This window comes from Eretmochelys imbricata, chromosome 11 (genome assembly GCF_965152235.1).
Source record: "Eretmochelys imbricata isolate rEreImb1 chromosome 11, rEreImb1.hap1, whole genome shotgun sequence".
Lineage (NCBI taxonomy): Eukaryota > Metazoa > Chordata > Testudines > Cheloniidae > Eretmochelys > Eretmochelys imbricata.
Window position 1 is genome coordinate 70,576,515 of NC_135582.1, and position 272,276 is coordinate 70,848,790.

Genomic DNA, 272,276 nt, shown 5'->3' on the forward strand with positions numbered 1-272,276 from the left:
TGTTATGTGAAGGGGTAAATAACACTTTCTCATTCATATCTCCACACCACTCATGATTTTATAGATCTCTATCACATTCCCCTTAGTTGTCTCTTTTCTAAGCTTAACAGTCCCAGTCTTTTCAATCTCTCCTTATATGGAAGTTGTTCCATACCTGGTAATCATTTTTGTTTCCTTTCTCTACCATTTTTCCGTTTGTAATATAACTTTTTTTGAGATGGCATGACCACAACTGCACACAATATTTAAGGTGTGAGCCTACCATGGCTTTATATACTGGCATTATGATATTTTCTTATTAACTATCCCTTTCCTCATCATTCCTAACATCCAGTTAGCATTTTTGACTGCCACTGTACATTGAGCAGACGTTTTCAGAGAACTAGCCACAATGACTCCAAGATCTTTCTTGAATGGTAACAGCTAATTTAGACCCCATCATTTTGTAGATTTAGTTGGGATTATGTTTTCCAATGTGTATTACTTTGAATTTATCAACATTAAATTTAATCTGCCATTTTGTTGCCCAGTCACCCACATTTGTAGAGTCATCCGCTAACTCTTCACAGTCTGCTTTGTACTTAACTATCATGATTAGTTTTGTATCATCTGCAAACTTTGTCACATCACTGTTTAACCTTTCAGTTATTCCAGATCATTTATGAATATGTTGAACAGCACTGGTCTCAGGACGGATTCCTGGGAGACCCTGCTATTTGCCCCTCTCCATTGTGAAAACTGACCATTTATTCTTACCCTTTGTTTCCTGTCTTTTAACCAGCTACTAAACCATGAGAGGACCTTCTCTCTGATTCTATGACAGCTTACTTTGCTTAAGAGCCTTTAGTGTGGCAACTTGTGAAAGGCTTTCTGAAAGACCAAATACACATTATGCACTGGATCATCCTTGCCCACGTGTTTGTTGACCCCCCCAAAGAATTCTAATGGATTGGTGAGGCATGATTTCCATTTACACAAGCCTCAAGGGGGTTTCACCCCACCTTCCTTGGTGGCTGGTCAGGGAACCCAGGCCCTTCCTCTACTCTGGGGTTCAAGCCCAGAGGCCCTGTATCTGGCAATCAAGGTCTACTCCCTCACATTTCTCCCTGCCTCCCTGGACACCTTCCTACCTTTTCTCTCCCCCAAAAAGTGACTACAGACTCTCTCCCTGCAGCACCCTTTCTGCTTCAAATTCCATGGCTTTATAATCACCACCCAGTCCCTCCCCAGCTAGGCTACATTATCAATTAGGCTGGGCTTTCTCTGTCACACGGGGCAGCCAAGTATGTTAATTGGCCTCTGAGGCCCACATTAACCCCTTCAAAGCCTGTGTGGGGATACACACGCCATCACAGGTTGCTATGGCAAGGAGAAGGATGGGTATGTAACCTACGGGAGATGGGGTTGTGTCTCTTACCTGTACAACACACCAGGATGCACACAAGGACTAAAAAGAGATCATGAAACACCCACCTTCCTTTATGTCAGCAAATGGGCTCCACCTTGTCCTGCTAGGAAATAGCTTCTCCCACCGGGCTCTGTAAACAAGTAGAAGAGTTCAGCTTCCAGGGCTGCCAATCCAGCACTTCTCAACAGCACTAACTTCACTTGGGAGGAAAAAAATAAAAATGAATGTAATTGTTTTCAAAGCGCAATATTACTAATGAATATCAAACAGGAGAGGTTCAACCAAGGGGCTCTATTTCCGTCTTGTAGGAGCCAAATCATTTTCCACCACTAGAAGGTACTAAAATAAAAGACCAGAATCCTGATCTCAGCTACACCAGAGGCATCTTTGTGTGTGTGTGTGGGGGGGGGCACTGATCTGTGTTTAGTTTTCAGGGATAATCTTTAAAAATGGAAATCTGCAGTAATTCCAGACAAGTCAGTGAAGTTACAATTGTGACAGTCAGAATCAGGCCCATTTAAGATACTTGCTTAAAAGTTAAAGCCAGATACTTGAACTTTGGATACTGTTAGAAAGGAGACAGCAGCATTTTAAGGATTGGAAGGAAAGGTTAGATTTACAGAGTTGCAGGATGCATTTAAGAAGGCTCTTCTGAAATAAATTCATCACTGATTAGGTATCCAAAAGGAAACCACAAACCAGTTTAATAACACCTATTCTGGTGAGTCAAGCAAACATATTTGTAAAAGCTAGCTACAAATAGCTCTGGAAATGCTGCCTCATTTTGCAGAGAATTTTACAGGCAAGAATCAGTCTCTAAAGATCTAGCAGGTTTTTGCTTGGCTGGCTAACAAAATAACCTTACATAGTTAAATGCAAACTACAGTCCTAATCCTGGAAAACTCCCTGGCCCAAAGAGTAGAACTGCCCAGGAATTTTCCAGCAAAACATTTCTTCAGCAGAAAATGTTGTTTCTGAAACATCAGAAAATGTTGAATCTGCTGAAATGTTTTTATTTTGCTTCAAGAAAATCACAGTCTGCCCTCTGGCTGAGCTGCCATAGTGCATTATAGGCAATGTAGTGCAGCTGGGGGGCCTACCTGTTTGAGGAGAATGGTGGCAGTAGCAGGGCCTCCCTACCCATATGCAAAGTACACAGCTCCATAGGGCACAATGAAATTTGGGGCACCAGATTTCCTGGTGCCCTTCACAGCTGCGTGCTGCTCCAGCCTCTGTCCCGCCTCTTCCCACCCCTGCTTCGTCCCCACTCCACCCCTTCCCCAAAGCCTCCACCCTGCCTCTTCCTGCCTCTGCTCCACCCCAGCCTCACCTCCACTCCACCCCTTCCCCAAAGCTTCTGCCCTGCTCATAGACTCATAGACTTTAAGGTCAGAAGGGACCACTATGATCATCTAGTCTGACCTCCTGCAAAATGCAGGCCACAGAATCTCACCCACTCACTCCTGCAATAAACCTCTCATCTATGTCTGAGCTATTGAAGTCCTCAAATCACGGTTTAAAGACTTCAAGGTGCAGAGAATCCTCCAGCAAGTGACCTATGCCCCATGCTGCAGAGGAAGGCGAAAACCCCCAGGGCCTCTTCCACTCTGCCCTGGAGGAAAATTCCTTCCCGACCCCAAATATGGTGATCAGCTGAACCCTGAGCATGTGGGCAAGATTCACCAGCCAGAAACCCAGGAAAGAATTCTCTGTAGTAACTCAGATCTCATCCCATCTAACATCCCATCACAGGCCATTGGGCCTATTTACCATGAAAAGTTAAAGATCAATTAATTGCCAAAATCATGTTATCCCATCATACCATCTCCTCCATAAACTTATCAAGCTTAATCTTGAAGCCAGATAGGTCTTTTGCCTCCACAGCTTCCCTTGGAAGCTTTAACCAATTTAACCAATTGCCTCCCCTTTAACCAATTCCTTATCCACCTTTCAATTTTCATATTGATCCCCATCTTTTCCAATTTAACTAATAATTCCCCATGTGGCACTGTATCAAACGCCTTACTGAAATCTAGGTAAATTAGATCCACTGCGTTTCCTTTGTCTAAAAAATCTGTTACTTTCTCGAAGGAGATCAGGTTGGTTTGGCACGATCTACCTTTTGCAAAACCGCGTTGTATTTTGTCCCATTTACCATTGACCTCAATGTCCTTAACTACTTTCTCCTTCAAAATTTTTTCCAAGACCTTGCATCCTACAGATGTCAAACTAAGAGGCCTGTAGTTTCCCAGATCGCTTTTTTTCCCTTTCTGCAAAATAGGAACTATGTTAGCAACTCTGCAGTCATACGGTACAACCCCTGAGTTTACAGAGTCATTAAAAATTCTTGCTAATGGGCTTGTAATTTCATGTGCCAGTTCCTTTAATATTCTTAGATGAAGATTATCTGGGCACCCTGATTTAGTCCCATTAAGCTGTTCGAGTTTTGCTTGTACCTCGGATATGGTAATATCTATCTCCATATCCTCATTCCCATTTGTCATGCTACCATTATCCCTAAGATCCTGATTAGCCTCATTAAAGACTGAGGCCAAAGTATTTGTTTAGATATTGGGCCATGCCTAGATTATCCTTAACCTCCACTCCATCCTCTGCCCCGCCCTGCCTCTTCCCGCCCCTGCTCTGTCCCAGCCCTGCCCCCATTCCACCCCTTCCCCAAAGCCTCCACCCTGCTCTGTCCCAGCCCTGCCCCCACTCCCCTGAGGACTGCAGCAGGGCCGGGCCTGCACTTACCGGCGGCAGGAAATGCAGTGACCCGGCCCCAGCTGCATCACCGGTGAGTGCTGGGAAGTGGTTCCCCCCTGCCCCCCAAGCCAGCCCCCCCCACAGCGGCCTGAGGCCCCACACACACCCCCTCCATGGGGAGGCTGCATAGGGCCCCAGAATAGCTAGGGACAGCCCTGGGCAGTAGGCACCAGAACTACAATTCCCACAAGGCACGGCAGTAGCTCAGGTAGATGCCAAACTGACTTGAAATGAAATATTTCAAAATTTCCAAATTGAAATTTTGCAGAAGTTGGAGCTCAGTGGGCTCTAAGCACATGCTTCAAGTAAATCAAGACATTCACTTTGAAAAGCAGATCAAACAAACTGGAACAGAACATTCTTAGTGGTGGTACATGGCTATGGAATTCCTTGCCACAAAAGATCAGCCCAAGCCTGAGAGAGTTCAGGTCATGGCATGAAACACACTCCTTCAACTGATACCCAGTGATCTGGATTGCTTGGTAAACTGGGCTCAAGCAGTCAATATGAATTTTAATACAGTCTACTGTAAAGTCATACATCTAGGAACAAAGGATGTAGGCCATATTTACAGGATGGGGGACTCTACCCTGGGAAGCTGTGACTCTGGGAAGGACTTGTGGGTTATGGAGGATAATCAGCTGAACATGAGCTTCCAGTGCAACATTGTGGTCAAAAGGGCTAATGAGATACTGGGATGCATAAACCTGGGAATATTGAATAGGAAGGTAGAAAGGCTGTATTATCTTTACATTTGGCACTGATGTGACCACTACTGGAGTATTGTGTCCTATTCTGGTGTCCACAGTTCAAGAACGATATTGATAAACTGGAGAAGGTTCAGCATTAAAGGATTGGAAAACATGCCTTATAGTGACTGAGCTCCTTGAGTCTATCTGTTTAGCTTAACAAAGAGAAGGTTAAGGGATGACTTGATCACAGGCTGTAAGTAACTGCATGGGGAACAGAAATATGATAACAGAGGGCTCTTCAATCTAGCATACAAAGTTATAACAACTTCCAACGTCTGGAAGCTGAAGCAAGACAAACACACACTAAGCATAAGGAGCATACTTTTAGCAGTGAAGGTAATTAACCATTGGAACAATTTACCACAGTTTGTGGTGGATCTCCATCACAGCCAATTTTTAAATCAGGACAGCAGGTTTTTCTAAAAGATCTGCTCTCATTCAAACGGGAAATGAATTCAGGGAATTTCTCTGGCCTGTGTTATTCAGGATGTCAGGCTAGAGGCTTACAGGAGAGGATTTTGGGTTTTTGCTTTGTTTTTGGCTTTATAATCTCTGAATAAAGCCATAAGAACATAAGAATTGCTCTACTGGGTCAGACCAAAGGTCCATCTCACCCAGTATCCTGTCTTCCGACAGTGGACAGTGCCAGGTGCCCCAAAGGGAATGTACAGAACACTTAATCATCAAGTGATCCATCCCCTATCGCTCATTCCCAGCTTCTGGCAAACAGAGGCTAGGGACATCATTCCTGCTCACCCTGGCTAATAGCCATTGATGGATCTATCCTCCATGAATTTATCTAGTTCTTCTTTGAACCCTGTTATGGTCTTGGCCTTCACAACATCCTCTGGCAAGGAGTTCCACAGGTTGACTGTGTGTTGTGTGAAGAAATACTTTCTTTTATTTGTTTTAAACCTGCTGCGTATTAATTTCATTTGGTGACCCCTAGTTCTTGCATTCTGAGAAGTAGTAAACAACACTTCCTTATCTTTCTCTGCATCAGTCATGATTTTATAGACCTCAATCATAACTTCCCTTACCCATCTCTTTTCCAAGCTGAAAAGTCCCAGTCTTATTTATCTCTCCTCATACGGAAGCCATTCCATACCCCTAATCATTTTTGTTGCCCTTTTCTGAACCTTTTCCAGTTCCAATTTATCTTTTTTGAGATGGGGCAACCACATCTGCACACAGTATTCAAGGTGTGGGCGTACCATGGATTTATATAGAGGCAACAAGATATTTTCTGTCCTATTATCTATCCCTTTCTTAATGATTCCCAGCATTCTGTTCGCTTTTTTGACTGTGACTGCACCTTGAGTGGATGTTTTCAGAGAACTATCCACAATGACTCCAAGATCGCTTTCTTGAGTGGTAACAGCTAATTTAGACCCCATCTTTTTATATGTATAGTTATATGTATAGTTGGGATAGTGGGCATCACAACATGGGGAATAGATGGCCAGCCCTCTGTGGAGAAAGAGGTGGTTAGGGACTATTTAGAAAAACTGGACGTGCACAAGTCCATGGGGCCAGATGAGTTGCATCCGAGAGTGCTAAAGGAACTGGCGGCTGTGATTGCAGAGCCATTGGCCATTATCTGTGAAAACTCGTGGCGAACGGGGGAAGTCCCGGATGACTGGAAAAAGGCTAATGTAGTGCCAATCTTTAAAAAAGGGAAGAAGGAGGATCCTGGGAACTACAGGCCAGTCAGCCTCACTTCAGTCCCCGGAAAAATCATGGAGCACGTCCTCAAAAAATCAATCCTGAAGCACTTACATGAGAGGAAAGTGATCAGGAACAGTCAGCATGGATTCACCAAGGGAAGGTCATGCCTGACTAATCTAATCGCCTTCTATGATGAGATTACTGGTTCTGTGGATGAAGGGAAAGCAGTGGATGTATTGTATCTTGACTTTAGCAAAGCTTTTGACACGGTCTCCCACAGTATTCTTGTCAGCAAGTTAAGGAAGTATGGGCTGGATGAATGCACCATAAGGTGGGTAGAAAGTTGGCTAGATTGTCGGGCTCAACGGGTAGTGATCAAAGGCTCCATGTCTAGTTGGCAGCCGGTGTCAAGTGGAGTGCCCCAGGGGTCGGTCCTGGGGCCGGTTTTGTTCAATATCTTCATAAATGATCTGGAGGATGGTGTGGATTGCACTCTCAGCAAATTTGCGGATGATACTAAACTGGGAGGAGTGGTAGATACGGTGGAGGGCAGGGTTAGGATACAGAGGGACCTAGACAAATTAGAGGATTGGGCCAAAAGAAATCTGATGAGGTTCAATAAGGATAAGTGCAGGGTCCTGCACTTAGGACGGAAGAACCCAATGCACAGCTACAGACTAGGGACCGAATGGCTAGGCAGCAGTTCTGCGGAAAAGGACCTAGGGGTGACAGTGGATGAGAAGCTGGATATGAGCCAGTAGTGTGCCCTTGTTGCCAAGAAGGCCAATGGCATTTGGGGATGTATAAGTAGGGGCATAGCGAGCAGATCAAGGGACGTGATCATCCCCCTCTATTCGACATTGGTGAGGCCTCATCTGGAGTACTGTGTCCAGTTTTGGGCCCCACACTACAAGAAGGATGTGGATAAATTGGAGAGAGTCCAGCGAAGGGCAACAAAAATGATTAGGGGTCTGGAACACATGAGTTATGAGGAGAGGCTGAGGGAACTGGGATTGTTTAGTCTGCAGAAAAGAAGAATGAGGGGGGATTTGATAGCTGCTTTCAACTACCTGAGAGGTAGTTCCAGAGAGGATGGTTCTAGACTATTCTCAGTGGTGGAAGAGGACAGGACAAGGAGTAATGGTCTCAAGTTGCAGTGGGGGAGGTTCAGGTTGGATATTAGGAAAAACTTTTTCACTAGGAGGGTGGTGAAACACTGGAATGCGTTGCCTAGGGAGGTGGTGGAATCTCCTTCCTTAGACGTTTTTAAGGTCAGGCTTGACAAAGCCCTGGCTGGGATGATTTAATTGGGTATGGGTCCTGCTTTTGAGCAGGGGGTTGGACTAGATGACCTCCTGAGGTCCCTTCCAACCCTGATATTCTATGATTCTATGATTCTATGATTATATTTTCCAATGTGCATTACTTTGCATTTACCAACATTAAATTTCATCTGCCATTTTGTTGCCCAGTCACCCAGTTTTGAGAGATCTTTTTGTAGCTCTTCGCAGTCTGCCTAGGTCTTAACTATCTTTAGTAATTTTGTATCATCTGCAAATTTTGCCACCTCATTGTTTACCCCTTTTTCCAGATCGTTTGTGAATATGTTGAATAGGACTGGGCTCAGTACAGACCCCATCCCTAACACACAGTGTCACTCCTCTGCCCAGGTGGAATGAAGAGAAAAACACACACTTTTTGTGTTCCCTTGTTTAGTTACCACAGGGATAGATGCTATATAAAAACAACCCTACTTAGAAGAAGGTTGGCACGAGCATCTAATTCTCTCTCAAGTTCAGTGCAGCTCTCAAGAAAGCTCCAGACTCCAGAGCCATCAGTGTAGAGCCCCTGTACCTCCATACTGGTTACAAGTCTACTCCCTCCCACAGCTACATTGCACCTGCAAAGCCATAATCCCTGGATACCCCCACCAGCTCTCCGAACTCTCCATCTGGGGTGTGGTTTCCTGCTTCAGCAAGAGAACCAAGCTGGCCCAGCATAGCATGAATATACTTGGGTATGCCCTGTGGGACTGAAGGGTGGCAATGATGTTGCAGAGAGTGGCTGGCTCATCTCATGGTCCTGTCCCCTCATGCCTTGGCTGATATGGTTCTTGCTCCAAATGCAATGCATGGCTGGTATCTTCTTCCCATGGTTCTGCCTGGATCCAATGCTCTTTGCTCATAGAAGCAGAGGGGGAACTGAGTTCTCTGGCCAAATGCTCAAGCAGAATTTTTCTGAGTAGGCTAGAAAGCCCTAAATATATGGGTGTATCACATTAAAATGCTGACATCAATTGTAGTGGTGTAACTGGTATGCCCCCACAGATAGTTCCCAAAACCATCTGGGGTTATTTATTAATTTCTACATACAATCAAGGGACATCAAAGCAGCGGGCATTAGCAGTGGTATATACAAAAAGGCCGACTGTCACTTATGCTGTTTATCCTACACCACCGTTGCTCCCCATTTGGATCCTTTATCAAACAATTAAGGGCCAGATGGATGAGTTCAAGGTCACAAGTCAAATCCAAGTGGACTGAAAGAGATCCATTGAGTAGTTAAGTGACCACTGAAGAGGCCTGCCTGCTCCTCAACTATTATTGCTCTTGTTAAACAAACATGGGAAATGCTTTTTTTTCATGAGTTTTTTTATATTTTCTAGGGAGGCATCTTTTTTATTCTTCAAGGTGTGTGAACAAAACTATTTGCTGGCACTGATCTCTGTTTGGTTTACAGTGACAGTCTTCCACAGACAAGAACTAGCCATGGTTGGATAAGCATCTGGAGCCAATGACCAGTCAGTTTCATTACAACTTGTTATACCAGTAAAGCCCATGCTGAGATGTAAAAAACTAAACCAGAGGGAATTTAGGGCAGTAAAAGGGACAAGACTCGTAATTGTTATTGAAAGTGTGAGCCGTTGTGTTTACACAGAGTCGAGGTAACACTTACTGTGTTTATGCTGTATCTTGAAAATCAGCTAAACTATTGATAATACATTTTGATTTACTGCAAGTTCAGGACAGGTCAATGTGCCATGAACAATTCCTACATAAAGAAGATTAATGTTCCCCTGTGGCTGGTATTTATTTTATGCCATGAGCAATCTAACCTCTGCCAGTTCTGCATGAGCTAATATAAGCAGACTGTGGTATGCTGATATCTCAACCCCTCAAGATCTGTTTTGTCAAAAGACCGCCATGCCATGCATTGCTCCAAAAAAACTGTTGGCATTAAGCATGTGCATCTGAAAGCAGAATTAACTAGAAACCCCAATATCAAGTAAGAGAAACACACCACTTCGGTGTGTTTACTTACTGTGCAGCAATTCCGGAGCCTTCTCATTCAGGAAAAAAGTGTGCTTCTATGGATGTTTGTATGAAATCAGCATAGATTATTCCATCATTTCAACTAGGGAATGCAGCCAGATGAAGAAGTTACAAGGACTTTACAGCCCACCCTGGTTCAAACTGTATAATAGGGATCTTGAACAGAACCGGAAAGGAAGAGTAGAGTCTTACAAGAACAGATCTGAAAATGAAACAGTGCGGTACAGGCCAACTTCCCTTAGCATCCCAGTCATCAATAATGTATGGAGTCTTTACACAGGAAGAGTGACCTTCACGAAGCTTGCATAGTAGAGTCACATAAGGTAGCATTTCTTTAAAATAATTTTCACATAACTGGTAAATTAGTCCGGGCACACGGTTGGTACATGCTGGAGAGCTCAGCAAGGCATTCTAAGAGAGGAAATGGCACCAAGAAGCAGGAAAACACTTAGCGTGAACTGAATGCTGATGATAGATTCCACCTTGACAGCTCTGGAGAATGAAATCATCTATTTAGTCATAGAACTGGTACCGTATGGGCAGAACTGGTATGAGCTTCCCACACTCACAAATGTGCTTCAGCCATGTTGTGGAAGGGAGTAGCTATGGGGACACAAAGCCAATGCAGTTGCCATGTACATTTGGTCCTTGACTTCCTTGTTGAGCCTGCCTGAAAAATGTATTAGTCAGGGTAATCATTTTTGTGGTGTGTAAACCTGTTCACTAGGACCTGAATGGAGACCACTAGCTCATGTCAAACATGCCACCAAATGGTTGTTAGTAAGTAGTGAATGTAACATTGTTGGGAGTCACACCGAGTGACACAAAGTCTGTTTATCTGAATGCATAGGAGTTAGATCTTGGCAAAATGCTTATTGCCAATCATAAGGCAAATCTTTTTAGATGACACTGAGCCTATCACCTCAGTGAAGTATGGTCTCCTGGCTGACCCTATTCTGTCCTGGTCTTTCTTTTTCTCTTAGAACCATCCTTCTGTGTAACAGCTGCCCATGGGTTATAAGCAGGCAACTAAACACCACATTTACATGGTCGTGGGCCAAAACATTATAACTACTTTGAGCCATTAGCTACCTTTCTGAGTAAGGAAAAGAGGAGTTAACCACTAATGTACCCACAGGGGGCAGGCGTTTGTACTTGGCCAGTCATGAGAATCCAAGATAAAAGGAAACGCTAACCTTGTGGCGGGGTCCTTTCCACAATGCCATCTCTTTTCTTCCTAAAGGAGCTGTGTTGTCATTGGCTTCTCTGCCCATACCTGTGCAGCCTCCTCTTCATTGGAGGGGATGGAGACACACAGAGGATACTAATCTGTCTCAGGAACATTATCTCCCACATGGCTATCTGCTTGGCTAGCCATTGGGTCACAAGGGGATCTTACCACACAGCATCAGAGCCACAGCTCCACAGAGTGGGGATGGAGAGCCCACTACTATCCCATGCAGCAAAATCATTGCCCCTCACTCCATCTTCACCTGTGTTAACGCCACATTGCCGGAATAGGTGGCCAGGATTTTCAGCCTCATCACTGCTAGCCTGTTCTACACTTTCCTGCAGGAGTATCATATAAGCTGTGCGGGTGTTGATGACATCTTTAGGGACCTGCACACCTGGACATTTACAAATGTTTTATTGCACTGTTAAAACATGAGAAGTAGTAAATTATGAGCTGTCCTAAGTGATGGCGCATTCCCACGATGCACTTAAGGTATTTACGAGAATAATTTACGATTGTATTAACAAATCCCTTGTACCTTTAAAGAATTACTACCTCTGCAGAGAAATAAAAGCAAATGTAAATCAATGCAAGAGAGCTGGTTCAGAGTTGCTGGCACTCTGGGTTTATGAGTGGGTTACGATCTTCAGTTAAATCTGTGGGGTGCACACCTATCAACTTGAATGCATTCTTCAGTTCTGCTGGCTTTATGTTGACATATCAAATACAGAAAATAGCCTACAAAGGGATAGAGAGAGATGTACACATAAACCAGAGCCTTAGAACTTGTACATGTTCCCACACACACTCCTCAACTGCTATGGAAGGAAGAGGAAGCTCTGAAAATATACCCTTCCAACTTCTGATGACAGTGAGTCCTTGGCAGCAGACAAAGTACTTATCCCATGTCATCCTTTCAAAGCTAAATGTTTCTGAAGTGGAACTCAATACTTACCACACTTACAGTCCAGCCAGGGGACTTACAGCATTATTGTCACTAAATAAGTGAAGAATGTAGGGACATGTTAGCAGGCACAGGTGTTATGTCCATCCTTTATATGGGGGAAGATGTATAGATAGGAAACATGGTGATAGGTTCATTCCTAACCACAAGAAGATAAAGAAGGGGGCTGAAGGGAACTGGTAATGCAATACTGAGCTTTCTACCTGTAGGTCAACAGTTCAAACCTGGCCCCCATCAGAGAGGCCAAGAATGCTCATGGAGACTGAATTATGGTCCCCCCAATGTAGCAATGGGGCAGATCGGTAGAGCAGTTTAGAGAGCTATCCCTCCGATGGATTTCTGTGCATAAACAGTTGGCATCAGTTACATGTCTGGTCAGTCCAATACCTTTTGCAAGCCCGAAACTCACTTTACAAATATAGTCGTTAAGAAATGTACCTTGTAGTGATGGTGTTTAAAAACAAAGCCAAGTAAGTGACAGTGAAGCTACTAGAGAAAGGTACTCCTAAGTAAACTATTTTAATACTGATTAATCTGCACTGGTCAGGGATGCAAAGCCATTCAGAACTTTAACTACACATGGCAACATTCCTCCACTATTAATGACCTTTGGAAACAAGTCTCTCTTTATTGCTCTATGATGATTCTAGGCAAGACAATACAGTGATCTACTGAGCTGCACCACTGGGTAAGGGAGACTGGATGACCTGGACCTGTTTCAAGTTCTTTTTTTCTTGCAGCCTATATTACTATCCCAGGAGACCTGTCAATAGGCACATCTCTCAAAAATGGCAGGCATAATTTTCCATGAAAACGTAGTCTGCTTCAGCAAGGATATCTAAGCTTTTGTCTTCACTGAGAAATGGTGTGGTTTTACATTGAGACAGCTAACTCAAGATAGCTATTTCAGTGTGAAACCCTAGTGAGAACAAGGCAATATAGTTTTGGGGGGTTGTTTTGGGGTAATTTTTTTAACCTCAGTGACACTAGTCAAGGTGAACCCTGGTGGGTGATATGGGAATTAACCTTGATGTAGCTAGTCAAGAACTACCTGTGCCTTGTCTCCCTTAGAATTTTACAGCAAATCAGCTCTCTCACGTTAATGATTCAATGTAAAAAAACACCTCCTTTCACAGTGAAGATGAAGCCAATATCACTCAGCTATAGTGCTGCCATTTATAATCAACACCGAGAAATGTAACAGCCTTCTCAAACCCAGGACACTAACTCTGTACAGTTCCCTCCCTGCTGCATTGAAACATTTTATATATATAAAACAATCTTTGTTTTCACTAGAAGGCATCACTGTGATCATGCAGTCTGATTTTCTATATAAGGGCTTGTGTACACTTATATCGACGTGCGGCGATCAACCCATCAATGGTTGATGTAGTGGATCTAGTGAAGACCCGCTAAACCAACCGCAGATCGCTTTGCCATTGACTTCTGTACTCCACCAGAATGAGAAGAGTAAGGGGAGTCGATAGGAGAGCATCTCCTGTCAACGTAGCGTAGTGTGGGCCCCATAGTAAGTAGATCTAAGGTACGTCAACTTGAGTTACACTACTAACGTAACTCAAATTGCATAGCTTAGATCGATTTACCCCTGGTAGTGTAGACAAGGCCTAACACAGTCCATAGGACTTCCCTGAATTAATTCCTGAATGGAACTAGAGCTTTCTATGGTACCTGGAACAGTGAAAGAGATTTTTTAAATGTTAACTGCAAACTATCGGTAGCTCTTATGCTCTTCTGGTATTTAAGGTACAGTTTGTAACTGCTGATCTCACACAATGTGGGCAAAATGGATCAGGATAATAGTTGTATGAAATGTATGTTTTTCCTGAGTTCACTTAGACCAGCTGTGTAAGCAACTGGAGGTGGAGAAGGAACGTCAGTGAAGCACAACTCTGCAGCATGTGGGCTGGATGTCAGCTTGAGAAGTGAGGTGGGATGCCAGAAGAATGCATTTTAATAAGTCTGTGGATGCTTCTCTTTTTCCATGCTGATTCAATTTCTGAACGCTGTGACCCAGGTGGTACCCAGCTGAACTCCTCAGAACTCGCTCTGGCAGACCCAAAGAGGCAGTCATAAAAAGAAAGAGGTGTGCTCCACCGGGGCAGCCACTCTACACAGACATAAGTTAGTGCCCTGGCGAGGTCTGCTGTCTGAATCCAGCTGCTTTCATTTAATGGTCGGTGTCTCTTCCTTAGCTAGCATTTAAATCACAGCAATGTTAAATTAGCGGAAAGAGATGGCAGATCACACTGCAGCAAATGAAAACACTTACCCCCATCTTCTCCCACAAGGCCTGAGGCTTGCCACATTGCCAAAGCAGTGCAATGGGACTTCACGGTCTTGTACAGTTTGGTGTATAGATCTAATCAGCGACCGGAAAGGAAACATTTCATATTTTAGTCTAGGGGGAAATTGTGATGAGCTAGTGTTGGCTTTGGGGGGAAGGGGTATTACATTTCTCTGCGTGGTTTATAAATGGTAGTCATGTAGACAAGTGAGTAGATTCCTTGTTCGTAGATTTGAAGATGTCTCTCTCCCCTTGGACCCCCTCCACTGGCTCCCCATCCTTGTTAACCTACTGGAATGAAACCCTGGCATCTTTCAACTCAGTGGCAAAAATCCCAGAGATTTCAACAGGGTGGGATTTCACCCATATTCACCTCCCTCAAGGCTCTGTATAAATCTGTTCTCCTCTCTACTTCTCTCTCTTTGTTAAGTTTTGCATTGCCTCCATCCCATGCACTCCGCCACTACCCCCTATTGCCTGCATGTTCAAGACAAAGGCAAACAAGTGCAGCCACTTATACGTGATTGGATGTCCCTGAGCTCATCCATAAGCCTCCTACCTTCTCCACTAAATATTTTTTAAAAATCCACTTCTTCTCTGCTGCTTGTAAGTTACTCCTGTTGATTTGTCTGGAAAATCCCTTTTGTTAGTTCCCTGACAACTATCCACGTGTCTAGGCTGTTCAGAGGAAGGACCATTGCTTCTTGTATGCCCAGAAAGTGGCTTACACATTATGGGTGCTACCACAAACAAATAAATAAATAAATAATAATAATTAATAATCAGATGGGAGAGCTGCATAGGTTTTATTTCTTTTTGTGGTAACTCTTTCTATTATTTTATTGTTGCAGCATATAATTTATATGTCACACAGTGAAAAATGCAGTGGTGGAATAAATGAACAGGTACATGACGTGCAAATATAAAGCCTTAATAAATCACTTTGCTGTTGGAGAGAAATATTGCATCTGACCTGCAAGCCTTCTGCATGTGGAACTCCCACTTAAACCACGTGGTTCCAGTTCATTTTATGAGATCAACTGCAGTTGCTAACACAGGGTCCAAACCCAGTGGTGCTGAGCACCCTCAACTCCCATTGAAGACAACAGGAGTAAAGGGCAATCAGTTTCTTCTAGAATAGAGGCCTAAGGGATCACACATGAACTTCTCCCCTTGTTAGGTGAGGAGTCCAGGGGCTAATTCCTCACGTCATTTTTACACCAGTGCAAACCAGTTGACTTCAGTGGAGTGACTCCTGATTTACACTGGTGTAAATGAAAAGAATCAGATTCCATCATTGAATTCACAGATCCACTGAAGCACTTAGAGGAGAGGAAAGTGATCAGGAACAGTCAGCATGGATTCACCAAGGGCAAGTCATGCCTGACTAATCTAATTGCCTTCTATGACGAGATAACTGGCTCCGTGGATGAGGGGAAAGCAGTGGACGTGTTGTTCCTTGACTTTAGCAAAGCTTTTGACACAGTCTCCCACAGTATTCTTGCCAGCAAGTTAAAGAAGTACGGGCTGGATGAATGGACTATAAGGTGGGTAGAAAGTTGGCTAGATTGTTGGGCTCAAAGGGTAGTGATCAATGGTTCCATGTAGTGGGGGCAAAAGATCTATCTTGCTTTAAGATTAAACTCGATAAGTTTATGGAGGAGATGGTATGATGGGATAACATGGTTTTGGTAATTAAATATTCATGGTAAATAGGCCCAATGGCCTGTGATGGGTTTTAGATGGGGTAAGATCCAAGTTACCTGGGAAAGAATTTTCTGTAGTATCTGGCTGATGAATCTTGCCCATATGCTCAGGGTTTAGCTGATCGCCAAATTTGGGGTCGGGAAGGAATTTTCCTCCAGGGCAGATTGGAAGAGGCCCTGGAGGTTTTTCGCCTTCCTCTGTAGCATGGGGCACGGGTCACTTGCTGGAGGATTCTCTGCTCCTTGAGGTCTTTAAACTACAATTTGAGGACTTCAATAGCACAGATATAGGTGTGAGGTTTTTTTTGTAGGAGTGGTGGGTGAAATTCTGTGGCCTGCGTTGTGCAGGAGGTCAGACTAGATGATCATAATGGTCCCTTCTGACCTAAATATCTATGAATCTATGTCTAGTTGGCAGCCAGTATCAAGTGGAGTGCCCCAAGGGTCAGTCCTCGGGCCGGTTTTGTTCAATATCTTCATAAATGATCTGGAGGATGGTGTGGATTGCACCCTCAGAAAGTTTGCAGATGACACTGAACTGGGAGGAGAGGTAGATTCGTTGGAGGGTAGGGATAGGATACAGAGGGCCCTAGACAAATTAGAGGATTGGGCCAAAAGAAATCTGATGAGGTTCAACAAGGACAAGTGCAGAGTCCTGCACTTAGGACGGAAAAATCCCATGCACTGCTACAGACTAGGGACCGAATGGCTCGGCAGCAGTTCTGCAGAAAAGGACCTAGGGGTTACAGTGGACAAGAAGCTGGATATGAGTCAACAGTGTGCCGTTGTTGCCAAGAAGGCCAATGGCATTTTGGGATGTATATGTAGGGGCATTGCCAGCAGATCGAGGGACATGATCGTTCCCCTCTATCTGACATTGGTGAGGCCTCATCTGGAGTACTGTGTCCAGTTTTGGGCCCCACACTACAAGAAGGATGTGGAAAAATTGGAAAACATCCAGCGGAGGGCATCAAAAATGATTAGGGGACTGGAACATATGACTTATGAGGAGAGGCTGAGGGAACTGGGATTGTTTAGTCTGAGGAAGAGAAGAATGAGGGGGGATTTGATAGCTGCTTTCAACTACCTGAAAGGGGGTTCCAAAGAGGATGGATCTAGACCGTTCTCAGTGGTAGCAGATGACAAAACGAGGAGTAATGGTCTCAAGTTGCAGTGGGGGAGGTTTAGGTTGGATATTAGGAAAAACTTTTTCACTAGGAGGGTGGTGACACACTGGAATGCATTACCTAGGGAGGTGGTAGAATCTCCTTCCTTAGAAGTTTTTAAGGTCAGGCTTGACAAAGCCCTGGCTGGGATGATTTAGTCAGGGATTGGCCCTGCTTTGAGCAGGGGGTTGGACTAGATGACCTCCTGAGGTCCCTTCCAACCCTGATATTCTATGATTCTATGATTCTCTATCCACACAGGTGCACAGCACAACTAAGCAACATACTGGAACTGCACTATGCGAGCCAGTACTACGCTGGATCCAATGGGAGTTTTGCCTGAATAAGGATTGCTGGATTTGGTTTGGACATTCATCTAAAAAGCATCAACATTTACTCAGACTCAAATTGTTTCTAGTAGAGGACAAAGTTCAAAAGTTTAAAGATTGATCCTATATTCCTTTTTCAGGAAAACTACCACTGAAGTCAAGGGGAATGGGAATTGTGCCGGAGTAAGGACTGCAAGTCTAAACCCCTTGTTAGGTGAGGAGTCCAGGGGCTAATTCCTCATATCATTTTTACACCAGTGCAAACCAGTTGACTTCAGTGGAGTCACTCCTGATTTACACTGGTGTAAATGAAAAGAATCAGATTCCATCATTGAATTCACAGATCCACTGAAACCAATGGCAAAATTCCCACTGACTTCAGTGAGGCCAGGATTTCACTTCAGATGTTTTATCCAAAGCTTAGCTGAAATATCCAAACATCTTCACTTGGCAAAACTTGCCTGAAAATTTTCCAGTAGGTTTTCTTAAAACATTTCTGGTTCTTTTGTCTCTGGGTATCCCAGAAATACCATGGAAAATGCCTCTTCTGGGACTTCAGTGTTTCCACTTCTGGGTCTAGTGGGAAGCAAAAAGTGCAAAGAGAGATTTTTTTTTTCAAGTTAACAACTTCTATAAACTGCCAAGCAAGTTTGGTTTTACTTGGGGGCAAAGGTGTTGGTTGGTGGACGGTTGGAGAATGCTTATCCCAGCCTGTATAAAATCCTGTCTCTAGAGACCTCATTGCCTGCTCTTTACTAGTTTTAGTTATATAGTCATTTTAGATTCATTTTTTCCAATATTTCAAATTTTGATCGACAAATTTTCAAGTTTAGAAATTGTTTGGCCAGCTCCAGTCTCTACCATTTTGGTGTCATTCTAGAGTAGGAATAACCAGAATACAAGAAGGAAAATGAGAAACTAGTTCATGTATGAAGCTGTTTTGTCTAGCAACTGTTAGAGAAAGACTTAAATCAACTGTCTTCATGGATTTTATTACATAGATTCATTGGATGCAATAAATTACATGGTGCACAGAAGATACGTTAATGGATTTATTTGGCTTTTATGCCCATCACTTGTGCAAGGTTTTTGCCTGGCAGAGGAGAGAGGGGAGGAAAGGTTGGGGTTTACTTTGCTTGGAGAGAAGATGTATCCTTTTATACTGGGCCAGATTCTCAGACGGATTGGTTCCTTATTCCTTGAGTAGTTCAGTGACAAACAGGATTATGTAGGGAAGTAAGGGATTACTCAAGTAGCCCAAATGTGATTAAAAAGTGTAGATTTGGGATTTGTTTTTTAATTTACTGCATGTGCCTTGAGTTTTGCTAATAGGGAACATATAATAAATCCATGGCCTGTGAGATACAGGATGTCAGCTTACATACTTAATGGTGCCTTCTGGCCTTAAGCATCTATGAAATTAAAATAAAAAGCTGATTCTTCAGGCCACTTTGATAAAATGCAGTCACCTTTGATCAAAAGGTCATTAAGGGATTTTGCACTCAATGAAGTCAATGACAAAACTCCCAATTGACTTTAATAGTGCAGGATCAGCTGCTAAATCCTAAAATAATCTCAAAATTCTACTGGCACTTGCTGCCAGTATGGCTAGTGAAAAAAATTCAAAGTTCACATGTCTGATGAAATTTCTGATTGAAATTTTGAACACTGATGGACAAAAAAAGTCAAAATTTTCCTAATCCCCCCCCCCTTTTTTTTTCTACCAGCGCTGATCAACATCAATTAGGGATGCAACTAGAGCTAAAAGACTGGGAAAGAATGTTACTAAATGCCCATAAAAATCTACTTACAGGAAAAGAATGGGACAGTATTAAATTTGCTCCATCAAATCTTCCATTTTCCCCTTTTCTACAGGATGTTCTATTCCCCACTGCTTGACAAGTGCTGGAGAATAGGACAGGCAGATGTTCACACCTGGTGAGGAGGGAGAGTATTTTGAGGTTTTTGGAAGGAGGTGGTCTCAGTTATTTGCAGGTGAAGGGGATCAGACTAGATTTCATTGATTTCACCAGGTCCATATTCACCCAATGATCAATAGAATCGTAGAATATCAGAGTTGGAAGGGACCTCAGGAGGTCATCTAGTCCAACCCCCTGCTCAAAGCAGGACCAATCCCCCAATTTTTGCCCCAGATCCCTAAATGGCCCCCTCAAGGATTGAACTGACAACCCTGGGTTTAGCAGGCCAATGCTCAAACCACTGAGCTATTTCCTGCCCCCGCCCCCCAAAAAAAGAGATAGACTTTTAAGATCTTGGGGAATAGTTCATTGCCCAACCAGGGACTTGAACCCTGGACCCTCAGATTAAAAGTCTGATGCTCTACCCACTGAGCTAGCCAGGCTCACTACCTGCTGATTTAGCCAGGCTCATGAGAGGTCTTGTACATCTTGTATACCATGCTGCAAGACGTACAACTGTGTTGTATTGGAAATTGACTCTAGCACTGGAGTATCGATTACATCAACTAATAAGAATCGCAGAGCTAGAAACTGTAGTGCTGGAAGCTGCTAATATTCCTGGACAACGGGAAGACTGTGGTATCCACCAGATCCCAGTGTGGGCTTCATTCTGCAAGGTGCTGAGCACTCTGGCCCTGATCCAGCAAAGCTCATAAACAAGTGCTTAGCTTTAAGCCCCGGCCTAGTCCCATTAAAGTCAAACATGGGTTTAAATGCTTTGCTGGCTCAGGGCCAGCATATGGCTGGATCAAGCTCTCAGTGACTATTCGTCCCTAAAAAAATTGAAACTGAAGAAGAACATACAAAAATGTATAACTGAACTGACTGAAGATAATACTCAGGACTCCAGAAAAATGTCTTGGTAATAGTTTATTGAGATGTAAGTGATATGTGTACCTCCCCCCCCACGCATCCCCAGCACTGCTCAAGAAAGAAAGAAAGAAAGAAAGAAAGAAAGAAAGAAAGAAAGAAAGAAAGAAAGAAAGAAAGAAAGAAAGAAAGAAAATTCTAGCATTGGTTACATCAGCTGATAATAAGTGCAAGGCTAGAACTGCACTGCGGAGACTGCTAATATTTGTGGAAAATGTGAAGATTGTGATCTCCATCAGATCCAAATCTGGGCTTGAACCAAACCCCTGCAAATGAGAGTCAGTGCTGCACCTCTGCCCAAGCACGCACCTCCTGCTCCTAGTCCCACTCCTGGAACATCTCCTATATCAGGGCTTTTAAGGGGTCCTCAGAAGGCAGCCCAATGGCTGTTTCCACACTGCCTGACCCTGGTGAATCCTCCCCTGGCCAGATTCAAAGCTTTTAGGACCCCTTTACACCACCCTGGCCCTTTGAAGTGGCATAAAGGGCCAGTGGGAGTGATGTTTTCACTGCTGAATCTCACACTCTTGAACTTTGTAGGTCTCAAAGCTGGATTTGGATCCTAATTTTATGGCCTAGGCCCATAGCTACTTTTTTAAAAACTGCACACAAGAATTAAGTGTTGAAAAAGAGATTTGGAAGCACAAAACCACGTTTCTGCCATTGATGGAGATTTGCTTCATTTTAACTTTAACATATGACTTTTTTGAAGTAGCCAAAGGCATCAGGAATATAAATTAATGAGAAGGACATGGGAATGTTTAAAGCAAAACAAATAATTAAGAGCTGTGTCTCTTAGTTTTATAAGTCTAATAAATGACATGCCTCTCTTAATTTTAATACATGAAAAGGCACCAGATTGCAAAAACTGCTCCCATGTTATTCATAACTTCCTTCAGATACATTAATGTTATGCAGTACTCAGTCTTCATGAAGCATTGAAGCAAGATGGGTCACTGAAATCCCGTTATCCATGTGAATGCCAGATTTAAATGTACTGTTGACATGCTAATGGCCTCCTTCAGAAAGCAGGGTTTGTTCAGTATCCTAATAAGTAGTTCCAAGGTTTGCCAGATTGGTTTTGCAATGAAGTCCTCTTTAGTGTATCATGGACAGTTAACGTATTCTACCAATCTTCCCACATTGAGGGCTTATCTCTACGACGTAGTTGCACATAGTAGTTTAATCTGGTTTAAAAAGTGATTTAGTTAAACTGGTAAAGTAAACCCCTGTGTGGACACTCAGATATTGATTTAAAATTGGTTATTTCCTTGACTGCAGACTCGATCATGGGCTATAAGTACCTACATAAGGAAGAGATGTCTGATAGAACATGGCTCTTTAATCTAGCAGATAAAAGCATAACAAGATCCGGTTGCTGAAAGCTAAAGCTACACAAATTCAGACAAGAAATAAGGTGCACATTTTTAGCAGTGAGGGTAATTAACCATTGGAACAATTTACCTAGAGATGAGTTGGATTCTCCATCATATGAATCCTTTAAATTGAGGCTGGCTGTCTTTCAAAAAGACACGCTTTGTTTTGTCTGTGACCTGAGTTATGCAGGAGGTCGGACTAACTGATCAGAATGGTGCCTTCTGGCATTAACATCTATGAATCAATGAATATTTGGTACAACTTATGCCCATAAATTTTACCAGCACAAGCTAAACTGCTATAAGCCAGGCTTAAAGTGATTTAAGAGCATCCAAACACAGTTGCACTAGTTTAACAAAACCAGTATAAAAATCAGAACTTTAATTAAGCCACTGCACTGCCATGTAGACCAGGCCTCAGAGTGATCAAATAGCAGAGAGTGTCTTGGCCCAGATCCTCAGCTGATGTAAACTGGTGTAACAACATTGAAGTCAAAAGAGCTACACCAGTTTAGAACAGCTGAGGCTCTGGCCCTATATTATGGCTGCTTTCAACTGAGGTGGTTTTAACCTGATCTGAAAAAATGCTTGTCTTGTACACGTCACACCTGGGCTGTAAATAAGCCGAATACTTTAAGCATAGTTAAGGTATGAGACCGTCTCTAAAGAAGTCATTCTAACTTAAGATGGCTATCTTATATATAAGATTAAGGTTAAGGAGACCTGGTTAGCACCATCAAGTTCTGAAATATTGAAGATAAGAATCTGAGGAGAGCACTGTCAGTGAGTAGCTGCCAAAGATCTGATACTTACACAAAGGTTTGGTGCCAAGACAGAATGCAGCAAGGAATGGGGATTCATGTTTCTTAAATATACATAGTAACAAATCCAACATGGGATCATTATGAACCTAACTGGCTTTCAGAAACGATCCACTGAAAATTAATTGCATCCATTTCAAATAATTTTAGCCTACTACTAATTTTAGAACCTACTACAACAGAAGGTGTTCTCATCACTCTGAATGAGGAGAATGCTGCCACATCTACTGGCCCGTTCGCTGACATGGCTTAGTGCAGGCCTTATGTCACTACCTTTTCATTTGCTCCTTTCCTTGCTGAAAATTGATCGTTTCCTTGCCAGAATTTAGTGATCCAATTTGTGAAAAATCAATCTTGGTCAGATTTCACTCAGCTAAATTCCAGTTGCACCCTATGAAGCTTTCTCATACCAACTAGGCACATTAGGTATGCTTGAGTTAGGAAGGAAATGAACACTTCCTATAACAAGAGAAGGGGCCAGAGGGAACGGAGATTCATGATTCCAGTCAACAGCCAGCCACAGCTGGTTACAAATATAAGGTAATTTGAACAGACGCAGGTCCAGTGCTTGGTGTTTTGTTTAACTGGAAGTAGGATCTCTATATGTAAGGATATCTTGTATGTCCTGATTCTTCAAACACTTCAGCATGCGAGTAACTTTATGCATGTAAGTATTCTCACTGACCTCACATATATAAAGTCATTCATGTGCATAAGTGTTTGCAAACTGAAGTTCTAGTTGGTGTCAGTCAGTTATGTTAGTACCCCTTAGAAAGATGATGAGCTTTGATAGTAAAAGGTTCCACAAACTTTCTATTAACCCCTGAGTGCCAAGTCCCTCTCAACGGGAGCTGAACTGGGCCTTGTATCACGAGAAGTCCAAGAATGATAGTGACCCTGGTAATAGTAACATATGTATGATCAGAACAGACCTTCATGACAAAATCTGTCCAATATAGGATTGTTCATGCCAGTTTTGGAGGTGTATTCTTAGGATAAATTGAAGAAGTCAGGCCAGAAAATGGGTGAGTTAGTCCTGGTGTAAACTGGTGAAATTTCAATACAGGTTGCACTGATCTACCTCATGGTTGAATTTGGTACAGTGTCTCTCTCCCCACTTCAAACAGTGTGATATTTGGGTTTCTCATTTAAGATTTTAATACAATGTAACACATTACAGCTGGTCAGAAAATGGTAAATATTGTCACAGAGATTTCAAAATCAAATTTTTTAAAAATTGATTTTTGTTTTAATTTTTCATGGGCATTTTCTTTTCTTTTTTTCAGTAAAAAGAGCTGAAAACTGTTAGGTTTAATTCCTCATAAAAAAGGAAAACATTCTGAAACTCAGATTCTTGTGGAAATGTTTTTTCCTAAACCAAGACTGTTTTTCATTGCCTGCACGAATACAAATAAATAATAATAATAATAATAATGAGTGCTGTACTATTATGTGGGACAGTTTTACCAGTCTCATAAAAACAGCAGCAAATGAGAAAAGAAGTCATTTTTATTTTCTCTTCAAAAATGGCCTCTTGCCCTTTTACCCAATGGTCTCAGAGTGCTCTCCAAAGGTGAATGGAATGCTGATATGCCCGTTTTACAGCTTGGTAAACTGAGCCACTGAGCAGTTCATCCAACTTGCCCTGGCAGGGCAGGGATCCCAGGCATAACCCATGTTTCTGTGCGTTACTGTATCTCAAATTAACCTAGCCAGCGGAAATTATGGCTCATTGACATGGAAGCTTTTTGGGACAGAGAGTATCATTTACTATATGTATGTAGAGCATCTAGCTGCATGGGTGGTACTGCAGTATTTAATAGTCATCATGATCATTTAATTCTTTTTTGATTATTATTTTTATTATTATTATTTAATTTTGTAATTAATACTCTTATTAACAATTTGTCACTACAATACATGCAGCAACAACCACCTGGATAGTGCACTTGTGTGCAGTTACCATAGAATACACTGAACTACGTGACTGAAACACAGAGACCAGTAAAAAAGGGATCTTGAACAGCAGCAGCGCAGCTTCACGCATGGCAATGGCTAATCCAGTACCCGAAAGCCAATCTCCCTGGTTCTGCTGAAGTACAAATATGAACAGGTCATTAAGCAACAAGTGAAGGAATTTCTCCAGTGCAATGGCGCTTGGGCAGAAGAGGGCTCTTTGAAGCTAAGGAAATTTCTATAAATTTGTGCCGAGTTCTTAACATTTATCTTAGGATTTGTTTTTCAGGCCTGATCCTGCTACTCTTCTGACCCCACTGACATATTTTGCCTTATTGTGCCAAGTACCTTTCATAAAAACTGTATCCCAAATTATTCCACAGAGCTAAATTATTATATCCAACCACAAGAAAAAATGACATTCAACTAGCATTAAAGGTCTGACTTAAATCCACAAGAGTCAGGAAATTCAGAATTAAGGTTGAAACTCCATCCTAATTCAACGTATTGGATCAAAGTCAAATCTGGTATGAGCCCATTGTAAACAGCAGCTTGTTCCAGGGATCAATTTGACATTTATGGCTAGGTATTGCAGTCCATATTGCATGTAAGATCACCCGTTGTTTGAACCCTGCAACAATTAACCTCACTAAAGTGGAGTAGAGAATAGGGTTTCAAACTTAACTTGAAATTTCCTGGCTTGGTGGGCTTTCGTGAGACCTTTAGTATTTCTTTAATGTAGTTTTTTGAGGTTTAATTGCCTACTTTTTTCTAATAACCACCTCTTTAAAAAAAATTAAAAATGAAAAGAAAAAGAATTCCATGGGCTTTCAACGAAATCTAGGCCTACTTCCACCCCACTGTACTCACCTATTATACTTCCAGAATGAGGAGAATCGGACCAATGGACGGTGTATGTACTTTGGTTTATTTGCCTTGGCCTCTCTTTGGAACAGAGAAAAGACCTCAGACTGAAAAACAATAGTATTGAAAGTTTTAGAGGAATAAAATAGAGAAAATAACACAGTTTCTGAGTCCAGTGAGGGAGGCACGGTTTGCAGTTTTCTGGAGGCAACTCTGTGATAGTATAATTACATCTTTCATGCTACAGAAAGACAACTCTTTACTGCAGAAGGTTACAGTGAGCAGCTGAAGAGTACAGATTTGGGCTCTGAACTGCTTGCTGATTTGAAAAGCCCAAATCCTGAAGTGGTTTAAACAGGTGCTATTAGGACAAAGTACTGAAGCTTTTCTGCTACTCCAAAGAGCAAAGCAGTAGGTCCCTGCACCTCCATGTGGAATCTGGATGTGAGTTGCAAGAGAGTAATCCACAGGAGAATTTGATGAAAATGTGGAGGTGTCGCTCACAAATATTGGGAATGCAGACATGAGATGGGGGATGGAGCAAATCCGCATGGCCCCAGATCAGGACAGGGCTGGAGCTCCAGTCCCAAGCTCCATTGCACTGGCAGTTTCACATAAGCACAGCCCTTTTACCTTGGCTCTGCTTGCTTTTTCAGACTTGGGCCTGGTACTTCCATCCCATCTGCTACACATCAATAGCAATAAAACATGGCTCCCCCTCTGCTGAGCAGACTGGTGTGACCACAGCACATTCTCTTGTGCAGAGCAATAGTGTTGTGTCTGCATGAGCTGAAAGCAGCCAGACTATAACTTAAACAAATCAGAGCTAATCGGCCTTATTATAAGTGTAATAGAATCTGCAGAACTGAGCCAGCTATGAAACTGTACAAATGGATATTTGGCAATGGGGAGGGAGGGCTGCTGCTTCAGAAGAGTTGCTTTTCTAGATGAATTCCAGCCTGTAGAAAACATTACAATGTTATCATGGATCAGCGTTTATACAGATTATTTTCCTTCTTCCACAGGCTTGTCTGTATGTCATCATTGCCCACATTTTACCTCTGGAAGAAAATTAGATAAAACACAAAAAGTCAGATAGGGGCCTCCACTCTGCTCTAGGCTGCGCTGGAAGTGCAAAGCAGCCACAAAGCTGCCTTAGCTGGCTACCCAAGAACTCCCCACCAGGGTCATAGCCTCCCGAGGAAAACGTGGGCACGGTGGCCTCAAGCCAGTCTTGGAGGGTCAAATCCAGAAGGTGGTGATGTCTATGGCCAGCCAAGGTTCCACTTTGTATATTAGCACATCTCTCCTGCTTAGAGAGCAGATTCTTATTTTTTTACAGAGGAAGGTGAGAGGCCGTGGTGACCATTGCCAGAGCTTTGTAACACAATGCATGGTGAGACGGCAGTTCAGAGATGCATGGGTGGCAGTAAAAGCCTAATAACAATCAAGCTGCTGCTTCGGTCCCTGCTCTGGCCACTGGGGAGCGCATGCATCTTCAGCTTTGAGCAACTGCTGTTTCTCTGCAGCAGCCTTCTTCAGTGTGCTTTGGGTGGGAGAATTGGTGGCAGCTGTGTGCAGTCAATGGAAACCTCATCCAGTCTGGAGAGGAACTCTGTTTCTAACCTTCCAAGACTGATCAGAAGAGGCAGACGGCCATTAGCCTGGGGCTGAGTGGGCACAGATATGTATGTTCTTATCCTAGCTTGATGTGGCTATTGAGAAGCTTTTTGTTAGGCACCAAATATAAGATCAGTCAGTTTCAGGTCATGTTTCATTCTCTCAAAGGAAACTGTATATTCTATGCTCTGTTCCTGATGTATAGCTAGGCATACATTCCAAACTGGGGGGAGCGGGGGAGAGGTTGAGGAGCCTCTGATGTTAGTGGTGAAGGTAAGCCTCAAAGAGAAAGCCACTTGCCACCTTTTCACAGTAAGAGAGGATGATGCAGTGGCCTGCCTACGCTGTATGACTCACCTTCCCGTTGCATACATGCTTGAAAAGGAGTTCAGGGAACAGCATCTGGAGGATGCGTGTTGGGTTAGTTAGTAAACATATGGACACTGAATTTCCTGAAACACATCTCTACTGTATCATAACCGTCTGTTAGTCACTGCAGCTGCTGAAGCCTCCATCTCTTCTCAAGTGACCATGCCACTGCCTGAAATTTAACATATACTAAATTAGCAGCCAATGTGTCAGCAATGCCAAGCAGTTCATAAAAGATGGGGTGTGTGGGAGCGGCACACCTCGCACATAACTACCCAACTTAGCAGAAGATTGGCTCTTCTCGGGCCTTGCTTAGTTTATCACCACTGGGAGGCTAAAAGGCCACTTCCTGCTACAGAATGATACAAAACCTGTGGAGGGGCCCATGGTCCCTCTCTGCCAGGAAGTGCAGTGCCCCACCAGATCTGGCTGTGACATATGATGGGGACATGACACTTCCACAGATTAATCATTTTAATGAGCTGGAAGAGACCATCTGTCCATTAATATGTAATTTGGTAGTTAGAATTTCAATTCCTTTTTGCACAGGAGCTCAGAAGAAGAGGCCAACACCACACTAAACAAACATGTCCCTTTAAAAAGGCCTCCAAACCAAGTTCCTAGCTTCCTTAATGTTCTAGGAGGCTTTCCCCTTTTCCCTTAGGCATAAGGCTGAGGGGAGAAAATGCTTAACCCAGTTTATAAGGCCCTTCCTACTTCAGAGCAACTAAACTTAGTCAGAAGACAAAGTCTATAGGGCCTAGGTCAGGTTACTGGCCTGGAGCCTGCAACCTGTAGCAACCAGCTTAGCTCCTAGCCTCTTAAACATCCCAACATTCATTATACAGCCTGCCCCAGTGTAAGGCAGGACTCCTTGATTATACCCAGGCTTTTGTGAACTGGAAACTGTCCCTTAAAGTGGTAGTAGACCCTGCCACACACAGGAAGAGATCTCTACCTCTCAGTGCAGCCTAGCCTCTGCAATTGCTTTCCCCCTAATGGAGAGGGTTGCCAACCTTCCAGGATTGTCTTGGAGTTCCCAGGAATTAAAGATTAATCTTTAATTAAAGATTATGTCATGTGATGAAACCTCCAGGAATATGTCCAACCAAAACTGGCAACCCTACTACCGGAATTAGTCTGAGAGTAGTCCCAAAGAAAGAAACGCTAGACTCTCAGATGCAATGGAGAGAATAGTTCACAGGCTGAGTGTGATGAATGAGTAGTCTAGACATCCTTTACACATACATTTTAAAGTAATGCATAGAAGGTTCTTTGCACAAATTCCATTAAACAGAATTTCTCTGAGCACCATCTGTGCAGCACATTGAAAATTCACCCCATAGTGCCCAGGCTTCTACAGATAATGTGTGCATAGCAGAGAAAAAAGAATATAAAATAATACTGCAGACAGACAGACAGAAGGAAAGACAGACAGAAAGAGGTATCAGGAAATGCTTCTTCCTATGCAACCTGTAGCATCTGCCTTGTAGGGCCTGATTCTCATACAATGAGCTGTAGAGAAGCTTTAAATTACATTTCTGCCCATTTTAAGGCTCCATTACACTTCCAGAGTAATGTAAAGGGGCCATCATGTAAATAAGAATCAGGCCTGTGACATATTTATTTTTTTAAGGACAAAACCACTGGACACAATGGGACTGATTCTCAAAGTGACAAATCAGGCCCAACATTCCTATGAGAGTAGAATACAAATCCTTTACAAATGAACACCTCTACCCCATGACTTCCATCAGCTCTCCAATATCCCCATCCCTCACTGCTTCCAAATTTCTCCCTCTTTGTCTGCAGGTGCTCCTCAATAGCCTCCTCCAAACAGCTACTACATCAATTACACTCAATTAATTGATTTACATATCCCCAAGGCCCCATCATTAGTGCAATGCAGCCAAGCACGTTAACATTTAATAATATCATTCAACAACTATTTGTAACATTCCACACGGACAGATCTAAAAGTATAGACAAGAGCTCATGAAGGGCTGGGGAGAGGGGGAGATGCTAAACAAAAAGAATCCATTTAGAATATAATTAGGACTGTAGAAGCGAGACAGAAAAGACTAGGTCATATGTCTCCCCTCTTGCCAATACAGGATCGTTCTGCACAGTCTACTCTTAATTCCTCAGCAACATGTAACTAAATTAAGTGATTTTTTTCTTGCAATAAATAGTCGAGAAGCTACAATGAATAAATATGCAGCTGTCAGGACCAGGGCATGAGTGGCCTGGTCTAGGGGATAGCATGGGGGGTGAGCTGATGGTCCAGTGTTCAGCAACCAATTACCAGGAACCAGGCTGCACTGGAATGCCAGGAGATCAGAATCAAGAGACAAACCAGAGGGCAGGAACCAGGGTGCAATTACCAAGAGCCAGCCCAAGTCAGGATACTACCAGGTCAAGATCAGAAGGCAGGACCACGTAAATTCCAGACCAGCTGTCCATGGCAGGGTGAAGCCCAGTTGTACAGACAACATTCTGTTTCCTGCTGTGGCTTAAATAGGGGCTGCAGTCCAGTCAGGGGCCTTGGAGCTCTCCCAATCAGAAGATAGGGGCAGGGCTTGTGCCTGAGCTGGGCTTCATGGACTCCAGTCCCAGCTGCTTCCTGTGAGCTGCTGGGTGAAGGATTGGAGTGTGATGATTTGCAGGACCTCCATGTACCCATTTTCAAGATCTGTGGGGCCTGGCAGCAGCAGAGAGAAAGGAGAAGAGAAATAATGTGAAATCAGTTTGGCCCCGATTCAGGAAAGCACTTCAGCATGTGCTCAAGTCCCATGCTTTCCTGAATCAAAACCGTAATAAAGAAAATGTTACTAGCACAGTTAAGATTGCATTCCTCTCCCCAACCACCCAACAAAGTGTCTAAAGCAATGTCTAAACTACAGAGTTCATACTGGCGTAGCCCCCTAGTGTAAAAGGAGCTTTTCTGCCAGTGTAGGAACACCACCTCCCCAAACGACATTACCTAAGCAGACAGAAGCACTCAACACTGGGAGTTTTGTCCGCACACTAATGGGTATGTTGTTTTCACTCCCCTGATCACCATAGCTACACACGTGTAAGTTTTAAGTGTAGACCAGGCCTTGATAAATATTACAGTGAGACAGGTGTGAATTTAATTATGTGCAATTAAATTGTGGCACCCTCACACACGCAGGTGAGCACTTACTCATGTGAGTAGCCCCACTGAAGTCACGTGAGTCAGTGCTTACCAGTGGAATTGGGGGGTTTACATTCTGGCCCACAATGAGCATTGTGTAGAGCTGGTGACACTTTTCCCACTTAAAAAAGTTCATGAAAAAGGAGAGCCGAAAGTCTGAAACATGACCATGAAAAGACAAGGGGTGGAGAGTTCGGGGATTGATTAAATATTTGTTATTCACCCTCCCATTTTTCAACCAACTAGAAAGCTACTCAACTCTTTTTACTTTTTGAATTGAACAAAAAATTTGAACAAAAAAGTAGGCAGTGGGATGGGAAGATTGTGGAAAAAGTGAGCTTTTTTTAATTCCTGTTTTCCAGTCACCTTTAGAAATATAAACTCCAGCTTTTGGGGCCATAGTCAGCACTCTTCTCACTCACTGCCAGATCTAGATATGCATCCTACTTATTTCTAAGCTCTCAGGGCAGGGACTGTCTTTTTGCTTTGGATTTGTACAGCACCTGGCACAGTGATTGGTCTTCGCAGGCACTACCTCAGTACAAATACTAAACAATAATTGAGGTGAATGGCAAGCCTGCCATGGTCTTCAAAGGCCTTTGGATAAGGAACCCACTGCAGTAGGAATTGCAAGGCTGGGTAAGGAGTGAAAATGGAGTGCTGAATGGAGCCTTTAGGCCACACAGTTATAATGCTATTTAAGCTCCTTATTCAAGTCCCTGTACAGTCCTAAACTGAAGGCTGAAAAGGGGAGAACAGCACATAATCAGCTCATTTTAAACAACTGAATGTTAAATAAATCCCAGCTCTAATTATTCTAGTGAAGGTGCCAGGAGACTATACATCTAGAAGACCCAAATAAGCATTCCAAAAAACACTGGTGCAGCATCGGGCTGTCTCTGTACAGCTCCATGGAAGTCCCTCAGCAACACTCTACTATTTCCCCTGAAAGTATGTGGCCAATCCCCAGACAGCAGCTTGCATAGAAGCAGGTGTGAGAGGTCTCCCTCTTAGCACTGTTGTATATTAAATAAATTACTCCCCCTGTACTACCCTAGCTCCGGGATGAGTCATGCCTAACCAAGAACCATGCTCCAAATGTTTTCACTGCAGTCCCAGGCCTATTTCTGAATGATTTGTATAGAAAAATGAATCCTCCATTGTTATAAAGGGACCTGTTCTCAGTTCCTCTCTTCGCAGCTTCATGAAAGACAGGAATCCATTGCAGTGGCATCACCCTTTTTGGGGAAAGGTTAATTACTTGCAAAATTTGGCACTGAAAAATGAGGATGTTTTGAGGTTAATAAATACCAAAACGTTTTTTTTTAAAATAGCCCTTTTTTTTTTGTTGGTTCCTTTCCATATTGAACTCTCAGAATTAGATTTGTGGATTTTCTTTTTGCCATGTTGACAGACACACGAAGAGCCGTGCTTTAATTGAAAACAGCCCGTTGTTCACAAGACAAGTATTTCAGCGAGGCAGTAACATCTTAAAATGCTACAATCAGAAAAGTATGATATCCAAATTAATCTCTCTTCTAATTCATAACCCAAAACAGCTACTCTGTTCTATTTTATTTTGAAATGCTGCGAACCACTCAGTGTATGAACACCGATAACAGTACCAGACCTGAAGAAGACCTCTGCGTAGCTCGCAAGTTTGTCTCTTTCACCAACAGAAGTTGGTCCAATAAAAGATGTTACCTCACCCAGCTTGTCTCTCTAATTACCAGTACATACATTTTATTGTATGCATTGTACTGTATCGCAGAAAGGCAAGGGTGTCTCTGTATAGTTTCAGAGTAGCAGCCGTGTTAGTCTGTATTCGCAAAAAGAAAAGGAGTACTTGTGGCACCTTAGACACTAACCAATTTATTTGAGCATAAGCTGTATAGTTTAGGTTGTATAGTTTAGGTTGCAGCCAGTTTCCACTGAGATAAATTTTCAAAAGGGTGCAGTATCAGATTTCTATGCACCTGGGACCAGATTTTCAAAAGATCTCAAATCTTATTTAGACCCCTGGTCAGATTTTGAAACGAGCTTAGCATCCAGACTCTCTCACTGTGACACCTATGTCTAGATTTTTAAAGAACTCAGCATACTATATAGAATATCACTTTAAATAGTTTTTGAGCCCTCTAGTGGCACTTACTGTATTCCAGTTTTTTAGAAGCCACCAGAAACAACCAGAGCATATGTATTGTTACACTGGAATAAAAAACTTGTGGCACCAAGTCTCAGAGCCCAGGTGAACTGACTTGGACACGCAGGGCTCGGGCTGTGGGGCTAAAAATTGCAGCAATTCAGGGTTCATCTGGAGCCTGAGCTCTGAGACCTTCCATCCTCGCAGAGTTGCAGAGCCCGGGTTTTAGCCCAAACCCGAATGTCATTGTAAATTTTACCCTGCAGCCTGAGCCCTGCAAGCCCGATTCAACCTCCATGGGCCAGCAGAGTCCATGCCGAATAATCGCAGTTAACTCACGCGATTAACTCAAAAAAATTAATAGTAATTTAAAAAATTAATTGTGATTAATCACACTATTAAACAATAGAATACCAATTGAAATTTATTAAATATTTTTGGAGGTTTTCTACATTTTCAAATATATTGATTTCAATTACAACATAGAATACGAAGTGTACAGTGCTCACTTTATATTATTTTTATTACAAATATTTGCACTGTAAAATGATAAACAAAAGAAATAATATTTTTCAATTCACCTCATACAAGTACTGTAGTGCAATCTCTTGATCATGAAAGTGCAACTTCTAATGCAGTTTTTTTGTTACATAACTGGACTCAAAAACAAACCAATGTAAAACTTTAGCGCTTACAAGTCCACTCAGTCCTATTTCTTGTTCAGCCAATCGCTAAGAGAAACAAGTTTGTTTACATTTACAGGAGATAATGCTGCCCACTTCTTAATTACAATGTCGCTTGAAAGTGAGAACAGGCATTTGCATGGCACTGTTGTAGCTGGTGTTGCAACATATTTACATGCCAGATGTGCTAAAGATTCATATGCCTCTTCATGCTTTGGCCATTGTTCCAGAGGACATGTTTCCACGCTGATAACACTCGTTTTAAAAAAATGGGTTAATTAAATTTGTGACTGAACTCCTTGGGAGGAGAATTGTATGTCTCCTGCTCTGTTTTACCTACATTCTGCCATATATTTCATGTTATAGCAGTATCTGATGGTGACCCAGCACATGTTGTGCATTTTAAGAACACTTTCACTGCAAATTTGACAAAATGCAAAGAAGGTACCAATGTGGATTTCTAAAGATAGCTACAGCATGCAACCCAAGATTTAAGAATCTGAAGTGCCTTCCAAAATCTGAGAGGGACGAGGTGTGGCGCATGCTTTCAGAAGTCTTAAAAGAGCAACACTCTGATGCAAAAATTACAGAACCCAAACCACCAAAAAAGAAAATCAACCTTCTGCTGGTGGCACCTGACTCAGATGATGAAAATGAACATGCGTCGGTCTGCACTGCTTTAGATTGTTATCAAGCAGAACCTGTCATCATTATGGATGCCTGTCCTCTGGAACGGTGATTGAAGCATGAAGGGACATATGAATCTTTAGCGCATCTGGCATGTAAATATCTTGCGACACCAGCTACAACATTGCCATGCAAACGTCTGTTTCACTTTCAGGTGACATTGTAAACAAGAAGCGAGCAGCATTATCTTCTGCAAATGTAAACAAACTTGTTTGCCTCAGCAATTAGCTGAACAAGAAGTAGGACTGATTGGACTTGTAGGTTTTATAGTTTTACATTGTTTTATTTTTGAATGCAGGGGGTTTTTTGTACATAATTCTACATTTGTAAGTTCAACTTTCATTATAAATAGATTGCACTACAGTACTTGTATTAGCTAAATTGAAAAAATACGATTTCTTTTGTTTTTTACAGTGCAAATATTTATAACAAAAAATAAATATAAAGTGAGCACTGTACACTTTGTATTCTGTGTTCTAATTGAAATCAATATATTTGAAAATGTAGAAAGCATCCAAAAATATTTAAAACGTATTCTATTATTGTTTAACAGGATGATTAATCACGATTAATTTTTTTAATCACTTGACAGCCCTAGTTTTTTATTGCAGTGTAGATGTATCCTGTATGTTTCTGTGTAATCAGTAAAATACTATTACATGGGACCTAACTGTGCCCTTATAGTTTCTTCACATTATTTTTGTTATGTACAGAACAAAAGATATACCATGCAGCATGCTGGCTTTTTTGAAAAGCTAGCATCCTCTGCTTTTGCTCTCTTTCGCTGATAGAGCCAAAAATGGAATAAACACTTTAAGGCCAGAACAATTTCAGCCCAATAATACATTTTAAGGCCAGTGCTTTTTCAGTCTCCAGGTGAGTGCAGCAAAATACTGATTTTCACATACTTTAAAAAAAGAAGGCATGTAATGTCGTTCCCTCATTTGATGTATTCAGACTCAGAATCCTCCCTGGGCAAATCACATTACAGTTATGCAAAAAGGGTTCAGATTGCCCTAACTGTCCATAAATCAAGTGAAATAGGTTCAGATCCTCAGCTGATGTAAACTGGCATAGCTCTGCTGACTTCAGTGGAGCTGTGCAGCACACATATCCTCCCAGTTTGTCTGGAGAGATAGCACAGTGTCATGGAGTCCTTCCAATTGTGCCTGGCTCCCCTGTACAAGAGCACAAGGGAGAGAGGCTGCTTAGACCCTTTCCTCACTTAGGCCTCATCTGTATTGCAGAAGCACAGGTGCAAACTCCAAGTGTAGACAAGGAAAGCTGTGATTTACACGGGTTGAACTACCTCCTGCACAAGAAATCACAGCAACTCCCATGTGCATATCTGGGGTTTGCACTGCGACAGTTATACTAGTTATTCACTGCCAATTGCTGAATACCAAGAATAGACAAAACCTTATATTCTTGCACACAAGGTGGACCATAATTAAATGGGGATGGTCAATTTCATTTTCTATTTTTAGTCATTTTCAGTGTTTATTTTTGGCTATTTTAATTTCTTATAGCTAATAAAAAAAATCAGTTTGTATTTGAACTATAATTGCATACATTTAAGCAGAAATTTGCTTAATTAGCAGTGTGCTAAATAAAGACTATTTTTAAAACTTTTCATTTCTTGTTTGCCTGCTGATTTCCCTGTATTTAACCACACAGAAAATTAGGTGTGCCTAGCAGAGAGCAGGAACAGGAAGTAAAACAGGTTGTAATTTATAGTAAGCCACTTGAACAAGGCTTCAGTTCTGCTAAGAATCCCTTGAAAGGAAACTTGCCTTTTTCTGGTGTTTATTTTTTTTAAAAACAATTCTTGAAATACAACAGTGCAATTTCAATGGGACTTTAACATGCATTTATTTGTTTTCCTGGAAAATAGAAAATTTCTGGAATCAGGGCCTGGATGTACAGTATAAAGGGCAATGCTGATGATTCCTCAAGATCATATCAGATTCTCTGTGAAAATACTCAGCCACTTAAACCACCTCTGAGAAATAATCTATAGTTTTAAGGAACAAACAGACAGCGTACAGCCAGAGCACTCACCCGGTGATCCATGTAGAAAACAGTATAAATTGCACCTGGCTAAAAAGATCTGAAGAGGGCATTTGCTTCCTGTCTGAGACAAATATCTCAGACCTAGTGTAATTACCATGAAAGGTCATCAGGGACATCTAACGAGGCATGACAAATTAATGCACCAACCATTTCATGTGGTTAGCTTTCCTTAGAAGATTTCTTGGTAAATATCATAGCAAAGCACTGACATTTTCCCATAAAAGAGGATATGGGCAAAGGACATTTTTCTTGAACTACATGTAATAAGGAAAATTAAGGATGATATTCTGTCCACTTTCTCTGTCTTGTTTGTAAATGAGGCCAGGGAAAGAAAATTTAAAGAAACTGCAAGAAACTAAAAAAATATAAGCAGGTCTAAGACTTCCCTCTGACAATGTAAGACAATAGTTTTAGAGGAGTCTAAAGGTATCAGGGTCCCCATATCTAAGGATACCAGACAGCAAGTGTAAAAAATCAGGACAGGAGGTGGGGAGTAATAGGCACCTATATAAGACAAAGCCCCAATTATCAGGACTGTCCCTATAAAATTGGAACATCTGATCACCCTACCCAAACCCAATGGGACTTAGGGGCTTAACTCCCTGAGACTCAATTGAAAATTCTAGCTGTAATTTTATTTTAATTTTCATTTTAATTGTGTAAATATTTGTTTGTCACATGATCACATCATCTGGTACCTATCTGCCCCCTCCATGCATAGATCAAGATTCTGCCACTGACAAATGCCTACAAACATCTGAAGGGTACAAACACCAATGAGGAAAAGGGACTGTTCAAAGCAACCCAAGGGGGTATATCTAGAAGGAATGGGATGACTGGGAGTAAACTAAAATTTAAGCTTAACAGCCAATGCTCAGTGAAGTCAATGGGAGCCTTTCCCTCACCTTCAGTGAGCTGTGGTTGAGCCTCAATAGCAGGGGAAATGGCTAGAGATTTGGGGTCAGGAAGGTAGCTCCTGCACAGATGAGCGACCCCGTGCATTCCTTCAGATCCTACTACCAGCTTTGCACACAAGGTTCTACTGCCAGGCGGCCTTCTGCATCAGCTGTGCACGGGGCAGGATGTAACCCTCCTTGCGTGGAGATCTAAGTCTCCACCTCACCACAAATGTAGAGCAAAGTGATTATTTCAGGATTTCATTGATTACAACCCCAGGCTTCACTTCCAAAGAAGAAAACCTTTGAAGTGACCCTGGTATGGAATCACAGCCACCATCTGACTTCCTCGTCTTTTGGCAAGAGGTGTAGGCTTCCTAGTGTGCCCATCTCCTTCCAGCCAGAGACATGGGTGGGTGGTGGAGCGGTGTGCATTAGAGTGAAGGAGCTTGTTCCTGGAAGCAGTCCCAGATTGGGAAAAGTTTATGTGTCTCCTGCTCTCAGTGGAGCTGTGGAAAGGGTCCCCTATCACAGGACTCTCACTGCCCTGTTCTACTATTTCACCTCTCTCTTACCACCCTGGGTTTTGGTCCTCAAATGCCAGTCAGTGGGGGGACTGAAGCACTGTTATAAATAGTCCTCCAAAAATAAACTGCCTCTTTACAAAGTCACATGGATTCCTCTCCTGTTATTATCCATCAGATCCCATAGCCCAGTTCCCACCTTCCACCAGACTTGAATGCAGGAGCTGTGTGAACTAAGGCCTGGTTTGCACACACAGTTATCCTGGTTTAACGAACAGTAGTGATTTTATATCAATTTAGTTAAACTGGTGTAACTTTGTGGGTGGGCGGTGATCAGTTTAAACCTGATTTAATATCTGTTTAACATGCCTCAGTAAATTTATAGGCACAAGTTATACCCATGTAACCAGTTTGAAGCTAAAATAAGAGAGTCTGCACATAAAAAAAAGCACTGGCTTAGCTGAACCAATTTAAATTAAACCAGTGCAACATCTGTGTGTGGACAAACCCGAAGAAACACAATCCTAAAATGAACTTTAACAATCAACATATACTGACAGTATCACTGATTTTATTCTTAATGTCCTAAATAAACACAAATGTGTGATTAAGATGTATAACTACCCTATAAAAATCCCACATCACAATGGAAATTTGACTGGTGTCCTTGATGTAACTTTCACCTCCTTGAAGGAGGCTCCTTCCCACAACACTTATGTGCCATTGAGCTGTCATGGTATCCCAGAGGTGAATTGATTTTTATGGCATGCTATGTATAGTATGCATAGGTGCTGGAATTAGGGGGTCAACCTGTGAACTCTGCCAGAGGATGTTGTGAAGGCCAACAGGGTTAAAAAAGGAACTAGATAAGTTCATGGAGGATAGGTCCATCAATGGCTATTAGCCAGGATGGGTAGGGATGGTGTCCCTAGCCTCTGTTTGCCAGAAGCTGGGAATGGGCAACAGGGGATCGATCACTTGACAATTACCTGTGCTGTTCATTCCCTCTGAAGCATCTGGCACTAGCCACTGTCGGAAGACAGGACACAGGGCTAGATGGACCTTTGGTCTAACCCAGTATGGCCATTCTTACGTTCTTAGGGGTGTTGCCACATCCCCTGGCTTGAAGTGGATTCCATTATATTCAGGGCTTACAGTTTAGTTCAATGGCTCTCAGCACCCCTATTATAAAAACTGATCCATCACCTCTGAGAGTATGTAGTTTTCAAAGTGGTTTGGGATGTATCAGTACAAAACCACCTATATACATGTAGATTATTGCTGCTATTTATTTCATGATATTGCAAAATAGATCTATAAAGGATATGATGGAAGTTCCATCGCTTGAGTCTTTGAGAATTAGTCTGGACTAAGTAAACTATAAGGAACAATCCTGTACTGGGAAGGGGATGGACAAGATGAATAAATACAAAGCCACGAACATCCCTGGTGCAGTTGTAATGAAGTGAAATATTTGCCCTTGTTTACTCTCGTTTACACCAGTGGGGGTTGCAAGGGTGTCACTAGAGGGGAGAGTGTTGTAAATTGTGTCCATACTCATTTATCACACCATTTGGCAATGCAATTTTCCATTTTGTCTCAGCAGTAGGTCCAGTTCTGGAAAAAAAATGCAACTGGTGGCTTCATTCATAAAGTTGGCTTAAGCCTAGCATAGCAAATATAGCTATTGCTTTTATTTCTCACAGGTCACCACCTTGAAGCCTGAAAGTATTGTTTGTATAACGATTGTGAGAACAAGGGAAGAAAAATAAGAGGTTTCCCTTCCCCTCCCAGCACCCTAAATCAAATATAAATAAAATTGGGCGGATGTTAGATTCTCAGGAGGTTTATCAAATTATCCGTGATAGGTCAGTGTACATAGCAGGTTTCTGAGTCTGAATTTTATCAATGGCTTATGGAAATCAGGTCCACTTTAAAGGATAGCAGGTGTTAAAACAATGAACAGCAGCCTCCTTTGCATCTGTGCTACAAAAGCTGTCTCCGTGTTTACAAGAAACAGAATAATCAAAAAACATCCTGCCACTGGCACATAGAAACTGCAGTTCCTTGTTATTATTCTTTTTTTTCTCACACTGGACAGTTTTATTTATAGAACACACAGTTGAAGCAGGAGGAAGAAAGAAATTCATTCTCACTTCCACGTGGAAGTGACACACATGCAACGTAAAGAGGGGCACTTCATCGTGTGGTTAGTTTGTATTGTTCTTCCAACTCTAATTAAGTTGTTAACCCTTTCACTTGTTATTTTAAATGTTTAACAAGTCAGGCACAGGGTTTTTTTCATCACCACCATACAAATGAATCTCACTGCCTGTAACTCAGATTAGAATACTCTCAACAAGACAAAGAAGGAGTTGCTGCATCTAACATTGCTTGCACCTAGAAACCTCTGGTTTGGGCAATCTATTAATATATTGATAGATAAGCACAACAAAGACACACCATTCAAGTTTCAGTATCACTGAGGCAGTAGCTCATAATAATTCAGTGCTTTTAAATGAATTATTCTGTGATGCAATGACCTGGTTGATTTTCTACCTTTTTGGCATATCTTATTCTGTTGTAATAGCTTCAAGAAAATATTTATCACTGCAGAGTTTAAAAATGACTATTTTGAAATAACATGTTCTAGTTTAAGATGCACCCGAAATTGGAACTGTGGATCCATCCTTCCTCTGGTCCCAAACAAAGCTTTGGGAAAGCTCTGAATGCTCCCCCATTCCTGATCCAGATTTCTTTACTCAGGCCCATTTCTGATTCTAATAATAAATGGGGGGGGAAGCGTATTGCCAAGTCCCCAGCAATAGTTGATATTCATTTTTGATGCACCGTTCATACGACAGTCAACTCTTAGCTTCACTAAAATCCCCAATAGTAATAATTAGAGGTGATTGAAAAAAACAGTAAAAATGTTTTACGTAATTTTTTTCTTTAAAAAAAAAAAACATGAGAATTTTTCAAATTGTCTATGAAACATCTGAAGGTTTCTAATTTTTCTATGAAAAAATGAACCTCCCTCCCAAAATGTGAAACCAAAAACCAAACTGAAAATGTTTTTGTTTGTTTTGGGGTTTGGGTGTTCCCAACCCACATCTCCTGTTTTTCCCTTTTGGCCACTAAAAAAAAGGTGGAGAGGAGTAAAAGAAATAGAATGGAGAAAAAACAAAAATGGAAACAGTGAAAACAGAATACCAAAGAATCAAATAATGCTTGCTCTAGTGTCTTTCACATGAGGCCCTCAGAGCCCTTTACAAACATTTGTTAAAGGCTAGATTCTGCCACTTTTCCTTACCTTGAATAATTGCTTACTCTGTGGATTATCCCGTTGAAATCCATGGGACTATTCATGGAATAAGGTACTATTGAGGCCTGGTTTACAATACAACATTTTGTGGGCATTGTTAGGCCAGCTAGGAATTTGAAAAAAAAAATCACTCCTCCTAGCTGACACAGGTATGTGGCAAAACCTCCAGTGTAGACACAACTATGCCAACAGAGGAGTGCTTCTGTAGTGGCTATGTCTACTCTAGGAGTGCTTTACCAGTATAGGAATACCAGCTTTCTGGTAAGTACTCCTTTTCTTTCAGCTTTCTGTAATGGCAAAGTGCTCCTAGTGTGAATTCAGATACACTGGCAAAGATGCACTTTGCACCAGTTTATAGTACAACCACCCCACACAAAAGAAGCAAGCAATACCAGTAAAAGCACAGCGGTGTCAGTCAGGGATCACCCTTCTTCATACCCCTGACACACAGAGCTATGCCAGCTGTAGTCTGTAGTGTAGATATAGTCTAATGGTATGTCAACACTGCAATCACAGAGTGTGATCGCAGCTTGGGTAGACATACCTGAACTAGCTGTAATCTAGCTCGCTTGGGGACATACTAGGGAGTGACATACTGTAAGTGACAAATCTGGTTCTAAATCCCATAATTTAGGTTGGGAAGAGCCATTGTACAAATGGATAAACTATGGCACACAATGGTGGTGATTCTCTCAAGAGCACACAGTGAGAGCCAGATTCAGCAAGGTGCTGTGCACACTCACATTTCATTCGCTTCACTGGTCACTGAAGGCTATGGCATAATCAATGAGTGATATCTTTCCCTTCCTTCCAGCTCCTTTACACCAGGTAAAAGAACCAGAATGGCATAAAGGGGCCCTAAAAGTCCACACCCAGCTGGGGACGGATTCCTCTGCTGCAAGTACTGCAGTGATAGGTGTAAGGATGCCCTCTGAGGACACCCTTTGAAGTCCCAGACCAGACAGCAGAGCTGGGGTGGAAGGGACATGTTGGGGTGGGACCACAGCAGACATCACTACTGAAATTCTCAGCAGCACTGCTGTTAGACAGCTCCCCTTCTCCCCCTGCCAAGACTATTAATTATGCCAAGAGCCTCTCTTGGAATAGCGCAATGGTAGGTGTATGGAAAGAGGGCTTAAAACTGTTCTAGGATTGGTCTACACTACAAACTTATGTCGGTATAACTACATTGCTCACGGGGTGGAAAATCCACATGCCTGAGTGACACAGTAATACCAACCTAACCCCCCGTGTAGACAGTCCTATGTCGATGGGAGGGCTTCTCCTGTTGACACAGCTACTGCCTCTCAGGGAGGTGGAGTACTTATACCAATGGGAGAAGCTCTCCTGGCAGTGCAGCATCTTCACTAAGCCATGCAGCTGCGCCATGGCAGAGATATAAGTGTAGACAAGCCCTAGGGCAGGTCTACACTTAATAAGCTGCAGCTGCATCACTGTAGCACTTCAGTGAAGACAGGACAGCTTCTCTCATTGGCACAGTTAGTTCATTTCCTCGAGAGGCGGTAGTAATGTTGATGGGAGAAGCCTGTCTACACCGGGGGTTAGATCGGTACAACTGCGGCGCTCGGGGGGGGGGCATTTTTCACAATCCGAGTGACATAGTTATGCCAATGTACGTTTATATTGTAGACTGGCCCTACACTCCTTCCCACTGGGCTATGAGTTCTGAGGTGAACCTTTAAGAGGTGCAGCACAGAATCTCACCCAGTGTCAGCAGTCAGAAAGAAAGCCTCCACATTGTTTCAGAACCCCCCAGTTCTACCCATTAGGCAGCACTGTCTCCCAGTAATTGTCACTGTAGTCAAATAATAATAAGTAAAACATTAATTCTTGCTGAATCTAGTTACACTACAGTTCATTCAGTTATACAGTATCTAAAGCATTACAATTTATCCTGTGAGGGCTTACCCTAAAACAAGCTGGACTCTCCCTGCACCAAACACTGAGGATGGCATATCTGTCTCCAAAGTTCCCAGCAGCCTAGTAAACACTATGGATTTTTCACAGCCCTCTTCATCCCATTCATGATGCTTCTCAACTTCCCCATGGTGAAGCATTCATGCTGAGTACAATGGGAGGTGCACCCACATGTCTGAGGATAGAATTAGGGTATTTGTGTCCAAAGCCGCTCAGGGCATTTGAACAGCTCCAAAGAATGGCAAAATATGCTGTCCACAGAGCTCCCAAATCTGGATCTCACCTAAGACAGCTCACAGCATGCTCCCTTCAAACTAGCAAAATCTACTTCCTATTGGCAGCAATGCTTTTGTAAGGCTGTTTCTGAAATATATATACTGTGAAATATATTGGACCAGCGCAAGTGGAGAGAATGGAGTTGCACTAGGCAGAATGTTAGCTCATTGAATCTTGTTTTAATGAACTTTCACAAATCCCAACCCAATGTAAATAACTTTCCTTCCTACAGCTGCTCGCAAAAGAGAGTCATTGTCCTTTCTCACCTGCTTTCTCCACCTTTAACCACTCCTAGCCCCACCAAAAAGTGGGAGTGATATTTGCAAACATGATTCCAGAAAATAATCAATGTGAGTGAGTAACTCAAAGAGAGCAGGACTTCAAAACAATTATTACAAGGAGCAAGACTGCAAGAGATGTTGAAATTTCAAATTATATTTTAGCTGATAATAAATTAAACTATAAATATTTAGGGAGCTGAAATGGTGTTCTGGCTCTATCACTTACCAGAAGAGCGCTCTGGGACTTCTTTCTTTAGGACTGAAGCACTGTCCATATGCACACGGCTCTCTTTTCTTTTCTCACTGTTTATGGTACCTGCAAGATCTGATATCATTCTAGCTCAAGAAATGTAATGTGAAAATTTACTTTATTGGAAATTTACGTCATTTGTTATCAAAAAGCGTGCAAAATAGACTCAAAAACACTTGCTAGGATTGTGGTTCTGGGTCAGATTTTGCCACATTTACTCAAGTTGAGTAGTACTTCACTCCATGAGGAGTTCCACTGAAATTAACACGGTTACTTGAGGAGTAAGGTAATACTCAAATAAGAGTCAGAGTGGCAGAATCTGGCCCTCTGTATTCATAATTAGCATGAACACTAAAAAGAAAAGGATAAAATACTGCTGTCTGGTGACTCTATTTAGAGCAAAGAGATGGATATAGTTTCTATTCATATTAAAAGGATAGAAACATGACAGATTCTGAAAGCGCTATTTCATGGATTGTATGAAATAAATCTTTTGCACTGCTCATATTGAGCTAACGCAATTTAGTTTCTAATTTTCTGATATTTCTTTTCCACTATAATATAAAAGCGACCTTTATCCTCCGAATTGATTAATCCCTGACACTATACTTGTGTTGATTTATTATGAATATGCTGGATCAAGCCAAATGTTAAAACCAAACAGTTTTCTAAAACCTCTGCTAACAAATTACTTGGATAATAGCCAGAAGCCTGGAATCAATGCCTAGTTCTATGTCTTTCTCACCAAAAACATCTGGTATATGTTAATTACAATCTGTATTGACTGTAAGATTTAGGTCCTAGATGTTTAAATAAATGAATGCTGATAAGCAATAGTCAATACAGAATAAAAATCAATAGATGTTTCACTACCAGCTGTTCCTAATGACAGGGAACAGAGAGTATATATACTATGAACTACCTCTTTTAGAGGCTTTAATTTTATTGAGCAAATTATTTCATAAGCCATCATTTGGGGGTTTCATTTTTAACAAAAAAGTAGTAGAGTGTGGCATGGTATTTAATATCTGGCTGAGATTTAAAACTCACACTCCTTATGAAGTATGACATTTTATACTTGAAACCACAGGAACGGTTTCCTACATTTAAGTGCAGAGGAAAATTCTTCAAATTAAATTTGAACTTTATACCTTTTAACTCTCATCCAATCCTCCTCCTCCATGTACTGTGCCTGGGTCTGATGAACATGCTGGTACTGTATCAAAGTCAAATAGACCTGGCTCCTGTCAAATCCCATTCACTTAGCCTTGAACTAAGCGTCAATCCTACTGTAGATCACGGTAGTTCATGTTAGCCAGCAGCCACTCCCTCGCATGGACAACTAGCCTGAGGACTACATAAACTGATCACTACAGCTTATTTTGCAGCACCATTGCATCTGGATTCAGGGGAACAGGCACACTAGTGCCTGAACTCAAATCCAGCTGACACTGCTTAGACTCTAGTCCTCCAGTGAACACCTGCCCTGAACGCATCCACTGACCTCAGGAGGGACCTGCATAAGTGCTGGGGGGGGATCTGTCTGCATGGCGCTTATTGCAAGATGGAGGCCATAGGGACAAACTGCACTGCTGGAGGTGCTGTCATTCTAACGGGCTGTTCCATGGAAGTCCCTCTGTTGAATGCCCAGAATGAGGAATAAGCATCCTTGGCACTTTCTGGAGAGTCTAGGGAATAACCCTTGTGTTCTCCACAACCCACTCTCCTGTCCAGTGCTGTTCTTTACAGTGCTGAGTGCAACGTGGCTGTTCTGTTTGGCCACTATACAAGGGCCTGATTCTGCCACCTTTGCTCATATTGCCTAGTAATTTACTGCATGAGTTGGCCTGTTGATTTCAGTGGGGATACCTGCATGAGTAAGGGTAAAGAATCAGGCCCTAAATCATTACTTTGGGCTAGATTCTGACTTGGACTGGGCCTAAGCTAGGGGAAAAAGACACTTCTTCACCTCCCTAAATAGGCTGCCCGATCTTAGGTCCAGGCACACAAGGGTAAGGCTACTTACTTCCCTTGGTTGAGGTAAGGCAGTACTAATTTTCCCAGATAGGGAACCAAGGCACAGAGACTCAGGCCCAGATCCTTACAGGTACTTTGGTGTTGCTCTGCTCAGCAACAGTCCTAAGTCCTAGGCGGCCTGCTGCCCAGGGGAATTTTCAGCCCCAAGCTAGGCACCCAAGCTCCCATACAATGAAGTGAGAGTTTGATGCCTAAGGAAAGAATTTTCAGAAGCCAGCCAGCTGACCTGGTGCACTTGGCTGAGAGGCCAGGGACAGGTGCCTCCCTCTGCTCAAGATCTTTATCTATGAATTCTCTCCTGGAGTGCGGCACCTAAGCCAGGTCAGCCACTTAGGTAACCCATGCTCTAGCAGCAAGCCCTCTCTCCCTGTCTCCTGCTCACATTCAGTACCTCTTCCATGCTCGCCCTACATGTCCCTGTGCCCCAGCTGCCTTTTGTCTGGGTGCGCTGCTGCCCCTCCAGTGCAGTGGCTGGCAGGTATCAGGTGTTAGGCATGTTCTGGGCATGCCTACAGGATCAAACTGCCCTCGTGAGATAGGTGATCCTCTGCCTAGTTTGAGAATCTCAGTTTGGGGTCACTTGAGCTTAGGCCCCGAGCAGCTCATTAGCAGTGGTGTGGCATCAGTACTTAGGTGGCTTTGCAAATACCAATGGCTGTAAACCTAGGCACCTGTGGGATTTAGGTGCCTACATACACCACTAAGGCAGCATTTTCAATGCCCCTGCTTAGCTGCCTTCAAGGATCTGGGCCAAATGTTATGCCAAAGATCTCATAGGAGGTCTGTGGCAGAGCAAGAAATTGAACCCCCCAGGTCTCATAAGTGCCAGACTAACATCCTAACTGCTAGACTAGTCTTCCTTGCTAGGGGTTGGTGCCAGAGGGGAGAAAAAGGTCTCAGAGGCACAATGCCTTCTGGGGCTCCTGCTGGGGTGGTACAATTTACAAATTACTCCTTGCTCAGGACTGGGCCTAAAGGCACAATCCAGCCCTTCATAAAATGCTTTGAAATCTGAGCTGCAATTGCATACTTATTTCTGTAATATTCCATGCTTTACCTTCAGCCCCTCCAAACCCTACCCTACCCTACCCGGCCCCCCACTCCACCCCACAGCTCCCCTTTTAGGACAGCTGTTTGCCAGAAGTTTGACTTTGGAGGAACAAGAGCCTCCATTTTCGTAATCGATCTCCTTGTAAGATCACCAGTAACCTATTAAACTTGCAACAAAGACCAATGTGAACATGGTGGCAAGTAGTTTCCTAGCCAGCCGAATTTTTAAACTTCTTTTTACAAGAAGCTAACAGGTGACAGACACTCATAAGTAATATGTTCTAAAAACTACCCTTGCATTTAAGTCTTGTACATTAAATAGACTATTTTCTTTTGTAATACAGAATGGTGAGAAGGAGGAGGAGGTCACTGCAGGAGCTGTGCAAAAGATATGATTTTTGTTTTGAAGAACTTATTACAATTATTAGTGTATTTGTACTGTGGTAATATGTAGCACTTCCAGGTCCCCTTATGCTAGACTTTACATACATGGGCCCTGATCCTGAAGAGACTTACACACATGCTTAATTTTGCACATTATGAGTAGCCTGACTTCAAATAAAGTTAAGCATGCGCACAAGTCTTTGCAGGAACAAGACCACAGAATACAAGTTATCCCCTCCACCAAAGAGCTTACAATCTAAATAGACATAACCAACAACGGGCAGGGGAAAGGGAATAGAACATACAAGCAGAGTGAACAGTGTGATGATTTGCAGGGGTCGTGTGAGTTCCATGAGTTTTTTTTTAGTTTGGTTGAGGGATTGGGGTTCTTTTTGAGAATAATTTTGGAGTATGTTTTGTTTGTATTAAATGTATTTCAGAGACATAGTGGGTGAGAGGATGGAGATCAGGCCGGATGAGAAGGAAAGAATGAGGAGAGAAAGATGGAGTGTGACACGGAGGGAAATTGGATTGAGCCTGAAGTGAAGAGACTGTGAAGGAAGGGGCAGAAGGGAGCTGGAGCCATCAGCCAATCAGCAGTGGAAAAAGAACATTGAGAGTAAAAACTGTAGAGAGCAGTTTGATGAGATCATCAATGTCCAGAATGATACATAACAATCTGCGCGGTTCCACTTCTCTTTCAAACCTTGCTTTATTCCCTAATTTTCAGAGTGAAAACATGTAGAAACCCAACTTCCCTGGTTTTAGTCCAATAGCCATCTTTGCTGGGAAAATGGGCCATTTGTCACTCAAACACTTGCCTGTTTGTGTTTATAACCAGACTCATTTTCATGGGAAAAATCAGATTTTCTTTTCAAAGTGTAACACTGAAGCACGATTTTCCACTCAAATGATTCCATTTTCAGTTTCACATCAAAACATAAAAGAAAAACAAACTCTTAGCTCTGACAGGTACTTCCTATGTGACCTTGGGTAAGTCACTTAATTTCTTTTGGTATGTCTACACTGCAGCTGGGAGCAAGCTTCCCAGACCAGGTAGACAGACCTGTTTCACTCTAACATATTAACAACAGCATTGTGGACATTGCTGTACTGACAGAGGCTTGGGTAAGCCACCCAGGTTGAAGCCCACCCCACCCCTGGGTCTGAGCTCAGGTGGCAAGACTGAGCTGCCACCAGTGCTATAAAGTCCACACTGCGATTTTTAGTGCACTAATGCAAGTCTGTTTACCCAGGCTGGGAGGCTGGCTCCCAAATGCAGTGTAGTCAGACATACCTCTTGTGCCTCGGTTTCATATCTGTAAAATGGGACTAAAAATACTTCCCTTCTCCTGCCCTTTGTCCTATCTATTTAGGAGGTAAACTGCGTAAAGTAAGGGCTGCCTCCTGAATATGTACAGCCCCTAGTACAATGAGACCCATACCTCTGCAGGGGCTTCTAGGCACAAACGTAATACAAATCATTAATAAGGGACCATAGAGCTCAATCACCTACTAAGACTTTTTCCCTTCCTTCTCCATCTTAAACATGTCTGCCATTCATTGGGTGGGATTGCAAGAGTTGTGCATGTCCCTGGAAGGAAAATTTTCTGAATAATGAAACTTATACAGACCGCACGTGAAACACGGCCTTTTTCAATCCATCTTGTATCTAGTGATCTGGTCACCTCTCTTTTAAGGACTCACACTTTCTAGCCTCTCACATGCACGCTTGAGTCATTTAGCTATCAGTATTTTAAATAACATTTTCCTTAAGACTCTTAGGGTTTAGAAAGAAAAATACTAAGGTAGGATTTTAGAAGGATTTTGAGCTTTATATACATTTTAGTTGCTCATTAAACAAGCGTCATTCCTTTTCTCTTGGATGTTTGGGATCTGGGAAGAGGGATGGTAGATGGTAGATGTTCTGTGCCCTACGAAAAAAATGTATATCGCTTAGGAATTAAGGCCAAATCAGCACTTAAACCCACATGTTTTTATGGAAGATGTAGAACTGCTCTGAAATTATGCAAAAAGAGACAGCTGTCAAAAAGGCTACATTAATGGACAGAAAATATACTGCAAGAATTCTAACAGTAATCCACTACTAGGGATCTGAAGAATGACTAGGGGCGAAGAAGACTATGAACTAGATTTGGTCTGAAGTTGGATGCTGCTTTTGAGACTCTCTTTACTGTAGAAGGATGAGGATGAGTCTGAGAACATCTGAGGGTCTGATCCAGCTTCTGATGCACTGTTTCAACAGAGCTGCTCTGGAATTAACTGGTGTAATTACAAGCCTTATCTGGCAATAAGATGTAAATAACCTCCAACCCCAACTGTTCAAAATCATTAGTCAAGCTCCCCAAAATCACAAGATTGACACTGGAATCATCTGATTTGGAAAAATAATAAATTTGGGTGGGTGCCCAAACCTTCTACTTGTCCTTTCATTCTTTTTTTCTACTTTTTTAAGAGAGGTCTGGAAATCTATTTTTTCCAGAATGATGTGTTCTAACCCTGCCTTAGTATTGGAAACAATGTTTCAGTGCTTTTAATGTACTTTCCCTTTCTGCATCACTACCATGTCCTTAATTGCTGACTGAGATGCTTAAAAAATGAAGCCAAAATGAGTGAGTCTCAGTATAAATGATGGAGACTTGACAGGTAGGTATAGCATTTTTTGAATTAAAGGAAGGAAAATGTCTCAAAACTCTTACCAGACTTCCTAGCCACTCTGAAATGAATCCTTTATGAGTATACTTAAGTAGGAATGATACTGGAAAAAATATATGAAAACGCCTTTTGTTTTACATTGAAAAAAAGTTTCTATTTTCTGTGTAAGAAGTGAACAGAAAACCACCAAAGACATTAGTCTTGATATTTGTACTGGCACTGATGCAGAAAAAATTGGACACAAACAGAATAGCTTCCTTGAAATAACCTTTCTTCCCTGGACTGCTATAGTTTAGAAATTGCGCTAATCCCAGGGTTTTCGAAAGTTGCTCTGCCCAGTATATGTACATGTGCACATACCGTACACACCTACCAGCCATGTCACACACATATGCTCCCCCAATACACACAGAACGCCCACAGGGCATCTCATTCCCCCCACCCCTCCACACACACACTTCTTACAGAAACTCCCCCCAACACTCACTCACTCCTCACACATAGCTCCCACGTCTCACACACAAACACCCCCACGCCTTTCCTTTCTCACACACCCCACTTTGCTCGCGCTTGCTCTCACACACACATACATTTCACTGGCCATGACCGCACTCCCTTCCCTTCTATGCCTCATCCCCATCTCTCTCCACACACATCCCCACACATGCACCCCCAGCTGCCAGCCCCAGCGGCAGAGCTCCAGGCTAGCCAAAGAGTACGGTGCAAAGACCACCTGAGTGTATATGAACTGCATCCCAGCAGCCTCCTTCTCCCCCCGTGCCATGCACACACCACCACCCCCTTCCCCCACCATGGAGTGGAGGCTGGTATTGTTCAAGGGAAAAGAAAGAGCAGCCACATACCTGGCCTGAGAGGCACCAAGACAGGGCCCTGAAGCCTCCAGCTCTGCCAGCCCTAGCAGACACATGAGTCTGCAGAAGGGTTGCCAACCATCCCATATTACGGGGGACGTGTCTTTTTTAAATAGGAAATTGCCTGTCCCATGCTAAATCAGTACAGGACACCTTTTATCCTGTATTTCAACATATTAGAACTATGATCATTATACAAAGCCAGTTTCATTATTACCTCACCTTCCGATGATCTAAAGTTTGTAAAATTAGACAATGTCGTAATGCAGAATCGGTCCCACGACTTACTGAACCAATGGAATTGTAGCGCAGAGGTTCCCAAACTATGGGGCAAGCACAATAAGGTTATCGGGGGGCATGAAACGCTGGAGTCAGGAGGGGACTCTATCCAGCAGAGGAAGCGGACAGGACTCTATGCGGGTGGTCTCGGCTGCCAGGACCAGCTCCCTGCCCACCTCGCTCCCCCACTGCTGCAGCAGCCACCAGCCAGCAGTTATGCTCCTCTGCTGGGGATGTTGGCAGAGACTCTGCGAGCAGGGAGGCTACACCCCGGGAGTACTCACCCCACTGCCAGACAGAGCCCCTTCCGGACCCTGGCCCTTCAGCACAGCTCCAGGGCACACAGCCCCGGCCACTTGTCCGGCCAGACACAGCCTGTGAGGCACTCAAGGGCTGGAGTCAGCAGGGGGCCCTGTCCAGCAGGGGGTCAGTACTCACCAGTGTATCTTTCCACTCCCCCCCAACCCGGGACCTTCAGTGCTGCCCTGTTTACTTCCAGACTTGGGTGCTGACAGCTAAGACTGCCCGACTGCTTCAGGGAGGGGAAGGTTTCCTCAACTGCAGCATGGTTAGCACCCACCACGCCCCGTGGTACTGGGCACCCCACCCCTGGTCTCCATGGGCCCAGGGTACTCTGCCCCCGGAAAGTCCCGCATTTTCAAAATACAATGTTGGCAACCCTAGTCTGCACAGGGTGACCAGATAGCAAGTGTAAACAATCGGGACGGGGGGTGGGGGCTAATAGTTGCCTGTATAAGAAAAAGCCCCCAAAACTAGGACTGTCCCTATAAAATGAGGACATCTGGTCACCCTAAGTCTGCAGCACAAGGGCAAACGCAGGCATAGGCGGCAGCCGCAGGCCCATTGGCTTCCATAGCAACGACGTGGGGGGGGGGGGCGCGCGGGGAGGCTTGGCATCCAGTTGCTAAGGGAAGGAGAGGAGGCTGACAACCACTGTAACTAGGTGTTCTGGGCACAACAAGCAGCCTCCAGCAGGCCTGGGCCAAGCCAGTCTGACCTGCAAGGAGTGAAACAAAAGCCACCGTGCTGGTGTGATGATAGGCTTCAGCAGCAGCCTCAGACTGGCCCCATAGTGCAGGGTCAGACTGCCCCAAGTAGGGGCCCAAAATCATGGGGCTTTGGGGCCTCCCGAGTGGCTTCTGATCAGAGCCACCAGAGAGAGGTTGTGGCACCAGCTTTTCTATTGTTTATTAAGGGGCAGGCAACCCCTTCCACTCCCACTCACCCTTCTCCGGCAATAAACACAGCCGCGGTATTTTGGATGGGAAAGCAGTGAGGTGAAGACAAGAGGAAAAGCCGAAAGCATGTCGCACATGTAAGTAAACATCTCACCTGGTGGTTTGGGGAGCTTTCAAGGAATGGTTTGTTTGAAAGGCAGGTTTGGAAAGAACCAGGCTCATAAAGTTTAGTGCTGTGGAAAACCCTGGATGGGGTGGGGTGGGGAGGGAGTGTCTGTGTGTAAATTCACTGAGTGGAAAAAACCTGGATGTACTGTTTGTGTGTGTTTGTGTGAATTAACCCATTTGAAAAACCTGGATGTAGTGTGTGTGTGTGTGTGTGTGTGTAAATTAACCCAGTTGCAGAGAGAGAGAGTGTGTATGAATAAATTAACCCAGTTCCATTTCTTGCTGTGCAAGGACCCAGGAAGATGTTTCCATCCTTGCTCTATGGTTACTTCGCAGTATTGCCAGTACCAGGAGCTAAAGGGGACATTGCCACATTTTGTCGACTTGCAAATCATGCTTATGTCTTATTTTTTTTAACATATCATTGTTAAAAGTAACACCTAAAATTTATCTGAGAGGAATTAGAGAGAAAAACTTTTCCCTCCAGTTTGTTTACTTTGTTCACTTTGTGTATAGTCAGTTTCACGGTTTATCTTCTATAATTAGTCACTTTCCCTTCCTGTTTGTGTTGATTATCAACCATCAAGAGAGAAGAGAAAATCATATAAAAATATAAACAAGGAAAAATTGAAATGGACTAGTTTTCAAGCCGAAAATATTATTTTGTATTGTTTTGTAAAAGCACTCCATGCAACATATTAACTATTACTCACTGAATTTTCAAGGGGGATTAGTGATTTCAGATGCCTCTGTTTTTAGGTGCCCAACTTTAAGGGGCCTGATTTACAGCGTGTGCCTACACTTCAAGCTGGGGGATTGATTGCCAGCTCAAGGAGACATATTTGGGCTAGCTCCACTGGAACTAGCATGCTAAGAATAGCATAGCTGTGACAGCACAAGCAGCAGGAGGGGCTAGCCACCATAATAGGTATTTAATATCTGTGATAGGCACACCCTTGGGCAGCTAGCCCCTCCTGCCTGTGTTGCCATGGCTACATTCTATTTTTTAGCACTCTAGCTCTCACTAAGAGTATCTGAACTTCAACTTTTAAAGTAATTAACAGGCATAGTAAGAACTAGTTTGAACCCTTTTAGGAAGTAATCTTAAAGCTCATCTTCACTGCAATTAATTCGAGTTATAACACAAACGTTTCCCCTAGTGCAAGTCCCATCAACGCACAGATTAGTCCACAAACTAATGGAGGGGGTGTGCTTTAAACTCAAGTCGACTTGCCTGTTAGAGGGTCAAGGCTACAGTTCAAGTTAGTATAACTCATCAGCTGCTAACACTGTCTTTCTATGCTGCTAATTTAATTACTCTTTGCAACTGGAGTTTTATTTTGTAGAGTGGCTTCTCTCACTCAAGTTAGGCTAACTCGGGAGAAGTTAAGTCAAGTGTATATATTTTGAGTTAACTCTGCAATGAAGAAATAGCTTCTGATACAATTCTTTACTGAACATCATTTAGCTTAAATCAGGGCAGGGCAGGGTGTTACAAGGTTGTCTATACAACAGTGTTAATCGGTTCCTCCAAAATGATACACAGTCCAGCTACCACAAGGTAAGAGCTTGTGCAGGTTCTATTCCAAACCAAGAAGTGAAGCTGGTGAGATAATCCAGCTACATGCACCTATGGTTAGCTGGACCAGTCTGTGTGATCACTCCATTCAGATATACATAGGTGTCCATAGCATGGGGATGGTTGCAGTGTTCAATACAAATACTCACAAGTACATATTTGAATAATCTGCCAGCTGTATGCAGCTGAATTAAGTAACTGCAATGCACATTCACTCCAAGTAACCACAGGTTTGTGTAGTTAGATGATTGCATGTCATATGTTCAACATTTGCAAGGGTGGTTGCAACCTATAAAGGGAGCAGAGTGTTGTATTCACTTAGGGCTGCTTAGGAAATGCTCAACATAGCATACTTTCTAAACTATTCTAATGGCTAATATTTGCATACAGATATACTTTTGTTCCACACACAACAGGAGATTTTCACAGATGTATTTGCACCGTGTATTTTCCTGCTGAGTGTTCTTCTAACTTTACCAGTTCCTCAACCTTTTATGTGGCTTATAAGAGCTTGAGCAGTAACTTCTCAGCTTGCCCAAGCCTCAGGAAGTCAGGTCTACTGACAGCAGAGCCTGGGCAGTGCTATGAATAGCACTAACTTTTTCTTTTATGGCATCTGCCATGAAAAGAACATAGTGAAGATCTTTTAAATATCATCATGATCCAACACAATCCAATTGTCATAACGGAGAATACTGGATTTATATAAAGTAGATCACTGAACTCTGAAATTAAGACCATCTTAGTCTCTCCCTTCCAATTCTCACAAAGCAACTAAAAGAAACCAACAGTTTATTTTACATTCCATCCAAAAAATTACATTAAAAGAACATTGTTCAAGGTTGCAAAGTCAGAGGCTCTAAAATAAAGAAATACTAGACTTAAGAATGTCTTTCCAACCTTAATTTGCCCACCTTGTGTGTATGCATTATAATACCGTCTTTAATACATGATCATATTTATTTTTGTTAGGGTTGCAAATAATTTTTCCTGGTGTAGGAAGTTACTGTGAGTCAGATTCATTGATACATTACTTAAACTACTTTGACTATCCAAATATCTTTATTTTCTATTTAGCTCTAATGTTATTACGTTGGAAACACAGTAAACTTCAACTTGTCTGGTATAATGCAGACAGTGGGCTGTATTAAAGAAGGTTTGTTAAGGTGTTTGTATTTTATGAACGGGAATAACAGTGCATTCCTTTTTTTCTTCAGACTGACAGCTGATATTTTATTTGAGACATAAACATACATTTATGATAAGATTTGGTGGCAGAGGTTTTACTATTTCTGCTCAGTATTTGGGCAAAAGCTAGAGGATATATTCATATTAGATGTTGATGATGAAATGCTTTCCATTCCAGCAGCAGCTAAGGAGGGTGTTAACAGCAACTAAAGCTAGCCATTTGTAAATCAGTAGGTCTACATAACTTGCACCAAAGAGTTTTTAAAAGTTGTCTGGGAAGCTTTCTGGACCATTAATGTTGATTTTCAATGTCATGAAACACATTGGGAAGTTCCAGAGGATGGAAGAAAGCTAGTGTTGTGCCAATATTTAAAAGGGTAAACGGGGAGATTTGGGTAATGACAAGGACCTCAGCCTGATATCAGTCTCAGGCAGAAAAACAGAATGGCTGCTACGGGACTCAAATTCGCAGGTTCCAAGACCAGAAGGAACCACTGTGATCATCTAGTCCGACCTGTATAGCACAGGCCAGAGAACGTCCCCAAAATAATTCCTTTTGAATTGGAGCAAATCTTTTAGAAAATCTTTTAGTCTTGACTGTAAAAGTTGTTAGTGATGGAGACTCCACCATGACCTTGGTAAATTGTTCCAATAGTTAATGACACTCAGTGGTACAAAAAATTACACCTTTATTTCCAGTCCAAGTTTGTTAGGCTTCAACTTCCAGCCCACTATCAAATATTTGCTCCCAGTGTAGATAGTTATAGACTGTAATTGTCACCCCTTAACCTTTTCTTTGTTAAGCTAAATAGATTGAGCTCTTTGAGTGTATCTCTATAAGGCTGTTTTCTAATCCTTTAGTCATTCCCATGACTTCTCTGAACAAATCAATATGGAGTTATGGAAAACAGACCTTTTCAGACTTTATATCTTTTTTTGATGGGATTACGAGTTTGGTTGATAAAGGTAATAGTGTTGATGTAATATACTTAGATGTCTGTAAGGCATTTGACTTGGTACTTCACAACATTTTGATTAAGAAACAGAAAAAACACAAAATCAATATGGTACATATTAAATTAATTCAAAACTGACTAACTGGTAGACCTCAAAATATCATTGTAAATGGAGAAACATCATTGAGAGGGTGCATTTCTAGTGGGGTCCTATTGGGATTGGTTCTTGGCCCTAATAGGGTTGCCAGGTATCCGTTTTTTGACCGGAGCACCCAGTTGAAAAGGAACCCTGAAGGCTCCGGTCAGCACCACTGACTGAGCTGTTAAAAGTCCAGTTGGCACGGGGCTGGCAGGCTCCCTACCTGGCTCTGCATAGCTCCCCAGAAGCAGCAACAGGTCCCTCAGCTCCTAGGCAGAGGGACGGCCAGGGAGCCTACATGCACTGCCCCTACCTCGAGCACCAGCTCCACAGCTCCCATTGGCCAGGAACCATGGACAATGGGAGCTCCGGGGGTGGCGCCTGTGGGTGGAGGCAACGTGCAGAGCCACCTGGCTGCCCCTATGCCTAAGAGCCAAGGGACATGTCACCACTTCCGGGGAGCTGCCCAAGGTAAGTGCCGCCTAGTGTCCACACCCCTTTCCATGCCCCAACCTCCTGCCCCAGCCCTGAGACCCCTCCCGCACCCAAACTCCCTCCTGGAGCCCACACCCCAAACCCCTCCTGCACTCCAACCCCCCTGACCCAGCTCAGAACCCCCTCCAGCACTCTGAACCCTTGGCCCCAGCCCAGAGCCCCCTCCTACATCCCAAACCCCTCATCCCCGGCCCCATCCCAGAGCCTGCATCCCCAGCCCTCTCCCACACTCTGAACTCCTCATCCCTGGCTCTACCCCAGAGCCTGCACCCGCAGTCGGAGCCCTCACCCCCTCCTGCAACCCAATGCCCAGAACGGAGCACCTTCCCGCACACTGAACTCCTCATTTCTGGCCCCGCCCTGGAGCCCACACTCCCAGCCGCACTCCTCACCCCATCCCACACCTCAAGCCTCTGCCCCAGCCCGGTGAAAATGAGTGAGCGAGTAAGGGTGGGAGAGAGCAAGTGACAGAGGGAAGAAGGATGGAGTGGATGGGTGAGGGGCCTCAGAGAACGGCAGGACAGGGGGTGGTGGAAGGGTGTTCGGTTTTGTGCGATTAGCAACTTGGAAATCCTAGGCCCAAAACTATTTAACATTTTTGTAAATGACCTGGAAGAAAAATATAAAATTATCTCTGATAAAGTTTATAGATAACACAAATATTGGGGAGGTGGTAAATAAGGAAGAGGACTGGTCATGACACAGAGTGATCACTTGATAAGCTGGGCACAACCAAACAATATGCATTTTAATACATCCAAATTTAAAGTCATACGGCTAGAAAAAAAGAATGTAGGGGGACTCTACCTTGGGAGGCAGTGACTGTGAAAGGGAGTTTTGGGTCATGGTGGCTAATCAGCTGAACATGAGCTCCCAGTGCCACTCTGGCCAAAAGTCTAATGTGATCCTTGGATGTATAAACAGAGAAATATCGAACAGGAGAATGGAGGTTATGTTACTTGTATTTGACACTGGGTGTGACCACTACTGGAATATTGTGTCCAATTCTGGTATTCACAACTGAAAAAGAATGTTGATAAACTGGAGAGGGCTCAGAGAAGAGCCATGAGAATGATTAAAAAACTGGAAAACATTCCTTATAGTGATAGAGTCAAGGAACTCAATCTTAGCTTAACAAAGCAAAGGTTAAGGGGTGACTTGATCACAGTCTATAAGTACTGACACAGGCAACAGAAATTTGATAGGGCATTTCTATCTTGCAGACAAAGGTTTAAACAAGATGTCTGGAAACTGAATCCAGAGAAATTCAGACTGGAAATAAAGTGCAAATTTTTAACAGTAAATGTAATTAACCATTGGAACAACTTATCCAGGGTTGCGATGGATTTGCCATCACTGAAAATTCAAGATCGTAGGTTTTTCTGAAAGAGATGCTCTAATTCAAACAGGAATTAATTCAGGGAAGCCCTATGACCTGTGTTATACAGGAGGTCAGAGTAGATGATCACAATGGTCCTTTCTGGCTTTATAATCTATGACTCTAACAAATTAGCTGATGGCATCAGAAAGTTTCAGGCTGTCATAAATATAAAGGGAAGGGTAACAACCTTTCTGTATACAGTGCTATAAAATCTCTCCTGGCCAGAGGCAACATCCTGTTACCTGTGAAGGGTTAAGAAGCTCAGCTAACCTGGCTGGCACCTGACCCAAAGGACCAATAAGGGGACAAGATACCTTCAAATCTGGGGCGGGGGGAAGGCTTTTGTTTTGTGCTCTTTGTTTATGGGGTTGTTCTCTCTTGGTACTGAGAGAGGCCAGACAGAAATCCATCTTCTCCAACCCATCCTAATCCAAGTCTCCAATATTGCAACCAGTATAGTTAAGCCAGGCAAGGCGGATTAGTTTATCTTTTGTTTTATGTGAATTTTCCCTGTGTTAAGAGGGAGGTTTATTCCTGTTTTCTGTAACTTTAAGGTTTTGCCCAGAGGGGGATCCTCGTGTTTTGAATCTGAATACCCTGTAAAGTATTTTCCATCCTGATTTTACAGAGATGATTTTTACCTTTCTTTTTTTTTTTAATAAAATCCTTCTTTTAAGAACCTGACTGATTTTTCCATTGTTCCAAGATCCAGGGGTTTGGGTCTTAGACGGTTTTGTAACAAATTGGTTAGGATATTATTCTCAAGCCTCCCCAGGAAAGGGGGTGTTTAGGGCTTGCGGGGATATTTTGGGGGAAGAAGTCTCCAAGTGGTCTCTTTCCCTGTTCTTTGTTTAAAACGCTTGGTGGTGGCAGCATACTGTTCAAAGACAAGGCACAGTTTGTACCTTGAGGAAGTTTTTAACCTAAGCTGGTAAGAATAAGCTTAGGGGGTCTTTCATGCAGGTCCCCACATCTGTACCCTAGAGTTCAGAGTGGGGAAGGAACCCTGACACAGGCTATCAAGGGTGTTTATTCTACTAAAAAGCTTAGTATAATCTGATAATAGTAGTTTTAGATTGTCTTAAATTTTCATAATGCTTATTTCTTTGTGCTTAGTTTTTGTGGTTGCCACATGTAACCTAGGAGAATATGCTTGTTAAAACAAGAGTAAATGAGGAACTGAAGTGTCTTAAATTAGTTAGATGACACTGTAGTTGCTAAAGAAGCATTTTGGCTGACTGAAGAATTAGATCGTTTTATAAACACACATGAAGATATTCCTTGAGCACTTGTAGCAAATGACTTTTTAGTCAATCATATTTCTTTCAAGAGGGATCAAGTATACTTATCAGATAAAATATTTGCATGTTGGAGTTCATTCTGTTATCATGGAAACAATTTGTATTGCCATCCTTCATGTATTCAAAGACTGCGTTGTATAATTATTAGACCTATAGAATTTGGAATAGTTTGTAGGTTCCATTTAGGAGAGGGTCACTGGATTAAGGGTCATGGTCTTCTGCTTTGAAAGAAAAAAATAAACATTGGCAGGGGGAAATTTACAACGACAGTTATGCTAGAAAATAGGCCATATTCTCATCAGTGTGAAAGGGGTTAGAGTTGTATAGCAGTTTACATACATGAACCCTAAGCATTAATAGGAAATGTTGGCCGCTTGCGGACTTTGGGACATGTGAGCAGAGTGCCTGTCCTGTGTCTGCAGTCCTCCCCGCCCCTCACCAGCCACGGCAGTGCAGCCAGCAGCATAGCTGGATAATACTTCCCCCTCCAAGGGGGAAGAAACTGCGTGGAGGGAGTTAATGCTGTAATAAATCTCATTACCGTGCCCGGTACAGTGCGGTGTAAATTAAGGCATCTTGGAGCTGGAGCATACAGTGGAGAACAGCTACTTCCTAGCTCTGGACCCTTTCTGGCTAGCCATATCCCATTCATCCACTCAACATGCATAATGCAATACAGGATCTTCGATATGGAATAGCTACTGGTGGTTATCTGGTAGGGATGCAGTACTACTGTCATACTGCAGAGCTGTCTTTACACACTTTGCAGCCACAGACAACAGGGATATTCTTCTGATTTTGCCAGGGAAAGCATGCATTTGCTTCCCTCCTCGTCTCAAAGCAGAGGGCATTATATTGCCCTCAGGTTGGAGAAGCTGCAATAGTTAGATAAAAGGCTGCTCCTTAGAGCATGGTAAGGTAAAATTCAGCATATGGTAATTTCTTCTCCACGTAAATTACTCAAATTTCTATTCCTGCTGTTGTATTAAAATTCACCAGCACAATACCCTTCTTTGACCAAAGAACTATCTTTTCATCAGCCTTGTGAGTTTGGGCAAGAGCAGGTGCTTGAAAGCTACTGAGGTGCAGTGTTACAGCTGGTGTTTAGTGAAGCAGGCTTCCTTGTCTTTGCTGTGGTTTCCCATTACGTTTGTGCCACACAATCTTTTATCCTGTGTTCACTCTGTTACACTACTGAAGAATGAAATCGGAGAAGGTAGAAGTGCAAGGCTGTTCCTGTTAACAATGCTGTATTTACTTTTTCCGGTGACTAGAGTCTGTCAAGCTTTATCCTCCTTTATTTTGCCCCTTTGCTACTGAATCTATAGAAAATCATTGACTGGCCTGGAAATAGTTAAGGCAATTCATGTCGTTCCACTGTATGCTCCCTCATCCTGGAATAGCTTGGGAAGAATTTTAAAACCAAGCTTAATTTTAGGGATAGTGAGCAAGTTTGACCCAAAATTTTGTCCAAAACTGGAATTGAAAGGTTTAGAACAGAACAGGTTTGGATAATGTTTTTGGAAGTCAGCTAACCTTTCATTCTCATGGGCCTCAGGAACTACTAATTCTTTCTGTGATCAAAAGCCAAAATATCCCAAGAAAGAGATTGGTGTCCTTAAGGTATCTCCAGCCCATTCCGTACTTGTGTGTCCAGCCCTGTGTGAGAGTGCTTGAGGGGGCTTTTCTTCCTTTATCCTGAGGTAGAAGTCTGCCAATGGGGAGCCACACTTCTGCTTGTGTATACCGATCAGCAGAAGGCCACTGCACAGAGTGTGAGCTGTCCCCTGCAGTGGAGTAACAGCCCGGCTGTTGCAGTTTGCACTCCTCTGTGTCAGCCAAATTATCTTCCGTGACATCTGCTGGAGTATAGCTCCTCTGTCCTCATCATCCCCACAGAGTGGGTTGCAGCTTCCAGTAAATCACAGTGTGGCCCAAAGTATTTTGATCTCCCTCTGCTGGCTTTGCAGCAGAAGTTAACTAATTGTTGCTGGTTCACAAAAATTGGTTGACATAAGTCACTAAGGCCTCAATCCTGCAAATAGTCAATGGAACAACTCCCATGCTTAACATTAATTCTGTAAACACTTCAGCATGAATATGGAATTGGTGCAACAAAAATAACCAGATTAATTTCAGCTTTGTTGAAAACAGCACTTAAGTTAGTTTTTCCACACCGGAAACAAAATGTCAGGTGGAAATGTATTGTCAGGCTTCAGACGATACAGGAATATTAAATAAGTGTAAAATAAATTGACAGTGTTTTAAATAATTTTTGTGTCAGTTTGACCACAGAAATGTATCTTTAAGCCTCATTTTTAAATGAGTAGGTCATATTTTATTCTGAGTAATAAAAATAAAGTTCAACCTAGAAGAAGCCATACTATGGCACAAAGGCTGGATGATTAATAAAGTATTCTTGATTGACTACTAATATCTGGACTTTGTTTACTCTCCCCGGGAGCATAGAGAGTTGAAGGAACACATTGATCAGAAAGGCAGGACTCTCTTTTACCCCAAAAGCCGTAAATGCTGCCAGAATGCACTTCAGGGCCTCTGGAATTAAGTGAGTGTATATGTTTTTCTCATCCCATTACTCAGTGTTGCTTATTTTCCCCTGTAACATTCCTTGCCTTTCAGCTGCTATGGCAATCAGCAGTACTGCTTATACTTCGTGTGTGTGTGTGTGTGTGTGTGTGTAACTTTGAGAACGTGGGCTCTTGCCCTCCCCTGAACTTCTTCCTCTAAGGTTGGAAGTATGAAAATTACACTCAGTTGCATTAGTTCCCCCCCAAACACTTAATATAGAGTAGGTTAGACCTCCAAATACTCGTCCTTCCTGCATCTCCTCATCTCTTGAATCACACTTTCAAAATTTGAATGTAGTCATTTACACTCTTTATAGTTAACTGCAATTGCTACTACTCCTGACACTGATTCCTACCACTACTGAGTAAGCATGTTGGATGCCCCAGGAACAATTATAGACCTTCATTTTGAAAACACTCATGCACATTGTGATGTTCTATACCTTGGGGGAGCGTGCTGTAACTTCCATATTCCTCATTTTCATATAATCCTGATCTTACATATAAAGCATGCCTTGTAAGGTATCAGGGGAAAGGTTATGATCTGCTAGAAGTCATTTCTCTATCCATATATGTCTATCATTAATGCATATAAAGTTATGAGAATTGTGTAGTATGGTTGTCACTAACACATGCTGTAAGTTGCGGGAATCAGCCAGATATTAGCTCCCCAGAGGCAACAGCAAGGAAAGTAACCAACGCCTGGGTGGGATGTCAAACAATCCATCAACAGCTATTGTCCAGCAAGGGAGCTACAATGCAATGACTCACCTGCATGAGGCCACAACAGTAATGCTCACCTGACTCGGAAGTGGGGGAGCAAAGCCAAGGGGGAGGAAAGGACCTAATAAAAGGAAAAGACATTTGCCATGCCCTTCCTCTCTCTTCCACCTACATCTACAGACACCACCACACCAAGTGACTGAAGCGCTGATCAAAGGGGAGAGCCTGGCTGAAAAGCAACCAGCCAGCCTGTGGTAAGAAGCATCTAAAATTGTAAGGGCATTGAAAGTGTTAAAATCAGCTTAGAATGCATTTTGATTTTATTGCATTTGACCATCTTACATGTTATGTTTTGACTTATAATCACTTAAAATCTATCTTTATAGTTAATAAATCTGTTTATTTTACCTGAAGCAGTGCATTTGGTTTGAAGTGTGTCAGAGGCTCCCCTTGGTACATATCAATTTCTTTGTTAAATTGATGAACTTATATAAGCTTGCAGCGACCAGAAGATTTAACTGGACACCGCAAGATGGAGGTTCCTACGGTTGTGTCTGGGACCGGAAATATTGGCTAGTGTCACTCAGTTGCAAGTAGCTGGGAGCAGCTTACATGCCAGAGGCTGGGCATGAACAGCCCAGGAGTGGGGGTTTTTACAGTAGAGCGAGGTAAGGCTGTCTCCCAGAGTCAAGGATTGGAGTGAACTAGCAGATCACCAGTCCGGATAACACCAGAGGGGAATGTCACACACATATTTAATTTTACTACCATGTGTAGCCCTACTGAATTCCATGCGACTACCTGGGATAGTAACGTTAAGTATGTGCATGAGTATCAGCAGGATCAGGGTCATAATTATGACCTTCACCCTAATGGGTTAAATCCACTTCTGATATAACTTCACACGCTAGTACATATGACCCTAATGACCATTGCCTAATAATGAAGGAAAGGGAGCCAGTCTTCATGATGTCTTTATGACAGTTCCTAGTATATATCACAACTAGCAAAGATTTTCCTTTAAGATTAAAAGAAAAGTCAGCAGTCAGGATTTTGTTTCACTCTTTCCTTGGTGGCTCGAAGCCATTTTTGCCACAGGTCCCTCTTTTTCTAGAAGATAGGGGTGCAGTGCCCTTTCAAGCTTGTGGGAAGAAAACTGTAGCAAATGGGCAAAATGAAAAGTGAGTTAAGGGCCCTGTGCTGCCTGGTTAGTAAGGTGGGGATGGCTCAAGGCCCTCACACCTCTCCTATGGTCCCTGGGCTGTGGCCAGGCACTCCCCTCAGCACAGAAGTTGCTCCCTCTAGCACACGGGGAGCATTAGCCACTCTGACAGAGGGAGAATGACTGTAGAAACTAATGACAGGATTCAGAGTAGCAGCCATGTTAGTCTATCCGCAAAAAGAACAGGAGTACTTGTGGCACCTTAGAGACTAACAAATTTATTAGAGCATAAGCTTTCGTGGGCTACAGCCCACTTCATCGGATGCATAGAATGGAACATATAGTAAGAAGATATATATATATATATATATACATACAGAGAAGATGGAAATTGCCATACAAACTGTAAGAGGCCAATTAATTAAGATGAGCGATAATATATATTAATTAGCCTCTTACAGTATGTATGCTGACTTACACCATGTGAGAATCTGCCCTTCATTGTTTTGATGTCATTCTTTTCCCTCCTTTTTCTCTTCCTTAATGTTTTATACTTTATTCCCCCCACATACACACTTCCCGTCCTTTCGTTAGATTGAATGTTAATGCTGAAAAAACAGAGAAACATTTCATGATCTCCACAGACATGAAACCGATCCATAACAACATGCTTGCAGTAATTTGTCATTATCTTACACTTATCTGATACTATTTTGCCTTACGTTAACATGCTTTAATTTTTTTAAAAAAAGATTCAAAAATATAAAAAGAAACTGAATAGTAGCTGGCACAATGGGAGAACACTCGGCATTCTCCACAGACTGGGGAGAGAGAAAGAGGTTATTGTAAAATGTAGTGGACAGTTGCATGGGCAGTTTTGGTTGCACTGATGCCTATTGTCAGCTCTGAAACAACTTGCATTTGAAATGTTGTAGCCTGAGGAAACCCACTGTTCATAAATCAAGCCTGTAGTTGGGGTACAGTCTATAGGCCCAGACATCCTAAAAGATTTATAACCTCCCCACTGCAAATTGATTCTAGATACACACAGCTAGGAAAGTACAACAGCGTATTGTGTTCTTCTGTGCTGGAGTACCCCATGAGTCTCATTGGTTTCCGTTCATCTGAGTCCCCAATTCTAAGAAAGTGTACAAAACCCCATTGATCAATTGGCTGAGCTGTCAGGGCACAGCTAATGGTGTTCTTGTTTGTGCCAATCTTTCCTATCCCAGTGGTTTTATTTTGTTTATCTCTTGCACCTGGGTTAATTGCTGCAATCTACTGAGTCACTTGGTGCAATGGGATGTAAATGAAGTCGGAAGAAAGGGGGAAATATCTGGGTGGGCTGTTAATACATTAAGAAGAGCAGGGCCAGCTGCTTCCTGCTGAAGCTGAAAAGTATAGTATACACTTTAAAAAAAAATTAAAGCATGTAAATTCAATAGCAGGCTCAAATTGTTAAAATTTTTGCTGATCATTCTAGTCAGTCACAACATCCCCATCAATATCCTGAAGAAATAAACAAATATAGAGAGCTCAAGCCATTATGTCCATGATGAGAGACCTTACTAAAATATTATTCTGTCATCTCCATAGCCTCATTACAATTGCAAGTATATCATTCAGTATGATAAAATGCATAGGCATGAGGGAACAATATGATTGGCTTACAAAGATTCCAACCCATACAGTTATGGATGACAAAATCACACAGGTTACAGCTGCTTGACCTCTTCATCACAACAGAAAATTAATACACAACTGCATTCTCAGTCCCAATCAGATCAGCAAGATAACAGGTCCAAAATGGCTCTATAAAATGTAACAGACATAATTCAGTTGTATCCTTGTCCTGCTCCTTTACTCTTGAATGTGTTAATAATCCTTCTGGCAGGTACCAGTGACAGCAACAAGGGCCAGTTTGAATGTATCTAGGGGTCCTTCTCTAAGATAAATAGATATATGATTCAAACCCCACCCAGAACAGTACTCTTGTTTCTGTCTCTGGAAAATAAAAATAAAACTTTCCTTGTCACGCTTACAGGAAGTTTTTTCCCCACTCACAAGCGCTCGAAAGTCATTCAGAAATATGGAACACAGGAATCTTTAATTTGAGGAAAAAAGGCGAACACAACCAAAAGAAACATGACACAAAACAATGACATATATTTATATATTAGAACCTGAACAACCCAAATGAATACACCAAGAGTCTGGTCATCTCCCAGTCCAGCTTATGGAACTCCAGAACCCTGTATCACCACAAACTCCACCCACTAAAAACCCAACTCACAGGTTGAGTTAGTCTCAGTGGTAACCAAAGGATATCCAGGGGCAGCTCTCCTCTGCTTGTCAGCTCTAGACCTCAGAGAACTATTCTGCCAGATCTGACTCCAATGAGCAGCAACCTAGGCCAGTCCAGTGCTTCCAGGTCTGCCTGCACCAGCTGAGTGAGCTAGGACACTGTGAAGTCAGCTCACTATTGCCACCACTGGTCTGGTCAGGACTTCCTGTGGAACCAAGTCTACTCCACTGCTACCAGTGAGGCCTCTGCACAGAGCCAGCTCTGCTTCTCCATCACTACTCAGGTCAGGCTTGACAAAGCCCTGGCTGGGATGATTTAATTGGGGATTGGTCCTGCTTTGAGCAGGGGGATGGACTAGATGACCTCCTGAGGTCCCTTCCAACCCTGATATTCTATGATACTCCAGACAGACCTCTCTATGGAGTTTTTCACTGAGGTTAGGGAATCGCCACATGGGGAACACAGTGCAGAACTGGACCCTAGGGTAAAATCCCTATTCTCTAGATCAGAATTCTTCAAGACAAAACTTCCTATCTCTTTGTTGAGGCCAAGCTTTGTTATCCAACCAAAGTCTGTTTCTTGTTCAGTCAGGGTGATTCCTCACCCATGGCATATCTTGCACAGTTCTATGTCCTTTAATGAGCACAGTACCGGCAACAACCTATTGTCACCTTTACACATGAAAACAAACATTTCCAACCAAAACAACAAAAACTCAATAGTGGAATTATGGGTAAACAATATTACAATTCATGTAAATGAAGTTAGCCAGAGCTGGGTTTTCCACTTCTCCCCAACAGAGGGAACAGAGAACTCCATCCCTCTAGGTTTTCTAGCCAGGGTGCTTGCTTTAGTTTTTGGGTGAAGTAAAACTTTACTTTCAGCTTTAGATACAAATCTCCTCAGAATTCTGAGGGAGTCAGGTCTGGTTTTTTAGTTGCCACTTCTGCTTACCTTAGAGATTTAAACCATGTTGTTATTTGTATTACAGTAACTCAGAGGCCCCATTCTCCTAGGTGCTATACCATGCACATAGTGAGAGGCAGCCTCTACCCTGAAGAAAACACAGTGTAAATAGACAAGACAGATAAAAACAGCATTATTAACCCCATTTTGCATATTGGTAACTGAAGCACAGGGAGTTTAAGTAACTTGACCAAGGTCACACAGAAAGTCTATGACAGAGCCAGGAACTGATGCATATCCTGAGTCCCAGCCCATGGTCTTAACCACAAAACTATACATTCTGTCATCTGAGGTCCTTTCTCACATTATTTTCCTACCTTACTAGCTGTCATGCATCAGCATTTGAGAGACTTAGGATGAACGGTGAAAGCAGAGTTCCAACCCATTGTACATGGCAGTTCCTTTCTTAGTTCAGGATTTCCAGCATTGCTCTGAGACTGAGTGCTCTTTTTAGAATACCTCTTTAACCATTCCTATGTTCCAGTTTCCATCTTACAGTAGCATGTTCCAATATACTCTATGTTGGCACTGTAAAAAAACCAAACAACTAGTGCTGATATAGCACTTTCATCAGTAGATCCAAAGCACTTTTCAAAGGGAAGTGAGTATCATTATGCCCATTTTACAGATGGGGAAATTGACGCATAGTGAGGTGTAATAACTTACGCAAGGTCATCCAGCAGGCCAGTGGCAGAGCTGGGACTAGAACCAGGCACTTATTTTCTAGGCCACACTACCTTCCTTGATCCCCCCACAATCATTGCTGTTGCAGCCAGCCGAGAAAGACTGGCTTGTAAGAGAAGCCTGCTGTTATTGTCACAGCCTGTGGAAATACAAGCAATTCCTTGCAGAACCTACAGTTTCCAAGACGCAGGTGATATAAATTCCATGTCCACATTTTGCATCATACTGCCAATGAAAAAAAAAAATCACCACCATTGTAACCTTTAAACTCCTTTTTGATGCTGCTGCAGCCCAATTCCTGACAGGAGACTAAAAAGGAGAGCTTAACATTTTATTTTTTTAAATTGTAACCACTGGTCATTGAATCATGCAATAAGGGTTGTGACGCCTGACGTACATGCCTTAGGTTCTGATCCTGCATTGACTTCAGTGGAGTTTCACATAGGTACAGGGGTCTGCCTATGCAGAGCTCGTTGCTAGACTGGGGTTGTTGTTACAACTATATTTTGTGGTGAACGCCAAGAATTTCTAACTTTTTAATTTTATTAAAGCATAATTTTGAAACTCCTATTTCTAAAGCTGCTTTACTAGTAGAGACAATAAAAAAAGAACTATGGTTTAATTCAGTAACTCTGCTTTAGAATACATTTTAGCTAAGTTTTTTTAAAATCTTTTGGGAATTAAAATGCACTTCAGTGCTTGCATTTGTCAGCTAGCCACACTTCTGGAGTCATAGAGACACTCAATACCTGTGCTACCAATTGTGTGCTAATCAATGCATATAGCTGCAGCTAAGATATTCTTTTCTCCTTTCAATTAGCACTTATAATAAGATGTGGGCAGAAGCCCAAGAAGCCCTCAACGGTCTGCTCCAGAGGGAGATAGAAGATAAGCTCCTAAAGGTACAGAAGGATCGCATAACAGTGTTCCAGATGTTAGCCACCTTCTACATTAAATATGTGCAAATTTTCTGTAACTTGGAGACTGCCTACGACCAGATCGTTCACCCACAAAAACGGTTAGTGATTCGGCAAGTGCTGGAGGGAGTGATGGGCCGTATCCTGGAGCTAAAGAATGAAATGGTGCAGCTGGAGAACTCGGAGTTTCATTACTTTGATGATATCCTGCAAGATCTTAAGCTGTCCCCTGTAGGTATACTTTTATCGTAAGCAAGTTAGGAATATATTCTGTATATTCTATATTCTAACGTAAATCGCTTGATGTCAATGAATCTATGCTGATTTACATTATCTGAGGATCTAGCCTAGTATTTACCAGAAAGTCAATACTATTTAACAGCACTGGGCTAATTCTCTGTTGGTGTAAATTGGCACAGCACCATTTATTTCAATGAAACTGCCCCAATTTACATCAGCCGAGAACTTCGCCTACTATATGCTCACTAGTTTACTGCATAGTCATGTATTTCTGTTAAAAATAACTACACAGAATATATTCATTCGCGAGTGAGATTTTCACATGGGAGAATGATTTTAAAAATGAATCTGCTTGATCAATATGTTATATTTCAATATGTCTGGAATATTATCAAAGATGTATAGTTTTTAATAAAGGTTATGTCTTTCCTTTATGTCTGACTTGTTCTGCTTGGTCCTAAAGTGAACTCATGCTAGAATAACAGCTTCTATGTTAATAATGCAACATTGCAAATCCACCCTGATTTTACTGTAGGGTCACATAGGATGGTCCACTCAGGACCAAGCCACAGCTGATGTCAGAGTTCAGTTTGATTTGCCTTCTGCTTCAAGATGAATCAGTTTGAGCTCATGACTCATGACTCTCTCAGAGGTTACAGATAAAACTAGGTGGGAAATAGACTGGTCCTGTGGTTAGTTCTCCAAACTGCCACCTGAGAAACTTTAGTCTGCCCTCTCATTGCAAGACAGGAAGGGGCTGGGACCACATTCAATGTCTAGCGAAAAGGATTGCCTGGTAGTAACCCTTCTATCCAATTTAAGAGCAGTTGTCTGAAGGACATCCCAACTAACCCTAGTAAATACAGTGGAACCTCAGAGTTACAGAAATCTCAGGAATGGAGGTTGCCCGTAACTCTGAAATTTTCATAACTCTGAACAAAGCACAGTTTGGGCTCCAGAACCAGCAGCTGACACTCCAGGCCAGGATTCAACAGCAGCTGAGCCCCCTACTCAGCTCCAGCATGAATTTGCAAGCTTATCCCCCTCCAGGCGGGGGGGGGGGGGAAGGGAGGAGGGGTGTGTGCAAACAGCATGTTCCCCTCCTAGCCGAGGGGGACATAAAAACAGTGTCCCCCCACACCTGGCGACGGGCGAAAGCTGCGCAGACCCCAGCACTGCTCCTGCTCTGCTGGCTCTGGGCATGGGGGACAAGCAGTCCAGCTGTGCCTATCTTTAAGATGCAATACAGGCATAGTATAGTACTTGCTTTTTTGTTTTGTTTTGTGTGTCTGCTGCCACCTGATTGGTTACTTCCGGTTTCACATGGTGTCCCATTGACCGCTAAGTCCCTAACTCTGGTGCTTGTATCTTTGAGGTTCTACTGTATGGCCATAATATGGATCCTTGAAGGTTGAAGGTGTAAAAACCAGATGAGAAATAATGGTGATTTGATTGATAATTCCTTTCGTTTCTGACAACTCTACCTGTTGTCAAAGTTGGGTACTGTAGGTAACAGCTTTCTAATGGAAAAGTAAACAAAGGTATTGTTTAAATGATTACTATTTTCTGGATCCTGGTTATAATGTGAAAGAAATTTCCTAGTGGTATCTTAATATATTGTAGAATTAGTTCTTCGGGTTTTAGATATGAAACATGTTGCAGCTTTTAACTGATTATTTTGCCATATAAATATGTATAGTACAGTGATCGCTACTTATTTCAATCAACCATCTTTCTGCTATTTTATTCATAGCAGAGAACTATTTTGACCATCAGAAGACATATTGGAGAATATAAAGGCATCATTCAGAATCTGATAACTCAAAATGTATTAGATTTTTGTAAAAACCACAATTATGAATATTACTGTATTTTGATGATTTATAGGTAAATCAACCAAGAGAGAAAAGTTGATGAGTTTGAAATGTAACATTTTTAACATCAGGTATTAAAAAAATGAAGACGAATTCTCGTCCCTCTGCCCCACCTTAGAACTAACAAGGCATGGTGTACCTGCTGAGTGAAGATAGCATTGAGATGTTTCGGGAGGCTGGTTTAGAACTATTCTCAACAGTTGATGACAACATAGACTTAATTATATTTTTATCTGTAACATCCTTGGCTCCAGTACTAAGGTCCTGGTCAATGCACACAACAAACTCCATATATCTAGATGGGACTTCCCCCATCTTTGCACCAGGGCCCTTACTTTCATCAGTTGTGAAGGGCTTGTAGTCCAGCATAATCATGATAACAGTGAGGAATATTCAGAATTGCTAACTCCCAAGCATGTTACATCTGATGGATGATTCTGAGGTGCACTGGTTTTATTTTTGGTATGCCATTCAAGCATTTGTGCTTTATCTTTCTCCAGTTATCTGTGTACCACCTTTCTCTAGTTCACCTTCAGACATGGAATCTACCTATCTATGGTATTTATACAGATACTTTTTAATGTATTTATCCTTACTACACCTATGTAAGGTAGGGTATGGTTAAAGGCTCCATCTGTGACTTGATGTTTGTGGACAAATATCACAAGCCTATTGTTTCACAATGTTGTATCCTACAAAGTGCTTGAGAATGAAGGCTGTCCTCTTTTGGCTGCCTAATGCTTGGTGCTAGGCCTTTACCTCCTCGTACCGGGTAGAAGTCAGTTAGGCTGTGGGATTGTCTTATAATCAACCATAAAGAGTCTTGCATCCTTGAAAAACTGTGAAAGTGTTCATAGAATCATAGAATCATAGAATATCAGGGTTGGAAGGGACCTCAGGAGGTCAACTAGTTTAACCCCCTGCTCAAAGCAGGACCAATCCCCAACTAAATCATCCCAGCCTGGGCTTTGTCAAGCCTGACCTTAAAAACTTCTAAGGAAGAAGATTCCACCACCTCCCTAGGTAACACATTCCAGCGTTTCACCTCCCTCCTAGTGAAAAAGTTTTTTCTAATATCCAACCTAAACCTCCCCCACTGCAACTTGAGACCATTACTCCTTGTTCTGTCATCAGCTACCACTGAGAACAGTCTAGATCCATCCTCTTTGGAACCCCCTTTCAGGTAGCTGAAAGCAGCTATCAAATCCCCCCTCATAGTGTGCGGGCCAAAACTGGACACAGTACTCCAGATGAGGCCTCACCAATGCCAAATAGAGGGGAACGATCGCGTTCCTCGATCAGCTGGCAATGCCCCTACATATACATCCCAAAATGCCATTGGCCTTCTTGGCAACAAAGGCACACTGTTGACTCGTATCCAGCTTCTCGTCCACTGTAACCCCTAGATCCTTTTCTGCAGAACTGCTGCCGAGCCATTCAGTCCCTAGTCTGTAGCGGTGCATGGGATTCTTCCGTCCTAAGTGCAGGACTCTGCACTTGTCCTTGTTGAACCTCATCAGATTTCTTTTGGCCCAATCCTCTAATTTGTCTAGGGCCCTCTGTATCGTATCCCTTCCTCCAGCGTATCTACCTCTCCTCCCAGTTTAGTGTCATCTGCAAACTTGCTGAGGGTGCAATCCACACCATCCTCCAGATCATTTATGAAGATATTGAACAAAACCGGCCCGAGGACCAACCCTTGGGGCACTCCACTTGATACCGGCTGCCAACTAGACATCGAGCCATTGATCACTACCCATTGAGCCCGACAATCTAGCCAACTTTCTATGCACCTTATCGTCCATTCATCCAGCCCATACTTCTTTAAGTTGCTGGCAAGAATACTGTGGGAGACCGTGTCAAAAGCTTTGCTAAAGTCAAGGAACAACACATCCACCGCTTTCCCCTCATCCACAGAGCCATTTATCTCATCATAGAAGGCAATTAGAATAGTCAGGCATGACTTGCCCTTGATGAATCCATGCTGACTGTTCCTGATCACTTTCCTCTCCTCTAAGCGCTTCAGAATTGATTCCTGGAAGACCTGCTCCATGATTTTTCCAGGGACTGGGGTGAGGCTGACTGGCCTGTAGTTCCCAGGATCCTCCTTCTTCCCTTTTTTAAAGATGGGCACTACATTAGCCTTTTTCCAGTCGTCCGGGACTGACGTCGTGTTGATTTCTTGATCATTCTAGGGAGTAGCTCATCATTCCCAGCATAGAGATGGAGTGCACATCTCATTTCAGATTTTTACAACCAAACATTGTTTCATGTCTGAAGCAAGAAAGTGCTCCCTGAACCTGCTAAATGGAACAGGCTCATCTCATCATTGCTGGGGCCATCAGGACAGAAATCTGCAGACAGACTTGGAAATAATAGTGCATACATTTCCCTTCTCTGGGAAAAAAGGAGCATAAGTGAGATATTCATATAGGAACAGGTGAGGAAAACCAAGAGAACAACTTGTGACACAGCATGCTCTTAAGAGCAGTCAAAAATTAAGATGGAAGAAGCAGAAAACTAGGCCAACAATGTAGTCAGAAAATCTCTCAAATCAGGCCTCTGCTGTGATAGAGACAATTATGTAAAAGAGGCAAAAACTCTCTATGCCATGACACAAACCCAGTCCTGAGCTTTCCCTTACATACAGTACCACAACAGGGGGGCCTGGGCTCCAGGACAGGAGCCACTAACAGGAAAGCTAGATGGGCTTGCTACTCACATGTGGTAAGATGTTGATTTACAGAAACTGTTTTCCTTAGTACTTGAGCCTTCCATCACACTCTCGCACTTTAGAGTTCACAAAGCATAGAAACATAGAGTATCTCCCAGGATCTTTAGCTAGACATTGGTGCTGTTTTAGTGGACATCCAATGCCTTTTCACCTTGCTGCTTATGCACTGTACTGTTGCCCATATCTGAAGTGATAGCCAGGGTTCTGTAGAAACAAAAGCAACAGTCCATTTGCTTGAGTGAATATTTTAGCCATTTCTTTAATAAAATCTTTGTTAATGGCACCATTATGTTCCAGGTCTATCAGGAATCCAAAACAGAGACTGCTGTCAATGTGTTTTCATGTTTGCAGCGGCACAGGAGTCATGTTTAGTCCCAGAATATTAGAGAGACAATATGGATGCGGTAACATCTTTTATTGGACCAACTTCGGTTGATGAAAGAGTTAGGCTTTCAAGCTTACACAGAGCTCTTCTTCAGTTCTGTGTGAGCTCGAAAATCTGTCTCTGCACCATAACTAGTTGGTCCAATAAAAGATATTACCTCACCCATCTTGTCTCTCTCATGCCTTTTCATTAATTTGTACTTGCCATTAAGGACTGCTAGTGATAGCGTACTCTTGGAAGAATTGCCTCTATTCATAAGCAAGGTTCTAACAATCAGTTGTGCTACTCAGTAATGCCTTGGCTTCTGCCAATTCGTAGATCTTTTGGGGGTTCTTCTTCCTCTGCATGTCTCTCAAAGAAGCCCTCTTCTTTCACTTCTCGGCATCAGTGAATAATCCTGTAAGAAAACAATCAATGGAAATGTGAGACAGTTGTAATTTTTATGATACAAGTGAGTAAAGGCAGACTTTGTGTAGACATTTCCAATCATTCTTGATTCTGAGAGGTGATTAGATACTACAGGGATAGGCACCTTAGAAATACTGAAGAGGCTAGATAATTAACCTGGTATTAATTCCTTGTAATAATATCAATGCAATACAGCTGATTTGTTTTCCAAGAGGTTGATTAAATAATGTGGGAGGATCATACTAATGAGTTTATTAAAATAAGTGGAAGTCACTGTCTGTACATTTTTTAAATACCAGCAAACCCTGAAATGTTCAAAATAGTTGCTAATTTTTTAATTTGTAATTGCACAATTTTAAAAAATGCTGTGGAAATCTGTATGAAACTGGATTCATTTTTTGTTGTTGATTTAGACCTTGAGTAATTGCAAAGTAATAGCACAGCAGCTGTTACATAGGTCAAGTCACACAACACTCCTGGAAATTCAAGAATCTTTAGGCCAACTTGATTAGTCTGTAAAGGAAAGGTGTTAAGGTAATAAGCAACATGGTTTTAAACAAAGCTCTAACAGTGTCCCATGAATATTTCTCTCCCCTAGGAACACATAGAAATCCCTATTCCAAGGTATTTTATTAAGGAGAAGCTGAAGGTGCTGAGAGAGAGGGAGAAAATCCTTGCTCAGATTTTAATTAATGCTGGATTGCAAGACATCAAACCGGTTAGTATACCATAGGTACGGTAATTATCCAGTCATCTGCCTACCCTTTTACCTTGTAACTGAACATGTTTTCACACATACGAGTGAAGCAGATACATTTTCCCCATACCAATCTATAATAAAACATTGAAGTGAGAAATATTTTTGTAGTATATATTTAATCAAACTGCATTGATGGGTGAAGCACAACTGAAAAGAAACATAATGTACATTTCCACCAGGAAGGAATGTCTTCAATCTGAGCAATATTAACAATGGTAACTTTGCAAAATAATCTGGCTTCATTTTATGCTGTGAAAGTAATAGAAGGGCAGCATTATGGCCCCAGTTCAGCAGGGTACTTAAGCATATGGCTAACTTTTATTGCACAAGTAGTCCCACTGATTTCAACTTAGGTACATGCTTAAGTACTGTGCTGAGTCAGGGTCTATAACAAGAACAGAAATCACAGTGAAGGTTGCATAACTATTAGCATTCTAATCTCCCATTTTAATTGTTTATAACATTCTGAAAAATTCCTGTGCTCTTTTCTGTATAGCTATGCCGCTGCAATAGCTAAGAGAAGAAAACTGAAATTTGGCATTGAGACAATCCGTAGAGCGGAGAAGTGTCTTTGAACAGCCTGGTGAAAACTGGTTTTGAGCTGATGGAGTTAAGACTCTTTGCAAATAGAGTGCTGCATATGTGCACTACTCTTTGGAAGCTTTCCTGCCCTCAAAACTACTAAAGTGCACAACTGTGCATTAATTCTGGCTAATTTAGAGTCATAGACTTTATGGCTATAAGAGATCACTATGATAATATAATCTGACTTCCTACAACACCCAAGCCATAGAATTTCACCCTGCGGTGGAGGAAATTATTCTTCCCTACTAGGTACGTGAGACTCTCAACACCAAAAATTTGTGGTTGAACTAATCTGGACAGTGAAAATAAGGAGTTGAGCGAGGGCTCCTGTGCATTTCATAATGAACCAACAAAAATATTCATAGGCAGTTCCTTGTCTGAATCCCTGCACATCTTAAAGTGTCACGTATCAGAGGAGTAGCTGTGTTTGTCTGTATCCACAAAAACAACAAGGCACCTTAAAGACTAACAGATTTATTTATTATATGCCTGCATCTGTAATTTTCACTCCAGGCATCTGAAGAAGTGGTTTTTTACCCACAAAAGATTATGCCCAAATAAATCTGTTAGTCTTTAAGGTGCCACCGGACTCCTCGTTGTTTTTATCTTAAAGTGTGTTTGCCTACCTGTGCTCTGCCCACCTCCCTCACCAAGAGTGACATACTAAGGATGAATCTGCCTGGTGTGGAGCCAGATTACATGGGAGTGAGGACTTTACACATCGTGTACTCTAGTGTAACTGTAGGGCAGGTCTCTCTTGACATGCTACCACCCTGTGAGGCTTGTAAAGCTGAATAATCTTTTTTATTAACACAGTCTATATATGTGCTCTGTGCTCTGCTTCCAGTTAATTCTGTCTACTTATTTCCTGTGCTCAACTACTACCACTGAGATTGCTGTTGAGTCTTCTGCACTTTAGTATGCATCACGGTGAACCATATACATTCAGGAAATTCTGGCTGTCTGCTAACAAGCTACTGTATTCCCATATGCATGTAACAAAAAACTGTTAAAGAGCATGCATTAAAAATTAAATAGTTCAGCAGGGGACTTTTATGGATATCATTTTTGTGTACTCATAGATTATGTATTTTTCCTTGTAGGGAAAACAGTGAGCCCAACTCAATATTTGTATACAGAACTGTATCCAATTGAGGATGTCAATAACAGGAGAGGGGGAAAAATTCTGCCTCTCCAGCAGATGAACTCTAGACCTCATGGGCATATCCAGAAGCTCCTATCTTCAGAATTTAGGAGGGAAATAAGAGGAAGTCAATATACAGCTATTAGTTTAATAGAATTTAGCCATACTGATATTTAGGCTTATTTCTCAAACAAAATAAAAGGGATAAGTTCTTTGTTACAGAAACTACAGTAAGAACGATTCTTACTTTTTACTCCATGTCATCAGGAACTCCTTGCCCCCTCAAAATGCTACCTTACCAAAAGGTATGATGGTTATAGCATGTCTGGTTCACTTTCTCCTTAAAATGCTTTTCAGGTTAAAATTAAGATCCTGGTACAATTATAAAAATGCCAAACTGTCAAAACTAAAATTAGGTGGTCCTGAGGTATGGGTTTCACCCTCTCTGCATTGGAGCTACTTTTGTCTTGGATGGATTCCACTAAGATATTGTTAGTTATTCAAGTAGAGTTAACAAAAGACACATCTGAATTTTCAAAATGATTCAGGGAAGTAATTCTTGGGATCTACATGTTCTGATAACAGGCCCATTTATCTGTTTGTTTTTCGCTGTACCACAGAAGAAATACGTAAAGCCCTTGCCTCTTGAAGAAGTCATTAGAGTAATCCAGATTTCTGAGAGGGCTCGGCAGGGTCGCCTACGGGCTACATTCATGAAGCAAATCTACCTGGAAGAAAAGAGAGAAAGACAAGCCAAACTTCAGGGAGCAAAAGGTCCAAATTTGGATGCTGCTGCACTTCGTATTCAAAAGGTGAGTCTTGTTTCTGTCAGAACAGTGCTGGCAAAATTGACAATGTGTTTTGTTCACAAGAGCAGCATGAACAGAAATGAACCTCATGATACAGAACATTCTGAATTGGCATTAGCCTAATTGTGAAGCTGGTTGGAACCCCATTACGTGGGCCATTCCAAACAAGACTGGACAAAGCACTAGAAGTGAAAGTAAAGGGAACAGACCTGCAGGGGCAGTCCTCTGATTTCAGTGGCCCAAACTGTCCTCTCTGATCCACACCCCAAGATCCAAGTGTATCACTGGTGATTCATGTGTTTGGGGAGTAAAACTTGCTGCTTTCTCTGGGGCAAAAGAGAGTTTGCCCCTAAATAGAAAAAAGCAACCCTGCAAAAACTGAGACAGTGTAGTCAGTGTGAAGTTGAGCGGCAGGCCATTTCTAGCTAGGATCCACATGGTGAATACTCCTGTGTGTTGGCAGGACCACAGAGCTCAGTGAGAGCAGGAATGGACCTAGATCTAAACAAGCTTTCTACAATTATGCTTTTAACATGTGCTGGAAGGAGGGGGAAGAGCAGACTTCAGAATTTGTTTAAAATAATACAGCAGATGGCAACCTGTTCAGGAGTAATTGCTTCAATTGTATATTCTGTTTTTCCTTCCTCTATTTGTTTTTTCCTGTGCCTCCTGCAGTAAAGGAAGCAGTAACAGGGCCCATTTATCTCATTAGAGTCATGTTTACAATTCAGGTTTGGCGTGGATTTACCCAGTGGAAGAAAACAGAGAAAATGAGAGAAGAGGAAATGATATTTCTGGGGATGGTAAGTTTTGCTTCCCAAAGAATATAAAATGCATTCAAGATTGTATTCTGTTTTCCCTTTGGATTTTTGTAATTTAACAGTAGGGGAGAACAAGACATTCATTTTCTAAAACTCTCCACATATTTTAAAGAGGTGTTTAAGACCAAAGAACTCAAATGAAATGACTAATGGTGTGGCAGTAGGACAATCTCACTTCTGCTATAACCTCTTATGATATACATTAGTGCCATATCTACTGCAGATGTGGAAACAGACAGACTTTGCTCCAGGATTTGGGGGATATGATCCAGGCATGGCAGAGCAAGGTACTCATGTTAGTTGGTCTTCTGTTCATAATGCCTCAGGACTCAAGATGCTTTATTCCTGAAGCAGAGTTGAACCTGTCAAGTCTTCTCCTCACACCATTTTGCAGGCCCTCTCCCATTGTGTGTGTGGTTAGGAAGGGGAGTAAAAAGCTGCCAAATAAATATATCCCTTAGGCCCACGTGGGAGGGAAGAGGCAAAACAGCACCTCAGAGCTCCTGGCATGGGGAGGCAAAAGAGGAAAATAAACATACACAGTGATCTTTTAGACCAGGAGTGGTGGAGAATAGAAGGACAGCCTAGGGGAGTTTCCCCCTCTCCCATAATCAGGGAAGGTAAACCGTCTCCTCCCTGCAGAAATAGGAAGGTATGTGTTTCCCCCAGCCTCTCCATGTCTCGGCTATAGAGCTTCTCCAAGCAACTGGAAGCAGCAGCTGATTCTACATAAGTCTGGTCTGTGGGAAGATGGGAAAAGTCAGAGAAGGAGAGGACACGAAGGAAAGCCATTCCCTTCATTCCTTGGAAACTCAACAAAATTCCATATTGCAAATTTGATCTGTCCTTGGAAGCAGCAACTGGTGCTCAGTAGCCTATGCATACTGTTGGTGCTGAATATAAGTGTGCAGTAAATTATAGTGCTCCCAGCAGCTAGCTGGGAGACGGGATAGAATCTCCCCATACCTTTCCAGCTGTCATCCATTCCCTCAAATGCATTTGTCCTGGCCCTCTCCACTCCGTAGTGTTTATTTTATATGACACAGTATTGGTGCCATGCCCTCCAGGTCCCCTTATCTACTACAACAATGCACTGTTGGTACTGTGTTCAAATGACAGTCTTTTACAATACTGCCCTTACAGTAATATTCATTCTCATCATGTATTTTTTTAGATGTATGCATGACTTTTTGTACTCTAGAGCTATTAAAATATCATCTAAAACAATCAAAATCAATATTCCATCATTGAAGCATACCTTCTGCTTGCCCCAAAACATGGGTTGGACAATTTTCTTATCCAACAGTGAAGTTATAATTAGGCATGTCATTGCTTTATGAAAACTAAGTCTACCCCCAACAACATACAGAAAAAGAGCATTACTTAAGAATGTTCTTCAAAACCTAACCTACAGAAAGAACTTTGAATTGCCCTAAGCCAGTGGTTCTCAACCTTTTTCTTTCAGAGAACCTTCCCCCCACACACACACATGCTATAAAAACTCCATGCCCCTGCTCCTGCCACAACTGTTTTTCCGCATATAAAAGCCAGGGCTGGCATTAACGGGTAGCAAGCAGGGCAGTTGCCCAGGGCACACCCCACAGGGGGCATTGCGAAGCTAAGTTGCTCAGGCTTTGACTTCAGCCTCGGGTGTTGGGGCTTGGGGCCCCAGGCTGCAGTCCTGCGCAGTGGGGCGTCAGCTTTCTGTGCTGGACCCTAGCGAGTCTAATGCGGGCCATGCTTGGTGGACCCCCTGAAACCTGGTTATGGCCCCCCCAAGGGGCCCCAGACCTTTGGTTGAAAACCAGTGCCCTAAGCCATTGGTTCTCAATGAGGGGTACACATACCGCTGGGGGTACACAGAGGTCTTCCAGGGAGTACATCAGCTCATCTAGATATCTGCCTAATTTTACAACAGGCTACATAAAAAGCACTAGCAAAGTCAGTATAAACTAATATTTCATACAGACAATGACTTGTTTATCCTACTCTATATACCATACCCTGAAATATAAGTACAATATTTATATTCCAATCCATTTATTTTATAATTATATGGTAAAATGAGAAAGTCATTTTTCAGTAACAGTGTGCTGTGACACTTTTGCATTTTTATGTCTGATTGTGTAAGCAAGTAGTTTCTAAGTGAGGTGTAATTTGGGGGTATGCAAGACAACTCAGGGGGTACAGTAGTCTGGAAAAATTGAGAACCACTGCCCTAAGCTATATGAAGATGAATGGGAAATTCCTCTCTTATGGATTCTTTTCTAACATTTCTCCTGTGCAGTTCCAAAGAACACTCATTGTGGCAGATGAGGAGTGAGTGCTGATTCTGCTTTCTGTTGAAGTCAATGAGAAAACTCCCCTAGACTTCAGCAGAGGCAGGACTAAAATGCTAGAACACTGAGATTTAGTGAACATAAATGTTTTAGAAATGATGCCTTTCAGAACCCAAGGGATCATTCGCTGTTATATTCTGTACTGGTTACCTAAAAGTCTTAGAGAGGGCTCTAGTCTCTAGAAGATGATGGAGGAGTGGAGGTCACAGGTGTGATCGGGTATACAGCTGCATCCTCTTTTCACTGTGGCCTGCACACTGATAATGGGTGTGAAGACAGCAATATATTATACCCTATGGGAAAAACTATACATTCATGGGGACAAGAGGGCTTAAAACCTAACACAACGTCCAGATTCTTCACTTTCTGACCGTTTTTTAGGAGCAATAGAATTGATGTTTGCAACACTGTTCTCTGTAGAGCCATTATTTGACATCAAATATCTAATCGGGGGAGATGGAGGAAATGAAAACTGCTTTGTCTTCCAATGTTTTCATATTTTGGATTTGTGTTTTTCCTGCATTTTTAATGTCACATTCCCATCTACGGCCTCTAAAGGAAACAAGTAGCAAACAGGCATCAGATCTCGTTGATGGATCAGCAGAGAGCGCCAAAGGTCAAGCCCCTTTGATGTATGATCATGTCAGCCCTCTAAAAAATTATCACAGGTCTTCATGCTGTAAACATGCTGAATTTGCTTTTCTAATACTTTAAGACTTAGATAAATTAGAAGACATGGCCATCTATTATTTTAAGTCCATTACAAACGAGTCAGGACTTATACTGCAAGAAATATACATTCACTTTAAATTATTATTTTAAACTTATTTATAAAGCACTGTAATTTACAATTTGCAGAAGGAATTGAAAAACTTTAAATTATTAGTAATGACTTTTGGGCCATTCAGTTATATGGACCTAACAAGAATATACACAAAGATAGTCCAAGAGCCATCCTAACTGCCTCTGAATTAACAGTGCTCATGCAATTTGCTGTCAGTGCTTATGTCTCTGTGCTGACAGAAACACTTTTTGTCAGTTTTCTTGAGTTTGAGCCTATTTCTTATTTTACTTGATGACAGAGTAGAAGTCCATGTTCCAGAGATTTTTCTTGGCTCTAGTACAAAGTCTTGTTGTTATTGTTATTATTTATACAGAAACAGCATGATTCCCTCAGCACGTTTTTCTAAATCTCAGATAAATCATGATCTGAAAAACCTGCTTCATTTGTAAAAAGAAGCAGGCCTAACCAGGAACACATATGTCTTTATAACTGTCTCCTGACTTGCTTCCTGGTCTTCCTCATATTCCTGCCATGGAGCTGTGTATTAGCAGCTCCACAGCTAATTCAGCAGTCAATGTTCCATTCTAAATTCTACGTTTAACCCACTCTGACTCTGGCATAATAATTAGATTGTCCTGAAAATGTACATGCCTCGTCCAGAAGAAACCTTTATTTTCTTCCTCCAGCCGTACTAAAGTTACAGGCCAGCCATATGCCGTGCTTCTGATTTTTTTAAAACTAGTAGCTAATTTCTCTTGTTTATCAATAACTCAAGAACAGCTTAATGTTAAGACTTCAGTCATCAGGGGCCAGATTCACCGGTGTGCGTTGGTTTGTGTTGGTCCAGTGATCCAAAGCAGCCACAAACCCAGCTTAGCTGGCTGGCTAACCCATGTTTGCAGCTGCTTTGTTTCACTAAAGTGGTGCAAAGCAGCCAGAGCACAATGCTAAACCTAAATCAATTCTTTTGCTAACACAGATGCGCCTTCCATTGAAATCAATGAGAGCTGTGCTCAGAATAGAGCCAGATCCTGTGAGGTGCTACGTGCCTCTAAAAGTCAGCGAGAGTTGAGGGTATCCAGCACATTTCTGGAGATTCCCATCTCCTAATAGGACTGGTCCTTAAGTGAGGATATATTGGGCTCCCCCTGTACTCAATAGTCTCAAGACACAGGCTAGCTTAGAGGAAAATCTGTTAACATAAAAAGTTATTAAAAATTATTTGCAAATTGACTAATTCTACACAAGTCTGGTCCATGGGAAGAGAGGAGGAGTCAGAGAAGGAGAGGGCAGGAAGGAAAACCAAAGTACACACTCTGGAAACTCAACAAACTTCCATGCTGCAAATTTGCTCTGTCTTTGGTAGCAGCAATTGGTGCTCGACAGCCTATGCATCTTGTCAGTAGAGAATATGAGCGTGGAGTAGCTATATAGGCACCCAGGGACTATTTGAAACCAGGGTTGATGTGTGGATTTCACTATGGATTGCATGAGATGAACGGCTCAATCCTGTAAGGTGCAATGCACGCTGGCCCCAATCTGGCAAAACTCTTCAATACATTTTTAACTTCAAACACAAGGAGTCAGTCTCACTGAAGTTAAGTACTTCACACGCTGAAGTGGTTTACAGGACTGAGGCCTTATTTGTTGGACATGTACATATTTATATGTTGTGCTCTGCTAGGCAACTTTGACACTCTGCTTTTATACAATCATTTATGCTCTTATACAAAGGGAGTCTAAGGTATAATATATGTTAATATACAGCTCTTCCATATAGTTTTAGAGGATTTTTTCCCCTCCTTTCATGTGGATTTTCAATTGAAAGACATTATGTGCTCTTCAGTAAATAACTATGTTCTCTCCTCCTTACCTCTTCTAAACATACCCTAATTTAGGCATGTTGGCTTGGGAAAGGGTTATATTTCTATCTGAGGAAACAGTCTGGAATTTCCAAACAATTTTTTACCCTTTGAATTCCTAATAAATATATAACATTTCAGCCCGTCCAAAAAAGAAAAAAATAAAGAATCAGTGTTCCCCAGAATAGCCTTCTGAGTAAACATTCGAGTCTGTAGCTAAATAAATAATTTGATTGGATATTGCAAACTGTATAAATAAGTAGAGCATAAAATAATTCTCCAGCTCCTGAAGTGGATAAACAGGATAGCTGAAGGGTGCCCAAAAGTCTGTTTTTATTAAACCTAAATCTAAAATGCTATTTTGGCTTGATTTATAGCCTACCATTATGTTTGAGAAGTCAGCACAAAGGGGGTTTTGTATTATTTCCCCATAGTTATATGTTTGCAAAATCTGAAGAATGCTATCCTAGATTTAATGTGATTTTTTAATGTGTTTAGTGTCAAACTTGTAAGATATTGGAAAGCAACACAGAGTCATCTCTGTTATTTTCTGCTATTGCTCCTTCTTTTAATGAAATTGTGCTAATATTTAAACAATTGGCTTTTACAATCAAAAACATGCATTATCATCTTTAGTAAAAGAAATTTGGCAGCATGCCCGGGATTAATATCTGAAATAAATACAACCAGGACTATACAAGATAACATCATTATGAATAAAAATAAGGTTTTTTTTAAAATTCCACACCAAATGTAATGTTCCTTTTATCTTTTTAATAAGTACTGTGAGTTTCATAATGACATAAACTGAGCCATTTTCAGTATTTTTCTACCAAGACCTCCTACTACAAATAAATACCATTGTTTGAATGCATGTGACAATGACTTTAATTGGCAAAGCTATTGGAGTGAATCATATAGTGGCAAGCTTTAATGAATGTAATACATTTTGCTTTGTGATTCCGTTTTGTACCTAATTTGGGACTTCAGTCATATAAATTTATATGGTGCTTTGTATTGTGCTAAAATGGAAGATCTATGAACAAATGCTTAGTAAGATAAGAAACTTGTTTAAAATCTATTCTCCATTCCTCCAAACAAAATATATTGAGAAATACAGAAAAACCCTAAATAACCAATGATACAGTAAGCTTGTTAAAAGAATGTCCAGACAACCAAAGTTTAAAATTCAATAGAATAACTGACATGAGAAAAGAATAGACTTCTAGAAGGCTGAATCATGAACTCCTTTACTTTGACTAATAAGCAGTTACACATGTAGCCTCATTTACTTCAGTGGAACTGCTCATATGAGTAAAGGCGCCTATAATCGGGCTCTGAATAAATATATATTCTGCTGAGAAATATCTCTTCTGCTACAAAAGTGTATTATAAAACAATGTAAATGTGGAGTAGCTGTATAGGAACCCAGGGACTATTTGAAACCAGGTTTGATGTGTGGATTTCACTATGGATTGCATGAGATGCACTGCTCAGTCCTGCAGGGTTACTAGTTTAATGGGTATTTGTTGTACACAGCTCTGTTTAAAGAATACAATTTTGGAGAAAATTATCCAAAAGAGAATCCATACAGCAGAAATCCCACAAAAATGTGTGGTTTGAGGTCTGCAAAAAGAGTCCAAGATACTGTGTCCTGAGCAAAATACCTGATAATAAAAGTACAGTAAATTTACCTTTCAGGCACGATAGTCCTAAAATATTTAAAAAAATAAAATATATTTATTTACTGAAATTACGACTATTTTCCCTCTTAAATGTAATCTTAATGGAACAATTGAAGAGCAGTTAGTTCCACAGCATGGGGCATCCTAGATGCAGAACTATAGCCTCAAGCATGTTCAGCCCGCCTGCACCCTTCTACGTGCTTCGTAATGAACAATGAAGCAGCCTGTGTTGGAAAGAGCTGTTGAGCTGACTAAGCATAAAGAGTGCGATTTTCCCACCTTGAGACGGTGGTCTGTACAAGCCAGTTCTCAAGTGAAACCCGTACCATTGAGTGAGCTTTCCTCATGTTGGCTTACCTTGAAAAATGCAGGGAACTTCTACTGCTCGGCTTTTTCTTTTCATAAAACCTAAATTCTCTTTAGAAAACACAAAGGACACAACAGCAAGCATCTCGCTCAGTGTACTTGTGACTGATGAGTTGGAAAAACATTCTTTTAGACAAATGTCCATTTTGCCTTATTAATTTAAACAAGGATTTTAAAGACAAAGCCCATCAAACATTAGATAAGCATTTTAAGTTAATGGGCCATGTAGTCCTATTTTCCCACAAACTCAGGAAGCTTCATATTATGTCCTATTTTTACAGCAACATCAATTATTAATATGTATACTTTTGCTGACAGAGGACCTCGCTAAAAATGTGAGTTTCGTTATCCAGTTCTGGGTCATTAACTATGGAAAGCTTGTAAATATAATGGTTTATTCACATGGGAAGCCTTCATTAAGATGCATTATTCTATAGCTGATGTGGCTATAGTGCATTATTGAATTCAGTGTCTCCGTCTAATATTTGTAATTTGTTTTTAAATGAGTTGCTGTTTATAAGGCGAGTTAACAAATTTGAATTTTGCATGGCCAGAGAAATTTCTTTAAGATGGAAAAATGCTTCTGCCCCAAGGAAAAGGTATTTATTAGTGTCTGACTGCAGAGTACCTCCCTAGGAGTCAAAAGCAACCACATTAAAAGCATTCAGAGAAACAACATAGAAAAGAAATTGGCTTTTGTTTTTAACATGTGTATTAAGTATATAGATGATATCTATGAAAACTTTAAGAATCCTGGGGACTGTCAATGGAATATTGATCTGGAATATTGTTTGGTAGTATTCAAAGATTGTCATCTGAATGCTGTAGTAGCTGGGGTTGTTTGAAGTCATGTTGTCTTGGAGGACAGTCACCATGAAAACAGGGCAACCCTTCCATCAGGTTAATGTTTACTTTCCCCTGCATCCTGGGACGCTCTAGGTGTGTATGTCATGCCTCATGTCTCCTTTGTAGTCCCCTGAACATCTCCCTCTTTGAAAGGAGCATGCAAAGAAAACTCTGCAGGGCTCACCCTGCTGGGTTCTCTAGGTGCTGCGTCATCTCCAAGGTCAGTGAGGCCTTTAGGTGGGATTTAGGAACATATGTAGGCCCCAAAGTTTGAAAATAGGTTTCCTGATACTATCTCAAACAGGTGACATTTAAGATGACATAAAAAACAAAACTTTCAATACAAAGAGAACAGCCTAAGGACCACAGAAACAGAGCTCCAGTAATGTACCATCTTATTGGCTTTGTTTCTTTATAAAGCAAGAGGACAAAAAAATTATTCTCTAATTCACAACTGTACCATCATTGGCAATGTTCAATTCATTTTTCCTTTCCTTTCATTTCAATTTGAGAAGGCCGGAGATCCTAGTTAAAGATTTTGTTTTAAAAGTAGCTAAAATTTTTGTAATTAGTGTAAAAAACCAACATACTTTTGTGACTAGTGTAAAAAACCAAGATACTCAGCACTGTTTCCTTGTGTAGTCTGTCATTTTCATTTGTTAGCTGCCTGAGTCTTTCACAAAGCAAGAGTAGAAGAAAAACCCTTTTTAAAGAAAGTAGGGAAATACAACTGTAAATGCGCAAAAAAAAATTGGTTGTTGAACTCAGGAACAGGATGGTATATAAAACTATAGTGGGTTTATTTTTTTTAAAACTCACTTATGTTAAGTTGACACTGTTCTTTTTAATTGACCCAAGTGGTGGGGTTTCTAACACTTCACTTGGGAGACTATTCATATCTTAGGTTTCAGAGTAGCAGCCGTGTTAGTCTGTATTCGCAAAAAGAAAAGGAGTACTTGTGGCACCTTAGAGACTAACCAATTTATTTGAGCATAAGCTTTCGTGAGCTACTCAAATAAATTGGCTAGTCTCTAGGGTGCCACAAGTACTCCTTTTCTTTATTCATATCTTAGTAAGTCTCGATGCCAGGAGTTTTTTCCTTCATGTTCAGCTTTAATTTTCTTTTTTTATTTCATCCCTTCATCCTTAGTTTTACCCTATCAACTAATTTCTGTTCTTTGTTGTTTATATCCTTCACATATTTGTAAATTTATCATTTTGAAATCATTGTGATTAGTACTTAGACACAAAGATTAAATGAACTTTATATAGATTATGTCTCAATTTTACTTATTGCTTAGCCAAGGTGTACATAACAAGCTCTTTCCACCCCTTTCCTTTTGTGTCAATCCCTTTCCCTGCTAGTCATGGACCTAGGTTGATATATTGCTCTGTGTGAATATTCTTTGTAGTGCTTCTGCTAGTTTCCATATTTAAGCCAATCTGAATTCATTTTGAAAGATCCTGCGACATATTACTGGGCCTAATTCACCATGTGCTTTGCCTCCCCCCACCCCTTTTTTTCCCCTCAGTATAATTCCATTGATTTCAACAGGAGTAACCCAATGGTGAAGCTGGTCTATTGGATGTATGTATGTAACGTTTTACTAAAAGCCAAATACGCATTACATGATTTTTAAATTGCAGTTCATCACTCTCCTCATTTTCCTTGAGAACAGAAGCCGGCTTGTATTTCTGACATGTGTAAACCTTGTGGTCTTCACTCACAAGCAGAATCATAATGTGTGTACCACATCAGACTGCCATGAATCCATCAGTAGTCATTTATCCTAGCTCCTGTTGCTTCTTATTTCAGAATCTCTCTCCCACGCCTCTTCTGTAATTCTTGCTTATCTGGCCCTTCATATTTGAGTTAGCTCCATCTTCTCCATAATGAAAACAATCAAGCAGCAACATGTCATATCAACTGCTGCCTTTTTCTCCATTTAAATACACCATTTTCACATAAGTAATTCCTGTAATTTAATTTAGGAAATATTAAGAAAAGAAAGAAAGGAATCTGGATTGATGGTCTTAGCGTATATCATAACATCTAATGAAAGTAAATTTTATAATTTCCCCCCTTTTTTCTTTCATTTATTATCAAGACGTACAGAGGATGCTCACACTCTCTTTGGTATAAGTGGCACATATTGTTACTTTCTAATAAAATAGTACCCTAAGAATTAACAAGAGATAACAGAATAGTCCCTGCAGCAAGAAGCAGCCACAGCAGATCTCCCTGCCACTGGCTGCCCTTTGTATTCATAAAGTAGGAATTTTCCCACTGCCCTCCACCTCTTGCTCCTATAGGCCAGTTCATGGACTGGGTCTGCCAAGGCCTGGCCAGCTGGTTTAGACTATACGCTAACACACATTCCTCATAAAGAGAGACACTAAGTTGCCCCAGATCAGAAAAAATGCATGTGTGGTTCTCTCTCTCTCCTCTCAAATCCTTATGCTCAGAAGGGTCAGAGGAGAACCCCTCTCTGCTCACTGGGAAATATTCAACCATAGCCCCAGATTCCTCCATTCATGGGGTTCACACCCCCAACTATTTTCCACTCACACTCCCAGTTCTCTCTCCTACCACCTTTCTTCTCACCGCTCATGGATGAAGAGAACTTTGAGACATAAACAATCATTCCAAATAAAATTACCTCTAGTGAGGGTCCAGCCAGAATCTCCTTTTCGAAAGGCACTCTCCAACAGGATACCCACTGTGTTGTACCAAACAGTACCTGTAAGCCTGTCTATTCACAGAAACAATTATGGCAATCTATAAGAGCAGGATGCAGTAGGGTAGAGTTTTGCTGGCCTAGCTACACAATACCAGGCCTGATGTTATTTCCCTGGCCAATACTTCTACTCATGTAGGTTGCCTTTGAGAACAGCACAGGGAACTGATCTGGAAAATACTTACTGACACAGTAGGAACACATTTTCAGTTTATAAATGATCACACAATGGAAAATACAGTCTAGTAAAGTTTTATTTCAACCCCACAGTTGATGTTTTTCATACTTCTTTGATTGCACAAATGAAAGACTTTCATTTGTATCTATCCTAAAATGCATATATAAAATCAATCAGAAAGCTGAGCTTATTTATTTATTTTTGTAACACTTTATTCTGACTTCTAAGCACCTAAAGTTCTCCTTGGCAGGATTATCTAATCATGGGAAATTTGGGGAGCTCCTTTTTTATTACAGTGTTTGGATTTTTATTTATGAATATATGTTTTACTCAAGGGAAGTGGATTTCCTAAAGGAGTTTTACCAGCTGCCACAGAATACCAGGAAACAACTGACCAAACAGTGCATATAAAAAATGTTAACTGAACAAATTAAAAACAATGCTGTCTAATTAAAAAGAACCACTGGGAAATCCAAACATTTGAAAATTCAATTAAAAAAATCTCTGGCACCCTTCTGACATGGATAAAGTTGGCATTTGCTGCACAGCAGTCTTCTCACCTGTCTCATTGAGATCCCAGGATCCCACGCTGGAAGGATTGTTTTTGTACATAGCAATTTTGTTAATTAAGGTTGAAACACTAACAATAGACCATTGTGTGTATCCAGGCACTTTTTATGAGCAGGTTTTCTTTTTTTCTCTCTCTCTCCTTTTTTTAATTTTTCACACATAAAACAAGGCTTAGAGAACATGAGTATCAACCGAGCATTCCAACATACGTTAAATTTCTTTAATTTGTATCTTTTATTTTGAATCTCGTTCTCCCTTTTCATTTTCAGAACCCACCTCCTCAGTTCCAAAGGATTAGTGCTTCAGTAGCACGTGCCCAGAATGTGGAAACCAAGAGGTGTGAGGTCCAGGGGAGACATGAGACTGAGTACGAGAATGCTCTGGTATCCATCAAGACCCATCTGAAAGAAATAGAAGGTCCTGACATCAAGGAAAGTCTTCAGGAGCAGATCCGCCAGTGGTTCATTGAGTGCCGGTGAGAAGAAAGAAAATACTTGCACTGTAGCAATAGCATTTGCCTTAGAGGGCCTGATTCTGCCAGCATTATTCTGAGTAGCATCTTTAGTTCCAGTTGGACTACTCATAGAGGAAGGACTACTCGGGGTGAGTAAGGATCACAGAATCTGGCAGAGAGATTAAAATTCAGGACACGTTTAAACTCCACTTCAGTTTGTGTCCTAGCTTTGTGTCTACATCTGAATACTTACAAGGTGTGAGGTAATGCTTCCTGTTAGAATGTTTAGGGAATGAGAGGAATCGTCAAGCCTCCCATCAGACAAAGGAAGAGGGATTTGACAAAGTGGATCAAATAACTGGTACTTAGATCCCTTTTCCTGCCACTGGCAGCGTCCAATAGCTAGTGTGAAAATCCCACAAGGAGCCTGATCCTCCAAACACTTAAGCACATATATAATTTTACTTGTGTGCATTCCTATTGACTTCAGCGGAACTTAGCACATGAATAAAGTTAAGCACCTACGTAAGTGTGTGCAAGCTCAGACCACTGATACATATGGACTTCTGAGCAAGTTCAGCTCAGGCAAGTATTCTTTAGTTGATGAAATTCTAGATGTTCAGCTCTAACATGGTATTATTGTTGTAGAATAGCATAATAAGGAAGTACAAATTGCTTGAAAAATACTACTAATCTCCAGTACCAATCTTTGAATCATAGAATCATAGAATATCAGGGTTGGAAGGGACCCCTGAAGGTCATCTAGTCCAACCCCCTGCTCGAAGCAGGACCAATTCCCAGTTAAATCATCCCAGCCAGGGCTTTGTCAAGCCTGACCTTAAAAACCTCTAAGGAAGGAGATTCTACCACCTCCCTAGGTAACGCATTCCAGTGTTTCACCACCCTCTTAGTGAAAAAGTTTTTCCTAATATCCAATCTAAACCTCCCCCACTGCAACTTGAGACCATTACTCCTCGTTCTGTCATCTGCTACCATTGAGAACAGTCTAGAGCCATCCTCTTTGGAACCCCCTTTCAGGTAGTTGAAAGCAGCTATCAAATGCCCCCTCATTCTTCTCTTCTGCAGGCTAAACAATCCCAGTTCCCTCAGCCTCTCCTCATAAGTCATGTGTTCTAGACCCCTAATCATTTTTGTTGCCCTTCGCTGGACTCTCTCCAATTTATCCACATCCTTCTTGTAGTGTGGGGCCCAAAACTGGACACAGTACTCCAGATGAGGCCTCACCAATGTCGAATAGAGGGGAACGATCACGTCCCTCGATCTGCTCGCTATGCCCCTACTTATACATCCAAAAATGCCATTGGCCTTCTTGGCAACAAGGGCACACTGCTGACTCATATCCAGCTTCTCGTCCACTGTCACCCCTAGGTCCTTTTCCGCAGAACTGCTGCCTAGCCATTCGGTCCCTAGTCTGTAGCGGTGCATTGGGTTCTTCCATCCTAAGTGCAGGACCCTGCACTTATCCTTATTGAACCTCATCAGATTTCTTTTGGCCCAATCCTCCAATTTGTCTAGGTCCTTCTGTATCCTATCCCTCCCCTCCAGCGTATCTACCACCCCTCCCAGTTTAGTATCATCCTCAAATTTGCTGAGAGTGCAATCCACACCATCCTCCAGATCATTTATGAAGATATTGAACAAAATCGGCCCCAGGACCGACCCTTGGGGCACTCCACTTGATACCGGCTGCCAACTAGACATGGAGCCGTTGATCACTACCCGTTGAGCCCAACAATCTAGCCAGCTTTCTACCCACCTTATAGTGCATTCATCCAGCCCATACTTCCTTAACTTGCTGACAAGAATACTGTGGGAGACCGTGTCAAAAGCTTTGCTAAAGTCAAGAAACAATACATCCACTGCTTTCCCTTCATCCACAGAACCAGTAATCTCATCATAAAAGGCGATTAGATTAGTCAGGCATGACCTTCCCTTGGTGAATCCATGCTGGCTGTTCCTGATCACTTTCCTCTCATGCAAGTGCATCAGGATTGATTCTTTGAGGACCTGCTCCATGATTTTTCCAGGGACTGAGGTGAGGCTGACTGGCCTGTAGTTCCCAGGATCCTCCTTCTTCCCTTTTTTAAAGATTGGCACTACATTAGCCTTTTTCCAGTCATCCAGGACTTCCCCCGTTCGCCACGAGTTTTCAAAGATAATGGCCAATGGCTCTGCAATCACAGCTGCCAATTCCTTCAGCACTCTCGGATGCAACTCGTCCGGCCCCATGGACTTGTGCACGTCCAGCTTTTCTAAATAGTCCCTAACCACCTCTATCTTCACAGAGGGCTGGCCATCTCTTCCCCATTTTGTGATGCCCAGCGCAGCAGTCTGGGAGCTGACCTTGTTAGTGAAGACAGAGGCAAAAAAAGCATTGAGTACATTAGCTTTTTCCACATCCTCTGTCACTAGGTTGCCTCCCTCATTCAGTAAGGGGCCCACACTTTCCTTGGCTTTCTTCCTTGTTGCCAAGAGATCTGTTAACTAAAAGAAAATTGAGATTCAAATGGCAAATCCAGGGATTTATCAGTCGAGTTTCAACTGCTTTGCACACCTGCTCATGATTACTAATGTATGTTTTGCCGTTTTGACTGTTTGCCCAATTTACATGACAAATGGTAGTTTAACTTCAGGAACTGTGTCATCTACATTCCTGGTCATATTTTGCTTTGTTGGTTGTACCTCCCTACAATGTGCCTTCATGTGGTACTCAACTGTCACAAATACAGGCAGTCCTTGACTTTACAACATTCGAGTTACAACAAACGGCACTTACGACGCTTCTACATTGACACCCTGATTCGACTTACGACTATAGGTTTCGAGCTTATGACGCTCGGTCCTACAATGGAATAGGTCGCAGTACCAAGTTACAATGTTCTGACTTACTACGCTATTGTAAGGAACCAGTTGTGTCATAAGTCCGAGGACTGCCTGTAAACTGATATCACCAGTGAGTCTTCATGTGTTTCTAAGATACAAATTTGCTAAATCCTGCTCTGCTTGTGTCTACGTGCTCCATGACTTCCTTTAGTTTCTGTTTAGTACATAACAGTAAGTGTGCGTATGAATTGTTGAAAGCCTGGAAGTTGTAGATAACTGGTGCCAATGATCATTGCATTATAGTGTTGAGCAGTTTTTCCACTCTTACTTACAATGAGTAGTACCTTTGAGAACAATGGGGCTGCTGGTGGATTACTCACTGAGAGCAAGAATGGCAGGGTCTGACCATAAGAATCTGCAAGAGTGAAGGCAAAAATATTCAGATGATAGTCTTCAAAAAGACAGACCTAAAAAGCTTGAGGTAGAGAGTATGTGGAATATGAGCAGTGAAACTAAATGGAAAACCTGGAATATTTTAAAGGACATTATTGATCTGCAGTACACAGAACATTATCTCAACAAAATAAAGTGATAAGGGCCTGGTCCTAAGCCCATGGAAGCTATGGTGAAATTTTACATTGACTTCAGTGGGCACAGAAGAGGCCCTAAAAGACCTGTGTATGTACCTGCTGAGTTTTAAACATCTGAAAATGAAAGGGAATAACATTAAATATAGGAAAAGAAATTATAGCAGTCATTAAGGGGTCCCAACACTAAACCGGGTTTGAGATGCATAAACACTTAAAATCAGATTCTATAGACACAATGGGTGACATCCTGGCTACACTGAAGCAAATGGGAGATTTGGCATTGATTTCAATGGGGCCAGGACGTCACCCAATATTTTAGTTAATTTGAATCTGGCTCAGTGATACGGGGGTTGTGGTTGTGATTGTGATGCTGACAGACCAGGTGCCACCTCATGCCAAGTCCCCTGGGCCTCACTGAACACTTACAAAGGCATAGATGGAAACCACTCTGGCTTGCCTATATGTTCGTACTGCTGAAATAGATATTAGAGTTATATGAATGTCTTTAGTATTTTGAATTTCTGAAATGCTTGTAGGATGCTGCATGTATTCACCTTACTGATGTCTGTATCCCATGTTATAAGGCAGGGGTGGCCAAACCACAGCTCTTTAACACAACTAGTGTTAAAGTGTGCCTTGCAGAGCCCCCCATATCCCCATCCCATTCTTCACCTACCAGACTGGGGCAGGGGGAGCTCAGGGCTTCTGCTCTCCAGCAGGGTGGTGGGGCTAGGGCCTTCAGCCCTGCCGGAGGCACCTGCCAGGGCTAGGGGCTTCAGCAGAAGTGGGGTGGAAGTGACCCACTCATAGTGTAAATGATTAGCCAATTGAATGCACCATGTGAAGAGTTTTGGTGAAAGAATGTTCTCTAAAACTTCCAGTGAAGAATTTGCATACTAACCACAAAGTGAGTCTTTAGTCAGTGAAATGGATAAATTTTTAAACTGTCCCATTGCAACTGAAAGTACCAGTGATAGTAGGAATTCCTCACAACCTGAGAAGAAAAGTAGTGATAGGTATGACCCTGCTTACTTAAAGTTTGGGTTTTCATTTACTGAGGACCAAAATGATGAACACAGGCTGCAGTGTGTCATCTGCAGTAAACTGTTAGCAAATGAAACCCTAAAACCATCAAAGATATATAGCCATTTGGAGACAAAGCATTCTAGCTATAAAGACAAGCCTCTTGATTTATTTAAACAAAAAAGCAAAGATTTGGAAACATCACAAAAAACACTTGAATGTGTATCTACTGCCTGGGAGCAAGCATTGCATGCCTCTTGCCTTGTTGTATACCCCATTGCGAAATGTAAAAAAGCTCGCACTGTCACTGAGGGGTTAATTTTACCTTCTGCTATTGACATGTGCACTGAAATGTTGGGTGAGTCAGCTGGAAAAAAATTAAAAACAATCCCTATTTCCGATGACACAATACAGAGAAGAATTTGCGATATCTTAGAAGACATCAAACTACAAACAACTGATCATTTTTCAGTAAATGACTGTTTTCTTTTACAATTAGATGAATCTACAGATGTCTCAAACTGTGCTACCTTGGTGGTTTATGTGAGGCATGTATGGGAAAGTGATTTTCAAGAACAGTACTTGTTTAGTGCGGATTTGCCTATTTCTACTACTGCTGCTGATATATTTGTTACACTAGCTAATGACTTGGAGTCGGTGGGATTGAGCTGGTCGAAGTGTGCTGGTATTACAAATGATGGGGCTGCTTCAGTGACCAGTAAGGAAACTTTCAGGAGCTGTTCAAAGAATCCTTTTGAAAGCATCCGATGAAACGTGGGACCACAGTTTCCTGCACAGGGAGGCATGAGCAGCTAAAGACATGTACCTGAGCATCACTAAACTCTTAAAGATGTTGTCAAAACTGTGAATTACATCAAACAAAATGCCAGGAATTCACAATGCTTACAAGTTTTCAGTCAGGAAATGGGCAGTGCACATGTACATCTGCTTTACCATGCTGAGGTTCATTGGCTATCCTGTGGTAAAGTGTTGTCTCATGTATACAAACTTAAAAGTGAGTTGGCAGCTTTTCTTAAAGAAAAAAAGTGTCACCTGGCAGAGCACTTCAGTAACAACACATGGCTTGCTCGAATTGCATATCTGGGAGATGTATTCGATCAGCTGAATGATTTGAATTTGTCTGTACAGGGCAGAGGGCACAATTGCTTTGAGTAGACTGACAGAATTGCTGCATTCAAAAATACCCTCTCCCTGTGGAACAAACATGCTTCAAATGATAGGATGGACATGTTTCGTAACGTGTCTCTAGAAACAAAATAATGGAAATATTCTGCTAGCCCAGAAGCACTGAAGAAAATTATCAGTAATCGTTTAACTAAGATTAGTTAAACACACAAGATTCTGTGATTACTTTCCAGATGAGCAACTGAAGGGAGAAGAATGGGTACAGGATCCATTTGAAGTTGTGTTGGAAAACATGCATCTACCTATGAAGCAAGAATCTCAACTGGTCGAGTTATCTTGTGATCGCAATATACAAAGAAAATATACCGAAATGACCCTTCCCCAATTTTTGTGCAGTGCTCCTGGAGAATAGCCTTCTCTTGCTTTCCATGCTATTGGAGTCATTTTGCCTTTCAGTACAACATATTTGCGCGAAACTGGATTCTCTGCCTTGACTCAACTGAAGAATAAAAGCAGGAACAGACTGGATGTTGAACACAACCTTCAGATTGTGCTGACTACAATTACACCAAACTTTGATAAACTCATCAAAGAGAAGCAAGGTCAAGTTTTTCATAAAGTGGAACCTAGGATTTATTATACTGTTGATAATGTATTCCTCTTGATGTTGATTTCTGCTTTTAACTTTCTGACTGTTGAGCTGCTTTAACTTAGTATCATTGTTGTTGTTGTTGTTACATGTAGTGGATAATAAATATTTTGGGGGCAAAATACTAGTGTGTTTTCTACTTAAGATATTTACTGGGTCAGGTCTGGCCATCAATGTTTATAAATGGGTCCTGGTCCAAAAAGGTTTGAGAATCAGTGCCCTAAAGGACATATAAAGCTTGCATATTATAGTAACTACTTTCATCTTTTTGAACCTAAGACTATATCTCATTTGCATATGTATGTTTACCTGCTTTCACCTTGTAAATAATTCTCTTTTCTTTTTCCCAGTTAATAAACCTTTAGTTAGTTTATTATAGGACTGGCTACAAGCATTTGGTCAGAGATCTAGGGTACACTTGAGCTGGGATGACTGGTCCTTTGGGACTGGGAGTAACCTAAATATTGATGTGATTTTTGGTGTCAAGGACCATCTATCACTAAGTCCAGCTTGCCTGGCTGGGAAGATAGATCGGAGTACCCAAGGGGACTCTCTGTGACTCCATGTTAAGGGGGTTATGCTTGAGAAGTTCACACTTGATACTTGGCTGATGAAATCAAAGTATAGAACACACAACCAGTTTGGGGTTCATGCCCTGTTTCTTGACAGTCTGCCCTGAGGTTGGCACTCACAGTCTTCAGCCACTCCATAATGGCAGTGACATAAGTCACAATGAATTATCTGCCCTCCTTTTTGCTCTCTATGGGAGGCTTCACGTAACTGACCAAAACAAGCTTCCCACAGACATATTCATTTCCATCTAAATAGGTAAGAAGAGAATCTGCAGATTTCTAAACATGGAAGGGTTGTGTAACATGTAGAGCTAAACTGTTGGCATGATGAACCTTCTAATAGTAGAAAAATTTCTGTGTCCTGTTCCTTGCATGCCTCACCGATCAGAGGTTGAACATTTGAAGTGCCAAGATTTACGTTTCTTATTACATGCCAGGATATATTTTTAATCGCCTTAAAATTAAGAAACAAGATAAACTTTTAAATGTTGCTTATAAATTTTCCTTTAACTAAAACTTTTGATTGATTTTATGATCTTCCATTGTCTATTAAAAATCCAATAACTGAAGAAGGTTTACAAAGGTCCTTTTCTTTCTGATAAATTATGTTACATATACTAAAAAAATAAAACCCAAGCTTATTCATTCCTCCCATGCCTTATATTCAATTGGCAAAGGGTGTGACAGCACGTACAATTAGCAGGTGTTGTCTTTCAAGACAGCTGTTATTGTATTATAAATACAATGGGCAGATATTGAATTTCCCCACTTGTAAAAGGCAGTGCTGCTATAAATATTTACCCTCTTTCTTTGCAGAAAAGACCAAGCGTGGCGTCAGTCATTCTTAAATCCAAGACAGTTTTTATGGGGATAGAGGTCCTAATAAACCTTCCCAACAGAATAAAATAAATGCAAAGGTCTGTTTTTTGCTGTAGCCCTGTCCCTGGGGTCTTACTGGAGAATTCTACATTTCTTGTTTTATAACTTCTTTCCTTTTATGATCCTGGCTTTAGCTCTGCTATGCATCATTCTGCTTATCTATTTGTGTGCTTATTTGCCTGAATCTGTACCTCTCTGCCGGGTGAATCATTTACTTGAAAATTTCAAAGCTTCTGTTTTGTCTGGGTCCTGCGAACCACCCTGGAAAATAAGGGTAATTGTTAAAAGCTTAAAATCATTTAAAGAAGTATAGCCACTCACATTAGAGAAATGCAGTGTGCATAATGGTCTCTTATTTATCACAACTGTCCTTACGAATTGTGGAACAAGGATACAAATATTCCAAACTTAATAGCATCTGTAATGAAATCCCTCCCAGTTGTTCCAGGTTTCAGACACTCAACTCCCAGAGAAGCCCCCACACATCACATTGACAATGCAGAGGTTTATGTGGTTATGGAAATTAGCAGTTACATAACTAGGGCTTCGGTTTTATTCAAGATGTAGGAAGCATTTTTCTGCAAATTGAGTCCTTTTGGGGTTTCACATGCATGTGCACCATGAACTAACGGCCACTCTTCTCTCTCCATTGAAAAGTTTGCAAAAAGGTGGGGAGAGCAGAAGCAGCATGAAAAATAGTAAGGAGTCCGGTGGCACCTTAGACACTAACAGATTTATTTCAGCATAAGCTTTCGTGGGTAAAAACCTCACTTCTTCAGATGCATGGAGTGAAAATTACAGATGCAGACATAAATATACTGACACATGAAGAGAAGGGAGACACTCTCCCTTGTAATTTTCACTCCATACATCTGAAGAAGTGAGGTTTTTACCCACGAAAGCTTATGCTCAAATGAATCTCTTAGTCTCTAAGGTGCCACCGGACTCCTTGTTGTTTTTGTGGATAGAAACTAACACGGCTACCCTCTGATACATGAAAAATAGTGTTTCTTATATGCTTTTTATTGCTGGTTTAAACCTAAAACCACAACCCTGAACACAATAGCAGCACTCGCTTGTAGTTCTTCAAAGTAACTACCTCTTAGTGTGTGATAACTGCAAACCCAAGCTACAGTCAGCACTAAACAGTCAAAAGACATGAAAGAGCTCCTGTGTACATTGAATAAAAAAAGTAACACCTTTGTCAAATTTCTTGGGATAATGAATTTAGATTCATTTTGGAAGGAAGTCAAGATGAAAAATCAGAAATCAAGATGAGGTTTTTATTACTTGAGATAGCCTCAAGAGTCACAGGGGAGAGCCTAATATACAGGATTGGCTGTAATATATCTTATGCCCTCTAGCTGTAACAAATTATTTTGTGAATTTCTTGGAGGATTTATATGTCTCGGCTCAGTGCTCCAGGGAACATTTCATCAGTGGCATTGCTGACCTAATAACAGGGGAGCTAAGTATTAGCAACTTTTATGTACATGTTATGTGTTATTCCCACAGATTTGGGGATTGCTTTTCTGGGGGAAGGAGGCAGCCAGGGATAAATGTGCTCTCATAATAGGCTTATACTTTACTGATTAGCTTTGAAAGATCCTCTTTCTCGGCCTGTTGACTTGAGTACTGTCAAAATGAACCATCTGAGCTTCACTGTGAATGAATGAGACTCATTTTAAAGCAGGCGGTTCCTGTGTTTTATTGATTCATTTTAAGCATTCCTGACTGCCAGCTCAGCCTTTGATCAAGAGGGGAGTAGAAAAGAAATAGGAGGTGATCACGTTATATTTTCCTTTTTCATAAGACTGTTTTGTTGGGCTGAGATTAATGCCAAGATGCTTGTTCACAGGACTCCATGGGAAGCAGAGAGGGAGGAACAGAAAAAGGCGGGAAGGAGATGAATGGAGGAAGAGTTTTTTCATACTGAAAGTCAACAGACTAGGGAAAGCATTTATTTGTGTAAGGCTGGGGCTGCCATATTACATTTCACATTCTGTACTCATTACTCTTTCTAAAGGTAATTTTACTGTTTGTGAAGGGTGCTGGATGACAGCTTCAGCAACTGAAGTCCTGCCCACGGGATGGAGATAGCTTTGAGCCGTAGTAATGCTGAGCAGTGGCCCCAGCACTGTACCTCATCCCTGATTTGGAGGAACTGCTTCTCTGGGTCCAAGAGGACATACCCGTTCTTTCAAGCAGTCTGAAAAAAGCCTGACTTCTTGGTACACCACATCTTCAGCCCTGGCTGGAATGCTCTAGCTATGAATAACCCAGGCGATAGGATGATAGTACACAAAAGGCAGAAAGCAACTAATAGCAAAATAGCTTCTCCGATTTTTACTATAAAAAACATAATTAAAAAAAGACAGCTGTTTAACAACAGGCTGCAACCTGGACATCCTGGGGATGTCTTGCCATGAGATAAAGTTGGAGGTCAGCCTGTTCATCGCAGTCATTTCTCTTTACAACTGTCTGGTCACTACTGACCTCCCCTGGTCTGCCATTTAGTATTACTCTTCTATAGGAACCTTTCCTAGCTTGCTTTTCTGATAGCTGGCCCTTTAAATTCAGCAGACACAAGATTTGAATCCTCAAAGAAACCACCGCCTCCCTCTCTTCCATCTTATAAATATTCCCAGTATGTCCTTCCCTCTGATTGAGGAGATGGTGGCACATACTCACAGGTCTTTGGTACCACATGCATGTGCCAGCCCATACAGAACCAAAAATTCAGAGCAAGGCTATTGAAGAAGCCATTGCCATGTCCCCTCAGATCTGTTCAATCATTGCAGGTGATGAGGACACAACTCCCTTAAGTCCCGTCTATCAATTGGCAGAGACACAAAGCTTGTTGTCTGGGCAGCCTGGGATGTTACTACAGGTGTATCAAGACAAATGCAATAGCAGTGCAGAGATGGTTGTGGCTCCATGGGTATGATCTGTCACAGGAGGTTTATAACTGAGGGCCTTCCATTCAAGGCACTGGATCTGTTTAAAGAGCAGTTGGAAAATTTCTCATTGACTTGAGAACAGGATCAGATTTTTCTTGTAAGAAGGCTGGTACAGGAGCAGGGCCTGTTACGGATGTCCTCAGAAGTCTTTCCATGAACTGTGTGTTTTGGAGAAGTAGAAATCCACACACCAGAAGATGCCGCCGGTTCCCTGAACCAGGTACATCCTTTGCATCTGCTTCAGCTACCCAGTGAGTTAGAAGATACACCTGGAAGCCTGTAACTCACCTCTTTTTGTTTTGGGGAATATCTGGGTAACTTCTTAAACACATCTACCCGTAATAATTCTATTCCATACAGACCAGAAAAAATGAAGAGGTTAGTTCAGTCAGTTCCACTTTAGGTCACTCTCCAGCCCCTTTCCTCACCTTTTTTCATTTTTTCATTCAGCACCTTCCCATTTGCTGAGAGATTAAGTAAACTCCGCTTTTTCCAGTGGAACCTATAGAAGATGTTCCTCATCAGTACTGAGGAAAGAGGGCTTTACTCCTGCTACATCTTTGTTCACAAAAGACAAGAGGAATTAATTATATTTTGACTTGGATAAGCCTCAACAGGTTCATCTATATTTTCAGATACAAGAGGGTAACAAACTAAGATTTTGCGTAGGCAAGAATCACTACTAGTACAAAGTGCTCCCCATTGGCCTGTCCATAGCAACCATAAAATCATCAACAGGTATCCTGGACATTTTTTGAATTCAGTTCAGGGGACCAGCTCTGTCACGTTGGGTGCCTTAACCCACTTCCTGTTTCAGTCACTGTATCTCTGAATCAGACAATCATACCATGCCATACGGTAAATTCCACAGGAGGCACCATCAACTCCATGAGAGCAATGGCCTTTCTACCACAGGACATATTTTATAATTAAGGAAATGTAAACACTAATGGGCAATGTATGGGTCTTCCCTCACTTGTCTAATAAGCTTCCATTGCGTATCTAGTTATTACATGTACTAATTTTGGTAGAAATATTGAGGACTTGAAAGACCAAAGAAAATGGAGTGCAAATGCATGACTTTCTCAGCAGAAGAGAAGCCAAAATCAATAGCCCAACTTCCCATGTAATGTTCCTTTGAACAGAGGAAAAGTAACATTATGATAAATGTGAGTATTGTTTTTGTGGGGCAGGAAAAAAAGAGCAAGATGAAAATTACCCAGCAAGATGATTCTGAAGAACAACATGTGAGGAAGCCAAATCTGTAGCCATGATTATACCGGCCATTTCCCACTGATGGGAGTCAAAACTCTGGATTTGTTAGCAATTTAAACAATGACAAATTTAGTTGTCTTTTCTGGTTGCTTGGACACCCCTCTCCTCCCTGTCCAATTTAAAAGTGCGAACCCCTCTATTTCTAAAAGGAGTGTCATGTGAAATTCAGTCCATGTGTAGCTAACCTGCTTTATAGGGTGTTGCTGGATTTACAGGGGGCAGGGGACACTTTGGAAGCTTCTGTGCAGTGGCAAAAGTTGCCTACTTCAGTGCATTCTGAAAATTTATGAGTGTGCTGATATTAATGGAGGTGGCTTGATGGCTTTTGGGGGGGATCTGCCGGAAGCCCTGTGGTTCATATATTTTTCATACTTGGTGAAACAGATAAATCTTTGTGGCATGCATCTAAAACACACCAGTTGAAGCCCAGTGTCAGGCCTCCAGAGAGAAATTGATAATTTCACTAGCTCTGCTTTCTGAAACATTACTAACTGTGAAGCATTTCATTTCACATTCGCATAAGGCTTCTGAGTTTATACTTCAAATTAAAACAATTGCCAGTTCTACCAGGTGATTTGAAACATATGCAAAGGACTCTGCTACTATTCTTTAATTTCTTTAATTTAATGTCAAAACTTTGAAGTAATCGAGGAGCCTAAAATATGTCTTAGGTGGAAACAAAGATTCCTACAACTTAAGAGTTGTGGGAAGGCGGAGGGGGTCACAGTGCATCCTGGGTCCTGTCCCAATGCCCTGTGATGCATAGCTTTGCATCCCAGAAATCCCTGTGCTTCTGTCTGCATTTTGCGCCATCTTTCAACGGTTTGTGTACTGCGCGCTCTGCCTCTTCGGTCTTCAGGGATGGATCCCGCACTGTTGACCAATATGCTGCTCGCTCTCACTAACACATCACGAGTGGCAGTGGAGTTATTCCTTAAATTACAAAGGCAAAAGGAGTTCGACATTGATCTCGCCACACATATTAGCTACAACATGAGATTGCTTGTGGCATTCATGGAGGTGCTGATCACAGTGGAACGCCGCTTTTGGGCTCAGGAAACAAGCACTAAGTGGTGGGATCACGTCATCGTGAACGTCTGGGATTACGAGCAGTGGCTGCAGAACTTTCGCATCAGGAAAGCCACATTCATGGGACTGTGTGATGAGCCCGCCCCAGCCCTGTGGCACAAGGACATCAGAATGAGAGCTGCCTTGTCATTGGAAAAGCACATGGCAATTGCACTGTGGAAGCTGGCTGCTCCAGACTGCTACCGATTGGTCGCTAATCAGTTTGGAGTGGAAAATCGACCACTGGACTCATCTTGGTGGAAGTGTGAAGGACCATTAATCGCATACTGCTCCGAAAGACCATGACTCTGGGCAACGTGCATGACATTGTGGATGGCTTTGCACAAATGGGCTTCCCAAATGTGGAGGGGCGATAGATGGCATGCATATTCCAATTCTGGCACCAGACCACTTAGCCACCAATTACATTAATCGGAAGGGGTATTTCTCTATGGTTCTCCAAGCACTTGTGGATCATCGTGAGCATTTCATGGACATTAAGGCAGGCTAGTCCGGAAAGGTGCATGACACAAGCATCTTTGGAAACACTGGCGTGTTCAGGAAGCTGCAAGCAGGACTTTTTTTCCAGACCAGAAGATCACCGTAGAGGAAGTTGAAATGCCCATTGTGATCCTGAGAGACCCTGCCTACCCCTTAATGCCATGGCTTATGAAATCATACACGGGAACCTTGACAGCAGCAAGGAGCAGTTCAACAACAGGCTGAGCAAGTGCAGAATGACTGTTGAGTGTGCTTTTGGACATTTAAAGGCTCGCTGGCACTGCCTATATGGGAGGCTGGACCTGGCTGATGACAGTATTCCTATGCTTATAGTCACATGCTGTATGCTCCATAATATTTGTGAAGGAAAGGGTGAAAGCTTCACTTAGGGCTTGACCGCTGAGGCTCAGCACCTGGAGGCTGAATTTGAACAGCCAGAGACCAGGGCTATTAGAGGGGCGCAGAGCAGCGCCATAAGGATCAGGGATGCCTTGAGGGAGCAAGCTGAAGCTGGAAGCCACTAATATTTGTTGCTATGCTCAGAAGTGCAGTGCTTGTAATGCTAGGAGGTGATTGTGATTGGTGCAAATGATGCACTATGAAGGTTTAAGAATATTGCCTGTTGCTTTGCAGGGTTCTGTTTGCTTTCAATGAATGGAATAACGATGGCTTTCAAACCAAAACAATTCTTTTATTAAAAAACACCAACTGGAGAAGAGAAACAAACAAAAAAAACACATCAGCACTATGGGGGATGGGGAAGGGAGGGTTCCAGGCAGAGGTGGGGTCCCGGGACGGTTAAAGATTTGTGTATGTTCAGGCATCATATCCAACCTTGTCCTTTGGAGTACAGTGCAGCGGGTACTGTGCTTTAGCAGGGCTAAACTGCAGAGGGACGGGTGTTGAGTGCGGTGGGTACTGGGAGTCCGCAGAGCTGGACGGTGACAGGGCAGGAGTGGAATGCAGCGGGTACAGACTGAAGCCAGGAGATTGATAAGTGTGTTGGCAGTGTCTGAGGGGAGCATAGGAAAGAGCATAGGAAAGCGACAGCAGCTTCAGGGGAGGGTAGGCGCAGAGCTGATTGGTTTGCAGTGCTATTAGCTCCATAACGTTTAAGAGCCGCTCCGTGGCTTCGTTCTGATGCAGTGCATTCTCCTTTTGGTCCCTCTTCTCGCTTTTCCACCACTCCTTCAAGTCTTGTTTTTCGGCTGTGGAGTGCAACATGACATCACGCAGAAAGTCTTCTTTAGTTCTTCGTGGCCGCTTTATAATTCTATGCAGCCGTTCAGACGGCAATAACAAAGAGGGAGGCTGGGCTCCCAAGGTCATACCTGTGAAGTCAAAATGCAACATTTCACAGAAGTAGTATTGTTTGCAACACACAGGCCACTGATTCAGTGATTTAAAACACAGCCACTATTCACATACCTGTCACTAACTGGCTGACCCCAGGCAAGCACACATGAGCCACAAGACCCCCAAAATGGTAAGTAACTGCAGGGGCAGGGGAAATCACTCTTCCTGGACCCTGCTGTACACTGGGCATGTGGCTGTTGGGGAGAGCCAGCACTGAAAGAGGGGGTCCTTATAAACATCCCTGTCCCCACATTTTCCACAGGCTGTGTTCATTATGGAAGATATCTCGCTGCTGAGGGTGAGCAGGGAATCAAGGGAGGGTCTTCTTCAAGACTGCAGCTTCCACCCTGGCCCTTATGCAGCTTGCCTGTGTGCAACAATGGTCGTCCCCCCGCTATGACGGCACAGTGGCATGGGAAAGTTACCTTTAATGGCGCAAGAAACAAAGCAGCTCTGTCAAAGAACCTGTGGCAGTGGATTGCCCAGTATCTCTATGAGATTTTCATGGAGATCACTGAGGCAGATTCCCATGAAGTGAGGGAGTCAATCAACACCCTGTTCCACCACTCAGACTAGGCATGTGGTGGTACATGCATCATACAGACATAAGCCAGCTTTCTGCAACCCTCCTGCCCCCAACAACTCGCTTCAGCGATTCCCAAAATCAAAGCCACTTACCAGGGGCCTCCTCTCCTGTTTGCGTTTTGCAAGCTCTGACAGCTGTGACTGGCTAGCCTCCTCCAGGGTAGAGAAGAGCTCCTAGCTGCATGCATCTCTGACCTCCAAGTCGCCCTCTGCTTTGGGTCTCCCTCCTCATCCAAGATTTCCTCCTCCTGGCTCGGTCCACTCTCAACTGGCATGCGAGCCACCGAAGTATCCACAGTGGCCTTCGCAGTGGAGGTGGAGTCGCCACCGCGTATCACATCCAGCTCTTTGTAGAACCGGCAGCTCGTGGGCGCAGCACTGGAGTGGCAGTTTGCCTCCCGCACCTTGTGGTAGGCGTTCCACAGCTCCTTCACTTTGACCCTGCACTGCAGTATGTCCTGGTCATGGCCCCTTTCTTTTATGCATCGTGAAATCTGTCCATAGGTATCATAATTCCTATGGCTGGAGAGCAGCTGGAACTGGAACTGCCTCCTCTCCCCAAATGCCAGTGAGGTCCAGCAGCTCGGCTTTGTTCCAAGCAGGGGATCACCTGGTGCGTGGAGCAGGCCTGGTCACATGGAAAGATGCGCTGAGACCACTGCATGTGTCACTGAGCAAACAGGAAGGGGACTTTCAAAATTCTCAAGGAATTTAAGGGGTAGGGCTCTCGGCTGGTCACCTGAGGGCCAGGCAGTAGACTTCAAACCGATGACCAGAGAGGCAAGAACAGGCATTGTGGGACATCTCCCGGAGGCCAGTCACGGCGCTGTAATTGACCAGCGTGTCTACATTGGCACTGCGGCACTGTAGCCCCAGCGCAGAAAGCTGTACGACTTTCATCAGGGTGGTTTTTTAATAGCACTGCAATTGCGCAGTTTCTGTGCACTACGTGGCTTGGCAGTGTGTACACCTCGGGATTTACACTGCAGAAAGCTGCTTTACCGCGCAGAAACTTGCCAGTGTAGACAAAGGTCTGATCTTACAGGGTACTTTCAGTTGGAATTGAGAGCTCAGCACCTTGCAGGGAGTGCTCAAACTTTTGGGCCTTTAGACTACAAGCTTCTCTGGGACCTCACCTGTCCTCCATGAGTTCTCAAAGATATGACAGTTGTCTTCCACTGAAAGCCAGGAAACATTGTGCAAAGGAACTGATTCTTCCTCTTCTCACTTTGTGACAGCAGACTGAAGGAGAGGGAATTGAGGTACAATGGGGAGATAGGAATGTGGGATTGGGGGCTTGCCAGTTGATGGAGAGGGAGAAAGGATTAGCGATGTCTAAGGCCCTGTGTACGCAGTTTCTAAAGCATACTAACGTGCTGCACATTTACTGATCTGTGTAGACCCAGCTAGTGTGCATTAAAAGTTGCCTTGTATGCATTAGGGTAAGGGTGCTACATTAGTGCACATTAATACACTTTAGAAATCACACTCTGTAGTATGCATTGCTGCATCATATAAACAACCCGCTTATAGTGAGTTGCAATATGAGAAAAATGAGACATTGTATAGGCATGGGATGGAGCAATTATTTTTAACGTATATTTAATTCCCTTCCCACTCTGTGAAAGTCTGTTGCTCTTTTGGGTTGGCTAGAGACATTTCAGAATGCATCAGTATAAGATGTCACCAATGTCTCCTTGCAAGTTGGGGAGGACTGGGGGATCTAATGGATGGTAATGGAGAGGTAAGTACAAGTGTGATTGGGTGTAGAAAAGAGATGGCTTATCTGAAGTAGGGAGAGGGAGAGAGAGAGAATATATTAATGAGAAGCAAGAACATTATTTCTCAAACTATGACCTATTCACAGAATTAAATGTTCTGAGAACAAAGGAATGGAGATAATAGGGTGTTGGGAAGGAGATGGTGCTCTTATATTATAGTCCATGCAATGAAAAGATTGGAGAAGCCCAGGGCTAGAGGGTGAAAGAAGTGTGACAAAGATTAATAAGAGAACATGAGTGAAGAATTAAGAGAAACAGCGAGTGAGGAGAAAGAGAGGCAGAATCAGAAAAGAGGGATGAAAGAAGAATGTGTAGGGGGAAAAGTACATATTTTAAAAATAGTAGATAGATAAAGTAGGCTAATGGTGGTTAAAAAAAAAAGACGGTTACTTACCTGTACTCTAGCAGCTGTTCTTTAGATGTGGGTGCAGACATGTTCCATTCAGGTGTGTGTGTGCCCAACACACCAAAGCCAGAGATCCTTGCTTAGCAACATCCATCAGGGCAAACCTGTTCAATGACTGGCTGCTTGGTGACAGACCAACTTCAACCATGACTGAAGGGGACGAAGTTGCCGTCTCGTATGCTGAACCACGTAACTGCATGCAGCCATATGACCCAGTAACTATAGGCATACACAGACCCTGGTCAAAGAACGAGATTGGAGGTCCAGACAAAGGTGCCAAATCATCTGGAATCACTTGTGTGGGAGAAAGGCCCTTGAATTCAGAGTCTCTAGTAGGGCCCCAGTGAACTCTATTGTTTTAGTTGGAGTCAGTGTCGACTTTGTTCAAAATCAACCCCAATCAATCAAAGAGGTCCAGTGTGGATGTGACTGAGGACTTGTTTTTCAGATCTGCCCCTCACTAGCCAATCAATTAGGTACAGAAAGACATGAATTCCCCTCCTTCTGAGACAGGCTGCTACCACCATCATATATTTGGTAAAGACAAATGGGGCTGATGACAGGCCAAAGAGAAGAACTGTGCACTGATAATGTTGTCCAGTGACTAGGAATCTCAGAAACTTCCTGTGACCCTGAAAAATCGCCACATGGAAACAGGTGTTCTGAAGATTGTGAGCAGTACCCCAGTCGTTGTGATCCAATGCGGAGAGAATAGTAGCCAGAATAACCACATGGAATCTCATATACTTGATGTAATTGTTCAGACCATGTAGACTGAGGATAGGTCTCATCACTCTATTGGACTTGGGAATCAGGAAGTACCGGGATAAAGTCCTCTATAGCTCCCAGGACACACAGAGTCTAGACCTGCTGAAGAAACAGTGACTCCTTTCTGGAGTAGTCTTGTACCTAGACTGGTGAGGTGTCTGTCTGACATACTGCTGGGGGCTGTACTGGAGCTGCTGTTGCTGACCCACAAAATGATGGCTTTGTTGCGGGGGTATAAATCCCCAAGGAATGCAGAGTTGCTCATAAAAACAACAAGGAGTCTGGTGGCACCTTAAAGACTAATGGATTTATTTGGGTGAAAGATTTCGTGGGTAAAAAACCCACTTCTTCAGATGGATGGAGAGAAAATTACAGATGCAGGCATTATTATACTGACACGTGAAGAGAAGGGAGTTACCTCACAAGTGGAGAACCAGGGCCAATTCAATCAGGGTGGATTCAATCAGGAATGCAGAGTCTGGCTGAGGAACATTGGCTCACTCTGGCTCGATGTTCTGTGGTGGTCCCCTGTGCTGATGTGCGCCTCCTGGCCCGTTCTATAAAGTGTTGCTTATGTCCCTGCCATCGGCCTTCTTTTCTCAAAAGATTTGCAGAAGAAGTAGCTGTCTTTAATGCGCTATTCTTCTAGGCACAATAAATATTGTGTGTGGGGCTCGCTATAGGGAGGACAGACAGGGCAGATAGGACATCCCACCAGGATAACTATTTAAACTAATTACTACTAAGGGTACTACTAACTAATTAACTATAAACTATTTACAACAAAATCTCAGGCTGAGATTAAAAAGTTGTGCGGTAAATACTACACCAAATGCTCCGACTCTAGGCATGGTGGAGAGAAGGAACTAAGAGGGGTCAGGGCAGCACAACCACCCTTATACAGCCAGGTAACTGTTAAACAACGTTGTCCAGCTTTGGACTGGAATTCATGTCTGCAACCACTCGAAGAACACAGCACAACACAGGGAACAGTACCTCAATATAACAGAATCATAGAAAAGCTGAACTGAAAGGAACCTTAAGAGATCTTCTTGTCCAGTGGTTCTCAACCTGCGGTCCATCAGCACACAGCTGCAGCCCATGTGACACCCTCAGGGCCATACAGGTAGTTTTGGATGCAGCCCACAATGGTATATAGGTTGAGAACCACAGATCTAGTCTGTCCCCGCTGTGCTCACGCAATATTAAGTATATGTAGATCATCTCTGCAGATGTTTGTTTAACCTATTTTTCAAAACCTCTGAAGATCCATTACAGCAAGCAAAAAAAATTGAACTAAAATATAAAGAAATGTTTGATTGCATATAATTTATTTTTGAGAAGTCAGAGTATCTGTCTGCATAGTGTCTGAGATCTTGAAATATATGCTTGTTGACATGAGGTGGGGATGAGAGCCAGCCAGGAGGTAACTTGGGTTATGGGGAACATTTTTGGTTTAGAATAAAATTGTTGAATCTTTTTTCCACAGTGGGTGCCTGGGTATCTGTCTGATGGGAAATATTTCTAATTTGGGAAGGTCTGTGGTTTTGGTGTGTGGTTTTGATTATTTAACAAGCCCATCACAAGTTTTCTAGAACAAAATTTCAGATGAATAACGAGTTCAACATTTAACATACAACATCTCTGGGTTACTCTCTATCTGAGATGGCATAGAGTTCACAGTGCTGCCAGTGGGAATGTATGAGATAGCAGGAGTTGTTTCATGGTTCTAAAATGCAGGAAATTTAACCTGGTATTTCAAATTGCCAAGAGACATATCTTCCCCAAGCCTTGCACTTCAATTTCTCTGCTCTTGCTTGTACTTTGAATAAAGTGCTTTGCCCCCTGATAAAGACCAACTGCTACAGCACACAACTAGCTTGTGGGACTCATTGCCACCGGATATCACGATAAGGACAAGAGCACAGCAATACCTCAAAAAGTAATTAGGCATTTATATGGTTAATAATTATCCAGAGCAATAATTGTAAATATTAAGAGAACAAGCAAGAGTTTGGGGCAGGATCTGAACACTCACAATCTAGGGCAATTTCTATCCCAAGTTAACAGGAAACTTTCCCTGGGTGGCTAGGTTATCCCATAACTGAGTACTCTGGGGTCTCTTGCACTCTGCAGTAAAACAGCTGGTACAGGCCTAGTACTGACAGGGCACTGAACTAGGTCTCCCCCTATGGTTGGCAAGAGTATGCTAAGCGAGGCAAAGCTTTTCCTGTAAACAGGTCGTACACCCTTAGAACACCCTTTGCTGGATGAACAGTATGTTGCATGGCTCGGCAAGCATTTAATTTAAACTTTTCTCAGTGCAAAGTTAGCTACAAAAGTTGATTCATCTGAACCCCATATTCAAGTTGAATCCAAGTTTACAGGGAAGGTTGAAGATTGTATTTCTATGGGTGGAACGAGAGTTTGGGTGAAATCTGAGTCTCGTCTACTCCTTTCAGAATCCGTTTGGATTAGACAAACCCCAGCAAGCAGGTTGTTTTTATTATCCAGGTCAGAGTCCATGGCTTTTGAGTCACACTGTATTTCAGTGCTGTGCGTATACAACTGAAAATCTAATTATTTGCAATAATTTAGTTTAAACACACGCAGCCATTACCTTTCATAAACCAGCCATGTTTTGTCTGTGGTTGCAATCATTGCTAGGATTTACACAGATGAAATGTTAAAAGTTAACATTTTAACATAAAGCAGAGCGATTGACAATGAGCCTTTGTGAATTGCTAGTTCTTGTTGGCGTCTATTTTTGCAAATCAGAGGAGCATTAAGTCCCACTAATAAAATCTCTACAAAGTATGAAAAATAATTTCACTGAAGCAAAAAGATTTGAAATGTAAAAGTTACATAAATTTTGAAAAAATGTCTATGTAGGATAAGAAAACTGCAGCACTGACAAAAATCTGTTAAAAGTCCTTCTCTGTCTCCCTCCTTAAAGAGTCATACTCATAAAATAATCCTTTCATGTCTTGAAAAGGAAATCTACTTCCTCATTTTGTATTCCTGATCACGCATGAAATCTGTCTCATTACCAGAGGTTTTCTGGAAAATGTCAAATCCAGTATCTGTGAATGTAAGACACAGTCTCTGCTAGCAGGAGAAGGTGAGGGGTGCCACACAGCAGGAGTCATCCCCTAAAACATCCTGATTCCTCTGTGGGAGCAAATGTCACAGCAGGAGCTCTGCCATCTCTTATACTGCATATATACGCTCCTCTATCATCAGCTCAGCCCTACGGGCTGGTGCAGAGACGGTAGGGCCATGCCCCAGCTCTCACCTCACACCCTTCTGGGGAGTCTAGCATGACAGACAATTTTAGATGTGCACAGAGTGTGAAGTTTGAAATTGTGAGTGGCCTCAGTGCTGGGGCTGCAGTGTAATGCGGGGGAGGGGAGGAAGCGCATTGTAGCCTCTTCACATGTATGCATTGCTGGTAGTCTCTAAGGTGCCACAAGTACTCCTTTTCTTATTGCTGGTAATGTTTTCCAAGTCCGATCCTTACACTTTGCTCCCAGGAAAGTTTCTGTCATGTGCTTCACTATAAGGAGGATGCTCTAGAGAAACGATCCATTGTAGGTGCTGCGTGTAAATCTTTCCAAGTTCTGAGAATGTGTGAAGCAATTGGATTTTGGCTTGAGAGATATGTAAGCAAGGATTGACTCCAGTGTCATAGAAGGCTTCCCTTACAGTTTCAGTTCAGCAGGCAAGTATGCCTTTCCCTTCAAATATCATCGCTTCCTGGCTGCAGTAAAGAATCCTCTTCTGCAGTCACTCTGCAGACAGCCTGCAGCTTAAAGCCCCACCTCCTGATGATGTCGTCATAATTTTCTTTAAAAGAAGAAATCAGGCTGCAGTGTTGTGCAGCAGACTAACAAACGATGAACTGATGATGCATTCTCTCATATGACTGGAGGCTGGAATGTGGAAGTGGGTTTTGGAAGCTCATGGTATTCAGCACTGCCCCTGCCAACATCTAAGAATCTTTACAGAATTCAAGACTCAAAGCATTCAGATTCTATGTGGCAGACTTTAACACATAAACAATTTGAAGCAAATATATTAATTGGCCTAGCTGTATTTGAAACCACAGCGGGTAGTTTGCAGTGCAGGTTGGAAGATAACTCTCGAGAAATATCCAAGGCTCAGAATGCACCCTGCACTAATCCACAGGAAGGGATCACTCATCTGACATAGTTACTCACACATCTTCTTGTAGGAGGACATTACCAGTGCACACCCTACCTCCCACAAGAATTGACCATAGGTGCATTCCCAAATCACAGAGAGAGCAATCCCCACAGAAACACAGTGCCTCGAATCTGGCTCCACCGGAGCCTCACTACCAATGACTTCAGCTGGCCACAGCTGCCCCCAGTCCGTGAAGAAACCCCTAAAGTGGAGTTCTCCACTGCAGAGTGGACTCCATGGATAAGGTAATACCACCCCAAGTTCTCAGGTAGTCACCAAGGATCTTGTTGGGAAGATAAACTCATCTTCCCTAGCCCTAATCCCCACCCAGTGCAGGAATCCCAACCCCCCAGAACTCTTTAGCTGAGACCCTGGGAAAGTGGGGACACAGACCATTAATCTTCTGCAAAGAGGAGGAAGATCTTTATGCAGAGATTCCCAGGCGCACAACCAAGCTCCAAGTCTGTATGTAGGAATAAATGTCAGATCTATTGTTGATTAATTACTCTTTCTGATAAGGAGAACTGCACTGAATTAAAAGCTGTAATAGTCTCTCCATCTTAAACGTAAGTTTGAAAGGCACTTGATTAAACCAGAGCCTGTAGAAGTCAAACTCAGGGCCCATTCTCTGCACTTGATTTGAATGAAATCCCTCGGAATTCAATATAGTAGCATGTGCAGGAGAGTTAGCACCTGTCTATATGAATACTCAGTTTGCAACAAGCGGGGATCTAAATCTACCCCGCACTAACCTGATGTGCACTAAGTGCCTGTGTGGACCCTGCTGTCATGCACTCAGAGTTCCTTAGTGTGTTCTAATCTACTGTTTCAAAGCAGACTGGAGCAAAGCACACTACAGAACTTTTCATGCGCAGCAGGCTAGTGCGAGGTATATTTACATCCCAGCTTACCAGCTTAAGTGTTCATCTAGACAAACCTCAAACTGTTCAAGCAATACTAAGGGTAGGGCCAGAGTGCTCTAAACAGCATCGAATGTCTTATTCTTTCAGAGTATCAAAATTGTCAGCCAGTTTAAGAAGAATATACAGCTGCATACCCCAGATATGCCCAATAGATGAAAATCTGGCACTCAGTTTTCCTTTTACAAACAGGAGAGTGGGTTAATGAACTTGGCATCACAGAACTGTAATGTGTTTTTTGGACTGCAAAGATGACTGAGTTTTTCAATTAGCAATGTTGATAAATTGGTTGGCTTAGTACTGCACTGAGACTGGCTTTTAATTTAACTCATTTGAAATATTTCTCCCTATCTTCTTTCACACTTTAGGAATCACAGGAAATAAAGTAGAGATTTCAGACAATTTATATTGCTAAGGGTCACATGTTAGTCACTTTCAACTAAAAAGCTAGGTATTTTGCAATTAGAACTGACCAACAGTCTCTAAACCTCTCTAATTAACTGTTTCTACAGCCTCTCTTTAAAAATTATCAATATCAATCTAGGTTTTCCACCCCCTTTTCTATATTCTGTTTAATGTGATTATGATTTATTCAAATAGAGCCCCAAAAACCAATTGGAATGAACACTGAAATTCAGTCACTGTGTCTGTTTTCATATGCATGAAATTGCATCAGATTTATGATACAATAGTTTATTTAAAAACTCAAGAAGACCACAGAGTGAACTGGATATCTGGAAGTGAAGTGGATGAGAATGTTAGTAATAGTAAAATATGAAGAATCATACCTTGATGGATTGTTTAAAAATTAACAATAATATACTGTTCTTCTGCACTCTGGTGTTTATAATTGCTATAATTCTCATTCCCCAATCAAATTTTTTCTTGCATGTCACAAGTACTTCTAATGGAAGTGTCTTCTCAACCATAAATATAGCGTCATTAGCACGATACTATGATAGTGGTCTAAAAACGTAGCAATCAACCACTCTCCAGAGCAGTAGTGTGGTGCTTGACAGATGTTGACCGTATGTAGTCTTTTATAAAAGTTTAGGGCCAGATCGTGGGCACATGAGGGGTGAGAGGCATAGTGAGCCACACATGGGGCAGCCATAATTGGGTTGCTGGCATGGAGAACACAAGCCCTCATCTTGTTTTAACACCAAGGAGCCAGAAGATGATGTGTGATAAAGATACATCAATGTAGACTACCTTTCCTATTGGTAAAGTGGGTTGAAGTAGGCCTAAGACAGCCTAACAACATACAGGGGTCTAGTAGTGAAATGGGATGGGGAGTCTAACAGCACCTTAAACATCATCTGTGACTTTGTCTCTGGCCTGTCTAAGGAGATCTTCACCACACAGACCAACTTTCAAACAATGTTAACAGTTAAAAATCAAATAAAGTCACCTCATTTTTGAGTTTGTTTTGGTGATATTGTGTTGCTTACATCACAAACACAATGGGCCTGATTCTACTTTTCCTTACACTGGTAGTTCTATTCTGAAATTAATTCAAATGAATTAAATTACAGGTGTAAATCTGATCTCACTCTGATCTCATTTCATTGACACAGGCATTTTCATATGACAAGTTTTTATCCCAATGGCATTTATAAATTTGTCAGTCCCTATGTACTCTACACTTTCCCTACTCATTAGCATCTTTTTTCTTAAGTGAAGTGTAGGGTATAAGACCAATCATTATAACACCAAGGGTTTGTCTTCACAACAGGCTAAATCGGCACTGCTGCAATTGATGCAGCAGGCATCAATTTAGCAGGTCTGGTGAAGATACAATAAGTCAACGGGAGAGCGCTCTCCTGTCCACTTAATTAATCCACCTCAATGAGAGGCAGAAGCTATGTCAATGGGAGAGCGTCTCCTGTCAACATAGCATGGTGGAAACACCATGTTAGGTTGATGTAAGTTACTTAACTAGCATAACTTAGATCGACTTACATTGCTAGTGTAGACAAGGCCTAACTTAGCTACAAACTTAAGAGACCTTTGTATGACAACATATTTTCACTGCAATAATTATTTAAGAACTACTAATGTTACACAAGCATCATTTACTGTGTAATAGAGCTAGCCAAAAAACAGAATTGCTGTCCCCAAAAAATTTCCAAATTTTCAAAATTTTGTTTCTTCCCAATTTGAGACAAAAAGTCAAAATCTTGGAATTTTTCATGAAACAAAATAGTCCATAAAAGTTTTGTTTTGACAAGTCAAAATGTTTCATTTTTTTTTGACTTTTATAATACAACTAACAAAAGTAAAAACAATAAAGGTGAAAAGGAACGTTTCAACACTATCAAAACATTTCAGTATTTCCCATAATAAATTTCAACAAAATTGATATATTCCCATGAAATGTTTCAATTTTGTTGAATCAGCTTCCCCCCACCCCCTCTGTATTAAAAACAGTTCCCCTGGAAAATTTTTGACCAGCTCTGAGTACAACCATCCTTGCCTTGACTGGAGTTCAGGAAGACCTAAGGATTGGGGCCATGAAATCTATCACTAAAGCAATGAACCCATGAAATACTTGGAGTACTTTTTGCAGTCAGGTTTCTGTTGAGATCGATTCTGATACCTTTTGATAGAGAAAGAAATTAAACTTATGCAAAAACATTTTATAGGAAGTGGAGGGCATGGATCTGAGCGAGCTGACAGAGTCAATGTGTGACTAGTGTCTTTATAATCTACATAAGTGGGTCTACCAGGCTGCACTATTCGCCCATAAAGAAAGTAATCCCTTCAGGTCAAAGGGGAGGTCAGTGGTGGGGCATTGCAAAGAGACGTACTACAACTGCCTGTCTCTACCTGGCTTGTAGACTTTTTTTAAAAGCGGTGTATTCAGTTTCCATAACTGACAACACCTTAACTACTAGGAGCATAAATACTTCTCACAGAGAACCTTTAAATCAATATACTCTTTATACCTCATTCCACTAAAATCTCCCAAAGAATCAGTGATGTTAGTGGGTAGGTTATTTCTTTTGGCTAGCTTTGTTCAAATATTGCGTGTTTTATTTTTTTACAGAATCTTGTATTAAAGTACTATTGGCTTCCTCTGTCAGAATCTGTATAAAAATTGTACTTGCAGCTTCTAGTTTGGGTTGAAGTTATCTTTCTCAAGACTTGCCATAATTGTTTTATTCCCTGTCTTGAGTTTAGTAGCCACACAGAAATGTCACTGATCTATTCATGCACATATAATTGAGAAGATCTGGTTGATAGGTCTGACTGAGGGTGAGAGGGTTTTTTTATATTCAGGAAATACAGGGGTATTTGGCCTGCTGTTGCATGGAGCCAGTTTCCGCACTTTTGATCTCAGCCTCAAGGGAACTGGAAGATAAAAGTAAATCAGTTCAGATGAGAATTTAAGGAGAATTTTGAGCTTCAACATACATGTTGCTCCAACACAGTAGAGTCCTTCAGACAATTAAAGACAGGTTCTGATAGGAGCTATTCAATTTCAGTAAGACTTACTCTGCACTCAGTCCAAATGAAGTATTGCTGTCAGAGGCTGGCCCATAGAAAGGACAAAGACAATTTCCAGTAATCTTGGGACAGAGTCCAGTAATGTGAGAAAAGGTAAAGAGCATCTCTCTTCATGGGTGGTCCCACTGAAGGGCCAATGGGACCATGAACAAACATATCAGGATCTGACCCTTCAGGATCAGTCCGGTTTAGAACGGCGGGGGTTGAAGTTAGTATAAGGAGTACTCAAGCAAATTACATGAAACATGGTGTATAGCAAGATATTACTCGCTGAGGGTTTAGACCCAACAAGCAGAATTTCTGACATTATCGTTAACCTGCAGCCAAAACTGGAATAATTTCAAATCAGGTAAGTGATAGCATGGATGGACCACAAATGATCTGTGGTTTGCTTTTGCTTTTTCAGTATGCATATATATTTTACTATTAGCTATCGTATCGTCATCAATAACAATGCCTCTGGGATATGCTTTTTTGTGGGTTTTAGAGGGGCAACCAAAGAGAGGTCTTCTGCCTCTCCAGGGGTTCTTGCAAGGGAGGTCTCAGAAACTCACTTTCTCAGAACCCTGAGACTGATGAGTGCTTCACTGTCAAGGCAGTTACTGATTGGCTGACAATGAAACCATTGGAAACTACAGCACAATTACATCTCTTGCTCTCGTCTCACAACCCCTCACCAAAATACAAAGTACAAGTAGGCTATCCTGCTGACACTGACCAGTCCTGAAGTCCAGCGTATGGAGTTTGCATTCTGTCTGGAATAGAGTGAGAGTTACAATGTATGGTTGTAGAAAACCATGCACTGTGAAGAACCTTGTAATGTGCTTGATCTGGCATCACTGATAGTTAATGGGAGTAGGATTGAGACAACTTTGTATTGCAAGGACTGAGCATAAGGAAGTGCAACACCCTGCCAGGGAAGAGGGAAGGATTATCTCACTTGATCTCACTTTATTTCTATTCACTTCTTCGTAAAGTTAATATAGTTTTCTCTGGTTTTGTCTAAATTTGCAGTATGAGTTTGGCTTTTTAGCCCTTGAAAAGGGTTTAGGTCATCTGGCTTGTTTAAGGCATTACAAGGGACAGGAAATCATTGTTTTCCAGTCCTGGTGTGATTAGGGGCCAAGGAAACCATAACTCCTGGCAGGGAAAAGACAGGCTGGGAAACAAGACCACCATTAGGGTTTTGAGGGTGATTTTCCTGAAAGGGATGCAATGGGTCTTCTTATCTCTGATGTCCTAGCATCCTAGCTCCTGGCCTTGAAGGGCCAGAAGGAGCAGGGACGGACTGGACCCAGAGCTACCCTTAAATGGAGAGTTCACACTCTGGTGGGAGAGAATCAATATTTCACTGCAAGATTTGGGGACATGGGTATGTCTACACTTAAAGTGGGAGGTGTAAATTCCAGCATGAGGAAACACACCTGCACTAGCTCTGATCAAGCTAGCACACTAACATCAGAGTGTAGGCTCTGCCGTGTGAGTGGCAAGCCGCCGCAAGTACATGCCTAGAGTCTGAGATGCGTACAGACTCGGGGCAGCTATCCCGGACTGCCACTGCAGCTACACTGCATTCTTAATGCACTAGCTCAGTCAGAGCTAGCTTGCATATGTCTCTTTGAGCTGGAATCTAGACCTCCAGCTTAAAGCATAGACATATCTTAAAGGAGTATTGTTATGCATCAACAAAAGTCCAGCTTGCTAGCTGTGGGATTGAGGAAAGGGATCTATTGAGGGTCAAATAGAAAGTATCATGAAAAATTCCTTAAATTTTTCTTTCAAGAACTATCTTCTTGGGCACTTCTAGGAAGGTTGCATCTAATAAAATACTGGCAGTTAATCAACACACAGTCCATTTGTGTCTGTGGCTCCCCCCTTGTGACAGTATTTTATCTTTTTATTCCTGTTACGCTGGCCTGGTAACACTACCTTTTACATTTCTTAAAACATCACATGAAAAATACCATAGTAAGTACAGGCCCAGTGCTCCAAACACATACATGAATAGTGCCATTGAAATCAGCTGAACTACTTGCATGCATAATGTTACTCATGTAAGCATTTGGAGGCTCAGGGCCTTACATCATAAATGGTGATGCTATCCACAATACACTCCTATACCATACCATTAGAGATGGCAAGTGCTGTGAGGAAATTAAGCATTATATATTGTTGAGCGACATTTGGCTGTGTGATTTATTTTAGAAGCAGCTTCCAAAGCATTTTTTAAAAAATGAAAAACAAAAAAAGCAAGAAAATGTAGGAAAATGCCATAGTTAAGAAAACTAAAATAAACCATGTAAGTTGTTACACTGAGCCCATAGCAGGTGGGATTTTAGAAACTGGCAGGAATGATAACAAATAGGGTTTTGTTTCTTTAAAGGATTTTTATTGGTATTTTGTCCTTTATTTGCTGTAGTCTGTACTACTGAACTTCTGCCTAGAGTGCACAGAAATTATTCTTGTGCTTTCTTTTGTACAAATCCCACATGCTTTCTTACCCTGAAAAGAATTAAATATTCCTTTTCCTCAAAAGAACCATTTTTTTTTATTTTTCTGGCAGGGCCTTTTATGCAATTAGATAGAGAAGTCCTGGCCAAGATGAAAGAATAATACATGTAAAACCATGCCAGAGTAAGGAGAGTAGGTAGTAAGTTGCTGAGTCTATTACTAGGAAAATGTTTAAGTTAATGTTGTGTTCTCATAAACCAACATCCATATTGGGCCTTTACTATAACCATCTTTGAACAATACAGAATAGAGAGGAAAATATTAACATTGTAGCGCTCATGAAAGTGCACTGACTTAAATCCAGCAGAGCAAATGTATCCACTGTGCATCTTCCTGTTTTCTCACTCATGTATGGTAGGAATTTGTTGTAAGTCAGAATTGAAGTGTACTGACATTCAACTCTTGGGCCTATCCTGAATGCAGACTTCCAATCACACTGATTTGTGCCAATTCCCATGGTAATGTCAAAGAAGCATTCAGGCCTTGTTAAAACCAAAAACATATTTCACTTTGTGCCCCAAGACAAAACTGGTAAAATCCTGGCCCTATTGAAGTCACTTCCATTGACATAAATAGGGCCAGGGAGTCCACCCTACGTGTCCCTAGGTGAAAAGCTAATGCCCTTGGCCTGAGAAGGTCATTCTAGTATGTCAGATCTAAGTAATAAGAGGAATCATTTTTGGAAAGGGAAGAGTAACACAATAGTGAAGCGGGCAGATGAGCACAAAAATATATGGAGATGTCTACAGTAGTGATGGATGAATCTCATAAGGCCTTTTTTCCAGTTCTTTAACCCAAAGAGATCCCTCTTTTTTCATTTTGCCCTTGCTTTAACTTTCTCATTGGCTATTTTAACTTACTTGTTGATTAACAATGCCCAATGTTTAGAGCAGGAGTACTTGTGGTACCTTAGAGACTAACAAATTTATTTGAGCATAAGCTTTCGTGGGCTACAGCCCGCTTCATCGGATGTATACAGTGGAACATATAGTAAGAAGATACATATATACATACAGAGAAGGTGGAAGTTGCCATACAAACTGTAAGAGGCTAATTAATTAAGATGAGCTATTATCAGCAGCAGAAAAAAACTTTTGTAGTGATAATCAAGATGGCCCATTTAGACAGTTGACAAGAAGGTGTGAGGATACTTAACATGGGGAAATAGATTCAATATGTGTAATGACCCAGCCACTCCCAGTCTCTATTCAAACCCAAGTTAATGGTATCTAGTTTGCATATTAATTCAAGCTCAGCAGTTTCTCGCTGGAGTCTGTTTTTGAAGCATGTGTCTGTAAGTCTATTCACTGAAATAAGGATTGCCAAATGTACTACATTCCCGCTGCAAGCATATCACTGCTTTCCAGAAAGGAAATGAATTTCTCAAGTGCTTTGGCTCTCTTACAGATCACCCTCCTGTTTCATTTTCCAAGATCCCCTTTCTCCACAGTCCCTGAGAAATGCACCGTCTTTTGCAGCAGAAACATGTCATAGTTTCTTGGGCCAGACTCACTAGTTTGAGGGAAAGATATTTGCCTATGGTGCTCTCTAGAACTCATCGATTTGATCAGAAGCAGTGTATTTATGAAAAATCCTGATCATTTGAGGCTTCATTTTGCCCAGCGCTATGCAAGTGCACAATGTGGAGGGAGGGGCCACAAGGTATCTTGCCTGTGTCCCTGCTCAAGGACTAGAAAGTGGTAATCCTTATTCTCCTGTGAGCACAAGGGATTCTCTAGGTTACTGCCTCTGCTAGTCTCCTCAGATATTGTGGACAGAGAGTGATTTCTTCCTAACCGTGATCTGTAGCATCTTCCATTTGGCTTCTGCTGCAGCCACTGAACCCAATCCCACCCAGTGACCATACTAGGAAACTTTTCTTTGCAAATCAATGTCTCCCAATCATATTCATTTTAAACAGTTTTACAAATAAATTGTATGCTATATATGAAACTCTGATAGTATACTGTAGCACATGCCGCTGCTTTCTTACTTTCCTTGAGCTTTCTTTGATTCTTGCCTGATGATATGATCATCAAGTTAAAAATGAGAGTTGCTTCATCCAATTCTGGAGGTCTTTACATTTCTATGAGATGCTGTAAAGCAAGTTTGCATTTCTGTGCAATGTAGAGAAAACAAGAACAGTGCCACATTCATTAAGTTTTGTCTTGACACTGAATCAGGTCCCTCTTCAAAGTCTTACATTCATATAAAGAAAAGGAGTACTTGTGGCACCTTAGAGACTAACCAATTTATTTGAGCATGAGCTTTCGTGAGCTACAGCTCACTTCATCGGAGCTCACGAAAGCTCATGCTCAAATAAATTGGTTAGTCTCTAAGGTGCCACAAGTACTCCTTTTCTTTTTGCGAATACAGACTAACACGGCTGTTACTCTGAAACCTTACATTCATACAGTATCTCTCCTGAGTACATTACTCACTCTAGTACAAGCAAAATGTTATTCTTCTTACCCTAGTATAAGCTTTCCATCCCAAGCCCCGCTATGTAACTGGTTACTTTAAGACTTACCTGACTACAGTGTTTTTGGACACTATTCCCCTTTCCTTGACAAACAAAAATGCATGTATTTTGCGAGTGATCTGTCATCAGGGCTGGATTACCCAATAGGCAGACTAAGCACGTGCTTAGGGCACCAGCAAAGCAGGGGGCACCAAAAAAAATGAGATTTTTTTTTTTAGCAGGCCATATCTCAAAATATGAGAATGCTGGCAAAGATAACCCATCATACTTATCCAAGACAATATGTGATGAACTCATTGGTCTAATGAGCAACAAAGTTCATTCAGCTATTGTGGATGAAATAAGTACTGTTGGGTACTTCAGTTTATCTGTCGACTCTACACCTGATCTTTCACGTATTGATCAATTGAGTATTGTACTAAGATATGTGTCTCCCACCGATGGAAAACCAGTTGAATGATTTTGTAACATTCCTCAATTTTAAAAGCCATACTGGTGAAGAAATGGCAAATCAAGTACTGCATTATCTGTGCCAAGTTTGCAAAATAGATTTCTCGAAGTGCAGAGGTCAAATCTTATGACGACGCTGCCAACATGTCAGGGTGTTATCAAGGAATGCAGAAGAAGCTTTTAGAACAGAACAAACATGCCATATTCATACCATGTGCTGCACACTCTCTCAATCTTGTTGGCCGCAGTGCTGTTGATTGCTGTCCGGTGGCAGTAAGTTTTTTCTCAACAGCCCAGTTACTTTATACATTTTTCTCTGCCTCAACATATTGATGGGCAGTTCTTAAAACATATTTGGGCAATGATCGTGTGTTGAAATCTCTTTCTAATACTTGCTGGGAGGCACATGCAGTGGCAACAAGTGCAATTCTGGAGTCCTACTCAAAGATTGTGGATGCATTAGAAAGTATAGCTGAAGACCAATCACAAAAGGGAGAAACTATATGAGAGGCAGAAAACATTGTGAACAAGATGCAAGAACTAGAGTTTGTATTCATGTTGACCATGTGGAATTAAATTTTACAACACTTTTACCACACAAGTCAAGCTCTCCAAGAAAAAGAACTGGATTTGAAAACATATGCAGACCTCTGTCAATCATTAGCAGACCACTTGAACACTTTGAGGAATGATTTCGAAAGATTTGAAGACATATCAAAAGATATCTTGCCTGATACTAACTACAAAGAAGCCCAGTCCCGCAAGCGAATCAGGAAAAAACAAGCAAATGATAGCAGTGCAACAGAAACAGCATTGAATCCTAGAGACAAATTTCACGTATCTACTTACTGCGCTATAATTAATACACTTGAAGCTCATATGAAGAGAAGAGGTAAAGTGTACAAAGAAGTATCAAGTAGATTTTCTTTTCTAAACGATAGACTTATCTGACGAACAATATTCACAAGGTTCCCAAAAGCTAGTTGACTTGAACATGAATCTCTGTGGAGAAGTACGGCAGTTCCACTGTTATATGTGCGCAAAGTTTAATGAAACAGGAAAAATGAAATTCAGTCACATTGATCTTCATTACACAATACTGAAAGACAGAATACAATGTGTATTTCCAAATGCAGAGATCGCACGACGGATTTTTCTAACATTGATGGTTACTAACTGCTCCGCAGAATGCTCTTTTTCTCAGCTGAAAAGAATAAAAAACCCTCAGAGAACAACGTGTCAGGACAGACTTGATTCACTTTCCCTATGTGTATGGAAGCGGACATGCTTCGTCGAGTCAGCTTCGATGAACTTATCCAGAATTTTGCAATCAGAAAATCTAGAAAGAAGCTATTTTAATTTCAGCATACATGTAAGTTTTGTGTCATTTCAAAAAATAAAATTTTATTTTACGGTATAGTATTGTTTTTATTTTGAATTACATATGTGGTGGCACCATAATCTTTTCAGTGCTTAGGGCCTCTAAAGGTCTTAGTCCGGACCTGTCTGTCATCCAGACATAGAGACCATTGTGCATGCAGAGAAAACATTCAGGTGATATTTCTGTGGGAACTGAGCACTGAACAGACTAGAGGGAAACATGGACCAGATACTTTTTTTAGAAATTCTTAATGAAGAGTGATCTTGCTGACACCAAGTAGTTTGAAGTTCTCAATTAATCTCCAGTGCTCCACAAATGGGCTGTGGCCTGCAATAAATGCCGTCATACACCAGCTCTTTGAGACGGAAACACTGTGGGAGTCAGAGTAATGTCCTTTTCGTCACCACTCTGATTATCAGGGTTGGTTGCTTATTAGAGGTGTCTGCTGCTATATCATCTGAAATACTTAGCTAACAACATAGCCATGCCATTTGCACCATGGAATTGGAACGGAGAAGGATTCCCATAGTAAGCCTTTTTATGCCAAAGTTCATAATAGGGAGAAAGTAAAAGTTCATTCTGGGCTGAAATTTGACACAGCATCTCATGTATTCTGGTTTACTTGCTTTTAGCATTTAAAAATCCTGTTATAGTCATGAATATTAAATAGTTTCCAAGAATTTTCAAAGCAGGTGTCAGTTTAGAATTAATTACACAGCAGTAGCAATTACATAAAGCATATGTCTGTAAAAGTATTTATGTGCATATGTATTTAAGTAACAGACCAAGAAACTTCTTTGGAGTCACTTATCTTTCAGATAAAGAAAAACTTTATTTGAATATGCAGTTATTGCCAAACGCCACCCGGTATATATTGCATGGGTGCACTGGGGGAAAGGGAGAAGGGAGCCTCTTTCCTACCAAGTACAGCTGCACAGAAGCAGGGGAGGATTACTACTTAGCATTTTAGCACATATTAGGCAGGCCAGGACACATGCCGCTCCATTCTGGATCAGTAAATGCTGTGTGCCCGGTAGAAGTTTTCCACTGCTGCCCAGGCCCATCAGGATGGATATTGGACCATATGTGCAGTGGGCTCTGTCCCCCAAGAAAGGGTAGAATAAACCCCTCAGCCAGTACGTACTAAAGGTACGTCTATACAGGGATGAAAGCCCCGTGGCATGGCTCCGGCTGGCAAGGGGCAGCTGACTGGGGCTTGTAGGGCTTGGGCTACAGAACTAAAAATTGCTGTGTAGATGCTCAGGCTGGAGCCCAAGATCTGAGACTCTCCACCCTCCCAGGGTCTCAAAGCTCAGGCTCCAGCCTGAGCCCGAACACCTACATAGCAATTTTCAGCCCCAGAGCCAGAGCTCAAGTCCCGCGAGCCCAAGTCCTTTTCATCTATTAAATAAAGAAATGAGAGGGCACACCACATGGTTTTTACACCTGTTGCAACTTCTATAACATTTAGTCATCCATATGCTGTAATAGTAGAAATAAGTTAATCATAACACAGATGATATTTTTCCTGTAATATGTGAAATCATTTTTTCATTTTCTTGCATGCTTAATATTTGTTTTATAGTAATAATGCTTTGGAGAGTAGAATTAACATAGAAGTGATGGTGATGGGTTTTTTTGTTTTTGTTTGTTTGTTTTGTTTTTAACAACTAGAGAGAGCAACAGTAGTTAGAGGAGGTGGTGGTTTATGGCACTCATATTGTTCCAAGTTATAGTAAACGATGGAACTGGTAGTAAATTTCAAGAGAGCTGCACCAGTTTCCTACAGTGTCTGCATTATTTGCCAAAAATCAAGTAAAAAAGATGTGCATGAAGCCCATGAACAAGAAGGAGGGCAAGAGCCATTAGAAAGAAACTGCGAGATGTCAAATACAGAGAGGCCATTGACAGAAGTGAGTCCAGCTTTCATTCAGAACAGACACTATCAGTCATCTGGCACAGAAATTTCTATGCCCAATACATTGACAAAGGCAAAATCCAGAGGTTAAAGAAAGCAAAACCATCTGCAACTGCTGTATCATATGTGGCAAGATGTAGTGATCCCAATAAACAGACCAGTGTCTGTAATACAAGACAGTCCAGGTCTGTGAAACTTATGGACTGGCGATGCTGCCTGTTTTGTCAAGAAGCGTGCCCTAAACAGAGACTTACCTTCATAACTACATTCAAAATGTGTGAACAGATAATGAAGGCAGCTGTATTTGACCACAAAATGAGTGTTTCTTTACTGGAGTAAATGACCCCATAGCTGCTGAAGGCAGGTACTACCTGACTTGTTACATCCCATTTATGAGGTCTGTAATGCAAAAGAATGAGGGTACCAAAGTTACTGGCACAGTAACACTTTGGCTTCAGAATGAGCTTCAGCATGCAGCCATATTTTGAAAGTATCTGAGTTTTGGCATCATTACAGCAATCTTGCAAAGGAAACTGGCATTGAAATTCCCCATTCCTATTTCAGTCGTAGATCATCATTCAAGGGAAAACTCCAAGTTCACTTGGGTGATTTATTTCATTGTCTCTCAGCAGGAGATCGATCAAGGTGAACACTCTTAGTTCCATCCAAGTATAAATATGTACCCATCTCACAAACGATGGATTCTTGCCATGATGACGAGATGGCCATCTGCATTTACCAGCCCCAAGACGACATATTTCTGTCACTGGTACATGCTGCATTGAAAATTCGGGAAGATACTTTGTCAGATCCTGGCCACAAAGGTTTCAATGTCAGTGAGGATGACGCAGTTGCTTGCACTCCAGATAGCCTTCAGCTGCTGTACATGTTCCTTCACCTGCTGTATAAGGCCAATTTCTCCTTGACTGTTCTCCTTGAAGAGAACTTTGAGAAACAAGAATCAGGGAAATTCAAAGTGCTTAGTTTAGCACAAGACATTGTATATGGTGTGAGTGGTGGAAAGAAAGGGACACCAAAGCATATTGGTCTTGGGTGTACCTCCCATCAGGCAATAATGTAAAAACAACTTGTTCAGCTTTTCCCATAAGGCTGTCCGCAGTATTAGTTATGAAGAAATCCTAAAGGTGGGGACAGCCCTTGCAGAGAAAACCATACAAACTATGGATGCTGAGAATGGCACTGTTATTCCCCCCCAGCCTGGTTCCCAGGAAGTTTGTTCACTATAAAGCCACCAATATTTCCATAAATGATGCTTCTCTGAATGGCAAGAACATATTCCATGCAACCCAAGTTGCTGCTTGGCAAAGAGAATCTACCCCTTATCTAAATGTTGAATGATCTAAACAGCAACACGCTCAATGTTCCTGATGCAATCGACACCATCAAAGCAGCCAACGTGAGAAATGGTAAACCTAAACCAGTATTCAAGGACCATGTTTGCAAAGAGTGGTACTCAGACTCTGAAGAACAGTGCAAAACTGCAGTGCAGACAAGAGCTTCTGATATTTAGCTTTATCATTAAATATCAAAATGAGAACCCAAGAGGTGAATGGACCTATTGCAACCAGTTGTACACAACAGAACCAGAAATAACTGCCACTGGATACTTGCCAATCATTCAAGCTCCTTCCCATAAACTAGACACCCTCAGTACTCCTGTATGGAGATACAAACATGTTCACGTGTTTGTGCTTGGGCTGCAATTTGTGGGTCTAACTGTTGATGAAACTGTACCGTAAACCGATGGAACTAAAATGGGCCACACCAGAGTAGAGAGAGTGGCTTTTCCATGATTAGGAGGGATGAACTTATAGGACAGCACACACAGGCTTCAGGACTTGCAGTAGATTGAAAGTGGAGTTCTTGGTCCAAACTCTGCAGAGCAAGCTATGAATGGCAAGTCTTACATTAAGGCAACACGGGCCCACAAACTGACATTTCAAGCTACTGCGGTACCTGCTTCTTTCACAACTCTTGGAGTTTATAGCAATGCACGATCAAGAGTGCAAAGAGGATATTGTCAAAGCTCATCAGTCACATTCTTATAGTGAGATCACGTCCATTTTTACTTGAAAGAGTTTGAAATCTCACATCCACATTTCTGAGCACCAAAGGTCAAGGCAGTGTGAACTTCAGGTTTTGGTGACAGTACATGGAATGGTGGCCCTACTCCTCGTGTTCCCCCATGCCCAGAGAGAAAGAAATTGGGAGATACACCTCTTCACCTTCAAGCGTACACTGCCATTCTTCATGTGATATGACCACACAAATTATACAAAGTGGGACACCACCTGCATTGAAGAAATGCATCAGCTACTAGCTGAAGTGCTCAAGGAGTTCCTGCAAAGGAACTTTGTTGTCAAGAGATCATGTCAGAAGTTCAATCAAGTGAACCCTGATCAGAGCCAAGAGTAGCTTAATGGCACAGGAAAGAAAGGACGTGGAATTGTAGGCATTGCCAACACTCAGCCCTCAGCAGACTTGCCTTTTCTTACAACCTGAGAGTCCCTACCACAGCGGACACCAGAGTCATGTTCCATGTTGGTTTGGATGACCAACTTATTCGTGAATCGTTGATGAAGCCACCCAACTGAGAAGGAACAGGTAGGGTTAGTATAAACCCAGAAAGCTGGCAATGGGAAAGGGCTGCAGTGAAGGAGCCTGCAGCCACTCTCTGGATGTCAGGAGGACACTCAGAAGGAAGGAAACTCAGCAGGGGAGTAAAAACCCCAGGGGAGCTAGGCCATGAAGGAATAGTTTATTCAGAAGGGTGATGGAGCAAAATCCTGAGAGAGGCGGAGCAGGAAAAGGCTCAGGAAAATTGCAGCAAGGTGGGACATTGCAGATCTTGGTCACTGATTAGAGAGTGCCTGAACTGAACCTGGAGTAGAGGGCAGGCCTGGGTTCCCCTACCACCCACTGAGGAAGTGGCACAGTCAGGGCAGTGGGGGAGAAGACTGCCACTTTGGATGAAGAGGTTTTGATAACTTCCCGGAAGGGGAAAACACACAGTGACCTAGCCAAACAGCCAAGCCCTGAAGAGAGAGCACCCTGAGTCTCCAAGACAGAAAAAGAGAGAGGGTTGCTCATTCATGTGCACTGCCAACCGGAGGGGGTACCAGACCTGGATGGAGCTAATCCCCAGAACAGCCAGCTAGGAGGTGCCCTAGCAGCGAGTGGTTCACCTGTTACAGAGTCAAGAAAGCCAAACAAGCAGTGTGACAAAGAAGATGAGTGCATTCTTATGAACACTTCAGAGGTTCAAGATTTTCTCCAGGTAGGAATCATACTTTTCGTTGCAAAATATTGCAACAAAAAATCTGGCTGCTGAAGCCATACAAGACACGCTGTTGAAGGCATAGCTCCTACAACAAATGCAATTGGAAAGCTTTGTGGAGAAATGGCTTATGGAACAAGAGGGAGAACCTGAACATGTACACATTCATGATCCACTGCCAAAAAATAATGCTCCAAATTTTTTCATGATATATGAGGTAGGGAAAGAAGTCAAAGAAAAAGCCTCAAGCATGAAGGCAGACAGAAATATTTTTCAGCAACTTATCACAGACTATGAAGCCAGCAGGATTGTGAATTTGCAACATATTTTGAAACATGAGTTAATGCCTGTCCCTTTGCAATTAGCACATCCAAATGGCGGTCTAAGAACAAGCACAAAAGCAGTGCTTGGTGATGTACAGACAGCTGCCCACCATCAGTTACCCCTTTTGGGAGATGCTGTTTTGGGACAGATACACAAGCTTTGGGACAAAGCTACAGGAAAGTCATTGGGAGCCATCCAAAACATTTGGAGACCTTGCAGGCACATTTGTAAAAACAGTACTTAGGACTGGAGCAGACTTCCACAGAATAGACATTGTGTTTGACAGGTACTACAAGGAATCTGTTAAGGGTGGTACAACAGAAAAATGCTAAAGAGGTACAAGACCCATCCAAAGAGTGGTGGAATCAAATATGTGTGTCTTCCAAGTAACTGGATGCATTTGATTGAGCTTCCAGAAAATAAGGAGGACCTTGAAACATTTTTATAAGAGCAACTAATTACAGAAGAACCGTATGACAAAATCATCAGTCTGGCTGGTGGATTTCAGGATGAGGCTGAAATACAGTGCTCAACAGCAATAGTTGACACTAATCAAGTGTGTGCTCATCAGGAAGAAGCAGACACAGGAATGATTTTACACTGTCCACAGTGGTGCTGACAGTGTGGTTGTCACAGCCAGGGACACTGATGTAGGGGTTTTTTGGGTGGGGGTCGCTACAGCAAAATGACATGTAGGCAGCTTTGGATGGAAGCTGGTACATCAAAGGAACCAAAGTACTTTCCTATTCATGCCATTTGTGAGAAAGTACAATATGGACCCACTGTTCTGGAAACTCTGCTCCCATTTGATGCTCTGACTGGTACTTCTTTTATTGCCGGACAAAGCAAGAAGACCTCATGTAAAGTTTTTCAACAACACCATCAGCTTCTAACCGTCTTGTACAATGTGACCTAGACTCAAAGGAGGTGAAAAGTGCAGAAGAGTTTATTTATAAAATGTATGGCGTGCCAGAGGTCCACAGCACTGACAAAGCACATGTTATTTTGTTCACAGACATGTCGTTATAAGACGCTTTACCTCCAACAAGTGAGGATCTTTTTGTTCTCATGCAGAGAGCTCACTACCAGTCACTAGCTTGGAGACAGGCCCACTGCCCCAAAATCCTATATTTCCTCCTCCAGATACAATGGGTTGGAAATCGGAGGACAGCTCATGTAACAGCCACCAATGCCAGCAGATTTCATGGAGGCAATATTCTGTGGCTGCCCAACGGGGTGTAGAAGTCAGTGATGCAGGTGCAGGACAGTGCAACTTGTTTGTACAGGAGATTGCAAATGTAGAGAACTGGAACAAGGGTGTGTCAATGTACATGACAGTTCACCAGGACAGTACTATCAAATAAATAGCTGTGCCATAATATGTGACCTAATAAGACTGATTCAATCTGCCACTGCATACCAACGTTTCTTGGAATAGTACATTAAGATGTGTGCTTAACTTGTGTGCATAAAAATGTTTACTTAAGGCTGAATCAAGAAATATTTTCACTTGTTTTAAAAACCGGTGTTTTCAGATTATGTGTTGTATTTCTGATCTTTAAATTAGCTTGAATGCTTTTGTTTCAAGGTGCAAATGTTCAAATGATAAGAGCCATGCAAACATGCTCTTTCATGGTTGTATAACATATTAAAATATTTCTAGCACATCTTACAAATAAGAAACTGAAATCCAATAGCTTTATAAAAAGGTTGTGCATATTATTTGCTCACTTTCATTACAGCGTATTGTTCATTAAGGTCCAGCTGAAGTATGTTAATCCTCGACAAAAGAAAATAAAGATTTACACTCCAGCCATTTCCATGTTTCTTTGTTTGTGAGGCCTTTATACACAACATACACAACCATATTTGGATTCAGCACACAGTAATTATCTTAAAAAGACTTTTTTGCAACTTTTAACAAAAAAAAAATGCCTCTCACAGTTAACGCTTTTGAAAACCTACCTAGTCTATTGCTCAAGAAACAGAATTTTTGTCTCTCAGGAAAGTAACATCCATTTGTATCTATGAATTATTTTTAAATAAAAAGTAAACAAAAATACCAAAATAAAACATTTTTGTAATACACGTTTATAGTAAATTGCTTAAAGGGGTTGAGTTCAGTCTGATTCTTCACCTTTAGTTCACATTGTCATTTTTTCCCTCCAACTAGCATTAATAATAAAGCAGTAACCACCTTAATGTCAAATGCTCTGGCATTTATCAGCTTTAAGTCAAACTCTTAGCATTATGTAAACATAGGAGCTGCATCTAATACAATATTAAACTTTTTCACTGAGTCAAAAATTTGAATGAATCCTTACTTATCTTAGAGATAAAACATGTTTGTAAAATCAAATGTGGCCTAACATTTAACCTAACAGATGATCTATGCTTCTTTTTTGGTTCTAAGGGCCATTTTTCAACTGGCCTCTAAAAACTGTTTGTAGTATAAGTGAGAAAATCCTTTTGCACATGTATGTTGATTTATTGCAAATGCAGGGAACCAGTTTGTCCATCTGATGCTATTTATACATGTGCAAATAGAAATTGTTCAGTATGCAAGCAAAAGTGCCTGCAATTATAATGGATGTATTTTTATACGTTATGTTTATTGCAATAGCAATTAATGACTCCAATCATAGACAAGGTACTGTACAAACATAAAAGAAAGACAATGAATTTGCTGCGTGAATATCTGCCTTAGAAGGTGACGCTATTCCTTCAATCTTGAGTATGATGGGATGGGATGACTCTCCATAACACATTGGTGTTATCAGATTAATAACAGGATTGGCAGATATTGTATTTTAATTGATTCTTCTTTTGTTTTGCATGCAGGCATATTACAGGCAAGTTTCCTGACTACCCTAATGAAGAGGAGGGAGGTTCAACTGCTATTTTTTCTCAAAAAACCCCAGATCAGGTATTTTAATGCCTCTCCCCCCTCAAAAGGGGATAAAATGCTTAGAGGTTGAAATTAAGAGAAACAAAAGTGTCCACACCTACCCAAGTGAGATTTTATAGCAATGGTCTCCACTGCTCTAAAATTTTTTAATTAAACTTGTTATTGGGATGGCAATGGGTATGTATTCAAAGTACATGAGAACGGCAATACTGGGTCAGACCAAAGGTCCATCTAGCCCAATATCCTGTCTTTTGACAGTGGCCAATGCCAGGTGCCCCAGAGGGAATGAACAGAACAGGTAATCATCAAGTGATCCATCCCCTGTCGCCCATTCCCAGCTTCTGGCAAACAGAGGCTCAGGACACCATCCCTACTCATCCTGGCTAATAGCCATTGATGGACCTATCCTCCATCAATGTATCTAGTTCTTTTTTGAACCCTGTTATAGTCTTGGCCTTCACAACATCCTCTGGCAAAGAGTTCCATAGGTTGTGCACTGTGTGAAGAAATACTTCCTTTTGTTTGTTTTAAACCTGCTGCCTATTAATTTCATTTGGTGACCCCTAGTTGTTGTGCTATGAGAAGGAGGAAATAACACTTCCTTATTTACTTTCTTAAGCAAGTAAATTTAGAGTTTCCATTACTCTTTTGCCTTCATAAGCAGAGACTCATTCCCATATAGCATATATAGCTACTAAGCCACATTTGAAGGTGATATGTAAAGTATGTAATTACACATTGATAAGTGAGTGTAAGAGAGTCTAAGGGCAAAGAAGTCTCTTAGAAGAGTTACACCAGTTTACCGCAATGAATTTTTTAAAATGTATTCAATTAGACTGATGCAAACCCCCAATGTAGGTACATTTAATCCATTTTAAACCTCGTTTTAAGCAGTTTAGGTCGCATCAGTAAAGTACCAAATTAAGCTAAATCATTTTAAGTAAGGACTTGTATGCCTCTACATTAGGTGTTTGCACTAGTCTAAGTACATTGATTTTAAAATATTTAGTTAAACCAGATAAAGGTTTCTAATATACACCAGGCTTAAGCTGCTTTAATTTACTGCCACTGGCCAATAAAAAGGTTTAAGTTAAAGTGAGTGAAGAGGCTTAGTTTATCTTACACCTTTTTGCAACCCCTCTCAGTTGCTTTGCCTGTTAAAACCCTTTTCTGGCCCCTCTGACTAATAAAAGCAGCTTGTAATCTCTTTCCTTGACCATCAAGGTGTCACATGGAGAATGTGATTAAGCTCAGTTGGTATAGCAAAGGCAGAGGTTGGCACTCAGAGCCATTTCCTCCATCAAAAGTGACCTTAGCTGGATGATGAATCTGCTGGGGAAATAACCTTTGGGAACTCCTGTACATGATAGTAGAATTTGACCCACCGAGCGAACCAGACTGGCTGGCTACTAGTGGGCTGAGGGAAAAAATACAACTTGATGTCTGGTTATTAAAATAAAGTTTCCCGTTCCTCAAGATTATTGTCTTTATTAACTGCATGCAATTGTTTATCTTATTTAATGAAACTGTAATGAAACATGATTTGAATGTAATTGTTTTCTGGAAAATCCAACAAAAGAGCGGGGGATAGGTCAATGGTAAATATTTCTGTTTTTCACAAGTGTAAATATTGACTCACCTAGCCTAAGGCAGAGTGCTCTCAAAGTCAGTTACTTTGCTCAGAATAAGGAAAATAATAAGAAGTGGGTCTCTGAGTCTCACCAAAACTGAAGTTTGGCATACTCTAGCTCACAGTTTGCTAGGGTCAGCCTGCCAGTCTATCTATCTAAACCTCATTGTTGTTCAGTCCCAGACAGAATGAGGAAAAACAGTTCGTTAAGTTTTTCAGGTTTTAAAGCAGAAACATATGCTGGAGTCAAGAGGGCTTTGTAGGCTGTTCTAAGCAGCAGGGAGCTGCCCAGCAGGTATTGCTTGTTATTAGAGATACCTTCAGGGGACATGAGGATCATTAGACCTGCCCCTGCCAACAAAAAGAACAAAAAGAAAATATGACAAGAAATAGTACCACCAAGAAATACTGATTTGCAGTAGATTTTGGAGTATGTTTTTTCCCCAGCTTTTAATTCCTATCTTCATTTATTTTGCTATGTTTCTTGGGCATCTGCTTCATCACTACATTATAAATATAGGAATTCTAAAACCTGGAACAACAGTTTGAGAGATTGTGTTACTATCTGTTTTCTCCCTGCACTAAAGGAAAACAATACAAAAGTAAAATACACCTATTTCTGCTGGCAAAATTATGAAAATTATCCAATTTGACATAATTTCTGCCTCCATTTTTCTCCTTAAGATCAGTATAATTGCGATCAGAATATGACCCATGTTCTCTCAGATATTCAGAATATGTTTGACCTATAGAGAGGGTATTGACGTATGTTAATGAATTTCCTACCTAACTGTCAAATATATAAGTAAAGGATCTTCTGTTTGTCTGACTCAACATACTGTTGATGCTGGAAGAACAACTACTATACAACTAGAAAAGGAGTACTTGTGGCACCTTAGAGACTAACAAATTTATTTGAGCATAAGCTTTCGTGAGCATTTCGTGAGCTTTCATCAGATGCATTCCGATGAAGTGAGCTGTAGCTCACGAAAGCTTATGCTCAAATAAATTGGTTAGTCTCTAAGGTGCCACAAGTCCTCCTTTTCTTTTTGCGGATACAGACTAACACAGCTGCTACTCTGAAACCTGTTACTATGCAACTGTTTTTGTTCAACTTTGGTATTCTGGGTAATATAAGTCAATGGGAGTTTTCCCATTGACTTCAATGGGGCCAGGACTTCACCTCTTGTATGTATTACCTTCCGTGAATAGGCCAGTTACTATCAAGTTAAACTCTATGAAAAATGAAGACAGGATTGTATTTAAAAGTGAACATTTGATAAAGCCTTGGGTAAAGACACTTCAGGGAAAATAAAATGAAAATTTATCATTTCTCAAACCATTGCTACATTAGTACACATTCAATATTTCTTTATCCTTCGATGACTATGACCTTATTTGACTTTATTATATAGCCTGGTACTTCTGCACAAGCTATGCTTTTGTACTTTGAGGGTAATTTTGTGCATATATTTAACTACGGTAAAATATAAATAATAAAAAATATTATTATTAATAATAATAATTAAAAATAAAGTGTGCAAAAGGTGTCCCTGTAGGAATTTTTCTGGTTATTTATACTGAAAAATATATTATTTCTTTGTTGACAAGAGGCTTTTGTCCCTTAAGGAAATAATTTAAGATTTTGGTGAAAATCAATATAATCTTACTGCATCTGTTTCAGATTTTTATCCCCTATGTCTTTTATATCCTTCTATGAAGACAGTTTTTGCCTTTGCTTTTATACTACTGCCAACAAAATGACAACTTGTTTCTGCAATTAATCCTTTTAAATAAATGATTCTTCACTAGAAATAACCCACTATAGTTGCTGTCTAGAAATCACATCATCCCTCCAATTACTTCCAACATTCAGAAGCTTAAGAAATGAAAGAATCTGCTTCCTGGGATTTTTGGTTGCAAATTAAATGTATGTGTCAAGAATAGAACGTCAGTTCTGAATTACTGTAATTTCAGCTTTATAATGTGAAGGCAGTAATGGGGCAGGGGGATTATGGGCTGTCTGCTGTGCAAACATATGTGCGTCATCCTGACTGGAGACGCTTTGCAATACCACAATACAAATTATCATAATTATTATTAATCAGCACCATGAAACTAAAATAGTTCATATATTCAGACAGTCAGTTTGTACAGGTATAAATAGCAATGCTTTAGATACCCCCATTATACCTATGAAAGACTCAGTTTGGAGAGTTATATCATATTTTATCAAGGTATCTTGAACCACATTATTTGTGTACGTGTTAATGTAATCATATATTGAAACATTCACATACACCCCATATGGAATGTTCTGTTCACTTGTTAATTAATACTTTGAACTGTAATACCTACAATGTGAAAGACAGATTCTGGATAATGACAGGTTTCAGAGTAGCAGCCATCTTAGTCTGTATTCGCAAAAAGAAAAGGAGTACTTGTGGCACCTTAGGGTATGTCTACACTACGGAATAAGGTCGAATTTATAGAAGTCGGTTTTTTAGAAATCGGTTTTATATATTCGAGTGTGTGTGTCCCCACAGAAAATGCTCTAAGTGCATTAAGTGCATTCACTCGGCGGAGTGCTTCCACAGTACCGAGGCTAGCGTCGACTTCCAGAGCGTTGCACTGTGGGTGGCTATCCCACAGTTTTTGTAATGACACATCCACTCCCAGTCTTTATTCAAGCCTAAGTTAATTGTATCCAGTTTGCAAATTAATTCCAATTCAGCAGTATCTCGTTGGAGTCTGTTTTTGAAGGTTTTTTGTTGAAGAATTGCCACTTTTAGGTCTGTAATCGAGTGACCACAGAGATTGAAGTGTTCTCCGACTGGTTTTTGAATGTTATAATTCTTGACGTCTGATTTGTGTCCATTTATTCATTTATGTAGAGACTGTCCAGTTTGGCCAATGTACATGGCAGAGAGGCATTGCTGGCACATGATGACATATATCACATTGGTAGATGTGCAGGTGAACGAGCCTCTGATAGTGTGGCTGATGTGATTAGGCCCTATGATGGTGTCCCCTGAATAGATATGTGGACACAGTTGGCAACGAGCTTTGTTGCAAGGATAGGTTCCTGGGTTAATGTTTTTGTTGTGTGGTGTGTGGTTGCTGGTGAGTATTTGCTTCAGGTTGGGGGGCTGTCTGTAAGCAAGGACTGGCCTGTCTCCCAAGATCTGTGAGAGTGATGAGTCGTCCTTCAGGATAGGTTGTAGATCCTTGATGATGCATTGGAGAGGTTTTAGTTGGGGGCCGAAGGTGATGGCTAGTGGTGTTTTGTTATTTTCTTTGTTGGGCCTGTCCTGTAGTAGGTAATTTCTGGGTACTCTTCTGGCTCTGTCAATCTGTTTCTTCACTTCAGCAGGTGGGTATTGTAGTTGTAAGAACGCTTGATAGAGATCTTGTGTTGTGTACGTGTTTGTCTCTGTCTGAGGGTTGGAGCAAATGCGGTTGTATGCCATGATGTGCCAGCAATGCCCCTCTGCCATGTACATTGGCCAAACTGGACAGTCTCTACATAAAAGAATAAATGGACACAAATCAGATGTCAAGAATTATAACATTCAAAAACCAGTCGGAGAACACTTCAATCTCTTGGGTCACTCGATTACAGACCTAAAAGTGGCAATTCTTCAACAAAAAACCTTCAAAAACAGACTCCAACGAGAGACTGCTGAATTGGAATTAATTTGCAAACTGGATACAATTAACTTAGGCTTGAATAAAGACTGGGAGTGGATGTGTCATTACACAAAATAAAACTATTTCCCCATGTTTATTCTCCCCCCCGCCCCCCCGCCACTGTTCCTCACACGTTCTTGTCAACTGCTGGAAATGGCCCACCTTGATTATCACTACACAAGGTTTCCCCCCTGCCCCGCTCTCCTGCTGCTAATAGCTCACCTCACCTGATCACTCTGGTTACAGTCTGTATGGTAACACCCATTGTTTCATGTTCTCTGTGTCTATAAAAATCTCCCCACTGTATTTTCCACTACATGCATCCGATGAAGTGAGCTGTAGCTCACGAAAGCTTATGCTCAAATAAATTTGTTAGTCTCTAAGGTGCCACAAGTACTCCTTTTCTTTTTACAGATTCTGGAGTTTCTACAGAACAAGAGCTTCCTATAGCTCTGCAAATGCACTTAGTCCTGACCTGCAACACACTGCTCACGAAAGGTTCAGGCAGTGAACACAGACTGAAAATTGTGCCAAATTACATAGGCCCAGATTTTCCCACTAATTATGCGTGCCCAACTTAAGAAACCTTGGGCGATTTTCAGAGGTGCTGATCATGCACCCCAGAACATCAGGACCTAAGTACCTCAAGTTAACCACACAGAAACCAAGCCACCCAAAGTATCAACTGTTTACTGGGGAGTAGGCAAAGGACTAAGCTAGCTGTGCTTGTGAGTTAAACCAGATTTGAACAGTGTCTGCAAAACTAGACTACTGTGTTAATCTGCCATTGATCACAAAGTGTGGCAGACCCTCAAAACAAAGACTTTGCAAAGTCCATGGAGACCCACAGAATCTCACTCATCATCTTGGATCCATTCCTGCAAGGTACAAATCCCTGTGGCTGCTTTTAAAGGTTTAAAAGCTTAGGTTTTGTGTGTAAATGCACATTGGAGTGTAAACAGTGTTCAAACATGCCTTACCAAGAGAAAACAAACTTAAAGGTAGCTAAGGGAATTCATTTCTCAAATGGAGTGAATCCAAAGTGTTAACTGCAAGCAGCATGATGGGATTTTGAGGCTTCTAATTCTGTCACACTTAATGGAAATATGATTATCCTAAGTACCATGAATAACTGACATACAATGGCACCACCTTAACAGGAATATTCAGCATATAAAAGGACCTGTAATTTAGTTTATTTAAGCAAAAGAAGCATTAACAGGGGTCTGTACGTTACATACAACAAATACAAGAGAAAGAATGGATGGTCCAGTTGTAGGGCACTAATCTGGGAGTTAGGCAATCCCTGCAATATCGTAGACTTCTTGGAGGAACTTGGGCAAGTCACTGAGGGTGGGATTCACAAGGGGGGTTAGGCACTGCAATACCTAGCTGTTAGGCACCCTGCTGCCTAGTGGAATTCACAAGCCTGAGTTCAGGCCCGGGATCCTTGTACAATGCATGGAGACAGGGATTCACATGGTGAGCGACCCAGTAGGAAATGCCAAGGAGAGGGGTATGGCCTAAGCCCCACCCCTCCAAAGTAGTTAGAAGCCTCTCTCTACTTGGAATTCACAGCCATAAACCTCCTGGAGTTAGGTACCTAGGCCAGGTTAGTGGCTTTTCATGAAAAACGAGGGGGGAAGGGGGGAAATAATGTGGAGCAGGGATTTGAATTTAGGTCTCCCAGGAAAGTGCCTCAACCACTGGGCTATGGGGTATTCTGGGGCAGGTACCTCTCAATCTCTCCTGTTGGAGCTGTTCTACTATGTATACCTAATTAAATATTCATTGGGCCCAGGAGAGTGAATGGAAGTTAGGCATTTTTGGAAATCCCACGAGGCACCTATTGCATCTTTAGGCACCTAAATACTTTTGCAAATCTGGCTCTTCATTAATTACTATAAATCTAAGTTCCACATTTAAGAGGTAGATTGCCTTTCTCAGGTGCCACAGCATCATTATTTCCTACCCCATCTTATTCTTGGTTCATTAGTGGTATCAGTCAGTGAAGGGATGAGAAGTCCAAGGCAGGTCAGGCCTTCTCATCAAGAAGGATGCCAAAGAGATTTACATTTAGGGAGCAGAAAGTCTACGCCAAATATCTGTTTGGCCAGTTACTGAGCCATCATGGCTAGGTGCCAGTTTCACCTTCAGGAAAGATGCTGCCTTTAATCAACCAGTTTCCTGAGGATAAGTGGAAGAGTAGCACATTAGCATTCAAGCAATTTCTACAGGTGGATTTGGATTTTCGGACACCCTGACTCATACACTGGCGTCAGCAATTTGAATTGGTACTCCTAGCTCAATTTAAGGGGTTTGCACGGATTTAACTACAGCAATTTAAATATTTATTTTAATTAAAACTGATGCAACCTGAGCAGTCAAGGCCTTTAGGCCTGTGTGGAGGACCTCCTATTAGAAAGGAAAGGTCTTTTCAGCCTCAAAATGGACAAGACACTAAGAAAAATGTGCCTCTAGGTTTCTGGGACTACTTCTGTCTTTCTTTTCTGGCCTGAATCAATATCTTCTATCAAGTATCAGAAACCTTACCTGGTGTTTTCAGGTTTCCAGCATCAATCCCAGAAGAGGAGGCCTTGGCAACATCAGAAGTGGAAGGACAATCTAAAACATTTCAAGAAAAAAAAAATGAGTACTTGTGGCACCTTAGAGACTAACCAATTTATCTGAGCATAAGCTTTCGTGAGCTACAGCTCACTTTATTGGATGCATACTGTGGAAAATATAGACGATGTTTTACACACACAAACCATGAAAAAATGGGTGATTATCACTACAAAAGGTTTTCTCTCCCCCTCCTTTAGTTATCAGTCAGAGCAGGGGGTGGAGGTGGAAGTAGTTTGGACTTCTGGAATCGTACTACCACTTCAGTTAGGAAGAAATATTGAGTACCTCTGTTGGTTTTGGATACAACAGCCCAGCTGGGACAATAAACACCCATTTTGAACTCTAGTCATTCTGTTAATCTATCCAGAAGAATGAAATGCTTCACTGCTTATAAACGCAAGATATGACTGAATGGTGCTTGGGGTTTAAATTACCATATTTAATTAAATGTAAGATACTGAATGCTTGGGGAAATCCGCTAATGAGATTCCAATGACTGCAATGTATAGCCATGTCTATTTTCCTCCCTTTCTTTCCGCTGTGAGATCTTTAATGCATCTTTAAAAGGCATTCTTCAGAAAATATATTTTACTGTTATAGATGTTTGTTTTAGCCTTAGAAATATTCTGTCTTCCCTATTTTATTTTTTCCTGTGTTGTCAGCATTTTTAAAATGTATTTTTGCAATTAAACATCAGTGTCACAGAGCTTGTATTTCATCATTACCACTGGTTACCTGACATGAGAATTAAATCTCCAACATTATCTATAACAGGGATCGGCAACCTTTGGCACACAGCCCATCAGGGAAAGCCGCTGACGTGCCGGAACGATTTGTTTACCTGCAGTTTCCATAGGTTCAGCTGATTGCAGCTCCCACTGGCCATGGTTCGCTGTCCCCTGCCAATGGAGACTGCGGGAAGCAGCGGCCAGCACATCCCTCAGCCAGCGCTGCTTCCCTCAGCCCCCACTGGCTGGGGACGGTGAACCGCGGCCAGTGGGAGCTGCGATCGGCTGAACCTGTGGACGCTGCAGGTAAACAAACCATCCCAGCCCACCAGTGTCTTTCCCTGATGGGCCACGTGCCAAAGGTTGCCGATCCCTGGTCTATAAGTATTATTCTAACATTCTATACAGTTCCAGCCATCTGGGACATTACCATTCATGATGGGAAATGTCATCTTCTTCCTTTGAGTTTCATGCTAGTCCTGTTTAGGGTGACCAGATAGCAAGTGTGAAAAATCAGGACGCTTTTTTTTTCAGGCATATATAAGACAAAGCCCTTTGTACTGGGATGTATGGTCACCCTAGTCTTGTTATAAGGGACTAGCTTACATTACCTATGTTGCAAACAAAAAAAGCAAGACCACTGCAAATAAATGCTTGATTGTGATGACTCATATGTTTGTTCACTTTGAAATAACCTGCTTTTCCTTGATAAATTTGAGCCTTAATACCCTCTCTTGGGATGCATTTGTGTATGAACCTGTCTTTGGTACTTCCTATTAGGATTCCTCCTTTTTCCTGTTTTTTCCCTTAGAATCATAAAATTATAGAACTATAGGGTTAGAAGGGACTGCAGGTGTTATCAAGTCGAACCCCCTGCCAAGATGCAGGATTTGTTGTGTCTAAACCATCCCAGACAGATCGTTATTCAACCTTCTTTTGAAAACCTCCAATGAAGGAGCTTCCATTACTTCCCTGCATAGTTTGTCCCATTGTCTTACTGTTCTTACAGTTAGGAAGTTTTTCCTGAGATTTAATGTAAATCTTCCATGGCGTAGTTTGAACCCATTCCCTCTTGTCCTGCCCTCTGTGGCAAGAGAGAATAATTTTTCTCTGTCTCTTTATGGCAGCTTTTTACATATTTGAAGACCACTATCATGTCCCCCACATATAGGCCTCTTTTCCAAATTAAATATAACCTTTGCTCATATTGCTTGCATTCCATCCTTTTCATAGAATCATAGAATATCAGGGTTGGAAGGAACCTCAGGAGGTCGTCTAGTCCAACTCCCTGCTCAAAGCAGGACCAATCCCCAACTAAATCATCCCAGCCAGGGCTTTCTCAAGCCTGATCTTAAAAACTTCTAAGGAAGGAGATTCCACCACCTCCCTAGGTAACACATTCCAGGGTTTCACCACCCTCCTAGTGAAAAAGTTTTTCCTAATATCCAACCTAAACCTCCCCCACTGCAACTTGAGACCATTACTCCTCGTTCTGTCATCTGGTACCACTGAGAACAGTCTAGATCCATCCTCTTTGGAACCCCCTTTCAAGTAGTTGAAAGCAGCTATCAAATCCTCCCTCATTCTTCTCTTCCGCAGACTAAACAATCCCAGTTCCCTCAGCCTCTCCTCATAAGTCATGTGTTCCAGTCCCCTAATCATTTTTGTTGCCCTCCGCTGGACTCTTTGCAATTTTTCCACATCCTTCTTGTAGTGTGGGGCCCAAAACTGGACACAGTATTCCAGATGAGGCCTCACCAATGTCAAATAGAGGGGAATGATCACATCCCTCGATCTGCTGGCAATGCCCCTACATATACATCCCAAAATGCCATTGGCCTTCTTGGCAACAACGGCACACTGTTGACTCATATCCAGTTTCTCGTCCACTGTAACCCCTAGATCCTTTTCTGCTGAACTGCTGCCGAGCCATTCAGTCCCTAGTCTGTAGCGGTGCATGGGATTCTTCCGTCCTAAGTGCAGGACTCTGCACTTGTCCTTGTTGAACCTCATCAGATTTCTTTTGGCCCAATCCTCTAATTTGTCTAGGTCCCTCTGTATCCTATCCCTACCCTCCAACGTATCTACCTCTCCTCCCAGTTTAGTGTCATCTGCAAACTTGCTGAGGGTGCAATCCACACCATCCTCCAGATCATTAATGAAGATACTGAACAAAACGGCCCCAGGACCGACCCTTGGGGCACTCCGCTTGATACCGGCTGCCATCTAGACATGGAGCCATTGATCACTACCCATTGAGCCCGACAATCTAGCCACCTTTCTATCCACTTTATAGTCCATTCATCCAGCCCATACTTCTTTAACTTACTGGCAAGAATACTGTGGGAGACCATGTCAAAAGCTTTGCTAAAGTCAAGGAATAACACGTCCACTGCTTTCCCCTCATCCACAGAGCCAGTTATCTCATCATAGAAGGCAATTAGATTAGTCAGGCATGACTTGCCCTTGGTGAATCCATGCTGACTGTTCCTGATCACTTTCCTCTCCTCTAAGTGCTACAGAATTGATTCCTTGAGGACCTGCTCCATGATTTTTCCAGGGACTGAGGTGAGGCTGACTGGCCTGTAGTTCCCAGGATCCTCCTTCTTCCCTTTTTTAAAGATGGGCACTACATTAGCCTTTTTGCAGTCGTCCAGGACCTTCCCCGATCACAATGAGTTTTCAAAGATAATGGCCAATGGCTCTGCAATCACATCTGCCAACTCCTTTTGATCATCCTTGTCACTCAATTCTGGATCCTTTCCAGTTTCTCTATATCCTTTCTAGACATTATTTACCAAAACTGGACACAGTACTTTAGCTGAGGCCTAACCAGCGCCGAGTGGAGCAGTACTATCAGCTCCCATGACTTGCCTCTGTTAATGCAACCCAAAATTGCATTTGCTTTTTTCACAACAGAATGACATTACTGACTCATGTTGAGGTTGTGATCCACCACAACTCTCAGATCCTTCTTAGCAGTGCTGCTGCCAAGCCTGTTATCCCCCATTCTATATTAGGGAAGAAAAACCAAATGCACAAAGTGTCTTTGTCTTTTTTGAATTTCACTTTCTTGTCTGTAGCCCAGTTCTCCAATTTATCAAGATCCCTTTGAATTTTAATTCTATCCTCTTAAGTGTTTGCAACCTCCCCTCCCCATACTCCACCCCCACACCGCAGCTTTGTGTCATCTGCTGATTTGATCAGGATGCTCTCTATTCCTACATCCAGGTCATTAATAAAAATGTTAAATAACACCAGACTCAGAACAGATCACTGTGGAACCCCCTTGAGACCTCCTTCCAATCTGACAGCATTCCATTAATAGTTACTCTTTGTTTGTGGTTGCCCTTTCTTTAGCATATCCTAGTCCTACTATACATGTATGGCTGTATCAGAATTTGGTTTTGCAAGTATTTAGTTGAATTTTGGATGAAATTATTCTATTTAGCTATAGCAAGTCAGTTTTTCAATACCTATTTGAAGCCAAAAAGTAGCTGCAGCTGACGGAAGTCTAGGATGACACATTGTAAAGTGCCTTGTAAGACGCTTTGGAACAATGTATTTTTGGAATGAGCAGCAGTCCTAGATTTTAGCACACTGCAGAAGAGTTGTAACAACCAGATTAGAAAGCCATGATCTCCACCAATTTACACTGGACAGTAGGAACACTGTCAAGATGGAGAAAACAAGCGAGGTGATTGTCCGGGGCAAGCCTGAGGCAAGGCCCCAAATGATTCCTGGCGTCTCTGGGAGTTCAGCTCGGAAAGCACGGGCCAGATGCCCCTTTTTCACCTGAGAGTTCAAATAGGGGGATGAAGGGAGTATGGAGGGTACTCAGAACCAGTAAAGAAATAAATATAGGGGAGTGGGGAAGAGGAACTATTAAAAATGAAAAACATGGGGACAGGAAAGAAAATATAAAGGGAGAGAGAGACTCATAGAAAGAATGATTTAGAAGGCAAAGAGTTGCATATAAAACGTATGCATAAGAGTGGGAAATAAAAGGGGGCAAGGGGAGAGAGAATGGCATAAAGAAACAATTAAGACCCAACACATTTACAACTAGTAAAATATAATGAGCCAAGTCCTTAGCTGTCAGAAATTGGCTCTATTGATTTTAACAGAGCTATACCAGTTGACAATCTGGACCTCTGAGTTTACAGTCCTATATAGTGTTTGGCTTCAGACAAATACCATTTCCAAGGGGGTCCAATATTCAGCCAGATGTTGAAGCTAGACTACATCCCTGAAGGAAACATCTCAAAATCCATCTATACAAAACCAATCTGCTTTTAACCAGATTCTGAGGCGAGTCCAAGACTAGAAGGGGTCTATGCATCTTTTTCTTGCTTCTGGGCCCACTGATATGTTATGGCTCTGGGTGGAATTCAAGATGTTTCAGTCTATAAAGCCCTGAATGGTTTGGGACCTAGTTACCTCAGAAATCACCCCTCTTCTACAGTATATTGCCATCGCTGATATAAACAGAAGTTCTCGAGCTGGAGCTTCCTCAGTGTAAATGAAAGGGGCGCCAGGCAGGGTGTTCTCAGTGAGCGGTGCTGTGCTTTAGAACTTGCTCTCTCAACCCCCTGGGTCTGCCAAAACCTAGATGTGGTAGCCTTCTGGGCACACTACAAAACCCATCTTTTACCTCTCTTCTCCAAGGCTGTTGTAAAGGGAGTGGGTTGAGGTGGTTACATTTACGGGAAATCATTTGCTGATTTTGTGGTTTTAACCATTGAGGTAGGTGTCCAGAGCACAGACTGAGTGCTTACCATTACATTTTTGACATGTAAAATAAATAAAATCAGTCAATTTATACCAACTAACAGCCATTTAGCAATGGGTGACTTTTTGAAAATAGAGATTAAATAATGAAAAAAGCACAAGAATGTGAAACTGAAGGACGGAGAGAAATATCAAATCATGGCCCATTCTGAAAGTGAAAATGTATTTCAAGTAGGCAGAAACATCCCTTATCCTGCTTCCTATACTTTAATATTCCTTATATTTAAAAACATAAAGATAATGGTATGTGTTACTTTGACTCTCTCCCAGGTTGCTGCTGAGCTGGCTGCTAAAGAAGAAGAAGCAGCTCTAAAGAAAAAAAACAAAGAAAAGGGGAAAAAAGAAAAAGGAAAAAAGAAGAAGAAAGGGAAAGAAAAAGGGAAAGGAAAAGAGAAAAAAGGAAAGATGGATACTGTAAGGCATTTTAAAATGTGAATTTGTTCAGTAGCTTGTTAAAGCAGCGAAAGCTTCAGGCCTGTGCAAACCATGTGGCATCACTGGGTTTCCGCGTGTAGACAAACTTGACTTGCCACCATTGCTTCAGCCTCACTTACAGGAGGGTTGGAAGTGGATGAGATCCTCATGCATCTTACTTTGTCTAAGTTTGATGGCCATGGAGACTTTATTTAGGCTTCCAAAACCAGAGGCTTGGGGTGGGGGTTTGTGAAGCTGCCTGTATCTGTGGCAATAGCTGGAGGACATTTGCCTGTGGAATGTTGATGTGGGAGGATTGACTCCAGGGGTATGGATGGGAAAGAATATGCTTAGAGGCTGTTACAATGCTTTAAGTATGATGTGTTCTCCACCAAGCACAGGCCTCTTTGGGTATATCTATACTGCTATTCCAAACCTGCGGCTGGCCATGTTAACTAACTCAGGCTTGCAGGACTCGGGCTAAGGAACTGTTTAACTGTGGTATAGACAGTGCTTAATTTGTACCAGGGCTTGCCAGGACTGAGCCTCAGGACCTCTAGGCTTTGCAGGTCATAGCCCTGGCACTGCTGGGCTTGCTGCATCAGTTATGAATGTAAAAATATTGCTGAGCCCCAGCACCTCTTTCATAACAAATTAAGCACTGGGTGTAGACATTCAGGCTTGGGCCAGAGCCCAGGCTCTAGGATCCTGCCAGGTGGGAGGGGTCCCAGAGCTCAGGCTCCAGTCCAAGTCCAAACACCTATGCGACAAACTAAACAGCCCCTTAATCCTAGTTCCACAAGCTTGAGTCAGATGGCATGGGCTAGCCAGGGGTGTCTAACTGCAGTGTAGACATACCCTTGGTGTGCAGATGACAGAATGCTGGCTATCACCCAAGCATGACCTCTTCGGAGCATGGATTACTGGGCAAAGTTAGCCACCAACACCCTTTCACTCAAGAGGTGGAAAGACCAGCATTCTGCCTGCCCTTATGTATCCAAACACTGTGAAACAGGCAAACTCTCTCCCTGAAGCTAACATTTTACCAATCCAATCTGCACACTTGCTTATATTTCAGACTAATTTTTAAGTACAATTTACTATCTGAAAACCATTTATTTTATAATTTAAACCAGTGTTTTGCGATTCTGTAGATAGTGGCCATGTTTTTTCAATTCACTTACTTAAAATGACCCTAAAGTATGAGCTCTTTTCACCTCAAGTTGTTTGTAGGCCAAATTTATGTTTTTGCTAACAAAACTACTAGAAAGCTATCCTCCCTGAAGGCTTTGAAAGGTTGAGATTCTGTTGCTCCAATGAGCTTTTTTCAATAGCAGGTTCATGGAAGAACACACCAGACAAATGATATGCCAACCACAAGGTTGTGATGGATTTTAGCTGCATTGTCTTAATTCTAAATCATGCTGCGCAATCAGAATTTTTGACTTTTGCTGTAACAGCAACTTTTGTTGCTTGTGAACTTTCTAGAGTATTTTCGTTTTTTGTAGATACCATTAATCTTTAATCTTTTAGTGATCATTATCACTGAGTGTTAGGAGGAGGGGACTCTTGAGGCCCAGACATTCCCTCACTGTAAAGTCTTCTGAAGAGAAGTTATATGTTTAGCTCTAACTGTGGGACACTCACATAAAATGAAGACTAGGGTTTCTTAGGCAATGTCCATCAAGCTGTCTGAAACAATAGAAACAGCTGGCCACGAGACTAAACTAAGTGAAATAAATAAGTGTCAATCTTTCTAATTTAGAGGTTATCAGATTCTGACACAGTAACGTGGGATCATCCATTTACAGTATATTGTAGGTAGCTGTCTTTGTATGTCAAAGATACTAAGTGGATGGTCTGAAGAACTTTCAATGTTATATAACCTCCACCTGAGGTAATTTTTCAAATGAGTTTTTATCTGCAAGAAGCAGCAAAAGTACATTTTCTCAAACTCTTGTAGACTCATATTGAACAACTAATTACAAAGGGATAGTAGCTGTGAGAGGATATAAGTAACCTTCCTCAACTTCTGCCCCTGCACATCACCACCTACCTGAAAGGGGGTTCCAAAGAGGATGGATCTAGACTGTTCTCAGTGGTAGCAGATGACAGAACAAGGAGTAATGGTCTCAAGTTGTAGTGGGGGAGGTTTAGGTTGGATATTAGGAAAAACTTTTTCACTAGGAGGGTGGTGAAGCACTGGAATGCGTTACTTAGGGAGGTGGTGGAATCTCCTTCCTTCAAGGTTTTAAAGATCAGGCTTGACAAAGGCCTGGCTGGGATCATTTAGTTGGGGATTGGTCCTGCTTTGAGCAGGGGGTTGGACTAGATGACCTCCTGAGGTCCCTTCCAACCCTGATATTCTATGATTCTATGATTTTACACAAGCACCAGGAAAGTACAGCCTCAATAGCTGTACTAGACTTCAATAGGTGAAGGGTAGATCTATGGCCCATCCCCTACTGCTCCTTCCAGGACTACTGAGCTATCAGGATACCCGCTGCATCCTGCGTTACTAAGTCAGAATGCCTCCACTGATTCACACTGGTACAGAGCACCTCTGCACTGCCCTTCCCCTCAGTGCAGGACACAATATAGCCCTAAGAGAAGAATCAACTAACAGTCATTGTATATCTCTACCTAAGTGAGGGTTTAAAGGCATTATTAGAATTACTCTGGTTAAATGACGATATCATACAGAGCCATGCAATCTAGGATATTAAGCAGTTCCCTTCAGCCTGAGAAGCATTTACCAATATGTCCTTGTACTGCTAACTGAGGCCTTGCTTCTAATTCCCCCATTCTTCCTAAATGGCCCTCCCAAAACAAAGCCCTAGTATGTCTGTGTCCTGGGTCCTTCCACACATGCTGCAAAAATGTAACCTAACAATACTTCAGTTTTTAAGTCACCCAGGAAAAGGTCAGGAGGAAATAGCTTCAGATCCACTGAACATTCTGAGCTAGATCTGAGCTTCAAAGATTGCAGTGAAATTCACTCCCCTGACTTAAAAACCCAACTTTCCAGTCTTTCATGAGGTAAGGTGATTGCTTTGTATCCCTCAGTAGATAAACAGCAATACCAAAAATGTGTCACTGTCCTCTCACAGCTCTAGTTGAGTCTTGGTATGAAATTTTGAAGATCTGTGAAGAAACAACAGTACAGAACTATGGGGGCTTTATAATTTTTTGTAGCTCTCCTCTCTTCTGATGCCCCAGCCTCTGTAAAGTAATAATCAAGGCCATTATTATCAGGTGTTCTGTGGCTCATTGAGATAGAACAAAGAGAACATTATTCCCTGCTTGTAATACTGAAAAAAAATCATCTTGGAATGGTTCAGAAGTATTCTGAAAAGTTCTAACAGAAGGACCTTGTTAAAATAAGCGTAGGCTATAAGTCATAGTGACGCAGTCAAACAAGGCCTTGTTCCTAGTTCAGTTTTTTAAGAAAACAACATTATGATCCCAGAAGGAGATTTAAATATTCCTTAAGTCTGATAGTGATCTTTAGAAATATGCATTTGATATCAAAGTAACTTCATTTTCTTCCCTGTTAAGTGTTGATGTGATTTCCCATTGGGTACTAAGAAAGAAATAACAGAAACCTAGCACAATATAATCTCTCTTCACAAGCCTTTTATTTCTGCGACTTTTCAAGACATATGTTGAACCATTTGGAACTATTTAATATAGTAATATACTGTGTACTGACCCCTGCTTGTAAGACATAAATATGGTGGTGGTCTCTCTGCAAATTTCATCCAGCCATATTGAGTTTAAAGCAACATTCTGCCATCAAGGAGATCCACAGGCAGAACCTCTTCACTGTGACCAGGCAAATGTAGCCAAACAGCACTGTGGATATCAATTCAGATTCTTCACAGCCTCGAAGTGTGGATTTCCGAATGCAGATCAGTCTGTGGAAAGATTCAAACACATGCTTAGTGTTCATCCAGCTGTTACCCCCATATCTGTGGCTGGATTAAAACTGGTATTATCAGTTCAAGGTGCCCCACCACAGTTCACACTACACTGACTCAGCTATTCTATCATCTGAATGTAGGGAAAATATCAAGAAAAGAATTCCTTTATCTTTCTAACACTGTATGAAAAACACTGACTGCTAATGTAGAATTTAGGCCCATATTTATTGGAGCTGTTCTCTATATACTGAATTATTTTGAAAAAAAAATCTATTTCAATATGTTGTATATTTGAACTGTATTGGCATAGAAATGCTCTTTACTTCAACGTATAAAATCAGTGACGTTAGCCATCAAAATGACTGCTTTGCTTATTCCTAAGGATAAAAGAAATAATGAATATACATGCACTATGATGTTCACTGGCTAAATAAATTAATGGGGAGCGATTGAGTTTTCACGCTTCACAGCAATATTTGTGTCATGAACAAAATATAAATGTATGTCTGTTATAAATGCAACTTCTAATCATCTACATGTCGTTTTGTGTAAAAAGTTTGACTTAAAAAATTAAAAGCAATGCAACAGGGCTGGCCTGATAGTCTAAATGCAGTATATCGCATACTGCAGGAGATCCAGATATGGGCCCCAGAAATCTCAGCCCCTGCAGAAGGTGGGAGTGCAGCAGAAGCAGCAGAGAATTTGAGTTCCACCCTTGAATCCTCTTGCTTGCATTATTCTTCAGCATACCCCTCCAGCCAGTCCTCACCACCTCCTTGTCAAGTCATGCACTCTACTGATTAAAATTCTTTCATGCCTCCTTTCTTCTTTTGCCCCAAAATCACCTCCATGCCATCTCCCAGGCCATATTCCCTGTACCTGCAATATACTTTGTGATCCTTCACAGCACACTTCTCTTCTCAAAACCCATTTTTTTCCTCAAACAATAATCCTCTAATTGCTTAAAAACAATCCTTATTTCATGACACCAAAGTGCTTAGCACATTGTGAAGAAGAAAAATGATTGGAAGGTAAATAGATTGCCATGCTCGAAGGTCCCATCTACACTACAAAAGCAAGGTAGTTTAACAACTTTTAAATTAGTGTGACCCAACTGGTTTTGAACATGAACTGCCCCAATCTCTGTGGAGGAAGTTCAACCATATGATCAGCTTGAAAAATATGATTTAGTTCAGGGGTCTTATCCAACAAATTTTCACCAAATAACTTTTTGATAATCACTTATGAATTAAAACAACACGTGACCCCATTTTTCATTATACTGTCACCCTGTGTTTTTAATGGCTCTCTATCTCGTGATTAATACAATGATATTCTATATTTTCTTCACACAGGAAGAAGAGGAGGGATGGAAAATGGCTCCTAGTAATTTCCTCCCTATAATGGAGGAAGGAAACAACCGATACAAAGGTCAGTAGAGGGAGATAATTATCATAGTTGGAGCATTCTCTAATTAAACTTAGATTGGATGCCATCCATGTCACATCAAACTAAAGTATGGAACATTACAGAAGTGCAAGCTTTAGACAAAGTAAAATTTGGAAGGAGATTCCTCCTGCCCCTGTAATTTATTTTTGACCTTTCTGGTAACATTAGGATATCATAAGGCAAGGACCAGATTCCAGTACCCTTACAAGACTTTGGCTCCGATCATATAGCTGACAATATGCAATCAAAGCAGTTGCTCTCACAATAGGTGCAATATCAGGGCCATACTCTGTGACTAGATGCTTTGAATTCAAGGGGACAGTTATTAAAGCGAAGTGCTACTCAGTGCAAGGAAAGGTGGCAGAATCTGGCCCAAAGTATTTGTAGTGCTTCTGTAAGTGCTTTAATTTTTTGTTATTTTTATTTCAGAAAAGTCATCTGTGCTTATATATAGTACTGACTGGTCACTAAATGGAAAGCCCTATCTAGCAGTTGAGCTTACAGCCACATTCCTTAAATTTCTTACCCTCTTTGCCCTCTCATTCACTGACAAGGCTGTTGATACACACTCTTCCACACTAGAGTTGGTCAGCATTTTCTGAATGAAAAGACTGGTTCTAGAAAGAGAGCTTTTCAAAATGGAGATTTTTGTCCAAAAAGCAGTTGATTTGAATGTTTGTGCTTCCTGCAAAGATTTTTTGCAACTTTTTTTAAGTCAAAACCATTATTCAAACAGACATCCCATTTTGTTGTTTACAGAAAACTCAGCTTTTGGTAAATGAAAAATTTCAGCAGCATTTTTGATAAAAAAGAGAGTTTGAAATTTTCCGGTATTTTTCGAAAATTTTCAGCCAGCTCTGTTCTACCCCATCCTCCACACTTGTCCCCTTTTCCCCTCTTCCCTATCCAAAGCTCTGCAATCCATACCCTAACTACTCAAAGGAGCTAGCAAGGGTCTGTTTACACAGCAAAGAAAAACCCGTGGCTGGCCAGCCAACTCAGGCTCACGGGGCTTGCGCTGCAGGGCTGTTTCATTGCTGCATAGACTTCTGGGCTCGGGTTAGACCCAGGCTTTGGGACACTCCCAACCCACAGGTCCCTAGAGCCTGGGCACCAGCCCAAGACAAGAAGTCTACACAGCAATGAAACAGCCGTGCAGCCCAAGCCCAGTGAGCGTGGGACAGGTGCAGGTTTTTCTTTGCTTTGCAGACATACCCCAGTACTCCCCAACCAGGACGATCAAGAGTCTCTTGAGGTAAGAGGCTGAATTGGAAGTATGGTTCATGAGCCATAGTGTAAGGCCTCAAACGTGCAAATAAGCTACAAGTATCTGACCTTGGAAAGCTTGAGACCAAACTCTGAAGTAAAGGTTTTGAGTTTCGCTGTCACTACTTCCATGCCTATGCTCCTCATGCGAAAGTTTTTTTTTTTTTAATCTCTTCTTCTTAACACTCTACAGTCAGTGTTAAGTGACTTGCTAAATTCCTCGCCTGAAATCCTTTGTTGTTATGCAGTCATTCACATTGAGTTGCCTCAGGTCAGCTGTGGGAAAAGCAAGTTATCAATTTGAAAATTAGTTGTAATCAGCAGAGTACTGCCCAGCCTCTACCTTGTTAACTCATGGAATTTCTTTTGTAAATTATAAATCACAGAGAGTTGTTTCATGGTAAGACTCAAAGGAGGGCTCAAAGCCCTTGAATACACACATACAGCTCCCACTGAAATCAACACGAGATTCACAGATGTGAGAACAGAAGAAATTGCTCCTTAACTTGCAAGGAATGTCTCATGTGTGCTGCTAAGCATGTTTGGGGCCACTCTGGGTCTTGTCCTTGCATAGGCACAAAATGGAGGCAGAGGGCACAAGCAGTGCCTCCCCATCCTGCAACAACAATGGGACTCCTTGCACTCAGGGCTAGCAGCACTGCCGACACCAGCCTCTGCATAGGGGGCAGGGAGAAGATGGGATGGCTCCACGCTGGCTAGCACTGCCTGCCAGGCTTGTTGGGGAGCATACGCAGTACTCCCTTAATGACCCCTGAGGGCCAAAAGGTGTCCTGGCACTCCTTCTGGGACAACACAGCTCCATGCTGCCCCAAATACTACTTGTTAATCCCCCAGAAATTGTGTATATTGATTGTCTACAGCTGTACTGAAAAAATTCCTCAGCTACAAGTGTAAAAGGCAGAAATACAAAACGGCATGCTCCATTCACATATATTTGTAAGTGGTGTGTACATCATTGGAGAGGTGAGGGAGGAGTTAAATCATTTAAAATATTTACGTTAATATGCATGGTTGGATTAAGAGTACTGACTCCGTGATATGGATGGGATGTGGGGAGAGAGACTTCCCAAATCTCACAGCTAGCCCTTTCAAAAAAATGTCCATTTATTATTACTTCTGCTTGAGAGCTGATGGGGCAAGTTAATTGTCAAAAGTGTAACTAAAAACAGATGTGTACATGTTGCCATAAATTGTATATGTAGCCAAGGTATGTTCCTTCTTAAATCCTCCCTAACAGGATACACTTGTAGGGGCTCCAAATATGTAGGTTTAGAGTCTTGATAAATTATATGACACATTGTGACTACACTATGCACTGAAAATATCTCCAGGAGCACTTAACAGTGAGCTTGTGTAGGCAAGAGACACTGCTAGAATCCATTTGGGGTAAATTGAAACTACAGCCGGGGATTCAGATTTAACCAATATTTAGCACATCCAGAAATCCTTAGAGAGGGAACAGTAACTCCAATGAGATTCAAAGGATAGCAATGGGTATGTCCAAGATGAACGTATTCACAGGAAAGTATCCAGAGCTGTTCAGCTTTGCCTCACTTCTTTTATCTGTGCACTTGTGGATTGAGACTATCTGAACCAATATTCTGGGTATTATCACACACATTTCACTGCTTTTTAATAAATTATTAATTTCTACAAACTGCACATCCCCCACCTCACTTACAACTAACCTTCACAAACGCCTGTCGGGGATGGTCTAGATAATATTTAGTCCTGCCATGAGTGCAGGGGCCTGGACTAAATGACCTCTTGAGGTCCCTTCCAGTCCTACGATCTATTCTATGATTCAGTATAGTTTATTACCTAGCTATATCCTTCTACAGATATGCATAATGTACTCTACCTTCACTTAGTATGCTCTGCAATTCTCATTTAAATTACTACTAGCCAAAAATGTACTGCTCACGTGTGAAGCGCAATTTTTCAAAATCTCAAGAATCAAATCAGATAGATGGTAGAGTGACTCTGAAAAGGCCATAATATTTTAATATTGGATTTTTTTTCACTCTCCCCTTGCTTGAAAGTGCTTGACTATAGTTTATAGACATTTTGAAGAAAACTCACCTTTAGCAGTGAATAAGCCTAGAAAATTTCAATCTAATAAGTAAGCATTATTCTGAGTGACCAAAAGCAGATGCCTACAATGGAAACGTTTAGGGAACCTTAACTGTAAGTGATAGCCACTTAAAACACATTTTACACACACACACACACACAACATGTATATATGCAATCTCCCCTTATGCTGTAGTAAGAGGAAAGCAACCTCGTCCAGAACACCGTGAATGTACTGCTTGCACAACTTCAATTGTGGCACAAGCAATAATTTGTTCTTGTGATATTCTACCTACTAAAGGTACTTATGTGGCCCCTCTCACTGAGCACCTCATATTCTTAATGTATTTATCCTCACGAGACCTTGTGGGGCAGGGCTTGTACCTTCATTTTACAGGCTAAATGATTTGCCCAGGGTCACACAGGATGTTTGTGGCGGAGCAGGATTGACTCTGGGTCTCCTATAGCCCATCCCATCCCAGGCCTCTAACCATTAGACCATGCTTCCTATATGTTTGACAGTGCTGTAAGCTGTGGTGACATGACTTCATGTTTATCTTACGTTGAAAGATCTCAAACCCTGTCCCCAAGCAGTTAAACGTTTCCATAAGAGTGTGACGATTAAGCATCCCCCTGTATTGATCACTGGCTGCTCTCTGCAATGAAAATATTAACACTAAATAATGTTTTGTACATTAAAAAGGCTAAGTTTTCTGAGTCTGAGCAAGTGCACTGTAACTGCTGATGCTGACAGCCGTGTTAGCCCAAAGGGCAGCCTGCTAGCAGCCATATAAAGACAGAGAAAAAGGATGAATCTCGAGAAAGCTATATGCATTGCAAAAGAAGGTGATTCAACTGCATGTCACAAAAACATGCACACACTCCCATAGGTAAATGGCCCTATATGTAATTGAACACTGTGCACTTTTGACCACTCAGTGAAAACAGAATGTCCTTAACCTTCCGACCTTGCTTTAAAAAGAACTGAGAAACATTTTTTGATCTAGAAAAAAATAACATAGCATCTAATATCTACAAGCTACTGATCTATCTTCTAAAATTAGAGACCTCTAACCTAGTGACTAATTTAGTCCTCAGTGAGCCAGTTGCCAAGTAATATCAATAAAGCCTATTGGCTAAGATGCAAGAAGGAGGCTGTCACTGATTTGTCCGGACTGCCTATTACCCACTAATCCATGCACAGAATGACAAACAATTATGAAAATAAAATAAAAAGTGTGGCTCAGTCTATGAAAAATAAATACCTAAAGCTTAATGCTCCTGTGAAAACATAGCACTTGCAACCTGTTGACCCAGCCAGGAAAGTGTTTAAAAATTCACATCTCTTCTATGTAATATCCCCTTTCCCCAAGGCTGAAATTCCAAACTAGGGTAACCCTGGGGGACGTGCCTTCTAACTAGGGCAAGTCAACCTTTCCCGTTGAAATATTATGTGGCATCTGTCATGTTATTTGACATGCCTGGAGTCATTTAAAGAAATTGACGTCTATACCTTTGTGTTCCTTTCCTTATTACCAAAAATCCACTGTCCTCCTTAATCGTTACCATTTTTAGTTATAAAATTAGGACTCTTCATCTGCAAAAACTATTCCCTATGTGTAAAACCACACAAACTTTGCACATAATTGGAATCCAAGAGAATTCTCAGAAGCAGTAGATAGCAGCGTGTATATTAACTAGACTAAATCTTGCATGATTGCCTGTCGGTGCTATGAATATCTTTCTCAGTTTATAGTGTCTTAGACACTGCAGAGGGTAGTGAAAAGAGTAGTCCATGAAAAACAGCTTCATAAAGGAGTCTATGTTTTAAGGTAGAAAACTGTAATTTTAAATCATCTGGAAACTGAATCAGTGCATACTGCTGGAGATAAGCTGTCATTATAAAGATACTACCAGGATTTGGAATGTAGGGAAACTCGAGGTATGGAGTTGTCCTTTTAAAATTAATTCGATCTATTGAAAGACGAGATAAGCAGTTTCGCTTGCTAATGTGTCTCCTTCGTTAATACCACAGAATTCAAACAAATATAGGGCTTTCCAAATTTCAGTTTACTTTTCTGGAAAACAAAAATATTCATATTTTTATTCAAAATAAAAATATTCACAAAGTAAAATCATTAGATACTTTATCATAAACAGAAATTTTGCCATAGACTTGCACTTCTCACTTTCCTTCCCTCAAATGTAGTCTGCTTATTGCTTGTGTTTGACACATGCAACATTAAAAAGTAGTGATGTAATGTCAGTTGGACTACATGACTCTTTTTTGGAATCCCTCCACCGCCTCCCCCTTGCCTACTATATAAAGTTCAAACTTCTTGCCCTCACCTTCAAAGTTCTGCCCAGCTCTGCTGCACCTGTATGTGCTGGATCCAATTTTCATCTTGTTCCCCTTTGTCCCACAAATGATGCCAGCCTCACTGCCCCCTCCATCACACACTCCCATCTTCATGCCTTCTTCTATGAGGTCCCTTATGTGTGGAATGGCTTCCCAAGCCAGTGGTCCAGGCCCACACCTCATCTTCATTCAAATTACTCCCAAGACTCACTTCTTCTGTGAGGCAAAAATATTATCCCACATCAGTCAAATGCCCTCACATTCTATTGTATTTAATACAGCATTGTATTATATAACTGGGCAAGGAAGAATGAGGATGATGAGGAGTTAACGTTTTAGATTAACCTGTGCCTCTGGTCCCCCAACTTGTCTTATCTTTTCTGTGTCAGTCTTTTAGACTGTATGCTCCTTGGGTAGGAGCTATTTTAGTGACTTTCCCAGGCTACATTTTAAAACTTGATACAGTAAGCAAGAGGGAGTCAGTGGAGGGATTCCAAAGTAAAGTGACATGGTCGAACTCATTTTATATCATTACTCCTTAAGGTTGCAAGTGAAAAACATAAGCTCTAGGGATTAGGACTTGCAACCTATAAGTAATAATCTCAATATCCATTACTATCCCCCTGAAATCCAATACCGAACTACAGTACAAGGCAAAGAAGGTTAACCTTGAGTATCTCAGAGCCTAGCACAATAGTGCTCTGATCTTGCTTGGGGTCTCTAGCATACATATAATTAAGTTCCGATGAAGTGAGCCGTAGTTCACGAAAGCTTATGCTCAAATAAATTTGTTAGTCTCTAAGGTGCCACAAGTACTCCTTTTCTTTTTATATAATTAATAATAATTTCAACCATCCTGGTTTTTTCAACAACAGCTAGAAAAGCAATGTCTTCTATAACTTTTTGCCCCCTTTCTTTGCTTTTGGATAACAGACGTTTGGCAGAACAGAGATGAGCAATGGAATTTCCCCCAGGAGTATGACCCAGAATTGATCAAAGAGGAGAAGCGGAAAGAAGTGGAGGAGGAGATCAGAGTGCAGGTGTGCTTACAATAATAACAAGACATTTATAAGAATGGTTCTTGCTGGCATGGCTTTCCCTGTGGCTGTAAGAACTGGCCCTGACATCTAGACCTTGGATCCAATTTGGAGCTGCCCTGTCCATTCTTTTCCTTAAATGTTTCGCTGAATATTTGTCCTCAGAGTGATTTTGGTTGCATGGCTCCAGCATGGAAAAACGAAGAAAAAAATTTAACCTTGTGTCTGTCTGAATAGGTTGATGAGCTGATGCGACAGGAACTGAAGAATCTGAAACTGGCAGTGGACAGAGAGAAGGACAAAAAACGGAAAAAGGGGACAAAGGGGAAAAAAGGTGGAAAGAAGGTGAGTGCAGCAAGGGAGGGGAAGCCAGCATGCATCACAATTCGCTGCCCCTAAATACCAAGGAAGATCTCCTACCCCCATTAAAGTCGATAGTGAAACTCCCTCTGTGAGTGTTTGGTGAATCTTAGGTCACAAGAGGTCAAAACCACCTCACATGTAAGCTGATTTCTTAGGCAGTTTTGTTTTGTTTTGTGTTCTTTGTAGTTTTTTTTTAGATTTCAGTGCTGACCAACCCTTACACTTTCTATTTTATTTTACGTTTTAGGACCAGGCAAACCATTCTCAGGGAACAACCCCACAATATTGATCTGATTTTCAAGAGTACTCTGAAACCACAGCTCCACCTGAAGCCAACGGAAATGGAGGGTGCTCTGAACTTTTGAAAATCAGACCATATATTCTGAGCCTGCTTGATCCAGATTAATATGATGGTCTTGTAATTAAGGCATGGGACTGGGAGCTAGTAGATTTTCCATGGACTGAGTATCCTCCATTCAGAAAGCAGGTCCCTTTAAGTTGTCTCCAAATGGACACCCAAAAACGAAGACAACCAAAATCACTAGTCACTTTTGGAAATCTTGGTCTAATCAGTCAAGTATCTGAAGTGACTGACACACAAATGTGTGCATTTCAGTAAATATTATTTAAATGTATTCTGCTAACCATTGGAGAATTTAAACCAAATTTATTTAGGAAAAGGAAGTATGTTAGCGGCATAAATTACTTTAGTGTATTTGACCCATTAAAATGCAGCAAATATAGCAGTACTGGAGTCCTAAAAAACGAATGGTTGGAATGCAGGGCAGTGGGAGGCCCCAGGAGGGAGCGGGGGAGCTAGGAGGAAGGCAGTAGAGGAGCTAGGAGAGGTCCAGGTCCAGTGAAGCAGGAGATTGATTCCCTGCAGTTGTCCTGCCCCCCACCTCTCCTAGCTGTGCCTGACTCCTGCTCCCCGTGGTGGGTTCTGCTGTCTGAGTAGCCCTGATACTCGGCTCCCAACATCTCCCACCTCACCTCTATGCTCCTCTGCCCGCTCCTGGCTGTAGTGTCCCCAGCTCCTTCTGCTGACCCACTGTCCAGCACCCCCTGTTTGGGCCTGCCAATGGCACTTGATGGCCTGACATGCTGCAGCTGAGAAGGGAATGCCTGGCCCAGATCCAAGGGAAGTGCCAGAACACCATTCCAGCTCCTAAAAAAGTACCAGAACAGCATTCTGAAATGTTCTAGTACAACTTGAGTGCTGACATATAGTGTTTACATGTAGTTCACAGCATTACAGCATGCAGAGAACTTCACAATTACATGTTCCTTTGAATTGCATGCGCACTTTTATTTTACCCAAGAATTTAAATTCCAGATAACATTTGTACAACAGGCATTCAGCATTTACAGATGGAATCAGCACTTCAATTTAAAATGCTAAAGGCAAATAACAAACCCTAATCTTGTGCTGAAGTTTCACTCTTGGAATTGTTTGGGCATGCCAATACCTTTATCGGCAGCACTTCTACTTAGATCCCAGCCCTTTTAGAAATTTAGAATGCTCTTTGCACCTGACAAAAAAAATTACAAGGGCAATTTAATAAAGCTAGGTTGAGGCATCTTTGAAAATTGATATATGAATACTATATGGACCCAATTTAAAAAATGCCGGGGTAACTTTGGAGAGAAGGAAGGCAATGCACAAAAATGCACGTGCAGTTAAAGTAACTCAGCACACAAAATGGATAGTTGCATGGATACACGGCAATTAAGACACCTCAGTTCTCATTTGTGTACACAATATCCCACAGTTCATACACACTGAGTCACTGTAGTGAAGCATATGGACCTTACACTGGATTTTTGAGAATTTGGATTTCTGAAATTGGCATAATGTAGACTAGGAGCAGTTAGGAAGCAGATTGCCAACTTGCTGATGAAGAGTACTTAATTATTCAGTAGTAACCCTTCTTTTTGATCAAGAGCCAGTGTTGGCAGACCCATCCAGTCCTTTTCCTAGAGGAGCCAGGGCCTCTGAAGCAGGTGATACAAACTAGGGAATGTTTGTAGATTTCATGGTGCCAGTGAAGACTAAGTGATGCCAGACATAAAACAAATTTTTCAATGGGGGTTAACCTGCCTTGCAAACAGCATTCCCAAGACAACTCCTATAGAAACAGACCCTAGTTTCTATGTCCAGTTACCAGTGGGAAGTTGGCAGGGAGTATAATAACTGTCAAGCTGAATACTGAAAAGCAGAGTTCATGTTCTTTTGTTGGGGCACGCTCCATTTTTGTGAGGCCATATTTCTTGAGAATTCTTACTGCAGCTTTTAGAAAGATTTTTTTCTATTTGCTTTACAACTACCATTCACTGCAAGCCCACCAATCTTAGCGCTATTCCTCTTTGGCACTAGGGAATAGACACACTAGGAATTGATGTGCAGGTCGAAAGCCCCATTGCAGTCTCTGTAGTGGCATATTAGAATAAGTAGTCAGAGGTTAAAAAAAATGCAAAGAATTAGAAAAAGAAAAGCTCTCAATCCATCAGGAAAAACTCCTGCCATAGATCATTCCCAGAATTCCCTTTTCTGAGGCAGCTCAGCTTTACATGTGCTGAGATGTGTAAGCACCATTGAGATTGAACTCTTGGGAAGGCCACTGTAAGGAAATGGACTGTTTCTCACTGTCAAACTGTTTAGCTGCATATATTTTTTTTCCCATTCCAGCAAAGGTGCCCTTAAATATGACCTTGGATTTTAAAAGTTTGATTCTTTCAGACATCCCATTAAAATCCAGAAGGAAGCTGTCAGCCCTCTTAGTTCACACAGTTTACCTCTAAGCAGAGCCTTGCCATTGATTTCAAGACTTTTAAATACCATTTAGCATTCTAAAAGAAAAATGAGCAAAAATCACTTACATTCCCCCAGAAGATAACAGGCTATTTTATCCCTTCTGTGGAGTTACACCAGGGTTTCATTTGGCCCAATAGTTCTAGAAGGAACCTAAATATTCACCCGCTGCCTCACAGACAAAGAGCAGGTGGATTAGATTTTGGAATATTAGCCATTAGGCTGTGAGGAAAATACATCAATCAGCTGGGCCTGATGGGTAAGAAGCCAAATCACCTCTTATTCTGGGCCAGACCCAGATACCCTTCTCAGGCTAAACAGCGCCTTACTGCATAAGCAGTCCCATGAAAGTATTTTATTACTGTTAAATATTTATACTAAAGTAATACCCAAAAGCTCTCATCAGGATTGCGGGCCCCATTGTGCGGAGTGCTGTACAAACACTGAAGAGAGATCATTCCTGAGCCCCTGAAGGGCTTACAATCTAGACACACCAACAGGTGGAGGATAGAGATGAGAATGCAACATTCAAGCAAATTAATCTTTTGAACAATTGATCCAGCTTGATAGTCAAACGGATTGAGGGTTGGGTTTCTTTAATTGGCTGTAGAGGTGGGGAGGTGGAAAAAAGGCACAGTTGCACCTTGTCATCTGTGCAGCCATGGTGAGCAGACTAGGTTTGTAAGCAGCAGGGCAGAGGTGAGTTTTAAGGATGGATTTAAAGGAAGATACTGGCTGTTTTAACTTTATCAGGGAATTTGCCCCATGCATATGGGGCAGCATGGGAGAAGCCATGGAGATGTTTGAGAGAAAAGCTGACTGGTGGATGGTGCAGGCTGGGAACGCTGGTAGAGCAAAGGCAAGAGTCAACATTATTAGGATTCTAATAGCCCCATCCTACGTAGCTGCCCTAGTAATCTGAAGACCTTAACAAGGGGTAAAATTTTCAGAAGTACAGAAGTGACTTATTGAAAACCCATACTAAATAGACTTGAGGTGTGCCAGTCAAGCCCAGAAAAGAGGAAGTTGTGGTAATAATGAGGGCTTTGGCTGCATGGGCAGAAAAGAAAAGCAGGATTTTAGAGATATTGTGTAAGAAAAAGTGGCAAGGTTTAGAAATTGGGACTACCGTGGAAGAAGGTGCTATTCAGTGCAAGTAAGGGTATCAGAATCTGGCCCTCTATACCAACATAGCACACTTGCTGCATACACAAGTCCTGGCTTTGCCTTCTCCCCTTGGTTTTCTTATTTCATGGGCATTTATGCCTCACAAGTCATGTTCTCTAGGCACTGTTAGTCAATTCTTACCAATACTGTAAACATTTGTCACAAATTCATTGAACAAAGATCAGGAAAAATGAGCAAGAAACTACTGTAAACTTTGAGGAAAGAAAATGGCTCAGATTGTGTGTGTATGTGTTACTTGTATCATATTTCTAATATAAAAGGGTTTCATAATTGATCTCTGACATAACACATTGGGTGGCAACATACCACAGTAGCATTAGCCGGAGAGACTGGAGATACATCTAAGGGCTTGTCTACATTGCCTTGCAGTTCGGACTATAGGGGTGTGAACAGCAGTGCACACCAAAGTGCTGCACTGTAACTGCCCAGTGTGGTCATCGTGGGCATGAACTAAAAAGTTCATAGTTCCCGTTAATGTAATCCTCCTTCAGACAGGACTACCTTGTATAAACTAGGAACCTTTCAGTTCGCACCGGCAGCATCTACACAAGGGAATTACAGCACTTTGGTGCACAACCCCGTAGTCTGAACTGCGGGGCAGTGTAGACATAGCCTTAGGATACTCAGTGCTTAGGTACAGAGCTGTGAAGATATTTCCCTGCACTACTTACGAAAATGTGCAGTAGCACAAGGCCATTGCTGTATCATTTGCAATCTGTAAAGGAGATACATTAGCTGCTGTAATTACTTTCAGAATCTGCTTCTATCATTTTTAAAAAGTTGCCTTCTTCTCTAATGTCGCCTGTGAGTTAGCATAATATGACATGGTACAAATATGCTAGTGAGCATGCTGCCATGCTGCCCTCCATGAGAAGAAAAGGCTTCTTCACCTGCCATCTAGGGATCAATTGCAGTCCATAAAACACTTGCAAATGGTTCAGAGAGAGCTGGTTACATGGTGATGCTCCCCTCTCTTCCAGGCCCTGAACTGCACTTAAAAGAGAGCTAAAAAAAATGCAGGAAGTACTTTCTCCATGCTACTTGTCCACATAAGCAATTGATGTACCTTCCACAGGTACGTTGTACAATTGCAAATGAAGGGGAAGTGGCCAATGCAACTTTGACTTGGAGGGAAAGTGTCTCTATTAAGATCTCCTCCATCTTGTGCTCTAGAATCCTGCTGCAGACTGATTCTGTGTATGCTTACAGCAACACCTGAACTGTTCATAACCCGGTTAGTGATCACACATTAAAGAGACAAGACCCTGAGCGCACCCCACTTAGGAATGGAGATGAGGCACCATTAGATCAGCCAGAACTAAATGCAGTTTTATTATACAGTAAAGGATATGCAAGAAAGTGGAAAATAACCATGAATAAATGGGACACCTACAAAGTGGTTAGGGGATGGAATAGATGGACACATTTAAAGGTAAAATCAAATAGGTTTTCATAACTGATTAGCCTGTTTGCATTTACTATACAGTAAAAGCAGCTGTCAATAAGATATATTTTGTAGGAAAGCCACAGTCTAAAATTCACATTTTCTCTTATCAGATTTTCTCTTGCCAGATTTCCCAGAAACAGTGATGTTAATTAGGAAAACACATTTTTTCCAAAAAACAAATATTTTTTTTAAGCTTTTGAGTTAGTTTACTGGTGAAAATGCCCTGAAAAAGTTACTAGTTGGCCAATAAATTCAGCATATGTTCAGTGTCTTTATAAAGAAAAAAAATCATCTTGTCTTCCCAATAAGTGCCCATGATGTTATAATTTCTTCCAATTTCCTAAAAAATACAAAGAAACAATGCTAGAGAAGCACTGGCAATAACCCACTATAGCCAGTATCTCCACAATCTCCCAGTTGCTACTACAGTGTGATACATACTTTTCTGACGCCGTCACTAAAGATGTTTGCATAACGTTCCTTGTCCTATAAAACAATACACACTGCTAGGACTATTTACATAAATAAGTCTGTGGTATAGTTCTGCATATTTGGATATGTTTGTATTATTCTAATGCAGGTCCATTACAAATATTAGCTTTCTCCAGTTGTCTCTTAACTATATAGCTCTGGGTACATCTAGATTATTTACATTGTATTATGAACAATAACAGATGATATGAGCAGCAGATTGTCTAAAGTATGATCCGGTCTTTGGAAAGTTATAACAGATTCATTTCTAGTCATTGTTGATTTATTTCGGGAACAACAACATTTTCCAGATAGCTAGATAGGATTATTTTTTAAACTGGAGTGCTGCATAAGGGTTTGTGAATAATTCAATAAAATAATAAATAAATGCATGAGTAGGAGGTTATATAGTCTCTTCTTCCCAAGGGTTGAGGAAACTAATCGTTTAAGCTCATGCCTGACTTTAAATGTGTGGAGTAGTCTCATTGACCTCAACATGACTAATCACATTGATGCTTCAGTGCTTTGCTGGACTGGGCCTACTACAGCAAGCTCTAACTTCACTGTGTGTTACACACATGGATTAACCAAGTGCTGTCCTTAGTTAATTGTTATGTTGATAAGTATATTTGTGTCTAGTGACTTCTAATGACTATGGAGAGTGCTAGCATATATGATTCCCATACTTGTGTTTATTTGTTTTCCATGGGGTTTTGCAATTTGTGAGGAAGCCATTTGCACAATATGTAGTCTTCTCATAATGCTTCAGTTACTGTGGAGAAAATCCCAAGAGAAGACCTGCTCTAGTTATCCTGACCTCATGCTACTTCTTCCCTGAGGCATTACAAAGAGGAGGCAGGAAGGAGTTTACTGGTTAGGGCACTAGTCTGGGACTCAGGAGACTTGGATTCAATTCCTGGCTCAACCACAGCCATCCTATGGGACCTTAGGCAAGTCACTTAGCCCTGGTCTACACTACGAGTTTAGGTTGAATTTAGCAGCATCAGATTGATTTAACCCTGCACCCATCCATACAACAAAGCCATTTTTGTCGACTTAATGGGCTCTTAAAATTGATTTCTGTACTCCTCCCTGATGAGGGGATTAGTGCAGAAATAGACATCACAGGGTCAAATTTGGGTTAGTGTGGACGCAAATCAACGGTATTGGCCTCTGGGAGCCATCCCACAGTGCTCCATTGTGACCGCTCTGGACAGGACTCTAAACTCAGATGCACTGGCCAGATACACAGGAAAAGCCCCGCAAACTTTTGAATTTCATTTCCTGTTTGGCCACCATGGCGTGACCACGCAGAGCTCATCAGCAGAGATGACCATGGAATCGTAAAAGAGCTCCAGCATGGACCGAATGGGAGGTACTGGATTTGATCGCTATATGGGGAGATGAATCCATGCTATCAGAACTCCATTCCAAAAGACAAAATGCCAAAATATTTGAAAAAATCTCCAAGGGCATGAAGGACAGAGGCTATCACAGGGACCCGCAGCAGTGCCGCGTGAAACTTAAGGAGCTCAGGCACACCTACCAAAAAACCCAAGAGGCAAACACCCGCTCGGGGTCAGAGCCCCAGACATGCCCCTTCTATGATGAGCTGCATGCAATTCTAGGGGGTGCCCCTACAACTACCCCACAACTGTACGTGGACTCCTGCAAGGGAGTCTCACGCAACAGGGATGAGGATTTGGGGGACGAGGAAAATGATGAGGAGGGGGAGGTTGAAGAGAGCGCACACCAGGCAAGTGGAGAAACCATTCTCCCCAACAGCCAGGAACTGTTTATCACCCTGGAGCCAACACCCTTCCAACCTGGGCTCCCGGACCTTGAAGGCAGAGAAGGCACCTCTGGTGAGTGTACTTTTGTAAATATAATACACCGCTTAAAAGCAAGTATGTTTAATTATTAATTTGCCCGGAAGACTTGGGATGCATTCGCGGCCAGTACAGCTACTGGAAAAGTCTGTTAATGTGTTGGGGATGGGGTGGAAATCCTCCAGGGACATCTCAATGAAGCTGTCCTGGAGTTACTCCCAAAGCCTTTACAAAAGGTTTCTGGGGAAGGCAGCCTTATTGCGTCCTCCATGGTAGGACACTTTACCACGTCAGGCCAGTAGCACGTAGTCTGGAATCATTGCATAAGAAAGCATGGCAGCGTATGGTCACGGTGTTTGCTGGCATTCAAGCAACATCCATTCTTTATCTCTCTGTGTTATCCTCAGGAGAGTGATATCATTCACGGTCACCTGGTTGAAATAGGGGAATTTTATTAAGGGGACATCAGAGGTGGCCATTCCTGCTGGGCTGTTTGCCTGTGGCTGAAAAGAAATCATCCCTGCTGTTAGCCACGTGGTGGGGGGAGGGGTGAAGCGATCATCCCAGAGAATTGGGTGGGGGGGGGTTGTTGGGTTTGTGCTGCACGTTAACCCGAAAACATCAGCCCCTCTTTTTAAATGGCCAATGTGTCTTTTTCAATTTTAATCTCCCTTTTTTTCCTCCCACAGCTACAAATGTTTCAACGCTGCAACTAGCATCTCCGTCCCAGAGGCTAGCGCAGATAAGAAGGCGAAAAAAACACACTCGCAATGAAATGTTCTCTGAGCTCATGCAGTCCACCCAGATTGAAAGAGCCCAGCAGAATGCGTGGAGGCAGACAATGGCAGAGTCCAGGAAAGCACAAAATGAATGAGAGGACAGGACGGACACACGAGAGGATAGATGGCTGGAGCAACAGGAGAGGTGGCGGGATCAAGAGGAATGGTGGTGGCAGTGTGATGAAAGGAGGCAGGATGCAATGCTGAGGCTACTGGAGGATCAAACTGATATGCTCCAGCGTGTGCTTGAGGTGCAGGAAAGGCAGCAGGAGCACAGACGGCCACTGCAGCCCCTGTGTAACCTCCCCAAGTCCCATAGCCTCCTCACCCAGACACCCAAGAATGCAGGGGCGGGGGGAGCCTCTGGGCACCCAACCACTTCACCCCAGAGGACTGCCCAAGGAACAGAAGGCTGGCATTCAATAAGTTTTGAAGTGCAGTGTGGCCTTGCCCTTCCCTCCTCCTCTCCTCCCCCACCCCACCCGGTGCTTTGCTCCTCCCCTACCCCTCCCAGGCTACCTTGGCAGTTATCCCCGCATTTGTGTGACGGATTAATAAAGAATGCATGAATTTGAAACAACAATGACTTTATTGCCTCAGCAAGCAGTGATCAAAGCGGGGAAGGGAGGGCAGCTGGCTTACAGGGAAGTTGAGTGAACCAAGGGGGCGGGTTTTCATCAAGGAGAAACAAACAGAACTGTCACACCGTAGCCTGGTCAGCCATGAAACTGGTTTTCAAAGCTTCTCTGATAAGCAGCGCACCCTGCTGTGCTCTTCTAACCACCCTGGTGTCTGGCTGTGCGTAATCAGCGGCCAGGTGATTTGCCTCAGCTTCCCACCCCCACCATAAATGTCTCCCCCTTACTCTCACAGATATTGTGGAGCACACAGCAAGCAGTAATAACAATGGGAATATTGGTTTCGTTGAGGTCTAACTGAGTCAGTAAACTGCGCCAGCATGCCTTTAAACGTCCAAATGCACATTCTACCACCATTCTGCACTTGCTCAGCCTGTAGTTGAACAGCTCCTGACTACTGTCCAGGCTGCCTGTGTACGGCTTCATGAGCCATGGCATTAAGGGGTAGACTGGGTCCCCAAGGATAACTATAGGCATTTCAACATCCCCAGTGGTTATTTTCTGGTCTGGAAAGTAAGTCCCTTCCTGCAGCTTTTGAAACAGACCAGAGTTCCTGAAGATGTGAGCGTCATGTACCTTTCCCGGCCATCCCACGTTGATGTTGGTGAAACGTCCCTTGTGATCCACCAGTGCTTGCAGCATTATTGAAAAGTACTCCTTTCAGTTTATGTACTCTCTGCCTTGGTGCTCCAGTGCCAAGATAGGGATATGCGTTCCGTCTATTGCCCCACCACAGTTAGGGAATCCCATTGCAGCAAAGCCATCTAGTATGACCTACACATTTCCGAGAGTCACTACCCATGATAGCAGCAGCTCAGTGATTGCATTGGCTACTTGGATCACAGCAGCCCCCACAGTAGATTTGCCCACTCCAAATTGATTCCCGATTGACGGGGTAGCTGTCTGGCATTGCAAGCTTCCAGAGGGCTATCGCCTCTCACTTTTGAACTGTGAGGGCTGCTGTCATCTTGGTATTCTTGCGCTTCAGGGCAGGGGAAAGCAAGTCACAAAGTTCCATGAAAGTGCCCTTACGCATACGAAAGTTTTGCAGCCACTGGGAATCATCCCAGACGTATGCAGTCCCACCAGTCTGTGCTTGTTTCCCGGGCCCAGAATCAGCGTTCCACTGCATGAGCCTGCCCCATTGCCACCAGGATGGCCAAATTGCCGGGGCCTGTGCTTTGAGAGAAGTCTGTGTCCATGTCCTCATCACTCTTGTCACCGCGCTGCCACCGCCTCCTCGCCTGCTTTTGCAGGTTCTGGTTCTGCATATACCGCATGATAATGCGCGAGGTGTTTACAATGCTCATAACTGCTGCGGTGATCTGAGCAGGCTCCATGCTTGCCGTGGTATGGCATCTGCAGGAGGGCAGAGTTGCAGGGGAAGCGGTGGTTGGATGACCAGTTTTGCAGACCTACTGCACCGTCTGCTGCCAGGGCACAACAGCTGAGCGGGCTGCATGCTTGCTGTGGTGTGGTGAGACAAGAGCAGCCCAGCAGAGTTACAGCAGAAGCGGCCCTGTGAGACCACCAGGCGAGCAGGAGAGCAGAGTGCCAGCAGAAGCGGTGGATGACAACAGTCATATAGAGGACCTGCGAGGCGCATTCATAGCATCAGGAGAGCAAGAGAGCAGAGTGACAGTGGAAGTGGTGGATGATGACGACGGATATCAGTCCTACTGCACTATCTGCTGAAAGCAGTATGGCGCCCACACGGAAAAAAGGCGCGAAATGATTGTCTGCCATTGCTTTCACGGAAGGAGGGGTGACTGACTACATGTACCCAAAACCACCCGTGACAATATTTTTGCCCCATCAGGCATTGGGAGTTTAACCCAGAATTCCAATGGGCGGCGGAGACTGCAGGAACTGTGGGATAGCTACCCACAGTGCAATGCTCCAAAAGTCGACGCTAGCCTGGGTACTGTGGATGCACTCCACCGACTTAATGCGCTTAGTGCATTAGTGTGGGGACACACACAATCGACTGTAGAAAATAGCTTTCTAAAAAATCAACTTCTATAAATTCGACCTAATTTCGTAGTGTAGACATACCCTTGGTCTCCTTTGTGCTTCAGGTTCTCATCTGTAAATGGAAATAGTACTTCCCTATCTCACAGAGTGCTGCAAGGATACAATCTATTCCTCAGATACTATATTGGTGAGGACCACATAAAAGTACATAGATAGTGGAAAATACAAATACTGACATATTTAGGTTTATTAAAGTTGGATCGGCAAGTTTTGGCCTTCGTATCAGTTCCAATAGCATTCAGCTCTACATCCCAACTACTTATGTCATTAATTACTGTCTACATTTATGGTCCTTAGAAAAAGAAAAAAGGGAAGAAAAGTGGGAAGAAAAAGAAGGAGAAAGATTTGACTCCCGACAGGTAAAGAATGCACCTGTTCATCCTGAGAGTTACATTGTGACAAAATTATGTATCCTTTATATTTGCCACACTGCCAAACCCTTTTTGTTTTGTTTAATTACAAAAGGACAGTGTCAGAACTGGTAGGTTTACATTTCAACCTACCAGTGCCAACAGCCTCACACTCATGAGGAACCCTACAATAAACAGAACCATTTGGATAACAGCTATAAATATCCACAGACGTCTAGAAATAAAACAAACCCGTCATGAATTTGCAAAATGTTCATTTTAGTCTCTTTGAAATATTTCAAAGTAAAATTTGTTCTGTGTTGTCTGTAAATGCTACATGACCTCTTGACTGATAGGTTTGTAGTGCTACCCATTACAAAACAAATGCTGCTTTGATGGTGTACATTGTACAATAATGACCTGTGCTGTGTATGTTTCCCTTTAATTATGCTGTTTTCAGTAGTTTGTACAAGCCAAGGCCCTGATCCTGTAAAGACGTACACATGTACTTCAACACCCAGACTTCATTGATACCATTAGGACTACTCACAGTGCATACACATAGCATGCATGTAAGTCTTCGCAGGCTCTTGGGCCCAGTTCTTTAACGAAGACCCTTTTACTTTTATTCCCCCAGCCCCTCACCAGCAGGTGCAGGAACACCTGGCAGTCTCAGATGTCTACAGATTTTCCATCCAATTTAAAGTCCCTGAGAAGAGAGGCTGTAGCCAGCCCTAGTGAAATACCGCAATAAAGCAGCCTTTGTTTCTCATGTAAAAAGTACATGTCATAGATCAGTCTTATTTCTCGTCTGACCAACATAAATTCTTGAGGGCACCTTACAATTTGTTAAATATTTCTGTTCTGAGGGCAGAGTTTATTTTACTTGAGGGGTTTGAGCAAATTCCATGTTTTGACACCTGCATTTTCAACATTCACATGATACATCTACTGAGAATCTGCCCATTTTTCACCTGTACATATAATACAAAACCTATGCTGAGTTAGCACAGCTAGCACCAATTTATCTAGTAGCAGCGTGGAACAGGGACAGATTGCGCTCCTAGGCAGCAGGGCCTAAGAGCACTGTAGAGACAAGTATGCTCAGCACCTGGTGGAAAGAAGTGCCTTGCATTATGATCCAGTCCTATTCACTTGTATAGGATTTAGCACAACTGGGCCCTTTGGGCACTACCGCAATACAATCGATCAAGAATGGTGTCTTATTTTGGCTTCAAATGTTCAATCTCTTAAGCCAAATAAGTAAGTGTTGAAGACATATTTCATGGAAGTGTATGGAAGATGACCTCTCATATCATATAGCAGCTCCAGGGTCTATCAATTAAATGCATATGCACGTTTACAATTATTATACTTATTTACACATATATAAACATACACTTATACAGCTGTAATGCTGATGCCTCTGGGTGGGTCAGCAGCATCAAGGATTGAATTTGGGACTCTAGATCTTAATGCATGAGGCTCTGCTGCCTGATCTAAAACACCCAGCTCTCTTAGCCAAGGCTGTAGCAAGCACAATCCACGTCTACTTGACCTACCCACCTCTATGGGGGGGACAGGGTGCCACACCTATTAGGCCTGGCTTACTCAGAAAATATGTAATTATTATAATACTATGCTATTAGTGACTTATTTTAATACTATATGATATGCTTTTTAGTAGCTAGCTTGCTATGGTAGTTTATTTGGCCTTTAAGTTTCACACATTGGTCTCACCTGCTGTTCAGAAGAAGGGGTAAAATTCCAGAAATAGCTAAAAAGGGTTCATGTCTATCTTTGTGTGTTGTTACGTGGTAGAGAAACACAGGGGCTTCAACTGATAGAAGGGACTGAGCGTAACACACTTCCACATGGAGGAGACTCAGTTCATGCATCATTAAATTTGCACATTTAAAATAATAATGCAGGAGTTATGGCTCTTACAGCAGTGCTATTTGTCCACATTATGCCTGCTGAACATTTTGTGATATACACCTAACATAAAAATCATCACGTTATACATTCAACTATGAAAACAAGAACCAGAGTGGCAGCGTTAATGTTGTAGGCACATTAAATTTTGCATTTCCTTATTACTGCTTATGTATTAATTATGCACTGTGTGGACATCAAAAATTTAGAATGAAATGTCTATTTGAAAACACACGAGACATGAGATTATTGGCCAACTTATACCTATTATTAAATATTTGTATTTTTTTAGTAGTACTGAAATGCCTCAGTTAGGATTGGTGACCAAAATTATTAGAGGCATGGAAAGACTTCCTTATGAGACACTGAACAGATTGGAACTGTTTAGCTTGAAGACGAGATGAATAAGAGATGATGTTAAAGGTATACAAAATAATGAAAGATCTTGAGAAGGTCAAGTTAGGCATTATTATTTACCCTCAAAATATAAGACAATGACCTTCAATTAAAATGGAAGGCAATATACTTATAGTGTGCAAAGAATTATTTCTCGAAGCAATTTTAATTAATCTGTAGATCTCACTGTCAAAAAATATCATTGATGCCGAGAGTTTAGCAGGATACCAAAGGGGGAAAAAAGGATTGGACAGTTACATAGATAATGAGAAATCCACATTTACATTAGATAGATAAAAAAATTCAAGAGTATAAATCCTCATTTCTTAGGGCAAAAAACACCCACAAATTGACAGGAGATAGGAAGACACTTCCTCAATGAACATGTTATTCCATAATTGTCCACTGCATGATTTTTCCCCACCTTCCTCTACAACATTTGGCTCTGGCCCCCATCAGGGAGGATACTGAACTAGGTGGACCATTGGTTGATCCAGTATAATAAATGATGTAATGTTCTTAAAGGAGTGGAAGTTGGTCTATTGAAAACAGAATAAATTCTAGGAAGATTAATGAATTACTAATTGCAGAAGCATAACATTATGTGCTGTTATTCGGATTTTAAAATAATTTCTCAGTAATTGGTATTAATGAATGAGTACAACAGTAGTCAGTGATCTTCATCACCTGGAAATAGGTAGTCATAACTGCTATAAGAAATCATGTGGTATATAAGGAAATAAAAGTGTAGGACTATTACTTAAAGGGGAAGCAGAACAAATAACAGATGACACATAAAAGTCAATAATGATTAAATATTCACAGCAACAAATTATATATTGGTCAGTAAAAAGTTATATATTATAAAGCTAAGGATGTGTAAATGTTCCATTTAGTTTTGTTACTGACGGATTGGACTGTTTTTGCAGATCTCTAGAATTTTCTGAAATTATGTATCTTGTCTGTAGGACCATTGATTCTCTGTACAAGGAACTAGTAGAAGAAGGATTACTAATAAAGCCCAAGACAGTGAAACTCTCTGATTATATTGGTAATGTATACATTTTTAAATGTCTTACATATCAGAGCTAATGTATATCTTGAATATTATGAGAACACTTCATCCATAGTGCACTCCAGTTTGGCTGCTTATAAAAGATGGATGAAATAGATTGAATGAAACAGTTGACCAAAAATGCAAGTCAGAATAAATTCAACCCTCTTTTTAAGATTTGAAATATGGGTTTGTTTTCTGCATTTTTAAACATGTTTGCATGCCACTACTTTGTCATTCCTGAATTTGCCAGGTGCCAGAAAGAGAAGTACCAAAATATTGTAAGAAGCTGTTCTCATGTTATTTACAGTCCAGATATAACCAAGATTTCAGGAAAACCTTTTCCTAGGAGTTTTCCAGTTCAAAGATATTTGGATTTGGAACATCCAAGTGTTTGTATGTTTTATCTGATGAAACATGCAAACCTTCCAAGGTTCACTAATCACTATGACCAGTCAAGTCAAGGATGAAATGAAGTACAGTTGCAATTTCAATAAAATTCTGGGACAAAATTTTTAAACCTGAGTGTGTAAAGTTAGGCACCCAAATCAACAGAAGCCTGATTTTCAGAGGTGCTCAGTATCTACAATTTGTACTGTTGAAGTGCCTATCTATGGAGCTAGGCAATACAATGGAACCTGAAGGCATAGCAGCATGGTGTTTTATATTGTGTCCAAAATATTTTCCAGAAAATAAAATAGTAGCCAATATTATACAGCCTCACATACACAAATAGAAAAACCCAAGATAAAGCACCATAGAAAGATCTGAGTGCAATGGGGCTAGTGTTCAGAGAAGAAATGCAATCTCACAGTGGCTTGATACACTCTCTGAGATTGTTTTGGGACATTCACTAAAACTGAACAAGCTGCAATATATCAGGGGAAAAACCCACTAATTTGAAGGACCACAATTAAAGAGCTTGTCAGTACCTAGCACGTACAGTGCATCTGGCCATTAATATGGTATATATCTAAGCAGGAAAAATGGGAGTCTTTCATATCGGCTGTAAGTGCCATGTTTTTATAAACTGTTAAAAGCAGCACTTATTGCCAACAGAGTGCTTGCCCACTCTAGAGAATGAGCTGGTATTGGTATTCTATTCATTGCATACTCGTTAAAGAGCATAGAGTGCTGAGAGTAGTAATGGAAGCTTTTCATTATTTTTGCACTCGCCCAACCACTACCAGCTGTCCTTCCCAAGGTCGTTTATGGCTGACAGACATTTCCATCACAGATACTTTGAAAGACCATCTTGGGCAATAGGCTAGCTAGTGGCTGGTAACATTGTAGAATTTTGTAAAAATCAAAACATCCTCTCACAATTTTAATAAAATACTCAGCACCAAATCCTCAAGTGCACCAACTGGAGAGGTGGGGGGGGGGGCAATGATGGCTTGGAGCCATCTTTGTAATCCCTTGATCCTGAAGCTTTCAGGGGTCAGTTTGACTCCTGTCATAGCTTAGGGTGGCCTCAGGGCTGCTCTAAGTTACATAAAAGCAGCACTGACCTCCTAGGAGCCATTACACTGGGTGGGGGATCACTGTAACACAGAGTGCTCATACCCAGCACATCCCCACATAGCCCCTACTCTGGGTAGGCAGGGGGGAGGCATACAGCTGTCAAAGCCAGCCCTGCCCCAGCAGAAGATTCTCTCACGTTCAGGGAATTCTCAGCTTTCCATTTACGGCAGCTTTAAGTCCCACTTGCACTGTCAGAGTGAGGCAAACGGTACTTAGCATTTCCCAGGAGCGAGGCCTAAAATCTTTGGCTTTATATCAAGTCAAAAGCAACATTTAAAGTTGCAAGGTTAGAGTTATGGCCCATAGAGAAATAAATGAGTGCCCCTCAGCCCTGAGTCCTGAAATCCTAGAAAGGTCGCTCTCTCACTCACCGTTCTTGGGGAGAAGACAAAGGGCAGAACTGTGCAAGAAGCCACACAATGAGTAAAGGTTCTGAAACGTCCGTCCCTATGACAAACCGACATTGCTGAACTAATTTTCTTGGTGACCTTATCTAAATTAGTCAGAGAATATCCATCATGATTTATGGCCAGTTGCAATTAAACCCTTTGATGCCTTCTAATTAAATCTCTGAAGATTAATTTCTAGCCAGTTCTTTTGATTTCTCCTTAAATAAAAGATAAAACCTGAAATGAATTTTACCCTCAAAGGGGGAGGGGAGGCTATGCCAGTGCTTGTCCATCTCCTTGCCCAAAGTATGACTATGCTATATCTCTCAAATCTCTCTCATTTTATACCTAATTTTACATCTATCCCAGACAAGCTGGATGTTCTTTCTTCCTATTTGGAAGTTATCATCATCAAAATACAAAATAGTATTAGGTACAGAACATGTTATTTATGCTAAAGAAATTAATCCTTCTTGAATGTATTTTTCCTGCACTATTAGTGTATGTCTACACTGGAGCTAGAGGTGACATTTCCAGCTCACAGCGTAGTCTTAGCTTCATGGGTACAATCTTGTCTGAAACCCTAGGAATATACTTGGTGTGGCTAGCCCAGCCCATCGCTACACTGCTATTTTGCGTGAGCTAACATGCATCTACTCAAGCTGGAAATTACCTCTACAGATCCAGTGTAGACGTAGCCTTAATTTTCTTGCTTGTGTCCCATCCTTCCGGATCTTTGTCCCATTATGTCCTATATGTGATTACAGCTCTCTAACAAGATGAGGCAGGATTCTAGCTTTAGACTGCTTCAGTCTGCAGCAGTGCATTTCACTCTACTTTTAAATAAAAAAGGTGAAGTGCGATGCAAAAAAAACAAACAGTGAACTGAACACAGACTGCAGTGCAGAGTGTCCCCACTAACTAAGATGTGGTGGGAATTATGGGGGCAGGCAGCATTCAGAAAAAAAATTAAGTAACCTTTTAAACAATATATTTTTCCCCCTTTGAAATCCCTTAGATACATCTTGGTTCATTGGTGATTCCAAAAATATGACATCTTAACTCCCCAAATTCTCTGCTATTGATGTGATTTATGGTGTCAGTAATGATTCTTTTGTGAACCACAAAGTTTCTTTAAAAGGTTATTTAAGACTTATTTCTCTGCTGAATGCCTTCCACAACCTGCTTAGTAGGGAGAGTCAGCACAGGAATGTATGCTTAACTTCATTTTCCTTCTAGGCCTGTATTCCATGGCAACATTCCCCTACTTGAGTCCCTTACCCCTGACAGAACTGGGTTTGCTCAGAGCATGCAAAATTTGTATTCCATGGTAGTTTTTCATTATTTGAATTATGCATTTTATAACAATACAGTGTCACATTTATTAAGCCCATGCTTCCTCCCTGCAGGCGAGTACAGCTATCTGGGGACTACGCTTCGTCTGGTAGATATAGAGCCAATGCCCTCTCTCACAGATGTCAGACAGCTAATAGCACTGTATGGAATATTGCCATTAGGTAAGAGCACAGCAAAAATTACTAAAGGGCAGAATATGATGGTTTGCTTCCTGCCAGTAACATACATTTTTACTAGCTTTGACAGTGCTTGATTGATTGTAGTCTAAAGCATTTTGCAGTATAATTGTTTTTCAATTAAGCATTCTCAGTGAAGGCCATATCATTTTAATAGTGTATAAAAGAGCATGCACATGCTATTGTCAGGTATTGCATTTCTTTGCCATCTCTGTTTGCATTTTAACAGTTTGTGAATGGCAGCATATAAAGAAAATCACATGGGAAAGATAATAGCTAAAACAAGCTCCAGTGGTTAAAATCAATCAAGTTAAGGGAAGGGCTAAGGCTGCAATTTACCTTTTACAAGCTGGCTAATGTTACTTGGAACCAAACAAGGTGAACAGTTAAGGAATTAGCCTGAGTAGATTTCAGATAGCTGAAAGAGAGCACTTTTAAATGTCCTTGTAGTTTTAAATGCCAGCCACTATTAATATGAAACAAGGCTTAGTTGGGTTTTTTAAACATACTGTCTGCCCCAATATTTTTCTCAAGACTGACAGGATGACTGTAGGCCAGCCATGAGGAATCCAGGCACTTACTACATAAAGGGGCTTTGCTTCTGCTATTTATAGTTTTATTTCATAATGTTTTTACTTTTGGGAGACCTCTGTCAGAGGATAGGCAAGTCCTCGGCCAGCCAACTCAGTCCTATGTAGCCTCATTCTCTGCCACTCAGTCCACTTGTTCCACCTCAGGCCAGAATGTCCCTGGCTCTTGTTTTGGTGTTAGGATGGAGGGGAGCAGGGAGCCTTCTCTTCTCCTTCCCCTCCCTTTTGTATGCCTTTAACAAAGACCAGGGACAAAGGCAATCCTTGTGCTCGGGCTGCTCTCTCTGTACACACTGGAACACACCATGTGCATTCCATGGTGCCAGCCTCCTCTGCACGGGCTCACAGTGCACCATGGGGAGCAGGCTGCACCATACAGAAGACTCTTCCCATCCTACAACTATGGGAATTTGGAAAAGAGGGAGCGAGAGCTTTCCCTCAAAGGGCTTCTCCTTCAGGAGCAAGTTAGGTTGTATTAGTTGACTCCTCAAGGCTGAGTTCTAACATTACGTTAAATGGAACTTTGCAGTCAGCGTAGACAGGGACCTTCGCTTTAAGACCATGTCAGCTGGTCATTGGCTATCTCTACTAGAACCATAGGTTTAACCAGCTGATACAAAGATAAACATGACATCCCTGTCTACACTGCAAGGTCATGCTTTAAACTAATTTTCTAGGGTAATCAAGCCCAAAGACTGTTCCTGCCAAGGTAAGAGCGGCCCATAAACCTCCTCCCATTAATTGGAGAGAAAATGAGAGAGAGGAAAAATACCCTCAACCAGTAAAACAAATATAGGCTGTATTTGTAAATGTGTGTTAAAAATATATTGCCTGAAGCCAAAAAGTCTCAGGAATAATTTCACCTTTGGGTGGTATTTTATGGATGACATTTTACTTAACTGGCCTCAGAACTAGTTAATCATTGTATGAAAGTGAGAGCGAGAGAGAGAGAGAGTAAGTAAAAGCTTTCCCAAAAATATTCACCTGATTGAGAAAATGTCAGCCCAAAGGAATCTGAGAAAATTATAAGCAGCTGAAAGGAGACTTTCTAATGGAAGTTACATTTCTCTCGAGGGGTTTCTACTGTTCCATTATAATCAATGTATAATAGTAGTAAATTGGTATTAAATGACCAAAAATATTCATATAACCTGAGAGGTTGGTAACTTCACTGCATGGTTCATGGTATTGGAATAAAGGCTTACGATGACATTCATCTTAATACTTTGTTCATTGTAATTTATTTGGCTACTTTAAGTCATTAACACATTGATGGATGGGTTTGTTTTTACTTTTAATAGCATGGTTAGCTAAACAATATCCTCTCCTTCTGTGGTGGCTGCAGGAGTCGGAGATTCTCTTGCTCTCAGTACCTGGAATAGAACTTTTCCAGAACTGGCAAAGCTCCCGCAAAGGGCTCTCACCTTCTGGACTTTTTCCCCCTACCAATTAGCAGGCAGACAGAAAGTTTGCAAACCCTCAGCACGTGATGAGAGGCATAACTGTTCAAGTTACTTTGGAGTGGTAATCACTACATCAAGATAAGGGCATGTTTTTATGTGGCAAGTAAAAGGCACTGATTTTATTGGACCATCAAGGGAGAGGCAATTTATATGTTTGCTGTTAAGTTTACTGTCTACTTTCCAAATTCTATTATGAGGGATGCTGACCATACTATATTAACAAATATTTATGTGGCTTTGTCCGTGACAGCACAGATACTGGGTCCTGCCTCTCACTGACAGGCATGATGACAACTACCATTCAGCATTTCTCAGCTCTCTACATCTCCTTTCTCCAGTCCATCCCTCACTAAGAGCAATGAGCAATGCAGAGGAAGATAACCTCTGTGCCATTGCATCTTGCACCACTTGGCTGTCAACGAGAAATCTTACCTGCACCTCTTTCAGCAGCACGTTCTCATTGGAGCATTAAGCACTTTTCCCTTCTCTCACTGAGGAACTCTCCAATCAGTCAGTGGAGCAAAGCAGTGGCTGAAACAACGTCCAGAAATGCAGCAGAAAACAGCTCAGCTTGCTTAGAAGTGAGAGAGGTTCACCTCAAGGAGAGATTCTCCTCAAAGAAGTGTCTGGGGTGGCTACCAGCCTTTGACACTGGAAGCTGTGAAGGAGTCAGAGGTGCTTGGCCCTTCCTTTTCATGACCTCAGGCTCCCTCTTTTCAGTCTCTCATTCTCCCTCTCTAGGGTGGCTTTCCATAGGATGCCACTATACAGAACCCAATCTGTGCAGTCACAGCCAGAGCCACAAAACATTGCCCCTTATCTGCGAAATTGCTTTCTGTGGCTCTGTTAAGACAGTGCAGGCACCCTCCCCATTGGGCTTTCCAAGCCCAGGTTTCGACAAGACTCACTGATCCGACTATCAAAGTAGAACAGGCAACCTCATTTCTTTCAGATCCGAAGCATTTAAACTGGAGAAGCAAAGGAGAGAGCTGTAGAGAGCAGTGAAATCTTGGATGGTGATTGGTCATCATCCTCCCTGTCAGAGCAAGTGAAGAGGAGGAACCCAGCAGCTGCACTGTCTCAACTAAAAAAGTAGAGAACAAAAAGCAGATTAGCCACTAAATGGGTATATACTATGCCTCTCCTCATAAATGAAGTAGCAGAGTTCTATATAGGGCTTAATCTTTCCTTGTTGGAGGATGACTTGACAACACTCACAGCAACCCCACCCCTGGGTGCTGTCATCACCCAGCTCAGTCAGATAAATTCCATTCCTACAATCAAGGGATCAGACTCTCTCCCACACGTACTAAAAGCAGAAATATTATAAAGAGAAAATTTTCCAAAAAAAGGGTGGTGAGGGAAGAAAGGGGCAAAAGAAAGACTGATGATGACATCTGGTTTTAAATTACAGAAGAATGCTGATCAGGAAAATATTCCAATTAGTTTGTTTTCTTATGGAAGTTGGAAAGTGTCATTTTTGGCGCAGATAAGGGATTCTGCTATTTTAACATATGACAGGAATTTCCTCCCCCTTCCAATTATGAAGTGGGGAACAGCTCTGAGGCAGAATGTTTGTCTCCTCTTTTAAATTAGACCACAGGTATACCTACAACTATACATCTGCCTGACAGCCAACAGGCAGTCAATTAACAGTTAGGTGTAATTGAAGGCAGATGTGTACTGTGCATGGTGTCAGGCTTGTCTTCTGCATGTAACTGTGTGTCTCCTTTTCATTTCAATGCTCCTTAGCCTGTTACAGCCCATATCCAATATTAAGCAAAGTGAAACGGTCACCCTGGACCGGGGAAGAATTTTGCTAAAAGTCACAATTAAAATAAGTTCAGTACTATTGGTTTTCCTACCACGAAGAAAGGCTAACGTATTCTACAGCTGTAAAGTGAATTCTACAGCACTTGCTCTATGTTAGTGAGATGAAGAGTTCACATTATGAAATATTTATCAGGAAGAAAAACTGAAGAATCATTCACCGTTACATTTATGGCAGACTTAAATAGTGCCTTATTACTTTTTATAGGTTCTCAAGCAGTACATGAGAAGGCTCCTTTGGTGAAGGCCTTGTTGCTAGCTGGGCCCACAGGGGTAGGAAAGAAAATGCTGGTGCATGCCATCTGCACAGAAACAGGAGCCAATCTCTTCAACTTGTCTGCCTCTAACATTGCTAGGAAATACCCAGGCAAGAGTGGTCTGCAAATGATGCTCCACATGGTGTTCAAGGTACTGTACTTTTTGACAGTTGATTCTCACTAGTCTGTTGTGTGTTTTTTTATTTCTTCTCTTAAAACTCCTGTGGAATCATATCCTACTTTCTTTTAAATAAGTTCCACTTTTCAGATACTGGGCTCAATCCAGGGGTAATTGGGTGAAATTAGTTGGCTTGCATTTTATATTAGGTCCAACTAGAAGATCTAGTGGTCCCTTCTGGCCTTAAAATCCATGAATCTGTAAGACATAAGAGTGTATGGTGCCCTTGAAATGTCCACATTTCATTCCCCTTCCCCTTGTGGATGATAAATCACCTTATGCCCATTTTCTCAACTTCAAAGAGAAGATCTTCAACAAGCCAGTTGCTCTGCATTTAAAATAAAGCCAAGAACCAGAGTTAGAGTACACCAAAAAGAAAGCACAGCTGTCCAAGGTCAAAACAAGTCTCATGGCTTTCAAATTTCCTTAAAACAATGTTCTGACAACCAATATGTTCACCACTGTGGAGGATTTAATGTCCCAAGAGAAATCACTTGATACAAGAAGGTTTTTCCATGTCACCACTTGAATGATCTTTGAGTTACCTTGAGTATGAAAAGCATTATATAAAACAAAATTCTGTTCTGTGTTTCTGTTTACTTCAATCAGGAATATTTCTTTGAGATGCAATGTGTAGTCAAATAATGCTCGCTATTGTTGGAGGTATATTTCTTGTACAGGAGTCACTACAAATTGCTCTCTGCTACACAGCTCTCTGGTTAGCTGCAGTCATCATTTTGAAAAAGAAATTCTAGCTTAGAATTACAGGAACAAAAATATAAGATAATATATGGTGGGCTTGGAAATTAAACCTTCTGTATTAATTATGAATGTATCCAGACCCCTTACTTAAGGACATAGTCAGGGCCCAATTTGTTCTTTATTCCATGATCTTCACATTTCCGATGAGAAAGGGTGCAGACCTACAGCCCCAGGAGGAATCCTTTAAAATTGAGAAGAAAAAAAAAAACAAGATCTCCCTTTCCCAGTGCCAGAATCCCCAGGAGAGATTATGGATTCAGAATGGCTTTCTCCAGAAAGGAAAAGATCACAGAATCATAGATTAGCACTGGAAGAGACCTCAGGAGGTCATCTAGTCCAACCCCCTGCTCAAAGCAGGACCAACCCCAACTAAATCATCCCAGCCAGGGCTTTGTTAAGCCAGGCCTTAAAAATCTCTAAAGATATTTTACACCACCTCCCTAGGTAACCCATTCCAGTGCTTCACCAACTCCTAGTGAAACAGTTTTTCCTAATATCCAACCTAGACCTCCCCCACTTCAACCTGCGACCATTGCTCCTTGTTCTGTCATCTGCCACCACTGAGAACAGCCTAACTCCATCCTCTTTGGAACCCCCCTTCAAGTAGTTGAAGGCTGTTTTCAAATCCCCCCTCACTCTTCTCTTCTGCAGACTAAATAATCTCAGTTCCCTCAGCCTCCCCTCATAAGTCATGTGCCCCAGACCCCTAATCATTTTCATTGCCTTCTGCTGGACTTTCTCCAATTTGTCCACATCCTTTCTGTAATGGGGGGCCCAAAACTGGATGCAATACTCCAGATGTGGCCTCACCAGTGCCGAATAGAGGAAATAATCATTTCCCTTGATCTGCTGGCAGTGCTCCTACTAACGCAGCCCAATATGCCGTTAGTCTTCTTGGCAACAAGGGCACACTGTTGACTCATATCCAGCTTCTCATCCACTATAATCCCCAGGTCCTTTTCTGCAGAACTGTTACCTAGCCAGTTAGTCCCCAAGCATGTAGCAGTGCATAGGATTCTTCCATCCTAAGTGCTGGACTCTGCATTTGTCCTTGTTGAATCTCATCAGATTTCTTTTAGCCCAATCCTCCAATTTGTCTAGATCACTCTGGACCATATCCCTACCCTCCAGCATATCTACCTCTCTTAGTGGTAGACACTACCATCTTAGTGTCATGCACAAACTTGCTGAGGGTATAATCCTTCCCATCATCCAGGTCATTAATGAAGATGTTGAACAAAACCAGCCCCAGGACCGACCCCTGGGGCACTCCGCTTGATACTGGCTGTCAACTAGACATTGAGATATTGATCACTACCCATTGAACCCAGCAATCTTGCTAGCTTTCTATCCACCATATAGTCCATTCATCCAATCCATACTTTAACTTGCTGGCAAGAATACTGTGGGAGACCATATCAAAAGCTTTGCTAAAGTCAAGGTATATCACATCCACCACTTTCCCCATATCCACAGAGCCAGTTATCTCATCATAGAAGGCAATCAGGTTGGTCAGGCATGACTTGCTGTTGGTGAATCCATGTTGACCTTTTCTGATTACCTTCCTCTCCTCCAAGTGCTTCAAAATAGATTCCTTGAGGACCTGCTCCATGATTTTTCCAGGGACTGTGGTGAGTCTATAGTTCCCCAGATTCTCCTTCTTCCCTTTCTTTAATGATGGGCACTATATTTGCCTTTTTCCAATCATCTGGGACCTCCAAGAGTTTTCAGAGATAACGGCCAATGGCTCTGCAATCACATCAGCCAACTCCCTTAGCACCCTCGGATGCATTCGATTCGGCCCCATGGACTTGTGCCTGTCCAGCTTTTCTAAATAGTCCTTAACCTGTTTTTTTACCACTGAGGGATGCTCACCTCCTCCCAATACTGTGTTGCCCAGTGCAGCAGTCTCGGAGCTGACTTTGTCTGTGAAGACCAAGGCAAAAAAGCATTGAGTACTTCAGCTTTTTCCACATCATCTGTCACTAGGTTGCCTCAGTAAGGGTCCCACACTTTCCCTGACCACCTTCTTGTTGCTAACATACCTCTAGAAACCCTTCTTGTTACCCTTCACATCCCTTGCTATCTGCAACTCCAATTGTGCTTTGGCCTTCCTGATTACAGCCCTGCATGCTCAAGCAATATTTTTAAACTCCTCTCTAGTCATCTGTCCAAGTTTCCACTTCTTGTAAGCTTCCTTTTTGTGTTTAAGCTCACCAAAGATTTCTCTGTTAAGCCAAGCTGGTCGCCTGCCATATTTGCTATTCTTTCTGCACATCGGGATGGTTTGTTCCTGCACCCTCAATAAGGCTTCTTTAAAATATAGCCAGCTCTCCTGGACTCCTTTCCCCCTCATATTAGCCTCCCATGGGATCCTGTCCATCAGTTCCCTGAGGGAGTCAAAGTCTGCTTTTCTGAAGTCCAGGGTCCATATTCTGCTGCTCTCCTTTCTTCCTTTTGTCAAGATCCTGAACTCAACCAACTCATGGTCAGTGCTGCCCAGGTTGCCACCCACTTGTACTTCTCCTACCAATTCTTCCCTCTTTGTGAGCAGCAGGTCAAGAGGAGCACGGCCCCTAGTTGGTTCCTCCAGCACTTGCACCAGGAAGTTGTCCCCAACATGCTCCAAAAACTTCCTGGATTGTCTGTCCACTGCTGTATTGCTCTCCCAGTAGATGTCAGGGGGATTGAAGTCCCACATGAGAACCAGAGACTGTGATCTGGAAACTTCTGTTAGTTGTCCGAAGAAAGCCTCGTCTACCTCATCCTCCTGGTCTGGTGGTCTAAAACAGACACCCACCACAACATCACCCTTGTTCCTCTCTCCTCTGAACTTAACCCAAAGACTCTCAACAGGCTTTTCTCCAGTTTCATACTGGAGCTCTAAGCAATCATACCGCTCTCTTACATACAGTGCAACTCCTCCACCTTTTCTCCCCCACCTGTCCTTCCTGAACAGTTTATACCCATCCATTACAGTGCTTCAGTCATGTGAGGTACCCCACAAAATCTCTGTTATTCCAGTCACATCATAGTTCCTTGACTGTGCCAGGACTTCCAATTCTTCCTGGTTGTTTCCCAGGCTTCTTGCATTCGTGTACAGGTATCTAAGATAACTAGCCGATTGCCCTACTTTCTCAGTATGAATCAGGAGGCCTTCCCTGTTGCACCCTCCTCCTTGTGTTTCCTCCCAGTGTCCCACTTCCCCACTTACCTCCAGGCTTAGGTCACCATCCCCCAGCGAACCTAGTTTAAAGCCCTCCTCACTAGCTAAGCAAGCCTGCCTGCGAAGATGCTTTTCCCTCTCTTTGTTAGGTGGATTCCATATCTTCCTAACAATCCTTCTTCCTGGAACAACATCCCATGGTCAAAGAATCCAAAACCCTCTCTCCAACACCACCTGCACAACCACACATTCACCTCCACAATTCTACGGTCCCTACCTGGGCCTTTTCCTTCAACAGGGAGGATGGACGAGAACACGACTTGCATCTCAAACTCCTTTATCCTCTTCCCAGAGCCACGTAGTCTGCAGTGACCTGCTCAAGGTCATTCTTGGCAGTATCATTAGTGCCCTTGGGGAAAAGTAGGAAGGGGTAGCAGTCTGAGGGCTTCACTCCATCACATTGTGACACTCCATCACACAGACATTCCATCACATTGTGAATTCTAGCTCCAGGCAAGCAGCACACTTCTTGAGTCTCCCAGTCTGGTCGGCAGATGGATGACTCCATCCCCCTTAGGAGGGAATCCCCGACCACCACCACCCATCTCCTCCTCTTGGGAATGGTGGTCATGGAACCCCGATCCCGAGGACAATGCATCCCATGCCTTCCAGTCAGTGGGGTCTCCTTCTGATCCCTTCCCTCAGATAACTCTTCCAAACCGTTCTCCTCCATAGTATCTGTGCAGAGAGCCTGAAAATGGTTTCTTACCTCTATCTGCATTGGGGGTACATGGGTTCTCCTCTTTCTTCTTCTGGAGGTCACATACTGCCAATTTTCTTCCCGTTCTGCATTGCCCTCTCTGATTCTTCAGCATGGTGTGCCTGAAGTACCAAACGCTGACTTCTATCCAGAAAATCTTCATTTTCTCTGATGCAACGCAGGGTTGATACTTGGGTCTCTAGTCCTTTAACCTTGTCTTCCAATATGGAGACCAGCTTGCACTTCGTACAGACAAAGTCGCTTCTGTCTTCTGGGAAAAAGACAAACATGGCACATCCCGTACAGGTCACAACAGCTGATCGCTCACTATCCACATTGTCTTCCTTCTAAGAGCCTCTTCAAATGTTGTATTTACTGCTCACAGACGCGTGAAAGGCAAAAACATTCTGTGGGAAATCCCTCCAACCGAACTCCCGGGCAAACTCCCTCTGTTCTCCACACACATTCACAATGCATGAGGAGGGAAGCTTATTTGTTCCTACCAAAGGTTTCTTCCTCTCTCCATGGTAGACTAATATCTGATCACTGCACGTATATGCACAGGTAATGTATCTGATCACTGCAAGAGTATATTCACAGTATAATTCTTGACATAAAAGATTTCAGTATATGGCAGCGTACATGTGGTATTTATATTCACAGCTCTCTGAATCTCACTGTCTGACACATAATAGTTCACCTCGTTACATTTTTCTTTGTGTGTAGATTCACAGGTCTCAATAACAGATAGTTTCAATTATAAATTTTGCATGCAACAGCAACTGTTGCCCTAGTCAGACTGGCATAGAAGGCATTTGTATTGCCAAAGATACTTATTTATAGTTAGCCAAACAAAATAAAGATTGTGTACTTATAATTGTAAGTAAATTACAGGAAACATTGCAATAGTTATTTCTCATGTTATTATATGATCTATGTAACCATTCCTAAACCATGAGATTTACTAAATATATATTTATGACGCCTTATGATGAAGGTGAAGTAACCTAGAACTCTTGATTACCAATCACTTCAACAAACAAAAAAGAGTTTTGGTAACTAAATTAAACTCTAGAGAGTATTAAATGACCATTAGGAAACTTTCTATCCATAATTGAACTGATGGCAGTTATTTCACAGGAGACATCTTAGACAAGAGAACAACGTTGGAAAAAAAATGAGACTTTAATTTGTTTCAGATGCAAAAATCCAAATCTTTTTTCATATAATTATTTTTGGAGGGCTCTGTTGCAAGATACAAACCAGCTCTGACAAAAAAGGGACTCAAGGTATTAAAAACTGTCACTTTTAATGTAATTTAGAGGAAATGACCTATTTACCTTAGTGGAAAAACACTGAAATTTCACTCTGTCTTTCCAGAAAAACATATGAGTGATTAATATTTAACAGCACAATTACTGAAGGAAGCTGTGAGTGTCAAAAAATAAGCACGTGTGTTCTCACAGAGAAGTCCTATAGCACAATGATCTGTTTCAGAGTATAGAGGAAGGGTCTCCATCTGATATTAAACGGCGTCCCAGTAGTGCCTGAAATGAATCTGATTCTTCAAGTCAAGGGTGCCGGATCCTTCTCAAAAGTGGGGAACCAGGGGTTCCGCACCCCTGAGGCCCCACTCCTTCCCCCAAGGGCAAACCCGCACCCTTCCTGTTCCCCTGGAGATCCCGCCCCCAGTCAAGCTGGAAGCTGGAGAGGGGCTGGGGAGCCCATCTTCCCCACCTCCGGGGTGGGGGGGCCAAAAGCAGCCCCCTGGGCCCCCCCACCAAGGGCAGATGGAGGAAACCAGGCTCCCCACAGCTGCCCACGCGGCTCTCCCCGACCCGGCTCCAGCTGGGGAGGGCTCAGAGCTGCAGCCCAGCCATGGTAAGAGCTGCACGGGCAGCTGTGGGGGAACCGCAGGGGACCCTCCACCTGCCCATGGTGTGGGGCACCCGCCGAAAGCAACCCCCAGCCCATGTCTCCGCCCCCCAGACTGCCTTCCCAGGGCAGGTGGAGGATCCACAGCTGCCCCCGCAGCTCTTACCATGACTGGGCTGCGGCTTTGAGGCCCTCCCCCGCAGCTGGAGCCGGGTCGGGGATAGAGCCGCCTGGGCAGCTGTGGTGAGCCGGTGTGGAGTCGCAGACCTGCCACCTGCCCTGGGCCGAGCGGGGAGGCCGGGGGTGGGGACATGGGCTGGGGATTACTCTCAGCCCCCCCGCACCACGGGGCAGGTGGAGGATCCGCATGTGCGGCTCCCACAACTGCCCATATTCCCCTCCCCAGCCGGGCTCCACGCTGGCCTGGCTGGGGCCTCAGGGGGAAGAGGATGGAAAGGGGCCGGGGTCTGCCCCAGCAAAAAGTGGACATGCCATGTCCCACTGCCCCCCACCACCACCGGTTCTGGTGCAACTGCTTCACATAGAAACCAACATACATGGGGAGTATTTTGCATATAACCATTTTCCATACATTGTGCCTGACTTATGTCAGTGGAACTCTGCCCGTTTATGCCAGCTGAGCTGGGCCTCAGTTGTTTCTACTGATGCTGTTTAAATACATGAGCAGCGCTTCAGCAAACTGTACCTTATACAAAGTTTTCCGTGGGAGAAATAAGAGTCTGATTTATCTGACAAAATAAAAGGTTAGTGGAGGCCGCCTAGAAATGGTAGCAACAAATCCAGAGAAGAACAAGGGAAAAAGCTATAAGACATAACTCTCTCAGGCATGGAGGTATAAAAATGTAGGTAGTTTGTAAGCCACAACTCTGAGGCAAAAAATATAACTGGCAAGGCAACAACACTGAAGAGGGCAGCAATCAGATTAATCACAAGTACAGACACACCTCACCTAACATCTTTCCCAGGGCAGCAGGACACGGAAAAGGCATCATACAAGGAGCCACTGATGAGAAAGGGCTACTGGTACAGTACTGATCAGACTAAAGGGTTGGAAAAGTGGCCAGGAGGAAATACAGGCTGTATGTGTGTGCACACAAGCAATTTAGCTCAGACACAAAGCCAGACAGACTGAAGAGTGGACACAATAGTGCTCCTTCTGTTGAAACATACTGCATTCTATTTCAAACAGCATCAGTGTTGGAAGATTGAGTAACAAGGATATTGGTTATGAAATTTACCAAAGCCGAAGGCAAAGATAAATCAGTCCTTTCAGAACATTTGTGTTGTGTCTGTCTGAAATCGGAAAAAGATCAATAAGAAGTTACCCTAAAATGTTGGTAAAAAGCAAATTTTGTTAAACATTTTGCTGCTGTGAAATATTTCCCTACTCTGATTGAAATACTGATCAGACTTCTATTCTAACAGTCAGAAGGTGTACTCTCTTATGCATGGTGCAATGAAGCCTGCCTAAAAGGAAAACCTGTGAGAAGGTTATATTCATGAAAGGATGATTATTGCCAAATATCCAATGAAATAAATGTATAATATCATTTCAAAGGAAGGGAGCAGATTTATCTTGTTTTATCTCCTAAAGTTAAAATGTAATAAAAGTCAATCTGTTAGAGGATTTTATTATCATACTGTCTCTACAGCAAGCCAAAATATATTATCTGTAAAACCAATATCTGTTAAAGGAACTCAATTTTATGTTTTCCACATTCTTACTGACATCTTGTTCTACTTGTTACTTGTTCTAGTCAACCTCACACATTTGGACCAAATATTTATTTATGATTTTCATCAGTTTGATCTCACAAGTGCTTTATCTAGGCTTGTGCTATCAATATAGCAACTGTAGAAAATACAGTGATCAGGGGCTGGACTGAGCTGATTTTCATTGAACCGTCAATTTCTGCAGAAACTTAACTTTATTTTCTCATTTTAAATTAAGGCTGGAATCTTTGAGCTTGGAGGAGCTATAGATACTCAGCAACTCTGAAAATCAGGCAGTTTATTTGGGTGCCCATGTGTGGCATTAAGTGCTTATTGGCACCCAAGTTTGAAAATTTTAGCTTAAGTTTCTTACAGTTGCAGTTATATTGTTCCTTCCAAACATGAACCAAAGCAGTCTGGAGAGTAACTGAAATAATAGCTCTAAGACAAAATGTTGACAACATAACCATGGAGCGGCAGAACCACGGTGGTTATCACCCATTATACCTAACAAAATCCACTTAGTAGTTACTTTCTGTTCTGCTTTAATTCAGAAATGCAGGGTAATCTAGTCCTGATTGGGCACATGCAAGAGAATTTGCCATGAAAAACACAAAGTCAGATCAGCACATGCAGATTGTATGCATTTTTGATTAATGGAGATGGACAGAAGGAGCAAGAGTTACAGCAAAAGAACATTTTTGTCATAAATGTACATCAGATTAGTAGCTGAAACTACAGTGAAGATCAATTTTTATCAAATGTTGCTAACTTAATGCAGTATTAGAAGGGTTAAGGAGCCATCTGCTGGTGACTTCAACAAATTGTTGAATGCAGCACTGCTAATAAAATTTCAATTATAAATTAATTATGTACAGTGCATTTAATTATCCATGGATTCAAACTACCCATGGATAATTCAAATAAAGCACTTTCAGGGGAACATACAGTCTGCTCTGTATCTGCCAACAATTTAAATTAGATACCAATGGATTATGGGTGTCTGATTTTTTTTTTTAATTAGGACAAAAGCAGTGTGTTGGATCATGTCATATTAGCATATATGTGGAATTCTGCTGCTCCATGCTATGCTCCTCTGTTCTTTCACAGTTCATTGCTGTGAATTAGAAAGCAGAGATCATTGAAGTATCTGCTTTATTCAAGAGCTAGTAGAAACTAGGTTCACTCTCTACCTTGTTTTCAGTTAGCTTCAACCATGGGGAAATATAGCAAAGAAAAGAGGAACAGGGGTGCCAAAAGAAATAAAAAGGGTAAATGTTATTTAGAATAAAAGTGGACCCATAGCCTAGTTAGCAGTGCAAAGTGCTGTAACAGGTACAGGTCCCAAATTAAGCATTGGAGCCATCTGAGGAAGGAAGACAAGTGCCTCAGACCTCTCTAACAACCCCATTGCTGAAACAATATTGAGGAGATGGGGATTCGGAGGCAGCCTTCTTTGCTAGAGGAAAAGGCCATAGTGGGATCCCAGAGAATACCCGCAAAAGAACAGGATGTTGTGTACAACTTAAGTGAGTGTGTCCATACACAACATACCATGTTTAGCAAGGGATGTTCAGAAGAACTTGGCATTAGCCTAACCCTGTTCCCATTGATGTAAATTGGAGTTCATTATTGACTTCAAAGGAAACAGAGTTATACCACGGCCTGGTGCTCTTGGAAATCCCCACCCTTGTTCTCCACATGAACTGCAGAGCATAATCCACTATGTCGGGTAACAGGTATGGAACATGTTTTCCCCGTAACTTTTCCCTGGGCATCAGAAAGACTGAACTATCAGCTTAGTACAACTGATTTACCTTGGAAAGCAAAAACATCCATAAGGAACTAGTCCCCCTTCAATGTTCACATGCAGTTCCTCTTCGCATTAATGTTAGCAATTAGTGTAAGTATTAAGGGAGAAGTGACCCATTGCAGCATGTGATTGAACAACTAATGGGAGACACATAAATATAGCAATAGCAGCACAGACCCCTAAATGAAAGAAGTATGGAAAACCCCTTGTATATCAGGCAACAAAATCTAATCTGTAGGGTGGGCTGATGTGTATGTGCATATCCTATAATTAGACTAAAGTAATAGAAGACTAAATTGTAGCAATTAGCCCCAGTCCTGAGTAGGGGACCGGGAGGTAACCCTCCACCCCAGGGAAAGCACAATCCCTCCGCAAACTCCCATTCACTGTGGTCTCCCTGGCTTTATACTCAAGGGTGTATGGAAAGAGCAGTCCATGAGCTCCCTCTGTGCTTTGGAGCACAAGCTAGCCCTGAGGGGACCATAAAGTGCTAGATGACAAAAGGTTTGTTAGTTGTGTAGAGCTTGCTGAGGATTTGGGGATCTCTGGATAAAAGGTGCTTTATCATACAACCATAGGGTTAGAAGGGACCACAAAGGCCATCTAGTCTAACCCTCCAAGCAATATATGCAAGCAAGCAGCGTTCCCGCACTTCTCTGAATAGACTATATACATATACTGTATGAACCCTTTAAGGAGCTTTGACTTTCTCGGTAACTTAACAATTTAGACTCCAGCCTAAGTTTTCTTCCCCAAGCTTGGCCAAACATACGGTTTTTCAATGTATGACCTCTGTCCCAGGCCTTCATTCCCTCGCCTCCTGAGGAAGAGAACCCAACTCCTCTTATACCCTGATTGGAGCTAACAGAATCTACCTGTTAGTATGACTCAGCAATAGTTACATTGGAGGTCTCAAATACCTGATAACAAGATGACTCAGCGGAAGAGCCCTGCATCCCCAAATCTGCCATTCAGCTCCAATACAATAAAGATAAAAGTCTGCCATTCTGCTACAAAATAATAAAGACCAAATTTTCAAGAGTGCCTTCTAAATTTATCCCAGCAATGTGTGTGAAAGTTTCGAGGTGCCCAAAATATAACTGTGAAAATGTAGAAACCAGATTATTTGAAATTTAAGACCACGTGGCCTTATTGTTGCATAATTTTATACCTTTAGCCATTAATCCAGGTTATTTACTCCATATGCTCTTTGATCACTCTTCACACTTCATCTCTCTAATTATACATACGGGTAAATAGAGATGCAGATATCTGCCTATCTGCACACATGCAATTTTGGCAGAGTTCACATATAGTCATTTATCATCCAGTCTCTTTATTTTAAATAAATCTTCAGTATTATAACTCAACGTTTTAGCTCATGCCTTTCAATATTAGTGAAGATTTTCATTTCCTCAGGTAAAACAGTTCTAGTCAAGTACCAAACTGAGGGATACCACTTGATATTTTCCAGAATTGATGGATTATTTCCACTGAAGTATTGCATGTCTAAAATTGCATCACTTCCTCTTGGAACCATCAACAGTGAGAAAGGGCAAGCATACGTTTAGAAATCCACTTAAAATGACTACTTTCTACTGTTTTTTTTTTGTTTAGTGCAGCTAAACCCAAGCTAAGAGTACTTTCAAAAGAATGTTTATTTCTAGGGCTGGCTGGAAAACAACAATTCCATATCAGAAAAAAAAAATTTTAAGGTTTTGAAAATTGTTTTTGTTCCAGTGCAGAGTGAAAATGAGACCTTTCAAATTTTTACATGGAAAAAAAAAAAAGTCGTACTTGATAGCCTGATCATTAGGGCAATCACTTGGGATGTGGGAAATCCCTCGTTCAAATCCCTGCTCTGTCTACTTTGGAAAGGGACTTGAACGTGGGTCTCCCACATCCCAAGTGAGTGTACATGGGCTGTAAATCCTGGAATGGTCATTAATCATACATTAGCACGATGCGTACAAGCTTCTGATATTTACATCCCCCTTTTCAGTCGCAACAGCTTCACCTGAAGAAGTGGAATGGAACATGATCTGGAGGATGGTGTGGATTGCACTCTCAGCAAATTTGCGGATGATACTAAACTGGGAGGAGTGGTAGATACGCTGGAGGGGAGGGATAGGATACAGAGGGACCTAGACAAATTGGAGGATTGGGCCAAAAGAAATCTGATGAGGTTCAATAAGGATAAGTGCAGGGTCCTGCACTTAGGACGGAAGAACCCAATGCACAGCTACAGACTAGGGACCGAATGGCTAGGCAGCAGTTCTGCGGAAAAGGACCTAGGGGTGAGAGTGAACGAGAAGCTGGATATGAGTCAGCAGTGTGCCCTTGTTGCCAAGAAGGCCAATGGCATTTTGGGATGTATAAGTAAGGGCATAGCGAGCAGATCGAGGGACGTGATCGTCCCCCTCTATTCGACATTGGTGAGGCCTCATCTGGAGTACTGTGTCCAGTTTTGGGCCCCACACTACAAGAAGGATGTGGATAAATTGGAGAGAGTCCAGCGAAGGGCAACAAAAGTGATTAGGGGCCTGGAACACATGACTTATGAGGAGAGGCTGAGGGAACTGGGATTGTTTAGTCTGCAGAAGAGAAGAATGAGGGGGGATTTGATAGCTGCTTTCAACTACCTGAGAGGTGGTTCCAGAGAGGATGGTTCTAGACTATTCTCAGTGGTAGAAGAGGACAGAACAAGGAGTAATGGTCTCAAGTTGCAGTGGGGGAGGTTGAGGTTGGATATTAGGAAAAACTTTTTCACTAGGAGGGTGGTGAAACACTGGAATGCGTTACCTAGGGAGGTGGTAGAATCTCCTTCCTTAGAAGTTTTTAAGGTCAGGCTTGACAAAGCCCTGGCTGGGATGATTTAATTGGGGATTGGTCCTGCTTTGAGCAGGGGGTTGGACTAGATGACCTCCTGAGGTCCCTTCCAACCCTGATATTCTATGATTCTATGATTCTAAGAGCATGGCAGAAAAACTAATCCTAGTTACAATTTACAGCCAGCACTTCCGTCACAGAGCAATCTAACAGAGCTCGGACAGCAACAACTGCAATGTGATTAATACTTGGCAGCAGAATTCCTAAACCACTAGGGTTACTATAGCAATAGGAAGTGCAGTTGTGAAAAAGCCTGCTGCATTGCTGCCATCCTGCTGTGAGCCAGAGGTATAGTCCATCTAAGTTTTGATGTAGAAAGCACATTAATATGTGCACCAAATCTTAATATATTGTCTTAGTTCTTAGCTAAGCTGCTAATTGTGCAATGCCTTCTGAATGCTGACATTTCACATCAGCCTATTTTGCTTAACTACATCATGTAACGCTGCAGTACAGACCTCTTGTTGCACAAATAAAATATATAGCATGTCACAACAATGTACTAGGAGTTTGGTATCGAATTTAAACCAGGAGATTGTAGCAATTACTGTGAGATAAACATATGGGCCAAAATTTTCAAGCCACATCTCAGTACATTACGTTAGATTCCTAAATAAAAGAGGCATGATTTGCCAAAAAGTGCTCAGCAATAAAGCCAATGGCAGCTACAAGCACTCAGCACTTCTGGGGGAAGAAAACAGTCTTCTTTGATCCCTAAACGTGGATGTAGAGTCAGAGTTCATCTATGACTAAAGATCATCTTTTCTGACCTCCTGCACATCACAGGCCACTCTACCCCACCAGTTATCCCTGGATTAGACAAAAGCAGTACCGCCCTTGGGAGACTAAACTACTGTGTGCCACAGGCAGAGACTAGGAGGGACCAAGGTGCACCAATGTCCAAGGCTCCTGCAAATGGCAGGGAATTGATTTGGTGAGATATAGCCACTATAATAGTAAACGCAGGCAGGGCAGGTTTGAAATTTTAGCCATTTTAATTAACTTCATATATTTCCTCTCATTTCTCCTAGGTGGCTAAGCAGCTACAGCCTTCAGTCATCTGGATCGGAGACACAGAAAAAACATTCTACAAAAGAGTGCCGAAATCTGAAAAAGAGGTGAAGGGCTCCTGTTTGATTTCTAAACCTGTAATAATTTCACATACCGTAGTAGACCTGACCCAAAGAAACAGGGGCATTTCCCAGCTTAACATGTACCACTACGACCAGACCTGCCAATGCTCACTGTATAATAGCTTGCCTCACTTTCACTTTTTAAAAGAAAGTCTCATGACCTCTCACAAGTTCTTGAAGAAATCACCTAAACTGGCCTTATTTAAAAGTAATTTGCCCAGTGCTCATGAGTGCTGATGGCACAGCAAGAGAAATAACAATGAAAGAAAAATGGAAGACCTAAAAAATACAAGGGAAGAAACTAAGACTGAAGACGAGCTTAAATTATTCAGCTTTATTTATCAATAATAAAGGAACAAGGACAAATCTGCACTGTAAAAACCAAGAGTATAGGTCAAACAGTTAAGTAACGTAAAGGTTTTTATTTACCTCCTGGAATTCCTGTTTTAATTATTTTCTTTCCTTCCCATAACCAGCAATTTCCCACTAGTAAAGAACAGTAAAAACATGCAGAAACACACTGCATTTCCTATAAAGCAACTTGTACAACAGCAAACAGGGTCACATGGGACATACTCATTCAATTCACAAAGCTTTCAGGACTTTAGCCACAATTGATTCTTTTGATTCTATGTCAGACTGAACCATTTTTAATTTTTTTTTATAAGGCAGTTTGTATTTTTTGTCCGGACACAAATGCAATATTTTTAAGATACTGACGACATAGTGTCTTGAATTAGCCTGTCATTTCACAAGCTGTTTAGAGTACTTATTTTATGACTTATGTATGTGGTGATTGATGCCCTCTGGTGGCTGACGTACCATACTGAAAGCAAATAATTCCCTAATTCTCAAATCTTGGTTGCAACTGCTATTGTAACGAAGATTGTGGGACAAATATTGCCTTAAGTGTTCATAGCTTTTGTCTACTGGCTTCATTAGCAGCAGTCTGTGTGCATCTGAGGACAGAATTTCGCTCTGATATAACTTCCAAAATGCAATGCTAGGGACAGTCGTATAAATTGCACTCCGATCGGTTCACATTTAGTAGAAATTCACATATTTCCTTGATGAAAATAGATGGGCTCCATGGCTGAGCTCACTTGTCTCTAGTCTCACTGTTACACAAATAGCACAAGCTGTATCCAACGTTCTGAACCAGCTAAAGGAGTCTGTATTCCTCCGATTAGCATTAACAAGCAGTCTGAGCAGGCCTCAATTAGAGAACCCCCAACAGTAATGGCAGCATAGGGAAAGAGGAATCAAGGAAAATAGGTAACAGAAAGCAGAAAGGTAGCTGGAGATGGTAAGCTAAATTCTGCCTTTGGATACATACACAGTCACTGAGAGCCAATTGTACACCTCCCCAGGCAATGATTTTGGCACAATGGCTTAGATTGTGATAATAGAAAACCTTATATTTTGTGGAAGGCCCATTATAAAACTGGCCTCCATTGCCCTCCTCTTTTGAGGTCAGCCCTTTCCTGCCTTTTCAGAATTGACAGCCAGATAGTCAAGTATTAAATCTGTCACGGTAACCCAGTTGCTGGGGGTGCAAGCAATAGTCACTATCTTTCTTCAGAAACCTGGGGCACCTTCACAATACCCCCCACTTTCTCCAATCCAGATTTGGAAGACAGCTGAAACCCTGGGTCCCCTGTTCAATGGCCTTTCTTGCTACAGACATTTTTCTTTTAAAGTGAATGGGAGTATTGTTAGCTTTCAGGATATATCCCTACAATACAATGGTCGAATATTATTTTCAAATATACAACAGGAGCCATAGACACACTAATGCCAAAATGGCTTTCTAGGCTCCACACTGGAGCGGATGCGAACATAGGCACCGTTGGGGGGTGGGAGGTTGGCACTAGTACAGTCATTTAGATTTTAAAATCAAGATTCCTACATCTTGACAACATGAGCTCTCACTGTAACTGACTCTAGATCTGTGGAAATACAGAAAGCTACTACCTCTACCAAAAAATGGATTGCTCAGAATGTAATGGCTGAATTAGGACTTAGCACAAAGACTAGGGGAAAGAGCAGAAGAGAATTTTTATTTTTGTTAATTATCTGACAGTTCCTGTTGCCAAGATACCCTTTCCAGTAGAAGGGGTATTAGTGGCCTATAAACTAGGATCTCTAATCAGCAGCAATAGTTTAACCTGTACCATTTATTTCAGCGCAGTGCTAATTTTGGAGCCTAATTAGTGCCATTTAATAATGATAATTCTCTCAAATAACAGTTTTCATTTTCAAAACACTTTACTCACATTAAGGACTCCTTCCAACATCCTTATAAAATAGGCAAGTAAAAATCCAAATGTCTCCCTAAATATTGGGCAGTTGTGCTGCCAGTATGAACTGGCTACACACCCTTTTTAACACAACTGTGTGTGGCCAGTCCTCACCGGTAGCGCAAACTTTTATTTTAAAAAGTGCTTTCAGTGATACTCTGGCTAGTACGAACAGGGCCAGAGAAGTGAAATCTCTCACCAAAGGCTACCTCACTAACCAGTGGCAAAGCTGGGGTAAAGCACTCAGGAGGCTGGTGTTTGAAGTCCTTATTTCAGACCACTAAACTGTGTTGCCCACTAACACGTCAGTTCTAATATTATTAAGCAATTGGCAATCTAGTAACTAGACTCTCAGTGTGACTTTTAAGAATGATTTAGAAAAAGAGAGAATATATATATTTTATCTAACTAAACTGGAAGAAAATGATATTTCCTCTTCCCCTTGATTGTTCAGAGTTTTCTTTCATTTCTAATTTCTTCTCCTTTGTACTCTTTAATCCAAAGAATAAGCACTTCCCTCCTTTCAGCAACTGCTGGTACAAGCAGATGAAAAACTTTGCCTGGCAAGGGCATTCACAGTGCAGGATATAGTCCATCCTTGAAACTCAGATACCTCAGAGTACATAGTTTCCTCCATATTTGCACTATGGAAGGCTGAGTCCAGAGCTAAGTTAAGGTCTCCCATGTTGCAGCCTGACATACAGTAAAAACAATAAGACAAAGTAAAATGTTCAAAAGACCCAAAAGTGACTTGGGAGCCTAAGACCCATTGACTTTCAATAGATTTAGGTTCCTAATGCCAGAAGCCATATTTTTAAAGGTATTTAGGCACTAACGTCAAAAGTATCTAAGCACCAAACTCCCATTGACCTCAATAGGTGTTAGGCACCAAAGTGCTTTTGAAAATCCCTTTGGGTGCTTAAATACCTTTAAATATTGGGCTCCAAGTGTCTTTTGAAAATAGAACTTAGGCTCTCAAATCACTTAGGCCCTTTTAAAATTTTTACCCCAATCCATTGCTTTGCAGAGCTGATTATTTTTTATCTACATGCATCAAGTTTATTTGAATTTTAAAGATACAATAAGACCACAGCAACATATAACCTCTGCAGGGCCCTGCTAACTAGTGATATAATATCTATGATGAAATATGACTGCAAACTATTGCAAATAAATAAGTACTAAGTTTACACAGCCAAGTGTTTAAGTTTATGCACTTGGAGCTTTGCTAAGCAAAAATCATGGCAGAATGTGAGAAACCCACTTATCTCATTGAAAACACAGCTGCTTGTTTGTAAATCTAGATCTCCAAGATACAAGAGCAAACATTACAAATCCTAGCAGTTTTCTTGGTATTGAAGTTAACCAAGTACACTGATATTATCCAGCTGATATTAAGGGATTTAAAAAGAAAAAAAAAAAAAAAAGAAGCTATCTTCCTCCTTCATTCTTTTGCATTAGTCAGTGCCTTCAGATGAAACAGGGAAACACAGGAATTCAAAAAAGAAATCACGAATTCGTAATAGAAATTAAGTGCTGACTCAACCTGCAATAGGCAGACTTGACCCAGAAGGCAAAAGCTTAACTTAGTCCCACTTATGCTGAGTATCTCTTCTCTTTACACTAAGTGTAAATGTAAGTGTACCTCTGACAACAGAGAGCCATAAAGCTTTATATAGAGCATTCAGAAGGTGTTATTTTAGGAGTTATTTCACCTGCCTAACTCTAAAGGATGGGTGCTAACATTTCACTTTTTTCCATATATATATCTGCTCCTGAAGATGGAACCTAAACGTCTGAAAAAGAATCTCCTCAAAATCCTGAAGAGTTTGAAAGCAGAGGACAGAGTCCTGGTTGTGGGGACTACCAAACGTCCCTTTGATGCTGACCTCCGACCTTTCTGCAAAGTTTACAAAAAAATCATTTTGATTCCCAGGCCAGACTATGCTTCAAGATTTGGCAAGTATATTAAATCATCATGGCAGAACGAGATCAGCTGTTTATATGAAAACATGCTAAAAAAAGAACATGCCACAGGAGGGATCCCTTTATCTGGCTTTTGTCAAAACACAATTTAACCTGAACTCACACACTGTGTGCACCTAGGCACCTGAAATTTTCAGTTAATGTTATGGTATAAGACAAGTTAAAACAAAATCAGTCTCATAAAATGAAGAAAAAAGTTTTATTCTCCTGTGGCTGTACTTCACGTTATGTATTTAGGGTTGAGATACATTGAATCTGGACTTGGACTATTATTTCTGGCTCTATAAATGACCAGAACCCATCTGGGTGCTCATTTTGATTTTTAACCCAACTTTTTACAGAAAGTAGAGTCTGAACAGCTATTATTTCTAACTGGGTTCCACATTTTAAAGAACATAATTTAGGTTTTATTCATAAACTGTTTCATTTTTGGAATATTGTGTTTTATCACTATCAAAAATCCTTTGTTAGGTTTATAGATCAAGTTTAAGATTCCAAGGCAAACTTGGCAGATGCCAGAAAAGTCACAATTAAGATTTAAGCCCTCCAGTCATCTCAAACTTCTCTGCACCCCAGCTCTTCCCGTTGCCACACAGACACCCAAAACAAAGTATTATCTTTAACAGTTAATTTCCTGGAGTTTTGGTTCCTTGAAATCTTAAAGTTGCTTGTTATTTACCTATTCATTGCCATACATTGTGGCTATCAATTCTGTGGGCACTCACACAGTTTAAAACCACAAACCAGAATCAAACTGACATTTTTAAGACATTTTAAAAGACTTGCCCAACTCCACAGCAATCTGCTCCCCATCATTCACTCCTGAGTCCCACTAGCTATTGGTAAGATCATCTCTCTTCCTTTGATATCTTGGCACAGCTGTGAGCAGCTGAGCCACGTAAGTCGATAGGTGCCTGATCGAACTGGGAACGGACTGGTAGCAGAGCATTCTCAATTATGTGTTTTCATCTTTTGAAATCACTTCCCCATGGTTCAGAAGAGCCCAGACTTAGTGACTTTCAAAACTGCGAAGGCTATTTAAGTTAATTTAGGTCAATTTGGGTTGAATTACAGACCCCAGGGAACTTAATAGGCCAATCAGTTCCCCTTCGCATTCCTGAAAAAGTCTGGAATGAGGTGCTGTGGTGAACTAGAGGTCTAAAATTAAGGATCTTTCATCAAACTCCTCACTGAGGATATCCTGCCACCAATCCCCTCCTATCTGAGCCAGGGGCTGTTAGCATAAGCACCTCAGCTGCTCACAATTGCTAAAACAACAGACTTTCTTCATACTATTTTATCACTTGTGGTTGAAGTCCCAGGCAGAATTAAAACAGAATTAAAACAAACCACTTAAGTCCCAGCTGTACCACAATTAGTCATTTTGGGGCACTTATTTACAACATGATTGTGCCCCAAGCAAAGTACACAGGATTGCATCATACATTCACCATATTACCAACTCATACTACAGCTCTGGGAAGTCCAGCATTGTACCATCATTCAGGAGCTTGCTCACTGCAGTTTGCTGCAAGAAACAGCAAATTTTTAACTGTGTTAAGGGCTACTCTGTTGCAACTCTGTCCCACATGCCATCATTTCCATAGTACAGATAGAACACTAGCCTCTAGACAGAACCAGACTGTACAACAACAGTAGGACATGCATGCTGCAGCCCTGACAAGTTAATAACAGATAAGGCTCTTCTTAAATTAGGGGAGTGAGACGTGACTAGGATGTGGAGAAGGGAAATGGAAGAAAGTGAGTTTGAATAGTTCAGATCAGCCGCTGGGGGCTTAACCGCCATTTTATGGGTTTTACTCATCATTAATTTAGAATCCAAAGGAGAGTTACAACCAAAAGGGATTAAATCCTTAATCTGAGCATGCAAAGAAAAGTCACCACTGTCTAAATTTTAAGGTGCATAAAATTTGGGCCTTAATTATTTGACACTGCCCCTTTAAAATCATCACACACATTTTCACCAAACAGTAAGTTTATTCTTGAGATCAGACTGACAAACTGTAGAAAATCTTGCAACATGCTAGAGCACTTTCTTGGTGCCAAGCACCCTTAACTCCCCATTAACTCCTTCACATGAGGAACTCAGCACCTATCATGGCCAGTCCCCCAGTTTGAGACTCAAATCGAATTTTTATAGCTGATTTCTAACAGCCTTAAAACACCAGACATTGATAATTACAGCTGCCCACATTGCACACGTAGCCTGTAACCCTTCTACTTTTCTACAGCACAAGATCTTTCATTTATACCCAGTATGGGTACAGCAAACACACAATGGCAGTCATTGCATCTGGAGATCTGATATTAGTCATGATGTGCATCAGTTTCTCTTCTTATCCACGATCCTCGACTGCAGTGGAAGCTAACTGCACAACACAGGGAAACACAAAATAAATGTTCACCGCTGCATGTATCAATTTCCCTATTATGAATCAGTGATTCAGCCAATAGTTATTGAGACTAGGTATAAATCAAGTTGAAGAACACTGTTTTCTAGAATGAAAAACGAAGTCAGTGGTTATGAGTAAAAGTCCATAATATCTACATTACAGTAGAAGGAAAGGTGAAGCAGTTTTTCTCTTACACAAAGACTATTACTAGATGCTGCAACAGTCTCATAATTGTAACTCTCCCCATGCATATTATTATGCCATATACTGTGTCTTCAGACACAGATCACTCACGTGGCACAAACTGCACTGCCATGCTACACTACTACAATTTCAATCCTCTATATGCAATTTGTCTAAGTCACTATTTTCACTTGTTTTACTTTTCAGACAAAGAAAATACTTTTAAAAAGACTTTCTAGGGAGACATGTTTAAGAATCTGTGGAATCTGTGGTAGTATAAAGATTGTAATCAGCATGACTTTGGGATCTATGTGTTCCCATACAAAGGGTGAAGGATGTTAGTCTTATTTATTAAGATTTTTTTGTGGCACCCACAAAGCACTAGGCACTTTCTAAAAATGTGGTCCTTGTCCTCCAGAGTTTGCAAGCTAAAAGACAAAGGCATGAGATTAATGCACCGTAGTATTTGCAGACATAGCCCTACACCTGCAAAGACATACACCTATCATTTTAAACGTGTGCCCAAGTCTTTGGAGGATCAGGGTCTTAGACACCTAAAACATAGTAGTGAGCCCTTGTACCTCTCATTGACTGTGGTGGAAGCTGCCTGCTCAGCACCTATTAAAATCATGCCATGGATGTAAGTGCCTAACTTTAGGCACCCTGGTTTAAAAATCTGGCCAAATTACGTGTATGCATATATACAGACACACATGGATATATACAGAGTAGATTAAAATATGCTTAGTTTAATTGTGTATTTCCCCCATATGTACAGGGTGCAAATGTAAATATCTATATATATATAAAATCAAATCTTTTTGGTTTGCTGATTGTACTGGTGTCCTATATTTTCATTTTCCTTCTCAGAAAGAACTTTAGGTTCAAATGAATTAGCCAAGTCACTCAGATTGCTTTTCCGTCTCCTTAATACATGTTTTCGGGTTTCTCTTCCCTCTTCTGTTGGTGATAAACAGTCTTATGGAAACACATCATCCTGCAGAATGGAGGGGCTGTCACCAAATCTTTGAACATAAGTTGCCTAGCAAAGGTTTCCGATGGTTTCACCCAGGGACACATCGTTTGTGCAGTGCAAACTGTCCTCAGTGAACGACGCCTCAGGCAGATGACTAGCAAGCCGCTGACAGCTGCTGAGTTCCTGAGTTCCCTGGCCAGGCAGGACCCAGTGTACAAAGAGGAAGAAGAAACCTATCAGGTGAAATTAACATCTATGTAAACAATGTACTTTCACTCTCCCTTTCAGTGTTCTCAGGCATCTCCCACATGTGTGTCCTCTAACTACAACCAAAACATGACCTGCTACAGACTAGCTGTAGTAAGCTGCATCTTTTAGAAGGCATCTGCACCTGAATGGGATTGGTGCCGAGTGTCTCACTGGGTTAGGTCTATTGTGTCTACTAATTGCTCATGCTGTCCCCTCCACTGTACAAGAGGCTCAGTCCTACCATGTATTGAGCAAAGGTGAAGTCAATGGATGTTGAGAGTACCTTGCACCGTTCCAGACTGCGCCCTTACACTGCAGCCAATAGCAGCGTGTAAGTGCCCCTCTCTGCCTCTCACTTATCCTATGTACACACAATAAAATACTATGTAGGCTGGAAGGGGAAACTTTTAACAGCTATCAGTGCTGCACTCTGGTTTTCTTTCTTTACTTCTCCAGCAACGAGCAGTATGGAATTTCCAGCAACTTCAACACATAAAAATGACTCTAACTACACTGATCACCAATCACCTGAGTCTAAACCAAGCCACTGATTGGCTGGATTGCTCTCATGAGACATTTACATCTCTCTCTCTAACTTCTAATCTCATTTTGGTGCACACACTCCCCGAGTCAGTTGAACAGTCTCCAATTTCTGTTCAGAAACATTTGACTCTATGAATATGGTCAGTACTTGAATACTTGAATTTGGCATTTTAGTCTTTTTGCTCACCCTTACTATCTGTCCAGTATCTTGCCTCGAGGTGTGATCAGTGTTGTACCATAGCAGGAAACATTCATTCCCAACTCCAAGTAGCAATCCACTTATGCCCTGAAATGTGAGGCCTGGTATTTGTTGTTACTTTTTAATTGAGCTAGTGAAACAGCAAATGTTATTCCTATAAACATAACTGCACAGCCCAAAGTATGCTGACAGCAATCAAATAATTTTGAATCTAGCTCAAATATTTCCCTCAATATCCCGTGGCAATGATTTCTTTGCATTAAATATATCCTTCTTTAAAATGTATTTCCTTTTACCTGTTTTAAATCTGTTTCCTTTATATGTCACGTACTGTAGCCCCTGTTCTTGTGTCATGGCACTGGGGAAATGATTGCCAAAATGGCCTTCACTGTAACATTCAGAGATCACTCTTAGCTTTCTTTTTCACATTAATTAATTCAAGTCTTTTAATCTCTCCTCACATGGAAGTGACTATACCCTGAGCCTCTAATCATTTTCATTGCTCTTTGCTGGACCTTTTGTATTGCTTTGTCCTTTTTGAAGTGATGTGACTAAAACTTAAACCAGTATTCAAAGTGAGGATTAGTACACTGATGAATCTTTGATTTCTATTCCCTCCGAACATGAATCTCCCCATTTGACATGTGGTTATATTCTGCCACTGTTCCCAAAATGAATATAAATAATGGAAAATGGCGATAATAGGATTTCTTAAATTCAGTTATATACACCCATTTAAAAAGTGACCTACTTACTGCACCTATTTGATACAAAATAGTTAAATAGAAACAAACAGATCGCCTTATTGGATCAACCAATGGTCCAGCATCCTCTCCCTGACAGTAGTCAGTACAAGATACTTCAGAGAAAGGTGCAAGAAAATTATAGATCAGCATGCCCCCAGGGAAAGTTTTTTCTTAACTCAACGAAGTCATTTGTTGACTTATGCCCTGAAATTTCAGGGTTCAAATCTCTTATAAACAGAAACCTGTGTATCTTATTATTCATTAGAGAAAATCTAATCTGGTTTTGATTCTTGCTAAGAGGTTGGCTTCAGTAATATCTTGGAGCAGTTCCACTCATTGCAGAATCTGTGAAGAAACTATTATGGGGACATGCCAGTAAACAGGTTAATTATTTAATTAAACTGAATATACAAAAGTAAGGAAAAGGAAACAATAGATGACACCAACAAAAGTTGGTGTTGGTCCTGCTTTGAGCAGGGGGTTGGACTAGATGACCTCCTGAGGTCCCTTCCAACCCTAATCTTCTACGATTCTATGACATTGTAAATCATTAACCCCACGCTGCCACATAAGGCAAACCCTTTGCTGGCAATACGGAGAGGGGGTTGGAGTAGGTCTCAATATTCCCTCACATTTACCACGTGCTGCCACATTGTTTAGTTAGTCCTTAATATTGTGTTCCTAAGAGTTCCATCACCAAGCAGAATTTCTTCAGAGAAGTCCAACAGCCCTATGGTTTCAAGGTGCAACGCCTCAAAAGTTTGTACCTAGCTCACAATGCATGTGCACCATCACTAGCCCCTTCCCCTCCTCATCCCCGACCCAAGTACAGTACAGCCTAATTATTCAAACCCACCTAAGTTTGGGTGAGATTTTGTATAATACAGAGTTAGAAGAGGGGGTAAGATAGAGAGGTTTGAAGAGTAGGTATTCAGCTAAATCAGAAGAGTTAGATTGCGGGTCACATTATTATAGCTGTTCCGCAACTGGTTGGCCATTTTGCTACTAATGCATTTTGTTTACCTGTTTAAAGCATTTAATCCACAAGACACTACAAGCCCCAACAGAGTCAACATCATTGTGAATGGAGATAGTGTAGGTGTAAGTGTGGATGGAGCGGAGCAGAGAGAGATGGGAGCTGGCCTAAGTAGGGTTCTGAGGTGAGAGGCAGAAGTCAAGACACCAGGGTACCGGTCCTTAGGCGTCTGAGAGGGAAAAAGCCAAATTCATTCCTGGCATAACAAAAGAGATGAACATAGTGAATAGGTTTTTCATCATGCACACCAATATCTAGTCACATCTTGAGCTGCAGAACGGACCATGACATTGTTACTACAGACGCACACACTTCAAGCTTGGGGAAAGGTTATTTCCTGTGCACACCTGATTTCAAATATTACCAGTTCAGCCCTTTTAAATTATTTTTATTTATCCCAGAGAGGCCTTGTTGCCATTACAGTCCCAGAACTTTGCAAGTTTGCAAAGCAACCAAAACAAAACCATTTACGAGACACAAAACTATGAACAAGCACATGAAACCAATAAACAGCTTTTTAAAAATTATGATTTGTTTAACTTTCCCCTTGAAATGAAAAACAACTGAACAGATTTTAAGAACTACCAAAAAATATGCTCTTTATACTGCCAAGTTTCCAATCAGAGGTAATTTTGACAAGAGTTACATACCCTTGGAAATAGGGCTGATCATAGAAGTTCTAACACTCCCATAACTATAGCAACACAAGTGGCACAGCTAAGTGTTCATGTTAATGAGGGACTCTGAAAGCAGAGGATTGCTACACTTCTTGTTATAATGGTGTTCTCAAGAGTTCTAAGGATCTTGTTTCAGCTTGTCCACGAGCCAGTCAGGATTGTAAGGTTTTTGTTACGAACACTCCATCATACATGCAAAAGTTACTTAAATGTTCTTTCATGCTTTTTTTCCTCCCCTCTAACCACTTATTTGATTCTCCAGGTCTGGTATGCCAAGACACCTCTGGGGAAAGCACGAGCCAGAGCACTGATTGAAGGTGAGGAAATGGGAAAAGGAAAAGGAAAGGATAAAGGGAAAAAGAAGGGAGGAAAGAAAGGGAAAAAGAAGAAAAAGTAATTTATTTCCTTGAGGAGATCTCATCTGGGAATACATCACAGGAAGCTTATTGATCCATTTCTCTGAAGAGGGATGAGGACATTAGAGACAACATACACAAAAATCTGTGGCCAGCTCTGAAGGAAGAATATATTTCTAAGTGTGTTCCATGAAAAAAAAAAAAGTTGCAAATAAGATGAGACACCAGTGTGACATTTCACTCCAACAAGATTAAGAGCTAATGACCACTGACTTTCTCAAGCATCATTTATTCTAAAGAGTTTTTTTTTAATTACTTATGAAGATATTATACTGTCCAGTTTTTAGGCAAAACTCCTTACTGATTTCAATGAGGAATTTTGCTTAAAAACTGATGTCGTGTTAAGAGCCTTTAATTATTTATTTTTATTTTATTAACTTAGATGCTTTATAAAACTAACTGCTTTCCATACCTGTATGTCTAGTGTATCATAATTTTCAATAAAACAGTTATAAAGGTCCTTTTTAATTTTTCTCTGACCGTGGGCTGTTACCAAGCACTTAATGTAGTCTACCATAGGCTGACCAACATTAGTTACAGAAGCATGTCCATATTCACATGAGGACCAGCACCGCACTTTATCTTTCTACAAATGTCACCATGCACAAACATTCACAGATACAAATGTTAGCAGAAAACATATAAAAAGAATCATACACAGAGGACATTCACTTGGGTGGCATTTATTTCAAAGAGTGTTTTTGAATACTGTTTTGTGATATTTGACAAGCTCGAGGCACAGTTCTGCAATATTCAGGTTGCTAACACTGTAAGAGGATTTTTTAAAGAAAAAAAAGACTGGAACTTTAAGAAACCATGGAAATACTTCCATTAGTCCTAGATTTTAGGCTAAATTTGGCCTGACCTGTACTAAGTTTTTCAAAAATATGCACACTTTTATAGTATGGGCCCGCATCTTGCAAAGACTCACATTATACGCCTGAGCAGTTCCATTGACTTCAATGTAACAGATCCATTGACTTCAGTGGGACTTCTCATATGTATGACATCGTGCATGCACGTAAGTCTTTGCAGGATCGGGGTCATGGTTTGTGTATGTATAAGCTTGTAGCAACAGAACCTGAAGCTTCAAAAGCTTCAGGGAGACCCCAGAGGCTTCTGACAGACAGCTTTCTAATTGTTGGCTCCCTTGGGCATTTGCTATTGTTGTTCTTCTTGTTTAACCAATAGAATGCAGCAAGTCGAAGAATGAAAGCATTTATTCATGAGTAACTTGTTTAAGGAATTGATAGGAAAAAAATCCTTAAATGAATCATGCACTGAATATCACTTGATCAACAGAGTAGTCAAATAATGACACCATTTATTAACAAAGTAGTTTACCCAAGGAAATTTACCTGAGTTATTCATAACTGGACCAGCTCTAAAGCCTTTGGAGGTGATTGCGAGCTGGAGCCACTACTGGGTACAGTATCATCAGTATGCCAGTGATACCTCAACAAGTCTTTTACCCAGCATCTAACAAAGACTGGAACCTGTACGATAGCTTACCATCTCACAGTCCTGGTGCTTGTTGGTAGGAATAAACACTGAGGAAATGAAAAAATGTTCCACTGCACCTCAGTAGAGGGAATATGACTGCTTGTTATCAAGTTAGCTCACAAGCCTGGAGGTCTAATAGGACTCACATGTGCCCCTAAACTTACAATCTTATAAACCAGATAATACCTGCTTTCATCTCTCACTAGCCAAGTGATTGCAGCTTCGGTGTGGGCTTCATAATGTGTATTCTATCATGGCTATTTAGGTTTATATACAATGCTCATCTTCACCATGGTGTCATAGTTCCTATACATACCTTTGTTTTCGCAAAGCGAGAACACTGTAACACATGCTACACGGGATTACTCTAGAAGGCCAGCCAGCACCTTCATCTCATGAAGACTGCATCATCTCACTTTTAGATAAGGCAGCCCAATGAGACCATAGTACACCTGTGTTCCATGCCCTCCTCTGGCTATCAATTCACTGCTGTTGTCGTTCTGGTGCGACAGGGTCACTGGGAATTAGGAAGGGTCCTCAGAGGAAAAAAAGAGACCATTTTTTTAAACAAACTGCCTGTATTCTTCTGTTTGGTTTGTTTGGATCCCAAAGCTAAAGTCCTGAGAGAAAAGTGGGTCAGGGCTTCCCTTTCTCCCCAGTTTTCCACATCAGAGCACAGTGGTTCCAGGAAAAAAGACCCAAAAATAAACCCTGAGAAGTTTGTTCTTACCAAGAAAATGGTCAAAGTATGCTGCCAAAAAGGTGTGTCCTATTGAAAGGCCTAGGGAAAGACAAGCCTGCTTGCCAAGCTCCTCTTAACAAAGCATACTAGGAAGGGGAAGAGTCTGAGGCCCTATAACAGACTCTCTTACATCACAGTTAGTTCTAGAAAGGGTGTTGATACTGAAGGTGATACTAGCTTGGAAGAGAAACCTGGGCAAGAAAACATACATAAATCTAAAAAGCTTATGTGAGAGATTAACTGTCTATAGGAGGACCTTGGGAACCATATCCCTGAGCACAGTGGGAAGAACTAGTTGATTCTGGTTTAATAAACCCTCTCTTTTCTGCCACTACTACCAGGGGGAAAGGGCATGTTGACTCACTACTGCAGCTGGTGATACCTCAGAAATAGGCCTCTTTGGGCCCTAACCACTACAGGCCCTGAACAATTCCCATCATTCATATATTCTTATCCTCCTCGCCCCTGTGAGGAAGTAATCCCCCAGTTTTACCAATGGGCACTAAGACATAGGGAAGATTGCCGACCCACCCAAGGCCCCACAAGAATTTTGCGGCTGAGCTGGAAATGGAACCCATGTTTTCTGAGGCCCAGTTCACCACCCTATGCACTGACCCATCCGTCCTACAACAGTACTTGCATTCCATGGAAATGAAACAATTCCCAACAGAAATCCATCTGAGCCTGACAATTTTTAGAGCAAAAAGCAAGATCTTTCTCTGTGCAGGCTTCTTTTTTCCCACCCCATCTGTAGCAGCTGGAATCCCATTGGTAATTAGTCCCCTGGCTGTTAGAGTCTTGACATGTAGTGAACAATGAAATTCTATGAATATGAACAGTGTCCTGTATTTAATTACTTGCACAGAACAGCTACAGAATTTGGTGTAATTTTTTACAGACACTCGGCGGCAGCTTGTTGGTAGCTTTACAAATTCAGGCATCCTGATCTTAACATATTCCAAATAAAAAAATCTCCAACTATCCTTCTCAAACAGTTCCAGGCTCTGAAAATAATATTGCTAATTTTTGTATTAACCTTTTGTAGTCTCTAAAGCAGGAAAACAAATTTGGACAAATTCTGCCCTCAGCCCCACTGACTTCTTACACATAATAGTTACGGTCAACTTCAACAGGGTGGCTCGGGTATTACTGATTGCAGAATATGAACTGATAAAAATAAGATTAGGGTGGACATAAGTAAAGCCATTATATAACATTCAAGTAGGTTAAATAGTATTATTCATCTAAAAACTAAAGTAACAATGGTGGAATCCAGGAAGGGACTTCATCATTGCACCATTCAGCATTGCAACACCTAACGTTTAGGCAGCTAAAATATCACAGGAACAACACTGCAATACATAAAACCTGAGTTAGGCATTTAGGCTCCCTGTACAATGAATGGGAAGAGATGGGCACCTAGGAATGGGATCCACAAAAGCCAGCACACTAGGCAGCTCCCTGTCTAAGCTAGCCAGTGGGAGACCCCAATGTGTTAAGCCCTGCCCCTTTCTCAGTGATAGGGGCCTCAGTCCAGGATGCAGGGAGGTGCCTAGCTCTGCTAGCAATCCACAAACAGGAACCCATGATCCTGTCTTAGGTACCTAGTTTCTTGCAGGAATGAATTAGGTGCCTGCCCCACTATACAAAATGGCTGGAGGGTGGTGCGACTGCCAACCTAATCACTTTTAGCCCAGTAGTTTGAGCGCTCACCTGGGAGGTGAGCAAACCAGGTTCAGATCCCCCCTTCCTGGCAGACCGGGGAGAAAGGATTTGAACGGGGGTCTCCCATCTCTCAGGAGCATGCTCTAACCATTGAGCTACAGGACAGTCCGATGTGGGGGTGTCTCTCAGTCTCTCCTGTGGAAGCTGTTCCACTGTGGATAAATAAAGACAGAGGGATTGGGCCAGACACAGAATGACTCTCTTGTCCAGTGGTTAGAGCTCTCTCCTGGGAGGTGCTTACAGGGTTCCGTTGGAGATTTGTTGACCACGGTGGGGAACTTAGGTGCCTAAAAACAGGATTTAGGTGCCTAATTCTGGGTTTAGGCAACCAAGCAGCTCCCTGGATTCCATCCAACGTGACTGGCATAGTGTGTGTCCCCCTTAGCATACTGCTCCATTTCTATCCGCGTACGCAGAGGTACGGAGCTCCTCATGCCCACTCACATGCCTGCACAGCTCTGCATGACAGGAGAGAATCTGGCTTCCAATTTTTTTCCATGTGTTCTTCCATGTTATAGAAGTAATTAAATGTTTCCATTTCTTCTCAATTTATCCTTCAACCGAATATCTCAGTGGTGCTCTACTGGCTCTGCCCTTGTAAGCCATAAAGCTGGATTATACATGGATATTAATAGGACTGGGACTTGGAAACCACAATTGGCATATCTACGTAGCAAGAAAGAACATGATGGGACAGTTTCACTGGCTGGTTAAGCTAGGTTTACAGCTGACTTGCATTGCCAGAATGGCACACAGCCGCCAGGTTGCTTTGGTGTGTGTAAATGTATACCTACACCACCTCCAAAGAGCGTCAGTCTTGTAAAAAAGGTAGGGAGCAATTTTATTGCTATTTAAGTACAAGATGTAATGATGATCCGGGAATGTGTAGCTATTTGAAAATAAAACTGTTGTGTCAAGCAGGGGCAACACTCACTGTAATTTCAGTGTTAATGATTGAACTATGTAATTAAGTGGCCCCAGTTGATGCTCTAGCATTAGGTCCCACTGTGAGGCTAATAATGCTCATGAAAGTATTGCTGCTAAAGGTGTTCTGTGAGTCTTACGTATTTGCAACAATTACAGGGAGGATTACTTCTCAGCTGTATATCAGATATAGTGTAATTAGACTCCAGCCTCTTTTTAAGTCTTCCTGTTACAGCCCTCTGATAGTACAGTTATTTACAATAGCAGTTAGGAGAAATGCTCAGAACACGAAGGGTAACTACTGCTCAGTTAACCTGGGTGACTGGTTCCGAGCACCCAGGTTAGCCTGGCCTAGGTGCGAGTGTTCCAGTAACAAAGCCACACCCGCATTACTGCGCCCTGTTTCTGCACCCAGCTGGGTGTGACTGGGGGCATATCCCATGGTTCTTTGTGCTGAGATGCTTTAGAATTCTTTCCCAGGCAATTTCAGGAGAACTTGTCTGCCCTTTGGGAGAATTGTGAGAAGGCATTGGGGGATTATCAGCACTGGAGTAACACCTGGTTCTAACCTGTGCCAACAGCCAGGACAGGTTGCCCAAGGTTAAAGCACCTCCAAACTGAGGTCAGAGTTTTCTCTGTGTGGATGATGGGGAAGAAGGGTGTCTAAAACTCAGGTAAGAGCCTGGGTGAACTGTGCAGTGAAGACATCCCTACACTATGGCTCCTGCAGAAATGGGTGTTGCTACACAGTGACAGTACTGTGAGGCCAGCAGGGCTTACCCAGAGCAGACCAATAAATACAATGGTCAACGTTTGCAACACACAGGGTCTGATTTAGTGGTCACTAAATTACTGTAGTTAATAATACAATGGGTTTGATTCCCTAAACCATAACTTATTATTGTTTGTATTGCAGTAGCATCTAGGTCCCCACAGTCATGGCCAGGATCCCGGCAGGCCTTGCCTGTAGGAAAAAGCTGTTTATAACACTTGCCACATCTTGCAATACAGCAAATATTTATCATGGACAGCATGGTAGCTGGGCTCCCTACCTCATTCTAACATACCCATGGCACTTCTCTTGACATTTTGCATTTATGGCAAATGGAGCACAGCTTCAAAATAATCCAGAGTTGTGGGAGGGGAAAAGTCCCAGCAGAATGGGTACATTTCTTATAGCATTGCCACTTTGCAACAGTGTAGAGGAAATCAGTGAAGAGTCTTCTGAAGGGGGCACAGTGTAACACAATGTCTTGCTGATTTCTCTATTTTACAACTCCCAACGGCATCCCAGTGCAAACGCGTGGAGCTGTCTGGCTGCCAGAATTGTTCTCTGTGTTGCCAGGAAGCTAATTCAAGAGCACCAGCAAAGCAGAGAAAGGAAGCTGTCATGCTCATTTATATATGTGAGTGATCTACAGAATTATTGGTTAAATTATTTAAGTGTCCCATTATTATTAAATTACTGGGCATTCATTGTAAGAACAGTCATAATACAGTAACTAATTTGGTATTAATGTGAATGTCAGAGTTTCATTGCAGTTATTCTGTAATTCATCATAAGATAATTTACCAATAAATTAATTGGCTTAATTGCTTTCTACAAACCCAGGAGAACTACATATGATATGACTTTTTTCAATGTTCATATTTCCTTCCTATTTCTTCGTTAATCCTTTAGCAGTCAGTCTCATCAGGTGAAAAATGTGATCCGAAATTTTCAGGATACCTCTGTGCATTAAAGTTCCACCATGAGTAGGGAGCAGAACTGGACTGTTCTACCCCAGTGGGCACAAAGGCATCTGCATTGGCCCTTCATATTTTCGCAGTGTTTTAAACATAGCTTTAGAGCTAATGTGCAATTTCAGTGTTTTGAAGTGGAAGAACAGACTTCAATGCGGATATTTCAGGCTAGTAACAGACCTACAAACTTTCACAAGTTCACTGTAGTCTAGTGATTAGAGCAGAGATCCCAGAGTCTGAAGCCCTGAGTTGTGTGCTTGGCAACTGACTAATTGTGTGACTTTGGCACATCATTTAGCTCCAGTTTTCAAAGGAGCCCATAAATTTGGATGCCCAGGTGGAGACTTCTAGATGTTTAAACTGTGCACCAAAAACTAAGCCCCCCAAAACGAATGGACTGTAGGGCCTAGGTATCTGTGCTTCAACTTATCCGTGTGTGAAATAGCTCTACTTCTAACCTATCTCACAGGGATGTTGTGAGGTTTAGCTAGTGTTCGTACAGCATGCTGGAGGTCTTTGGATAAAAGGTCCAGTACAAATTACAAAATATTTTAAGTTTGTTTCTGTTACAATAATGCAATGTGTTTTTCCTTAAGCTGAGGCACTTACAAACTTGATAGATAAGCCTAAAACGACACATGTCATTTACCAGTAGTATTTGGAAAAAGGATGGATAAGAAGCTGAAACTATTTTGCCATTGCACTGAAAGTTTTAGGCAAATAACCTCAATACCAAAAAAACAAATGTCACCTTAAAAAACAAGAAATAGTCTCAGATAACAAATGCATGAACTCATTCTCCAGGCTGGTAAGTTCATGGTTTGCATTTTAGAAATAAAATTCCTACAAAGGATTACAATTAGATAATTGATTAGATTAGATAATTAGATTACAATTAGATAATAGTAAACTAAATCAATTTCTCAGAGCTGGGAAGGCAAAAGCCATGTATTGTTGCACGCTAGTGCTACAAATAAATAGTTTATATTCACTCATTAATTTCCATCCAACATTTATTACTCTAGAACTAAATATAGGGGGGAGTTAAAACATTGAAAAGGTGATTGTGCCTTTGCAGTAGTTTCTAAACCTAAGTCTAACGGAGCCTTTTGGCCCGTTCAGGCCCAGATAAGACCTGTCACCGTTTACAAGAATTTATTGTTTGTAAATATCCTCAGATATGGACAGTACCTAGAGTATTTTTCGACCTATTAAATGTATTAAGGAAAAATGCCAGGTTTCAATTTGCCTCATTTATTCACAAGTTGTACTGCTTTAACTGAACTGGCATTTTGCTGTTGCTCTGAAGTTTTAGACAACTAACTTTGATACCAAAAAAGAGGGTGTCGTTAAAATAGTACAACCTGAGCACTTCCAGCCAGTAAAATCTCTAAGTCACTAATGCTCTAAACCAGATTTGATCAGCAATCTTTATATGAACGGTTACAATCTCATTATCAGTCCCATCAGCCCCCCACCCCTTGTGTGGGCTCAATAATACCCGTATAACTTAACATATGGAACATAATATAACACAGGGAAATCAGCTATACTGGTATAAGCACATTTATACCAGTATAACTACTGGTAAAATAAATCAGACCACTAACCAAAATAGTTATACCGTCACAAGCTGGGTAGACCAGGCCTAAAAAGTTAAACCAAAAAGGGACGTGTAAACTTTTGAGAGTCAAGCATAATATGCGCACCTTCTGCTTGGAAGTGGAGCCACTGTTTTGCAATGATCGTGAGGAGATATGCAAGTACCGCTCTGGTGGATGGACAGTCAATGTGCAAAGACCAGAGGAGGGAGTTACCGGATCCCTGCTGTCAAGTGTCTGGGTATGGCAAATATGTCATCAAAGCACTTTAATTTTCAGCAGCAACAATTGCTCCCAAAAGTTAACATGGGAGTTCTCCATCAACCCTTTCCTAAGCATGGATGTAAGCTCTGATTATGTGTGTCAAGCAATAACTATCATATTTCAAGAAACAGAAATCACTTATGAAAAAGGTAGCTTAGGAAAGGAATAAATAAAAATACTCCACAAACTAAAACCGTTTGGATATGTTGTTCTTGAACTGCCCTCAACAATGTGCCCTCAACACATGTACATGGAGTGGGGTTTTTAAAAGCACTCACTGCTAGTCTAGCTTTGCTCCCAGTGAAGTTAGTAATAAAGATCCCATTGAATTAAATCAGGGAACAGTTAGGCCTATACTGAGTGCTACAGAGAAGTCCACCCCTGATGCCCAGATATGATGGTGCTGGGTGCTTCCTTGAAATAATCTCATGTGAGATGGGGAGGAGGAAATTGAGAATGTACGGAAAAGGGCCAGCGACGCAAATGTTGGGAGGAAAATTAGCTGGGGCTGGCTGTTCATGGACTTTTCAGCTATGCAAACATTATTTGCCCTGTGACAGACCCAGACCAGTGAGGTGCAGGAGTCTGGTCGAAGGCAAATATACTGGCCACTGGAGGAATAGTTTTCTGTTCCCTGAGTGACCAGAGCAGGGGCTGCCCTAGAGCAATCAGGAACCTGCCAGAACCAATTAAGACAGGCAAGCTAATCAAGATACCTGGAGCCAATTAAGAACTTTCTAGATTCAATTATGGCAGGCAGGCTAATCAGGACACCTGGTTTAAAAAGGACATTCCATCAATTAGTAGGGGGCGCGCCAGGAGCAGGAAGTGAGAAGGCGTGCTGCTGGAGGAGTGAAGAGTTCAAGCCTGATCAGGCTTTAGGAGGAAGATCCTGCAGTGAGGATAAAGAAGATGCTGGGGGGAAGGCCATGGGGAAGTAGCCCAGGGAGTTGTAGCTGTCACGCAGCTGATACAGGGAACATTGTGGACAGCTGCTATCCACAGGGCCCTGGGCTGGAACCCAGTGTAGAGGGTGGGCCCGGGTTCCCCCCATCCCCACAACTCCTGATCGGACACAGGAAGAGTTGAACCTGGTCTGTGAGAAACACCAGAAGGGAAGGTCTAAATTGGAAAGGGATCTGGCCTGTCCCCGACCCACTAGGTGGGAAACAGAGACTGCGGGGATTGTTCTCCGTTTCCCCCATGCTGGCCAGTGATGAGGTTAGCTGAGTGGATGGCAGGTTTGAGCCAATAGCAAGAGTGGCCAAACTGAGAGCTGCCGTGAATCTGCAGGCGAGCAAATCCACCAATAAGCGCAGGACCCACCAAGGCAGAGGAGGAACTTTGTCACAGCCCATACACACAGAATCTATTAAACTTTAAAACCACGCATGGGTTCAGGCTTGGTGCGGATGCACAATCCTACTTCTATGTGCTTTAGGCTAGAAGCCTAATTGCTCTTTTGAGCAAAAGCTGCTTTTTGAAGAAAATTCAACAATGCAGCCAAAATAGCCCCGTGAACCAATGTTAGGCTTTAGACACAGCTTGTAGGATTTAATTTGACCTTTGAGTCAAGCACTGAAGAAATCCTTACAACAAGTACAAACGGTGCCTACACCAGATCATATTAGCAAAGCAGGGACACCGAAGTGCCTAAGTTCCAAGCACTGGACTAATCCACGTACAAGACATTTATTTAAAAATGGAGATGGCTAAAAGCACTATGAAGTCATGTTTTTACAATGTAAGCATGTGGTATTATTAGAGACCTGGTTTATGTCAAGCTCTCAGGTTATGTCTTTAGTGCCAAAGTCCTTTAATCAGACAACGTAGCTCCTGTTATAACGAGAGCCAACATTTGCCTTTGATCATTGCAAGTTTCAAATGAAATATTTTTTCTTGGTACTCCTCACTGACCAATTTAGAGATAATGTATCTGTGATTGCAGTTGCTTTCCAGAAAGAGTTGACTCCTTTTGGACGTGGATTTTATAGATAGCACTTAAGTATTCTGGTCATATTGCAGTAAGACTCCAATAGTTTCCTGCTTCCTTGCAAAACTCCCTTCTCTGGAAGTTCAATAAAAATATATTGTATTGTCTCAAGGCAGAAGAAAAAAAGGGCTCAAAAGAAGAAGGGTGGGGCAAGGCATGCAAAAATTCTTGTGTTTTCTACACATTGCTCTGCTCTACACAGAAATTGGATTGTCTGTTCCTAAGGACCATGTAATAGACTGTACAGGATTCTGCAGAAATCACCAATAAGCCAGGCTGTTCTAGCATGTGCATTACTGCCATAGGGTGAAATTCACCCCAAGTGCAAAGTACTCACAAGTCCCTATGCACGGCTTAAGCCTCAATGTGAGACTAAAATGAGATTTAAGTGGTGCAGAGAGCCAGGTGCAGGCTCCCTTAGACTGGATCGTAACTTGGCTCTAACACTTTCATACTCGCTCAGCTTTATGCATGTGAGTAGTCCCTTTCATGTCAGTGATAAATGTCTGCATGTATTTCCAGGGGCAGCACCTCCACCTATATCTTATCTGCGGTCTGAGTCGCTATTTCTCATAAGCCCCTCTCTCACTTCCTCCAATTTTCACTTATTACAGTACTTCCGTCGGGAGCTGGTTAACACTTCCAACGTTGAGCCTGATATTGCAAGCTCTTGGCAGGCTGAGCTCTCACTGAAGACAAGGGAAGAGGAAGTGTTGTTCATTACTTTCTGCGTGACGTTGGAGAAGTCACTGAGGCCCAGATCCAGAGAGACATTTAGCTGCTTAGGGTACATCTACGCAGCAGCCTGGGTAGATAGAATTGCGGTAGCACACTAACAATTGCAGTGTGGGTGTTGGGGCACCAGTGGAGGCTTGGGCTAGCCCCTGGACCCCCTGGGCCTGAGCACGGATGGCTAGCAGGCGCCACCTCATCTACACTGCTATCCTTAGCGTGCCAGCTCGGCTCAAGCAAGTGCAAGTCTGTCTCCCCCGGAGCAGGGAGGCTCGCTCCCAGCTGCAGCAAAGAGATCCCCTTAGTCTCTTTGTGCCCCAGTTCACCGCCTGTAAAATGCAGACAATAGCACTTCCCTGCCTCACAGGAGTGCTGTGAGGAGACATCCATTACAAAAATTCTGCAGTACTTGGCTACTCTGGAAATGGAGGCCATACAGCTGCCTGAGAGTTCCAGGCACCTTGCTTACAGGATCCATCCCTTGGTAAGTGACTTGAAAATGACCATTAGATCACAAATAGCTCCTGAAGGAATGGCTTGCCTCTTCAGGGATTGGGAGAGAGGGGGGAAAGCAAGGTCAGAGAAAGTTCCTTTACCAATAAAGGTACTCTAACAGAGTGCAAGTGTTCATATTGCCTTCTCTTATCCCAACCTGGACTATGGTTTCTAATGAAAGAACGTTGCATTCAATCTCAAATTGATTGTAAAAAGTGACATTTCCAAATCCAGAATCCATTTCTGAGTAACGAGCACCGGGGTATGCAGTCCAGGCCATCGGTGTATCTTCTCAGGAAAGGCTCTCAACGTGGGAGGCTGTCTGGCCTGGAAATTAAGGCACTGGCCTACAACTCAGGACACTACAATTCTATTCCCATCTCTGCCACTGACCAGCTGTCTGACCATAGGCAAGTCCCTTCTCCTCTGACTATTTCCACTCCCACCTCTCTACTGGTTAGAATACAACCTCAGCAGGATACGGACTGCCTCTTGCAGTAGGTACAACGCTTCGCACAAAGGGGCCCAGATCAGAGCTGGGTCCTCTAGGCACGGCCACAGAAAATAAATCGAACACCAACCGTGTGCCCTTACACCACTCTCCAGGCATGCACAAGCCTCCCATTCATGCACAGCTGGTTGTAGCTGATTGTTTAAGTGGCCATTAAAAACAGAACATGTTTCTCCCCAGCAAAAACAAAATCCTATAATACAAAGTGAAACTGACTGTTCTATTAACTCCCATCCTGCATCAGCAAGTTTCTAAAGTGTTGAAATGTTATAATTGACTTTTCTGCTAGTAGCAAAATGTCACTTTTTCTTAATACCTCATAAGTCAGTAATACATTTCAAAAGCCTCTAATGCTACTACCACAACAGGACTTACAAATTAGCACATTTTTAGCTTTTCATTAAACACAATACAAAAGCCGTCTCATATTAGGGTTTCTCTTCCCATTATTGAAAGTACTGGCACTTTGGAACTTCTGGTAGCAAATTATAATGCACTCAGCTAGGGCCTATTGTAAATCGGCACTTCAAAAAGTGTCACATACTCGCTCCTCTTTAAGCACTGAAAATATTGGAGTCTATTTGAAAAAGCCTTATGGAGTCTCTCTCTAGCCTTGCAAATCATCACAGCACTGTGTAGGGATTCCTTTTATTTTCTCATGGCATTAAACCATTTTTATTCTGACAAAAAGAGGATTATTTCTTGCTGAGATTAAAAAAATACATAAGATAACAAGCTGGATAAAAACCCCAAATCATTTAGGGCTCTATTCTCTTCCACATTTGTTTTATGTGCTCCTGGTAGTGCTGCATCCGTGGGGCTGACCTAGCTAAGCTCCTGAGGAGATGAGTCCAGATCTGAAATTCCAGACCTGTCCCGTAATTCAAAATCTGGCCTTGAACAACGCACTGTGCCTGCTGCCATGACATGCCCATCGCACGTATAGATGGTGGCCTACAATGATGACATCTGGCTGAGGAAGCCTTTCAAAGGCTGACTGATAGAACCACTGCCGCAGAGCCATCAAAGGCAAAAGTGTACATGGTTCTGTCTAATTTCCCACTCTTCGTCTAACCAAAGGTATTGACAAGGCTCTACATTGAAAAGCCTGTGCCCTGGGAGGACATCTTTCCGCTTTGCGTTGCAAAAGTGGGGCGGCTTCTCCTGCAGACCAAACAAATGCTGGCGCACTTTTGTGTGCCTTCCTCACATGAAAGGACCTGGCGTGCCCTCGAGTTGGCCCTTCAGCATTGTGACCCCGATGCTGGATTCCCACTGCTCTGGAAAATCACTTGATTTGTAGAGGCAGGAAAGAGCCTTCCTGGCCCACAGCACAGCAGCCGGTGCCTTCGCAGGTGACCCGCTCTGCTTACAGGCAGCTGTAAATTGTAGTAATACCGGTACTGCCATGCTGCTTCCTGCATGTAAGTGTGGTAAAAATGGCTCACATTAGCTCTCTGAACAGAGCAGATGGGGAAGCTGAACCGTCTCCCAGCACAACACCCCGAGAGAGGCAGAAGGGGAGCCAGCATAAAGAGCGATGTTTAAAATGGGTGCTGTGGCATGTCAAGAGGCAGGCGGCATTAAAATGGCAGAGCGTGGAGGAATGCTGTAACATGATTAGCACTGAAACTGACATTTCTATAGTACGTGGTGGACGAACATGCCTCACCAGTGGGGCCTAGTGGGAGGCCAGCAGGGGTCTCCAGGCACAAGGCTTGGGGTTCACAATCCACTGAGGCTGTCCCCTCCTCAGGACAGACAAGTAATAAACGGCTGAAGCCCAACTCACGCAAATGGCTGCCTCCTTGATTGGCCAGCAGCAGAGCAAGGCCCAGCACAAGATAGAGCAGCTCCGGGGAGTCATCCTGCAAAAAAACTATCCAGCCCTTTCAAACATTTCTGGGGGAGTATTCAGAGTCTGAATTCTGAATGTCTTAATTAAATAGAGCTGGTTGAAATTTTTTATCAAAAAGGTCTCGCACTTTGGGGTGGGGGGGTAGGGGGAGGAGGAGTTGTGTCAAAAACAAAATGTTTCGGGGAAAAGCATTGACTATTTTTTAATTTTGTGACACAAGATTTCAAGTGAATCAGAATGTTTTGATTTGTAATTGAAGTTTTCATTCCCGGTTTTGAAACCAAAAAACTTTTGGAAAGTTGGGATTTATTTTTTTCTTTTTTGTCACTGAATGCAAAAGAATGAACGTCAGGGTATCGTTTTCTCCTTCTTCACCACACATGCTTTTTTTTCCTTTCCTCCTTTTGGAAAAGTTAGAGTAGAAAAAAATGGGAGGGGGGGGGAAGTAATGGAGAAAAGTAATAACTTTTTCCATTGCATTCAGGGGCAGTTCTTATGTTGCCATTTTTCAACCAGCTCTATTAGACAGAGAGAGAAGAAGTAATTCTTCTGCTTTACTCCATGCTGATTAGGCCTCAACTGGAGTATTCTGTCCTGTTCTGGGTGCCAAATTTCACGAAGGATGTGAACAAATTGGAGAAAGTCCAGAGAAGAACAACAACAATGATTATAGGTCTAGAAAACATGACCTAGAGGGAAGACTGAAAAAACTGCCTTTGTTTAGTCTGGAGAAGAGAAGACAGAGGGAATATGATAACAGCTTTCAAGTACATAAAATGTTGTTACAAGGAGGAGAGAGAAAAATTATTCTCCTTAATCTCTGAGGACAGGACAAGAAGCAATGGGCTTAAATTGTGGCAAGGACAGTTTAGGCTGGACATTAGGAAAAACTTCCTAACTGTCAGGGTGGTTAAGCCCTGGAATAAATTGTCCAGGGAGGTTGTGGAATCTCCATCATCGGAGATTTTTAAGAGCAGGTTAGACAATTTATCAGGGATGATATTTATATTTATCAGGGATGGTATTCTTGCCATGAGTGCAAGGACTGGACTAGATAATCTCTCAAGGTCCCTCTAATCCTACAATTCTATGAAAAGGAAACTACTGAAAGAAAGGAGTTGGATGGAGTGGAAAGGGGGCAGTGTGGAGGGCAGAGAATGAGGGAAAACTGGTCAAAGGAACAGCCTTCTTGTACTGAACATTATAGAGGTTAGAAAGTGAACAATGTTGCTAGCTCTAGTTGGGGTTATTTTTAAAGCCCCAGCTCCAGGAGCTATGTGATTGTGAGAATCTCAGCTTTCATTTTTTTCAAAACTCATGGTTGTGGAGAAAGCTTGAAAATGTGAACATTAAAGGCTGAAAAACTAGACAGGAAATAAAAAGAACCCACTTTTTAAAAATATATATATATTTTTAGCCAGTCACATCTTAAGGGCCTGATTTTTGACTGCTTCGGGATGGCAATATGGGTAATAGCTCCCAGCTCTTGTCAGGTTAGACACAGAGTTCCCTCTGCTCAACAGAGAACAAGTAAGGAACTCATGAAAAGAGGCAAGAAAGCTCTTAGCCAAGGGTTGTGACATGGCATAGCTGAAATTCACTGATAAACACCTGCTAAATTCAGCCAAGCAAATAGCAGAGCTAAGATATAATGGCCTCAAGATGAACGTTGCTCCAGATAATTCAACCAACCTCAACAAGAAGAGGGCAGCATTTAATGGGCTGAATGGAACGTCAGGTGAATTGATGGTCTCAAATATCCTGATTTGGTGAATTCAACTCAGTTCTTCAGGACTTAGTCTGAAGCACAGTATGCACTGTGGAAATGTATGCCAAGCGAACCTAAACCAATAGAATGTCTGTCTCAATGAAAACCTGCCAAACAGTACATTTTTAAAAGGATGGATTATCTTTGTTTTTCTCAGTAGAAAGTGTTACCAGTACCCTCCAATGTGGGCCTGATCCAAAACCCAGTGGGAGTCTATTGACTTCAGTAGGCACTGGATCAAGCTGCTCAGAATGTTTTACCAACTAGGTAGAACGGTAATAGATCAAGTATTTAATATATTAAAACTATGATGCCCATATCACTTGTATAATTGCTGTACAAGCTTACAATGTCGCTGTCCTTGGTTTATTCTTTAAACGTTTGTTGTTTTACTCAATAGTTAAAGGAGCAAATATAGTACCTTTTATTAGGATGTCTGTTCTACTTTGAAAATAAGAGCATGTGCATCAACTTTGAGCCTCATAGCTGCTCATAAGTTTTCAAAAGTGCCTAAGGGACCTAATAACTTAAGTTCCATTTTCAAAAGCAAGTTAAGCATCAAGGGACCTAAATCCCATTGACCTTTATTGAGCACTAGGGTCCCAAGTCACATGGAGTCTCTGAAAATTTTAGCCCAAGACTTTAACTTTTATACCACATGCATAAATTTCCAGTCAAATGTGTTATGAATAGTTTTATGGTAAATACACTTAAACTGACATTTCTACACTGACATAAATTTCCAGTATAAACAGAGCAAAAAGCCTATTGTGTAAAAAAGATTGGTAGCAAGTTTTTAATCTGAAAATTCTTGATGGGCAGTTCATTCACTTGGAACACAGTCTTTCTGTTGTAAAGGCTACATTGGGAATTGTTCAATATTCCAAACATACCCACTGCATACAAAGTTAGTTGAAAGTGGCTTTTGGGAGGGGCAGCCATGCTATTCCAGGGAAAAGAGAGGGTGTCCAGTGGCTCTAGGGAAACTTAAAGCAGAAAGAGGGGACAACAAGCATTTCTTTATTCATTATAGAAAGATACTGTGCTACTCTGGGTGTCTGACAGTACTTAGAACAATACTACAAACCCAGCAGCAAACCAGAAGGATTCCAGCAAAATGGCACCCTGCCACAACTCAACCCAATAAGCAGGACTTCTCCTATCAACCTCCATTTCCAAGGCTCCATCCTCCCCCTTCCTCCCCACCCCCCACCATTTGGCCCCAACCTTTCCTGAAGCTCAGGAAATGATGGGTTTAGCAGCATGCCCTGAACAATCTGATTATTTCAGACAAGGCAAAAGCTTGTGCCTCCACTTAGAGCCCCTCATGGAAAACACTCTATGGCCAGTCCCCTCTCTATTAAAACTAACAGGGATCCAGCTTTGCAGACCACAGCTGGCACACAGAGACATGTTTCAGTGATGAAATTCTAGCTGTGCACTATTGGGAGTTGATTAGTAGGTGTGATATAAAAAAAAATAAAATAAAACCCAGCCAGCCAATCAGAAGGTGGCTGAGGACACACCTCCAAAGCCATCCTCTGCCATTGATTTGCTGCATGGCTTCAGGCAAGGCACCTCATCTCTGCCTCAGTTTCCCAATCTAGAAAAGAGGGATAATGCTTATCTCTGCCAGGAGAGGAGTGAGCACACTTTGACTGTGTCAGTCACTATGACCAGATTCTGCTGCCCTTAATGAGTAGTACCTTACTCCATGAGTAATCCCATTTAAACACAGTAAGGTATTACTCAGTGTGTGTAACGGGGTCAAAATCAAGCCTTAAAAGCGGAGATACTTTTACAGGTGTGTCTCACTCATTTATTTTCCTAGTTCCAGGGAGCTGCTGCTATTTTTTTTCCAAAGCAGGATTCCACAGCATGAGCCACTGTCACATGCTCCGGCGAGCAGTTTCAGCACTTCGAGCTATTAGACTTTCCACACCAGGACTAGCTCTTTCCATCCGCTCCGCCTAACGGGATCCGATGACAGCCGCCGCATTCTCTGCAGATTATGTCACCCGTTTGCTGTCTCGCATAGTTCCAGTTAGACATGATATATCTCCCTGAAAAAGAGGGAGGACTTGAAACACCGCAATGTCAAAGAGACTGACTCCTAAGTCCATCAAAAACCACATGGATACCTTGGAAAAAGGGGGGTAATTTTCAGTCCTAGAGGTGGGGCATAGCCTTTTACCAAATCCCCTGTAACTGCGGGGCTGGATAAGACAGAATCTGCATCTGCAACTCCCCTGGATTTGGATCCGAAAAACCGAAACAGTCTCCTCTGCGGGTCTATTGCTACCATAGCTGAAATGGGTGTGGGAAACACAGCATGGCATAAGGTTGTGCTTGCCCTGGCACTTGCCTTCCACGAGTATGTGAGGGAGGGAGAGTGCAGAAATGGAAGGGGAAGTGTGTCTTTTGGGGAAGGGGCGGGTGCTCTGGGTGCTCTCCCTCTCTGAAAGCAAACTGCAGGTTCCTTCTCACTCCTGCAGGAGCTGCTGAATAGTTCTGCCCGCCTGCTTCTTGCAACAGGAGCAGTGATGTCATCTGCAGGGACTCCAGCTGTTTCTTCTCCTGTTTCTCTTTAAAGCAGTTGAGTCCAGCTGGGCTGTCACATGTCCCCCTGCTGGGACGGACTGTGGAGGACCCTGAACTGAGGAGACCCCATCTATGTGCCTCCATCCCCAAGAATGCCCAAAACTACTATTTCTAGAAGAAACCGAAGCACTTGCAAGTAGCCCTATTCCTGTTTGGCCTCCCAGTGGCACATGATCTGAGTGTGAAGGCAGGAAGCAGAAGGCTCTGGGTCCTACTGCAGAATCTGACAAGTTAAAAGAAAACAGAAATGCAGATCAAGTGCTGATTAGATCCCATGTATCCCTTGGACTTCATTGACCCAAGAGATCTCAGAAGCTCTCAGTACTTCAGTGTTATCCACCTAAGGGGTCCCAGGGCACTACCATCAGAGATTCTATTTGCAATCCATCAACATGCCGAGCAAGATGAGACCTTATGCTTTCCATTGCTGTATCCCTACCAAAACTCATCCCAAGCCTAAATCAGCCGGCTGGGTCAGCCAGAGAAAAGGCAGCCTGAATTTAATATCTTCTGCAGTTTCTCTTTTCAAATGCTAGAGTAATGCCCAAAGGAGTTACAGTAAAACAAATGCTTCTCTTAGCCTTCTCTTTAAATCCAGTAGAACCTAAGCCAGGAATCATGGGATGTGAACAATTTCTATCAATTAGTGTCACTGACTGATGTTAACACCTATTAGGAATGGCTAATAAATGTAGCTAAATATCCTTTTCTCCTCCTGAAAATACAGCTGTGGCCTACAGGCACATGCATGAATACACGCTCACACAGAGATGCTGGTATGAAGCTGACGTAATGACTTACCACTATACCGACCTGCTGATCTTCCTTGTGTCCCACCTCTATGCGATGGTGGGTGAACCCAGGAACATATGATTAAGAAACAAATCACAGCTGTCACTTCTCGTATGTGTCAGGCAAGGTTACGGAAGTTTCACTCCTTCCATAAACAGAGGGGATATCAACACACACTTTTCTCTCACCAGGAAACTGGGATCGGACACGTTCAGGACATGAAGGCCCCCTGTGCCCTGCGTCTGGCCTTCCATAAGTCCATCACTGTCAGTTCACAAAACTCCTTGGTAGAGAGGCACCCAGGAGGTTCTGGTGAAGCCTGTTTCCAAGGCCTTTGTATCTCTCTTGTCACAAAGGGTTTCTTAAAAGGGCAGCAGTGGAATTAGAGGGGCTCTGGGGGAGTAGTGAGGTGGTCAGAGAGATTCCCATAGCTGGAACGACAGATGCAAAGGCTAAATATGCCCCCTGGAGTTTTGAGCATTTTGTATCATGAACTCTTCAGCTCAGAAAATCGGGACTTCAGCTGCCACAGAGTTCATTTGGATTGCTATGGTACTCACAATGTTGGAAGACTGGCAGTGGGACCAGTCATTACTCGCTGAAGGAAATAAAGTTCTTACCTAGAATCTTCATGGTTGCCTCTCCTTAAAGCCAGTGGGCTGTTTAGGGAGCCCAGGATGCGATTTGGCAAGTTCTCCGTGCTCCTCTTGAATTTCTTCACCTCGGGGAAAAAACACCATTGTTACATCTTCTCTTCCTGATGGTTTAGGCTTGGAGCTGGGAAATCATGCATTCCATCTGAACGTACAGGCCACGCTAATGATAACCTCCAACTGAGATTGCCCTCCCATCCCCAAGCCACACTGTGGAGCCAGATTCCAGTCCTGACCAATGCATGCAGATTCCAGGAAATGCACCACCTGCATTTAGCCTGAACTCCATTAAAGGGCAGTCAGAAGAGTGAGTCACAAGACTGATAATAGGAACAGGATACCATGCTGAAACAGGCCAGCTGTCTCTCTAGTCCCATATCCCGTTTCCAACAGTGGCTAGCTCCAAAGGTTTGGCGAGAAGGTGTACGATCCCCATAATAGAGACTTATGCAATACCATGCCTAAGGGGGAAAATTTACCCTAACCCCAATCTGGGAGCGACTATCTTATGACCTGAAGCATAATATCTGAAATGGGGATAGAGTCGAGAGACCCCTATCCCTCACACTGGCCATATTGAGCATAGAATATGCGTACCAAGAACCTATTTTCTATTTAGTTTCTAGGATTCCTTGCAAACTCTTTGGGGCTGGGGTTGTCCTTTTGTTTTGTGTTTGTAAAGCACCTATCACCATGGGGTGCTGGTTCATGATTGGGCTCCTAGGTGCTAGCACAATAGCAATAATAATTATTACTATATACATTTCCCCAGCCCCTTTCCCCTAATTCTTACATTCATTTGTCTAAACCTTGGAGTGCCAAAGAAAGAGATTTGGGTCTGTTATGTGATCTGAACCGGCTCTGGTTGTCTCTTGTTCTGACTTCAAAGCTTTTGAAAGTGTAGAATAAAAATTAAAGATGAGGCCCAGATCAAAATCTCGAACCCAAATCTTCCTCATAAGGCCGCAACTCAGGGGAAAAAGCAGGTTTGTTTACCACATGCTCCTTCAAGTATATGGCAATGCTGGAGCCGGGACCATGCCTTCCATTTTAATTTTGGCTATAGTCTGAGGTGTTTTGCTGAGTACTCCTTGCTATACAGGAATAGCTGAGAAATTATAGGGCTTGCTTTATTGCCTGCCTGCTACAACACCTGTTAGGACTAGATTGGTCAGACCACCCATTCCTAACACTTTATCCAATGGACTTTGGCATGTGTCATTGAACAGATTCATGAATACAATGTATTATTTGACAACAGTGTTATAGATTTGTAATACAGATGCTTGAATTGTTGTAGTTTATAAATCCCCCTAATAGTAATAGAAGAAGAGTAAGAGTTAAAGGGGAAATGGAATTTTGTGTCTGATTATGTCACAAGCGACTAGAGGGAATTTGGCAAGTGACCAACACCCCAGAGCCACACAGACCAAGTATTCCACTCAAAACCAGATATTTTCACCCAGAACAAGAACAGGACACTAATGTTTTGCAAAAATATAAGCCAAACATATGACTGGCTGAACCCATTTTTATAGAAATTAACTTGTAATGAAAAGAAGCAACACACTTGCATTTGAATCCCACACAGCACCATAACTATGCTATGAATCTCAGCTGTTGTGAATCATATGGAAAAGTGGAGAGAAAGCACCAAATCTGACCACATAAGGCTATTTTAAGGCATGAACCTTTAGGTATCTAACTAAAATTGAATTGAGATTGAGTACTGTGGTGTATTTGAGAGCTATGCTAAAATTGTAAAAACTGTCCTTTTAAATTTCAGGGGGGTTTCCTGCTTGCAGGGTAGGGCAGGGGGCTCTGTAGGGAAGCATCAGTTTGCAAACAGCCTAGAATAAGGTGGGTGCGTGTAATCGGGATGTTCTAGGGAGCAGCCTGCTTTGTCTCTCTCTGTTTTAGCGTTCCCTTGTTCTGAATTCTAAAAAATAAAATAGTGTTACATTGCAACCTTCCAGCAAGAGTGCTTCATGTTGTTTATCTAACGTCTCTGCTTGTATGCCATGAATGTAACAAATACCAAACAAAAGTGGGGTGGTTAAAATTTAAAGAAAAACACCAGAAAAATCAAAGAGCACTAGGGAAGATCATATCTGTGAAAGGACCAATTAGACTGGAGAGCACATAATGTTATTATAGGCCACGCCCTGAATAAAGCAAACAGAGGTTAGGTAGAATATCACATTCTCATTATGAACAATTGGAGCAATGAACAGGTTGGACAAACCAAACAAAGAAACAATGCAAAAGCTGAGGAACGGACAGCTATCTCCTGCTTTCTATTGAGAGTTTTTGTAGTTGTGCCCACAGTTCTACTTTAAAGGTGTGTAAAATGTTTCCACTATAAACCCACCAAAGATACAGACAGACATCCAAAATGCCTTTGAAAGCAAATGCCTTAGAAGAACACTAGCTAGAAAATGGAATGAATTTACAACAAATGCTGAGATGTGTCAGAGTTCAACAACCCCTTGTCTCTAGAGTTATCCAGAAAAGAAGATGGAAATATGTGGGACATGTGTTAAGAATGAAGCCAGAGCATCTGCCATAACAGATGATGCTATTGGGCAGTGGAGGAATGCACAAAAGGGACCGACTAAAAGAATCCCTCCATCAAACATACTCAGAAAGGGAAAACTTATGGCACTTAGCAACAGAGAGGACATGCAAAGAATGGCTCAGGCTAGACAGGGATGGGGGAGCCTCCTTTGTGCCCTGACATCTGACAGCATGGGACAGAGACACGAGGTGGGTGAGGTAATAGCTTTTATCGGACCAACTTCTGCTGGTGAGAGATAACCTTTCGAGCCACACAGAGCTCTTCTTCAGGACCTGAGCCCTGTACAACAATAAAACACGTCAAGTACTATCTTTCTAAAGGCCTGTACATGGTAATGATTACCCATTTCTAGAGTACCACTGGTATCAGCACACTTTACAGCTGAATTACAATCCCTGCCCTAGAAGTAAATACAGTACAGAACAAATATGGAGTGGTGAGTGGTCCTTAAAGTTGGGAAACTTTGCTGAGACTATGGGATTACATATATTTTATGAAAAAGGATTGGGAGGGAGCCTCGTATTTATTGATTGTGACACTCCCGGCAGATCTCGGCATATCAGAGGTTAAACCAGCAAGAGCTCACCATTACAGAGTTCAGGCTAAAACAGCATCTTCTTAAACAACCTCATTGTGCTAAGGTGTCATCAGACAGTGAGTAGCTGTACATGCCAGGCAGTGTTTGCCGTAATACCTCTACAGAACAGTGTGGGCTGCCATTGTTTTAATGTATATCCCTGTGGTTTAGTATATTCCTACTGCTGTCAAGCCTTGACTTACGCACACAGCACTGTCATCTTCACCCCAGACAAGTAAGAGGGCCTTTGCATACAATATAGGTCTCCTTATTCTGTTCAAATAATTGGCCCAGAAGCTCCTTATTACATATTACTCACTACACAAGTCCATGGGGCCGGATGCGCTGCATCCGAGAGTGCTAAAGGAGTTGGCGGATGTGATTGCAGAGCCATTGGCCATTATCTCTGAAAACTCATGGCGATAGGGGGAGGTCCTGGACGACTGGAAAAAGACTAATGTATTGCCCATCTTTAAAAAAGGGAAGAAGGAGGATCCTGGGAACTACAGGCCAGTCAGCCTCACCTCAGTCCCTGGAAAAATCATGGAGCAGGTCCTCAAGGAATCCATGCTGAAGCACTTAGAGGAGAGGAAAGTGATCAGGAACAGTCAGCATGGATTCACCAAGGGCAAGTCATGCCTGACTAAGCTAATTGCCTTCTATAACAAGATAACTGGCTCTGTGGATGAGGGGAAAGCAGTGAACGTGTTGTACCTTGACTTTAGCAAAGCTTTTGACATGGTCTCCCACAGTATTCTTGCCAGTAAGTTAAAGAAGTATGGGCTGGATGAATGGATGATAAGGTGGATAGAAAGCTGGCTAGATTGTCGGGCTCAACGGGTAGTGATCAATGGCTCCATGTCTAGTTGGCAGCCAGTATCAAGCGGAGTGCCCCAAGGGTTGGCCCTCGGGCCGGTTTTGTTCAATATCTTCATTAATGATCTGGAGGATGGTGTGGATTGCACCCTCAGCAAGTTTGCAGATGACAATAAACTGGGAGGAGAGGTAGATTTGTTGGAGGGTAGGGATACGATAGAGAGGGTCCTAGACAAATTAGAGGATTGGGACAAAAGAAATCTGATGAGGTTCAACAAAGACAAGTGCAGAGTCCTGCACTTAGGACGGAAGAATCCTATGCACTGCTACAGACTAGGGACCGAATGGCTAGGCAGCAGTTCTGCAGAAAAGGACTTAGGGGTTACAGTGGACGAGAAGCCGGATATGAGTCAACAGTGTGCCCTTGTTGCCAAGAAGTCCAATGGCATTTTGGGATGTATAAGTAGGGGCATTGCCAGCAGATCGAGGGACGTGATCGTTCCCCTCTATTCGACATTGGTGAGGCCTCATCTGGAGTACTGTGTCCAGTTTTGGGCCCCACACTACAAGAGGGATGTGGAAAAATGGGAAAACGTCCAGCGGAGGGCAACAAAAATGATTAGGGGACTGGAACATATGACTTATGAGGAGAGGCTGAGGGATCTGGGATTGTTTAGTCTGCGGAAGAGAATAATGAGGGGGGATTTGATAGCTGCTTTCAACTACCTGAAAGGGGGTTCCAAAGAGGATGGATCTAGACTGTTCTCAGTAGTACCAGATGACAGAACGAAGAGTAATGGTCTCAGGTTGCAGTGGGGGAGGTTTAAGTTGGCTATTAGGAAAAACTTTTTCACTAGGAGGGTGGTGAAGCACTGGTATACCTACGGAGGTGGTGGAATCTCTTCCTTTGAGGGTTTTAAGGTCAGGCTTGACAAAGCCCTGGCTGGGATGATTTTGTTGGGATTGGTCCTGCTTTGAGCAGGGGGTTGGACTAGATGTCCTCCTGAGGTCCCTTCCAACTCTGATCTTCTATGATTCTATGAGGCTTTGGCTGGTAAAACAGTTTAAAGCCTGCTAGCTCACCGGCTGCTTCTACACTCCGAGTCCCACAAGCCAGGTTAGCCTATGAATACCCAGCCGGAACAAACATCCCGGTTCCCTTTTCTACCCTCTTATGCTGTGGCCTATCAGTGTTCTGAGGAAGGCCTGTGCTTGATATTACACTGTTTGTGTTGTTTCAGGTCAAAATACAGAGCGACTCCAAGCACTATGAAAACCCACGGAGAACAGAACGGGTCTAGTAAAAGACTGACATTGGCTGGTTCACTGTCGCTTATTTTGACATGTTTCTTGAAGCTTTCCTTGCAAGCAGCTTTGGACAGGACTGATCGTTCTAAATGGAGTTTTCTTAACAAGCTAAGCTGACCTTTGCCAGATTGTTCCCCCTTGTCCTCTTTCTAAATGTTGCTATTTCTGTTTCAGTCAGTGCCTTAGCTTCTGGGTTCATTTTAACTGCTTTTAGGGGCGAAATGGCCTGTGTCAAGTAAGCAGTTCTGGAGATTATAGAGGGCTCACACTGATCTATAACCACCACTCAGCACATCTGAAAGAGAGATTGGGGAAGATGAAGGCCAGGACTCTCTATCTGTACGCCACTTGCTCAACCCCGCTCTGGAAATGAAAATGTATTTGATGAAGTAGGTTCTTTGGGAAGCACTTGTTTCACAGCTGATTACTCACATGCATATTGGTCAGGCATGAAAGAGTTACAGCGTTCCGGTTCACATCCTCAAGCTACGAGCAGATTTCACATCTGTCTGAAATTTTTTTTTTTTTTAAAGAGCAATGGGAGGCCAGATTTAAAATAAAGATAATCACAAACAGGTACATTCAAATGTTTTTTCCACAGAGATCCTTAACTCCCACAGGCCTGGATCCATTGCTGTTTCTATACTAGAAGTGACATTTATGCTATTCATGCAACACATTGCCACAGTTGCAGCTAGCAGAAGCACTGGAGTTGAAGCTCCTTCGGTACAAGAGAGGGGTTGGCTGGCAGGACAATCTGTCTTAAGGCTATGGGCCTTTATGTAACCCTTCTGCCCATCAGAGTTGGCAGCAACAAGGGCCGGGTTCAGTATCTAGGGGATCCATTCCAATAACACAATGCAAACCGGCTCGAGCCCCCACCCAGTAACCTGGGACAAATATATACCACCCCCGCTGGGCGCCTCCAAGAGGCAATACTTCCCCTCTCGCAAGCACATAGTCTGAGTGTAGTAAAAAGCCTTTTAATAACAGAGAGAAACAATGTGGCATTATGTTGGGGAAACACCACCAACAGGATTCATAACACAACCCATGAGCAAAAAAACCCACCCCAAGCGTTGGGGCATGCCCCTTTCCCTTTGGTTCTTGAGTCCAGCAACCCCAAATCACCCAAAATCCCAAAAGTCCAATGACCCAAAAGTCTCTGTCCCTGGTCAGGGCAGCCCCAGAGTTCGAAAGTTTATCTGCGGAGCTTTACCTCCCAACCTGGGTGGAAATGGGACGGGGGTAAGAGGCACCTTACATGATCTGAAGCTGACCGCCCCACAGCTCCATAGGCCTTCGCTTCGCTCCGCCAGCCGCCCCACAAACTCCTTCACTCAGCTCCGCTCCGCGGCCCACAAGCAGCTCCCGCCATCCCACAAACTGCTCCGCGTCCCACCAGCAGCTCCTGCCGTCCTATGAACTGCTCCACCAGCCTGTCCACAAGGCACTCCAGCCCTCCCGCAAACTGCTCCACAATATATCTTCAGGCTCCCCCACTACTTAACACAATGCTCAGTGATTTCAGCTCTTAGGTGAATTCAGCTTGTAGTAGGGGAGCCTCAGTGCTGGTGCACCATTAGCCCAAAGTGAGCTCAGCAGCCTGTAACTAGACTCCTAACAGAATCAAAATTAGCTCTGATATACCACAGTGGAGAGAGGAGGAAGTGCAATTAGCATGGAAGGCCCTCACCAAGGGGCCCATGCCACCAACTATTAATACTTGTCCCCAGCCTCTCTCAATTCACAGAGTTTTGGAACCCATGACCCTTGCCTAGCGAGTGCCACTTAGTTGATGGTGAGTCCCTCCATCATAACAAAAGGCCCAGTACAGTTCCAAGCACAGTTCCCATAATCAGGGTAATAACAATTTATTCTTCCTGCCCCAATAACAGAGACACTGGGGATCCCACAGCAGCCAAAGTGACCATTTGGGCAGCTATGGCCTCATTCTAGGTGGGGTGGGTGTGCCTATGCAAATGAGATCGGCCCCTGAAGTTCTTTTCCACAACTTGCCACACCTCACCACCAGATGTCAGGGTGGAGCTCATCCTGCCACTGCTTACATCCTCCCCCCAGCCGAGAATTTGTCGTCCCGACAAATCACACTCCCTTTATACCAACTCATTGGTTTCCTCCAAAGGGCCTCAGGAAGCCCACTTTAGCTTCCACAAGCCTGTGTGCTAAATGTATTGGCTCCTCACTAGTCACCCCAGGTGCATCATAAGTTAACCGTTTCACTGGTCTTATCACCCTGTCTCGTCTATTGAGAATCTCTGTTGCCGAGGTAGGGGGAACATCCTCTTCAGTGACGGATGGAGAGGCTTCCCTGGAGGGTCCCTCGGCTACTGGCATAGGCCCCTGCACTCCTAGTTCTAACGCTGGAGGGTCCAAGGTGCCCAGGACATCCTCTACCTGTGTGTCTCCATTGTCCAATAACCTGTGTGTGTCATCACAGGGGGGTCTCATCAGCAGCACCGGGGTGTCAGAAAGGGGCCTAAATAATTCCACCATGGGGTTTAGGGCGGAAGAGGGAAAACTCTCGTTTGGTTCAGCTGATCGAGACTGAAATCTTGTCTCCATCCCAGGATACACCAGGGTTGTGTCTTCCTCCTCAGACTCACTCTCAGATGTGCAGAATAGGGGTAAGTTAGCTGCACGGGGCCCGCTGTCTGTGTTGGATGGCGGCTTTGGTCTAGCACCTCTGTTCTGCCCAGCTGCCCTGTCGTGGCCCATCTCATAAGGGGTGCTTACCAATTCCCCCACAGGGAGCAAAAGGTTTCTATGCACCGTCTTTATTTGCCCTGGACCATCTTCAGGTTTGATCTTGCAGACCGGCAGATCTCCCAGCTTTTCCATCACCAGGTAAGGTATTGCCTTCCATCTGTCAGCTATCTTGTGTTTGCCAGCAATACCCAAATTTTGCAGCAGGACTCTGTCCCCCGGCTGGAGCTCCTGCGAACGCACTCTAGCATCATATCGATGTTTGTTGCGGTCTGCGTTCTTCCGAGCCGCAGCAGTAGCGAAGCGATAAGCATCCCGCAGCTTTTCTCTTAGTCGGGATACATATTGCTGATGAGTTTCATAGCTATCTCCATCCTCTGATACACCAAAGCACAAGTCTATGGGTAATCTTGGTTCTCGCCCAAACATCAAGAGATATGGGGTGACTCCCATAGCATCGTTCTTTGTGGCATTGTAAGCATGCACCAGAAATGCGACATGCTTGCTCCAGGTTGCCTTCTGCTCTGGTCGCAAAGTTCCCAACATATCTAATAGGGTTCGGTTGAACCTCTCTGGCTGAGGATCACCTTGGGGGTGATAAGGCGTTGTCCTAGACTTTTTAATTCCTGCTATCTTCAGCACCTCCTTCAGAAGGTGACTCTCAAAATCCCGCCCCTGATCAGAGTGTATCCGAGCCGGGAATCCATAGACTGAGAAATATTTGTCCCACAATACTCGAGCAACGGTGGTGGCCCTCTGATCACGTGTGGATATGCTTGTGCATACCATGTAAAATGATCAGTCACTACTAGAATGTTCCCAACATTCCTCTTGTCTACCTCTACAGACAAGAAATCAATGCATACCAATTCCAAAGGTTTGTTGCTGGTGATTTTCTTGAGATATGCAGCCCTCGTGGGCAGAGTTTTCCTTTGAACACATCGAGCGCAAGTCTCACATTTCCTGCGAACATCTTCAGCCATTCGGGGCCAATAGAACCTACTACAAATAAGTTCCAGGGTCCTTCCATCCCTAAATGCCCAAAGTCATCATGCAGGGCCCTCATGGCCAGGGCTCTGTACTTTTTTGGCAGTACTAGTTGTGCTCGTTGTTTTTGTAAAGGGTCAGTGGTCATTCGGTGTAGCACTCCCTGAATCAGTTTTAGTTTGGTCCATTCTCTCAATAGTAGTTTACCCTCCGGGTTAGGTGGGACAACCGCAGCTGGGCTTCGCCCCTCCCTTTTGGCAAGTAGTGTATCACGAATGTCAATATCTTGCCGCTGGGCTTCTTGCCAGTCAGCCGCATTGAGCATGGGCAAAGGAGATTGGTCCAATGCAATATAGTTCACTGAAGCAGAAGGCATGCATTCAGGGGGCAGGCCCAAAGCTTCTGCAACACATCCCTGAAGGCTCTCACGGGCCTCTGGCTCTCGGCGACTCACACTGCAAATAGCTCTCACTCCATCTGTGGGTATCACAGCAACTTCTGGAGCCTGAGGACACCTGGACAATGCATCTGCATCTACATTGCTTCTCCCTGATCGGTACTGAATGCTGAACTCATAGCTAGCCAAGGCGGCCACCCATCTCTGCCCTGTAGCATCCAGCTTAGCACTTGTTAACACATACGTCAGTGGATTGTTGTCTGTCCACACCTGGAACTGAGCACCATACAAGTAGTCTCGAAATTTCTCAGTGATGGCCCATTTCAAGGCCAAAAATTCCAGCTTGTGGGTGGGATAGCGAGTTTCACTATCAGACAATCCTCGGCTGGCAAAGGCTACAGGTTTACGTTTGCCTTCCACTTCCTGGTACAGGACTGCTCCCAGACCCTCCAAACTGGCATCAGTATGCAGGATAAACGGTTTGCTTGGGTCAGCAAAAACTAGGACTGGAGCATGAGTTAGGCAAGTTATGATTTCTCGAAAAGCCCTTTCACATCTCTCATCCCACCGTGGCCCAAATGGTTCAAAGGGGCCATAGTGTCTCTGCACAGGAGGCTTTGGGGACCTCCCCTTATTCTTGGACCTAGATTTGTTCTTGCTGGACTGATGTCCCCTGGTAAGATCGTTCAGAGGCTTTGCAATCGTAGCATAGTTTTTCACAAATCTGCGGTAGTAGCCACTAAATCCAAGAAAGGTCTTGAGTTCTCTCTAGTTACTTGGATGTGGCCATGTAGTGAGTGCTTCTATTTTATCAGGATCAGTACTCACACTCTCTTGGGACACGATGTGACCCACATACTTCACTGAGGTTCTGCAGAACTGGCATTTGTCAATTGAAAGCTTCAGACCATAATCCTCCAACCTATCAAGCACTTTAAGAAGTCTTTCTCCATGCTCCTCTAAGGTTCCTCCAAACACAATCAGGTCATCCAAATAAACTAACACTTGCAGTAAATTCATGTCTCCCACAACTTTCTCCATGAGACGTTGAAAGGTGGCAGGTGCTCCAGAAATCCCTTGGGGCATGAGTTCGAACTGATAAAACCCTAATGGGTAGATGAAGGCTGTCTTCTCCTTATCTTCTTCTCCCAGAGGGATCTGGTAGTATCCACGTCGAAGATCCAACACAGAGAACCACTGGCTTCCCAGCAAACAGTCTAAGGCATCTTGCACTCGAGGCATAGTGTACTGGTCGACCACAGTATGGCTGTTTAGGGTGCAGTAGTCAATACACATCCGGATTTTACCATTCTTTTTGCGGACTACCACAATGGGTGAGGCGTATGGGCTGCGCGACTCTGTAATGATGCCATTCGCAGCCAGCTCCTGAAGATGATGTCGCACATCTTCCATCTCAGAGAGAGCAATCTTCCTAGATCTCTCCCTGAAACGTCGAGAGTCATGTAGTCTGATATTGTGCTCTACTCCTTTTGCACGTCCCACATCCCACTCATGCAGTGAGAACACCTTGGATCTTTCACAAAGTTTCTTCCTCAGGCGATCTTTCCAGTCCTTGGACACTGGTGAATCTCCAAAGTCAAACTTTGCTGGGTCTATTGTCGGAACTTGAGTTTCACACTGGGGTTTTACAATCGACTCAGGCTCAAAGAGGTCTGCTATCTTTTGTCCTTGCTTCACAACAACATCACGACTCGTTTCATTAGCAATCAGTATAGTCACCCTTTCCTGGGCTTCAGCAGGTAGAGTTATGACTCCACTGGGGACCAGTACTCCTTCAGGGAGCTCTCCTCCCATCGGCTGCTCTATCATTGCTAACGTCCGTTTACTGTCTTTCAGACAGGTACTCATGACAAGCACTTCTTGCTCCGTCCTTGCAGGCACTACTAAGGGGGTCATGCCCGCGTACTTCAGTGCCCCAAGCGGTAGCTCAGATGTCTCCCTTTTAGTGCTCTCAATTTTCTGATAGGCTTCAGCACAAAGCGTATGGATCATCAGGGTATTCAGGTACTGGTCCCCGGCCCGCCTTCTACAGTAATCCGCAAGTACCTTGAAGAGACTGGAGTTGGTCCCTATCAGCACAGACACATCAGAAGTCCCTTTAGGGTCAGGGCATATTAAGGCAGCTGTGTCTACCTCTTCTCTTACCCCAGCAACCTCCTCTGGGAATTCCAGGTGCACTATGACATACCCTTGGTAGGGGTACTCATCCATGCTGAGGCCACACAGGCCAAGGCCAGTCAGTGGCTGTATAGGCAGGTGCCTAAGCATCTGTTGGTAGAATGACTGAAATATAATAGTCACTTGAGATCCAGTGTCAAGCACTGCTTTACACTCCACCCCTTCAATCCTCACCGTGACCTCTGCTCGAGGCCCTATCAGTCCTGTGGGGATCCCAGCTGGACAGTCTTTTCTGGGGGAATCTTCAAATCCTGCAGACCTGGGGGGTCCCCGTCCCCAGACCCTCTGGCAGCTACCGGATCTCTCCCAACTGATCCTCAGCTTTCCATACACTAAGGAGGGGTTTTCTTCATTATGGCACTTGGCAGCACTGTGTCCATCCTGACCACATCAGTAGCAGAAGAACTGACCCTTCCCCCTTCGCCTGGGTGGGATGGTGGCTCTAAGTGCGGGCTTCTCAATCGCCACAGTTTGAGGCTTCTTATTCCTGGAAGTCTTAACTCGGTCAACGGTACTTTGCAGCTCAGCTATCCTTTCTGTCAGGACCTGCATTTGTTGGTCAAGTTCCTCTCTGGTGCTCACCATCAGTACACTGGCCGTTTGCAGTGGTGTTGTGCTGGCTGGATCCGATGTTTGGGCTTCCCAAAATTCACTGGAGCCTGCCTTTCTTCCTCCTCTCTGACCTCTTTTATCAGCTGGGAGTAACTTGGGGGATGTTCCTGTCGTTCTCTAAGCTGGAGATGAAGTAGAATCGGGTTCTGATACTGAGTTCCTCTTACAATTTGAGCCAGTCTGGTCCGATCCATCTGCTCAGCAGTCACTGCTCCCCTCATGACAGCTCTCTGAAGCAGTCTCTCCAGTCTCTGTATGTAGGCTGAATCCTTCTCGACCTTTTGTTGTCGGGAATTAAGGAACTTACAGTAGCTGTCTTCAGGGCCCTCTACGCTCCCAAAGTTGTGTTCAAGGGCCTCTAGGCAGTCCTTCACACTGACCCCAGGGTCAATGAGCTTCCGGGTGCGAATCACATCTAATGCTGGGCCGCCAAGGCTCTCTATGAGGCATCTTCGCTTTTCTGCATCTGGTACGGCCCACTCTTGCAGCATTTCAGTGGTATGCTCTAACCAGGGTTCAAACTCCTCCTCCCCAGCAAATAATCTTAACTTACGACAAGAGTTTGACGCAGTATGGGACAGCACAACCTTTTCCAATGTTTGCCCCAGAGCTTTTGTCCAATCATCAGCCGAGGCTGCAGCCTCTGAGCTAGAAGCTGCTGAGCCAGGGCCCAACAAACCTGACATATTAGCCATTATACAAACAGTAATTTCCTCAAAATATAAGCAGAAACAAAAAAAATATAAATTGTTTCCCAATGTAGTGGATCACTCAACAGGTGCTTGCGAGGGGTACTGACCCAGGCATCCCGGACGAGCCCCCAAAAATGTAACCCTTCTGCCCGTCAGAGTTCGCAGCAACAAGGGCCAGGTTCAGTATCTACGGGATCCATTCCAATAACACAATGCAAACCGGCTCGAGCCCCCACCCAGTGACCTGGGACAAATATATACCACCCCCGCTGGGCGCCTCCAAGAGGCAATACTTCCCCTCTCGCAAGCACCTAGTCTGAGTGTAGTAAAAAGCCTTTTAATAACAGAGAGAAACAATGTGGCATTATGTTGGGGAAACACCACCAACAGGATTCATAACACAACCCATGAGCAAAAAAACCCACCCCAAGCAAATTGGGGCATGCCCCTTTCCCTTTGGTTCTTGAGTCCAGCAACCCCAAATCACCCAAAGTCCCAAAAGTCCAATAACCCAAAAGTCTCTGTCCCTGGTCAGGGCAGCCCCAGAGTTCGAAAGTTTATCTGTGGAGCTTTACCTCTCAACCTGGGTGGAGATGGGACGGGGGTAAGAGGCACCTTACATGATCTGAAGCTGACCGCCCCACAGCTCCATAGGCCTTCGCTTCGCTCCGCTCCGCCAGCCGCCCCACGAAATCCTTTGCTCAGCTCAGCTCCGCGGCCCACAAGCAGCTCCTGCCGTCCTACGAACTGCTCCACCAGCCTGTCCACAAGGCACTCTAGCCCTCCCGCAAACTGCTCCACAGTATATCTTCAGGCTCCCCCATTACTTAACACAATGCTCAGTGATTTCAGCTCTTAGGTGAATTCAGCTTGTAGTAGGGGAGCCTCAGTGCTGGTGCACCATTAGCCCAAAATGAGCTCAGCAGCCTGTAACTAGACTCCTAACAGAATCAAAATTAGCTCTGATATACCACAATGGAGAAAGAAGGAAGTGCAATTAGCATGGAAGGCCCTCACTAAGGGGCCCATGCCACCAACTATTAATACTTGTCCCCAGCCTCTCTCAATTCACAGAGTTTTGGAACCCATGACCCTTGCCTAGCGAGTGCCACTTAGTTGATGGTGAGTCCCTCCATCATAACAAAAGGCCCAGTACAGTTCCAAGCACAGTTCCCATAATCAGGGTAATAACAATTTATTCTTCCTTCCCCAATAACAGAGACACTGGGGATCCCACAGCAGCCAAAGCGACCATTTGGGCAGCTATGGCCTCATTCTAGGCGGGGTGGGTGTGCCTATGCAAATGAGATGGGCCCCTGAAGTTCTTTTCCACAACTGGTCAGTGGGCGCCGGTGCTCTGGCTGACCAGACCCCTCTGTCTCCGGCGAGAGACACGCTCTGCGCTGCGGGGACAGAGCCTGGCCACAGGGTCCCGGCCTGGGGCTCGGTCCCGGGGGAGCCGCTTTGGCCGTTGGAATTCTCCCTTCGGAGCAGGAGGTCGCAACATGTGCGCCGTAGATGGATTCCCCGGCTGCCATCTTTGAGAAAATCGATGCCGTTTTGGAGGTATATTCTACCGCTGCTGCCTTGGAAGAAAATCCTTCTCCTGCTACCGAGACACCTTCAGCTGCTCCGTGTACCACCGCTGCTGTTGCTCCACAGAAGGCCCCTCAAGCAGCGACTACAAAGAAAACCCTCGGTGCCTCCAGGACGCTACAGATCAGCAGCACGAAGAGGAAGGCCAGCGACTGCTCGAAGGACCCCCTCCGAGATGCTGTTGCAGACAGATCCTGCATCCAGAGGCCAGCCTGTCGGGACATCACCACCAGAAGGAACATCCCCGCCACTCCCCAGCAGGGCCAGCCACCGAGGGCAAGCCCCCCCGCCTTACAGCAGCTGCTGACCAAGAGCCCCCCCGCTCTCCAGCAACACCAGCCGCCACTGGAGAGCCCCCCCGCACCGCCGCTGCAAGAGGCTCCCAGGCGACCACCTCCCATCCCCGCAGCTGCCCAGGTCCCTGGCACGGAGGGTGCCCTCACTGCTCTACAAACCAGCAAGAGAGGAATCTCCGCTGAGGGGACCAGCACCTCTCCAGAGACCACCCAGAGGGTCACCAGCGCCTTGCCAGATGCCTGCCCAGCCTCCGAAACCACCCAAAGAGACAGCAGGCCCCTGCCAGATGCGCCCCCAGCCGGACCTCTCGACCCCACCCGCCCGCACCAGGATGAACCAGCCAGCGATACCGCTGGTGCCGCCGGCAACCCCCCCGCTGCAAGGTAATGAGGACACCGTCTACCTCGCGGCGGATGTGCTCATCTGCCCCATCTGCTTCCCTCCCCGAAGTTTCCACCTCCTTGGTGGAGTCACCAGGCACCTAAAGAGATGCCACGGCAAGCGGGTCGCCTTCAGCTGTGCCCTCTGCAGCCTGCCCTTCGAGACGCAGAAACAATGCAAGGCGCACCAAGCCACCTGCAGGCAGCGCTCCAAGGGAACCACACGGCCTCCTGCCCCGGCTCCCAGCCCTGCTGCTGCGCGCCGGCCCACCGCTCCTGAGCCTCAACAAAGAACAGCGACTGTGCAAGCTGCCGTCACGAAGGCTGCCCCCGTCGCCAGACCAGCGCACCAGGGTGCTGCCATCGAGAAGGTGCCTGCTGCCGCGGGGAACGCCACCCAGGTCCTCGCCAGCAGGAGGCCCGTCTCACCTTCCCACGTCGTCAGGCAAATCTCCATACTGAGACGGCTCAGTACTACCTTGCCCCCGGCCCAGCACGTCCCCGTCCCCAGAAGGATCAGTGCCCCCTCGCGCAGAGCGGCCCGAGATCCTGTCGCTGGAAGAGTCAGCGCCGCCCCTCAGACCGCCCCACGAGCTCCCCTCCACGCCGGAGGAGCCAGAGCCACGCCTCAGACCACCCCACGAGCTCCAACCACCGGAGGAGCCAGAGCCACGCCTCAGACCACCCCACGAGCTCCAACCGCCGGAGGAGCCAGAGCCCCACCTCAGACCGCCCCACGAGCTCCCCTCCACACCGGAGGAGCCAGAGCCACGCCTCAGACCACCCCGCGAACCCCAACCGCCGGAGGAGCCAGAGCCACGCCTCAGACCGCCCCACGAACCCCAACCGCCAGAGGAGCCAGAGCCACACCTCAGACCGCCCCACGAGCTCCCCTCCACGCCGGAGGAGCCAGAGCCACGCCTCAGACCGCCCCACGAGCCCCAACCGCCGGAGGAGCCAGAGCCACGCCTCAGACCGCCCCACGAGCTCCAACCACCGGAGGAGCCAGAGCCACGCCTCAGACCACCCCACGAGCTCCAACCGCCGGAGGAGCCAGAGCCCCACCTCAGACCGCCCCACGAGCTCCCCTCCACACCGGAGGAGCCAGAGCCACGCCTCAGACCACCCCGCGAACCCCAACCGCCGGAGGAGCCAGAGCCACGCCTCAGACCACCCCACGAACCCCAACCGCCGGAGGAGCCAGAGCCACACCTCAGACCACCCCACGAGCTCCCCTCCACGCCGGAGGAGCCAGAGCCACGCCTCAGACCGCCCCACGAGCCCCAACCGCCGGAGGAGCCAGAGCCACGCCTCAGACCGCCCCACGAACCCCAACCGCCGGAGGAGCCAGAGCCCCACCTCAGACCGCCCCACGAGCCCCAACCGCCAGAGGAGCCAGAGCCCCACCTCAGACCGCCCCACGAGCCCCAACCGCCGGAGGAGCCAGAGCCACGCCTCAGACCGTCCTGCGAACCCCAACCACCGGAGGAGCCAGCGCCGCCCCTCAGACCGCCCCACGAGCTCCAACCGCCGGAGGAGCCAGAGCCACGCCTCAGACCATCCCATGAGCTCCAACCGCCGGAGGAGCCAGAGCCACGCCTCAGACCATCCCACGAGCTCCAACCGCCGGAGGAGCCAGAGCCACACCTCAGACCATCCCACGAGCTCCAACCGCCGGAGGAGCCGGAGCCACGCCTCAGACCACCCCACGAGCTCCAACCGCCGGAGGAGCCAGAGCCGCCCCTCAGACCGCCCCACGAGCCCCAACCGCCGGAGGAGCCAGAGCCACGCCTCAGACCGTCCTGCGAACCCCAACCGCCGGAGGAGCCAGCGCCGCCCCTCAGACCGCCCCACGAGCCCCAACCGCCGGAGGAGCCAGCGCCGCCCCTCAGACCGTCCCACGAGCTCCAACCGCCAGAGGAGCCAGAGCCACGCCTCAGACCATCCCACGAGCTCCAACCGCCGGAGGAGCCAGAGCCACACCTCAGACCATCCCACGAGCTCCAACCGCCGGAGGAGCCAGAGCCACGCCTCAGACCACCCCACGAGCTCCAACCGCCGGAGGAGCCAGAGCCACGCCTCAGACCATCCCACGAGCTCCAACCGCCGGAGGAGCCGGAGCCACGCCTCAGACCATCCCACGAGCTCCAACCGCCGGAGGAGCCAGAGCCGCCCCTCAGACCGCCCTGCGAACCCCAACCACCGGAGGAGCCAGAGCCACGCCTCAGACCGCCCCACGAGCTCCAACCGCCGGAGGAGCCAGAGCCACGCCTCAGACCATCCCATGAGCTCCAACCGCCGGAGGAGCCAGAGCCACGCCTCAGACCATCCCACGAGCTCCAACCGCCGGAGGAGCCAGAGCCACGCCTCAGACCATCCCACGAGCTCCAACCACCGGAGGAGCCGGAGCCATGCCTCAGACCACCCCACGAGCTCCAACCGCCGGAGGAGCCAGAGCCGCCCCTCAGACCGCCCTGCGAACCCCAACCGCCGGAGGAGCCAGCGCCGCCCCTCAGACCGTCCCACGAGCTCCAACCGCCGGAGGAGCCAGAGCCACGCCTCAGACCATCCCATGAGCTCCAACCGCCGGAGGAGCCAGAGCCCCACCTCAGACCGCCCCACGAGCTCCCCTCCACACCGGAGGAGCCAGAGCCACGCCTCAGACCACCCCGCGAACCCCAACCGCCGGAGGAGCCAGAGCCACGCCTCAGACCACCCCACGAACCCCAACCGCCGGAGGAGCCAGAGCCACACCTCAGACCGCCCCACGAGCTCCCCTCCACGCCGGAGGAGCCAGAGCCACGCCTCAGACCGCCCCACGAGCCCCAACCGCCGGAGGAGCCAGAGCCACGCCTCAGACCGCCCCACGAACCCCAACCGCCGGAGGAGCCAGAGCCCCACCTCAGACCGCCCCACGAGCCCCAACCGCCAGAGGAGCCAGAGCCCCACCTCAGACCGCCCCACGAGCCCCAACCGCCGGAGGAGCCAGAGCCACGCCTCAGACCGTCCTGCGAACCCCAACCACCGGAGGAGCCAGCGCCGCCCCTCAGACCGCCCCACGAGCTCCAACCGCCGGAGGAGCCAGAGCCACGCCTCAGACCATTCCATGAGCTCCAACCGCCGGAGGAGCCAGAGCCACGCCTCAGACCATCCCACGAGCTCCAACCGCCGGAGGAGCCGGAGCCACGCCTCAGACCACCCCACGAGCTCCAACCGCCGGAGGAGCCAGAGCCGCCCCTCAGACCGCCCCACGAGCCCCAACCGCCGGAGGAGCCAGAGCCACGCCTCAGACCGTCCTGCGAACCCCAACCGCCGGAGGAGCCAGCGCCGCCCCTCAGACCGCCCCACGAGCCCCAACCGCCGGAGGAGCCAGCGCCGCCCCTCAGACCGTCCCACGAGCTCCAACCGCCAGAGGAGCCAGAGCCACGCCTCAGACCATCCCATGAGCTCCAACCGCCGGAGGAGCCAGAGCCACACCTCAGACCATCCCACGAGCTCCAACCGCCGGAGGAGCCAGAGCCACGCCTCAGACCACCCCACGAGCTCCAACCGCCGGAGGAGCCAGAGCCACGCCTCAGACCATCCCACGAGCTCCAACCGCCGGAGGAGCCGGAGCCACGCCTCAGACCATCCCACGAGCTCCAACCGCCGGAGGAGCCAGAGCCGCCCCTCAGACCGCCCTGCGAACCCCAACCACCGGAGGAGCCAGAGCCACGCCTCAGACCGCCCCACGAGCTCCAACCGCCGGAGGAGCCAGAGCCACGCCTCAGACCATCCCATGAGCTCCAACCGCCGGAGGAGCCAGAGCCACGCCTCAGACCATCCCACGAGCTCCAACCGCCGGAGGAGCCAGAGCCACGCCTCAGACCATCCCACGAGCTCCAACCACCGGAGGAGCCGGAGCCATGCCTCAGACCACCCCACGAGCTCCAACCGCCGGAGGAGCCAGAGCCGCCCCTCAGACCGCCCTGCGAACCCCAACCGCCGGAGGAGCCAGCGCCGCCCCTCAGACCGTCCCACGAGCTCCAACCGCCGGAGGAGCCAGAGCCACGCCTCAGACCATCCCATGAGCTCCAACCGCCGGAGGAGCCAGAGCCACACCTCAGACCATCCCACGAGCTCCAACCGCCGGAGGAGCCAGAGCCACGCCTCATACCACCCCACGAGCTCCAACCGCCGGAGGAGCCAGAGCCACGCCTCAGACCATCCCACGAGCTCCAACCGCCGGAGGAGCCGGAGCCACGCCTCAGACCATCCCACGAGCTCCAACCGCCAGAGGAGCCAGAGCCGCCCCTCAGACCGCCCTGCGAACCCCAACCACCGGAGGAGCCAGAGCCACACCTCAGACCGCCCCACGAGCTCCAACCGCCGGAGGAGCCAGAGCCACGCCTCAGGACGCCCCACGAGCTCCAACCGCCGGAGGAGCCAGAGCCTCACCTCAGTCTGCCCTGCAAACTCCAGCAGCCGAGGGAGCCAGTGCCCAGCCACAGGCCGCTCAGCAAGCTCCACGCACTGCTGAAGAAACCAACCCCGCAGCCACAGAAAACCACCGGGCCCTCATCACCAGACGGCCCAGCACGGCCCCCGAGTCCATCCTGCGGGACGCTGCCAACAGCGGATCTCACGTTCCAGCAGCAGCCGCCCAAGCAGCAGCCACCCCTAGAAGGACCAGCAATGTCCCGGCAACCCCCGAGCCGGACCGCGTCCTTCCGACCACTAGTAATGCCAGCATCCCGCCAGAGCTCCCGCCCCAGCTCCCAACCGAAGGGAACGGTGACTCGCGGGATAGACGGCAGGTCAACTGTGCGGGTGTTGAGTCTGCTTCAGACAAGGTCGAGGACCATGAGGGCCAGCAGCCGGTGGAGAGGGCTGCCACTCCGTGGCAGACTGCCTGGACCGCGGAGCTAAGAGCGACAGCTTCCTTCGACGACTTTGACCTCCTCGTAGACAGACTCACCCAAGAACTGTCTGCAGAAACCGCTCCCGGGGGACGTCCCACCCAGGAGAACGCCCCGCCTGCCCACAGAACGCCTGCTCCAAACCCCAACACCACCACCAGGGGAACCAGAAGGAGAGGCGCCAACCGCCGCTACGATCCAGCAGCGGCTTCAAGGATCCAGAAGCTGTACCGGGCAAACCGCCCCAAAGCCATGAGAGAGATCCTCGACGGGCCCTCGCCCTACTGCACGATCCCACCTGAGCGCCTCTACAGCTGCTTCAAGGATGTATTCGACCACGCAGCCCAGGATGGCGCGCTGCGCCCTGAGTGCCTCTGCCCCCTGCCCCGTGTCGACGAAGCGGGCGCCCTGGAAGCTGACTTCACGCCCAAGGAAGTGTTGGCCAGGCTCTCAAAAACAAAAAACACAGCTCCGGGAAAGACAGCATTCGCTACAGTCTCCTGAAAAAGCGAGATCCCGGCTGCCTGGTCCTCGCCATACTCTTCAACCAGTGCAAGCGATTCTGCCGGACTCCCAGCTCCTGGAAGAAGGCCATGACGGTTCTGGTGTACAAGAAGGGTGAGCGCGATGACCCCAGCAACTGGAGGCCCATCTCCCTCTGCTCCACGATGTACAAGCTCTATGCCAGCTGCCTGGCGTCGAGGATCACGGAGTGGTCAGTGCGTGGGGGGGCCATCAGCTCCACCCAGAAAGGCTTCATGTCCTGCGAGCGCTGCTACGAACACAACTTTGTCCTCCAAACCATCATCGAAATGACCAGAAGGGCGCGGAGGCAGGGTACGATAGCATGGCTGGACCTGGCCAACGCCTTTGGGTCCATGCCCCACCACCACATCTTTGCCACGCTCCAGGAGTTTGGGATGCCAGAGAACTTCCGCCGGGTGATCCAAGAGATGTATGAGGGATGCAGCACCACCATTCGCTCGGTCGAAGGGGAGACCGCCGAGATCCCGATCCGGAGCGGAGTCAAGCAGGGCTGTCCCCTCAGCCCCATCATCTTTAACCTCGCCATGGAGCCGTTGCTGCGAGCGATCTCCAAGGGCGCAGGCAGCTTCAACCTCCACGGCGAGAGGGTGAGTGTCCTGGCTTACGCGGATGACCTGGTCCTGACCACAGACGACCCAGAGAACCTCCAGCGTATGCTAGATGCCACCAGTCGAGTTGCCGATTGGATGGGGCTTCGCTTTAATGCAAAGAAATGCGCATCCCTCCACATAGATGGCAGCAAAAGGGACTCCGTGCAGGGGACGGAATTCCAGATCCAGGGCGAGCCCGTCATCCCCCTAGCAGAGGGGCAGGCCTACCGACACCTCGGCACACCGACGGGTTTCCGTGTCCGACAGACACCTGAGGACACCATCCAAGAGATCCTACAGGATACCGCCAAGATCGACACCTCACTGCTAGCACCGTGGCAAAAGATAAACGCCCTGAACACCTTCCTGATCCCCCGCATCTCGTTCGTCCTGAGGGGATCCGCCGTGGCAAAGGTACCCCGCAACAAGGCGGACAAGGTCATCCAGCAGCTGGTGAAGAAGTGGTTATTCCTTCCCCAGAGAGCTAGCAATGAGCTGGTCTATATCACCCACAGGCATGGTGGTGCCAATGTCCCCCGCATGGGTGACCCGTGTGACATCGCAGTAGTCACCCACGCCTTCCGCCTGCTGACATGCCCCGACGCCACAGTGAGGAGCATCGCAGCGAAAGCCCTCCACGACGCAACGCAAAAGCGGATCGGTAGAGCCCCCTCCAGCCAAGACACCGCCAGCTTCCTGAGCGGTTCCCTGGACGGCGAATTCGGCCGAGATGGGGGCGACATCGCTTCGCTGTGGTCCCGTGCCCGCAATGCCATGCGCTGCCTGGGGAAGCGCATCGGCTGCCACTGGGAGTGGTGCGAGGAGCGCCAGGAGCTGGGTGTCCTGGTGCCACAGATCAGATCCGAGGGCAACACCATCATCAACCCGAGCGCCAGGGGCCTGCTGGAGAGGACCCTGAAGGCAGCCACCCACTCGCTGTACGTAGAAGCCCTGAAGCGCAAGACGGACCAGGGAAAAGCCTTCGAACTGACCAGCAAGCGGGACGCCAGCAACCACTTCCTCACCGGGGGCAGCTTCACCCGCTTTGCCGACTGGCGGTTCATCCACCGCGCCCGGCTCAACTGCGTCCCGCTCAACGGAGCCGTCCACCACGGGAACCGAGACGAGCGTTGCAGAAAGTGCAGCTACTCCAACTAGACCCTGCCCCACGTCCTGTGCAGCTGCAAGCCCCACTCCAGAGCCTGGCAGCTGCGCCACAACGCCATCCAGAACCGCCTGGTGAAAGCCATCTCACCGAGCCTGGGGGAGGTCGCCGTGAACTGCGCCATCTCCGGTACCGACAACCCGCTGCGACCCGACGTGGTTGTCACCAACGAAACCCAGAAAAAGATCATCCTCGTCGACATCACGGTCCCTTTCGAGAACAGGACCCCAGCCTTCCGAGAAGCTCGAGCTCGGAAACTGGAAAAATACGCCCCTCTGGCCGACACCCTGAGAGCGAAGGGCTACGAGGTGCAGCTGGACGCCCTGATCGTCGGAGCCCTGGGCGCTTGGGACCCCTGCAACGAGCGTGTGCTGCGGACCTGCGGATCGGTAGACGCTACGCACGGCTCATGCGGCGCCTCATGGTGTTGGACACCATCCGATGATCCATGGACATCTATATCGAGCACATCACCGGCCACCGACAGTACCAGGAGGAGTGAGCCGGCATGACATTGTGCATACACTGTGGGAAAGAGACTGAGAGGCCTTCCCCATCGGACCGTATGAACTGGAACCGTAAACCCGCTGAACATTAAACCCCACCAAATGAGGGTAGACCCATCCCCACCCCTGTATTCACTCACTGTACCCAGCATACTGAACATAGCCACTGTGTGGATAACTTACCCCATTTCTCGATGTCTGTACTCTGACCGGTTAAACTTTTCCCCCAGTCGGGGAGATTGCAGATTATTATGTGATCCTTGCTCCACCAGCTCCTAAATCGAATTTTGCATCCCTTGATAATCTGTACCTTATCCCCTGACAACCAGAAACTTCTATGCTTGAACTCTGTACCGTTCCTTATTTCAACATTACCTCAATAAAATTCACTTCCTCCCCAGGCCTGTAACAACCATTAGCAGAGTGGTTAGCACTCAGGCACACAAAAAGGCCCAGCTTCTCTCCAGGTCTCCTGAGGAGATAGGCGTTGGGAAGAATGGGGTGGGGGAGGTAGGAGATTTTGGGGCTTGTGTGTAGGGTTGATTGATCTCAGTTATGTTTATAAGTTTCAGAGTAGCAGCCGTGTTAGTCTGTATTCGCAAAAAAAAAATGGAATACTTGTGGCACCTTAGAGACTAACCAATTTATTTGAGCATAAGCTTTCGTGAGCTACAGCTCACTTCATTGGATGCATAAAGCTCATGCTCAGATAAATTGGTTAGTCTCTAAGGTGCCACAAGTACTCCTTTTCTTTTAGTTATGTTTATGTTACCCCTCTCTGAGTGGATCTGGGGGAATTTATGGGTCTGTTTATTTGAGTGAGTTTCTAAAAATTGTCCCATTGGCAGGCCTCAGTCTCACCTTTCGGTCACTGGGGAATTAGCAGAGAAGGTGCCTCGGGCGGGGGGCGGCACCGGCCAGAGTCGGCGGCATGCCCCTCGGGCGGGGGCGGGGGAGAGCGCCGGCACGAGTTGGAGGCGCGCCCCTCGGGTGGGGGGGGGCAGGGGAGAGCGCCGGCACGAGAGGGGGGGGGACATCTGCGACGTTCGGGATTCTGCTACCCAAGGCGGGCTGGCCGGGGCAGGGGAACACAGGCCCACCCACCTCCACTGCGTTCCAGCCCAGGGCCCTGACAGTGGCGGGAGGAGAGGGTCCCGCCGCTGGGTCAGCGGGGAGCCATCCGTGCCCCGCTGACCAAATACGCCCACCACACGGTGCAGTTCTGCCCCTGGGCTACTTCCGACCCGGTCTCTCATGCGGGCCTCTCCGGTCCCTCCAGCTCATCCGGGTATTCCGCTGCTGGCAGCTCCAGCTCCCGCTCCCGCTCTGTGTCAGGCTCACGCTGGCCCGGGCTACAGCCTGGCCCCGCCAGGTCCTCTGGGTACTTGGCGGCTGGCAGTCCTGGTCGCCTCAGTCCTTCCTCCAGGTCAGGTTTCTCTGGGCCCAGGGCCTCTCCTGGGTCGGCAGCAGGGTCTGGAGGGAACAGCCTGGGTCTGTCTCCCACCCTGGTGCTCCTCTCACTGGGCAAAGGGCCCGGCCCTTTGTACTTCCTGTCCTACCCCTCCCCTTCCGGGGAGTGGGGTAAACTTGGTCTCGCCCCGCCCACTCAGGCTGAGCGGGTGACTCTTTACCCTCTGGTTCGGAGGGAAGCCACCCTGGCTCCCTACAAAGACAAAGCCTCTGATGGTGTTTGAAATCCAGAATCCTCACTGGGAAAGGGAGAACTTCTGCCCACACCCTGTACTGCTACTGAACTCTGTCCTCTTTAGCACCACCTACAGCTTTGCCTAGAACAGATCCAAGACACAGCTGCAACACTGCAAAGCAACAAAAGGTGCAAACTGTTAGAAACCTGAGATGATAAGTAGGCTCGCTGGGAAGACAATGTGACTTGCTATTAGCATCAGCATATATACATGGCAAACAATATTCTACAAAGTATATTAATGGGGAATATTGGAAACTATTTTCATAAGGACAGGTTTCAGCAACTGTGTTACTCTGTATTCGCAAAAAGAAAAGGAGTACTAGTGGCACCTTAGAGACTAACAAATTTATTTGAGCCTAAGCTTTCGTGAGCTACATCCGATGCAGCCGATGAAGTGAGCTGTAGCTCACAAAAGCTTAGGCTCAAATAAATTTGTTAGTCTCTAAGGTGCCACAAGTACTCCTTTTCTATTTTCATAAGAACATTTATCCTTTATTCTGTGAAAAAGTTAAAGGCATTCTGTAAATTATTTAAAACTGCTTCCAATCAAGATTATAGAGAACCACTGGCCAAAAGCACAGCCCACAGAGTTTTTCAACGTAACTGGCAGCTACTCCCTTCTTTAAAAGACAGGTGTGGGCCAGAGAGACAACAACTGTTCCTCTTCATGACTGGATTTGTAGCATGCCCAGGCCATACCTATGGATTGAAGATGATAGTGAGTGCAATCGGCTCTGTTTTATGCAAAGTAAGAAGCAAATCAGACGTCAATTACCCTTAAATCATAACCAAACTAATTTAAAACAAGCCATAAAAATACAACCAGGTATATTTTTCTTTAACAGACCAGGCTATGGTAAAAGCTAGACTGTATCTACTTGACAAGTGGATTCCTCATATCCTGGAAGTGAAATCAAATGGCTGAACTCTGCTCTCTGTTAAACCCATGTAACTGACTTCAGTTGATTTACAGCAGAATTCGGCCCAAAGTCCCTTACTGTCTTCCTTTAAAGACACTTTAGTTATGGCCCATTTCTTTAGCTGGAGTACTCATCAGTAGAGATGAGTGAATAATTGATTTTTCCGCTTGATCACAAAACTGAGAAATCAAAAAAACATTGTTTCGGGTCACCCCAAAATGGAAATATTTTGAGGTTTTTTCGCAAAATGAAAAACTTTTGGGTCAAACTAAATATTTGTCAAATTTTTTGTTTTGTTTAATTTTGGAATCATTTTTACATCTTGTTTTTAGGCTTTTTAAATAAAGCTAGCTACATTTTGAAATGAAACATCTTTCGAAACAAAAAGGCATAACATTTCATTTCAAAAATGTAAAAATGAAACATTTTGACTTTTTCCACACACAAGAATTTGGACAAAACTAGTTGCCAAATTCAACCTGAATTCGAGATAACATCCACAATGAATTCATCTCTCACTCACTTTGGGCCAATCGGCAAAAGCTGCCTGCTTCAGTTTCCAAATCATTGTACCTAGGATTGTAGCATTCCAAAAGTCTGGCACAGAGCAGAGGTTGTAACTGCTCCCAAGCCAGGAAAACCATTGTTAGACACAAAGAGCTACCAAACGAATTCTCTGCTCTGTGTTACCTAAAAGCTGATGGAGAGACTAATCCTGAGGCTGATTAATGGAGGTAGTTAATCCTGAGCTGCCTGGCATTCAGGCTGTATTCTGGAGGGGATGATGCACCCAAGATGAGGTACTTTGTCTGACTCAAGACACAGAGAATACATTTGAGTCAGGAAAATTGGTGCTGTCCTTATTGACCTGACGGCAGCCTATGACACCGCATGGCACGCCTGGCTGACTCCCAAGCTGCTGCAAGTTATTACTTGTAGGCCAATGGTGTGTTTAGCCGAGACAGGATTCATCCAAAGCTTCATCCTGCTAGTCAGGGAGAAAAATCAACATCTCTGCAACAGCCTTCCACAAAGCTTTTGGCTCCCTTTTTGTTTAATATATACACATACGACCTTCCTGAAACACAGACTGAAAAGTATGGAGACTAATCCTTAGTGAAACCAAGACAGTGGCAAATACTTTCCATCTAAACAATCATCTTGCCAATCAACCCACCTCAATACATGTACAAGGATGGCTAGTACCATTGCAACCAGCTGTCATGTACCTGAGAGTAAAACTTGACCATAGCCTGATATACCGGCCTCACCTAGGGCACATGAAAAATGAAGATCTCTTCCTGTACCACCTTGATATGAAAATTATTTGGAACCTCCTGGGGAGCAGACCCTTCAGTCCTTCATACATCTATACTGGCCCTGGTGTTTGCACCAGCTGAATACTACTGAGCAGTTTGGGGATGCATTCACCGCACTCAGCTCAATTCAGCCATTCGTATTGTTAGAGGCTGCTTGAATTATACACCAACCTCCAGTCTGTATGTGCTGGAGCACAAAGCTCTGCCCGATATTCAACATGATGTCATTACTGTTAAGTCTGCCTGGAGAGCTGTGACAGATAAAATCAACCTATTACAACTCCAGTGGACTGATGTCCCAGGAAACAACACATAGAGCCAAATCAAAGGACTGCTTATATTCAGGGGGTGGAAAGCCACTCCCATGGATCGAGGTATGACACTATGGCTGATCTCAATACCTCTTTGCAATGACAGCTCATGCGCTCCTGGACATGGTACAGAGTGGTACTGGCTCTTTCCCATACATGGGTGATCAGCACCACCAGGGAGCTGATTGAATGCCCAGTGGTTGCTGCAGGCTAGGGGGTAAGTCCAGAGCAGTGGTCAAGTGTGTGGGGGTGGTCAGGTATCCAGGAGGTCAATCGATATCAGAGGTAGTCCACGGCAATGGTCAGAGTTCTCACAGGGGTCAGTAGCCAAAATATCCAATCCAAGGGTCAGCAGGTTAGGGAGGTGAGGTTAGACAAGGTGGCAAGGCAGAGTCAGAAGAGGCAGCAGGGCAAGGCAGTCTAGGAGGCAGCCAGCAGCCAATGGCCTGTTGCTCAAACAACTTCCTCTTCCCATTAGGGTCTTTATACAGCCCAGGTTCCCAACAAGAATGCTGTCTGTCCAGTAGCCAATCATGGGCTACGGCTGTGGTGGGGCTGTAGGGCCTTTAACACTTTGGCTGTTGGTCAGAGGTGGTGGTTCAGTGCACCACCATGGCAAGGAGGCTTAGGGTGCCCTCTAAGGACCAAGCGAGCCTGTGACGGGGTTCGACTCGCCACTGCGGTGCCTCCCCCTGGCCACCCTGGGAATTAACTCGGGGTTGCCAGTGCGCCCTCCTCAGGTGATGTCTCATCCGTCATCACTCCTGTCTTCACTTCCAGGACTCGGGATGGCCCCAGGACTACATTATTGTCTTCTGGACACAGCCCTCTGGCTGTGCCCCACTCAGTTCTTTCCCCCTTTCCGGGGGCCGACAGTCCTCAGTCCAACCACTTGCTTCAGTGGCAATCTGCAGTCCAGGTCCTAGCCATTTGTCTCAGTGGTAGACTGCAGTCCATGCACTGGCCACTTTCCTCAGTGGACAGTGGGAGCAAAAGGGGGTAGCCTGGCTCACCCGCTACTCTGGGCCCCAACCCAGGGGCCCTATAGCTGGCAGCCACATAGTGCCCCTCCTCTAACTCCGCTGTCTCCTTCCCTGGGCCACTTCCCCGCAGCCTCAGCACCTCCTCTGCCCTTGTATCAGGGCATCAGTTTGGCAGCCGTCAGCCTGGAGCTTTTGCATACTCTGCTTGCCTTGCCTTGCCTTGCCTTGCCCTGCCCTGCCCTGCCCTGCCCTGCCCTGCCCTGCCCTGCCCATGGTGCTCCAGCCCTCTAAGCAGCCAGTCCTCCTCCCTCAAACTCCAGGGAGTGACTGCCTCTGCTCTGCTCAGCAGCCCCTTCTTATATGGGCCATCCTCCAATAAACCTTCCCCTAATTGGCTGGCACGACAAGCCTTTTCCTTATTGGCTGCCTTCTGTGCAGCCTCCCCAGAGTTGCTTTAACCCCTTCCATACCAATGAGGGGCAGCTGCCCCATCACAGGGCCTCAGTTCAGGACTGGGATTCTGACATCATCCTCCTTCCTTGGGGTAACCTCAGGGTGCTGAAAGATGGGGCTTATCTGAATGGGTTCTGTGGAAGACTCTGACCTTTTGGGGAGTGTGCACATGATGGGCTTGTTCCCAGGACAGCTCCTGCAGCCTGTATCCTGACACATGGGTCTGCCCTTCTTGAGGTATTTGGCCAGTAGCCATACTTTTTGTCCTACTGCAAATGTAGGGCCCTCCCACCAACGATGGTCAGCATGATGTTTGTATGCCGTGTTGACTGCACCTATGTTTTGTTTCAACTCTTTATCTATGTTTGATGGATTTGATGAACCAAGTCTGAGGCTGTGAGAACTGTGAGTGCCATGGGCAGTGCAAGGTGGAAATAGGGTTGGAAGCCATAATTTTCAAAGAATGGGCTCATCTTGGTCAGGGCCTGGTCTGTGTTGTTGTACACTAAATCCACATATGAAATCAGTGAGGCCCAGTCATTTTCATGGCAGTTTATGAAGCTGCTTTTCCTGATTGGCCATCAGTTTGTGGATGGTAGGCAGCCAATGCATGGAGACACACCTCTAGTAGGCAGAACACCTCCCGCCAAAACCAAGATATGACTGAGTCCCCCCAGTCTAAGGTGATGTGGTCCAGGAGGCGATGGAGATGGAACACATGAGTGATGAGCAGAGTCCTCGGTGGTGCGAAGAAGTGCGCAGAGAATGAAGTGTGCCATTTTTATCAGTTTTGATCCACATGGTATGGCATCCCTCAGATTATGGTGATTTGACAGTGAAGTCCATTGTTATATCCAAAGCCTCAAGGGGGCCTTGGCAGACATTAACATCACAACGGATTTAGTTCAGGGGACTTTGGTACAGCTGTTGGTGTCATAAGACCTGAGGTAGGCCTGAATGTCAGACCATAGTTTTGGCCACCTGAACAACCGATATGTCATGTGAGTGGTCTTTGCCTGACTGAAGTGTCCAGCCCAAGGGATGTGATGACAAATGCATATGACCTCCAAATGGAGGAATCCCTTATGGATGTAGGTATGCCCCTGAATGAGGACTCCATCCTTTTGAATGAGATTATCCTTGGGCTCGCTGTTGGAAATTAGGCGTGTCTGAAGAAAAGTAGGGCTGAACGTATGATCATGACCAAATCAGATAGCAATGATCCTCTGAGGAAGTAATGCAGTTTCAGAATGCAAGGAGGCTCTTAATCAGGTCCCTTAGGATCATGGCATATTTCTCTTTGTGAGACAGAGCATCTGCCTTCCTATTGCAGGAACAAGGGCCGTCGGTGGTAGTAAAATCAAATGGAGAAAAGAAGAGAGCCCAGTGTAGCTGTCATTGGGTTTGGGCTTTAGCAAAGCACAGATATTTTAAATTTTTTATGATCAGTGAAAAACCCAAACTGGGTGTCTGGCTCCTTCTAGATAATGCCTCTAGGTCTCAAAAGCTGCTTTAATGGCAAGTAGCTCTTTCTCCAAAATCTCATAATTGCACTTGGCAGGAGTGAGCTTGCAGAAATAGTACGTATAGGGATGAACTTCTTGATTGAGGTTCCATTTCTGGGACAGCATCATCTCGGTGATGACACTGGACGCATCAGTTTACAGGATAAACAGCTGACTTTGATTAGGGTGTGCAAGCATGGGCATGGATTTGAATGCTGTTTTCAAATGATTGAAGGCTTCTTGGCCTTCTGGCATCCAAGCAAATTTGGCAGATTTTCTCAGCAGAGAGGTTATAGGGGCCAGGATTCAAGAGTTGTCCTGTATAAAGCATCTATAGAAATTTGCAAGACCAATGAAGCCCTGAATTTCTCAACTGCTTCATGGCTTTGCCCAATCATGGACCTTCCAGGGGTCCATGCAGACTCTCAGGAGACAGAATGTTGCTTAAGAATTTCAAGGGGGGCTGCTCAAAGATGCATTTCTCCAGCTGAGCACAAAGACCATATTGGCAGTCTTTCTAGGACACAGCACACATGCTGGTTGTGCATAGGCTGGTCTTCAGAGTAAAATAGGATGTCAGCTAAATAGGCGACCACACAGTGGTCCAGCATACCTCGGAAGGCATCATTGATTAGAAGCTCAAAGGTCATGGTCACGTTAGTAAGGCCAAAGGCATCACTAGATATTCAAAGCAATCATACTGTAAGAACCTGCAGGACTAGAACCTTGGAGGCTGATTCTTCTGCATCACCACTAGAAGTTTAGGCTAGGTTTCCACTGGAGAACACTGTGAAACTAGGCTCTGCAGGAAGTACCGCCCAGCAAGACCTGAGTGGTGGCCCCTCACAGCCCACTGATTGGCTGATGCTAGTATTTCAACCAGGAAGTCATCATGGGGAGCTGTCTGTGCAACAAAGCAGACGGCATTCTTGCTTTCATTCCAGACCTTGCTTGCTGTAGATTCTAGTCTCTGGCTTCTGACTCTGGTTTGTCCCCATCTCTGCTATTTGCCTGCTGTCTGCAACTTGGTGCTCTACCCCAACAGCCCGGTATCCTGACCCAGCTCAGCTCAACTCTGCTATCTGCGTGCAAGTTGGTGCTTGACCCTGACTTCCTGGCATTCTGACCTGGCTCGATCCCGACCCCACGAACTGTCTCCTGACTGCAGCTTAGTAGCTGACCAGCGCACTCAGGCCACACACACAGCCTGGCCCTGACAAGTGCCATTCATCCCTGACAGGATTGTGACTAAATTGTATGCCCTTCTGAGGTCTAATTTGGTGAATACCCAGGTTGATTTTACCTGATTCAGGAGCTCTGGGATCAGGGATGACAGGCATCAATTCCACATGGTGGTTTTACTTTGGATATGGTAGCCAGGGGCGGCAAGTTGTATGGGCCGGTGGTGCCCGGCTCCAGCAAAATGCAGGGCCTGGGGACCCGGCTCCACCAATGTTTGGGGCCGGGTCTCTCCCGTGGCCCTGCCTGCCACCTCCCCCCGCACCTCCCCCAAGTGTCCCCCGGCCCCCACTTGCTGCCCCCGCTCACCTGCCCCAGAGCCTGCAGCTCACGCTCACTCTGCTCTGCCGGCTCCCCACATCAACTGCTGCCGCAGGGTCCTAGTGCCTCCCATTCACTAATAGCGGGGCAAGGCTGCCCTGACCCTGCCCTTCTGCCCTAGCCCTGAGCCTCTCCAACGCCCAAACCCCTCAGCCCCAGCCCCAGCCAGAGCCCTCATCCCCCTGCACCCTAACCCTCTGCCCCAGCCCTGAGCCCCCTCCTGCATCATGAACCCCTCATCCCCAGCCCCACCCCACAGCCCTCACCCCTGCACCCCCTCCTGCCCCCAAACTCCCTCCCAGAGCCTGCACCCCTCACCCCCTCCTGCACACCCACCCCCTGCCCCAGCCCAGAGCCTGCACCCCCACCCCCTTCCCACACACCCTCACCTGTCCCCAAACTCCCTCCCAGAGCCTGCACCCCAGCCCTCCGCACTCCCTCCCAGAGCCTGCACCCCTCACCCCCTCCTGCACCCCCACCCCTTGCCCCAGCCCAGAGCCTACACCCAAACTCTGTCCCACAGCCTGCACCCCTCAGCCCCTCCTGCACCCACACCCCTTACCCCAGCCCAGAGCCTGCACCCCCACCCCCTTCCCACATACCCTCACCTGTCCCCAAACTCCCTCCCAGAGCCTGCACCCCAGCCCTCCGCACTCCCTCCCAGAGCCTGCACCCCTCACCCCCTCCTGCACCCCCACCCCTTGCCCCAGCCCAGAGCCTACACCCAAACTCTGTCCCACAGCCTGCACCCCTCAGCCCCTCCTGCACCCACACCCCTTACCCCAGCCCAGAGCCTGCACCCCCACCCCCTTCCCACATACCCTCGCCTGTCCCCAAACTCCCTCCCAGAGCCTGCACCCCTCACCCTCTCCTGCACCCCCACCCCTTGCCCCAACCTAAAGTCTACACCCAGCACCCAAACTCCCTCCCAGAGCCTGCACCCTGCACCCCTCCTGCACCCTAATTCCCAGCCCAGGGCCTGCACCCCAGACCTCCTCCCCCCACCCGAACTCCCTCCCAGAGCCTTAGGCAGGTGGGGGGGCGGAGTTTGGGGGGGCAGGTTCTGGGCATCACCAAAATTTCTACAAACCTGCCACCCCTGGATAGTACATACATAGCTTTAGGGAGCTGTCTTTCCCACCCCCCTCCCACAGAAAGGACAGGGGACCTGGCTGGGGATGGGAATGCCGAACAAGACCTTTCTCCAGATTCTTGAGGACATAGCCTTTAAGGGTAGTTAATTCTGCTTCTGACATGCGTATATTTGCCGGAAGGAAATCTTGACCTCAGACTGTAAGTCCATCCTGGAGTCTCATTCCTGGTGAGGGGAAGTGTGTCTTCATTTTTTTAAATACATTTGAAAATTCTTGATATTTTGCAGGATGTGAGAAGGCTGTCCCTAACAGCAAGAAGGCCTCCACTCTCTTCTGAACATCTCTTCCCTATTTCTGAACCCCAGGCAAGGCATCCGACTTGAAGTTCTGGTGGCTTGAGCTTGGAACTCAGAAGGCAGCTGTCCCAGCAAAACTTAGAATAAAATGTCAGTGTGCTGACATTAGGAGATATCGGGTTATGTTTCACCAACCACAGGATTCCAATATCAAAGGGAAGTGTGGGGACCAAATCAAGCTAAATTGGGGGAGATCATGGTGCTCTCCAACCACCACCACCAAAAATAGGCAGGAGGGGAGCAGTGATCCATCTTCTGTCTCAACTAAATCAGGGGTGGCCTTAGGCTGCATGGGTAAGCCAAGCACTTGAACCACGGTAGTGTCCATGAAGTTATCACCAGCCTAGAGTCAATCAGAGCCTTGGGGGTGGGGGTAGGGCTGACAAGGGAAAAAGTACCTGTCCCAGATGCCAGAGCCAGCGTTCAACTGGAGTTGTAAGTGTGAGAACATTTTCAAGGTTTCAGGCCGGGCACTCGGAATGGGTTGCTGAAGGGGGCTCTGTGGAGTTTTCCCAGTGTTGCCCAGGCTCGACCCCCTTATTGAGGGTGGGCATGGTAGTTTCCAAGGACTATGCAGTTCGGAGACTTGGCAGGATAGAGACAAACAACATGTGGCCAGTACCACCACAGTAAAAACACAAGCCTCTCTCACTATCAGTGTTTCCATTTGGAAGGGTCCAGTTGGGTCCATGCAGTGTTCGCCTGCATGGACTTGGCTGAGGGGGCCTTCGCAGGGGTGGGTGGGTGGATAGTGCCTGGATGCAGGATAGAATCCCTTTCCTCTTGAGTCATCACTCACTAAGTTGGGTGTCAATTCAGAGGCATAACTCAATAAATGCACCTAGATCCATGGAAGGTGCCACACAGGCAAACTCGCCTTGTATTTCCTTACTGAGACCCGCACAGGATCAGTGTAGCTGGGCCAGCTCATTCCAAACTGTATCCGCCACCAGGCAGCAGAAGTCAGCTTCAAGCATTATAGTTGACCCCAAGGCCTGGAGGAATCTCTGTAGGGCTACCTCCACAGTGCAAGGTTGGTATGGGTCAGCAAAAATTGTCACAAAGACACTCAGGAAGGTGCCCTAGCTAGCCAGTATGGGATGATCCTGCTTTAGCAGAGGGGATACTTAGCCCAGAGCCTCACCTGTTAGAAGGCTGATGTCCAGTTCCACGTTTGCCTGGTCCAGCTGGTTGGTGTGAGCCATAACAGGAAATAGAGCCTGCACTGGTTCATGAAATCTCGACCCTTTCTGCAAGTCCCATCATAGCGTTCTGTTAACGGTACCATGGGTTCAGGTCCCTAAGGCAACGTGGGATGCAGGGATGCAGAAGGAGGTCCCAATTGCAATTCTGCGATCATTTCCTGAAGGGTGCAGTTTTCCATCCAAAGCTGGTCAACTGTGGCCTGTAAGGCTTGATTTTCCACCTATTAGCGAGCAATCTGCTCCTGGAGGCTCAGTGTCCCCTGGCAGCTGTGGCACTGTTCTGGTAGGTTCCATACCCTTCTCAGGTAGGACAAGCCAAGGAGGAGATCAAAGCAGTCTGAGCAAACTGTAATGCCCAATGGCCAAGGCAGGCTAGGAGGCAGTCCAGAGCCATGGTCACAGGTGTGCATGGGTGGTCAGGTAGCTGGGAGGTCAACTGGAACCAGAGGCAGCCTAGGGCAATGGTCAGAGTTCTCACAGAGGTCAGTAGCCAGAAGATGAAAACCAAGGGGCCAGGTCAGTGGGTTGGAGAGGTGAGGTCAGATGAGGGCAAGGCAGGGTCAATCAAGGCAGCAGGGCCAGGCAATCTAGGCAGCAACCAGTGGCCAACAGCCTGTTGCTCAGACAGCTTCCCCTTACTCCTGTGGTCTTTATATAGCCCAGTGAGAATGCTGTCTGTCCAGCCAATCAGGAGCTTGGGGCATGGCTTCTGTGAGGCTGTCGGCCTTTAGCACTAAGACTGAGGTGCAGAGGCTAAGGATGGCGGGCCTGGATTCAGTAGTGGGGTCCCGACAGCTAAGTCCCCACATTCTTATCAAGTGGAAGCGTCAGTGGGAAAGAGAGTCTAACACTCTACGTAACTTCAGGAGACCATCACTGCACCTACCTCCTTGTCCACTTGCTCGTAGATCCAAGCTCAACAGGCTACTCCCTGGCTCATCCAGAGTTGCTGCAATGATGTGCCAGGTTGGCCTGGTTTCCTCTCTATGCTGTGGGGCAGCACTGAATTCACAAATCGTTTTGGTCAACCTAAAACTGCATTTTTCAGCAAATACACTACCTGTCCAAAAAATTTCACCCAGCTCCGGTCATCTCAGTGCAATTGTTAAGCCTGAAATAAGATCCAAAATCTACTGGCTTCTCTCAGATTCACTCCCTGAGAAATCTAGAAGTCATGGGCCATTTTTCACAAAGGCAAATGTACTGAGTAAGTGCAACTATCACCCTGCAACAATAAAGTTACCAATTACCATCTATTTTCCAATCCACTTCCATTACATTTTCTAGATTCTCTCACCCACTGGCATACCTTAGTCACCAGTAAGAATCGGGTGTTTACATTTATCTTGTGTGCTCGATTAATCACAACCTCCCAAGATCTTGGATAAACATTCCTTAGCTGATATTTTACATTCACCATTTAACAAAATTATCTGTGTACCAGGAAAAGTGTAACTTTGGTTTCTTTATCTTACTCTTAAATGGTTCATGAAAGTCTGTAGAAACAAATACCAGGCAAACATAGCATTTAGACAGTGAACAATTAGGTAATTGTTGGGTATAGTGGCTGCTTCCCTATTGACAAATAGTTCACCATTAGGGAAAAAAGTTCAACAGCAAAATGCTGAGAGCTGACAAAATGATATATGGAACCAGGTGTCATGCCCAACCCAAAGAATCTAGTACATTGTTCCAAAACTTCAGCATCCTGTAATTTAGAATGTGTCTACTCACAGATTCATTTGAGTTCAAATTGAGAAACTGATATTAACGAGGAATAACCCATTCCTTTGCATTATTCCTAGCCATCCAAAAGACACATGGAATGAAAGCAGTGAAATGCAAGTGGATCTCAAGAAACCAGATGGTTCTCTCATTAAGCTACAGATGTGCCAAAAAGATGATGTGTCCACAATTACACAGGCAGAGTCCCCACTAATTAATGCTGACAAGTGAAGTTCAAATGTATCCACTGCTAAGGAATAAATCAATCCCCCAGAAAAGTACAAATTTTAAAAGAGTGAGCAAGTTTATTGTTCTGCATCCCAGAAAGTAAGCAATTATCTGCATAACTTCTTAGCAGCAGGTACCTGGAGAACAGCTCCATAAATATGCTATTTTTAGTGTTTTCTCCCCACAGCTGATGGTTACTTTCTTCCCTAAAAAATGGGTCCACCTCAAAATTAATATCCATCTCTCTTACCCGAATTCCTGCAATCATCTTCCCATTATCCTGAATTTAAATTGTTATGGACACTACAGACTCCTGCACAAACATCACCTGCATCCTCAGCTCTACACATTGAATTTTCTTGGTGACCTAAAGTGCCAGAGCTCACATCTCCAAGAAAGTTTTAGAGCAGCCTCTTATTGCAGGGTTACCTGAATCAGGCAACTGAAGGCCTTTTGAATAATGCTCAAATTCTCCAGATCTGTTTTTTTTTTTCTTGTTTTTCAGACATTGACAGAATTTCCTATCTTAAGATCATTGCAACCCCAAAGCAGCATGTAGCAAAAAAATTATGGGGTATGCCATAGTGAAATTCCCCTTCCTGCCAGGAGTTCAACTATCCTGAATCTTTGTCCAACTTTTAAGTTGTCCTTCAAAGGAAAAGAACAGGCTTGTGCCCTTTTGCTTATTTATGCTGTATAAAGGGGGATTGAGGCCTAACTCCTCAAAGGTAGTTAGGTATCTAACTCCGTAGGTGCTGCCCCTCCCCCAGCTTAAAGTAGTAATAACAACCCAAATACAGTTTCTGCCTTCAGCACCCTCATTTTAAAAATTGTTCCAGCACCACTGCCTAAATCCCAATGAAATCAATGGGAGTTCGACTCTCGTATACCTTTTAGAACTGGGCCTGAAAGCCTTTTTTTTTTTTTTTTTTTTTTGAAATCTCCGAAGGTTTTCTCAGTGGAGCTACGCCAAAGTGTACCAGCCAGGGATCTAACCCACAAACGCTATGTAGAGGTCTGAGCTGCAAAACAAGTCAGACCAAATCCTCAACTGGTGTCAGCTGATATAATTCCCAAGTGAAGCTAGACAGAGGAATTAGCCCAACGTTGGGACACTGACTTGAAAATCAGAAGCTCCAATGTATAGGGAAATGCAATGTTACTATGTTTCATTCTGCTCTTTGGCGTATTTTCTAACTCCCTTCCATTGAGACCATGAGAACACCTCTCATGTTCTCCACCATCTCTCTCTCAGCTTGCCCCCCAAGTGAACAGCTGCACACCTTAATCAGCTTTAATTCTCACAGATCAACTATTAGCATCCAGTGTCAAAATTTTTAATCATGGCTCTATAGTCTTTATTCTTAAATCACGAATACTGGACCTGGGTCACTCAACCAACACTTTAGGCACATGGTGAATTTTACTCATGCAAATCAAGTCATGCAAAGCCCTACATGTTTCCAAAATCAAAGCATTAAGCTACAAACACTTTTGCATGTGCTTAGCTTTACTACTGTGCGCAACGTAATCAGTGCCTTTGATTGTAAACCCTGCTATCAAAACAAGATGCCAGTCCTGAAATCAGGGAGAGAGACTATATTATTTGTATGAATGAATGTGTCTTTTTTATTTTGATTTTTAACTAGTTTTTTTTTCTGCTCTTTGTCATCTTCCACTCCACAATTTTCTTGTTGGGGTGGGGTGGGCTCTACACTTTTTCTCCCTTCTATTGGAGGGCGTCAGTGGGTCCTTCCACCCCCAGCTCAGTGAGCTAAGATTTATCATTGTGCTTAGGAAGTGATACTTGTCACCACTACCCTGCTAACTACACCTCTGACCCCTCCTGGTCTCTCAAAGCACACGCCCCACATAGACCTCTAGTCACCACCTCTCTCATAGGCGCTGACTTCTACTGGTGCCTGTGGGTGTTCAACCTCCCTCTGCCCCCTCCCTGCTTCTATTCCGACTCCTTCCCCAAATCCCCACCCTGGCCCCGCCTCTTCCCCACCTCCTCTCCTGAGCGTGCCACGTTCCTGTTCCTCCCCCCTCTCTCCAGAAGCTTGCAAGCACTGGGAGGTAGGTGGAGGAGCAGGGACACGGCACACTCAGGGGTGGAGGAGGTGAGGTGGGGCAGGGAGCTTGGCTGCCGGTGGGTGCAGAGCACCCACTAAATTTTCCCCATGGGTGCTCCAGCCCTGGAGCATCCACGGAGTCGGCGCCCTCTCTCTAGAAGTGGAATCACGCAATTCTCCCACTCTCAGACTGAGCCCTGGGCTGCAGTCCCCTGTGATCAACCGTTATCATCTCAGCAGGTCACTGTTGGCAGTCCCTATGCCAAATAGAAGCAGGTTTCAGGCCTCACAGGTCAGTTTCCCATTGAAGGAGAAATTTGTGATGTGGTGGATGGATATTTTCTTAGTGCAAATTATTTACACTGTGTTCAACAGTCCCTGAACAGGGGCGGTCACAAACAGCACATGGGCAAACCCGTTTCAGGAACCTCAGCCTCTGTTTCAGCAATCTCAGCCCAAACAGTACTCAGGGAGCAACGCTGTCCTAATCTCTCTAACGAGAGTCAATTATTGGCACAGAGCAAAAGCTTCCCCAAAAGAACCTGCATCACAAAACTAACAACAAAGCAGCATTTCTTCAGAGACTGTACACAACTTGCCCTCTGAGGCCAGATGTACCATGACTTGGAGGCAAGTGTTAAAGGTGTGTCAGCTGCTGGGCCCTATAGACAATAGCCCTGGTGGGTCCCACATAAGTAAGTGTAGGGATATTTTAATAGGGCTAGTAGAAAAGGGGAAGGTTGCAAATATCCTATGTGCAGTAGCTTAACTAGTTACAATTGAAAGTAAATATGGATGGTTCCTTGCTTGGGCCCTGGGGCCAGTGGTGTCGTGGCGCTAGAATGGTCCAGGACACACTCTGGAACTTTCGAGAGGTCATGCCATGTGGTGGGCACCATTCTGTAGCACAAAATGGCATCCTCCACACACCGAGCTTCTTCAGCCACAGTGGTTGCCAGGCTGCAAGAGCCCACACTGCCCTGGCTGTATATAATTGCCCTTTACAAGGGCAGTCCCTTGACATCAATCCCAGTTAGGGTACACTGCCCAGGCTAATTCTCAGTGTCTAGGGCACTTCCTTGGGTGTAGCCTTCTCCAGGCCCCTATCCCTCTAAGAGCCCAGGCCAGCTGCTGGTTCTGCATCCCCACAGGCCCCTCTCTGCTCAGCCTTCTGGCTTCAGGACCCCTGCCCAGTCTCTGCAGCTTCCCAACAAATTCTGTACAGACCTGAGTCCAGGTGCAATTTCTGCCAGTCCTAGCCTGCTCCCCCACATATCACAGCAGCTTCCCCTGCAGTCAGCTGCCCTGAGCTGGTCACCATCTGGCTGCTACCTTTCCCCAGAGACAAGTTATTTCCTGGGTCAGGGTATTTCATAGAAGAGTTTCTCCCCCTTCCCCATATTAACCAGGGGAGGGGTATGTGCCCGCATCTCCACCCTGGAAGGCCATCACTCAGCGGGAAGGGGATTGAAGGGAATTCTAGTTTCCTGCTTAGCTAATTCAAAACTGTGTTAATGTTGGGCCTGATTCTCTTCTCACTTACACCAGTGAGAGTCTATAGTAAACATCACTGATGTTATTGGGTTACCCCAGGGTATGTTCAGAGTCAATGAGGAGCAAGTGCAACTCTCTCCTCTGTAGCTGGGCAAGACCCTGTGCAATTAGTGGGGTTCTGCTGTGTTAATGGGGGGGCTGGATGTGGGGGAGCTATGCTGGATGGGTGGGCATGAGGCAGGGCATCCATTACTGCACAGATCTCAGCACAGGAAGGCCACATATGATCCACACCCAGGCTTGGTTAGTACTGGGTCATAGCCCCAACTCAGCAATCAGTGGCTAGGGATCAGCGTAGCTGAGCTCGTCTTGACCTCTACATGTAGGGGTTTGCACACACTGAGCTAGTTGGGGTTTATCCCTACTTGCAATCGGTCCAAACCCTGACTTGCCCAGGCCTATACCAAAGAGTCAGCACCAATGCAGCTGCACTGATTGCTGGCCGATCTGTGGCCATTTCCAAATGTGCAATTCCATATGCCACTTCAGTCATGGGGCTAAAGCAGCTTTTACCACCAGGGGTGGAGGAAGATTCCTGACTGCACCTCCCAGCATCCAGCCCAGCTATTCAGCCTACGTCCAATCTAGATTTTAGCCTGGGGACACAATTTAGCCACAAGAACTACAAAATCATTAACCAGCTCACCTCACTAATGAAAACACTTGTCCATCCACCCAAGCATTTTTTGATTCTGCCTAATACACAGTAGACAGGATTTTTCCTTAAATCCATCCTACAGTTCAAATGCTCCAATGTGTGATGCATTGTTTAATCGGCAGACCTCTTTTTGAGCATGGCCTTATTTTATTTGTCTCTCTTTCTTTGGATGATTATTGTCTTTTCAGCAGACAAAGGGAAAACTGGAAATTAAAACAAAGTTCTGGTCAAAATTAGACCATTCTGGTCAGACTGACCCCACTGCTGAACTAGAATTGATCTCTCAAGTGAGAGAAATATCAAAAAGCTTCTCTCCTGCTGAGCAGAGGTTTTGAAACTCTAATCTCAGCAAACTATTTTTTAAGCATTATACAGAGGGTTTATTGTGTTTTGGGTGAGGGTTTTTCCTTTTCCTTGTTCTGTGTGACAGTTCTGAATGCAACAGCCTTTCCTCTGGAAGTCCTCTGGGAGGGCCTGTCTCAATTTCTCCCCTGCTACACTTATTGTACAAACACAAAGTTAACAAAAAAAAAAAATCACCTCCACCTTTCGAAAGATAGTTTATTGTGTATGGTTCTTTTCAGTGGCTCCCTTACATCTGGCTCCTTCTCCCCTTGTAATTCCCAACTGGTGTAACATGAGCGGAGCTGTCTTTTTATAGCAAAAGCACACACGCTTCTCATTTACAACTGGCTGACTTTGTATGCTGTATTAAAAATAATAAAACGTGCTTCCCAAGTGCAAAGAATTGAAAATGTCCAGCTTTGACTGTATTCCTGATCACCCCTCCAGCTCCGATTTGGTGAAGAGATTAAAGTCTGCCCTGGAAGTCGGGGATGAGAACACAGTGATGGATTTGATCTGCACTGAAGTTAAACATGTGAATGCCACCATAGAGCTATCTAATGATGACTGGATGAAGGAGCCACAAGCTCAACTGCACCCGTTAGTGCTAGTAGGTAACTGCGATATTTTTTTAAATGGCAAAAATAGATACTTAAAATAGCATTATTTTAATTCTGTGAAGAAGTAGCATTCATGAATGGGAAGAAATTGACAGATGGAATTTTGTTTACCTGAAAATTAGATATAGTCTAACAGGGCACCGGTTTTCCATGCTATCAGCTGGCACTTTAGACTAGCTCCAAGCTTGATTATCATCACCCTAGTTTCGCCTCTTTCCAGTATTCCACCCTATGCTCGGAGTTTGCCATGTTTCAAAAAATTGAATACATTATTCTAGCAGACAGGCCTCCGTAAGTGCAGCAATCAGGTTAGGATCAAAGATCAATTTGTTCTCCTCACTGAAGAGTGTTTCTCAACCCTACCTTGCATTAGAACAATTTCCAGGCAGATAACACTCATAATTTTAACTCTGTTGGAGTCTGCCTCTCTCTGTAAATTAGAGTTTGGACAAAAGCCCATCTAACGGAGCTAAGTACTCCATCCACTCCCTAACAGGAATAATCACATGAATCTTTTGCAATCCTAGCACTCAGGCCTCTATGTTCCAGGTTACTGAGTTTTGCTGGCTTCTCTGTCTACCTGGTATGCCCAAGGGTCACTGTCACCTCCCAAGCACTCACTTGTGGCTGCCAGTGGCTCTGCTGTGGCCTACCTCAGTTTCCCCTATGACAAGGTAACAATTAGTTCACTTTAACAGCCCTGTCAAGGAGTAGCCAAACTTTCTAACTAACGTCAGCATCGCTCCATTTAATAAATCATTCTGAAAGGAGCACTTTCACAATGGTTTAAAGAAGCTTAGCACAGAGCCCAAGCAAAACTTTCAGGGAGCTAGGCCAGGATGAGTCTCCCTTGCTAGTTCAGCAGCTTCTTGAGTAGTTAATCTCAGCTTCCTCTAGCAGCAGCTCCTGCTATGGGAAGCCCCAGGCTTCCCTGCTGTCTGGATAGCTCTGTAGTCTCTCTCTTAGATGGTCCGAGTCTCCCATAGGCTTCCCCAGCTGGACATCTTTGCAGTCCCTTCTGTTGGTTCAGCCTCTGTCTCAGGCTTTCCTGCCTGATGCCGTCTGTAACATCCCCACCTTAGCTTGCAGCTTCCTTTTTATAGCCAGCTAATTAATACCCACATCCCCACTCAGCTGTGGTGGGCAGGCTAATTAGCCCAGACTAATTGTTTCCAGGCCTCTGGCCTTAGAGGGGCAAGCCACCCGATGACATGGTGCTGACCCCAACATTCCCAATCTCCTCTGTTACACTGAACAATTTACATCACTGCTTTTACAGCTACTTTTTGTCACCCGTAGGGGCAGTGTGGCACCAAAACGACCACCACACAACGATTTTGCCTTCTGTTTCAGCTGCTTTGAGTTCGATATTAACACTTTAACCCTTTAAAGAAAATCTTGATACCAGAGTGCAAACACTACATCACTTCTTAAAATTAAAGCAACCGGAAGTTATTGTTGCATCGTGTGTATGAGGACAATGTGCAGACAAAAGTGTTATGCCTCTGTATCAACACAGGAGCCTCTTTCCCATGGAAATAGTGAGAAAAATGGAATGGGCACACTTTTGAGCATCGCAGCTCCTCTGTCCAGCCAGGAAACAGAACAAAGTTCGATATAGAACTAGTTCCAAGAGTGGCCTGTACCCATTTCTCAGAGGAAGGCAGAGACTTGGACTCAAGACATAGCACACGGAAAGGGGATTTCACTGGCGCTCAGGATGGCTTCCACACTTTCAGGACTTTTGGCCATGCTGGAGACACCGTGGCCATAGTCTCCACAACTCTAATAGTCATGCAGAACGAGAGAGAGGAAAAGGATGAGTCTTGTCCAAGTAAGCCAACTCAGCATGTCCTGTCATTGTCTAATCCACTCGGGGGGGTACATTATTTTCCTGGTTCTTCTGTTTTTAAACTGTTCTATATAATTTTTTTTTTCCAAATACAAGAAAAAGTTGGAGGGAGGGAGGAATACAAGGGGAATGGCCAGAACTTAGCCGAGAGAACAATCAGACTTTTTAATTTCCCCTTTTAGGTAAGTTGGTTTCCCATGCAGTGCAGCTTTCAGAGAAAGAGCCATGAAGCAGGCACACAGAGAGCAGCTGGGAAGAAGAAGCAGTGCTATCAGAGGTCTGGGAGGACTGCTGATTAGGCCCAGTCCTCAGGCCTGGGGGTATCAGAGTGCAGAATCTGCTGCTTAAATGCTCTGTATTGAATTAGCTTTTGGAGCCTGGAGTCTGCGGGGTCAGAATGCAGAGGTTGTGGGCAATGAAGACGGGTCAGTGGTTGAGGCACTGGCCTGGCATGAAGAGATTGGGTGCAATTCCCAGCTCTGCCACAGGCTGCATGTGTGAACTTGGGCAAGTCCCACAGGGCCTGATTTTCAGAGGTGCCCAATAGCCTTAGAAGTCTGAGTACCTCTGGGCCTTTGCAAAATGGGAATAGAAGTACCGCCCTGTTTCATGGGGTGTTGCAGGGATAAAGTCATTAACAATCGTGAGGCACATGGCAATAAGGCATATAAAACCAGCTAGAGAGACAGAGGGAGCAAATTGGGAGTTGCTAACGTAGAGGAATTCAAGCCCCTACTCCCCTCATATTTAAAGTCAGCTGTGTTCAAAGGTGACGTTTCAGCTCTGCCCTCGCCGTCATGCTGCATCTTTGAACAAGGCGGTAAAACCTTGAAAATTCACATTAATGACTGGAAGCCCCATTGCGAGTTACCAGATGTTGTGGATTAGCCTTGAAGGGAACACACAGTTTAGGAGAGCAAGGATAATGCATCATTGCATACTTTTGACTTTGATTTGGACAAATGGAGCTTACTTTAAATTATTTATGATACTTCATGGTGTACAAGTAAGTGCCTTCCAGCACAATTTATTAAAATAATGACGTCTTGGTAACATCAGACATCACGACTGTACTTAGCTATCACTGAGAAGTGGGGAGAAACCATTGTATATGTGATAGCACTATGGGGTGTGTTAATAAGCAAACCTACTGTAACCGATGGAATTTCACAAGCCATACGACATGAGGTCAGTTTGCCAAAGCTTCACACCCCGTTATTCACCTTACCATTTCATAGCTGTGTGACACAGGGCAAAAATAATAAGCAATGTTTTCTTTGCCAACATCAGCGTCATGGGAAATTTGATTTGATGTGGATTCAGATGAAATGTCTACATAGATATTGAGGGAGTGTTCTTTCTTTGGCCAGTGAAAAACTAAATCCATATCTGAACGTCTTTATTTATAATTAAACAAAGAGCT

At 43.5% G+C, this 272,276-nt stretch overlaps 1 protein-coding gene and 1 non-coding gene across 2 annotated transcripts; one reads left to right on the forward strand and one right to left on the reverse strand.

Moving 5' to 3' along the window:
- Window positions 1–19,919: 19,919 nt before the first annotated feature.
- TRNAK-UUU (transfer RNA lysine (anticodon UUU)) lies at window positions 19,920–19,992 on the reverse strand. Its single transcript has one exon. It is a non-coding gene; the product is annotated as a tRNA-Lys (tRNA).
- Window positions 19,993–60,104: 40,112 nt separating this feature from the next.
- DRC11 (dynein regulatory complex subunit 11) lies at window positions 60,105–207,587 on the forward strand. The gene is made up of 19 exons (XM_077829482.1): window positions 60,105–60,158; window positions 68,657–69,019; window positions 75,028–75,147; window positions 77,539–77,730; window positions 78,459–78,530; window positions 90,186–90,391; window positions 132,615–132,699; window positions 146,419–146,562; window positions 151,841–151,916; window positions 158,587–158,693; window positions 158,928–159,035; window positions 170,549–170,610; window positions 173,901–173,983; window positions 177,309–177,416; window positions 181,523–181,722; window positions 195,780–195,866; window positions 199,963–200,140; window positions 203,742–203,980; window positions 207,453–207,587. The coding sequence occupies exons 1-19, from the start codon at window positions 60,105–60,107 to the stop codon at window positions 207,585–207,587; spliced, it is 2,619 nt and encodes an 872-aa protein (XP_077685608.1).
- Window positions 207,588–272,276: the final 64,689 nt, after the last annotated feature.

What these genes read in the sequence shown, in the direction of transcription:
- DRC11 (XM_077829482.1), top strand. Translation starts at nt 60,105, where the DNA reads ATGCATAATGCAATACAGGATCTTCGATATGGAATAGCTACTGGTGGT. An exon ending in TGCTCCACATGGTGTTCAAG is followed by an intron (nt 181,723 to 195,779) that starts GTACTGTACTTT and finishes CATTTCTCCTAG; the next exon opens with GTGGCTAAGCAGCTACAGCC. An exon ending in AGGAAGAAGAAACCTATCAG is followed by an intron (nt 203,981 to 207,452) that starts GTGAAATTAACA and finishes TTGATTCTCCAG; the next exon opens with GTCTGGTATGCCAAGACACC.